Source organism: Nerophis ophidion, linkage group LG11 (genome assembly GCF_033978795.1).
Source record: "Nerophis ophidion isolate RoL-2023_Sa linkage group LG11, RoL_Noph_v1.0, whole genome shotgun sequence".
Taxonomy (NCBI): Eukaryota; Metazoa; Chordata; class Actinopteri; order Syngnathiformes; family Syngnathidae; genus Nerophis; species Nerophis ophidion.
Window position 1 is genome coordinate 34,675,375 of NC_084621.1, and position 266,603 is coordinate 34,941,977.

The 266,603-nt window shown below is 41.7% G+C and overlaps 5 protein-coding genes across 15 annotated transcripts in view; all 5 read left to right on the forward strand.

Moving 5' to 3' along the window:
• The first annotated feature begins 3,461 nt into the window (after positions 1–3,461).
• Positions 3,462–74,269, forward strand: LOC133561974 (diacylglycerol O-acyltransferase 1-like). Of its 2 annotated transcripts, XM_061915726.1 has the most exons (17): positions 3,463–3,823; positions 11,232–11,319; positions 27,527–27,567; positions 42,865–42,950; positions 48,808–48,860; positions 49,268–49,373; positions 59,371–59,499; positions 59,688–59,756; positions 64,576–64,679; positions 66,008–66,046; positions 67,690–67,731; positions 67,810–67,854; positions 67,987–68,099; positions 68,343–68,408; positions 68,672–68,759; positions 68,884–68,946; positions 72,696–74,269. In XM_061915726.1, exons 1-17 carry the CDS (start codon positions 3,576–3,578, stop codon positions 72,843–72,845), a joined length of 1,530 nt encoding a protein of 509 aa, XP_061771710.1. In that variant the 5' UTR covers positions 3,463–3,575; the 3' UTR covers positions 72,846–74,269. The 2 variants fall into 2 exon arrangements, with proteins under 2 accessions (XP_061771711.1, XP_061771710.1); XM_061915727.1 differs by lacking the exons at positions 48,808–48,860; positions 49,268–49,373 and having other exon boundaries at positions 3,462–3,823.
• Positions 74,270–81,519: 7,250 nt separating this feature from the next.
• LOC133561975 (G-protein coupled receptor 20-like) lies at positions 81,520–116,476 on the forward strand. Of its 5 annotated transcripts, XM_061915731.1 has the most exons (10): positions 81,526–83,496; positions 86,203–86,393; positions 89,603–89,809; positions 91,527–91,662; positions 96,939–97,178; positions 97,241–97,507; positions 98,380–98,624; positions 113,376–113,460; positions 113,541–113,666; positions 115,908–116,476. In XM_061915731.1, exons 5-10 carry the CDS (start codon positions 96,939–96,941, stop codon positions 116,115–116,117), a joined length of 1,173 nt encoding a protein of 390 aa, XP_061771715.1. In that variant the 5' UTR covers positions 81,526–83,496; positions 86,203–86,393; positions 89,603–89,809; positions 91,527–91,662; the 3' UTR covers positions 116,118–116,476. The 5 variants fall into 5 exon arrangements, with proteins under 5 accessions (XP_061771717.1, XP_061771716.1, XP_061771715.1 ...); XM_061915732.1 differs by having other exon boundaries at positions 81,521–86,393; positions 97,295–97,507; XM_061915728.1 differs by having other exon boundaries at positions 81,526–86,393.
• Positions 116,477–118,461: 1,985 nt separating this feature from the next.
• On the forward strand, positions 118,462–182,282 carry LOC133561972 (solute carrier family 45 member 4-like). 6 transcript variants are annotated; one of them, XM_061915721.1, is made up of 15 exons: positions 118,462–118,630; positions 129,823–129,887; positions 135,682–136,037; positions 136,167–136,379; positions 147,610–147,798; positions 147,890–148,069; positions 158,761–159,380; positions 159,455–159,583; positions 159,653–159,901; positions 160,342–160,461; positions 173,233–173,332; positions 173,416–173,496; positions 173,602–173,732; positions 173,826–173,894; positions 181,380–182,282. In XM_061915721.1, exons 3-15 carry the CDS (start codon positions 135,872–135,874, stop codon positions 181,656–181,658), a joined length of 2,526 nt encoding a protein of 841 aa, XP_061771705.1. In that variant the 5' UTR covers positions 118,462–118,630; positions 129,823–129,887; positions 135,682–135,871; the 3' UTR covers positions 181,659–182,282. The 6 variants fall into 6 exon arrangements, with proteins under 6 accessions (XP_061771705.1, XP_061771706.1, XP_061771707.1 ...); XM_061915722.1 differs by lacking the exon at positions 129,823–129,887 and having other exon boundaries at positions 147,890–147,928; positions 148,013–148,069; XM_061915723.1 differs by lacking the exon at positions 129,823–129,887 and having other exon boundaries at positions 136,122–136,379.
• Positions 182,283–183,161: 879 nt separating this feature from the next.
• On the forward strand, positions 183,162–243,030 carry LOC133561976 (DENN domain-containing protein 3-like). Its single transcript, XM_061915734.1, is given in 29 exon segments — positions 183,162–186,082; positions 193,395–193,495; positions 198,523–198,712; positions 198,793–198,897; positions 200,611–200,726; positions 202,558–202,670; positions 203,081–203,192; positions 203,268–203,387; positions 203,467–203,565; positions 215,155–215,274; positions 215,356–215,471; positions 215,544–215,699; positions 215,809–215,905; positions 216,055–216,143; positions 216,331–216,500; positions 216,818–216,977; positions 218,779–218,974; positions 219,071–219,239; positions 224,572–224,831; positions 224,904–225,074; positions 225,149–225,278; positions 228,081–228,188; positions 228,812–228,951; positions 237,404–237,505; positions 237,507–237,565; positions 241,910–242,046; positions 242,123–242,241; positions 242,315–242,452; positions 242,510–243,030. Coding segments are annotated over 28 exon segments (3,783 nt in total). The 5' UTR covers positions 183,162–186,082; positions 193,395–193,423; the 3' UTR covers positions 242,729–243,030.
• Positions 243,031–247,112: 4,082 nt separating this feature from the next.
• The window catches only part of tbrg4 (transforming growth factor beta regulator 4), a 22,515-nt gene continuing 3,024 nt past the window's right edge, over positions 247,113–266,603 (forward strand). Inside the window, exons 1-8 of the mRNA XM_061915725.1 lie at positions 247,113–247,325; positions 249,958–250,445; positions 254,640–254,960; positions 261,189–261,363; positions 261,745–261,902; positions 262,012–262,122; positions 264,090–264,234; positions 264,310–264,561. Coding sequence (XP_061771709.1) covers positions 250,035–250,445; positions 254,640–254,960; positions 261,189–261,363; positions 261,745–261,902; positions 262,012–262,122; positions 264,090–264,234; positions 264,310–264,561 — 1,573 coding nt within the window. The 5' untranslated portion in view covers positions 247,113–247,325; positions 249,958–250,034. The remainder of the gene's footprint in view (positions 247,326–249,957; positions 250,446–254,639; positions 254,961–261,188; positions 261,364–261,744; positions 261,903–262,011; positions 262,123–264,089; positions 264,235–264,309; positions 264,562–266,603) is intronic.

The window sequence follows — 266,603 nt, forward strand, 5'->3', positions numbered from 1 at the left end:
GTGTGTATGTGGGTGTGTGTGTCTGTGCATTTTGCTTCCGCCTGGGGAACCTGTCCATGGTGCCCCGGCGATTTTGCTTTCTCCACCGCCCCCATCACGGGGCGAGTCAACGGCGGGTTGCTGCAGCGGGTCCCGTGGCCATCCTTGGCGCCACCTCCCGCTGTACGGCCACGTGTTCCTCCGCCAGTTTTACGGCCACCTTTACATCCGGGGGGCTGTGGTACTTGACCAAGGCTGCGGTCCTCGCCGGAATGGCCTCCAGGAACTGCTCCAAGACAATGTCTTCCAGCATCTGTAGATCTCGCCCGTTTGGCTGGAGCCATTGGGTCGCTGCGTCTCTCAGCCGGTGCGCAAAAACAAACGGCCGGTCTTCTGGCTCCAGCCTCATCGCCCAGAATCTTCTTCGGTGGTCTTCTTTGCTGCTGCTGACCCGGTCCAAGATGGAGTGCCTTAGGTTGGCGTATTGCGTGCGGGCGGTTGCCGGAAGACTCAACACCGCCTGCTGCGCCTCCCCCACCAGGAGTGGCAGCAGCTTCACGCCCCACTCCTCTTCCGGCCATCTACTTGATGTTGCCGTTGCCTCGAAGACGTCGGGGAACGTCTGTGGGTCCTCCCCCTCCACCATGCGCTTCATGGTTGATGTCCCACCTGTCGCCTGAGCCCTGTCCATCAGCGTCTTGAGTAGCTGCGCCTGCTGCTGACTCCCGGCTGCCACCTGCGCCAGCACTTGGGCAAGTGCCTCCAGTGGGGTTGGTGCTGACCTTTTTTTTGGGTCCGTCTTTGTTGGGCGCCACTGTTGAGATCCTCGTCCTTGATCCTCCGTTCCCTACCCGGAAACACCACGCCTGGTTCAGTGGTTTCAATTGTTTTAATGGTTTTTCACAATATGACAACGTTCAAAAGTCTTTTAGCTTTTCAGCTATTGCACACGGTTATCTTTTCAGATTGCTCTTCTCGTCTGGCAGTCCCCCTCCCGGTTGCCAGCCCTCCTCATGGATTCCAACGCTGCTAATAAAGGAAACAGGTGATTAGATAACTCGTCCCAGCTGAGGTATCTGCTCACCTGATTGCTGCTTCACGACCGGCTGCCGCACATGCTCCGCCCGCAGGGGACGCGTAGGACACGCCCCTCTCCACAGTGTGACTTCCATATTTTCTCAATATTCAGTGTTATATCGTACATAGAAAAATGTCAAATTCCATTGTTTTTGAAGACGGTCTGTCATAAAGTTTTTAGCATTCAATCAGACATTACTGTGAGGTTTTGTATAAGTGTTCTTAAAAATAGATATACCGGCCCCCAGACACATTTTTTTCTCTAATTGTTGCCCCAGAGTCAAAATAATTGCCCAGGCCTGGTCTGGATGAACCGTAGTCTCCTGCCTGAGGGGAGAAGGGAGAATAGTTTGTGTCCAGGGTGAGAAGAGTCAGCTGTGATCCGACCCACACGCCTCCTGGTCCTGGAGTTTGCAGCCAATAACCTTCTCAGCAGCACGTACGATGCACTGCAGTCAATGCTTGTCCCGGAACTGGCTCTCAGACCTCAGAGCACGCACATGCAGGAGTGTAAATTTGGATGAGGTCTGAGATATAATGAGGTGCCAGTCCATGCGAAGCTTTAAAAGCAAACTGCAATATTTTAAAATAAATTCTAAATAAACAGGGAGCCAGTGCAAAGTCCCAAGAATTGGGGTTATATGCTGGCGTTTCGTGGCCCCTGTTAAAAGTCGTGCTGTCGCGTTCTGGACTAACTGCAACCGGGAGAGAGCTTTTTGGCTAATGCCAGCATAAAGTGCATTGCATTAGTCCAGGCCACTTGAAATAAAAGCATGCACGACTTGTTCAAAAAGGTTAAAAGATGTGTTCATGTTTTGTTTAGTTATATTCTCTTTGTTTTTGATTCCATTTGTTCCTGTTTTTGCACACCCTGGTTTGTTTTAGATTTCATGACAACTCATTAGTTTCACCTGTACTCATTTGGACTCACGCACCTGATTTGTTTAGGACTCACGCACCTGTATTAATCATGACACTATTATTTAAGCCTGTAGTTGCCAGGCAGTCGGCCTGGCGTCAGTGTTCTTTTCATGCTCTGTTCATGCTAGTTTTTTTCACCTCATAGTTCATGCTGCTCGTTTCACGCCACAGTAAGTGTTTTTTTGGTTTCATGTCCATAGTCTGTCTAAGTTAGTTTTTGTTTCCCTACACTAAGTTTGTGTCTCCGCTTTGTGCCCGCCTTTTGTTTTTACTTTGTTAGTGTTAAAATTAGATCATGTTTTCACCTTCACGCCATGTCTTGAGTAGTCCGTCTGCCTTCCTGGGATAACGACCCCGCGGTAAGCTGCGACCCCCCCATCTTGACAAAAACGTTTTTACTTTTGCTTAAAGACAAAGATGATAAAAACAGAAATTTAGGGTCACTACATTTCAACCCACTTGGCTCTGATAGGCTGATGATAGTGCAAAATGATAATACCGAATGAACGTTCAAAGTCTGGTTAATCATAGGACAAATGTGTATCCTTACAGTAAATTTTACTGTATTAATGACACAATTAAAACAAATATCACATTTCAGTAACCACACGCTGAGGCCCTCTACAAGAAGGGACAGAGCCGCCTCTATTTCCTCAGGAGGTTAGGATCCTTCAACGTCTGTACAAAGATGTTGAAGATGTTCTACGAGTCGGTGGTGGCGAGCGCTTTCTTGCACGCTGTGGCTTGCTGGGGCAGCGGGCTGAGAGTGAGGGACGTAAACAGACTGGACAAGCTGGTAGAGAAGGCCAGTAACATGGTGGGAGTGGTTGACTCTCTGGCGGTGGTGTCAGAGAGGAGAAGTCAAGCAAAACTCCTAGCCATTATGGACAACACCTCCCACCCACTACACTCGGACCTTGTGGAGAGAATGAGCACGTTCAGTGGAAGGGTCAGACTCCCAAAATGTAACACGGAACGACACAGGAGGTCCTTCATACCGACAGCCATCAGACTGTCCTTCTTGACTGCACTTAAATGTAGAATATATTTATATTATTCATATATTATATATATAATATATGTCATATATTATTTATTATTATTATTGTTTATTGTGAGCGAACTGTGGTGCTGAATTTCCCCCAGGGACCAATAAAGTACTTTCTATTCTATTCTATTCTGTTCTATTCTATTCTATTCTATTCTATTCTAATTTCAGTAAATAACTTAAATTTGGAACACAGCATCATCGTTTTCACAGCTTTTTTGTTTTTAGAGGTAGAGAGTGTTTTATTGTAGAGTTCTTAAAAAAATTCAAGGCACAAAAGACAGGTCAGGTACTGAGAAACTTACATTTATGAATATAAAACTTAGCCAATCGAGTAATTATACAATTTCTTCGACCAGTACGTCGACATCCCGTGACGTCATGACGTTCCTACCTGTTCAATGACATTGCGGAAATCTGAGGTTTGGGGCGGTTTAGTTTGTGACTACTTCCTGTTTCCATTCGGCTCACGTCCGTCTTCCTCAATACAGCAGCAAGTATGCTGCCCCCCAGCTGAAGTTAACTTTGTTTTCAAACTTGTGTGTCCACCATGGGAGACATGGACACTACTGGGGCCTTCATTCGCAAGAAAAGGGCTACTTTCGCGGCGGGGCGAGGCGGAGCGAGTCTGCGGCCGATGAACGGGAAGAACACGGCGGCGTTTTACCGCTCGGTGGCCGCCGCTGACAGTAAGGCGGGCGGTGAGCGGCGGGAAGCCGATCCCTTGTTGGAAGCGGCCCGCTCTAAAACAAAGAGTGACAAAAAGAAACGCAGCAACGACATAAATGACAGATTTTGGTGAGATAATTACCTGAAAGTTGTTTTTTTGTCATACGCTTCTTGTGTTAGCTTCTTGGCTCTTTTTCTACGATCACCAACCTTCACTTAATATGCTCTCACATTGGTTCTCAAATGGGGGTACGCGTACCCCTGTTGGTACATGAAGGTATGCCAAGGGGTACGTGAGATTTTTTAAATCTATTCTAAAAATAGCAAAAATGCAAATACCCTTTATAAATATATTTATTGAATAATACTTCAACAAAATATGACTAAGTTCATAAACTGTGAAAGAAAAAAATACAATATTCAGTGTTGACAGCTAGATTTCTTGTGGACATGTTCCATAAATATTGATGTAAAAGATTTATTTTTTTGTGAAGAAATGTTTAGAATGAAGTTCATGAATCCAGATGGATCTCTATTACAATCCCCAAAGAGGGCACTTTAGGTTGATGATTACTTCTATGTGTAGAAATCTTTATTTATAATTGAATCACTTGTTTATTGTATAACAAGTTTTTAGTTATTTATATATATATATATATATATATATATATATATATATATATATATATATATATATATATATATATATTCCAAATAGTTCAAGAAAGACCACTACCAATGAGCAATATTTTGCACTGTTATTCAATTTAATAAATCAGAAACTGATGACATAGTGAAGTGAATTATATTTATACAGCGCTTTTCTCTTAGTGACTCAAAGCGCTTTACATAGTGAAACCCAATATCTAAGTTACATTTAAACCAGTGTGGGTGGCACTGGGAGCACGTGGGTAAAGTATCTTGCCCAAGGACACAACGGCTGTGACTAGGATGGCGGAAGCGGGAATCGAACCTGCAACCCTCAAGTTGCTGGCACGGCCACTCTACCAACCGAGCTATACCGCCCCAGTGCTGTATTTCACTTATTTATCTCTTTTTTTCCCCAACCAAACATGCTTTGCTCTGATTAGGGGGTACTTGAATTAAAAACATGTTCACAGGGGGTACATCACTGAAAAAAGGTTGAGAACCACTGTGCTATGGGATAATAAACTACTGGGACTAAAGCATGTCTACAATGTTGAATTGACATACTGTATAACGTGCATTTTATTGGAATTTAAAATGAACTAATGTATACAGTCGTAGTCAAAAGTTTACATAAACTTGTGGAGGACATAATGTAATGTCTGTCTTTAGTTTCCAGTAATTTCTACAACTCTTAATTGTTTGTGATAGAGTGATTGGCACACATACTTGTTGGTCACAAAAAAACATTTATGAAGTTCAGTTTTTTAATGAATTTATCATGGGTCTACTGAAAATGTGACCAAATCTGCTGGGTCAAGAGTATACATACAGCAATGTTAATATTTGGTTACATGTCCCTTGGCAAGTTTCACTCCAATCGCCATCCACAAGCTTCTGGTTGAATTTTGACCACTCCTCTTGACAAAATTGGTGCAGTTCAGCTGAATGTGTTGGTTTTCTGACATGGACTTGTTTCTTCAGCATTGTCCACATGTTTAAAGGCCTACTGAAACCCACTAATACCGACCACGCAGTCTGATAGTTTATATATATCAATGATGAAATATTAACACTGCAACACATGTCAATACGGCAGGTTTAGTTGACTAAATTACCATTTTAAATTTTCCGCTGAGTTTCCTGTTGAAAACCTTGCGGAATGATGACGCGTATGATGACGCGTGTTTGTGACGTTATTGGTTGGAGGGGACATTTTAGCCCAGCACCACTTATGGCTAAAAGTCGTCTCTTTTCATCGCGCAATTACACAGTATTTTGGACATCTGTGTTGCTGAATATTTTGCAATTTGTTAAATTAATAATGAAGAAGTCTAAGTATAAAGATGGAGGTGGGAAGCTTTTAGCCTTTAGCCACACAAACACACAGTGTTTCCTTGTTTAAAATTCCCGGAGGTGAAGCTTTACTATGGATCAGAGCGGGTAATCGAACATGGATCCCGACTACATGTCAACCGGCAGTTTTCGGTGAGAAAATTGTGGTAACAAGTGGCCGTTTACCGGAGATCAGCGGAGCTTCTGTCCTGCTGCAGCTTCTTCGTGACTTCCCTCAACACTTCCCTCAACACACCCGTCAACACACCCGTGGCCACACCCCTCCGACTATCAGATACTATTTAACTCGCAAAAACACTAGCAACACAATAGGCTGATAAGGGATTTCCCAGAATTATCGTAGTAAATGTGAATCGCTCTTACTGCAATCGAAATGTCCTCATCCACAAATCTTTCATCCTCGCTCAAATTAATGGGGAAATTGTCGCTTTCTCGGTCCTAATAGCTCTCGCTGCAGGATGTTTACATTATAAACAATGTGAGGAGCCCTACAACCAGTGACGTCACGCGCACATCGTCTGCTACTTCCGGTAAAGGCAAGGCTTTTTTATTAGCGACCAAAAGTTGCAAACTTTATCGTCGATGTTCTCTACTAAATCCTTTCAGCAAAAATATGGCAATATCGCGAAATGATCAAGTATGACACATAGAATGGACCTGCTATCCTCGTTTAAATAAGAAAATCTCATTTCAGTAGGCCTTTAAGTCAGTACTTTAAGCCATTCTAAAATCTTAGTTTTAGCCTGATTTAGCCGTTCCTTTACCATTTTTGATGTGTGTTTGGGGTCATTGTCCTGTTGGAACACCCCACTGTGCCCAAAACCCAACCTCCGGGCTGATGGTTTTAGGTTTACCTGAAGAATTTGGAGGTAATCCTTCTTTTTCATTGTCCCATTTAAAGCACCAGTTCCATTGGCAGCAAAACAGGACCAGAGCATAATACTACCACCACCATGCCTGACGGTAGGTCTGGTGTTCCTGGAAATAAAAGCCTCGCCTTTTCTCCTCCAAACATATTGCTGGGTATTGTGGCCAATTTTGGTTACATCTGACCACATAACTTTCCTCCAGAAGGTCTTATCTTTGTCCATGTGATGTCAGATGAAACAAAAATTTAGCTGTTTGGCCAGCAATATGTTTCTAGCTGAGATAGGCGCCAGCGCCCCCCGCGACCCCAAAAGGGAATAAGCGGTAGAAATGGATGGATGGATGGAAGAGAAAAGGTGAGGCCTTTTATCCCAGGAACACCATTCCCACCGTCAAGCATGGTGGTGGTAGTATTATGCTCTGGGACTGTTTTGCTGCTAATGGAACAGGTGCTTCAAAAGGGACAATGAAAAAGGAGAATTGCCTCCAAATTCTTCAGGACAATCTAAAATCCACAGCCCGTAGGTTGGGTCTTAGGCGCAGTTGGGTGTTCCAACAGGGCAATGACCCTAAACACATGCCAAAAGCGGTAAAGGAATGGTTAAATCAGGCTACAACTAAGGTTTTAAAATGGCTTTCCTAAAGTCATGACTTAAACGTGTGGACAATGCTTAAGAAACAAGTCCATGTCAGAAAAACAACTAATTTAGCTGAACTGCACCAATTTTGTCTAGATTTACAAAGAAAAAATGGTAATCATTCGATTACACTCATAAACTTGCATGCTTTAATGAAGCATAGTGATTATCATCCAAGTACCAAGCTTGTTTGGATACTTGTCATGTGGGGCGTCGCCTTCATTTAAAAAATGAGATGCAGCATTTTTTTAAAGGGGAAGTGCATTTTTTTGTAATGTTGCCTACTATCCCAATCCTTATGCTAGACAAAAAGAAGATGGGGCCACGGTATTGTGCTCTATTGTAGTTGTTGCATTTTTCTTTGTTTCTTGCATTGAACACAGTCTACCAAGTCACATTCCTTGTGTGTCAAACATACTTGGCCAGTCAATCTGATACTGATATTATTTTATTTTTGTAATGCATTGTAACTCGTAAATAACGCTAGCAAAAGTCAGCTAATAGGTAATGGGATTTACTTTATCCCACTTATAAAGATTTCTAAAAAACCCTCTAAAAACCCACATCAAAGTTGTATATTCATGATGAAAGGATGTATGTAATGTAGTAAAGCCCTTTCTTCGCTAGGATTATGTGTCATTCTATATCTAAATGGAATATAACAACATCCTAGCAGTCAGCGTCCTAGTGACAGCAGGTATTATACAAAAGTGATGTTTTAATATGTTTGTTGGCTTTCATGAAGTCTGCAGTGAGTATAAATCAGTGATGTTGTTGAAGGAAAAAGAAAAACATTGGGATGCGTTTTTTAAATAATGCACCACTCTATGTTAAAAATTAAACATAATATATAAATATTATGTTATTTTGAATGTGCCTGTTACTACATGTCATATATGCCTACAGTGTGTGTATAAAACCTTAATGGATATGTTTGGATGTATTTTAGAGTGCTTATAGGCAGAATAGAGCGACTCCAATAGGCTCCTTTGTAAGAAGACTTTTGATCGCAGAAAATAACTGAGAAGCACTGGTCTAATACATCACTAAGGTGAAATGAGCTCTTCTTTCGTCTTAGCATGAGGGCAGGTATTCTGATACTTTGTTAAATGTCACATAAATTGCCCAGTTATGGATCAATTAACATTTTCTAAGCCATTTGTGATTGTCAAACATTTCTTAACTGCAGTGGCTTGTCGTGTGCTGGCGCGGCAGAAGTAAACACAATATCCATGGTCAGTCCAGCCTTGCACACAAACAAACACTGTTAAGTTGTGACTATGCATTGCATTTAGAGTCAGAGCAACTGTCTCACTGTTTGTGATCATTTAACCGACATACAGTGCTGTAGCTTACAATATGAGCCACAACTTGTTAAAATTAATTCAACTTTACCCAACTCAGCAAAAAATAAGGGGGTGGGGGATAAACATGACAGGTAGTCAAAGTGCGCACCCCACGTTTGCTACGCTCATCCATGTATGCATGTACGTAACATCAACTTGGCCCTGTTTACACAGCACACCATATCAGATTTGTTTGCTCTCAAGTGACACAGATTTGATTTTTTTGGGGAAGTTTAAACGCTCCAAAGTGCTTAGAATCTGATCTTTTGGCATCAGATTCAGGCCACATTAGGAAGTAGTCCCTAATCCAATTGTAATCTGATCTTTTCAAATGGGACTGCAGTCTAAACGCAATGTGACCTGAATCTGATTTTTTCGTCAGCTTTGGGGAAGCTACGTCATTCGTGTGCGCCGGAAAGACTCGGTCACCAGCGGAAATTGTTATTTTATCACATCCGGTTTTGGGATTGTTTTCGAGACAACCTAGTTTTTGGTGCATCTCTTGTCAACAGTGCGCAAAATATAGGCTGTATGTAATAAATTCTTATATTTTGGTTCCGATGAAATAGTGATTGTTGAAGGGCCGTAGTCGACACTGTGGCACATTTGCTTACATGTGAGTTGAAAAATAAAGCGCCCGTCGATCCACGCTGATGTCCGTGTCTCCTCTAGTTAACAGCCATAAAAAGTTTACAGCCATCCCGAATATATATTACACTATAAACATCCATTCATACATTATATTACTTTTATTTACTTTCACGTAAAACACTAATATTTAAGGTGTTGCGACTTTTATTTTATTTTGTAGTTGTAGTGACTTCCACCGGGTCAACTTCCGGGTCGAATATTTCCCCCAAAAATTTGAAATGTGGACTCGTCAGACCACAGAACACTTTTCCACTTTGCATCAGTCCATCTTAGATGATCTCGGGTCCAGAAAGCCGGCGGCGTGATATCCTTTAGAGATTGATGTCCGTTTTTGATACAGTGCCGTCTGAGGGATCGAAAGTCACAGTCATTCAATGTTGGTTTCCGGCCATGCCGCTTACGTGGAGTGATTTCCCTAGATTCTCTGAACCTTTTGATGACATTATGGACCGTAGATGTTGAAATCCCTAAATTTCTTGCAATTCCACTTTGAGAAACTTTGTTCTTAAACTGTTTGACTATTTGCTCACGCAGTTGTGGACGAGACTGAGCATTTTTCGGGAAGCTGTTTTTATACCCAATCATGGCACCCACCTGTTCGCAATTAGCCTGCACACCGGTGGGATGTTCCAAATAAGTGTTTGATGAGCATTCCTCAACATTATCATAATTTATTGCTACCTTTCCCAACTTCTTTGTCACGTGTTGCTGGCATCAAATTCTAAAGTTATCGATTATTTGCACAAAAAAAAAAGTTTGTCAGTTTGAACATCAAATATGTTGTCTTTGTAGCATATTCAACTGAATATGGGTTGAAAAAGATTTGCGAATCATTGTATTCCGTTTATATTTACATCTAACACAATTTCCCAACTCATATGGAAACGTGGTTTGTAGTAAAACCTTAAAGTCACATCTTAAGTGCACAGGAAGCCAGTGCAGGTGAGCCAGTATAGATGTAGTATGATCAAACTTTCTTGTTCTTGTCAAAAGTCTCGCAGCCACATTTTGTACCAACTGTAATCTGTTAATGCTAAACATAGGGAGACCTGAAAATAATACGTTGCAGTAATCGAGACGAGACGTAACGAATGCATGAATAATGATTTTAGAGTCGCTAGTGGACAAAATGGAACAAATTTTAGAGATATTACGGCGATGAAATAAGGTTGTTTTAGTAACACTCTAAATGTGTGACTTAAACGAGAGAGTTGGGTCGAAGAGAATTCTGAGATTCTTTACCGAGTCGCCTTGTGTAATTGTTTGGTTGTCAAATATTAAGGTGGTATTATTAAATATGTGTCGGTGTCCAGCAGGACCGATAATCAGCATTTCCGTTTTCTTAGCGTTGAGTTGCAGAAAGTTAGCGGACATCCATTGTTTAATCTCATTAAGACACGCCTCCAGTTGACTACAATCTGGCGTGTTTTCCAGCTTTAGGGGCATGTAGAGTTGGGTGTCATCCGCATAACAGTGAAAGCTAACACCGTATTTGCTTTTGATGTCACCTAGCGGCAACAATTTACTTATCGTAAATTAACATTCAACAAAGCAGCAAAGTGCTTTTCTGTGGGTTCTCTAATGGTAATCTGGCTTCCTCCCACTGTCTAAAAACATAGATGTTAGATTACGTGTTTATTTCTTTATCAATGATACCTACTGAAGTATTGGCACCAGCACCAACTCGATCTGACCAATGTAAGTCTATTAGGATTAACTACTCAGATGAGAGGCAAAACGTCTTCTAAAAAAAACATAATGTCCAGTTCCGATCGATTGAATGCCCTGAGATTACAATGACCTGGGTGAATGAGAACATTCACAGACATGTCAGTCTATTTGTGTCCTGCCATTTACTGGCAACCAATCCAGGGTGTACTTAGGATGCCAGGGCCCTCACTGAAGTCAACTTGGATAAGCTTCAGCACATTCTTGACTGAAAATGTTTTAACATAAATTTAGTGAAACAGCACTTTAACTGACCACTCATATATTTGTATCTCTTTTTTTTCTATGATCAACCCCCCCAAGCTGTCACAAGCCTCAGGAGTCCCTGCTGAGTTCATCCAGTGGTTTCAGTAACTACAGGGGGATTCTTAACTGGTGTGTAGTGATGTTGGTAAGGTAACACTTATAAGCAATAACACAATCAATTATAAGGACATTTGATATAAAGTCATTTTAAGCATCATCCATAATCTGTAGCTGTAGAGGTATGCAACATACTGTTTATAAATAGATAAGGCATTGCCAACAAGGAATAACTTCATTAGACAAGATGGTGGTCTATATAAACAACTGCACTCCATAAGTGATTTTACTAACCTTGTAAAGGCTAACAAATCTTCATCTATTCTTGCAAATATCCTCTACACAAGTGTAAAAGGCTTGGGGGCCAGGTCACACCCGCCACATTATTTCATATGGCCTGCAAAAATCTGGAAATAGTGTCCTTTAATAAAGTCATCTACCCCTCTTACTAAATGTATTTGTTGTTCCCATTTTGGAAGAAAATAATGCATGAACTCCATGCATTTGCTTATTTTTTTAACCTTAATAATAGGGGGTGTAACGGTACACAAAAATTTCGGTTATGTACGTACCCTGGTTTAGAGGTCACGTTTCGGTTCATTTTTGGTACAGTAAAAAAACAACAATTTGGTTATTTATTTACCAATTTTGTAAACAATGGCTTTATCCTTTTAACATTGGAAACACTATAATAATTCTGCCCACGTTAATCCACATTAAATTGCTTCAAGTTGTTGCTTTGATTAAATAAAATGACACAACTTTTCTTCTACATATAAAAAGTGCAACATTAAACAGTTTCAGGTCAACTCATCATGCTTGATTTATTACAGCATTTGGGAAGCCTGTAGTTGATTTTTATTATGTAAATGTTATATTTTTGTCAACATGTGATAGCAGGGACCCTGCCATTCAAAACTAGGCTGCTGCATTACTAATAAATAATGTAACTTGGTTGAAAAAATAGTACATTAGCAAAAGGAGAGACTATTCATCCCTGAACACCAAGGAGTTCAAGTGAAATAACAGACAGACAGGGCTTTGCTGCTCCTAACACACACACACACACACACACACACACACACACACACACACACACACACACACTTACTTGCTTATGGCAGTCCATCGATGTCGATGATGACGTTGCTCCAAACGAAGTATTGGATTGGTTATTGTTGTGCCTTTCGCCTGTGCATAGCCAGGTGGCTGCTCAGGCCTATGTGTGATCCACAGACTTTGTCACAGGAGGGGCAGGGGAAGGCAGCGGTGATGGTCGCTGGTGCTGTGGCACGTTGGTGTCTTTGTGCACGCCGCTGTGCTCTCCGCTCTGTGAACTTCTCCTGAAGATGAGTGATTCCCTGGTGGCAGGTAGAGCTCCAAGTCTGGCGGTCAGCAGCCAGGGACTCCAGTGCTGGTGGTTTGATGTCACACTTTTTCAGAAGAGTTTTAATGTGGTCCTTGTACCGTTTTTTCTGACCCCCGGCAGACCTTTGACGGACTGAAAGCTGGCCATACAATATTTGACGGGGTAGGCGGTGGGCTGGCATACGGATCACATGTCCGACCCATCTTAGGTGTTTTTGGCCAAGGAGTGCTGTGATGCTGGGTGTGTTGGGTCAGTCATAAATTTCAGTGTAGGGCACCCTGTCTTCCCAGGTCAGACCTAGGATCCTTTGGAGGCAGCGGATGTGGAAGGCCTCGAGACTCTGGATGTGCCTCTGGTAGGGTGTCCAGGTTTCGGAACTATAGAGCAGCGTGGAGAGGCAGACTGCCTTATACACGGCTGTCTTGGTGGAGATGGTTAGATTCCTGTTCAGGAAAACCCTGGACCGTGGCCTTCCAAAGGCAGCAGAGGCCAGGCCAATACGGGCCTGGACGTCATCGTCATTGGTGCAGGTTGGCGACAGGGTGCTATCGAGGTAGGTGAAGTGGGGGACGGTGGCTAATGGGTGCCCGTCAAGGGTGAAGATTGGCGTGTTTGGCTGGGGAGTAAACTCCTGCACGAGTATTTGTGTTTTCTTGGTGTTTATCTGAAGACCAATGGCACTGTAGATGGAGGCTACCACATTCAGTGCGCACTGGAGAGACTCTGGTGAGTGTGCAAGTACAGCGCAGTCATCTGTATACTGTAGTTCCAGAATAAGCTGGGTGGTGAGTTTAGTGCTGACTTGGAGGATGTTAAAAAGGTTACCATCCAGCCGGTATTGTATCTGAATCCCCTCTGTGGGGTCCAGGTGTTTATGAACATGTTGAATATGGTTGGGGCAAGGACACACCCTTGCTTGACCCCCACATCCACACTGAAAAATGGGAATTGTTGGCCGCCGTTGCTCACACAGGCCTGCATGCCATCATGTAGCTGTCGCAGTAGGTTGCAGAACTTTGCTGGTACACCTAGTTTTCCAAGTATTTCCCACAGCAAGTCCCGGTTTACTGTATCGAATGCCTTGGACAGGTCAATGAATGCCATGTACAAGTCTTTGCGGTGTTCTCTGCATTTTTCCTGTACCTGTCTGGCAACAAAGATCATGTCTGCAGTGCTCCGATCACGTCTAAAGCCGCATTGAGATTCGGGCAGGATGTTTTCGGTTACATGAGTTGCTACTCGATGTAACATGATCCTTGCTAGTACCTTCCCAGCTGCGGATTTTAGGGAGATACCTCTGCTGTTGCCGCAGTCTGCTTTGTTGCCTTTGCGCTTATAGATCGTTATGATGTTAGCATCCTTCCAATCTTGCGGGATGACTTCAGACGACCAGGTGGCAGTGATCAGCTGGTGCATTCTGCGGTGCAGGTGATATCCACCGTGCTTCAAGATTTCTCCCGGGATCTTGTCAAGGCCTGGGCTCTTGTTGTTTTTTAGACCCTTAATGGCCTTGAGTACCTCTGAGAAGCTTGGAGAGGAGTCCAGCGAGTCTACAGGGGATAGGCATGGGAGGTCAGAGAGTATGTCTGTCTGTACAGGGTTTGTGGTGTTCAGCAGTACCCTGAAATGCTCAGCCCATCTGTCCAGGATCTGTTGTTTGTCCTTGTAGAGAGTGGTGCCGTCAGCTGATCTAACTGGGGTGATGTTCTTCCTCTGTGGGCCATAGATGGACTTGATGGAGTCGTAGAAGGCATGCGAGTTGTTGGTGTCTGTGTGATGTTGTATTTCGCGGGCCTTCTGTGTCCACCAGTCATTCTCCATGGCTCTGAGGGTGCGCTGGGTTTCACTTCTGAGGCGGATGAGCTGAGCCTTCAGGACGGTGGATTGAGGGTTTGATATGTGAGCTGCAAGGGCCTTGTGTTTTGCCTGAAGCAGGTCATAGATTCCTGGCGCACTATTGTCAAACCAGTCTTGATGTCGCCTTCTGGTGTACCCTATAGACTCCACGGCCGCCTGGTGGAGGGCAGTGCGTAGGGTGCTTCAGGTAGTTCCAATGTCCAGCTCTGGTGGCACTTCAGGAATCTTGAACAGCTGATCTGCTACCTTTTTCCTGAGCAGGTTGACGCAGTGCTTGGACTTCAGTGCATCGCAGTTGAGCCTCTTGGAAGGTGGTGTTTTTCTCTGTTGAGGACGTATTTCTAAGTCAATTTTTGTTCTGATCAGGCGGTGGTCAGTCCAACAGTCAGCTCCACGCATGGCCCTAGTGATGCGCACCTCCTTCCTGTCCATGTGGCGGGTGATGATGTAATCTAGGAGATGCCAGTGTTTAGAGCGAGGGTGTTGCCAGGATGTTTTGTAATTGTTTTTCAGTTGGAACAAGGTGTTTGTGATGACCAGTTGATGCTCAAAACATAGTGAGAAGACGGAGACCATTGTTATTAAGCTTGCCAACACCGTGCCGACCCATCACTTCCCTCCACAGTACACTGTCCGAGCCCACTCTTGCGTTAAAATCTCCTAGAAGGCTGAGCTTGTCAGTGAGTGGTGTTTTGCTGATCACGGAGTGCAGGGAGGCATAGAACTCTTCCTTACATTGAGGGTCGGCAATCAGTGTTGGGGCATAGGCGCCGATGAGGGTGCAGCAACGGTTATTGGTGAGGGGAATCCTCCAGGTCATCAACCTTTCGCTAATGCCAACTGGAGATTCGGGAAGCTTCTGAAGTAGGGAGGTCCGCACAGCGAAGCCTACACCATGGAGGCGACGGGAGCCTTCCGGAAGCCCTTTCCAGAAGAAAGTGTATCCTTCTCCCACCTCGGCTATGGAGTCCTCCCCATGGAAGCGGGTCTCGCTGAGGGCCGCAATGTGGATGTTATACCTCTACAGTTTGTGCGCCACTAACGCTGTTCTTCTGCGGGGACGAGATGAATCCTCACGCACATCCAAAAGCGTACGGACGTTCCAAGTCTCTAGTGTGAGTGTCAGTCGGGTTTTATTCTTGTGTTTTCGACCGCATGGGGGGATGACCAGGCAGCTGCGGTAGGCTGCCCGGGAGTGGAGGAACAGATCATTTTTAGGCCACATTTTCTAGGCCCTTCCCATCTCAGGGTGAGCAAGGTGGGGCTGCTCAGTCTCCTGGGGAGCTGCTCAGTCTCGTGGGGAGCTGCTGAAGAGACACGCTGTTCCGTCCCGTACCTCAGCGACCGTCTATCCCACGCCGCCTGCGTGCAGAGTTGGGCTAGATACTCCCAGTCACATCCTGACCTGTATCTGCCACCTTTCTCCATCGCCGCAGGACTTGGATGGGGTGGGAAAGGGGGTGGGGGTGTTTGGAGCAGGCCTGCGCAAGGAGTAGATTAGAGTGAAGGAAGTGGTGCGCAGTCACTACCCTCACTACCTTGGCTCCCCCCTACGTCTTCCAGTGGCATGAAAAGCTCATGACGACCTTCTGCAGGAAGGAGTTGCAGAAGACTGCCAGCACACCGGTCTGTTGATGGCTGCCTGATGCGGGTCTTCCCAACCGATTTGTCGTTGGGGGTTTACTCCCGTAGCCAAACACACGGTGCACCCAGTAGGCAGTGAGGCACCCTTAACCTTCATCCGCCTTTACTGCCGGGGGAGACGCGTCATTATCCACACACACACACACACACACACACACACACACACACACACACACACACACACACACACACACACACACACACACACAGCAAAATGAGTTAACGTTATGCTAAAAGCTAATTAGCCTTCACCTCAAGCCAGGACTGTGAGCGAGCTGAGCTGCAGTTTAAGTTTCTAGAACGTCAACGGGCTCATAGTGATGTAACTAGAACGTTGACTTGGAAGTGTTTATTATAATTTGGGGAGAGTACCCTGTCTTATGCTCACCTGCTTAACACATATCTGCTTGAAGCTGAAGCATTGACTACATGCGCTCTTAATACGCACTGCTGATTGGCTGTTATCGCTTTGTATGTAACCAATCAGATGGTTGTGTGGGTGGGACAATGCTGGGTGCTGAGACAAGCAGAATAAGCAAAGCAGCTTGTTAAGACTTTAACTTAGAAACTCGTTCGATACACCCCTGTACCGAACCGAAACCCCCATACCTAAACGGTTCAATACAAATACACTTACCGTTACACCCCTATCTAATAATGCAACAAATTTATTATAAATTAAAAACAATACTTAAAAATACACTTGACCGAGGGTTTTTAAAGCAAGTTCTCAAATTTCACATTAAAAAAAAATGACTATATGCAAAGGCAAGTATGTCAAAAATATCATAAGGCGATTACAGTGCAGCCGTAAAGTATTCACAATGCTTCACTTTTTCAACCTTTTGTAATGTTACAGCCGTATACCAAAATGTAGTCTTAAAAATTCTATGGGAAATGTCCCATAATGACAAAGTAATTTTTTTGCAAATTAATGAATAATAAAAAAACAAAAACAAAGATCACATGTACATAAGTATTCACAGGGTTTGCTCAATATTGTTGATGCACCTTTGGCAGCAATTAAAGCCTCAAGTATTTTTGAATACGATGCCACAAGCTTGGCACACTTCTCTTTAGGCAGTTTCGCCCATTGCTCTTGTCCTATTTCTTTTCCCAAACAAAGGAGTTTTAACATTAAGAAAGACATTTCAACACTTGTTTACAGATCACTTATCAAATCTGTTTTAATCTATAAAATCTTTTCCTGGTTCAACTTCCTCACTGTCACCACCAAAACAGAACTCTCCCGCATAATAAATCAGGCCATGAAAATAACCAGAAAAGCTCAACTTTCTCTGACTGAACTTCATCGGCGCTCAGTGGGAAAGAAGGCCATCCTCATAACTGAGGACCTCTCCTACCCCCTGCATCACTCCTTCATGCTGCTGCAATCAGGCACATGATACAGAACCCCTCTGGTTAGGAAAAAACATTTGCAAGAAATCATTCATCCCCTCTGCAATAACCGTTCTAAACAACATGAAATAGCCCACACTGTCTCTCTTGTAAACAGTACCTATTGCTGTGTGTAAGTGTGTTTTTAATATTGTGATCGAAGCCGTGTCAAAGACAAATTTCTGTTTTTCATGTAGAAACAGACAATAAAGTTAACTTTTATTCTTTTCTATTCTATTCTATTCTAATTTTACCCTTTGCAGCACTTCTCAGGCTCTGTCAGGTTGGATGGGAAGTGTTGGTTTTCATCAAGTATGTCTCTGAGCATTGCTGCATTTATCTTAGCCCTATTCCATTTTGGAATGAGGCTGTAAAATAACAAAAAGTGAAAAACTGTGAATACTTTCCAGATGCACTGTCTTTGTTTTTATTATGTCCGACAAACATACCCTTTAATCAGATTAATCACATTTGTGAATTAGGATTAATCATGATTAATAATCCAAGGTTATTACTTGCTTGCGTAATTCAAATGTTCTTATATATTTGTACGCAAATACAATTTTATTGTCAGAATGTCATCCAGTAACATTTTTAAACGTTTTAGTTACATGCGTGTCATTTATTTGCAAACACATTGGTAACATTTTTATCTAAAGTTCTTCTAGGCTTTATTTTAGAGTAACATTTTCCAGCGGGTACAACGGTCGGAGTCTCTTCACTCATTTTTGTACCGACTTATTCATTCATCTCATCACTGGTTAGGTTCAAAGAGTTTGTACGGTCAGAATAAATTGCATTATTAATCTACATGTGCTTATGATTAATGCAATATTTTTTTGAGATTAATCGCATTAGTTACCGCGTTACTTTTGACATCCCCAATGTGTATTCATATTAGGGGTGTAATATGATTATATCAGATATTTGTGGTTGTTGATACGACTAAGGGAAGATGTAGTTTATCTGAACGATTCGATCCAAAACGATAAAGTGAGTGGAAAACAATTTAGTAACTTTTTAGCAAAATCAAAATTAACCACTGTTACTGTAAAATAATAAAATACTGGACACTGCAGGTATATTCCTGTTATTTCTTCTAAGGTAATTAGGTATAGATTAATTATGGATACAAACAAGTAAACAATAATTGATGGACAATGCATTAACATTTTATTTGAATAAAGTGCAACCAACGCTTTAGGTGAATTAACCGGAGGAAACACTTTCTGTTCACATTTTAAACATTCAAGCAATTTTCAATGTAAGTACAGTAACCAACATTTTGACAGTAGATTTACCTGCTAATTAAAGTTCCTCGATCCGGCCATACAGTTCAGTGGGTTAGGAAAGTATTCAGATCCCTTTATTGTTTTCACTCTTTGTTTCTTTGCAGCAATTTGCTAAAATCAAAAAAGTACATTTTATGTGTCAATAGTCTACAGTCAGCATCCCATCCATCCATCCATCCATCTTCTTTCACTTATCAGAGGTCGGGTCGCGGGGGCAGCAGCCTAAGCCCAGACTTCCCTCTCCCCAGCCACTTCGTCTAGCTTTTCCCGGGGGATCCCGAGGCGTTCCCACGCCAACCGGGAAACATAGTCTTCCCAACGTGTCCTGGGTCTTCCCCGTGGCCTCCTACCGGTTGGACGTGCCCTAAACACCTCCCTAGGGAGGCGTTCGGGTGGCATCCTGACCAGATGCACGAACCACCTCATCTGGCTCTTCTCGATGTGGAGGAGCAGCGGCTTTACTTTGAGCTCCTCCCGGATGGCAGAGCTTCTCACCCTATCTCTTAGGGAGAGCCCCGCCAGACGGCGGTGGAAACTCATTTCGGCCGCTTGTACCCGTGATCTTATCCTTTCGATCATGACCCAAAGCTCATGACCATAGGTGAAGGTGGGAACGTAGATCGACCGGTAAATTGAGAGCTTTGCCTTCCGGCTCAGCTCCTTCTTCACCACAACGGATCGGTACAACGTCCGCATTACTGAAGACGCCGCACCGATCCGCCTGTCGATCTCACGATCCACTCTTCCCCCACTTGTGAACATGACTCCTTTGTACTTGAACTGCTCCACTTGGGGCAGGGTCTCCTCCCCAACCCGGAGATGGCACTCCACCCTTTTCCGGGCGAGAACCATGGACTCGGACTTGGAGGTACTGATTCTCATTCCGGTCGCTTCACACTCGGCTGTGAACCGATCCAGCGAGAGCTGAAGATCGCGGCCAGATGAAGCCATCAGGACCACATCATCTGCGAAAAGCAGAGACCTAATCCCACGGCCACCAAACCGGAACCCCTCAACGCCTTGACTGCGCCTAGAAATTCTGTCCATAAAAGTTATGAACAGAATCAGTGACAACGTTTAAAGTCAGCATCCCATCTTAACATAAAAAAGCAGAAATATAGAAATGTTTTCAAACATATTAAAGAAAAAAACAAAATATCACATTTTCATGTTATTCAGAAACTTTGCTAGGTGTCAAGTAGAAACACCCTTTTGAGTTAGTGATGCAACCTAATCATTTTGGGAATGATGCAAAACATGGTTTTGGGGATCCTCTGCGATTCTTCCTTGCAGTTCCTCTCCAGTTCTGTCAGGTTGGATGGTGTATGTTGGTAGACAGCCATTTTTAGGTCTCTTCTGAGGTGGCTGGGCCAGTCAAGCATGGTCACAGAGTTGTTCCAAAGCAAATCCATTATTTTAGCTGTGTGTTTAGGGTTATTGTCTTGTTGGAAGGTGGACCTTCGGCCCGATCTGAGGTCCTGACCACTCTGGAAGAGGTTTTCTTCCAAGGTATGTCTGTACTTGGCCACATTTATCTTCAATTGTAACCAGTCATCCTGTCCCTGCAGCTGAAAAACACCCCGGTAGCACAATGCTGACTCCACCATGTTTCACTGTTGGGGTTGTACTTAGCAGGTGATGAGCAGTGCCTGGTTTTCTCCACACATTCTGCTATGAATTAACGCCAACAAGTTAAATCTTAGTCTCATCAGACCTGAGAGTCTTATGTCTTATAGTCTGAGAGTCTTTCATGTGTTTTTTGGCAAACTCTATGCAAGCTTTGATATGTCTTGCACTGAGCAGAGGCTTCCGTCTGCCATAAAGCTGATGGAAGGCTGCAGTGAGAGTTGACTTTGTGAAACTATCTACCCTCTCCCTATTGCATCTCTGGAACTCAGTTACAGTGGTCTTTGTTTTTTGTTTTTTTACCTCTCTCACCAAGGCTCTTCTCCCACAATTGCTCAGTTTGGCTGGTTGACAAGGTCTAGGAAGAGTTGTGGTTGTCCCAAACTTCTTCCATTTCAGGTTTATGTAGGACACTGTGCTCTTAGGATTCTTGAGTGCTGCAGAAATTATTTTTTAAACTTGGCCAGATCCGTGCCTAGTCACAATTCTGTCTCTGAGCTCCTTGGACAGTTCCTTCGAACTCAAGATTCTCATTTGCTCTGACATACACTCTGAGCTGATAGGTCTTATATAGACAGGTGTGTGCCTTTCCTAATCAAGTCCAAACAGTTTAATGAAAACACAGCTAGACTCCAATGAAGGAGCAGAACCATATCAAGGAGGATCAAAAGAAATGGACAGCATGTGAGTTAAATATGAGTGTCACGGTCAAGGGTCTAAATACTTATGACCAGTGTTGGGACTAACGCGTTACAAAGAAACACGTTACTGTAACGCCGTTATTTTCGTTGGTAACGAATAGTGTAATGCAGGGGTCGGTAACCTTTTTGGCTGAGAGAGCCCAGAATCCAAATATTTTTAAATGTATTTCCGTAAGAGCCATATAATAATTTTTTCAACACTGAACACAACTAAACGCGTGCATTTTTAAGTAAGACCAACATTTCTAGAGTATAATAGGTCTCTTATTCTTTGTAATAACATTGTTATTCTGAAGCTAACTGTGGAAGGGGCGTGGCCTGCGGGCCTGCAGCGAAGAGGGGTGATGCCAGGACCGGCCTCGAAATCAGCGACAGGTGCGTAGACGGCCCACCTGGGCCTTGTTATCTAATCACCTGTCGCTCTGTTTATAAGCAGCGGCCAGGGGGAGAGACAGGGTTGGGGCTGGAGCCAGAGTGCGAGCGAGAACGAAAGAGAAAAAGACAATTGCTGGAAAGCAACTGAGAGACTTATTGAAAAATAAAAACATATTGTAACCCTAAAACAGGCTCTCATGTCAGTGCTTGGTGGTCTGAAGAACCCCCAGGAGGGCAAGCCCTAAACTAACCAATAAAAAAATAAATCACTTCTTACCATTAACGCAACTTCTTGAACAGGTGCTGTAGAAAACGGATAGATGGATTAAAAATGCACGAGAATGTTTTATATTTTTAAAAATATTTTTAACACTGATTACAAGTGGAATTATTCATTACTTATCGTGTTAAGCAATGTCAGCTCAGATTTATCCAAGAGCCAGATGCAGTCATCAAAAGAGCCACATCTGGCTCTAGAGCCATAGGTTCCCTACCCCTGGTCTAATGCATTATTTTTTATATTCAGTAACTCCGTTACTGTTACCACATGATGCGTTACTGCGTTATTTCTTCTAGAAACTGAGAAGATCTGAGTGTGTTTTATTGGAAAGTTGCAGTGTCGTCCTGCTGATTCTTCCTGTGTCACAAGGAAGTGAAGAGGCGTGCCACGCGCTGTGTGTGTGGGTCGGGGGGGGGCGTGTCTGTGTTTACTAACAAGACATCATGCCGGAGCCGAATCCGTGTTTCTAACATGGAGATATTCTCACTACTTTTCTTTTGTCGAGGACAAAGAAAAGAACATTTTAGTTAAATGTAAGTTGTTTCTTGGATCAAAGATCCCATCTACTGCCTAAAACGGCAATTCAAATCTGCTGAAACAGCTACAAAAGCATGCTTCGACGAAGCTAGTAAAGGGAGACACACTTCACTTAAGGATTTTAACAGAGAGGCTACTATCCAGGACAACATTGATAGAGCCATTGCAACGTATTTGCTGGAAGACATGCTGGCTATTTCTACAGTGGAGTCACCCGCTTTCAGGTAGCTAATTAGCATGATAGCGGGCGTCAGACGGCAAATGGCACAAAAACATTTTCCAAGTTCCTGGACACAGTGGACAGTGAGCACCTAAACATGGAAAGCATTCTCTTACATACCCTTTTGTTCTAGGCTTCTAGAGTGTTTGATTATTACATCACTCTCAATGTATAGACTATAAAGTTCACAAACATAAAGAGGGATCCTAGTGGGCCAAGACAATCTTTCCTTTTCTCTAAACTAAAACTGGGGAAATGCGTAGTGTCTTGGGCTTCCCTGAAGACATGATTTTATTTCACAATTCCTTGAGACAAAAAAACGCCTGGTTAGGCGTGTGTATAGCAGTATGTGTGCTGTATATAGTGACATCACATATAATCATGTCATGTGTGCCTTCCTTGGGTGAAGCCAGGTTTACAGCTTTGTTGTTATTATGCGGTTTGTTACTTATGTATGTTATGTTGGAGCTATTTAAAATAGTTTTGTCAATTTGTTCTGGCCCAAAATAAATTGGCCCTTTGAAACTTGTCTTCGTCTTTGTGTGTTGTATGTAGACCACATTGCTTAGCAGAGTCCAGTGATGCAAATGCATGTCAAGTTTTTCGACAGATTGTATTATTCTGCAGTGCAATGACCGTACTGAAATGAAGGCTAAAAGGGCATTAATGGGAGTCTTAAAAAAAATAAAATAAAGTAACTAAATAGTTACTTTTCACAGTAACACTAAATTGGCCCTAGTGTGTGAATGTGAGTGTGAATGTTGTCTGTCTATCTGTGTTGGCCCTGCAATGAGATGGCGACTTATCCAGGGTGTACCCCGCCTTCCGTCCGATTGTAGCTGAGATAGGCGCCAGCGCCCTCCGCCACCCCAAAAGGGAATAAGCGGTAGAAAATGGATGGATGGACATTACTTTTTGGTGTAACTGAGTTACTTTTGAAATAAAGTAACTGTAACTACTTACTGGTTTTCAGTAACTAACCCAACACTGCTTATGACCATGTGATATTTCAGTTTTTCTTTTTTTAATAAAATAACAAAAAATTCTACATTTCGGTTTTTTTCTGTCAAGATGAGATACTGAGTGTACAATGAGAACCACAATGAACTTTTGGATTTTAGCACATTGCTGCAATTAAAGAATAAAAAATGTAAAGATGTCTGAATACTTCCGTACCCACTGTGAATATTCTCCGCTCTTGCGTCGTCAATGACTGACAGCGTCCCAGGTATGTGGAAGCATGTATACCTCCACATCTGTTAATGGTGTTAGCTCCTCACTTCCTAATTTCCATAGCTTCCTTCACCCATCTCTTCTATTTGTTTGTTTCTCTTAAAATTACTTATGCTGGTGTGACGGTAGTCGGTGCGTTGCGGTAACTTGCACCGCTGTGACCTCCGTTGAAGGCCGGGTCATCTGGGGTTTAAAGTTGTGTTGCAGCTTCATCATTGTGTTGTGTCGTTTGTATTTATTAAGATTTTTGCAATCGTACTGTAGCTGAAAGTTATGAGATCATATTGCCCGGCAGTGGAGAAGGAAAGACACAGTCAGAGATACACTTTCATACACTTTCTTAACACGCGGTACCAAACTCAGGGAGTCAAAAGACATGTATAGAAGAGCTGCTGTTAGCCAAAACTTGTTACGACCTGTTTTATCAGGTGGTTCTTTCTTTAGTGTGTGGGTGTTTTTTGGGTTCACCTCCTGTTTTGCTTTATTATTTTGGTTTCACTTTTTGCTTTGTCTGTACTGTGTTTGCAGTAGCTTTACGCTGCTTCTGAGTGCTTCCCTCCTCACCTGGTGTTGTAGAGCTATTTAAACCAGTCTCTTTGTTGTTGGTTGTGGGATCATTGCAAAAGTTGTTTGAGGAATTCATTTTCGTTTTGTTTGTGGGCTTGCCAGTCCAGCTTGCAATTTTTGATGCACAACTTTCCCTGTGCCTTTTTTGTGGGTGTTCTTTCTGCTCCCTTATTTGTTCTATACATTTGGACATTAAATTCCCATTTAACTGCACGCGGTCTGCGGTTTGGGTTTCTTACTTTTTAGGGTCACAACCTTCACTACTCAGAGTATTCCTAACAAAACTCAAGTTTAAACACTAAACACACATACACCCAAACTCTTGCCACTCTCGCACACGTCACACACAAAATCACCCCATTTTGAAGGCAAACAGACACATGTCTCAGATGTTACACTATTGTCTTGTGGCGTTTGCACTTGTTATGGCCTTTCTCGACCTCCGTAGATATCCGCCATTTTCGATTTGATGACGCCACATGTAGGAAAATAGACTTAACGTTTAACATTTGTATTATTTCAATTGCTTAACTTCTTGTAAAGTTTGCTGTCCTCAAATGTAATGTTTTCCTTTCTAGTATTGATAAAATCGATTGATCGATACCTCTTTCTTGGAAGGCAAAATTGCTAAGCACATCTATATACTTGGTATTTTGGAATATAAATTGATCTATCAATGTATCGATCAATCGTTACACCCCTAACTCGTATATATTTACTGTTTAAAAAATAACTGCAATATGGCCCTCAATAAATATGAGTCAGACAGAAATTCCAAGAAACATTTTTGTTACAATGTATCTTCAAGAGAACACAGTTTGCAAACCTGGGGTGTTCAAACATTTTTCTTATGCATGCTGAAAAATGAAAGAATCAATTCCTGACTGAGAGTTTTTTTAAACAGTATACAGGTTATAGGTGATAACACATTAATTGTACTATCACTTATTTTCAACACTTTTATGAGTGGGACCTTTTTAGATCCCTGATATTTTAAATGTTTTATTTTTTTAAAGACTGTCTTTGCTAAAATAAACAAATACAATTCAACCAAACTATTCATGTTATAAATTATTGACCTATTTAGACCTCCAATTATTTAATACCAACATTTCCATTTTGAACATTTTTGGGGAACAAAAATGGGTTTTTGCCATTATTTTTTTGTTGTTTTTTAATAAAAAGGATATAAAACATAATTTAAGAAAAAACGTTATATTTACAGATAGATCTGAAGTCGAGCCTGAGATAAAAGTATTATTTTTCATGACTGAGATCCTTCCGGATCCCCGGACCAAATTTGAGGGAAGCCCTACAAAGTACCGTATTTTTCGGATTATAAATCGCTCCGGAGTATACGTTGCACCGGCCGAAAATGCATAATAAAGAAGGAAAACAACATATATACGTCGCATTGGAGTACAAGTCGCATTTTTGGGGGAAATTTATTTGATAAAATCCAACACCAAGAATAGACATTTGAAAGGCAATTTAAAATAAATAAAGAATAGTGAATAACAGGCTGAATAAGTGTACATTATATGACGCATAAAGAACCAACTGAGAACGTGCCTGGTATGTTAACGTAACATATAATGGTAAGAGTCATTCAAATAACTATAACATATAGAACATGCTATACGTTTACCAAACAAACTGTCACTCCTAATCAATAAATCCGATGAAATCTTCTTCCTCGATGTCACTTCTAAACAACTCTGTCAACTCCAAAGGTATGCGCCGCTTCCTCTTGTTGTTTTCTGCTGCATATTTCACTACGTCCAGCTTGTAATCTGCAGTGCCATTTTTGATCAACCCTTCTCAGTTTTTACCGCCAACGATGAAATGATCCAGTTTAATAGCTACGACAGTAGCATATAGCATATAGCAGTTAGGATTCCATGACCCACAATGCACTTCTGCCATGATCTTACCCCGCCGAATTCTTATTGGTTGACGTGTGTGTGACGATTGCTGACGTGTGTGTGACGATAGCTGACATTTTCTTTGTCTCTTCCGGGAATGAGATAAATAATATTATTTGATATTTTACGGTAATGTGTTAATAATTTCACACATAAGTCATTCCGGAGTATATGTCGCACCCCCGGCCAAACTATGAGAAAAACTGCGATTTGTAGTCTGAAAAATACGGTAAACACAATTCTATATATTGTAATGTTTTTGAAAATGAAAAATATCAAAATTGCCCCTTTTGAATTTGTATTAGTGTATGGCCCTCGGTGGCAAAAGTGAAATAGTTGTTTATATAGTATAGTCTTTTGAGATGATATGATAAAAGGCTAACCGAAACGTTAGGGGCCTACTCACATTTGTGAGTATTGTGTGTATAATTGAGCACCCAATTTTCCATACCCTGGCTACTTTTAGAGTCAAAGTGACTTTTTATTTGCTGTGTCTTTAAGTTGAATATGAAAGTAAAAGCAAGTGACAAATGAATTACATTTGTAAGGTTTTAGCGATATTAATGAAAAAAATCAACAATTTTCATTTAGCATCTGCACTGCTTTATAAATATCCATTTGCTTTCATGACCACTCACTTTGTCTTACTCTGTGTCAGATTTGGTTTCTTGCCAATTTCAACTCTCTGTATAAATGCAAGTCTTGGCAATGTGCTCTTTTTCAAGATCAATATTGCTTAAATATACCTTGTCTAGTCAGATCTACTTCAGATAAGAAATAACGTCAATGCTCACAATCCAGATTATGGCCAGGCAAGGCACAATGATGGAATCCAAAAGGAATATGTCAACACATTTTATATAATGTCCTCTCCTCTGTTTAAAAGAAGGGAGTGAAAATGGGAGAATGGGAGGGATGGGGATGACGCTTCAGCAAAGCCTGGCTGCTGCTAATCCGGCCTTTGAACACAGATCGTTGTGTTCATCGCAAGAGGTTTTCCTACTGAAGTTCTGTCCCATCCCCAGGCATTGAGCTTTTGTGTGGAGTAATGAGATATCACAGTCCATTCAGAAATAGGAAGAGTGAGCCAGAGAGATTAAAGACGATGACGAGGGAAAAGTACGGTAAAGAAGATGAAAAAGGAATGCAAAGAGAAGAAAAAAATGAATTTATCCCATTGGTAAAGAAAATGAAAAAAACAATTAAGAATGTAATTTTGAAGCAATAACACATGTTTTGACAGGAGTTTTAACTGTTACTCTTTATTACAGGTACTTAGTAATGCCCGCCTTTTCCTCGAAAACCTTCTAAGGTAAGTAAGTGGATTTTTAATACACTCTTTTTCTTTTTTTTTTACAACTTGAAGCTTTTTTTTCCATGATATCTCATTTCTTTTTAGGTTATTTTCAGAATGTTCTGAACTCTTTTCAATGCAAGTGTTTTGTTGATCAGTACAATACTGCCTTGAGTTGTGCAGTAGTTCCAATTGATGGTCATGGACTTCTTTAGATGACAAACTAGTTGAAACCGAATCAACAGCGTGTCTGCTGTTGGCAACCAAGTAGTGCACAGTGCAGTGCATGTTTACATCCATTTTCTACAGCTTGTCCCTTTCGGGGTTCGATTCCGTAATGAATCTAACACAGTTGACTAAGTTAATACTAGGGATTTGCCGTTCGGTCGGCCACTAAACAGTATCAGCCAATTTTCGTGAAAAAGTATTTGATCTCGATTAATGCAGTTTTATGCCGATCACCAATGCCGTTTCCTGCTGGCTGACACTGTATTCTTAGTCTCCTGTCTGACAAATTGTTAGCAGCTAATTATGTGTAAATTAAACACATATCTTAGTGTCTTTAGTATCATTATCAAGTCTCATTATAACTGGAGGACAAGGCTAAACATGTTACGCACTAAGAACAAGCCAGAAGCCGGCTTCAAACAACCCTAAGAAATAAGTGCTAAGTAAACTCTAAAGCACCAGTAGAATGGGGAAAACATGTTGCCTCTGTATTGAAGTTTTTATTATATATTTTTGTTTTATAACACCAAAAGACCTACACAGTTTGCGAGTAAATGCTGTTGTGGTCAAAAGTTTACATACACTTGTAGAGAACATATGGCTGTCTAGAGTTTCTAATAATTTCTATAACTCATATTTTTTTGTGATAGATTGGAGCACATACTTGTTGGTCACAAAAACATTCATTAAGTTTATTTATTTTATGAATTTATTATGTGTCTTCTGGAAATATGACCAAATATTCTGAGTCAAAAGTATACTTACAAAAATATTAATATTTGGCTACATGTCCCTTGGCAAGTTTCACTGCAATAAGGCGCTTTTGGTAGCCATCCAAAAGCTTCTGGTTGACTTTTTGACCACTCCTCTTGACAGAATTGGTGCAGTTCAGCTAATTTTGTTGTTTTTCTGAAATGGACTTGTTTCACCAGCCTTGTCCACACGTTTAAGTCAGGACTTTGGGAATGCCATTCTAAAACCTTAATTCAAGCCTGATTTAGCCATTCCTTTACCACTTTTGACGTGTGTTTGGGGTCACTGTCCTGTTGGAACACCCAACTGCGCCCAAGATCCAACCTCCGGGCTGAAGATTTTAGGTTGTCCTGAAGAATTTGGAGGTAATCCTCCTTTTTCATTGTCCCATTTAAATCACCAGTTCCATTGGCAGCAAAACAGGCCCAGAGCATAATACTACCACCACCATACCATGCTTGACGGTAGGATGGTATTCCTGGGATTACAGCCCTAACCTTTTGTCCTCCAACCATATTGCTGGGTATTGTGGACAAACAGCTAAATATTTCCTCCAGAAGGTCTTATCTTTGTCCATGTGATGTATGTACTCCAATCACTCTATCACAAAAAATAAGACTTGTAGAAATTATTGGAAACTCAAGACAGCCATGACATTATGTTATTTACAAGTGTATGTAAACTTTTGACCAGGACTGTAGATATTAGTGCTGCAAATCTTTGCGTGTCCCACGATTCGATTCAATATCGATTCTTGGGGTCACGATTTGATAATATATTGATTTTTTTCGACTTGATTCAATTCAAAAACGATATTTTTCCGATTCAAAACAATTCTGTATTCATTCAATACATAAGATTTCAGCAGGATCTACCCCAGTCTGCTGAAATGCAAACAGGGTAGTAGATTTAAAAAAAAAAAAAGCTTTTATAATTGTAAAGGACAATGTTTTATGAACTGATTGCAATAATGTAAATTTGTTTTAACTATTAAACGAACCCAAAATATGACTTATTTTATCTTTGTGAAAAGTGTTGTCAAGCTTATGAGATGTGATGCAAGTGTAAGCCACTGTGACACTATTGTTCTTTTTTTTTTTTTTTTTATAAATGTATAATGATAATGTCAATGAAGGATTGTTAATCACTGCTATGCTGAAATTATAACTAATATTAATACTGTTGTTGATAATATTAATTTTTGTTTTACTACTTTTGGTTTGTTATGTGTCGTGTTTGTGTCTTCTCAATTGCTCTGTTTATTGCAGTTCTGAGTGTTGCTGGGTCAGGTTTGGTTTTGGAATTGGATTGCATTGTTATGGTATTGCTGTGTAGTGGTTTGTTGGATTGATTAAAAAATAAATAAATAAATAAATCGATTTTTTAAAAATGAGAATCGATTTTGAATCACACAACGTATTCGATTCGTATTCGAATCGATTTTTTCCCACACCCCTAGTAGATATGGTCAAAATAACATCAATTTCACTCAGATTCCCGATCCATTTTGAGAGACAATGAGCAAGCCATTCAGGGAACCACAAATCCCTTCCCCACCAACAACGCTGATCATGCAGACTTTGTGAGAGCCAACAACAATTGCTTTGGTAAATGTTTTGATCCAAAACCTTATTTTTTTCAGCCTGAATATAAGGAGATTTTTTTTATTTAACCTTTATTTAAACACCAAAAAAAATCCTTTTGAGATTTAGGGACGGCGTGGCGCAGTGGAAGAGTGGCCGTGCGCAACCCGAGGGTCACTGGTTCAAATCCCACCTAATACCAACCTCGTCACGTCCGTTGTGTCCTGAGCAAGACACTTCACCCTTGCTCCTGATGGGTGCTGGTTGGCGCCTTGCATGGCAGCTCCCTCCATCAGTGTGTGAATGTGTGTGTGAATGTGGAAGTAGTGTCTAAGCGCTTTGAGTACCTTGAAGGTAGAAAAGCGCTATACAAGTACAACCCATTTATTAAAAACATCTTTTTCAAGAGAGTCCTGGCCAAGGGGCAGCAATGTTACACATATAATTGCATTCACATTATGCATTAAAATGACAGGATAGACATAAAGTAAAACAGTTACAGATAACTGAGACTGCTTTACATTCTCTTTGATTTAAAAAAAAATCAGTCAGTTTCCTGTCTCTCTGTAAAATCTTTTGAGGTCAAGGAGCTGCATAGACAAAAACTTTTTTTCCCCAGCTCAGTGTGAATCAAAGGAACAGAGAGTAACAGCTGATCGTTGGATCTCAGTGCATAAGAGTCCGTACTTTTTTATGTAACTAATGTACAAATGTAATCGGGCAAGAAGAGCCTTGTAAATAAAAGTGTACCAATGTCACTGTCTCCTAGTGGACAGAGAAGGCCATCCCACCTGAGAGTAGAAGTCACAGTGGTGAGTCATGGCTCTAAAGTTTGTGATGAACTTAAAAAAAGCACGGTAAACAGAGTCGACCCTCCGAAAACAGGAACGAGTAGCATTCATATAAAAAAGCTCACCATAATCTAGCACAGATAAAAAATGTGGCAGAGACAAGGCGCTTTTTACACCAAAAGTAAAACATCTCTTTTACGGAAGAAAAACTCAAATTTAAGTTTTAGTTTCTACACCAGTTTATTAATCCAAGGTTTAAAAGTGAGAAAAACACAAAGGTATTTATATTAATGCACCACTTCTATGATATTCCATTCAAAAGTGGACACTACTGGGGGAGTTTGAGGCACCTTTTTATGTTTGGAAAACAGCATACATTTTTTTCTCAACATTGACAAAAAGTTTTAAGTAAATAGGTGAATTCTGCACAGCAACAACAGTTTTCTGCAGGGAATTAACAGCCTGTTCAAGAGATGATCCAGAGCAATAAATAATTGTATCGTCAGCATAAATATGCATATTAGCATCAGAGAAATGTTGTTTGAGATCATTAATGTACAAGATGAATAAGAGGGGCTGCAAAACAGATCCCTGAGGCACTCCTTAATGAACAGTGACAACATCTGAACAAAGGCCCTTTGTATTTAATACACTGGGTCCTTTTTTCTAAATCATTAAAAAACCAAGCGAGAACAGCCTGTGTTTTAAAATAGCGTTGTCTACAGTGTCAAAAGCTTTGGGGATACCAATAAAAAGTGAGGCACAGTACTGTTTTTTTATCAAGCGCTACAATTATGTCATTTACCTCCTTCATTGTAGCAGCGATAGTGCTTTGCTTTTTCCTGAAGCCTGATTGATATTTACAAATAGTTGTATTTGAATAGAGGAACCTATCTATTCACAAACAAGAGATTACAGAATTTTGGATGAGACACATACATTTTATATTGTCCTATAATTAGAAAGAACTGCTAGATCATCTCCCTTTAATAAAGGGAAGTCAAAAGCAGATTTCCAAATTGATGGAATGTCTTTGTTTTTTACGGACAGATTAAAACTAATTGAAAGTGTCTCTGCTATAACATCAGCTGCCAGACTCAAAAAATAAAATTTCTGTCGTCTAATGTTTTAAGGGCTTTATGCACTTCAATTAAAATGAGCAAAATTAAAAGGATCTCCAGAAAACATGTGAGATTCTGTACAAGGATTCCCTATCCCTTTTGAGTCAAATAGAGAACCAAATGATAAAAAATGCTGAGTTCAAAACTCCAGTTTGAGCTTAAACTGGCACTGATTCTTTAAGTACAAATGTGGGAAAAGTTGCTGTGTTTTTATTGACAGACAGAGATTTGATCGCTTTCCAAAATCTGTGTGGGTTATAAATGGGTTGTACTTGTATAGCGCTTTTCTACCTTCAAGATACTCAAAGCACTTTGACACTACTTCCACATTTACCCATTCACACACACATTCACACACTAATGGAGGGAGCTGCCATGCAAGGCGCCAACCAGCACCCATCAGGAGCAAGGGTGAAGTGTCTTGCTCAGGACACAAAGGACGTGACGAGGTTGGTACTAGGTGGGATTTGAACCAGGGACCCTCGGGTTGCGCACGGCCACTCTCCCACTGCGCCACCCAGTGGTGACAGACAAAAATATTCTGATTTGGCCTTCAGGGCAGTGCATTTATTTCAAAGCTGTCTAATAAAAATACCAATCAGTGGCAGAGTTACTTTGTCTTGCCTTATCCCATGCCTCATGAATGATGTCTGCCAGTTCTGGAGAAAAAAAAACAGGGATTTTCTAGTCCCTTCACTATGTATTTCTTCAAAGGTGCATATTTATGAATAATTTGCCTGAAAATGTATTTGAAAAACATCCAAGCTCGCTCTACATATGCTATTAGATTTATATGTTCCCAGTCCACAATAGACAAATTGAATGAAAAGCTTGTTCATTGACATTTTTAAGATTCCCTCTACAAACAATACAAGGTTTGCACTTCAGAATCCTAGTATTTCTACATGCAGCAATAACACATTGATCACTCAAATCATTACATAATACACCCAAGGAAGCTAACCTATGAGGCACATTAGTTAAAATCAAATCAATTAAGGTAGATTTATTTGGGAATTTTGGGATTTGGCCAGCTGGGAAATTTGACCAACTGGGTAGAATCAAAAAAAAACGTTTAAATTCATCAGAAGCTGCATTTAACCAGTCCCAGTTAAAATCTCCTGACATAAGTATTTCAGTGTAATTTAACTTTTCCAAAAGCTGTTTTAATGACTCTCACGCATCCTTTAAAGCAGATGGAGGCCTGATTTTACTATTTCTACATTCAGAACCAAAAATTCAATTAGTTTACTGAAAAATTGAAGCATTAAATCTTGATTTTACATAAACACCTACATACCCACCCTTTTTTTGGCCTATCAGTGCGGTAAACATTATACCCATAAATGTTAATGTCTTAATTTGTAACAGACTTTTAGTAAGCCAAGTTTCCAAAACCAAAACCTTTGTCCGTGTTAAATTCACCTGCATTCTGACCATGTCCATCTTTACATTCAAATGAAACATTTTAAGACCAGACAATGATTTAAAATCAGAGGGTGTCAGGAAGCACTGGACCTCAGGTCCAGGATTTGGTTGCACATTTCCAGACTAAAGTAGAAGTAAAGCAATCAACAGCCTCAACTTAGCAATTGATTTACTTTTCATTATCTGGCATGTTGAAGTCCCTCCATTTAGTGGATTGGAGAGATACTTATGTAAGGCAAATACATATTTGAGTTTTGGTGGGTCTCTGGGCAGAGCTGGAGACAGATTTATATCATTTTTCAATTCTACTAGGGCATGTGCCAAAACTTTTCACAATTAGGTGATTATCATTAGAGCAGTGGTCTCAAACTCAATTTACCTGGGGGCCACTGGATGCAGAAACTGGATGAGGCTGGGCCACAAGAAAAAAATTCTTAAAAAAATCTAACATGCCCTTTGTGATGAATTCACCTTCATTGAATGGCTTTCCTGCCCTAGCAACATACTTGCCAACTCTCGCAATCTTTCCGGGAAACACCCGAATATCAGTGCCCCTCCCGACAATCTCCCGGGGCAATCATTCTCCTGGTTTTTACCCAAACAACAATATTAAAGGCGTGCTCATCCACTTTTCCACCATACAGACAATGTGCTGGCCCAGTCACATATTGTATGAAGCTTCTGCAGACCCACGAAGTGACTGCAAGACATACTTGATCAACAGTCATACAGGTCACATTGAGGGTGGCCGTATAAACAACTTTATCACTGTTACAAATATGCGCCACAATGTAAACCCACACCAAACAAGATTGACAAACACATTTTGGGAGTCTACAGAAGCCAAATACAACATGTACTTCTGCGACATCGCGGAGCTTTTGCTAAATATGGAACATTTGGCAGAAATACCGGACAATTCTGCAAACTTCATGGCTGGCTCACATCGTGGTCACTCCGTGATCACTTACGACCGCCAGACACTTCTGGATGTGGACAGATCGGGCAATTTTGGACTGATAGACGCGTGCTTGCTAGACCTGCTAACTAGTACGGGAATACTTCGCCGGCTACATCCAGCGGCCTGTGAAGCAGGGGAGTATAGTACCAGCGGGGGCCCGGCAAGAAATCTGCGTTCAAAAGACTCCGGGTTATTAGTGATGCCCAAAGCCCAAAACAAGTCTGCGGGCTATAGAGCGTTTTCATTTCGGGCTCCAGTACTTTGGAATGCCCTCCCAGTAACAGTTCGAGATGCCACCTCAGTAGAAGCATTTAAGTCTCACCTTAAAACTTATTTGTATACTCAAGCCTTTAAATAGACTCCCTTTTTAGACCAGTTGAACTGCCGCTTCTTTTCTTTTTCTCCTATGTCCCACTTTCCCTTGTGGAGGGGGTCCGGTCCGATCCGGTGGCCATGGATGACGTACTGGCTGTCCAGAGTCGGGACCCAGGATGGACCGCTCGTCCAGAGTCGGGACCCAGGATGGACCGCTTGCCTGTGTATCGGCTTGGGACATCCCTGCGCTGCTGATCCGCCTCCGCTTGGGATGGTTTCCTGCTGGCTCCGCTGTGGACGGGACTCTCGCTGCTGTGTTGGATCCGCTTTGGACTGGACTCTCGCGGCTGTGTTGGATCCATTATGGATTGAACTTTCACAGTATCATGTTGGACCCGCTCGACATCCATTGCTTTCGTCCTCTCCAAGGTTCTCATAGTCATCATTGTCACTGACGTCCCACTGGATCATCATTGTCATCGACGTCCCACTGGGTTTGAGTTTTCCTTGCCCTTATGTGGGCCTACCGAGGATGTCGTAGTGGTTTGTGTTGTGGTTTGTGCAGCCCTTTGAGACACTAGTGATTTAGGGCTATATAAGTAAAAATTGATTGATTGATTGAATGATGTGGCTGGTCTGGCACGCTGTATGAACAGGTTGTGGAGGACTCCAAAGGCAGTGCCTCCACGGTGCCCCCTTAATATTGTTGTTCGAGTGAAATTCGAGAGAATGATTACCCCTGAAGGGACACTGAAAATTGGAAGTCTCCCGGAAAAATCGAGGGGTATAAAAGTATGACGCAGTAACGCGCCTTTCATGTGAAGCTCGCGGGTCGCACCAACATTACATTTTCATATTACGGTACGGGCCGCAAAATAACGTCTCGCGGGCCGCAATTGGCGCGCAGGCCGCGTGTTGGATCCGCTTTGGACTGGACTCTCGCGGCTGTATTGGATCCATTATGGATTGAACTTTCACAGTATTATGTTGGACCCGCTCGACATCCATTGCTTTCGTCCTCTCCAAGGTTCTCATAGTCATCATTGTCACCGATGTCCCACTGGGTCATCATTGTCATCGACGTCCCACTGGGTTTGAGTTTTCCTTGCCCTTATGTGGGCCTACCGAGGATGTCGTAGTGGTTTGTGTTGTGGTTTGTGCAGCCCTTTGAGACACTAGTGATTTAGGGCTATATAAGTAAAAATTGATTGATTGATTGATTGATGTGGCTGGGCTGGCACGCTGTATGAACAGGTTGTGGAAGACTCCAAAGGCAGTGGCTCCACTGTGCCCCCTTAATATTGTTTTTCGAGTGAAATTCGAGAGAATGATTACCCCTGAAGGGACACTGAAAATTGGAAGTCTCCCGGAAAAATCGAGGGTATAAAAGTATGACGCGGTAAAGCGCCTTTCATGTGAAACTCGCGGGTCGCACCAACATTACATTTTCATATTAAGGTACGGGCCGCAAAATAACGTCTCGCGGGCCGCAATTGGCGCGCAGGCCGCGTGTTTGAGCCCACTGCATTAGAGTGTCCATAGCTCTTTAATGGTTAAAGCAATGCCAAAAAGAGAAGAATAGTTACTGAATGAAGCCATCTGATTCCAATGTAGCACAACACAGGAATATCCAAGTTTTTTTCGGTCACTGGATTAGACAGTGACGTTGCATGACATCACGTGTAAACAGGAACTGAGGCCTGACAATGCAACACAGCCGCGGTCTCAGGCAACGGGAAAAAGGAAAAACTATTCCCAGCACCAGAAGAAAGAAGCGCCTTCCTTACTTCCCAGTCCAGGCAGACGGATCGACACAGTTGAACCCAAAAAGCAAAACTTGAGCAGGAGCGTAGGACAGCAGGCCAAGATGCCGGACAGGTTAGGATCCATGAGGCTTAAATGCTACACCAGCACTGTGCCTTAGGCTTCCCGGTCCAGGAAGATAGATCGACCCGACCATATTCAACAGACACACAGAAGCAGACTTTGTCGGAGCAGTAAGCAACAACGCCGTACCGGTCACCAGTGCTCAGGTGTAGATGGACAGGCCCCAACTGCCTGCCGGGTGAAGCAGAAGCCACATGCCCCGCTGAGCTTGAACACTGCACCCAAACATTGTCCACAATCCTCCATGCAAAAATTTTGGTAAAAAGGCTAAAACAAATTTTAAAGGACTAGATTGGATACCTCCAACAAGAATACTAAAAACAATATTAAAAAGACTAAACATGAAACAAATAAAATCTAGTGAGGACAAACACAGACATCACTCAAGCTGCGCGCACAAGCTGCCATCTTGGTTTGACATGCACTCTGACCTACAAGTTTTAGAAGCTGTGTGCAAACAGATTCAGTTTTAGGCAAACACTTTAGCATCATGTAGCAATATTGTTAAGTGCTAAACAAGTAATACAAACTACGAACATAATAAAATAACCCCTAATTTACAATGTCTGCTTTCACTGCTATGACGACTGATAAGATGTCCATATGTTCCCGTTTTGATGAAAAATTATATCATAATCCACACAAAGAGTTAAAAGGAAATGTTGCTTCCTGCAGACATAGTATTTTCGGCTCCATGCCCACGTATGAATTAAATGTCACGGATGAACAACTTCTAAATTTATGACTAAACCTCCTATTCTCTACATCGGAGGTGCCCACACTTTTTCTGCAGGCGAGCTACTTTTCAATTGACCAACTCGAGGGGATCTACCTCATTTATATATATCATTTATATTTATTTATTTATGAAATAGACATTTTTGTAAACAAGTTAAATGTGTTTAATGATAATACAAGCATGTGTAACACATATAGATGTCTTTCTTTCACAAAGACAAGAATATAAGTTGGTGTATTAGCTGATTCTGATGACTTGCATTGATTGGAATCAGACAGTAATGATGATAACGCCCACATTTTCAAATGGAGGAGAAAAAAAGTTGTCCTTTCTGTACAATACCACATGAAAGTGGTTGGTTTTTGGCATCTATTTCATCCAGCTTCCATACACTTTACAAGAAAAACATTGGCGGCAAATTCCGTAGCTTGCTTGATTGACATTCACGGCACCCGAGGGTCTTGTGAGATGACGCTGGCTGTTGCCAGTTCATTATTATGAAAAAATGACAGAGAGGAAGGCGAGAAACACTTTTTATTTCAACAGACTTTCGCGCCGTCCCTTCCGTCAAAACTCTAAAGGCCGACTGCACATTTCCTATCTTCACAATAAAAGCCCTGCTTCATGCTGCCTGCGCTAACAAAATAAGAGTCTCGGAAAGCTGGCGTGCACAAGTGATGTGCACGCCAGCTTTCTGAGGGATCGCTTGTGCACGCCAGTTTTCCGAAACTCTGTATTTAGTTAGCGCAGGCAGCATGAAGCAGGGCTTTTATTGTGAAGATAGGAAATGTGCAGTCGGCCTTTAGAGTTTTGACGGAAGGTACGGCGCGAGAGTCTGTTGAAATAAAAAGTGTTTCTCGCCTTCCTCTCGGTCATATTTTCATAATAATGGTCTTGCAGCAGCCAGCGTCATCTCACAAGACCCTCCGGTACCGTGAATGTCATTTAAGTGACGTCTTGGTGAAGATTGATGATCACTAATTTTTAGGTCTATTTTTTTTAAAAGCTTGGCTGGAGATCGACTGACACACCCCCCGCGGTCGACTGGTAGCTCGCGATCGACGTAATGGGCACCCCTGCTCTACATGCTAGAGGCATGATTTAAAATCTAGAATGACTTTGACGAGCTGAGATGCGATGCAGCAGCGGGACATCGGCCAGCTCAATGCTGCAGCATTAACTAGTTAACTCTCTTGTTATAAATGAGGCACTAAAAAAATAGTTTGTCTGCATTGGCGCTTATAATAACAATATCGCTAATATTTGGGTATTATACAGGTAATATGTAAATAGTGTATTGACGGCGGGTTTTGGATGGTTATTTACAGTGTTTTGTGAGCCTTCTCGGTAAGGTTTATTCAGGTGTACCGGAGAGGAGACTACGCCGGGTAGTCGAACCTCGGATTCAGGAGGAACAGTGTGGTTTTCGTCCTGGTCGTGGAACTGTGGACCTGCTCTATACTCTCGGCAGGGTTCTTGAGGGTGCATGGGAGTTTGCCCAACCAGTCTACATGTGCTTTGTGGACTTGGAGAAGGCATTCGACCGTGTCCCTCGGGAAGTCCTGTGGGGAGTGCTCAGAGAGTATAGGGTATCGGACTCTCTTATTGTGGCAGTCCGCTCCCTGTACGATCAGTGCCAGAGCTTGGTCCGCATTGCCGGCAGTAAGTCGGACACGTTTCCAGTGAGGGTTGGACTCCGCCAAGGCTGACCTTTGTCACCGATTCTGTTCATAACTTTTATGGACAGAATTTCTAGGTGCAGTCAAGGCGTTGAGGGTTTTCCGGTTTGGTTGATGCGGGATTAAGACTCTGCTTTTTGCAAATGATGTGGTCCTGATGGCTTCATCTGGCCGGGATCTTCAGCTCTCACTGGATCGGTTCGCAGCCCTGTGTGAAGCGACCGGAAGGAAAATCAGCACCTCCAAGTCCGAGTCCATGGTTCTCTCCCGGAAAAGGGTGGAGTGCCATCTCCGGGTTGGGGAGGAGACCCTGCCCCAATTGGAGGAGTTGAAGTACCTAGGAGTCTTGTTCACTAGTGGGGGAAGAGTGGAAAGTGAGATCGACAGGCGGATCGGTGCGGCGTCTTCAGTAATGCAGATGTTGTATCGATCCGTTGTGGTGAAGAAAAAGCTGAGCCGGATGGCAAAGCTCTCAATTTACCGGTCGATCTACGTTCCTATCCTCACCTATGGTCATGAGCTTTGGGTCATGACTGAAAGGATAAGATCACGTGTACAAGCGGCCGAAATGAGTTTCCTCCGCCGTGTGGCGGGGCTCTCCCTTAGGGTGAGAAGCTCTTTCAACCAGGAGGAACTCAAAGTAAAGCCGCTACTCCTCCACATCGAGAGGAGCCAGATGAGGTGGTTCAGGCATCTGGTCAGGATGCCACCCGAACGCCTCCCCTCGGGAGGTTTTTAGGGCACGTCCAACCAGTAGGAGGCTAAGGGGGAGACCCAGGACACGTTGGGAAGATTATGTCTCCCGGCTGGCCTGGGAACGCCTCGGGATCCCCCAGGAGGAACTGGACGAAGTGGCTGGGGAGAGGGAAGTTTGGGCTTCCCTGCTTAGGCTGCTGCCCCCGCGACCCGACCTCGGATAAGTGGAAGAAGATGGATGGATGGATGGATGGATGGATGGACGGTACACAACAATTTCGGTTCGGTACGTACCTTGGTCTGCGATGAGGTGGCGACTTGTCCAGGGTGTACCCCGCCTTCCGCCCGATTGTAGCTGAGATAGGCGCCAGCGCCCCCCGCGACCCCAAAAGGGAATAAGCGGTAGAAAATGGATGGATGGACGTACCTTGGTTTAGAGGTCACGGTTCGGTTCATTTTCGGTACAGTAAGAAAACAACAAAATATTAATTTTTTGGTTATTTATTTACCAAATTTGTAAACAATGGCTTTATCCTTTTAACCTTGGGAACACTATAATAATTCTGCCCACGTTAATCAACATTAAACTGCCTCAACATGTTGCTCAGATTAAATAAAATGACAAAACTTTTCTTCTACATATAAAAAGTGCAACATTAAACAGTTTCAAGTCAACTTATCATGCTTAATTTATTACAGCATTTGGGAAGCCTTTTGTTGATTTTTATTATGTAAATGTTATATCTGTATCAACATGTGATAGCAGGGACCCTGCCATTCAAAACTAGGCTGCTACATTACTAATGATTAATGTAACTATAGCTGAAAAAATAGCACAATAGTAATAGGAGAGACTATTCATCCCTGAGCACCATGGAGTTCATGTAGGCTTTATTAAGCACTTACGTTATTATATCAACTATCAGAGACAGAAACTCTTCATTTAACATAATGTCTATTTTTGCTGCTTCAACACACCTCAATCAACACTGTCCGTAACACACACACACACATGCACACACCGCAAAATGAGGTAACGTTATGCTAAAAGCTAACTAGCCTTCACCTAAAGCCAGGACTGCGAGTGAGTTTGTTTCGCGAAGGTCAACGGGCTCATAGTGATGTTGGTAGTAGTTGACTTGGAAGTGTTTATTATAATTTGGGGAGATTCCGCTGCTCACCTGCTAGACACCTATCTGCTCGACGCTGAAGCGCTGACTACATGCACTCTGAATACGCACTGCTGATTGACTGTTACCGCTACAGTTGTAACCAATCAGATGGTTGTGTGGGTGGGACAATGCTGGGTGCTGTGTAGGAGACAGAGGCAGAACGGAGCGGAGCAGCTTATCAAGACTTCATATGTTCGTGTGGAAACTTGTTCGGTACTCTTCCGCACCGAACCGAAACCCCCCGTACCGAAACGGTTCAATACAAATACATGCACCGTTACACCCCTAATAACTATACCTCTACATAACATTGTAAGCTTATTAAATGATAAATGATAAATGGGTTGTACTTGTATAGTGATTTTCTACCTTCAAAAGCGCTTTGACACTACTTCCACATTTATCCATTCACACACACATTCACACACTGATGGAGGGAGCTGCCATGCAAAGCGCCAACCAGCACCCATCAGGAGCAAGGGTGAAGTGTCTTGCTCAAGGACACAACGGACGTGACAAGGTTGGTACTAGGTGGGGATTGAACTAGGGACCCTCGGGTTGCGCGCGGCCACTCTGCCACTGTGCCATACCGTCCATTACCATTAAAGGAAACAACACGTCCCCCTACTGTGGTTACAGTGAAAAGCGTCATCACATTCTGGTAGGGCACAAAAAAAAACATGTTCCCAGAGGTCACACGTGTCCCTCCTGGCATCGCACCACGCCCCCCCCAAAGGGGCTGTCCCACTGTTTGAGAAGCACTGGGATAGGGTGCTTGGCAACACTAGATTGGCCCTAGTGTGTGAATGTGAGCGTGAATGTTGTTAATATTGAATCTGCGATGAGGAGGCGACCTGGGTGCACGCCACCTTCTGTCCAGCTGGGATAGGCTCCAGCATCTCCCACGACCCAGGCAGGGACAAGCGATAGAAAATGGATGGATGGATTTATTTCCGACTTAACATGTCACAGTCGGTACACGACATGTCGAGGCGTGGGGTGCTATCCATAAATTACCCAAAAAGGGACAAGCGGTAGAAAATGGATGAATATCAAGGGTGTAATCAATACATAATTGATACCAGAGTGATTAGGTCAATACTTATTTGTTCTCTAATCTTTTTTTCATTTATTTTTGTTAGTGTTTAGAAACTTGGGGAATAATTCACTGGACACAGGAGGACTTTGAGGTCAAAAACCAAATGATTTTAATGAGTAGCAGATAATTGTCTTTGTTTAGTTGTTGTGTACTATTGATTTTTTTTTGCTTAAACAATTGTAAGAAAATAAGAGAAGAAGAAGTTAGTTTAGCTTTTGTGTTGATATTGGTAAACTGTCATTGGCACTCACCAATTTGAGACATTTGTGATTAAGAGCTATATAAGTAAACTTTTATTGATTGATTGACCACAAATAAATTTATATATTTACAGGCATTACATGTAATCGGTATGTGTATTGGTATTTGCCAATCTCACTTGTGGATGATCAGTATCAGAATCGGCTGAATAAAACCCTGATTGGAGAATTCTTAGAACAATCAGTTACCAATTTGTATCAGTATACCCATTTCTAATTTAGTGCATGCCAAATACACGTACCACTTCTTAAATTACTCCTCTTACTTAATGACAAAAACACTTTACATAGTAGTAAGACTACTTCTTCCTACTCCTTTTTGGACATTTTTAACTTTGTCTGAAAATGTAAATATGTGCTGTATTAATCTGTATTTTTGTTTGCAATTCCGAAAATAACATCTTTTTTATGTTAACAAGTGAAATTACTATCCTGCTTTTACGAAATATATTTAGTGACTACTTAGTCAAATCAAATCTTTCGTCTTTAATTCCTCCTGTGATAATCAATTTAATTGTTTTTACCTTTTTTTTTTGCCTTTTTGATAGGTCATAATTTAAATTTACCCTTTCTTTCTAAATGTATTCTGTTTTCACTTGCCAGGTACGGGGTCCTGGTGGACCCGATTCAAGTGGTTTCCTTATTTCTGAAAGACCCCTACAGCTGGCCAGCGGTGTGCCTTGTAATTGGTAGGTAGACGTGCAGCATGGGTTGGCCCTGAGAGGAAACTTAGGTCATTGACAATTATGCTGCATGATTACTGTAATTAATAATAGAGCATTTGGGGTGGCGTGACTTGGTTGTTAGAGCAGCCGTGCCAGCAACTTTAGGGTCCCATGTTCGATTCCCGCTTCCGCCATCCCAGTTATAGCCGTTGTGTCCTTGGGCAAGAAACTTTACTCACCTGCTCCCAGTGCCTACCACACTGGTTTGAATGTAGCTTAAAGATGTAGACAATGGGTTTCACTTTGTGAAGTGTTTTGAGTCACCAGAGAAAAACTGCTTTATGAATATAATTCACTTCACTTCAATTGTAATGATATTATCCTTATTAGCCCAAGGACTGGCTCGCGGTTCCGCTGACCACTGGTGGGCCACTGGGAAGGCCGGTGGGGGAGTGGACGTTATTCATACTACATAACAATGTAATATGACTATACTACAGTTTCACAAATATACCAGTGTTGCGTTTATATTTTTGTTCCGTGTAGTTTGGTTCTATATAAGCCTCCTACAGCCCATGGTAGCACGTTTATCCGATCAGTTTTTTGAAAAATACGACCAACACACCTGGATTATGCGATTGGAAACCAGATCTCTCGAGAGGCTGCGTGTGGCCGCAGAGGACCCTACTTATCGTCTCAACGTGCGGAATACCACCTGGAAACAGATACAATTCAATACAAACATAGCAACAATTGTATTGATGAGGAGACTGTTTATTACTGAAGACGCCGCACCGTCTTCAGTAATGCGGACGTTGTACCGATCCGTTGTGGTGAAGAAGGAGCTGAGCCGGAAGGCAAAGCTCTGAATTTACCGGTCGATCTACGTTCCCATCCTCACGCATCACAAATTAAAAGAACAATTTGAAGTGGTAGTAAAAGTATACGGTGACTTATTTAAGAAGGTTGCTGAGGCATTGTAAAATGCCAGCTTACTTTGCACTCCCGAACAAAGTAAAATTGAGATGGAAGAGAATGAAGCGGGTATATTTAAGTCGAATAATAAAGCGTACACAAACCTATATTTTTGCTGCATTTGTGCAAGCCAACTGATTAACTTTCCGCACAACGGGCAGAATAGTCCAGGACAATAGCAACCTTCCTCTGGATGTCAGTCGGGGCACGAACAATCTATTTCTTCAGATTTAAAACTTCTTCCATCAATCCACAGAGCCCTTAGAATAAACTTTGAGACATTCAAAAGTTTTGTTTCCATGATTTTGTCTGAAAATTCCTTCGAATAAACTCATCCGCCGCCATTCATTACATCCGACCCAATACATTCTTAGTGGTGGCGTTATGTCCATAGCGCAGTCCAAGATCATTTTTTAATGCTTTCAGCTATTTTTAACATCAGCATCACCATTAGAGACGTAATATTTATATTCTGATGCAAATATTACTGCGGACATCAGTTAAAACAAGTTGTAAGGAGCCGCAAATCCTAGTGTGACATCATAGGTCAACCGGAAAAGTAATTCAGTTATCCGCGCCCCCTAGTTTATGGGAGACACATGGTGTATGAACAATAGTCGCATTTGAGAGTGTGCATGGACACTTGGATTTCACACGTAGGTGTGAAAATAGAAAAAAAAACTAAGTATTTGAGAATTAAGTCTAATTTAGTGCATTGAAATGTAGTGCGGTGGGGAAGCTCATAACTCGAAATGTTGCTTGTAATCTATAGCATAGCAATTTGTTAAGAGAAGGCTTGTATCCCCAAAAACTTTTAAACTGGGCCAGTTGTATCCGAAGATACCACTGTGTATGTTATATATATCTAAAGATGTGGACTTCCGCGTCAGCCATCTTGGATCACAAGTCCTGTAAGGCGCATTCATTTTGGTTCTTGCACGTGTCACAAAAGGAGAAACAAAGGTGCAACAAAGATAAGATAAAACCAGATAATTTGCAGTTTCAGTGTTTATCTAAACCTTTTTGCAGCATTAACATAATCAAGATATTATCGTTATCATAAACCAAATGTCACATGGTGGGATACCCTGAGTTTGCTAGCTCTTGCACATCATGAGATGCATAATGTCAGTAACTCTAATGTGACTCTTTATTATAACTACACATGGAACTTTTTTCTCTATATACGACCTATTGGGCTGTTTTTTAATGCATAATTTGAAAGTTTGCAGTGGTACAGCCTACTATGTCTCCAGGGGGTTTTCCACCTGGCCTATATACTAAAATACTGCATAGGTGTTTTGCTGCAATGGAAAAAAGCAACATAAGCCACTTTTGTACCACCTGACCGTCTTGAGTTAACTTTGTTCTGTAACACTCATCCTTCCTCAAACCCAACTCGCCCTACTAAATAAAAAAAAAACTACAAGAAAAAATGCAATACAAACTAATTATTACGCACAATCCCACCAAAACGTCTTCCTATGAGGAAGCAGTGCCTGGGGAATCTGTGGTGGACTTTCCTATTTCTGGGGCTGAGGTCGCTGAGGTAGTTAAAAAGCTCCTCGGTGGCAAGGCCCCAGGGGTGGACGAGATCCGCCCGGAGTTCCTTAAGGCTCTGGATGCTGTGGGGCTGTCTTGGTTGACAAGACTTTGCAGCATCGCGTGGACATCGGGGGCGGTACCTCTGGATTGGCAGACCGGGGTGGTGGTTCCTCTCTTTAAGAAGGGGGACCGGAGGGTGTGTTCCAACTATCGTGGGATCACACTCCTCAGCCTTCCCGGTAAGGTTTATTCAGGTGTACTGGAGAGGAGGCTACGTCGGATAGTCGAACCTCGGATTCAGGAGGAACAGTGTGGTTTTCGTCCTGGTCGTGGAACTGTGGACCAGCTCTATACTCTCGGCAGGGTTCTTGAGGGTGCATGGGAGTTTGCCCAACCAGTCTACATGTGCTTTGTGGACTTGGAGAAGGCATTCGACCGTGTCCCTCGGGAAGTCCTGTGGGGAGTGCTCAGAGAGTATGGGGTATCGGACTGTCTTATTGTGGCGGTCCGCTCCCTGTACGATCAGTGCCAGAGCTTGGTTCGCATTGCCGGCAGTAAGTCGAACACATTTCCAGTGAGGGTTGGACTCCGCCAAGGCTGTCCTTTGTCACCGATTCTGTTCATAACTTTTATGGACAGAATTTCTAGGCGCAGTCAAGGCGTTGAGGGGTTCCGGTTTGGTGACCGCAGGATTAGGTCTCTGCTTTTTGCAGATGATGTGGTCCTGATGGCTTCATCTGACCGGGATCTTCAGCTCTCGCTGGATCGGTTCGCAGCCGAGTGTGAAGCGACCGGAATGAGAATCAGCACCTCCAAGTCCGAGTCCATGGTTCTCGCCCGGAAAAGGGTGGAGTGCCATCTCCGGGTTGGGGAGGAGACCCTGCCCCAAGTGGAGGAGTTCAAGTACCTAGGAGTCTTGTTCACGAGTGAGGGAAGAGTGGATCGTGAGATCGACAGGCGGATCGGTGCGGCGTCTTCAGTAATGCGGACGTTGTACCGATCCGTTGTGGTGAAGAAGGAGCTGAGCCGGAAGGCAAAGCTCTCAATTTACCGGTCGATCTACGTTCCCATCCTCACCTATGGTCATGAGCTTTGGGTCATGACCGAAAGGATAAGATCACGGGTACAAGCGGCCGAAATGAGTTTCCTCCGCAGTGTGGCGGGGCTCTCCCTTAGAGATAGGGTGAGAAGCTCTGCCATCCGGGAGGAACTCAAAGTAAAGCCGCTGCTCCTCCACATCGAGAGGAGCCAGATGAGGTGGTTCGGGCATCTGGTCAGGATGCCATCCGAACGCCTCCCTAGGAAGGTGTTTAGGGCACGTCCAACCGGTAGGAGGCCACGGGGAAGACCCAGGACACGTTGGGAAGACTATGTCTCCCGGCTGGCCTGGGAACGCCTCGGGATCCCCCGGGAAGAGCTAGACGAAGTGGCTGGGGAGAGGGAAGTCTGGGTTTCCCTGCTTAGGCTGTTGCCCCCGCGACCCGACCTCGGATAAGCGGAAGATGATGGATGGATGATGGATGGATATTTTTCGTATTGCGGTACAATGTTTTATTTGTTTTTTATTGTTCTCAAGCTGCTGCACATATCCAACATATATTTAGTTTTAAGCACAAACTTTGCTATAGTCTGGTAAGGGTCTTCTTTTTCCTCAGGAAGATTCAGTAAAATAAGTTATGCTTGCACATACTTGGCATGATAATGAAGCAAACCAAGTTGTCTTTTTCAGAATTCAACTACACACACATCAGTGCTTGGAGACCTTACGTAACATAATGTCATTCATTGTAGTACCTTGGGACACATTTTACACATCAGTAACAGGAGCAGCCACCATTATTAAATGTCTACATTCAATAAACATTGGCCAGCGAACCAAATGAGAGAAAAAATAATTACTTGCAATTGTGTATGCAAACGTTCTGTGCAACACATTTGGATGGTTTGTTCTTGTTCATGTCGTTTGGCAGTATCGCTGGCATTAAAACTTGTGTGATTGCGTACCTGGTGTTGTCTTGATGACGTGATCGTCTATTTTGCTAATTGGCCATAACGCATATGATATTTTAAATGTCTTTGATGTATTTAGGGTGAAATTTAACCATACTTTCAATGTTTTCATCTGTGTCTTTTCAGTGGCCGCAGCCATTTTTCTCTTACGGATTGTTGCTTTGTGTTCACAAGTCTAGCTGACAAGCGCATGTTTGTTTCCATCTGTAAAAGCACAAGCGATGACGTTATTGACAATTATAGGCGACATGTCGTTGCACCTCTTGTGAAAAGCTTTACATTGCACTGTAGTTTAATTCTACAAGATATGATGCAGTGACCCAATATTTATGCATGTCCTCAAAGCCTTGCTTTGCCAATTTAGTTAAAAAAAAAAAATACAGCGCTTTTATCGCATTTGATTACTTGTATCAATACCAAAATGTATTTTTTTTTACCAGGGCAGTGCGGCTGAAATTGCGCACAGTTCCTAATAATAACAATAGTTATTATAATACCTTAAGGCCCTGATTTACTAAAGGTTTGCATGTACTAAAACACCTGCAAACCTGATATAACAAGCAAAGCTGATCTACTAAACGTGTGTAAAGTGAATTTGCACATGTTAGGTGAGTAGAATAAGGCATGCAATCCATCCATTTTGCGTCAGTCTTCATGAATATGTAAAATATATGCTGATCAAAACGCCTACAATACTGGGAGGAGAAAATGCAAATATAATTATTTAGTACACGCAATGTGATTTATTTTTTGTGATTATAATTGTGATGAAAAATGTAATTATTGAAAACCGATAAGTATCAGCATTGGTATGGGCCTTCACTGACTCTAACTACTTGGTATTGGATTAATACCCAAATTTGTAGTATCGCCCAAAACTAATGTAAAATATCCAAACAACAGAAAAATAAGTGATTTCATTTTAACAAAATATAGATAGAAACATGTTACAGTAGAAACTAACCAGATATTAATAGTAGATTAGCAAGTATATTAGTACTAGTTTACAACCGGAAATTAAGTAATTTTTATGTTTTAAATAATTCTGATTTTAGGTCAAATCATCTATCCCTTGCGCCAAATCTATTTGTGGTTGTCCAAATGTATTTGTGGCAGGCTGTTTGATTCTATACTTTTAGAATTTGCTGCTGGCCAGTAAAATACAAGCTGCGGTTTAGTGAGTGTCATTACTGTGGTCACTAAATGTACTTTAATTTGTTTCCTGCCCTAAGTAATGCCACATTTTGAAACTATCAATAATGCCAGTATTAACTCCACCAAATGTGTTTTGTATGCAAAAACAATGTCATTTGTTGACTTTCTCAGTACTGTCTCATTTTCTTCCCAACAGTGTCCAATGTGTTTATTGTGGTTGCTCTTTATACTGAGAGGCAGTTGTCCAAGGTGAGTGAAGGAAACCCTCCATTATTTCATTTGATTGTTAATGCCCCAGTGCTGGAATTTTGACTTAACCTTAAAATTCCTACCACTGCCTTAATCCTATATGGGGATTATTTTTTCAACAGCCATCCATCAAAACTGACTAAGTGACCCTCCCCAAATGCATCTGCACAATGTTTTAACAGTAAAACATGACATTAGTTTCACCATCGGCATTCAGTCAGTCTGTTATATAGCATTATGAGCATTTTGAAACCTTTGCAGGCATTCATAAAGTCCTAATGTGATTGTGTTCTGCTCAAGTAATCGCACAGAGTATTTGCACCAGTGATCTCAATATGTTTGATGTCGTCTGGTGATTTATTGCTGCCAATCACGATGACCCTGTGCGTCTTTCTCCTCCTGCTCAGGGTTCTTTCAGCGAGCACGTGGGCTTACTTGTTCACTTTGTTAATATGGCGGTCATGCTAACATTCCCCGCTGCAGTGGTCCTTGCCGTGCCCTCCATGACCCCAGGTAAAGTGTTGTTTACTGTTGTTAAAATACCATCTCTCTTGGCCTACCAAATTAACTGCCAAACAGATAGCAGCATGGCAGGCTAGTTGACTGGAATGTTGTCATCTATTGTCTCTGAGCAGCAATACTATCACCAATAACCTAACACGATGTGTGTGAAATAGAAAATATTGTCATCGCAGTTAAGATTAAGAGGACATCCGTGTCTTTGTCCTTCAAAGAAACGGTTGAGCCATTTGATTGTGCTGTAAAAGACGACTCCTATAAGGCAGTCATAATTGGAACCGGTTAGTGGTAATGAACCAGTTGGTCATGACTGGATCATATCCAGCTGGCAGAGAAGGAGGAAAGCAGTAAAAGGAGGAGAGAAGTGATGCCAAAGAGTGTATGGTTTGCGCGACCGGGTCATCCAAGGGTCAACCAAGGGTCATTGTCTACTCTCTTCATCACGCTGGCTTGTAGAAATTACGGCCAAACACCACAAGACAGAATGCATGCATGCATCGTATGTTACATAATAAACCACGATGTTAAGTTTCTTACACAAGATTAGCTTTCTGGTAATGGATGACCAACCTTTTATGTGCAATACAACCTCTGAATTTGAATGCCAATGAAACGTGCGAACAAAAAAAATGTACATCCAAAAGTCGCACTAAAAACTGGTAGTTTGCATCATATACAGCAATTAATCCGTTTCAGACATACAAAAATATAACCACATGCCCATTTAAAGGGGTCTTATGATGATTTTAATATAATTTAAAACAATTCATTGGGGTCTACACCAGTGTTTCATTGATGGGCCGCATGCACCCCCTAGAGTAGGGGTAGGGAACCTATGGCTCTAGAGCCAGATGTGGCTCTTTTGATGACTGCACCTGGCTCTCAGATAAATCTTAGCTGACATTGCTTAACGGTAAGTAATGAATAATTCCGCTGGTAATCACAGTGTCAAAAATAACGTTCAAAATATAAAACATTCTCATGCCTTTTAATCCATCCATCCGGTTTCTACCGCACCTGTTCAAGAAGTTGCACTAATGGTAATAAGTAGGGATGTCCCAATCCGATATTGATATCGGAAATCGGTCCGATATTAGCCAAAAAAGTGAATATCGGATTTTATCGGACTGAATCTAAAAACTCCGATATAAGCTCTCCGATATAAGCTGTCCATTTGCCGCTGCAGCACTTCTATAATAGGTGACTGGTTTGATCACACTCCAACACAGTAGGTGGCGGCAATGCCCCTTAATTAACGTTGGTGGCGGCCGCGGAAGAAGAGCGTCTCTGATCCAGCATGCACAGCCCACGTGATCACAACAACGACAACGCGTGTGCTCAGCAAAGTGTACTGATGTCGGCTGTGTGGAAGTATTTTAACTCACAGCATGCCGAAATGCTTATCTTCTTAAAAAAAAATCTCCACATTATGCTCGGACTGCAGAAAGTGGAGAAGGAGGAGGAGGAGTAGTAAGGGTAGTCAGCACTGACTGATTATTATTAGTTTTATGCTCTTGTTATTAGAGTGATATGTTTATTGTGTTTACACTATTCTTCAGTGAAGACTAAGAGTAATTATTACATTGTTTTGGGCATAGTCAGTCAGTGAAACTGGAGCTGTGAACTCTTAATTTAGAGCAGTTGGACAGTGGACAATATTGTGTTGTTTTTGTGGTTTTTGTCCCTGCCCACAGTTGTTTCCAACATATGCTGACAGTAAAAAAAATAACTGAAGTGAACTTGAATTGTTTGCACTTTAAAACGTTTTTTGTTTTTTTTATTGGATTTATTTAGGTTATTTTTCAGGGTCTTTTAATTTATTTTTAATTTATTCTTTTCAATTGTATATTTATGTTGGTATTAGTGGTTATTTTGCACTTTAAATATAACATTTTGTTTTTATTGGATTTGTTGAGGTAATACTCTTATGTTGAAGGTTAAAATGTATGTAACCAATTGGTTAATAATAAATGGGTCCGTTTTTCCTATACCTACTCTTGCTGACTATTGTTTTCTGTTTTAACACTACAACATCAGTAACAGTAACATCACTTTATCAAGCCTTTTCTAACATTCTACGAAACAAAATAAGGAATAAATATATGTATGATTTGTGCCTATATCATATCGTATTGATATCGGTATCGGCAAATACTCAAGGCCACAATATCGGTATCGTATCGGAAGTGAAAAAGTTGTATCGGGTCATCCCTAGTAATAAGTATTTTATTTATTGTTGGTTAGCTTCAGAATAACAATGTTATTCAAAAGAATAAGAGACTTATTATACTCTAAAAATGATGGTCTTACTTAAAAATGCACTCATTTAGTTGTATTCAGTCTTAAAAAAATATTATATGGCTCTCACAGAAATACTTTTTAAAATATTTGGCTTGTATGGCTCTCTTAGCCAAAAAGGTTCCCGACCCCTGCCCTACAGGGTCGCCACAAAATATCTGTTTCCCAGCTGTGGTCCGTATGGGCCGCAGCGGTAAACGGTTATAATACACTTTGCCACAACTTGTGGCAGTAATGACAATATCAAACAAACAGAAGAAGTCTGGAGCAAAGAGTCATAAATATTTAAGTGACAAAAGACATATTTCAAACAATGAACAAAGAAAAATATGTACTTGACCAAAAATCACTTTATATTCTGTACTGCTCGCTAGTGTTACCTTATTGGAATTATTTATTATTGTCGAAATATAGATAAATAACTACAAAAGTACACTTCACTTGCTAACTGTGTTTCAAAAAAAGATCACTTAGAATAATACATAACGTTGGATATAGAGAACATACAAATCTTTTATTTATTGAATCAAACATTGAATTTCAATGATTTGGTGAATTTGAAAACCGCTTAAATTATGTACAATGCAAACTATAACCCGCTACCTAAGAATGTACAATTCTCATTAAAACAACTAATTTCAAACATTTGTTTGCATGTACAACACTTAAAACATTAGTACATCAGCATGTTTAAATAAGTTAAACAATTTAATAATGTGTTCCAGTTTAGGAGGCTGTTCAAACTAAAAATGCTTATAAAGTACTAGGAAGACACATTTTGATGAACCTATTGCACTTTATTGAAAAATAAATATTCATCTCATATGTGAATCATAACTGACTTAACCATCTTTAAGAGATATGTTGTATTTCATTGTTGTAAACTGTGTTACAAAATGAGGACAGGATAGGAACATATGTGCTACTAAATTGCTATGAAATGGAAAAGGTGTGGGATTTAATAATCTTATCTTCTTTTTCTTTTTGAACATGTTGCAAAAAGAAATGTAAATATGTAAAATATAGTATGTATCATTTGTAATTCTATACATGTTTGAAATAAATTAAAACCAAACCAAAATTATGACTAAAGTGGTGAAACTGTTTTTTCATTGCACTTAAATTGTATTGACAGTTTATTTAAGAAACATATACTGTGTATTTTCATTATTATTATTAATTACTGTTTTGGTAAGAATGTATTTATTTCAGCCCTGTGATATAACTAATTCAGTGTTAATATTTGAGTGGGTTCCAGGTCAAAAAGTTTAAGAACCCCTTGTCAAGACAATACAAAAGGATTGACAGCGCTTCACTTTATACAAGTTGTGCTATGTTATAGCCTTATTCCAAAATGGAAAAATTCATTTTTGTCCTTAAATTTCTAAAGGCAATACCCCATAATGACGATGTAAAACATGTTTTTATTTTATTTTACAAATATATTTAAAAACATCCCAAAAAGTCTCATGTACATAAGTATTCACAACTTTTGCTAAATACTTTTCTGATGCACCTCAGGCAACAATTACAGCCTTAAGTCTTTTTGAATACAATGCTACAAACTTGGCACACTTATCTTTGGGCAGCTTCGCCCATTCCTCTTTGGCCATTCCTTTTTGCCTTTCCAGCTCCATCAGGTTAGATGTCTCTGTAGATTGCTGCATTCACCTTTCCCTCTATCCTGATTAGTCTCCCAGTTCCTGCCGCTGAAAAACAACCACAGAGCATAATTATGCCACCGCGATGCTACACTGTAGGGATGGTATTAGCCTGGTGATGAGCTATGCCTGGTATCCTCCAAACATGATGCCATGATGGCATACACGCCAAATAGTTCAATCTTCGTCTCATCAGACCAGATAATTTATATGAGAGTCTTTCTGGTGCATTTTGGCAAACGTTTTACTAAGAAATGGCTTCTGTCTGGCCATTATACCATACAAGCCTGTTTGGTGGATACCTGCAGGGATGGTTGTCCTTCTCGAAGGTTCTCCTCTCTCCACAGAGGAATGCTGTAGCTTTGATAGAGTGACCATCGTTTTCTTGGTCATCTCCCAGACTAGACTAAGATGAATGCAGTAATGTACAGAGAATCCTAGATTAAATCCAATGCTTCCCAGCCAACCTGATTGAGCTTGAGAAGTGCTGCAAAGAAGAATTTATATTCAAATGATTTGAGGTTGTAATTGTTTTCATAGCCGCCTCAACAAAGCATTGCATAAAAGGCTGTCAATACTTATGTAAATTTAGTTGGCTTCAATATATCTGCATTTTTTTTAACCATTTCACATTGTCATCATGGGGAATTTTCTAAAAAATTTTGAGGACTAAAATAAATGTCAAGGACTAAACTTAATGTATTCCTTTTTGGAATAAGGCTTTAACATATGGAAAAGTGAAGAGCTGTGAATACTTTCCGGATGCACAGTAAGTATTTGATATGATTTAGTGTAAAATTTGCATAATATTCCTCCACAATCATCTTCAGAACCAGGTTTTTCAGTTTGTCTGCAAGATATGAGTTTGTGGAGGCATTTCCAGATTGCAAATGAAACCACACCCCACCCTCTCCAAAATATCATAATGTATATTTTGAAGATTTACACAGTTGAATAGTTTTCTTAAGAGACCTATTTTTTTTTCTTTCAAGCAAGTTTGAAAATAAATTTCATACAGTAAACATTATACACAGTATATTCACCCCTTCACAACATTAAGTACACCTTCCCACTCTAGGCTTTATACAGCTCTGCATCAATTATGTCACTGCATGTTGCACATGGCTGTTAATGTGCACATGCCAAGATTTGCTTCGATTTTGCACTGCATCTTATCACAGCCCTCGTTGCTGTTGCTTTTTTATCTTTTGTTAATCACCTTGATATTTCCGTTCATGTGCTGTAGGACCTATATAGACATCTCAGTAATGATGATGACTGTAATTTGTATATTTACTGTAGTCGTTTTTTGTGTCTAAGATGTGCGTATATGTGCTTTACTTGCTTCATGGCACTGCAATACTGTGTGTATGGTTGTACAACACCTGGATACAAATATGGAATCAGCAGTATTGGATGATGTTCATTCAGTTGTTTAATTTTGTAGCAAAAAGCAGAAAACATGCATTACCAAAAGTATAATTATTTTAAATGACAATTTACTAAAATAAATCAAGAAAATAAATTGTGATAGTCAGTCACAGTTTAATTTTTAGATCAAGCACAATTATGGAATTTTAAAAAATGATTGCATTACCTTGTACATTTTCACTTGCAAGGCAAACATCTGCATAAGATTCAATCTGTTTATTAGTCTGCAGTTAAAAAGGATCGCTTACAACTTGGAGAGCTATTGCACCAGGTGGATTGACATGAATCATGGCTCCAACGTAAGATATTTCGATTGTAAACAAAAAAGGAGATTATCAAACTTCTTCAAAAATAACTTCTTCACACAATTTTGAATTTGATAGTTCACAGTCAGCTGTGTCTAAAATGTGGACCAACATCATGGAAAGCTTGCATGGGGCAACCATATTAGTAGACCAAGGAATACATCAAAACGTGAAGACGGGAAACTTTAAACAATGTGTCTTGAAAGTAGAAAATGCACAACAAAACAAATGAAGAACAGATTGGTGGAAACTGGAGTCACCACTGTCTGTAAGAAAGCATGTAAAGGAATTGGGATTAAAATACAGAAATACTAAAGAAAAGTCATTATCTACACCTAAACAGAAAAAAAACAGGGTTCCATTAAGCTAAGGAAATCATCATCACCTTGCCCAATGCAGATTCACAATCACTAAGCATTGTTGTCCACCATTGCTTTTCCTTAGCCCATTGCAACCTTGTTTTTTTATGTTTTGCTGATAATGACAACTCATTTAGGTTTTCTGTATTTCAATCTCATTTCCTTACTGCTCTTTTTTACAGTTCAGTCACAAACAGTGACTGCAGTTTTCGCCCATTTGTTCTTTTTTAGTTTTGCTGTGCATTTTCTGTCTTCAAGACATATTGCTTGAAGTTTTCTGTCTTGACGCTCCGTTTTCCTTGGTCTACCAGTAAGCTTGCCTTTTCCAACCTTCCCGTGTTTGTACTAAGTCCAGATTTTAGACACAGGTGATTGTGAACAATCAACATATTTTACACTACTGAAGAGGATTTACCTTTTTGAAGAAGTTTGATAATCTTCTACTTTGTTTCTATTGGCATCTCTTGTGTTACAGCCATGACTCATGTCAACCCACCAGGTGCAACAGCTCCCCAAAGTGTGAACACTGCTTTTTAACTGCAGACTACCGAACAATTGAATGTGATGCAGGTGTTAGCTTTAAGAATGAACATTTACAGAGTGATTGAATAACTTTTTCCTCAAAATTTAGTGATTCCATATATTTTTTACTCTGCTTGATCTAAAATAAAAATAAACTGTTACTTGCTATCACAGTTTAGATTATTGATTTATTTTGGTGTTTCTTAAAGCCAGAAAGTTGCCATTTGTCATGTCTGTTGTACAAAACCCAAAACCTGTGAAGTTGGCATGTTATGTACTTTGTAAATCAAAACAGATTCCAATGATTTGCATATCCTTTTCAAGTTATATTCAATTGGATATACTGCAAAGACAAGATATGTAATGTTCAAAATGAGAAACATATTTTTTTTTTTGCAAATAATCAATAACTTAGAATTTAATGGCAGCACCACCGAAGCATTTTTACCACTGTGTTACATGGCCTTTCCTTTTAACAACACTCAGTAAACCTTTGGAAACTGAAGAGACCAATTTTTGATGCTTTTCAGGTGGAATTATTTTTCATTCTTGCTTGCTTGCTTGCAGCTTAAGTTGTTTACCAGTCTGGGGTCTCCGTTGTGGTATTTTAGGCTTCATATTGCGCCACACATTTTCAATTGGAAACAGGTCTGGACTACAGGCAGGCCGGTCTAGTACATCCACTCTTTTACTATAAAGCCACTCTGTTGTAGCACGTGGTTTGGCATTGTCTTGCTGAAATAAGCAGGGACGTCCATGATTACGTTGCTTGGATGGCAACATATGTTGCTCCAAAATATGTATGTACCTTTCAGCATTAACGGTGGCTTCACAGATGGGTAAGTTACCCATGCCTTGGGCACTAATACAACCCCATACCATCACAAAAACGTGGCATTTGCACTTTGCGTCTATGACAATTTGGATGGTTCTTTTCCTTTTTGTTCCGAAGGATACAACCGCCACAGTTTTAAAAAACATTTTCAAATGTGGACTCGTCAGAACACAGAACAATTTTACACTTTGCATCAGTCCATTTTAGATGAGCTCAGGCAAAGCGAAGCCGGCGGCTTTTCTGGGTATTGTTGATAAATTGCTTTCGCTTTGCCTAGTAGAGTTTTAACTTGCGCTTACAAATGTGTTGAAAATAATTCGCATATTCTGTTTTCATTTGCCATTTATGAAACGTACCAACTTCACTGGTTTTGAGCTTTGTATGATTTTATTTTTTCTACAAACTTAAACAAGTAAATGAACATTCTCCAAGGCTGCTGATACCATCATTTTTCCAGGGGTTGTATACTAGCTAGGGATGGCGTGGCGTAGTGATAGAGTAGCCGTGCGCAACCCGATGATCCCTGGTTCAATCCCCACCTTGTACCAACCTCGTCACGTCCGTTGTGTCCTGATGGGTGCTGGTTAGCGCCTTGCATTGTAGCTCCCTCCATCAGTGTGTGAACGTGTGTGTGAATGGGTAAATGTTGTAGTGTCAAAGCGCTTTGAGTACCTCGAAGGTAGAAAAGCGCTATACAAGTACAACCCATTTATCATTTAGATTCCTTTTGTTCACCTCTTCACAAACAGTCTACCTGAGGCTTGGTAAAATTGTTTCTAAATGTTTATACTCTTTCCTCCCCAATCTACTAACTAATGTGAAGAACATCCACTTCAAGGTCACTTTTGTCACCTAACCCCCAAAAAGTTTCACACCATTAACATAATACAGTATGATGAGTACAGATTCTTGGCATTGCTCCTGTCCTTTATTCTACGCTCTAGTGCAGGCATGTATAATTTTATGAGACATATTATGAGGTGGATAATGGGTTTCTTGCAAATGCATGGTAATTTGGTTGTTGTCTTGAATGTATTACTCCAAGATGTTGATTTGGCATTGAGATTATTTTAATGTCCAAACGCTGTAAAAAGCGGAATGTGTCGCTTGTTTTTGCCCCCTACCTCCCCTGTCCTCTTTTCTTACTGGGAGGTGAATGAGTAAAGAAATCAGCCCATCTGTCTGTTCTTCTCCATGTTCTGCTGTTTACACCGGAAGGGCAGTAAAAGAGGGCAGGTGTGTGTGTGTATGACCACGAGTGTGTATGCACATACACTTGCCTCCAAGGTGGAAAACAAATATAGACAGTCAAAAAAACTGCAGTATTTGCTATATACAAGAAAGTATTTGGGCCACACTGAAGGAAAAAAAAAACAATACCAGGAGAATAATGTTATAATATTGCGAGAATTCGTAACATATACTTTACACTATGTTACAGCAACATCATCATCAGTTGAACATGTTTGTGCAAACCTTTCTCTGTGCGAATGCTCAACAATAATATTTAAATCATAGATCAGGGTTCTAACAAGGGAGAATAGCTGTGAGGGAATTTTGTTTTTAATATATAATTCTCATACATTAAATGAGTATTTTATTGTTGAAATATTGTAACATTTCCCCCTACAAAATTTGCTATTGTTTCCTTACGACATCTAATATATTGTTAACCGTTTATTTTTCAAAGAAAACGTAAGATGACATTAATAGTGGAGGTGGTAATTTTTGGGCACCTCACGATAAGATCCGATTCCGATTCTTGGATCACGGTTCGATTCAACTTGATTCTCAATCCAAATTGATTCTTGTAATGTAATTCGATTCCCGCAGTGTATTATTTGGTATAATAATTCGAATAAATATATATATATATATATATGCATACACACACACACACATATATATATATACACAGCACACACACACACGTATATATATATATATATAATGTGTATATATGTGTGCGTGTGTGTGTATGCATATATATGTGTGTGTGTGTATATATATATATACATATATATGTATATATATATATGTACTCTGTGTGGATATATATTGTTTTATTTCATTTTGTGTCTTTTTTGCATTGATTTTTTTGTATTGATTTTTGAAAATTAGGAACCGTTTTTTTTTAATAAAAATTCTGATTCTGATGTGAATCTATTTTTCTTAGCACCCCTAATAAATGAACATAATTAACAATTTTAACCAAAGTGTGTGTGGAGAGGATTCCATACCCCTACACACACACTTTGGTTAACATTGTTAATTATGTTCATAATTGTACATATCATTTTAGTACTTTTTGCCTAATGCTGCTGACAATCCAATGTCTGTTATACAGTATTTGTTGTTTGCAGTGTTAATTAGTCTGCTGTTAGAATAGTTTTCTTTATTGTGGTGTGTGTTTGTCACAGTGATCACCATGGTCACTCGTGGCTGAAGGCCACATTAAGCCAGAGAAACAGATGGTGCACCCTTACCTACTGGCAAAACAGTCTTAACCTGTGGGTACATGTGTTTGATAATGTGCATGCATCACAAAAAGGTACTACTAATGCTCTTTCTCTCCTTCAGTTGGTGGTGCCTTCGTATTGGGTACTTACACCATTCTCTTCCTAAAGCTGTACTCCTATAAAGACGTCAACCTGTGGTGTAGGGAGCTGAGCCGTATGAAGGTGAAGAAACTGGCCAGATCACTGTCTTGTAAGTTACACACAAGCATAGAATACTAGCGAAGGCCTTACCTACATTTACTTAATAAGTGATGCTGATGCCAGATGGTGGCCACAATCTTTAGTCATGTTCTTACAGTGACATCTGTAGGCAGGCAGATGTAACTGCAGTGGCATGTGTTGCTGTTTTTGGCCATAATGTGTCATTTTTCTCAATAGGTCCATCACCACAGTACTCCAATGGAGATGACTGTAAGGTGTGTTACCCTGGCAACCTCACCATCAGAGGTACTTTAATGCACTTCATGTTTAACGTGTCCCTTGAATTCTTCTTGAACACAGTGTTTCCTACCATCCATTTTTGGACAGCCAAAAAATGTCGGTTCATCAGCTGTGGTCCAGATGGGCCGCAGCAGTACACAGTTGTAATACATTTTTCTACCGCTGGTGGCAGTTATGACAATATCAAACAGAAGAAAGTCTGGAGCTAAAGTCGTACAGAAGTTTCGTAAATACAAAAACTATGACTAAAGTGGTGAAGTGTTATTTTGATTTGCACTTTTTTTGTTCTACTTATTAATAATTCAATTAGAATGTATTAATTTTAATACTATGTAATTGTATGTAAAAAAAAAATAATTACGTTTTTGAGTCCCTTCTTTTGTAGTATGTTTAATTTGTATTTGTAGTGTTGATAATGTTTGTGATTAACACATGTTTTCATATAATATGACAAGGTTTATCCTGTTAAACTATTTGTAAGTTAGCTATAATTGTTGAATATTATTAAAATCAAGAGTAAAATTACTAATATTTACTGGGGATTTGCACTTATTTTGGATTATCATTCACAATCCTTATATAAGATGAGCACACGTCTTTCTTTTTTCTATGCATTTAACTAGTAAATAAATGCAATCATAAGTCCGCTTACAATGGAATATATTGGTGTCGGTCTATTTTGCCTTTAACGCCCTCCAAAAAAATCCAAACATCAACATTAAGGTTTTATATACACTTGCTGTGTATATATCGTGGGATCACACTCCTCAGCCTTCCCGGTAAGGTTTATTCAGGTGTACTGGAGAGGAGGCTACGTCGGATAGTCGAACCTCGGATTCAGGAGGAACAGTGTGGTTTTCGTCCTGGTCGTGGAACTGTGGACCAGCTCTATACTCTCGGCAGGGTTCTTGAGGGTGCATGGGAGTTTGCCCAACCAGTCTACATGTGCTTTGTGGACTTGGAGAAGGCATTCGACCGTGTCCCTCGGGAAGTCCTGTGGGGAGTGCTCAGAGAGTATGGGGTATCGGACTGTCTTATTGTGGCGGTCCGTTCCCTGTACGATCAGTGCCAGAGCTTGGTCCGCATTGCCGGCAGTAAGTCGAACACATTTCCAGTGAGGGTTGGACTCCGCCAAGGCTGTCCTTTGTCACCGATTCTGTTCATAACTTTTATGGACAGAATTTCTAGGCGTAGTCAAGGCGTTGAGGGGTTCCGGTTTGGTAACCGCAGGATTAGGTCTCTGCTTTTTGCAGATGATGTGGTCCTGATGGCTTCATCTGACCGGGATCTTCAGCTCTCGCTGGATCGTTTCGCAGCCGAGTGTGAAGCGACCGGAATGAGAATCAGCACCTCCAAGTCCGAGTCCATGGTTCTCGCCCGGAAAAGGGTGGAGTGCCATCTCCGGGTTGGGGAGGAGACCCTGCCCCAAGTGGAGGAGTTCAAGTACCTAGGAGTCTTGTTCACGAGTGAGGGAAGAGTGGATTGTGAGATCGACAGGCGGATCGGTGCGGCGTCTTCAGTAATGCGGACGTTGTACCGGTCCGTTGTGGTGAAGAAGGAGCTGAGCCGGAAGGTAAAGCTCTCAATTTACCGGTCGATCTACGTTCCCATCCTCACCTATGGTCATGAGCTTTGGGTCATGACCGAAAGGATAAGATCACGGGTACAAGCGGCCGAAATGAGTTTCCTCCGCCGTGTGGCGGGGCTCTCCCTTAGAGATAGGGTGAGAAGCTCTGCCATCCGGGAGGAACTCAAAGTAAAGCCGCTGCTCCTTCACATCGAGAGGAGCCAGATGAGGTGGTTCGGGCATCTGGTCAGGATGCCACCCGAACGCCTCCCTTGGGAGGTGTTTAGGGCACGTCCAACCGGTAGGAGGCCACGGGGAAGACCCAGGACACGTTGGGAAGACTATGTCTCCCGGCTGGCCTGGGAACGCCTCGGGATCCCCCGGGAAGAGCTAGACGAAGTGGCTGGGGAGAGGGAAGTCTGGGTTTCCCTGCTTAGGCTGTTGCCCCCGCGACCCGACCTCGGATAAGCGGAAGATGATGGATGGATACACTTGCTGTAATGCATGCAATATATAATGTAGTAACAGGTGCGTTCATAATAACATGTAATATTTACGTATTTTGAGCATATGCCCATCCATCCATTTCCTACCGCTTGTCCCTTTCGGGATCGCGGGGTGCGCTAGAGCTGATCTCAGCTGCATTTGGGCGGAAGGCAGAGTACACCCTGGACAAGTCGCACAGGGCCAACACAGATAGACAACATTCACACTTACATTCATTCACACACTAGGGCCATTTTTAGTGTTGCCAATCAACCTATCCCCAGGTGCATGTCTATGGTGGCGCATTCATTTCACAAACGCATCACAACATTTGCTTTTTCCTCCCAACATCATCATTGATTTTTACCCTTTGCTGCAGACTTCATGAGAGCCAACAAACATTAATCAGTCACTTGGATGCTGACTGATGGGATGCTGGTATATTCCCATTTAGATTAAGATAGACTCATTATTCTCGCAAAGAAAACAGTGATGTGCAACCAAGCATTTATTTATGTCTTTCACGCCTTGTCAGGAGCTAAATTGGATGGCAATGTTAACCAGCTGTTCGGATTATGTCCTCGTCCTTCTACTGTCAGTGTGAGAGATATTATTTATAATCTAGAATAAGCTTTCACAAGTTCCGTGGCAAGAAAGCAGCTCACCATCTGATGATGTCATTAGCAGCACAAGCTAGTTAGTTCTCTCTCATCACGGCGCCGCTAAAAATAGTTTTTCTGCATTAGCGGTTATAATAACCATATCACTGATGCTTGACCAATATTCAGGTCATGAAATGTAAACAGAATATTTTTGGCATTTTTTCGATGGTTATTTATAGGTCTTTAGAGGACGTCCAATGGAGTCCATTGTAAGCTGACTTATTTACGTTTACATACACGTTTGAATGCATAAACAGAATACATCTGTTTTCATTTCCCACATAAAGATTGTGAACAATAAGAACCATTCCAAAAAAGTGTTGTTCCCCTTTTAAGTGGGTTCCGGGCTAGTCTGTAGTGGAAAAGGTGGGCCCCGAGGTCAAAAAGGTTAAAGGTGCCATATGTAGAAATTTCATGTCAAGTCATCATTAAATGTCCCTGATATGTCAAAAGGTATTAATAAATCATGTTCTTTTCAAATAGATTTATAACTGACAACGGTAGTTAAACCGGGATATGATCATTTCAAAACTAAATTATTATATAATATGTTATTGTTTTCATTTCGATTCCCCGCCCTCCACCGTTTGACCTATTAGAAAGTCGGTGAGTGTGTCACATTCAGGTTGCCAGTTACGCACCGCCACCTTCGTCTAGCTACTACCAATCAATGGTAAAGGTACTAAACATGTCAGACCTTAGTAAATGTAAAGGTTTTTGTTACGATTCTTAATTTATTCATGACAAAGCCAGGAATAAAACAAGGTTTTGTATCGGGGATGCCTTTGAAAGATGGAGACGATTGAAGGTGGTTATTTTTTCATCCGACACCAAACTTGATAGTTAAGTAAGGCATGTACGTTTTCTTATTACTTGTAATAAATGTAAATGGACATTTCGTATGTAAACTATATTGTCCAATACAGTTCATGACCTTTTATAACAAAGCCAGTATGTTCATGCAACGAATGCTTAGTGTGAGGGTGCTTAGCTCCTAGTGTAATGCATGGCATACTAGCCCGGTCAATGGCACATCGACATGTAGGCTAACGGGGGAAATATATGCGATGTGTCAACCAAACTACAGGGGAAAGTATATTTTTGACAAATATAACCTATGTGGATATGGGTACTGTCAGTGCCTATTTCATTCTCAAAATGCTGATACGCTGAGGAATTGGGTTCCAACATTAGCACAGCAAATTGCGGTTTCTGGTACTGTATGAGCATCAGGCACATCCATCCATCCATTTTCTACCGCTTATTCCCTTTTTTGGGGTCGCGGGGGGCGCTGGCGCCTATCTCAGCTACAATCGGGCGGAAGGCGGGGTACACCCTGGACAAGTCGCCACCTCATCGCAGGGCCAGGGGTGGTATTTGCTTGGCACAATATAATGAATTACATGTAATGATTTTGTACTTTGTGTACTGACATGGTAGTAGCCTATATTATTTATGCATAACGTGTTTTTTTCATAACGTGGGTTGGCTCATGGAACTGCACTCTGCATTAAAAGATGGTGATGTGCGTACATGGAAGAGAATGCAGTGCGTCAGGTGGAGTTATGCTGAACGAAATGTGGCGGTAATTTTACTGTTGGTCTTGACTTGCCATCAAAGTAGGCCTATGCGATAGATTGTATATTATTATACATAATATATTTCAATGGTGGTCCGTGCGCTCAAACTAGACATTTTAGCAGGGTAATGCCAACATTGTGTCCAGACTCCCGACAAAAATATTGCTGCGTAACTTTACAAATACATTCGGCTAATCGACATTAGTAATATGTGGCATAAATACTTAGTAAACCTCTTCCAAGAAGCAAAAACAAGAGAAATCGACAGCGTAGAACTCGTCGATTGCCATTTGAAGTTCTTTGGAGTATGAATTGGATTTGGCTGCATATCTGGCAACCTCAGTCATGGAGAGTGGGAGGGGACTACCAAATTGTCACCGCGATTGCAGTACCATTTCTGGCCGCATTACTACATATGGCACTTTTAAGAACCTCTGTTCAAAGATATACTTAGAATGTGACATTTCAGAACCAGAATCAGCTTTATTGGCCAACTATGTTCTCATTAGCTCCTACTTGTGTATCTGTAGACTTGTACTACTTTGCCTTTGCTCCGACGCTGTGCTACGAGCTCAACTTTCCTCGCTCTCCCAATATACGCATGAGTTTCCTCCTGAGGAGACTTTTTGAAATGGTGAGTAAATATTTCATCAAGATGTATCTGCTGTTTTATGGTTTCAGTATTCATCTCAATATTGCTGTATATAACAATTTCATTACCATATTATCCTAAATACGGTGGAACCTCGATTTACAGACTTAATTGGTTCATATTTTAGAGCAAAGTTCTCCATAACCAACAATATAAAGATGAATAATGAGTTCCAGCCTCGACAAAAAAGAAAAAATTGTAAAAGTTAGCACACTTTGAACACAATAAAAAGGGCTGTACATATTAAACAAAAAAAGAAGGTGGTGATGGATCAACTTTATTTAATAAAAAAGTCAAAACAACGACGACTAGCTTAACTGTCCTTATTTTCAGTCGCCCTGCTGACAGGCGCACACACACTGTCGCTAGCCATGTGTTGCACTCAGTTTCAAATCACAAAATACTTTAAATTTAACAGCCAAGTGGCTACAATGATTATAAATAAACATTAAATACCACTTTATAATAATAATGAAGAAGATTTTATATAGCGCTTTTCTATCGACTAAATACTCAAAGCACTCACAGAGAAGTGAGAAGCAATTATTCATTCACTCCTCATTCACACAAGCTACATTTGTAGCCACAGTCGCCCTGGGGAATACTGACGGAAGCGTGGCTGCCAATTTGCGCCTACGGTCCCTCCGACCACCACCTACCCTGGCTCCCCTAACGGCACGTGGAGCAAGGGTGAAGTGTCCTGCCCAAGGACACAACTGCAGTGACTTGGATGGCCACAGATGGGGATCAAACCTGGAACCCTCAAGTTGCTGGCACGCTCGTTATAACCACCACGCTGTTGGTTAATCTTTTTAGTGTGCAGTGGAAGAAAGAAGGGCAGTTTCAACAACGCTGTGGATACTTCCTGAATGTTTCAAACCACACTCATTTCTTTCTTTGAACTCAAATTAAACTCTCAAAACTAAAAAAAATATTGTAAAAAGGCTTAAAAAACCTGATTTATCAATTAGCACAGTAGCTAAGGACAGCTTTGCCGTGCTGCCGGACACAGAGAGGCTGCGGTGCGAGGCACATCATGGCCGGATGAAACGTTTGTACACGAACACAATGTTTTTACAACAAACCTTTTTTCTTTTTACCGGTTTGTGGTTCGTAAATCAAAAAGTTTGTACAATGATGAGTTAGTAAGTCGAGGTCCCACTTAATAAAATTTCAGCAAGATAAAAATGTATTACTCATATTAAAAACATAAAGTGTATTATTACCGTATATCCGGGTCAATATGATACTTCATGTAGTGCTTTAACATAAAGAATATTAAAACTAATGGTGTATGTGTTTGTCCCCAGCTGTTCCTCATCCAGATGTTAGTTGGTCTTACTCAACAGGTGCGCAAACATACAAACCCCGTTTCCACATGAGTTGGGAAATTGTGTTAGATGTAAATATAAACGGAATATGCAAATCATTTTCAACCCATATTCAATTGAATGCACTACAAAGACAATATATTTGATGTTCAAACTCTTAAACTTTATTTTTTTTGCAAATATGAATTAAATTAGAATTTCATGGCTGCAACACGTGCCAAAGTAGTTGGGAAAGGGCATGTTCACCACTGTGTTACATCACCTTTTCTTTTAAATGTTTGGGAACTGAAGAAACTAATTGTTGAAGCTTTGAAAGTGGAATTCTTTCCCATTCTTTTTTTATGTAGAGCTTTAGTCGTTCAACAGTCCGGGGTCTCCGCTGTCGTATTTTACGCTTTATAATGCGCCACACATTTTCGATAGGAGACAGGTCTGGACTGCAGGCGGGCCAGGAAAGTACCCGCTCTCTTTTTTTACAAAACCACGCTGTTGTAAGACGTAACTTGGCTTTTTCTTGCTGAAATAAGCAGGGGCGTGCATGATAACGTTGCTTGGATGACAACATATGTTGCTCCAAAACCTTTATGGACCATTTAGCATTAATGGTGCCTTCACAGATGTGTAAGTTACCCATGCCTTGGGCACTAATACACCCCCATACCATCACAGATGCTGGCTTTTGAACTTCGGGCCTATACCAAACTGGATGGTTATTTTCCTCTTTGTTCCGGAGGACACCACGTCCACAGTTTCCAAATATAATTTGAAATGTGGACTTGTCAGACCAAAGAACACTTTTCCACTTTGCATCAGTCCATCTTAGATGAGCTCGGGCCCAGCAAAGCCAGGGGCGTTCCTTGGTGTTGTTGATAAATGGGTTTTGCTTTGCATAGCAGAGTTTTAATTTGCACTTACAGATGTAGTGACCAACTGTAGTTACTGACAGTGGTTTTATGAAGTGTTCCTGAGCCTACGTGGTGATATTCTTTACACACTGATGTCTGTTTTTGATGCCGCACCGCCTGAGGGATCAACGGTCTGTAATATCATCGCTTACGTGCAGTGATTTCTCCAGATTCTCTGAACCTTTTGATGATTTTCAGACCGTAGATGGTAAGACCTCTAAATTCCTTCCAATAGCTCGTTGAGACATGTTTTTCTAAAACTGTTAGACAATTTGCTTATAAATTGGTGACCCTCGCCCCATCCTCGTTTGTGAATTACTTAGCATTTCATGGAAGCTGCTTTTATACCCAATCATGGCACCCACCTGTTCCCAATTAGCCTGCACACCTGTGGGATATTCCAAATAAGTGTTTGATGAGAATTTCTCAACTTTATCAGTATTTATTGCCACCTTTCCCAACTTCTTTGTCATGTGTTGCTGGCATCAAATTCTAAAGTTAATGATTATTTGCAAAAAAAAAAAAATGTTTATCAGTTTGAACATCAAATATGTTGTATTTGTAGCATATTCATCTGAATATTGGTTGAAAATGATTTGCAAATCATTGTATTCCGTTTATATTTACATCTAACACAATTTCCCAACACATATGGAAACGGGGTTTGTACTTTTAACTGTGACTTTGCATCCAAATGAATTAAAGGTTTTCTTTCAAATCAATTCAAAGCTCTTTCTCGTCTTCCCTCTTTCCCAGTGGATGATTCCAATCATTCAAAGCTCCATGAAGCCACTTGAGGTGAGCAAAGCACAGCGGCATGGGTTCATGTTCTTTTTACAGTAAATACCATTTCCTCTTTTCTCTCTTTTATCGTAGGACATGGATCTATCTCGCATGATTGAGAGACTTTTGAGATTGGCTGTGAGTCAACATAAGAGTTAGTTATATTTGTTATACTGAGCTTTGCACATAGCAGATGGTAAGATGCTGATTATTTTTGTATGTATTAGATGATATATCCTCATGTTTATATGGATCTTGGTCTTTCTACAGGTTCCCAACCACTTGCTTTGGTTGATGTTTTTTTACTGGTTCTTCCACTCATCTCTGAACTTCACAGCTGAGCTTTTGCGCTTCGGAGACCGACAGTTCTACAAAGACTGGTGGTAGATATTTTTCTCAGTTGTTTTTTTTTTTAGTTTTCCTCTTAGTTCCTTTGCATAGTTGAGAGCACATGATTAAGAATGGTGTTTGTGAGTAAGTGACAGTCTCCCATGGCTGATGGAGGGGTGAGAGACTATTAAAAATATGTCATAGTAAGTCAGTATTAATTGAAGTGTCATATCTACAAATTCATTATTTAAGCTCTGTAAAGCCTCACTGTCACTTTTTGCTGACTCATCTTTTAGGAACTCCGAGTCGGTGACATTTTTCTGGCAGAACTGGAACATCCCAGTTCACAAGTGGTGTCTCCGGTGAGATATTCACACACTTGAACTTGGGAAGTCAGTAAGGTGAAATTCATAGAAGCGAACACAGTGCGGGAGCAGTTTGGATACAGGCAGACTGTACAATGGCACTGTAATTGCTCAAAATTAGCACTAGTTACAAGTACAGAGCGAGAAAAAAGATAAACTGACAGAGGAAATGCAATGCAATTCATTAAAGTATTATATGATTTATTTTACACTAATGCAGTAGTTGATTTTGATGTGTTTCCCTGCTGTTTGTCTTTCAGGCACTTTTACAAACCATTACTGAGGAGGGGTTTTAGTAAGATAGTCAGCCAATCAGCAGTCTTCTTCTTGTCTGCTTTCTTCCATGAGGTAAAAGGACACTGAACTACTTATGTTAAATTTGAGAACCGCACGGTCATACTTCTTAAGGTTTTTGACGCCATTTTACTGTTAACAGTCTTCTTGTTTTGTTTCGTTCTTTTCTGTGCGGTAGTATCTGGTGAGTGTCCCTCTGAGGATGTTCCGACTGTGGGCCTTCATGGGCATGATGTCTCAGGTAAGCAGATTCTGGAAATGAAAATGCAATAACATCATTATTCTGGAACATATAAGTAGCAAGAAATAACAATTACCTAATTAACAACCTTTTGTTCAATGCCATTAATCCAATCCCTTATCGCCGCGTTTTTCAGCCGTGTGCCGTAAAAAACAGTCTGTTGTGCCGTGGTAAATTATCTAATTTCACCTATTTGGGTTAAAAATATTTTTTGCACACAAGTAATAATAATCCTTAAATAATGTGGCAGAGTAACCATGTTATACCCGCCCATATCAGTAGGTGGCACCAAATGGCTAATTGCTTTGTAGACGTCGGAAACACGTTGGGTCATGATCAAAATATGCAAACGACAGCGGGAAGCAGTGCGCAGGTAAATAGGTATTTTATGTTTAAACCAAGAATAAACAAAAGGCGAGTGTCGCTAAGAAAAGGCATTGAAGCTTAGGCATGGCTATGCAAAACGAAACTAAAAATGAACTGTCTGCAAAGTAAACAAAACACAGAATGCTGGACAACAGCAAAGACTTACAGTGTGTGGAGCAGACGGCGTCTACATTGTACATACGTACATGACATGACAGCCAACAATGTCCCCACAAAGAAGTAAAGCGCCCGCACAACTTAAATAGTCTGAATTGCAAAAACAAAGCAGGCGTGGAGAATAGCACTCAAGGAAGGAAGACATGATACTTTGCCAGGAAAATACCAAAAAAAATGAAAAAAAACCACCAAAATAGGAGCGCAAGACAAGGACTAAAACACTACACACAGGAAAACCGAAAAAAAACTCCAAAAAGGTCACGGCGTGATGTGACAGGTTGTGACAGTACACCTACTTTGAGACAAGAGCTATAGTGATGCTAGGTTTAAATTAATATCCAACAATTGCGAGAACTAATTTATATTGTCAATATCGGCTACTGAGTTTCGTTTTTTAATGATTTCTGCTTGTGGTGTACCTCAGGATTTTTCCAATGAAAAAAATCTGTCTTGGCTCAAAAAAGGTTGAAAAACACTGCCTTATAGGACACACATTAACTTACTTAAAAATTCTAAATTGCTAGTAATTGTAGTATGTAATTATTATTGTGTACTACAGCAGTTTTTAAAATGTGGGAAGGGCCTCCCCTATGAGATTCCCTGAAGAGTTAAGGAGAGGTGCAGCAACTTGAGAAAAATGAAGAAAAACATTTAAAACACGTAATGGTGGTGCTTTGGTACAAATTATGCATAGATTATGTTTTACAGACCACCTTCAAGCTGCTTTCTGACCGTCTCTTCAGGATGTGCCATTTTGTGGGCGGTCTTATTTACGTGCCTCCACTTTGACTGTGTCCTCTCCCCGTTGTCCTTTTTGTAGTTTTTAGCACTTCCACATGGAGTCTACTGACAGATATAAGTTAGAACCTTACGCTACTTTGTATTATAAATGGCTACAGAGGAGAATGCATGTGCATGAACAAGTCAGTCTGCCCCACATCGGGTAGACAAAAAGAAGGAACCTTGTGACTACAAAGTCAAACTACGATGGCGTACTAGTGTAAACCTCTTTGATGTCACAACTGGGAAAAAAGTCACAATTTGGGCAAATTCCAAATGGCTCATTAGGAGAAAGTATGAAGGAAGGCAAGATTTTTTTATACATTTGTGGTTTGATTTCACATTTTCAGGACTTATGCAGATCCCAATTACACATAAAAAGATACCAATAGTTAAGAAAAGTTGGTTTTGCATAATAGGCCCTCATTGAGCTAACTCCAGTTGTATCAAAGGAACAACATTGTTTCCCACAGGACTGCAATCTATCTTGTCAATCTGCTGTATGGAGTTGTAACGACAAGCTACAGTACATTCAGTCAGTCCCATTTTTATGTGTTTGAGTGAGGACATAACTGGTAGCACCAAATGCAATCTCTAAGGGGGGGCTTACTGCCCCATACTTTTAAAACAACCCCTGGTGTATAACAATATTTTATTCTTAAGAGCAATGCATTTTTATATGTCATCATAATATATATATATATGTATACAAACCCCGTTTCCATGAGTTGGGAAATTGTGTTAGATGTAAATATAAACGGAATACAATGATTTGCAAATCCTTTTCAACCCATATTCAGTTGAATGCACTACAAAGACGAGATATTTGATGTTCAAACCCATAAACTTTTTTTTTTTGCAAATAATGATTAACTTAGAATTTCATGGCTGCGACACGTGACACAGTAGTTTGGAAAGGACATGTTCACCACTGTGTTACATCACCTTTTCTTTTAACAAAACTCAATAAACATTTGGGAACGGTGGAAACTAATTGTTGAAGCTTCTAAAGTGGAATTCTTTCCCATTCTTGTTTTATGTAGAGTTTCAGTCGTTCAACAGTCCGGGGTCTCCGCTGTCGTATTTTACGCTTCATAATGCGCCACACAATTTGGATGGGAGACATGTCTGGACTGCAGGCGGGCCAGGAAAGTACCCGCACTCTTTTTTTTACAAAGCCACGCTGTTGTAACACGTTGCTTGGCATTGTTTTGCTGAAATAAGCAGGGGCGTCCATGATAACGTTGCTTGGATGACAACATATATTGCTCCAAAACCTGTATGGACCTTTAGCATTAATGGTGCCTTCACAGATGTGTAAGTTACCCATGCCTTGAGGACTACTAAACCCCCATCCCATCACAGATGCTGGCTTTTGAACTTTGCGTCTATAACAATCCGGATGGTTATTTTCCTCTTTTCACATCCACAGTTTCCAAATATAATTTGAAATGTGGACCTGTGAGACCACAGAACACTTTTCCACTTTGCATCAGTCAATCTTGGATGATCTCGTGACCAGCCAAGCCGGCTGTGTTTCAGGATATTGTTGATAAATGGGTTTTGGTTTGCATAGTAGAGTTTTAACTTGCACTTACAGATGTAGCAACCAACTGTAGTTACTGACAGTGTTTTTATGAAGTGTTCCTGAGCCCATGTGGTGATATCCTTTACACACTGATGTCGGTTTTTGATGCACTACCGCCTGAAGGATCAAAGATCCGTAATATCATCACTTACGTGCAGTGATTTCTCCAGATTCTCTGAACCTTTTGATGATTTTACAGACCGTAGATGGTAAAAACCCTAAATTCCTTGCAATAGCTTTTTGAAAAATGTTGTTCTAAAACTGTTAGACAATTTGCTCACAAAGTGGTGACCCCCGCCCTATCCTTGTTTGTGAATTACTTTGCATTTCATGGAAGCTGCTTTGATACCCAATCACGGCACCCACCTGTTCCCAATTAGCCTGCTTACCTGTGGGATGTTCCATATAAGTGTTTGATGAGCATTCCTCAACTTTATCAGTATTTATTGCCACCTTTCCCAACTTCTTTGTCAACTGTTGCTGGCATCAAATTGTAATTCTATTTGCAAAAAAAAAAATATTTTTCAGTTTGAACATCAAATATGTTGTCTTTGTAGCATATTCATCTGAATATGGGTTTAAAATGATTTGCAAATCATTGTATTCCGTTTATAATTACATCTAACACAATTTCCAAACTCATATGGAAACAGGGTTTGTATACATGTTTATATATATATACTGTATATCTGTGTATATATATATATATATATACATATATATATATATATACATACACACACACACACACACACTTATTTATTAGCATGGCAGATCAGAGACTCTTCCCTCCTGTGCCTAAAAAGCATTAATGTTGTTGTTGTTTATTTATTCGTAGCTTCCATTAGCCTGGCTTGTTGGTCACTACCTGCGTGGCAACTATGGCAATGCTGCAGTGTGGATATCGCTCATAATTGGTCAACCATTTGCTGTCCTCATGTATGTCCATGACTACTACGTTCTTCACCACAGGCAAGAAGCTGACTGATTCTTTACCTCTTTGTTGACTGTTTTAGGTATTTTTTGCAATTACAACTTGACAGCTTCTCTTTTGGGTCACCCATTCGAAATTTATTTTTTTACATCCATCAATCCATTTTATACCGTTTGTCCCTTCCATTATGAAGTATTTAGAAATGTTAAGAATGACACATACTTTCCAATATTTTTGAAATGTCTGATCATCTACATCAGGGGTGTCAAAATCAAGGCCCGCGGGCCAGACTTGGAATTATCTATGGCCCCCGGGATGATATTTGATTTGTATTAGAACCGGCCCACAGGCCACAGCCGCCTGCAGCTGTTTTGCACACACCAGTGGTCCATCAGTGTTGGCGCTAGGAATTTTCAACATTTTTGGGTTCCCACTTTTTTGTAAGTGTTTTGAAAATAAATGATAAATGTATGCATTATCCTGTTATATCTCACATTCTATATTGTGTTTTGGAAAAACGTTGTCATAAACGTTACTTAATTCATTTTAAAAAATTATACCAAAGAAAACATTTTTATGCATATGCATGTATTCAGTTATAAACATTCATTCACTTTTTTCTTTCCTCCATGGATCTGAACTTTACTGCTTCTGGTATTTTCTTCTCTATTTTTATTGTAATAGTTTAGAATGTGTTTGTTCTATTTTTGCCCAAAGTAAAACACAGAAAACAATCTGAAGTTTTCTATATTTTTTTGTTATGATGCCATGATTTTAATAGTCCAGCCCACGTGTGCACAGATTTCCCTCTATGCGGCCCCTGAGCTAAAATAAGTTTGACACCCCTGATGTACATGAACATTGCTCTCCTCATATGTGCATTGTGCAAGAGTGGAACATATCTTCAACTAAAAGTCATGTCTAACTTTTCCTACGGTAGAGGCTTTTATTGTACATGCATGCAAGCAGCAACTTTTCATCAGAGTCTTTCTGCAGATTGGTCTCGAAACAATTTAGTAAAACAACATAGAAAGAGAAAGAACACACCTAAAACTATGGCTGTTATGCTACTGTGAAAACATATTTTTCCTCCATAATAATACCTTAAATTGTGTTGCTCTATTATTCTGGTACTAGTTAAACAATTCTTATGAGGACATGTTTTTAGTCTTTTTTGTTGGGGTACAAAGGAGAATGATGTTTGGGGTTATTTATGTACAATGTTGACTGTTTGAAGTGCCTTGGTAGGCATAATACTGTACTTGTGTTAAAGGGCTATATTCTGTCCAGTTTTACTTTGAAATGAGCACTAAAATTAAAAAAATGTATGCTGGTTAGACTTTTTAAGGTACACTTCATCCATCTATCTGTTTATATTTTTGTCATATTTCTTTCAAGAATCCCATGTGAACTGGTCATTGCTTTAGGGGCCTTGTCAATTGTTTCATACAATAAATGAAACTCTTTAGAGGGAACAAGTGTTGTTATTTGCATACATCAGATGTTAGCTGTACAGTCAGATGGAAACCAGAACTGATTATACTAATGTTAGTAATTTAGGACAGGGCTAGGTTACAAACACAAGCCTCATATGACACTTAAACCATGCAGCCTAATGTGTGTGTGCTTCTCAGTCTCACACAGGTCTGCTTCTCATCGCTCTGATAGCAAATTAAACAGTGGGTCTTCAGCACATCACTGAGTGTGTCTATTGACGCATGGGTGTGACATTATGTTAAACAGAGATCTGTGGAAATTACACTGAAATATATAGGGCACATCAAATTAACTCCTTAAAAGACCTTGTTGCCACCAGAATTGTAATGAGCTGTAATACGCTCAAAATGGTTCAATAAATAAATAATCTACAAAACAATTTAAATAGGCCAACAAAATTATATTACAAAATATATTGAAATTATCCATCCATAAACTGTTTGTATGCATTTTGCAAATGTCATTTATAACAGGGGAAACCTGTGAAAGTATTATTGTGGCAAAATCATTTGCAAATGCTTACCGTGCGTGCAATCAGATTAGCATGTCTGTCTTCTAATTTGTGTTTTTTAGTGGTATTTTGCACTACAATTGTGACACAATTTTTTAATGATAATGACATTTCAAGTAGGGCCCGGCCGGGCTCTACCTAAAGAGGCAACGTGGGTCCCCCTTCCAATGGGCTCACCACTCATGGGAGGGGTCATAGAGGTCGGGTGCAGTGGGAGCTGAACGGCTGCCGAAGGCAAGGCACTTGGTGGTCCGATCCTCAGCTACATAAGCTAGCTCTTGGGACGTGGAACGTCACCTCGCTGGGAGGGAAGGCGCCTGAGCTGGTGCGCTAGGTGGAGAAGTTAAGGCTGTATATAGTCGGACTCACTTTGACGCGAAGCAAGGGCTCTGCAACCAGTTCTCACGAGAGAGGCTGGACTCTTTTCCACTCTGGCGTAGCAAGCAATGAGAGGCGACGGGCTGGGGTGGCAATTCTTGTTGCCTCCCTGGCTCAAAGCTTGCACGTTGGACTTTAACCCAGTAGACTAGAGGGTAGCTTCCGTCCACCTTCGGGTGGGGGGGACGGGTCCTGACTGTTGTTTGTGCTTACACACCAAACAGCAGCTCAAACTACCCACTCTTTTTGGATTTCCTTGCGAGAGTACTGGAGCGTGCTCCCTCTAGTGATTCCCTTGCTGTGCTGGGGACTTCAACGCTCATGTTGGCAACGACAGTGAAACCTTGAGAGGCGTGATTGGGAAGAATGGCCTCCTGGACCTGAACCCAAGTGGTGCTTTGTTACTGGACTTTTGTGCTTGTCACGGATTGTCCATAACAAACACAATGTTTCAAACATAAGGGTGTCCATATGTGCATTTGGCACCAGGACACCCTACGCCGCAGTTCCATGATTGACTTTGTAGTGTGTCATCGGATTTGCGGCCTCATGTTTTGGACACTCGGGTGAAGAGAGGGGCGGAGCTTTCTACCGATCACCACCTGGTAATGAGCTGGCTCCGACGGTGGGGGAGGATGCCGGACAGACCTGGCAGGCCCAAACGCATTGTGAGGGTCTACTGGGAACGTCTAGCAGTCTCCTGTCAGAGAGAGTTTCAATTCCCACTTCCGGAAGAACTGTGAACAAGACACAAGGTAAGCACTGGATATTGAGTCCAAGTTGACCATTTTCCGTGCCTCTATTGTCGAGGTGGCTGATTGGAGCTGTGGCCGCAAGGCGGTTGGTGCCTGTCGTAGCGGTAATCCTAGAAGCCGCTGGTGGACACCAGCAGTGAGGGATGTTGTCAAGCTGAAGAAAGAGTCTTATCGTGTCCTTTTGGCTTATGGGACTGCAGAGGCAGCGGACAGGTACCGACAGGCCAAGTGAAATGCGACTTTAGTGGTCGTGAAGGCAAAAACTCGGACATGGGGGGAGTTTGGGGAAGCCTGGGAAAACGACATACGGCTTCGAAGCGATTCTGGTCCACCATCCTCAGTGCACTGTCAACACCGTGTATGGTGAGAATAGTGTGCTGCTGACCTACACTGCGGCTGTTGTGGATCGGTGGAGGGAATACTTCGAAGACCTCCTCAATCCCAGCAACACATCTTCCTAAGAGGAAGCAGTGCCTGGGGAATCTGTGGTAGACTCCTATTTCTGGGGTTATGTTTGCTGAGGTAGTTAAAAAGCTCCTTGGTGTTGATGTGTTCCCCTAGTCTCTAGATGCTGTGGGGCAGTCTTGGTTGACAAGACTCTGCAGCATCGCGTGGACATCGGAGACGGTACCTCTGGATTGGGAGACCGGGGTGGTGGTTCCTCTCTTTAAGATGGGGAACCGGAGGGTGTGTTCCAACTATCGTGGGATCACACTCCTTTGCCTTCCCAGAAAGGCCTATTCAGGTGTACTGGAGAGGAGGCTACGGCAGATAGTCGAACCTCGGATCCAGGAGTAACATTGTGGTTTTCGTCCTGGTCGTGGAACGGTAGACCAGCTCTGTACTCTCGGCAGGGTCCTTGAGGGTGCATGGGAGTTTTCCCAACCAGTCTACATGTGCTTTGTGGACTTGGAGAAGGCATTCGACCGTGTACCCCAGAAGTCCTGTGGGGAGTGCTCAGAGAGTATGGGGTATCGGACTGTCTGGTCTGCTCCCTGTATGATCAGTGTCAGAACTTGGTCCGCATTGCCGGCAGTAAGTCGGACCCGTTTCCAGTGAGGGTTGGACTCTGTCAAGGCTGCCCTTTGACACCGATTCTGTTCATAACTTTTATGGACAGAATTTCTCGGCACAGTCTGGGCGTTGAGGGGATCCGTTTATGTGGCTGCAGGATTTGGTCTCTGCTTTTTGCAGATGATGTGGTCCTGATAGCTTCAACCGGCCAGGATCTTCAACTCATACTGGTTTGGTTCGCAGCCGAGTGTGAAGCGACTGGGAAGAGAATCAGCACCTGCAAGTCAGAGTCCATGGTTCTCGCCCGGTAAAGGGTGGAGTGCTATTTCCAAGTTGGGGAGGAGATCTTGCCACATGTGGAGGAGTTCAAGTACCTAGGAGTCTTGCTCACGAGTGAGGGAAGAGTGGGGTGTGAGATTGACAGGCGGTTCGGTGCGGCGTCTTCAGTAATGAGGACGCTGTATCGATCCGTTGTGGTGAAGAAGGAGCTGAGCCGGAAGGCAAAGCTCTCAATGTACCGGTCGATCTACGTTCCCATCCTCACCTATGGTCATGAGCTTTGGGTCATGACCGAAAGGACAAGATTACGGGTACAAGCGGCCGAAATCAATTTCCTCCGCCGGGTGGCGGGTCTCTCCCTTAGAGGTAAGGTGAGAAGTTCTGCCATCCTGGAGGAACTCAAAGTAAAGCCGCTGCTCCTCCACATCGAGAGGAGCCAGATGAGGTGGTTCGGGCATCTGCTCAGGATGCCACACTAACACCTCCAACCGGCAGGAGGCCAAGGGGGAGACCCAGGACACGTTGGGGAGACTATGTCTCCCGGCTGGCCTGGTAACGCCTCGGGATCCTCCGGGAGGAGCTGGATGAAGTGGCTGGGGGGAGGGAAGTCCAGGCTTCCCTGCTTAGGCTGCTGCTTCTGCAACCCGACCTCGGATAAGCGGAAGAGAATGGATGGATGGATGGACATTTCAAGTAAAAAAATATCAGTCTGGTGTTGCCCATCAATCAAAATCGAAAACTAACTTCAGCCTTTTCTCAAAAATTGCAAGATGGACTAAATATTGTTTTTACACACGGACACGCACTCGTTCACACCTCTTTATTTTTATGTTTTTTTTTGTCTTGTCCAGCTACTCGGGCAAATCGTATTGTTGATGTAGATGCCCATATTTGCTGTACAGAAATACTTTACAAACGCGAAGTGTGAGATGCTTCTCTTGTTACCTTTTTTGTATTTGACTTTATTAAATTGATTTATATTAATGTTTGGAGCAGCCGGACCGGAGCAGGAGGGGATAGAAAGAGAAAAAAAGGAAGACTGGGGGAAATTGCAGGGACAAGAGGGAATAAGACAGAGAAGCAATAACAATGTAGTTTACCATGAATTGATTAACGTGGACCCCGACTTAAACAAGTTGAAAACTTATTCGGTTATTACCATTTAGTGGTCAACTGTACGGAATATGTACTGTACTGTGTAAACTGTACGGTTACATATAATGTATTCTCTTCCTTTGCAATCTCCTAATTAAAGTTTCAATCAATCATTCAATCAAAACAGAACAGAACAGAAAAGCATCAGCAAATACAATATGTACAAATCAATCAATCAATCAATCAATGTTTACTTATATAGCCCTAAATCACTAGTGTCTCAAAGGGCTGCACAAACCACTACGACATCCTCGGTAGGCCCACATAAGGGCAAGGAAAACTCACACCCAGTGGGACGTCGGTGACAATGATGACTATGAGAACCTTGGAGAGGAGGAAAGCAATGGATGTCGAGCGGGTCTAACATGATACTGCGAAAGTTTAATCCATAATGGATCCAACACAGTCGCGAGAGTCCAGTCCAAAGCGGATCCAACACAGCAGCGAGAGTCCCGTTCACAGCGAAGCCAGCAGGAAACCATCCCAAGCGGAGGCGGATCAGCAGCGCAGAGATGTCCCCAGCCGATACACAGGCAAGCAGTACATGGCCACCGGATCGGACCGGACCCCCTCCACAAGGGAGAGTGGGACATAGAAGAAAAAGAAAAGAAACGGCAGATCAACTGGTCTAAAAAGGGAGTCTATTTAAAGACTAGAGTATACAAATGAGTTTTAAGGTGAGACTTAAATGCTTCTACTGTGGTGGCATCTTGAACTGTTACCGGGAGGGCATTCCAGAGTACTGGAGCCCGAACGGAAAACGCTCTATAGCCCGCAGACTTTTTTTGGGCTTTGGGAATCACTAATAAGCCGGAGTCCTTTGAACGCAGATTTCTTGCCGGGACATATGGTACAATACAATCGGCAAGATAGGATGGAGCTAGACCGTGTAGTATTTTATACGTAAGTAGTAAAACCTTAAAGTCACATCTTAAGTGCACAGGAAGCCAGTGCAGGTGAGCCAGTACAGGCGTAATGTGATCAAACTTTCTTGTTCTTGTCAAAAGTCTAGCAGCCGCATTTTGTACCAAGTGTAATCTTTTAATGCTAGACATGGGGAGACCCGAAAATAATACGTTACAGTAGTCGAGGCGAGACGTAACAAACGCATGGATAATGATCTCAGCGTCTTTAGTGGACAGAATGGAGCGAATTTTAGCGATATTACGGAGATGAAAGAAGACCGTTTTAGTAACGCTTTTAATGTGTGCCTCAAAGGAGAGAGTTGGGTCGAAGATAATACCCAGATTCTTTACCGTGTCGCCTTGTTTAATTGTGTGGTTGTCAAATGTTAGAGTTGTATTATTAAATAGAGTTTGGTGTCTAGCAGGACCGATAATCAGCATTTCCGTTTTTTTGGCGTTGAGTTGCAAAAAGTTAGCGGACATCCATTGTTTAATTTCATTAAGACACGCCTCCAGCTGACTACAATCCGGCGTGTTGGTCAGCTTTAGGGGCATGTAGAGTTGGGTGTCATCAGCATAACAGTGAAAGCTAACACCGTATTTGCGTATGATGTCACCTAGCGGCAGCATGTAGATGCTGAAGAGTGCAGGGCCAAGGACCGAACCCTTGGGAACTCCACACGTTACCTTAACGTAGTCCGAGGTCACATTGTTATGGGAGACACACTGCATCCTATCAGTAAGATAAGAGTTAAACCAAGACAGGGCTAAGTCTGACATACCAATTCGTGTTTTGATACGTTCTAATAAAATATTATGATCGACAGTATCGAAAGCAGCGCTAAGATCGAGGAGCAGCAACATAGATGACGCATCAGAATCCATCGTTAGCAATAGATCTTTAGTCATTTTTGCGAGGGCTGTCTCCGTGGAGTGATTTGCCCTGAAACCGGATTGAAAGGTTTCACATAGATTGTTAGACGCTAAGTGTTCATTTAACTGCCCCGCAACAATAGTTTCGAGGATTTTTGAAATAAAGGGAAGGTGAGACACCGGTCGGTAGTTTACCATGAGGTCAGGATCGAGGTTAGGTCTTTTAAGAAGAGGATGAATAACCGCTTTTTTGAATGCTAAGGGAACAGTGCCCGAGGAAAGTGATAAGTTTATAATATTTAGCACTGATGGACCTAATAATACAAAGAGCTCCTCGATCAGTTTCCCAGGAAGAGGGTCAAGTAAACATGTTGTTTGTTTTATTCCATTTACACGTTGTAACAATTCCTCTAATGTTATTTCCTCAAAACGAGAGAAACTATTTTGGAGGGCAGTATCCGCCGTATATACCATCGTATCAGTGTTAATAGAACCCCGTTGTAGCTGGGACGCATTGTCTTTAATCTCCTTTCTAATGACTTCAATTTTCTTACTAAAGAATTGCATAAAGTCATCAGCTGAGTGGGTGGAGCTACTGGAAGGGGTCCCTTGTTGGGTTAGCGATGCTACCGTACTAAACAAAAATTTAGGATCGTTTTTATTACGGTGGATGAGATTTGAGTAATATTTAGCTTTAGCTAAGGTAAGCATGCGTTTATAAGTTATTAAACTATCACTCCATGCTTGATGGTGCACCTCAAGTTTAGTCGTGCGCCATTTGCATTCCAGCTTTCTACATAATAATTTCTGAGCTCTAGTTTCTTCTGTAAACCACGGTGTGCGCTTTTTTGGAGCCTTTTTTAACTTTAGCGGTGCTATGTTATCAATGGTTTCGCGCAGGGCGTCGTTAAAGTTGTTAGTGAGGTTATCAATAGAGCCCACATATTTTGGGAATGGTGCCATTACTGAGGGCAGTAGGTCAGCAAGAGTTGTCGTTGTGGCCGTATTAATGTTGCGGCTACTATAGCAGTTATTATTATTATTAGTTTGACGAACATGCGTCTGAACCTCGAATTTTATAAGGTAATGATCGGACAATACTTTAGTATACGGGAGTATCGTAACTTTGGAAACGGTGATACCCCTGACAAGCACTAGGTCTATCGTATTACCGTTGCGATGCGTGGGTTCATTTATTATTTGTGTGAGACCACAGCTATCAATTATAGTCTGGAGCGCTACGCACGGTGGGTCCGATGGGGTATTCATATGGTTATTAAAGTCCCCCATTATGATTATATTATCGGCGTGTGTCACTAGATCAGCAACAAACTCTGAGAATTCATTGATAAAGTCCGAACAGGGCCCTGGGGGGCGGTAGATAACAGCCAGGTGTAGAGGCAGCGGTGTGACAGACCTCATAGTAAGCACCTCAAACGATTTATATTTATTATTTATGTTAGGACTAAGGTTAAAGTTTTCGTTGTATATTAGTGCGACCCCCCCACCCCCTTTTAAGCGGACGGGCAATATGCGCATGTGTAAAGTTAGGAGGACATGCCTCATTTAGCGCAAAAAAGTCGTTTGGTTTAAGCCAGGTTTCGCTGAGACCGATGACGTTAAGATTGTTGTCTCTGATAATATCATTAACTAACAACGTTTTGGGAGACAATGATCTTATGTTTAAAAAACCTATATTATAGGTTGTGGGCTGTTTTAGGGAATTTTTGATCAAATTATCCGTAGTAGCAATATTAATAATGTTGTTTTTATTATGCCCAGTGCATTTAGTATAATTACGACCATATTTAGGAATTGATACGACGGGAATTTTCCGATTGTTTGATTGTTGCTTTGATAAACTGCACGCATCATGGTTAGCCACCTCAGTAACGGGGATTTTCCGATTGTTTGTTTGTTGCTTTGATGAACTGCACGCATCATAGTTAGCCACCTCGGTAGAACACATGTCCAACTCTGAAACACTCAAAGCAGAAAAAACTTGTTCTAATTTAACTGACTCCTTACCCAGACCAGTAGTCTCGCATCTTCCATTTAAATCCGGCTTCAGGATGGAGGGAAGTGGTGTTCTGTGGGGATTAGCCTTCTGCTTTGTTTTTAGCCCCGCTCGGCATCCGCGTTTCCGATCACACCGCTGGCGTCTGCTCCGTAGACGGCCCCCGCTGCTATTATACTCCCCTGCTTCACAGGCCGCTGGATGTAGCTGCCGAATTATTCCCATGCTAGTTAGTACGTCTAGCAAGCACGCGTCTACCAGTCCAAAACGGCCCGATATGTCCACATCCAGAAGTGTCTGGCGGTCGTACGTGATCACGGAGTGACCACGATGTGAGCCAGCCATAAAGTTTGTAGAATTGTCCGGTATTTCTGCCAAATGTTCCATCTTTAGCAGGAGCTCCGCGATGTCGCAGCCCGCCCGGGCGCCGCCATCTTGGAATATGGAATATCTTTGAAAATACGATCTGAAAAGTGATAGCAAAGAAGCAGTTAGTGAAGTAAATATTAATAACACATAAATGAAAATTAACTTTATTACACTACAAATGGAGCATTATAAACATTATTATCTCCATTATCAACAATACAATTGTTTCAAATGCAACAAAACATTCCAGTGTGTGCGATAGCTAAAGTATGGTCCCAGCCTAAACCCGACAGCCCAACCCAAAACAGCTGGTGTGTTGCCCAGGGAGCAAGGGACCACCGGCCTCACGCAGCCAAGGAACAGGAACAGCAGAGCCGGGCCCCATGTGCCACCCAGCGGGGCCTGCAACAAGCCTTAGATGCGCCCAGCAGAGGACGAGGCACAGGAGAAGCAGGGGACAGCCATCCCCCCAAGCCAGCTAAAAACCACACCCCATGCTGGCAGGAAGACGGGACGCCCTGCCCTGAGGGGCCCAGAGACTCCTTACAACCAGACGGGAAGACCGCCCACGCCTTACCAGCACCCAGGCCCACACGAGCCCAATATAAATATATATAATATATGGATTATAAAAACATTTAATGGAAATACCTTATGTCCTAATTCAGCAAGTGCTGGAAAATAGAGTACCAGTCATGGCAAATAAATAAATCAAATAAAAAGTACTATAGACCATACATTTAATTTATTGCCACTTATAGGTAGTACAAACAGTTCATACATTTATTTCCGGGTTACTCAGTAAAACATGTTACATCAGTAATAAAAATAAAAGAAAGAGTTGAATGTACACTGTGATGTTTAACTGTGTGTAATCTACATGTGAAGTAATGTACCTCCTGAAAGCTTTCCTCTCCCCTTGAGCAAGACTACCTCTGCACTTCAACAAAGGGTAAGTACTTTTATTTATTTTTTTAGTTTGTCTTATTGTTCAGTTTTCTAATAGAGTTGTGTCATTTTGCCAAGGACTACAGCAGAACCTGGATGTATGACCTTAATTGGTTGTTGAACGGGGTCTGTAAATCACAAAGGTCGTAATGTGAAACACATTTCTCCATAAGAAACAATGTAAATATGAATACTGGGTTCTAGCGACGACAAAAGTCCATATTTTAGTGAAGTTTCGTACACTTTGAACACAATATCAAATGCGTACAGTACTTTATACCAAACAAACATAACAAGAGGGTGATGGATCAACTTTTTTTTTATTATCAAGCTAAAACGAGCTAAACGGTGCCAACACACGCGCCTTTGGTGCCCTCACAAACGATCAGAAATTACAAAAGTCCTTATAAGGGGACTGCACTGTTTGGAAGGTATTTTTACCTATCGTTAACAATACATTTAAAAGACGGGGTGACGGATGGATTTAATTTTTTTAATGCATTATAACTTTTAAATAAACATAAATAAAGGTCAGCTTACAGCATAGCCAACGGGATGTCCCCTATTTTGCCCATAAAATCCAATAAATAACCATTCGAAACCCACCAACAATACTTCATTTACATCTTCCATCCATCCATCCATTTTCTGCCGCTTATTTCCGTTCGGGGTCGCGGGGGGCGCCGGCGCCTATCTCAGCTACGATCGGGCGGAAGGCGGGGTACACCCTGGACAAGTCGCCACCTCATCGCAGGGCCAACACAGATAGACAGACAACATTCACACTCACATTCACACACTAGGGCCAATTTAGTGTTGCCAATCAACCTATCCCCAGGTGCATGTCTTTGGAAGTGGGAGGAAGCCGGAGTACCCGGAGGGAACCCACGCATTCACGGGGAGAACATGCAAACTCCACACAGAAAGATCCCGAGCCTGGATTTGAACCCAGGACTGCAGGACCTTCGTATTGTGAGGCAGACGCACTAACCCCTCTGCCACCGTGAAGCCCTCATTCACATCTTGTGAATTGAATATTAACGAAGTAGTAGTGATATTGTTATTATGAGCGCTAACGCAGACAAATTATTTATAGCAGCACCGTGATCATTATTTATGTTTACATCAAGTGGTCTGCTGCTTCCTTGCCCCCTGAAAGATTATTGTGGATCATAAACCATGCATCTCACCTGGACAGAAGAAGTCTGACGAGGTATTCCATAGGGGTGTAACAGTGCACAAACATGTCGGTTCAGTACGTACCTCGGTTTAGAAGTCACGGTTCGGTTCTTTTCCGGTACAGTAAGAAAACAACAAAATATACATTTTTGGGTTATTTATTTACCAAATATGTAAACAATGGCTATATCCTTTTAACATTGGGAACACTATAATATTTCTGTCCACGTTAATCAACATTAAACTTCCTCAAGTTATTGCTCAGATTAAATAAAAGGACAAAACTTTTCTTTCTTCTACATATAAAAAGTGCAACATTAAACAGTCCCAAGTCAACTCATCATGCTTAATTTATTACAGCATTTGGGAAGCCTGTAGTTGATTTTTATTATGTAAATGTTATATTTGTATCAACATGTGATAGCAGGGACCCTGCCATTCAAAACTAGGCTGTTACATTACTAATGATTAATGTAACTATAGCTGAAAAAAATAGTACAATAGCAATAGGAGAGACTATTTTCCCTGAACACCATGGAGTTCGTGTAGGCTTTATGATGCAGTTACATTATTATATCAACTATCAGAGACAGAAACTCTTCATTTAACATAATGTCCTTTTTTGCTGCTTCAACACAGCTCAATCAACTCAGAAAAAGGTAAAGCGAAATAACAGACAGACAGGGCTTTGCTGTCATAACACACGCACACACACACACATATGCGCTCTGAATATGCACTGCTGATTGGCTCTTATCGCTCTGAATACGTACTGCTGATTGGCTGTTACCGCTTTGCGTGTAACCAATCAGATGGTTGTGTGGGTGGGACAATACTGGGTGCTGTGTAGGAGACACAGGCAGAATGGAGCGGAGCAGCTTGTTAAGACTTAAGTATAGGCGGCTACTTAATATGTTCGTGTGGAAACTCGTTTGGTACACCACCGAACCAAAACCCCCGTACCGAAACGGTTCAATACAAATACATGTACCGTTACACCCCTAGTATTCCGTCAATTTGGTACACTTTGACAGCAATGCACACGGATTTTTGAAGTTTGTTAATGGAAAAGTTTTCAAATAGAGGGACCTGTGCTGTAAATCGAGGTTCCACTTAATATGCAATAGTGTGCCGCATGCCATCCATCCCTTAACATTTGATCATTTTATTAAACTGACAAAAAAAAAAGGGAGAGGAATCAAGGACAGACAGCTTGATCTATCCCTGAAAAATGCATCACGTCATACTCCATGAGAACAGAGGCAGTAAAGGAAAAGGTGCAGAGACTTCATCGTCCATCATTGACTAATTCCTGACATAGACGCAGCCATCCGCTTCTCCTTGTTTGACTCACACATCGGAACGTCATTGTTGACCCTCACTCTCCCACACACACATCCGTCACACACTCATCCATCCCTCACTTTTATGTTCATACACACAAAAGACACCGTCTAACTTCTTTTGGACACCTCGCCCTTCACTTCTTCTATTTTCTGTCCTCACGTCCTGCGTCTTCTATTTGTATCAGTAACAGGTTGATCCACGGCCTCTTCTGTAGACATCCGTTGTTGCGGAAGTTTCAGGAACCCTGCCAAGTCGTGAGTGATGGTGATCCCTGGACAGGAAGCCAGAAGACACAAACCTGTCTCATTCTGTCAGATGGGTGCAGGAGGCCTGGGGACAGGTTATAAAAAGACTGTCTACGCTTGATTCAAGCATGTAAGTACTTTACAGTCATTGACCCAAATATAAGGGAACACCGGATGTAAGACAACCTCTTTCCCCCAACAAAAAAAAAATTGGCAGGTCTCCTTACAGTTCTACATACAAACCAACAGGTGGTGCCAAGGAATTTTTCTTCAACCAAATCATCATCAATCAAAGTTTATTTATATAGCCCTTAATCCCAAATGTCTCAAAGGGTTGTACAAGCCACAACGACATCCTCGGCTCAGATCCCACATCAGGGCAAGAAAAAACTCAACCCAATGAGAAATTAGAGCTTTACTTCCTGTCACTTACAATACATATACATGGTCTCTTAAAAGTTGTTAGCAAACAACAGAGGAGGTGTGGTGCTATTTTTTAAATAACTGTAATCAATGAAGTAAGTCTTCAAACAACGGTCAAGTTTTTTAAAAAGACAAATGCCCATGTTGGACACATGCGATTGTATTGTCAGACTGTCATAGACCAGGGGTGTCAAACTCATTGTAGATTTAAAATCTACTCGAAAGTAGGCCGGACTGGTTAAATCACGGCACGATAACTTAAAAATAAAGACAACTTCAGATTGTTTTCTTTGTTTAAAAAAAAAGAATAAGCACATTCTGAAAATGTATAAATCATAATGTTGTTTTTTTGTTTTTTTACACTTACTGTACATGTTGCGGTTAATAGTATACATACTTTATTTGTCCTTATTTATACTTTCTGGATAAATTATGTGATAATGTTCATCAGTCAACTCATTGGTGTTGATATTCAATCCCTCAAGATGAAAAAAATATCAAAATCAAATTACAATATGTTATTTATGTAGTTTGCTCATTTTCCTCGACTGGTGCTCTAAGATCATGTGTTTTTTTTTTTGTTTTGTTATACGTATCACAGCGCTACACACATCTACAAAGAATTGCTATTGCGACATCTAGTGGACACATGTACAACAGCGGTTTCTTTCATTCAAAAATTTTGGCTCATTTTTCTACTTAGCAAACTCATCCCGCGGGCCGGATGAAACCTGTTCGTACATTTGATACCCCTGTACTAGACAAATATTCTTTAAATGTTTTATTTGAATATAAGTCATTCATTCATTTACTCAAAACTAGCTAACAATATAGTCTAAAAGTTTTGTCGGGTTTATTTGGAATCATGCATTGAGCTGATCACTCAACTAACAGTACAACAAAACACACCTTACAGGTATCCGCCACGGTTAAAGTAAAGGGGCATGTGCGGACTAAAAAAAATGTGTATGATTAGTCTGTGTTTATACATCATTAATGCTATATTTTTGTAATTAATTGCATGAGTTAATTACTTCAATCTGAAAAACCTAATCTAAATACATAAGATCATTTGTTAATTAGTCTAATTAAAAAAGTGTATAATTTGACAGCACTGATTTTAATACATCTGAAAGTCAGAAGAATTATGATTGATCTAATTTTGCTTTCAGGATGTCATAGAGGTACATTTTTAAATATTTTATTATAAAGGATGGCATTTATTTGCTCAAAACCTTTTAATGATATGATTTAAAGTCCTGTCTGAGTTTATGTTCTCCACCACCGACGCTTAGATTAGTATTAGTGCAATCGTTATGTCTCGTCTTGATTACGGTAACATGACTTTCAGGTCTCCGTATGTCTGACGTTAAAGTTGGTACAAAATGCATCTGCTAGACTTTTGACAACAACGAAAAAGTTTGATCATATTACGCCTATACCGGCTCACCTGCACTGGCTTCCTGTGCACTTAAGATGTGACTTTAAAGACCTACTGAAATGAGATTGTATTATTTAAACGGGGATGGCAGGTCCATTCTATGTGTCATACTTGATCATTTCGCGATAATGCCATATTTTTGCTGAAAGGATTTAGTAGAGAACATCGACGATAAAGTTCGCAACTTTTGGTCGCTAATAAAAAAGCCTTGCCTTTATCGGAGGTAGCAGACGATGACGTCACCGTTGTGAGGGCTCCTCACATCCTCTCATGGTTTCTAATGGGAGCCTCCAACAAAAAGAGCTATTAGGACCGAGAAAAAGACAATTTCCCCATTAATTTGAGCGAGGATGAAAGATTTGTGGCTGAGGATATTGATAGCAAAGGACTACAAAAAAAATAAAATAAAATAAAGTACAAAAAAAAAAATAAGGAGATTGCATTGTGAGCAATTCAGATGTTTTTAAACACATTTACTAGGATAATTCTGGGAAATCCCTTATCTTTCTATTGTGTTGCTAGTGTTTTAGTGAGATTAAATAGTACCTGATAGTCATACGGGTGTGTCCACGAGTGTGTTGACGCCATTGTCTGAGGGAAGTCACAGCTGCATGGACGGCGCAAGCTCCGCAGATCTCCGGTAAGAGGCGACTTTTTACCACAATATTCTCACCGAAACCTGCTGGTTGACAAGTGGTCGGGATCCATGTTCGCTTGACCACTCTGATCCATAGTAAAGCTTCACCTCAGAGAATTTTAAACAAGGAAACACTGTGTGTTTGTGTGGCCAAAGGCTAAAGCTTCCCACCTCCATCGTTCTACTTTGACTTCTCCATTATTAAATGAACAAATTGCAAAAGATTCAGCAGCACAGATGTCCTGAATACTGTGTAATTGCGCGATGAAAAGAGACAGCTTTTAGCCGCAAGTGGCGCTGCGCTTGTATGTCCCCTCCAACTCGAGACGTCACGCGCACGCGTCATCATTCTGCGACGTTTTCAACAAGAAACTTAGCGGGAAATTTAAAATTGTAATTCAGTAAACTAAACCGGCCGTGTTGGCATGTGTTGCAATGTTAATATTTCATCATTGATATATAAACTATCAGACTGCGTGGTCGTGGTCGGTAGTAGTGGGTTTCAGTAGGCCTTTAAGGTTTTACTACTTACGTATAAAATACTAAACGGTCTAGCTCCATCTTATATTGGTGATTGTATTGTAACATATGTCCCGGCCAGAAACCTAGGTTCTAAAAATTCCAGAGTCCAAAAAAAATCTGCGGTTTATAGAGCGTTTTCTACTCGGGCTCCAGTACCCTGGAATGCCCTCCTGGTAACAGTTAGATATGCTACCTCAGTAGAATCATTTAAGTCCCATCTTAAAACTCATTTATACACCCTAGCCTTTAAATAGACACATTAGTTAGACAAGTTGATCTGCCCTCACTCTTTTATGCTCTGCCCCCCTCGTTTTAGTTTGCCATGGATCAGTCTCCACGGAGCAGGCGCTCTTCTGAGCATAAGTCGATGACGTCTCTGTGCTGCCGACTTGTCTGCATACAAGAGGATCCTTTGCTGTCTCCCACTATGGTCTAGACTCCCACGTTATTAACCATATCTACTCGGCGTCCATTGCACAAGTCACCGGGAGGGGAGTCCCCACATCTGCGGATCGTTTCCAAGGTTTCACATTTGTTCCCATTTGGTGGGGTTATGTTTCTTACACTGAATAAGATCAGAGGATATTGTTGTGATTTGTGCAGCCTGTTGAGATATTTGTGATTAATGGCTACATGAAACATATTTGATTGATTAATTGATGATGATTAAATTATGCATTGATCTGATCATTCAACGTACAACAACGCATACCTTTTATATAACCATACGCGGTTAAGGCAAAAGAGTATGTGCGGACAAAATGTTTTGATTAGTATGTGTTTATACTTTATCAATGTGATTTTTTTTTGTGATTAATCGCAAGAGGTAATGCATTTATTTTGACAGCTCTAATCTGAATTAATCTGATTTTCACATATAGGCAGATATAGGGGCCCTGAGATGAGTTGGCGACTTGTCCAGGGTGTACTCTGCCTTCCGCCCGATTGTAGCTGAGATAGGCACCAGCGTCCCCCGCGACCCCAAAGGGAATAAGCGGTAGAAAATGGATGTATGGATGGGCAGATATAGGGTTGTATGGTATACCCAAAACCTTAGTATAGTTCCGTGGTACTATTGAATCATATTCAGTACTATACCGCCTCCAAAAAGTACCGGTCTGAACGCCATTGGTGGATCTACACCTAATATCCACTGTAATGATACCAAGTACAGTAGCGTGTCTAGTCGATACTACTATGATTACGTCTGTATTTTTTGGCATCACTACATCTTCTTTCGTTTTTTTTTTTTATGTATATTATGTTTATAAACTCAGGAAATATGTCCCTGGACACATGAAGACTTTGAAAATGACCAATGTTTGATCCTGTAACAACTTGGTATTGGATCGATACCCAAATTTGTGGTATCATCCAAATCTAGTGTAAAGCATCCAAACAACAGAACAATAAGTGATTATTACATTTTAACAGAAGTGTAGATAGAACTTGTTAAAAGAGAAAGTAAGCAGATATTAACAGTAAATGAACAAGTAGACGAATAATTCATTTTCTACCACTTGTCCTTCATAATGTTGACAAAATAAAAGAATGGAAAATGACACAATATGTTACTGAATAAGTCAGAAGCTAAATTAGGAGCCTTTGTTTGCTTACTTACCAATAAAAGACAAGTTGTCTTGTATGTATGGTCACTATTTTATTTAAGGACAAACTTGCAATTAGAAACATGTATAATGTACCCTAAGATTTTTTGTTAAAATAAAGCCAAAAATTACATTTTTTGTGGTGCGCTTTAATTACAAAAGTACCGACAAGTATTGAGATAATATCGGTATCGGGACAACACTAGACAAATATTTAAAAATGTTTTGTGATGTATTTATTTTTTAATTGGTTAATTTATTGGCTGATTTTTTTCTACCTTAGTTATTTTTTACTTAAAAACGAGAAGCCTACATTATACTGCAATATGTTATTTTCCAGTTGAGAATATTTTTAAATTTCTTTACTGTTTTCTATTCATCCCGAACAAAGGTTTTCAATTCTACTGTATTATATTTACTGTTGAGTTTTGTACATGTAGTGGAGAGTTCACATGTCTGATATAAAATGTAAACAGATACTCAGACTTCCTGTCTGAAGACCAAAATAAGAGGGAGGGCCGTAGGACATGGGAGGTTAAGAGGGATGTTAGTAGGAGAAAAGAAGACACACTGGGACATTTCACAAGAACCTACACGGACACACGCTGATGACATTTGAAATTGTGTCTGCAGGGTAAGGTAGTGATGTTGAAGATGCAAAGTCCTGCTTGGAAAACATCTTAATGTCACCTTCTTGGACAACAAGAACACACCTGGATCTAGAGGGAGTCCAGCCAAAGAACTTTAACTGGACTGCTTTTCCCATAAGGTAAGCTAAAAGTATATCTATATATCTACGTTACCATCTTTGCATTCTGTTTCCTATGGAATTGACTGTTTCTACAACCACAACATTTCTATGACAGTTAAATCAAAGTTATTGCTGCAACAGAATGTCCAGTTTGCCTTAAGTGGCTCTCTAAAATGCAATAATTTGATGCAAGACAGCATGAGATCTTTGTTCCCGCTCTCTTCTTTATCGTACACACACACACACACACACACACACACACACAGTCAAGGATTCCCACGCTGCTGGGATTTATTTGTGATGTGCTTCTGAGCCCTCTGGGACCTTTCTCTCTAGTGGCATTTTGCGGCAGCCATTGCATCACCACCAACTTTGATGTAGCAGCCATATGACGACAACATGCATTAATGTAATAAATCAAATGTAGACTCCATTAAGACTTTCCTAGTATTATAAATTTATAACCACTGAGAGCAGCTTCCAGAGTTTATATTTCCATAATTTATTACAAGATTCATAGGTTAAATGTGTGAAATTTCTAATTACATTTACGTCAATGATGCTAGAAAAAATGTAAGATAACAAGCCCACTTATGTTAATGTATAACTTTGAGGACCCTCTGCTCTCACCAGCCTAACTAACCAACTAATTGACATGCAATAATTGCATTTTTAATGGACATGCATTGCTACAATTATGAATTATTTTTTATTTTTATACAAGTCTCCTGTGATGAGAGGATGTTTGTTTTTATAGTGCAATCATTTCCAGTGTGCATTATGTATCGGGGGTTACAGTACTGTTATTATCTGTGCATAGTTTAACCGTTTTTTTGTACGATAGTGTGTGCTCAGTTTGTATTATGAGTGTTATCGTTCACATTTTCTACTTCCATTTTATTCTTTTTTTACTCATTTCGGTATGCAAAATCTTTACTGCAACCATGGAATACATACATAACATTTTCATTTTATAATCTTTTTTAAATGCTTTTTTGGAGGATTTTTTAAAAAGTTTTTATTATGCATTTACATATTGAATCCTTTTTTCATCTCAAAAGTATTTGCTGTTTTTTTTCTTTTTGATATGGTATAAAGTTTAATTAATTTATTGTTTTATTTTTACATTGACAACTTTGCAATAGAGGTTTGACAAATCAATATTTTGGCCAGTCTTTACACCCATACTGCATTCAAATTGGTGAACGATGCAATTATATTAGTCTTGGTCATGTGATTATGATCTTTATATGATGTTATATTCAATCTACTGTATATGGGGTAAAATGTATGTTTTCTTATGGCCTCAAAGTAGCTTCCAATGACACAAGATGACTTGTTGTTCTGCCATTTATAAAGGTCACTATGATGTATTATTTTGGTACTTCTTTCCAAAAATATTGGTGCTCTTTTTGTCAGAGAAGTATAGTGAACCAGGTAAATATAAAAAATAATATATATTTTTTTTTTTAATCCAAGATAAATCCCATTTCTTGCATTCAATGCAATGTTAGTGATTTTATTTTACACTCCCCTACATTTACTGCCGTTTACTGTACATGTACATATTGTCCATTTTTCTATTCTAGCTTTAAAACTTCTTTAAAACACACTTTGCTGCTCTTCACTGTCACTTTTGTAGCGATATGTATAAGTAAGAGGTTGATGTTACCTCTTTTTTGATGAGAACTACAAATTAATCTATTTATACTTCCTGCAGACCGATGCTGTATCAACAAATGAGTAGCGTTATAAATAGATATAAAAAATAAACAGAAGATGATCTCCTTAAAGGTTAGCCATTATGGAAATGCCATGCTAACAACTACAACCAAAATGATTATTTTTTTCCACAAAGAAAAGCATGTATGTCTAAATTGTGTATTTTTCCCTCAATAAAAGACATGTACTGTATTTTCAAAATATGTCTATTAGTCTTAAATGAATATAGCTTGTTTCTCTCTAATTAGTTTTTCATCTCCAAATTTCTTTACATTTGGTCTGCATCTTCATGATTGTTTTTTGTTTTGCTAAATGAAAAGCATATAATTCCACATATTTTCGCACATTAGGATTATGCATCTTTAAATTCAGTACCTTGGTAATGTCTAATGTTGAGTAAAAGTGTATCTCCAAATTATTATTTGTCCTTATTAAAAATAATATTTTCACAGGGAATGTGTGAGTGAAGGCAAGGTCAATAAAATTGTACCCTCACTCTCAAACTTAGTTTGAAAGCTTAAGACTCATGGGAACTTGATCCACTTCTACTGAAGAAATACAAAGAGGTTTTTGCAAGACCAACATCAAAAGAACATACCATATTTTCTAGACTATAAGGCGCACTTAAAACCATTTTTTTCCCTCAAAACTCGACAGTGTGTCTTATAACCCGGTGCACCTAATGCACGGAATAATTCTGGTTTTGATTACTACCCTCAAAGCATTTTTTTTGGTACATGGTGAAATGATAAGTGTGACCAGTAGATGGCAGTCTACTGGTATGTAAGAGATACAGGTAGACTGCACTATGATGGCAATATGACTCAAGTAAACAACACCAACCTTTTATATGTTTCATAAAAAATATAGAACATTACTAAATCTATCAAAATATTTTAGAACGACTTTGGTAAGCTATGAAGCCGCACCGCTTGATGTGCTTCAACATACGAGTATTATTATGATATGTGTGTATAAGGTAAGACATTATCTGGCATTTTGTTTCGCAATATTGTACAAAATCAACTGTTCTTACCTTCTGGTTCTTGCTGATGTGTATTTGGGATCTGCATAGATCCTGAACAATTGTGCACATTCGCCTTTATAGTTCATGGAGACACCGTAGTCGATAAGCTTCTTCTTGTTATGGGACATTCATCCTCCGCTGTTGCCATTTTTAATATAATGTAGTGTAAAGTGCTTACTTATATCTGTCTGTAAACTCGCCATGAAAGCGCTAAAACATACCGCTGTAGTTTACATTATTCACCCAAGGAACTTTAGTTATTAGAGATTTCCTTTCGGACGGTTTTTCACAGGACACATTTCCGGTGTTGTTGTTTTCAGGATGAGGAGATGCTGCTCCGTTATTGATTTAAGTAAAGTCTGAATGTCATTAAAACAGTTAGCCTCACCTTTTGACACTTCTTCCACTCCCGTCTTTGCATGCTACACCGATACAACAAAGATTACAGGGAGAAAACGCTGTCGAAGGTGAGCCACGTAAATAAGACTGCCCACAAAACGGCTCTTCGGTAAGCGACTGTCAGAAAGCGGCTTGAAGATGATCTGTAAAACATAATCTACGCAACATTTTGATCGAATAACCACCATTACATGTTATGTAGACCACAAGGAAGTGTTTTCCATCCATTTTCTATCACTTGTCCCTTTCAGTGTTGCGGGTGGTGCTGGAGCCTATCTCAGCTGCATTCGTGCGGAAGGCAGTGTACACTCTGGACAAGTCGCCAGCTCAACGCAGGGCCAACACAGATAGACAGACAACATTCACACTCACATTCACACACTAGGGCCAATTTAGTGTTGCCAATCAACCTATCACCAGGTGCATGTCTTTGGAGGTGGGAGGAAGCCGAAGTACCCGGAGGGAACCCATGCAGTCACAGGTAGAACATGCAAACTCCACACAGGACCTTCGTATTGTGAGGCACATTCACTGACCCCTGTTTCACCGTGCTGGCCGGAGGTGTTTTCAATTTAGAAAAGAAAAAAAAAATAATAATATGACTCGTTTAATGCGGCCAATAATCCGGTGCGCTTTATATATGAAAAAAGATTAAAAATTTGACCATTAATCGGCGGTGCGCCTTAAAATCCGGTGCACCCTATGGTCCGGAGAATATGGTAATCAACCAGTCGTTAAAAGAATGTGTATTACCACCACCCTCCTTCAAAACTTCAATTATAACATCCATTTTCAAATCAGTAAACAAAAAAGGACTTAAGTAGCTATAGACCAAACAGTATACTTCCTGTTGTTTCTAGGATTATTGAAAAAATTGTTGTAGAACAGCTGATTGATCACTTTGATAATGGAAATATGTTACATTACATGCAGTTTGGCTTCCGATCCAAACACTACCGACACAGCATGCTGTTACTTCCTCGAGGTGATCAAGTCCAACCTGGACAGGGGAGGGGTGGTTGGGGCTGTTATCCTGGATCTACGTAAATTGCAATTTAGTAAACTAAACCGGCGGTATTGGCATGTGTTGCTTTGTTAATATTTCATCATTGATATATAAACTATCAGACTGCGTGGTCGGTAGTAGTGGGTTTCAGTAGGCCTTTAACACATTACCGTAAAATATCAAATAATATTATTTAGCTCATTCACGTAAGAGACTAGACGTATAACATTTCATGGGATTTATCGATTAGGAGTGACAGATTATTTGGTAAACGTCTAGCATGTTAAATAAATGATAAATGGGTTGTACTTGTATAGCGCTTTTCTACCTTCAAGGTACTCAAAGCGCTTTGACACTACTTCCACATTTACCCATTCACACACACATTCACACACTGATGGAGGGAGCTGCCATGCAAGGCGCCAACCAGCACCCATCAGGAGCAAGGGTGAAGTGTCTTGCTCAGGACACAACGGACGTGACGAGGTTGGTTCTAGGTGGGATTTGAACCAGTGACCCTCGGGTTGCGCACGGCCACTCTACCACTGCGCCACACCGTCCCTATATGTTATAGTTATTTGAATGACTCTTACCATAATATTTTACGTTAACATACCAGGCACGTTCTCAGTTGGTTATTTATGCGTCATATAACGTACACTTATTCAGCCTGTTGTTCACTATTCTTTATTTATTTTAAATTGCCTTTCAAATGTCTATTCTTGGTGTTTGGTTTTATCAAATAAATTTCCCCAATAAATGTGATTTATACCCCAGTGCGACTTGTGTTTGTTTTTTTCCTTCTTTATTATGCATTTTCGGCCGGTGCGACATATACTCCGGAGCGACTTATACTCCGAAAAATACGGTATATACTGTATCTCCAAATAATTTTGTGTGCTATTGAAAAGTAAATGTAATTTTTCCAAATAAAGATTATCCATCTCTTAATTTAGAATATCCATCTATCCATGCATTTTCTACCGCTTGTCCCTTTTGGGGTTGCGGGGGGTGCTGGAGCCTATCTCAACTGCATTATTTCTCCCCGAATGAAATGCATTATGATAATCATGGATAATCATTCTACAGTATGTTTGTCTATATCACACTAACCTTTTTTTTTTGTATCATCATCATCAGATGCACATCTGTGCATCCCCGTCAGAGTCAGTCATGGTCATCACCTTAGCTGCAAACAGCACAGATCCCTGGACCATGATCAACACTTCACTCCCCACACGCGCAGATGTTTCCAATTTCAGCAACAAAAGTGGCATGGAAGCGTATCTTCAAATGCTGGCTCATTTGGACGAAGGACTTTATAACGACTTCTATGGACTCTGGATAGCGCTGATGGTCATCAACTCCCTCATATTCCTGGTAGGCATCATTTGGGAAACGAACATTTTGCGAAATGTTCAGGACCTGCTCTTCTCGTTCAGGTGGGCATGGTGCTCAACACGTTGGCCCTTTATGTGTTCTGTTTCCGCACCAAGCAAAAGAGCACGTCTGTGATCTACACCATCAACCTGGCCGTGACTGACCTGCTGGTCAATCTCTCTCTGCCTACGCGCATCCTGCTTTACTACAGCAGAGGAGCGTGCCTCACCTGCTCCTACTTGCACATCTTCAGCTACTTTGTGAACATGTACTGCAGCATCCTCTTCCTCACCTGCATATGTGTGGATCGCTACCTGGCCATTGTTCAAGTGAGTCCAAAGCAGACCTGGGTAAATTAAGGACCGGGGGCCAAATGTGGCCCGTTAAGCTTTTTAATCCGGCCAGCCGGACATTCCCAAATATTTTTGTAGATCTTTAAGATGGAAAGTGTAGCTGCTATTATGATGTGCAGTGATGTTTTCTAATGACCGTAAGTCTTGAACTATACAAAGTATTTTAATGGTTGGAATCTGCATGATACACTAGTTACTATAGTCATCTAATTAGTTACTATGGTAATCTAATTAGTTACTGTGGTAATGTAAGTCACAGCAGCTCCGACGAGGCACCAAGCAGTGTGGGTGGGGAGCGTTTCCACAGAGTGTTTCCAGACCCGCCAGCCTAAAATGCAGGTATCAGGGTCAGACGCAGAAGGGGACAGTTTTACAACAAAGTTCTAAAGCTTAGTGACATATCAAATATATCACATTGTAGGTGTTTTTTTTTTTTTAACTCTTCGCGTTCATATTTTGCTGTGTTTGTTGCATTTTGGTTGCGTTTTGCGTGATTGTAAAAGAGGGAGTAGGACGTTCGTATGTTGTCAATATTCAGTATTTTATCGGTCATAATTAATATTGTAAATCCTACATTCTTTATTTTCATGTGTATTCTGGGTGTGTCATTCAGTTAAAAAAAACTATTATTACATTCCGTTTTTTTAAGGCGGTGTGTTATAAAGTTTTTAGCATTCAACAAGACATTATTGTGAGGTTTTGTTCCTAAAAATAGACATACCGGCCTTCAGACACATTTATTTCTCAAAATTTGGGCCCCCAAGTCGAAATAATTGCCCAGGTCTGGTCTAAAGCGTTAGGAAACATTGTGTTCGTTTTTTTTAAGCCAATTTTTTTTTTTATTATAGGTTGAAGCATCTCGTCGGTGGCGTAACCCTGGCGTGGCCAAATATGTGTGTGTCTCAGTGTGGTTGTTCGCCATTGTGGTCACCTACTCCTTCCTGTCCACAGCCTTCCAGCAAACAGGCTGCTGCCTCTCCAAGCTCCTTTTCCTCACCATTACAGAGTTCTTTCTACCCCTCATCATCATTGTGGTGTTCACACTGCGGATCGTGTGGGCGCTTGCGGATCCCCGCCTGATGCAGCAGAGCAGGTACTGTACATGTGCAAGGAATTTCCCCCAGGGATCAATAAAGTACTTTCTATTCTATTATATTCTAATGTGGCCTGGTTAAATGATCTGAAAGGTTCAGAAGCCTCATCTGTAAAAACTGTGTGAAATTTTGACAAAAAAATTCTCCGTGCGCCAGAACCCCCACATCTGCGTGCGTACTGTACGTACAAAAAATTGTTAATATTATTCTCATATGGAGGCGATCATTTCGCCACCTATTGCTGTCACAGGCCTCGTTCACACTGCAGGTCAATTCCTTTTTTTTTGTTTTTTTTTGCCCACATGCGACCTGTATCAAGTTTTTTCTGTCAATTCCACATTTTTCATATCCGACCAAGGTCTCCTTCGTCGGATATACAAAACCCAAAACCAGTGAAGTCGGCACGTTGTGTAAATCATAATTAAAAACAGAATACAATGATTTGCAAATCCTTTTCAACTAATATTCAATTGAATAGACTGAAAAGACAAGATATTAAGTGTTCGAACTCAGAAACTTATTTTTGTTTTTGCAAATAATCATTAACTTAGAATTTAATGGCAAGAGCACATTACAAAAAAAGTTGGCACAGGAGCATTTTTACCACTGTGTTACATGGCCTTTCCTTTTAAAAACAGACTAATTTTTGAAGCTGTTCAGGTGGAATTATTTTCCATTCTACCTTGATGTACAACTTATGTTGTTCAACAGTCCGGGGTCTCCGTTGTGGTATTTTAGGCTTCATATTGCGCCACACATTTTCAATGGGAGACAGGTTTGGACTATAGACAGGCAAGTCGAATAGCCACACTCTTTTACTACAAAGCCAGACTGTTGTAACATGCAGCTTGACATTGTCTTGCTGAAATAAGCAAGGGCGTCCATGATAGAGTTGCTTGGATGGCAACATGTTGCTCCAAAACCTGTATGTACCTTTCAGCATTAATGATGCCTTCACAGATGTGTAAGTTACTCGTGCCTTGGGCACTAATACACCCCCATGCCATCACAGATGCTTGATTTTGAACTTTGCGCCTATAACAGTTCAGATGGCTCTTTTCCTCTTTGGTCCGGAGGAGACGACGTCCACAGTTTCCAAAAACAATTTGAAATGTGGACTCGTCAGACCAGAGAACACTTTTCCATTTTTCCATCTTAGATGAGCTCGGGCTCATGGAAGCCGGCGGTGTTGTTTGAGTGTTGATGATAAATGGCTTTGGCTTTGCACAGTAGAGTTTTAACTTTAACTTACAGATGGTTTTCCTAAGTGTTTCTGAGCCCATGTGGTGATATCCTTTCCATACTAATGTCGGATTTGATGCAGTACTGTTAAGGTCTCTTGTCCACACGCAGACGCATACTTTTGTCTTTAAAAACGCCAACTTTTACAAACTGGCCAAAGTGTAGAGTTCCAAAACTCTCCGCTTTGCGTTTGCATGTACACGGCACAAACGGAGACTTGTGATGACGTCACGGTTGTGCGCTGTCATTTCCAAAGCTCAACATCCATCCATCCATCCATCATCTTCCGCTTATCCGAGGTCGGGTCGCGGGGACAACAGCCTAAGCAGGGAAACCCAGACTTCCCTCTCCCCAGCCACTTCGTCTAGCTCTTCCCGGGGGATCCCGAGGCGTTCCCAGGCCAGCCGGGAGACATAGTCTTCCCAACGTGTCCTGGGTCTTCCCCGTGGCCTCCTACCGGTTGGACGTGCCCTAAACACCTCCCTAGGGAGGCGTTCGGGTGGCATCCTGACCAGATGCCCGAACCACCTCATCTGGCTCCTCTCGATGTGAAGGAGCAGCGGCTTTACTTTGAGTCCCTCCCGGATGGCAGAGCTTCTCACCCAATCTCTAAGAGAGAGCCCCGCCACACGGCGGAGGAAACTCATTTCGGCCGCTTGTATCCGTGATCTTATCCTTTCGGTCATGACCCAAAGCTCATGACCATAGGTGAGGATGGGAACGTAGATCGACCGGTAAATTGAGAGCTTTGCCTTCCGGCTCAGCTCCTTCTTCACCACAACGGATCGGTACAACGTCCGCATTACTGAAGACGCCGCACCGATCCGCCTGTCGATCTCACGATGCACTCTTCCCTCACTCGTGAACAAGACTCCTAGGTACTTGAACTCCTCCACTTGGGGCAGGGTCTCCTCCCCAACCCGGAGATGGCACTCCACCCTTTTCCGGGCGAGAACCATGGACTCGGACTTGGAGGTGCTGATTCTCATTCCGGTCGCTTCACACTCGGCTGCGAACCGATCCAGCGAGAGCTGAAGATCCCGGTCAGATGAAGCCAGCAGGACCACATCATCTGCAAAAAGCAGAGACCTAATCCTGCGGTTACCAAACCGGAACCCCTCAACGCCTTGACTGCGCCTAGAAATTCTGTCCATAAAAGTTGTGAACAGAATCGGTGACAAAGGACAGCCTTGGCGGAGTCCAACCCTCACTGGAAATGTGTTCGACTTACTGCCGGCAATGCGAACCAAGCTCTGGCACTGATCGTACAGGGAACGGACCGCCACAATAAGACAGTCCGATACCCCATACTCTCTGAGCACTCCCCACAGGACTTCCCGAGGGACACGGTCGAATGCCTTCTCCAAGTCCACAAAGCACATGTAGACTGGTTGGGCAAACTCCCATGCACCCTCAAGAACCCTGCCGAGAGTATAGAGCTGGTCCACAGTTCCACGACCAGGACGAAAACCACACTGTTCCTCCTGAATCCGAGGTTCGACTATCCGACGTAGCCTCCTCTCCAGTACACCTGAATAAACCTTACCGGGAAGGCTGAGGAGTGTGATCCCACGATAGTTGGAACACACCCTCCGGTCCCCCTTCTTAAAGAGAGGAACCACCACCCCGGTCTGCCAATCCAGAGGTACCGCCCCCGATGTCCACGCGATGCTGCAAAGTCTTGTCAACCAAGACAGCCCTACAGCATCCAGAGCCTTCGTCCACCCCTGGGGCCTTGCCACCGAGGAGCTTTTTAACTACCTCAGCGACCTCAGCCCCCGAAATAGGAGAGTCCACCACAGATTCCCCAGGCACTGCTTCCTCATAGGAAGACGTGTTGGTGGGATTGAGGAGGTCTTCGAAGTATTCCTTCCACCTATCCACAACATCCGCAGTCGAGGTCAGCAGAACACCATCCGCACCATACACGGTGTTGATAGTGCACTGCTTCCCCTTCCTGAGGCGGCGGACGGTGGTCCAGAATCGCTTCGAAGCCGTCCGGAAGTCGTTTTCCATGGCTTCCCCGAACTCTTCCCATGTCCGAGTTTTTGCCTCCGCGACCGCTGAAGCTGCACACCGCTTGGCCTGTCGGTACCTGTCCACTGCCTCCGGAGTCCTATGAGCCAAAAGGACCCGTTAGGACTCCTTCTTCAGCTTGACGGCATCCCTCACCGCTGGTGTCCACCAAAGGGTTTTAGGATTGCCGCCCCGACAGGCACCAACTACCTTGCGGCCACAGCTCCGATCTGCCGCCTCGACAATAGAGGTGCGGAACATGGTCCACTCGGACTCAATGTCCAGCACCTCCCTCGTGACATGTTCAAAGTTCTTCCGGAGGTGGGAATTGAAACTTTGTCTGACAGGAGACTCTGCCAGACGTTCCCAGCAGACCCTCACAATGCGTTTGGGCCTCCCAGGTCTGTCCGGCATCCTCCCCCACCATCGCAGCCAACTCACCACCTGGTGGTGATCGGTAGAAAGCTCCGCCCCTCTCTTCACCCGAGTGTCCAAAACATGAGGCCGCAAATCCGATGACACAACTACAAAGTCGATCATGGAACTGCGGCCTACGGTGTCCTGGTGCCAAGTGCACATATGGACACCCTTATGTTTGAACATGGTGTTTGTTATGGACAAACTGTGACGAGCACAAAAGTCCAATAACAAAACACCACTCGGGTTCAGATCCGGGCGGCCATTCTTCCCAATCACGCCTCTCCAGGTTTCACTGTCGTTGCCAACGTGAGCGTTGAAGTCTCCCAGTAGGACAAGGGAATCACCCGGGGGAGCACTTTCCAGTACTCCCTCGAGTGTTCCCAAAAAGGGTGGGTACTCTGAACTGCTGTTTGGTGCATAAGCACAAACAACAGTCAGGACCCGTTCCCCCACCCGAAGGCGGAGGGAGGCTACCCTTTCGTCCACCGGGTTGAACTCCAACGTACAGGCTTTGAGCCGGGGGGGAAACAAGAATTGCCACCCCAGCCCGTCGCCTCTCACTGCCGGCAACGCCAGAGTGGAAGAGGGTCCAATCCCTCTCGAGAGAAGTGGTTCCAGAGCCCTTGCTGTGCGTCGAAGTGAGTCCGACTATATCCAGCCGGAATTTCTCGACTTCGCGCACTAGCTCAGGCTCTTTCCCCCCCAGTGACGTGACGTTCCACGTCCCAAGAGCTAGCTTCTGTAGCCGAGGATTGGACCGCCAAGTGCCCTGCCTTCGGCTGTCGCCCAGCTCACAATGCACCCGACCTCTATGGCCCCTGCTACGGGTGGTGAGCCCATTGGAGGGGTGACCCACGTTGCCTCTTCGGGCTGTGCCCGGCCGGGCCCCATGGGAACAGGCCCGGCCACCAGGCGCTCGCCATCGTGTCCCACCTCCGGGCCTGGCTCCAGAGGGGGGCCCCGGTGACCCGCGTCTGGGCGAGGGAAATCTGGGTCCATGATTTTTCATCTTCATAAAGGTCTTCGAGCTGCTCTTTGTCTGATCCCTCACCTAGAACCTGTTTGCCTTGGGAGACCCTACCAGGGGGCTTTATGCCCCCGGACAACATAGCTCCTAGGATCATTGGGACACGCAAACTCCTCTACCACGATAAGGTTGCAGCTCAGAGAGGAGCAAAGCTCAACAACACTGGCTTTAAACACACTACACGATGACTTACTGTATGTTTGAATGTAAACATGCTGCTATTTTTACTCAACATTAATAAAAAAAAACATCAAAATGGGCTTTGTGACACTCCCGCTGGCGCTATTGACAGTCAGCTCTTTTGGATGCGACCGCTATCGAATCTCCACCTGATTTGTCAACTTTGACAAGCAAGATTTTTTGCTCAATGTCAATAAGAAAGGTGCAACATTATCTTCTGTTTTTAGTCCTTGTTCAACGACAAATCATGAAGTTAACTTACGTGCGTTGCTTCCATTTTTGTTGATGGAGCGGGCGCAACCGTGCTTGCGCTCAAATAGCGACCAAGCAACTAAAACAACAACAACAATGTAGCGTCCTCCTTGTAGTGTGTACTGATGTTAAAGACAATATACACTTCATTGCATGTGTACCATATCACTATATCGATGATTAAATGCTTTATAATTCCCTTAAACATGCAAAACGGTTTCATCGGCTCGTTAGTGCGTGTTGATTTTAAAAACAATGTACACTTCACTTCACATGTAATACGTCACCATGTTGCTGAACATGTTTTAATTCTATGAGTGTTGGGTTTCAGCAGCACAGGCGTGCATTTGCTCTTTAATAATGTTCCCAGGGCTCTGTGTACGTGCAGGTTGGTTTTAAAGATAATGTACATGTCATTGTACGTCTGAAGTATATCAAAATAAACATAACAGGAGGTGTAATGCCACCAAGTCAGCTATTTCTGCTTTTTTCAGGCTTCTGATTGGACAAAATGTCCATGACAGCAGGTGTATGTGTTTGTGTGTAGACACAGACGGTTTTGAATCTACACTTGTTGTGGATGGAGATTGTTTTAACCCCAAATATGTGTTTTGAAACTCTCCGTGTTCGTGTGGATATGGCCTAAACCTTGGGAACATTGCAATTACTAGCTACAAATAGGTTTTACTACAGTACAACAGCACCCTCTAGTGGGCGATATATAATCAAACAGTAACATGCAATAGTCCAGTGGTTCTCAACCTTTTTTCAGTGATGTGAAATTGTTTTTAATTCAAGTACCCCCTAATCGGAGCTAAGCATTTTTGGTTGAAAAAAGAGATAAATAAGTAAAATACAGCACAATATCATCAGTTTCTGATTCATTAAATTGTACAACAGTACAAAATATTGCTCATTTGTAGTGGTCTTTCTTGAACTATTTGTAAAAAAAAGATAGAAAAATAACTAAAAACTTGTTGAAAAGTAAACAACTGATTCAATTATAAGTAAAGATTTATACACAGAAGTAATAATCAACTTAAAGTGCCCTCTTTGGGGATTGCAATAGAGATCCATCTGGATTCATGAACCTAATTTTAAACATTTCTTCACAACAAAAGAAATCTTTAACAACAATGTTAAATGTTGTCCACAAATTTTTTTTGCTGTCAACACTGAATATTGCATTGTTGTATTTTTTTTCCCACAGTTTATGAACTTACATTCATATTTTGTTGAAGTATCATTCAATAAATATATTTATAAAGGATTTTTGAATTGTTGATATTTTTTAGAATATTAAAAAAAAAAAATCTCACGTACCCCTTGGCATACCTTCAAAAACCCCCAGGGGTACGCGTACCACCATTTGAGAACCACTGCAATAGTCAATTGTACACTCGATAAGATACGACATTAAATACATTCCCATCACAAATTGTATCACCAACCTTGTTTCCTCATCAAGCAGGTGCTAAGAGACTGTAAATACTTTTGTTGTGCACTTTAGAACTAACTTTAACTCTGAAACTGTGGAGCACACTTTTCTCTGAACCTTGTGGTTTTTCCCGCTGCCGTACGTTTTTCAGCAGCTGTGACTGATTTACGACACTTTTCTGGATAGCTTGTTGACAGCATTTCAAAATAAAAGTTCCATACATATTTTAATTGCAATACAATACAACTAATTCACTGAAAACATTAAAGTCACTTAAAAGTCGCATGGTTAATTTCAATATGTTTTTGCATATGTATAAGGGGGCGTGGCCTAGATGTGCTCAGCCAAGCGAACATCTGCAGTCAATTCCACATTGTTTGGGATGTAACAAAGAAATGTGCTTAAATTAGTGCGTGTGCACACTTTAATACATCTGATTTTTTTCTGGTGTAGGCTGTTTTCTAGATTTAAACAAATTTTTAGGTGGATATCCACGTTACTCTTAATCCATAATTTCGGGGACGCTTGTAACTCAACATTTTGCTTGCAACTTTAAGCAAAACAATTTTAGCCGACATTTAAGATACTCTTAAGTTAAAAGTCCCCCAATAGAACCATGTGTAACACATCATAATTCAGGGGTGTCAAACTCATTTTAGGGACCACATGGAGAAAATCTACTCTCAAGTTGGCCGGACTGGTAAAATCACGGCACGACAACTTAAAAATAAAGACAAATTCAGAAAATGTTCTTTCTTTAAAAATAGAATAAGCACATTTCGAAAATGTACGAATCATAATGTTGTCGGGCTGTCGTTTCACTTTCTGAATAAATGATGTGATAATGTTCATCAGTCAACTAATTGGTGTTAATTTTCAATCTATCAATATAAAAAAAATATCAAAATCAAAGTACAGGAATTTATTTATGTAGTTTGCTCATTTTGCCCGACTGGTGTACCTACATCATGTGGTTTATTTTTGTTTTACATATATATCATAATCTAAAAAGATCCAAAGAATTGCTATTGCAACATCTAGTGGACACATTTAGAACAGCTGTTTCTTTCATTCAAAACAGGAAACAATACGTGAAGCTAGGCGAACACACATCTACAACGCTAAATATATCCTGTGGTGTACCTCAGGGATACATACTAGGACCAAAATTATTCAATCTCTATTTAAAGGACATTTGTAAAGTTACAAAAGATTTAAAGTTTGTATTATTTGTAGATGATACAACTGTGTTTTGTTCAGGAGAGAACACAGAGAAGATAATACACATAAAACAGAAGAAATGAACAAATTAAAAAGATGGTTTGACAAAAACAGACTGTCTTTGAATCTCAGTAAAACTAAAATAATGCTATTTGGTATAGTAGAAGGGAAAGACAAATACAAATATATGGAATAGAAATTGAAAGAGTAAATGAAACCAAATTTTTAGGTTTAATGCCCATACATCCATCCATTTTTCTACCAATTATTCCCTTTGGGGTCGCGGGGGGTGCTGGTGCCTATCTCAGTTACAATCGGGCGGAAGGCGGAGTACACCCTGGACAAGTCGCCACCTCATCGCAGGGCCAACACAGATAGACAGACAACATTCACACTCACATTCACACACTCGGGCCAATTAAGTGTTGCCAATCAACCTATCCCCAGGTGCGTGTCTTTGGAAGTGGGAGGAGGCCGGAGTACCCAGAGGGAACCCATGCAGTCACAGGGAGAACATGCAAACACCACACAGAACTAGGTCTAAAAATTAATGATAAATTGAACTGGAAATCTCATGTAAAAAAATATACAACATAAAGTAGCAAGAAACGCGTCAATAATGAATAAAGCAATACATGTTCCAGACCAAAAATCACTTCATATTCTCTACTTGCAGTCACTGCTGCTCCTCTCTGAGCTGCCACCTTATCGTGGTAGAGGAGTTTGCATGTCCCAATGATCCTAGGAGCTATGTTGTCCGGGGGCTTTATGCCTCCTAGTAGGGTCTCCCAAGACAAACAGGTCCTAGGTGAGGGATCAGACAAAGACCAGCCCACAGCAATGGCTCTAGGACCAGTTCTCTCGAGAGGGGCTGAACTCTCTTCCACTCTGGCGTTGCCGGCAGTGAGAGGCGCTGGGCTGGGGTGGCAATTCTTGTTGCCCCCAGGCTCAAAGCCTGCACGTTGGAATTCAACCCAGTGGACGAGAGGGTAGACTCCCTCCGCCTTTGGGTGGGGGGACGGGTCCTGACAACAGTTTAGAGTACCCACCCTTTTTGGATACACTCGAGGTAGTACTGGAAAGTGCTCCCCCGGGTGATTCCCTTGTCCTACTGGGGGACTTCAACGCTCATGTTGGCAACGACAGGGAAACCTGGAGAGGCGTGATTGGGAAGAATGGCTGCCCGGATCTGAACCCGAGTGGTGTTTTGTTATTGGACTTTTGTGCTCGTCACAGATTGTCCATAACAAACACCATGTTCAAACATAAGGGTGTCCATATGTGCACTTGGCACCAGAACACCCTAGGCCGCAGTTCCATGATTGACTTTGTAGTTGTGTCATCAGATTTGCGGCCTCATGTTTTGGACACTCAGGTGAAGAGAGGGGCGGAGCTTTCTACGGATCACCACCTGGTGGTGAGTTGGCTGCAATGGTGGCGGAGGATGCCAGACAGATCTGGCAGGCCCGGTTGCATTGTGAAGGTTCGCTGGGAACGTCTGGCAGAGTCTCCTGTCAGAGAGTGTTTCAATTCCCAACTCCGGAAGACTTTTGAACATGTCACGAGGGAGGTGCTGGACATTGAGTCCGAGTGGACCATGGTCCGCACTTCTATTGTCGAGGCGGCTGATTGGAGCTGTGGCCACAAGGTAGTGGCGGTAATCCTAGAACCCGTTGGTGTACATCGGCGGTGAGGGATGCCGTCAAGCTGAAGAAGGAGTCCTATCGGGTTCTTTTGGCTCATAGGACTCCGGAGGCAGTGGACAGGTACCGACAGGCCAAGCGGTGTGCGGCTTCAGCGGTCGCGGAGGCAAAAACTCGGACATGGGAGGAGTTCGGGGAAGCCATGGAAAACGACTTCCGGACAGCTTTGAAGCGATTCTGGACCACCACCCGCCGCCTCAGGAAGGGGAAGCAGTGCACTGTCAACACCATGTATGGTGCGGATGGTGTACTGCTGACCTCGACTGCGGATGTTGTGGATTGGTGGAGGGAATCCCACCAACACATCTTCCAATGAGGAAGCAGTGCCTGGGGAATCTGTGGTGGGGTCTCCTATTTCTGGGGCTGAGGTTACTGAGGTAGCTAAAAAGCTCCCCGGTGGCAAGGCCCTGAGGGTGGATTGAGACCCGCCCATAGTTCCCTAAGGCTCTGGATGCAGTGGGGCTGTCTTGGTTGACAAGATTTTGCAGCATCGCGTGGAAATTGGGGGCAGTACTTCTGGATTGGCAGACCGGGTTGGTGGTTCCTCTCTTTAAGAAGGGGGACCGCAGCGTGTGTTCCAACTGTCGTGGGATCACACTCCTAAGCTTTCTCGGTATGGTCTATTCATGTGTACTGGGGAGGAGGCTACGCCAGATAGTCGAACCTCGGGTTCAGGAGGAACAATGTGGTTTTCGTCCTGGTCTTGTAACTGTGGACCAGCTCTAGACTCTCAGCAAGGTCCTTGAGGCTGCATGGGAGTTTGCCCACCAGTCTACATGTGCTTTGTGGACTTCGAGAAGGCATTCGACCATGTCCGTTGGGAAGTCCTGTGGGGAGCGTTCAGAGAGTATTTGGTATCGGACTGTCTGATTGTGGCAATCCGCTCCCTGTACGATCAGTGTCAGAGCTTGGTCCGCATTGCCGGCAGTAAGTCGGACATGTTTCCAGTGAGGGTTGGACTCTGCCAAGGCTACCCTTTGACACCGATTCTGTTCATAACTTTTATGGACAGAATTTCTAGGCGCAGTCAAGGCGTTAAGGGGTTCCGGTTTGGTGGTCGCGGGATTAGGTCTCTGCTTTATGCAGATGATGTGGTCCTGATGGCTTCATCTGGCCGGGATCTTCAGCTCTCACTGGATTGGTTCGCGGCCGAGTGTGAAGCAACCCGAAGGAAAATCAGCACCTCCAAGTCTGAGTCCATGGTTCTCTCCCGGAAAAGGGTGGAGTGCCATCTCCGGGTTGGGGAGGAGACCCTGCCCCAAGTGGAGGAGTTGAAATACCTAGGAGTCTTGTTCACGAGTGGGGGAAGAGTGGATCGTGAGATCGACAGGCGGATCGGTGCGGCGTCTTCAGTAATGCGGACGTTGTATCGATCCGTTGTGGTGGAGAAGGAGCTGAGCCGGAATGCAAAGCTCTCAATTTACCGGTCGATCTACGTTCCCATCCTCACCTATGGTCATGAGCTTTGGGTCATGTCTGAAAGGATAAGATCACGTGTACAAGCGGTCGAAATGAGTTTCCTCCACCGTGTGGCGGGGCTCTCCCTTAGATATAGGGTGAGAAGCTTTGCCATTTGGAAGGAGCTCAAAGTAAAGCCGCTGCTCCTCCACATCAAGAGGAGCCAGATGAGGTTGTTCAGGCATCTGGTCAGGATGCCACCCGAACATCTCCCTACGGAGGTGTTTAGGGCACATCCAACCGGGAAGAGTCCACGGGGAAGACCAAGGACACGTTGGGAAGACTATGTCTTCCGGCTGGCCTGGGAATCTCGGGATCCCCCGGGAAGAGCTGAACGAAGTGGCTGGGGAGAGGAAAGTCTGGGCTTCCCTGTTTAGGCTGCTACCCCTGCGACCCGATCTCGGATAAGCGGAAGAAGATGGAAGGATGGATTCTCTACTGCTCACTAGTGTTACCATATCTGAGTTATTGTACAGAAATATAGGGAAATAACTACATAAGTACACTTCATGCATTAACGGTGTTACTAAAAAGATCAGTTAGAACAGGGGTGGCCAACTAGTCAGAGACTAAGAGCCACTTTTTTTTTCTGTGTTACTGCTAAGAACCACATCATACACATGGGTACACATGAAAATCATCTTTTAATCATGTATGCACGCATACACAGACCTCTGCTCAGCCAGATCTAATGAAAATAACCACACCAACATGATATCAGTAATTTTCAACAGTTAACATTGTGTGCACTGTCTCACACACACAAACTCTCAGTTCAAGCAAGTCCACAAACAATAATAGAATAATTTTCAATAACATCTTTCTCTTACTATGCTGCTTAGTGAGACTTCTGGCATTCCTTATCTTGAAGAATCCTCTTCAAATCTGGCTTGTATTCTGTTGTTGCCACTCTAAGCAATTCTTTCAAATGAGTGTCAGTCAGAACAGATCGATGCTTTGATTTCACATGTTTCAGGGTAGAAAACACAGACTCGCAGACGTACGCTGACGCAAACATGGACAGTATCTTAAGCGCAGCTCGTTTGATGTTGGGGTATTTTTCAATTAGCACACTTTTCTAGAACTCAACGGTCCCTTCCCTTAAAACAGCTTTCAGTTGCTCCTCCTCACAAAGGTTGATCATCTCCAACTCAGCCGCAGCCTCATCTGTGACGAGCGGGGCTTTCAAACAGTCTGTCTCCGCATTAAATGGGTCGACGAGGAACGTAATCTGTGGTCTTTTCAGTTGTAGATCACAGAACCGGGTCACAAACCTTTCGTGCAGGTTTGCAACCAGTGTTGTTGTTTTTCTGTCTCTTTTCTTTTTCAGGGCGGCGCTGGTGACTTGCTCACTGGCTTTTAGCAGAGTATGAAAATGTGTTAAATCTCCCTTTTGAATATGCGCCTCGAACAGCTTTAGTTTGTTGACAAACGCAAACACTTTGCACCAGGTCAGGCTGCATTTTTAACTTACCCTGCAGGGTCAGGTTCAGTCTGTCCAAGTGACATAGCTTGTCGACTGAAATGTCAGATCCATAATCCACTCGAGGTCTGAGAGCTCGGGATAGTCCTTGTCCTTCTCTTCCATGAACAGTTTCACAGCATCCAAAAACTCAAAGAAGCGAGAGAATACCTTGCTTTTTGACAGCCACCTCACAGTGCAGTGCAGCGGCAGGTCACCTGGGAGCCCTTGGTCAGGCTTAGCGATGAGATTGCTGAATTGCCTGTGGTTAAGCGCATGTGTGCGGATGTAATTGACGATTTCTATCACAGGCTTCATGACGTTGTTTAAATTCAATGATTTAGACAAGTTGCTCCCTGTGGATGATGCAGTGGAAATTCCAAAAGTCGGGAAATGTTTGATCAGCTTTGCACAGCCCCAAAAGCCCGTTCACGGATCCGATCATGTTTGGCGCTCCATCCGTGGCCGTTGCAGTTAGTTTCGGTATGGGCAGATTTGCTTTTGCAAACGCAGCCATCATTGCTTCTTTCACATCTTTGCCACGGGTTCTGTCTTTTAATGTCACAATATCAAGGAGTTCTTCTTTGATCATACATTCATTTGACACAGACCGTGCAAATATTGCCAACTGAGGCTTGTCTTGTATGTCACAACTCTCATCCAATGCCACACTAAAATACTCACATGCTTGAAGGTCAGAGTGCAACTGTGATTCAACAGCTGTATTAATATCCGACATTCTGCGTTTAACACTGTGGCGGGACAGTTGAACGTCTGATATGCTCCGTTTTAGTTTGTCGTCTCCAGGAGCCAAGATTTCCGAGGCGTCAATGAGGCATTTTTTAATGAAGTCCCCTGCGTTGTATGGCTTTTTAGCCCGTGCTATGTTCCAAGCCAGCTGATAAGATGCAAGCGTTACGGTCTCCCGAGTGTTTCGTAAATTTTTGGAAAAACTGCACCTGCTTTTCTGCCTGGCTTTTCAAAGTGACCAACTTGTTATTGCGAAGTTCAGTCCCTTTTGGAAATTCCTGTTCGATGTTAGGGTGGAGTGAGCTGAAGTGACGCTGAAGATTTGAAGCTTTGAAATGCGCTAATGCTGCGTGACATATAAGGCAGATCGGCTTGCCATTACGTTTAACAAAAAAATATAAACTCTCCCACTCTGGCAAAAACCTCCTGTGTTCTTCATAATTTCGTTTGGCTATGCTTTTTTTCCCCTGCCATTTTAAGAGGTACCTTGACGGAAATTGTTTACAACACAAATGATGTGACACCAAAGATTCTCTTGTCGCTCATTTGACGTCACTCAAACAGGCTTAATGGTCAGTGTGCCATCTAGCTGTAGGGGGAGTGAATGACAGCGCCAGCCAAGCATTTTTGACGCATGTCATGTGACAGCTCCTGAAGAGCCGCATGAAACTAGTTAAAGAGCCGCATGAGGCTCGCGAGCCGCGGGTTGGCCAGGCCAGAGTTAGAATAATACATAATTTTGGGTATAGAGAACATATAAACCCTTTATTTATGGAATCAAAAATACTGAAATTCCACGACATAGTGAATTTGCAAACAGCTAAAATTATACACAAATCAAACCATAACCTACTACCCAAGAATATACAACAATTATTATCAAAAAAAAGAAAATAAATATAATCTTAGAAAAAAATGTAATATAAAACATTTGTATGCACGTACAACACTTAAGACCTTCAGTATATCAGTATGTGGAATTCAATTATGGAATGGATTAAGCAAAGCAATTAAACAAAGTACTAATATGATCCACTTCAAGAAACTCTTCAAACTTAAAGTGTTTACAAAGTACAATGAAGAAGAACCATGATAAACATTCTGAATTTATTTCATTCATCCATCCGTTCATTTTTTCAAAATAATCTTACTCATCTCACCGTATGAAATGTAACTTACTTCACCGAGTATTATTTATTTATTAATTTTTATTGTGACTTTTGGAGTATATTGTGAATAAATTGAGAACAGGAAGTGAACACAAGTTTTAGCAACTTTTATGTAAACGAAAAGGGGTAGGATTAAAGAAGCTCTGCTTCTTCCTATTTATTTTCGAACATGTTGAAAAGAGAAACCGGAAATTGTGATTTAAAATGTCGTATGATTGCATGTTCGAAATAAACTCAAACTCAACTTAAAAATTTCAGCTAATTTTTATACTTAGCAAACTTATCTAGCTGGCCAGATAAAACCTCTTCACGGGCCTGATCCGACTCGCGGCCCGTACGTTTGACACCCCTGCTATACTTAAATTGTAAAAAATCATCATCATCATGTCTTCTCCGGGTTTTGTCCATGCAGGAAAAGAAGAAAGCGGGCCGTCCAACTGCTGACCACAGTGCTGATTATCTTTACAGTGTGCTTCACACCCTTCCACATACGGCAGGTGAGTGAGAGGTGCTGACACCTGTTATCAAACACAATTATTAGGCAATTATTATTATTAAGTTATACAATATACTGTAGGTAGTGGTGTACATCTACCCTGATATGCCTCACCACGCCATAGTCTACCATTTGACCGTCACTCTCAGCAGTCTCAACAGTTGCATGGATCCAGTGGTCTATTGCTTTGTCACTAACAATTTCCAGGTAAGATCAAAACACCAGGATATTTAAGTACAGTGGAATCTCTGCAGTCCACAAATCAATCTTGATGAAATGTTTGGGGAAAATATCCTAAATTTATGCTCAAAACTGTTTAAACTACTGTCATGCTCATGCAGTATCTTATAAATCCGAGTCAGGGCGAGGGGATTTCAAATTATCAGCCAGCAGCAGACTTCAGGGGAGGTGCAGCAGCTAAAAAAAAAGAATTAAAAAAGAAAATTCGTTATTCTTAGTTTTTAGTAGTGAGACTCACAAAAACCCTCACATATCAGTTTTTAGTACCACCGTATAATATAGTTTCTGAAAAGGCTCATCTTTCAAAATGAATCATTCATTCTGTATCTTTTTAAAGGGGAACATTATCACAATTTCAAAAGGGTTAAAAACAATTAAAATCAGTTCCCAGTGGCTTGTTGTATTTTTTGAAGTTTTTTTCAAAATTTTACCGGTCTCGGAATATCCCTAAATAAAGCTTTAAAGTGCCTTATTTTCGCTATCTTCGAAACCACTATCCACTTCCCTGTGACGTCACACAGTGCTGCCAATGTAAACAAACAATGGGAATACCACAGCAAGATATAGTGACATTAGCTCGGATTCAAACTCGGACTTCAGCGACTTAAGCGATTCAACAGATTACGCATGTATTGAAACAGATGGTTGCAGTATGAAAGTATTGAAGAAGAAACCAAAGCTATTCAGCGAATAGCTATTCACGCTATTCATAGCCATAGCATGGCCGAATAGCTGCGTTTGCATCGCCGGTAAAATGTGCGGACCAAACGATCAGGACTTTCGCATCTTTTGACACTGGAGCAACTTAAATCCGTCGATTGGTGTTTTTTTCGCATTAAATGTGGGTGGAAGGAAACGTCATATAGTTGCAAATGCATCTACAGGTTATCCATACATCTCTGTGCCATGTCTGCTTTAGCACCGCCGGTAAATAGCATGTTAGCATTGATTAGTGTAGCATGTTAGCATCCATTAGCTGGCAGTCAACATCAACAAAACTCACCTTTGTGATTTCGTTGACTATCGTTGCAAATGCATCTGCAGGTTATCCATACATCTCTGTGCCATGTCTGCCTTAGCATCGCCGGTAAAATGTGGAGACACTCTAGCACATTCAATGGGGGTCTGGCGGCAGACACTTTCGCATCTTCGGGCCAGTGGTGCAACTTGAATCCCTCCCTGTTAGTGTTGTTAAACCCTCCGACAACACACCGTCGAGGCATGATGTCTCCAAGGTTCCAAAAAATAGTCCAAAAAACGGAAAATAACAGAGCTGAGACCCAGTGTTTGTAATGTGTTGAAAATGAAAATGTCGGGTGTGTTACCTCGGCGACGTCACATTCTGACATCATCGCCTCCAGCGCGATTAACAGAAAGGCGTTTAATTCGCCAAAATTCACCCATTTAGAGTTCGGAAATCGGTTAAAAAAATATATGGTCTTTTTTCTGCACCATCAAGGTATATATTGATGCTTACATACGTCTGGTGATAATGTTCCCCTTAAAAATGTTTTGCTTTGATGGATTATGCCAAGTCTTAACAGTACAAGACCTCATTGTAGCTCACAGCGCAATTCATTATATATTGCAAATTAACCTTATGTTGAGATCAAATTAAGCACTAATGTAATCATTACATATAATAACCCTCTTGCACTCTGTTCGAAAGCGAGGGATGAAGATAACAAAACCACACAGACATGGAAATGTATCGATGGCCGCACATTTATCGAGGTAATTTTCATTTGCCATTCGATTAAATGATTTATTGACGGACCAGGCCTAATCCTTGACTTTGAGCAATACAGAGTCAGATTGAAAATGTTTCAATAAAAAGTGTTTGGAAAGGGTGGCGCGTCATCAAATCCAAGTTAACCGTCCTAGTGCATCTTGTTGTTAGTGCATTTTGCACTTCTTTTTACACTTGTATGACAGGTTTGCCTTTATCATTTGTCAATAAAGTTCAATTAATAGCTTTTACGCTCTTACTGACATAATTATTTATCACACTTGAATGGCAGCTGATATTGTTAAAATGCTTAAACTCAATGATGGTAACAGTTTGACCCACTTTGTGTCATAATTTGAACAAATCAACTTTAAAGGTTCCACTGTACAAACAAATATTGCTATTCTTCTACATTGATTAATTTTACAGTGCTACTTATGATACTTAATAATAAAACAAATACAAACTTGTTTCTACAGGCAACTATGAAAAATATTTTTCGGCGTGCAGAGGCAGAGCAAAGCAGCGGGGACATCATAAGCATGCAACACAGCTCCAAGGCCTCAGGAGGGCCCGCTACTGCAGTCCCTAATAACGTCATCATGATGAGGGTGATTCCCTCTTCACCTCGGAAAGATTTGCAAAAAAGTCCTCTTCATAGTATATCCACCATCACACCAGTAATTTGAAGCTGTGGCAGTTTTGGACAAAGATGAACAGATGCAACCATCCATTTTCAGTGATCCTTGTGAGCTAGAACCCCTCACAGCTGACTTGGGTTTACATTCACCCCTACAAGCCTACCCTACAGTGTACTGGAATACCAGGAGAAAACCCACGCAAACATGAGGACAATATGCAAACTCCACACCTTTCCTGAATATAGAGCCAAAACAAATACGTATTAGGTGCAATAGAAGTGTTTTTCAATCTTTTTTAAACCAAGGCACATTTTTTTCATAGACAATATCCTGAGGCACACCACAAGCACAACTCTTAAAAAAAAAACTTATTAGCCGATATCGACAATAAAAAGTTGTTCTCGCAATTGTTGGATATGAATTCAAACCATAACCAAGCATGCATCACTATAGCTCTTGTCTCAAAGTAGGTGTACTGTCACCACCTGTCACATCACGCCGTGACTTATTCAGAGTTTTTTGGTGTTTTCCTGTGTGTAGTGTTTTAGTACTTGTCTCGCGCTCCTATTTTGGTGTTTGTTCCTGTTTTTTTGTTATTTTTCTGTTGCAGTTTCATGTCTTCCTTGAGCGCTATTCTCCACACCTAATTTGTTTTCGCAATCCAGACTATTTAAGTTGTGAAGACGCTTTCCGTCTTTGTGGGAACATTGTCGATTGTCATGTTATATATGGATGTTCTTTGTGGACGCCGTCTCCGCTCCACACACTGTAAGTCTTTGCTGTCGTCCAGCATTTTGTGTTTTGTTTACTTCGCAGCCAGTTCAGTTTTAGTTTTAGTTTCGTTCTGCATAGCCAGGCCTAAGCTTCAATGCCTTTTCATAGCGGCACTTTTGTTTATTTTTGGTTTATGCAGAAGATGCCTTTTTACCTGCACGCAGCTTCCCACTGTCATCTGTATATTGTGATCATGACACAACGTGTTCCCTTCATCTACAAAGCATGCAATTAGCTACTTCCTGCCACCTACTGATATGGACGAGTATAACATGGTTACTCTGCCACATTATTTACGGATTGTAATTACTTGCGTGAAAAAAATATTTTTAACCCAATGAGGTGAAATTGCATAATCTCCCACGGCACACCAGACTGTATTTCACAGCACACTACTGTGCCGCGGCACAGTGGTTGAAAAACACTGATTTACGGATTATAATTACCATACTTGCCAACCTTGAGACCTCTGAATTCGGGAGATGGGGAGGTTTGGTGGAGGGGTATATAGTAGCGTACCGGAAGAGTTAGTGTTGCAAGGGGTTCTGAGTATTTGTTCTGTTGTGTTTGTGTTGTGTTACGGTGCGGATGTTCTCATGAAATGTGTTTGACATTCTTGTTTGGTGTGGGTTCACAGTGTGGCGCACATTTGTTACAGTGTTAAACTTGTATGTAGGGCCACCCTCAGTGTGACCTGTATGGCTGTTGACCAAGTATGTATTGCATTCACTTATTTGTGTGTATAGAAGCAGCATATATTATGTGACTGGGCCGACGCGCTGTTTGTATGGACGAAAAGCGGGTGTGATGACAGGTTTTAGAGGATGCTGAAGGCAGTCCCTTTAAGGCACGCCCCCAATATTGTTTTCCGGGTGGAAGTCAGGAGAACGGTTGTCCCGGAAGGTTTGCAGGAGGGGCATGGAAATTCGGGAGTCACCCGGAAAAATCTTGAGGGTTGGCAAGTATGATGATTACTTGTGTGCAAAAAATATTTTTAACCCAATTAGGTGACATTACACAATCTCCCACGGCACACCAGACAGGTTGAAAAACACTGCAACAGAAGAATACTCAGTGGCCTAGTGGTTAGAGTGTCCGCAATGAGATCGGTAAGTTGTGAGTTCATACCAAAGACAATACAATTGGGACCCATTACCTCCCTGCTTGGCACTCAGCATCAAGGGTTGGATTTGGGGGTCAAATCACCAAAAATGATTACCGGGAGCGTCCACCACTGCTGCCCACTGCTCCCCTCCCCTCAAGGGTGATGGGTCAAATGCAGAGAATACTTTGTGTGTGAGACAATAATTGGCACTTTAACTTAATGAGGGAAGTTAGAAAATAATCATGAAGACAGTACTTTATAGCTTCGTACAGCAGAGGGCGACAATAACCCCCGAAAGAATACTTATTTATTACACATTAATACATGTTTTGTTATATGTTTATTGATGTTATGTTTATTTAATGTGAAACTAAATTAATTCAACATCATTAACAATTGTCATATGTATTCTTTGAATTTGTTTTCTTTTATTCAACGCACCGTTACGTTGTAACCCCGCCTTCCGGAAATGAACCTACGATGACGTTGCACGCCTTCGATTTTGGCCACGCCTCTCTTTGTTACTGTGGAAACCGGCGAGATTGAGGGGGGGTTCGTTGAAGCGCACCCATCTCTAGTAGCTGGCAGAGGTTAGCCAGCCTGCTAGCCAACGTTCACACTTTCGCTGTCCGCGGTATCGAACATAGTTCCGGCGGGACGACTCGACAAATAACATCCTCAGGTATGTTCTGTACATCTTCAGAACTCCTTTTAAGAACGTGTCGTGTTTCCGCCGGGTAAGCGCTCTAAGTTGAATGTTAGCCAACAATATGCAGTCTTTTTGCCATCCATCTCAACTTGACGCATAGCTTTTTTTTAATGTTTATTTTACTCTTGCCGCCAACCTGCTGCTAGTGTTGGCTACACGCTGAAGAGTAAAGGTATGTTGCAACATCAACAGGTAAGACAAAGTTATGCTTAGCTTGACAAAAACATGTCCTGACTGGCTCAACAATCCCCTCAAGACATTTACACAACCACACCAGTCCAATACTTTACATTCCACCTCAATTCCACTCTGGAGAATATGTGCACCCATCAGATAGGAAAGTATCGGATATGTCCTATGCGTGGTTTCTTGACCACAACCACATGTTCAGAGGAAAAAAAAGTCGCTCAAAACCTCAGCAAATCTTGCAATATTGCTTTCTATTTGATGCCACCCCAGAATATTTGTAATGCCACCACAGAATAGTTGTATAAAGTTGCCCGCCACCACCTTGTCAAAAGGTTCCCCCAAACTTAAAGGCTTACTGAAATTAGATTTTCTTATTTAAACAGAGATAGCAGGTCCATTCTATGTGTCATACTTCATCATTTCGCAATATTGCCATATTTTTGCTGAAAGGATTTAGTAGAGAACATCCACGATAAAGTTCGCAACTTTTGGTCGCTAATAAAAAAGCCTTGCCTGTACCGGAAGTAGCAGACGATGTGCACGGGACGTCACTGGTTGTAGAGCTCCTCACATCCGCACATTGTTTACCATCATGGCCACCAGCAGCGAGAGCGATTCGGACTGAGAAAGCGACAATTTCCACATTAATTTGAGCGAGGATAAAAGATTCGTGGATGAGGATAGTGAGAGTGAAAGGTTAGAAGAAGAAGATAAAAAAGACGAGGGCAGTGGGAGCGATTCAGATCTTATTAGACACATTTACTAGGATAACTCTGGAAAATCCCTTATCTGCTTATTGTGTTACTAGTGTTTTACTGAGATTAGCACTGTGGGAGAGTGGCCGTGCGCAACCCGAGGGTCCCTACTTCAATCCCCACCTAGTACCAACCTCGTCACGTCCGATGTGTTCTGGCAAGACACTTCACCCTTGCTCCTGATGGGTGCTGGTTAGTGCCTTGCATGGCAGCTCCCTCCATCATTGTGTGAATGTGTGTGTGAATGGGTAAATGTGGAAGTAGTGTCAAAGCGCTTTGAGTACCTTGAAGGTAGAAAAGCGCTATACAAGTACAACCCATTTATCATTTATACCTGAAAGTCGGAGGGGTGTGGTGACCTCCAGTGTCTCTGAGGGATCCACGGAGGAGCCAAAAGAGTCGCAGTTGCCTCTTTTACAGCTGCAGGAGGAACGACAAAAGCTCCGCTCATGTCTACGGTAAGAGCCGACTTATTACCAAAATTTTCTCACCGAAACCTGCTGGTTGACATGTGTTAGAGAACCATGTTCGCTTGACTGCTTTGTTCCTTATTAAAGCTTCACCGTCATCTTTAGGGAATGTTAACAAAGAAACACTGGCTGTGTTTGTTTTGCTACAGCCGACCGCAATACACCGCTTTCCACCAACATCTTTCGTCTTTGTAGTCTCCATTATTAATTGAACAAATTGCAAAAGATTCAGCAACACAGATGTCCGGAAATCTGTATAATTTTGCGATTAAAGCAGACTACTTATAGCTTGGATCGGGCTGGAAGAACATGTCCGCTGCAACCGCTAACGTCATCATACGCGTCATCATTCCGCGACGTTTTCAACAGGATACTTCGCTGGAAATTTTAAATTGCAATTTAGTAAACTAAACCGGCCGAATTGGCGTGTGTTGCAATGTTAAGATTTCATCATTGATATATAAACTATCAGACCTCGTGGTCGGTAGTAGTGGGTTTCAGTAGGCCTTTATTCTATTCGTTTGTACTGCCAAAGTTTTCGTTTGTGCCTTTACATTTTTTAAGTTATTCAAAAATAAATGTTCTGACTAGTGACATCATCCAGCCACCCCACCTTGTCAAAATCTCCACAAACTTGTCTCATTTGTTTGTGCTGCAAAACTTTTTTTTGTCTAACTCAGTGTTTTTCAACCACTGTGCCGCGGCAACCACAATTTTTTGTGGTGCCCTTTATTTAGAAAAGTATCGAAATAATTTTAGTACCGGCACCAAAATATTGGTATCGGGACAACACTAATAGATAGATAGTACTTTATTGATTCCTTCAGGAGTGTTCCTTCAGGAAAATTAAAATACCAGCAGCAGTGTACAGAGTTGAGATATATTTAAAAAGTAAATAATGGGGTTACAAATGGAAACAAATTAGAAAAAATATTACAATAAAAATAAAAAGCAACAATGGGAATAAAAATATAACCGTGAAATAAGAATATAACAAGAGAAACTAATAGAAGGTTAATAACATCCATCCACCCATTTTCTACCGCTTGTCCCTTTTGGGGTTGCGGGGGGGTGCTGGAGTCTATCTCAGCTGCATTCGGGTGGAAGGCGGGTTACACCCTGGACAAGTCGCCAGCTCATCGCAGGGCCAACACAGATAGACAGACAACATTCACACACTAGGGCCAATTTAGTGTTGCCAATCAACCTATCCCCAGGTGCATGTCTTTGGAGGTGGGAGGAAGCCGGAGTACCCGGAGGGAACATGCAAACTCCACACAGAAAGACCCTGAATCTGGGAAACGAACCCAGGACCTTCTTATTGTGAGGCACCAGCACTAAACCAATTTACCCTCCAATTTTTCATATGTGTGAGCAAACACCAAAACTCCTTGAGCATTCAGTGGTGCACATGTGAGCGACGGCAGACGTGCACACTGTTCGCGCGTATCTTTTTATTCGATTTTGTGCGCAGCCTAGATTTGCCGTACGCAGAAGACGCGTGAGCAGTGTCCAATTGCACAGGCGCGTACCTTAGAGGCAACATTGCTAACAGCTACGCCACCGTGCTGCCAACTTAAGACTTACTTGAGGTGAATTAAGACCGAAGCTCTGCATTTGCTGGATCTGAGATCGATTGCTTCAGTTCTAATTTACTGAAAGAGGGTCTTGAGTTTTACACAAAATTTTGAAACACTATTTTAACAAACCGAATTTTTAAACACACACATTTTGCTCACATTTTGTATTCAATGAAATTGTCAGCATAATTTGATATAAAACTAAATTCACAAAACTCAAACGCAAAAAAGAGATCAATTAAACTCCATTCACTTTTTCTCTTTGCCATCACTTACACTGTCTACTTGTGTGGTAGCAAAGAATAACACAGCTCAATTTGTGGTGTACATTCTGTTATTATTGTTATGATAGACGTTTCTACGTTGTACTTTAGGACAGACTTTTTTTGCATTTGCAGTTCTGTGGTTATTGTCACATTTTTTGTTGTCACTGGTATCCTGTGTAGCATCACAAAGAAGAGATACATTTTGTTTTTCAATTTTTATTGCTTACTTTAGCAAGATGCTATTGATAAGCAAGAACAGTTTTAATATGTTTCTTCTTGTCTCAATCATTTGTGCTGGTTTGTGCTGTAGACATTTTCCGTCTCTACTAGGGATGTCCCGATACAACTTTTTCACTTCCGATACGATACCGATATTGTAGCCTTAAGTATTTGCCGATACCGATATCAATACGATATGATATAGGCACAAATCATACATATATTTATTCCTTATTTTGTTTTGTAGAATGTTAGAAAAGGCTTGATAAAGTGATGTTACTGTTACTGATGTTGTAGTGTTAAAACAGAAAACAATAGTCAGCAAGAGTAGGTATAGGAAAAACTGACCCATTTATTATTAACCAATTGGTTACATAAATGTTAACCTTCAACATAAGAGTATTACCTCAACAAATCCAATAAAAACAAAATGTTATATTTAAAGTGCAAAATAACCACTAATACTAACATAAATCCATCCATCCATCCATCTTCTTCCGCCTATCCGAGGTCGGGTCGCGGGGGCAGCAGCCTAAGCAGGGAAGCCCAGACTTCCTTCTCCCCAGCCACTTCGTCTAGCTCTTCCCGGGGGATCCCGAGGCGTTCCCAGGCCAGCCGGGAGACATAGTCTTCCCAACGTGTCCTGGGTCTTCCCCGTGGCCTCCTACCGGTTGGAAGTGCACTAAACACCTCCCTAGGGAGGCGTTCGGGTGGCATCCTGACCAGATGCCCGAACCACCTCATCTGGCTCCTCTCCATGTGGAGGAGCAGCGGCTTTACTTTGAGTTCCTCCCGGATGACAGAGCTTCTCACCCTATCTCTAAGGGAGAGCCCCGCCACACGGCGGAGGAAACTCATTTCGGCCGCTTGTACCCGTGATCTTATCCTTTCGGTCATGACCCAAAGCTCATGACCATAGGTGAGGATAAAGAGAGGGGGCGGAGCTTTCTACCGATCACCACCTGGTGGTGAGTTGGCTGCGATGGTGGGGGAGGATGCCGGACAGACCTGGCAGGCCCAAACGCATTGTGAGGGTTTGCTGGGAACGTCTGGCAGAGTCTCCTGTCAGAGAAAGTTTCAATTCCCACCTCCGGAGGAACTTTGAACATGTCACGAGGGAGGTGCTGGACATTGAGTCCGAGTGGACCATGTTCCGCACCTCTATTGTCGAGGCGGCTGATCGGAGCTGTGGCCGCAAGGTAGTTGGTGCTTGTCGTGGCGGTAATCCTAGAACCCGCTGGTGGACACCAGCGGTGAGGGATGCCGTCAAGCTGAAGAAGGAGTCCTATCGGGTTCTTTTGGCTCATAGGACTACCAACATAAATATACAATTGAAAAGAATAAATTAAAAATAAATTAAAAGACGCTGAAAAATAACCTAAATAAATCCAATAAAAAAAACAAAAAACGTTTTAAAGTGCAAACAATTCAAGTTCACTTCAGTTATTTTTTTTACTGTCAGCATATGTTGGAAACAACTGTGGGCAGGGACAAAAACCACAAAAACAACACAATATTGTCCACTGTCCAACTGCTCTAAATTAAGAGTTCACAGCTCCAGTTTCACTGACTGACTATGCCCAAAACAATGTAATAATTACTCTTAGTCTTCACTGAAGAATAGTGTAAACACAATAAACATATCACTCTAATAACAAGAGCATAAAACTAATAATAATCAGTCAGTGCTGACTACCCTTACTACTCCTCCTCCTCCTTCTCCACTTTCTGCAGTCCGAGCATAATGTGGAGATTTTTTTTTAAGAAGATAAGCATTTCGGCATGCTGTGAGTTAAAATACTTCCACACAGCCGACATCAGTACACTTTGCTGAGCACACGCGTTGTCGTTGTTGTGATCACGTGGGCTGTGCAAGCCGGATCAGAGACGCTCTTCTTCCGCGGCCGCCAGCAACGTTAATTAAGGGGCATTGCCGCCACCTACTGTGTTGGAGTGTGATCAAACCAGTCACCTATTATAGAAGTGCTGCAGCGGCAAATGGACAGCTTATATCGGAGCGCTTATATCGGAGTTTTTAGATTCAGTCCGATAAAATCCGATATTCACTTTTTTGGCTAATATCGGACCGATTTCCGATATCAATATCGGATCGGGACATCCCTAGTCTCTACCGTTACAGTGTTTAAGTTATTATAAAAGTCATTGTCTGACTCGTGACGTCATCCATCTCCAAATGTGTGTCCCATTCGTTTGTGCTGCAATTTATTTTGTCTATCATAGTTTTTTTGTTCACGTTTCATTATTCTTAACTAGCCTTCCTAGCCACCTAGTCAAAACCTCCCCAAACATGTCCCATTTGTTTGTGCTGTATTTTTTTTTGTCAATCTATTATGGCAGCACGTTGGAACAGGGGTTATTGCATTGCTCACAGATATGAACAATTGGAGGGAAAATTGGTTGCTAGTGCTGGTGCCTCACAATAAGAAGGTCCTGGGTTTGTTTCCCAGATTCAGGGTCTTTCTGTGTGGAGTTTGCATGTTCTCCCCGTGACTGCGTGGGTTCCTTCCGGGTACTCCGGCTTCCTCCCACCTCCAAAGACATGCACCTGGGGATAGGTTGATTAGCAACACTAAATTGGTCCTGGTGTGTGAATGTTTGTCTATCTGTGTTTGCCCTGCGATGAGGGGGCGACTTGTCCAGGGTGTACTCTGCCTTCCACCCGAGTGCAACTGGGATAGGCTCCCGCCCCCGTGACCCGGAAAGGGACAAGCGGTAGAAAATGGATGGAGTCTTTAGTTTTGAAGCAACAAATATTTCTGCACTGATTTTTTTTCACTGAAACAAACAGATCTTTAGAGCACTGTTTTTTAACAAACTCAATTTTTAAACACGCAAATCTTGCTCACAATTTTTTCTTCAATAAAATGTCATCATAGTTTGATATAAGAAAAACCACTGTACAAAAGTCAGATACGTACAAATTATATAAATAATTTGTCCAAAACAATGTTTTTGTAATAAAGATACAAATTAACCCCACAAGTGTGAAAATAACCATAGAGCAAAAAATACACACGCTTTGTGGCTACTAACAACTACAGCAATAGCAACGAAACAATTTGCACAGCACAAATTGAGTTAGGTTTAGTCTTTATGAGATACAAATTGGATTGCACACCACAAATTGTGTCGGGTTTAATCTCAATGAGATACAAATTGGGGATAGTTTTTTGTCCACTTGCTTTATGGGCATTTAAGTTTACAAACTATTAAAATACTGAAAAAATGCTTTTTTTGTTCAAGCATTGCCTCGTATTTTGGATAGTCACATATTATACAATGAGAGACATTAATTAATCTTTGACATTTTTAGCTCTAATGAAAACTTTCAACTGCTGTGATATAAACCTCAGGACATCAGAAGTAAAAATTAACGAATGCAAACTAACTTTGATGTAAAATCCGGCTCCAAGGTTGTCTAATTATCGCAGTGGTTCTCAAACTTTTCTGCCATGTCTCCCTTTTGGAACATAAAAATATGACTTTGGGGCCCTCCCAAAAACATGCTGCGTGTGTAGACAAAAATACAGTGTGAGAACAATCTGCCAATAACGTTGTTTGCAGTAAGAACATGTATTTTTTAGAATTGATCTGATATTTGCTAAAAACACAATGGCAGCATCTACTGCATGTGTGAGGGTTAAACTTAAACAAAAATCAATCAAGACTCAGTGGTCACCAACATTTTTGAGCCCATGGTTAGGTACGTGATACACATTTAAAGAAAAATGTTATGGTATTGTTAATTATTGGTTATTAGTAACATTTAAGCTTTTTTCTTTGTATTTTGAGTTTTGTTTATCCAGACGGCGTGGCGCAGTGGGATAGTGGCCGTGCGCAACCCGAGGGTCCCTGGTTCAATCCCCACCTAGTACCAACCTCGTCACGTCCGTTGTGTCCTGAGCAAGACACTTCACCCTTGCTCCTGATGGGTGCTGGTTAGCGCCTTGCATGGCAGCTCCCTCCATCAGTGTGTGAATGTGTGTGTAAATGGGTAAATGTGGAAGTAGTGTCAAAGCGCTTTGAGTACTTTGAAGGTAGAAAAGCGCTATACTAGTACAAACCATTTATCATTTATCGTTGTTCCCGCTTAACGCCTCCACGTCGTTGCGCTACACCCACTTTTGGAACCACTGGTTTATCCAGAAAAGTGGATTAATTTTGCATGCAACTTTTACTGCCTTGTATAACAGAGTTTGCATGGTAACTACAGTTTGTAAAAAAAAAAAAATATATATATATATATATATATATATACGCACACTGTCACATTTAAGCAAACTTGTTTACCATATCCTCTCGAGGGACAATTCTAAAGAAATAATGCTTAAATATGCTTTAGCTTCGAAAATATTATAGATTTGCTATCCTATGGCAGCACAAGTGAGTATACCTCATGTCCAAATTGTGTTCAAAGTGTGACTATTTAGTTTAGGTACCTTTGTTATGGAGCACTGCCTTATCAATTTTCCTGAAAAATGGAATTGAGCAAAGCTACACATGTTTTACTGGAATCATCAGGGTCTACCCCGCCCTACACCCGTGTAGCTGCGATAGGCTCCAGCACGACCCCGAGAGTGACGAGCGGTAGAAAATGGATGGATGGATCTTTCACTCCTCCATGATGACATCACTGGTTGATGTTAGACACTTTGCATTCCCCCTCCTCTCCTCCTTCCTTCCGCTTAAGGATGCCGTGTCTTTGTCTTCCACTTCAGCTTCTTCAGCAAAGCACTTGTCATCTTGGATGAGAGTTTGGGTTTTGGATAATTGCCATGTGGCCCACTTTCAGAGGAGGGGCTCACAATATCACAGTACAAAATTGGACTTCATGTTTCCCTTAATGAACAGGAGCTCTTGACTGTTGGCAAGAATCATGCTGCCTCAAACCGTGATGCTATCACAACCGTGCTTAACTGTAGGCGAGAAACAAATATATCTCTTAAAAAAAGTGTCACCCCTCTGTGCCCTTCTTAATATCTTTTTATACCCATACTAATATGTCTTTGTCTTTTATACTATCTTAAATCGTACTGTAGACGCCTTTCGGCTTGCGTTCTCCCGGATCACTCACCACCAAGCTGGATTGACACCGTTTTTATTTATTTTTTGTTTCCTTTCTCTTTTCTTTTGGCGCATGCGAATATATATACACAGTTTCAGTCTTTCGTTTCTGTCACGCCAGTCTTTCTCCCGCAGCCTCCCGTGCCTTTCGGTGTCAGTCTCACCCCGCGTCTCTCTCGGTCTTTCGACCCCATTCATGGTCTCCGGCCCCCCTGATAAAGAGACAGGTGATTAGACAACTCGTCCCAGCTGAGAAATCTCCTCCCCTGTCATTGCTTCACAGCCGGCTCCTGCGCACGCCCTGCCCGCAGGAGACGCGTCGACCACGCCCCTCCACACGTACTGTCGACTATCTAAATATGGTATGTGCCAAAAAAAAGCAGAGGAGGTCTAGGAAGTGCGCCCAAGACTTTGCTGTTCTGGCATACAGGCCGGAAAGTTTGAGAAAAGGGTAAGACATGATCTTGGAGGAGCTACTGTGGGTGAGACATCGACAGACTAGTGCCGGGTAGAAGAGGGATGGAAAAAAAAGCAGAGGGTTTGAACAGCGAGTCGTAAATTGTAACAACAGCTGCAGTAGGACAAAGTCAGACAGAACTGAGATGTTGTCATGCAGAGAAAGCACTCTTCGTTGTCTAACAGGTGACTTTTCAAATGATGCTACATATTAGCAGTAGTGTTACTTTTTGTAGCAACACTTTTGCCCCACACTTGACAAATTACGGTTGTCTGTTTGACATATTCCCACTTAAAGCCAAACCACCGCCAGACGATGGACCCTGTGCTGTTTTTCCTGGGAATTAATTATTCCTTCATTTGTTAACAAATTCACACCTTCTTTCTCTCGTATTACCACTCGCACCACCACAGCTAACGTTACCCATTCCGCTACCTCTCTGCGCCGCGGGGGCGTATATGTATGTGACGTATGTAAGAAGGTGCGCTTGCTGTCTGTGAGAAGGAGAGACAACAAAGAGTGAGAAGAGCCTGTAGTGTAATGCCCGCAGCTAAAAGCAACTGCGGGAGAACGTATACTCGAATATCACGATATTGTCATTTTCTATATCACACAGAGACAAACCTGCGATATATCGAGTATATTGATATATCGCCCAGCCCTAGTTAGCACGCACAAATCCAAGCAGATTTCTTTGTTACATCGCAATTTACTAATTTGTGTAATGTAAAACAGATTGTGCTGGTCACAGCGAGCTTAGTTGTGTGAACTTTTTATTTTATATTATGTGTGTAGCTAAAGTATCCACACCTGTAGAAATGTGCGTAAAACAGCTATGAAGTTGCCGTTAGGCAGTGGACATTTCCATGTCAACGTCAGTTTTGATACATCTCAACTTTGCCATGAAAAAGGGCGTACGGCTGATTTTTGTGCATACGCGAGCTTTGTACTTTTTGTACATTAGGCCCCTGCTCTGCTAAAGTGTGAGATTTTAGTGGAGCTGCTTAATACAAACCCCGTATCCATATGAGTTGGGAAATTGTGTTAGATGTACATATAAACGGAATACAATGATTTGCAAATCCTTTTCAACCCATATTCAATTGAATGCACTACAAAGACAAGATATTTGATGTTCAAACTCATGAACTTTTTTTTTTTTTTGCAAATAATAATTAACTTAGAATTTAATGGCTGCAACACGTGCTAAAGTAGTTGGGAAAGGGCATGTTCACTACGGTGTTACATCACCTTTTCTTTTAACAACACTCAATAAACGTTTTGGAACTGAGGAAACTAATTGTTGAAACTTTGTAAGTGGAATTATTTCCCATTCTTGTTTTATGTAGAGCTTCAGTCGTTCAACAGTCCGGGGTCTCCGCTGTCGTATTTTACGCTTAATAATGCGCCACACATTTCGGATGGGAGACAGGTCTTGACTGCAGGCGGGCCAGGAAAGTATCCACACTCTTTTTTTATGAAGCCACGCTGTTGTAACACGTGTTGAATGTGGCTTGGCATTGTCCTGCTGAAATAAGCAGGGGCGTCCATGAAAAAGACGGCGCTTAGATGGCAGCATATATTGTTCCAAAACCTGTATATACCTTTCAGCATTAAAGGCCTACTGAAACCCACTACTACCCACCACGCAGTCTGATAGTTTATATATAAATGATGAAATATTAACATTGCAACACATGCCAATACGGCTTTTTTAGTTTACTAAATTACAATTTTAAATTTCCCGGGAGTTTTGTCTTGAAAACGTTGTGTAATGATGACGTGTACACCAGACGTCACGCGTTTTTAAGAAGTATGAGCGCTACGCACACACACAGCTAAATGTCGTCTGCTTTAACGGCATAATTACACAGTATTTTGGACATTTGTGTTGCTGAATCTTTTGCAATTTGTTCAATTAATATTGGAGAAGTCACAGTAGAAAGATAGAGTTGGAAAGCTTTAACCTTTAGCCACACAAACACACAGTGATTCCTTGTTTAAAATTCTCAGAGTTGAAACTTTACTATGGATTCAGAGCGCGGTCAAGCAGACATGGATCCCAACCAGCAGGTTTCGGTGAGAAAATTGTGGTTAAAAAGTCAGTTCTTACCCGAGAAAAGCTAAACTTGTGCCGTCCATAGCTGCCGTCGACTCCCCTGTGACACTGGCGTCAAGACACCCGTGGAGACACCCTTCCGACTATCAGGTAGTATTTAACTCACTAAAACACTAGCAACACAATAGAAATATAAGGGATTTCCCAGAATTATCCTAGTAAATGTGTTTAAAAACATCGGAATCCGTCCCAATGCAATCGCGTGAATATGTGACGAGCCCCCACACTTGCGACGTCATCGTCTTCGACTTCCGGTAGAGGCAGGGCTTTTCTCTTAACACCGACAGTTGCAAACGTTATCGTGGATGTTCTCTACTAAATCCTTTCAGCAAAAATATGGCAATATCGCGAAATGATCAAGTATGACACATAGAATGGACCTGCTATCCCCGTTTAAATAAGAAAATCTAATTTCAGTAGGCTTTAATGGTGCCTTCACAGATGTGTAAGTTACCCATGCCTTGGGCACTAATGCACCCCCATACCATCAAAGATGCTGGCTTTTGAACTTTGCGTCGATAACAGTCTGGATGGTTCGCTTCCCCTTTGGTCCGGATGACACGATGTTGAATATTTCCAAAAACAAATTGAAATGTGGACTCATCAGACCACAGAACACTTTTCCACTTTGCATCAGTCAATCTTCAATAATCTCGGGCCCAGAGAAGCCGGCTGCGTTTCTGGATGTTGTTGATAAATGGCTTTTGCTTTGCATAGTAGAGCTTTAACTGGCACTTACAGATGTAGCGACAAACTGTATTTAGTGACAGTGGTTTTCTGAAGTGTTCTTGAGCCCATGTGGTGACGTCCTTTCGAGATTGATGTCGGTTTTTGATACAGTGCCGTCTGAGGGATCGAAGGTCACGGTCATTCAATGTTGGTTTCCGGCCATGCCCCTTAGGTGGAGTGATTTCCCCAGATTCTCTGAACCTTCTGATGATATTATGGACAGTAAATGTTGAAATCCCTAAATTTGTTGGAATTTCACTTTGAGAAACGTTGTTCTTAAACTGTTTGGCTATTTGCTCACGCAGTTGTGTACAAAGGGGTGTACCTCGTCCTCGTCCCATCCTTTCTTGTGAAAGACTGAGCATTTTTTGGAAAGCTGTTATTATAGCCAAACATGGCACCCACCTGTTCCCAATTAGCCTACACACCTGTGAGATGTTCCAAATAAGTGTTTGATGAGCATTCCTCAACTTTATCAGTATTTATTGCCACCTTTCCCAACTTCTTTGTCATGTGTTGCTGGCATCAAATTCTAAAGTAAATGATTATTTGCAAAAAAATTAAAAAATGTTTAACAGTTTAACATCAAATGTGTTGTCTTTGTAGCATATTCAACTGAATATGGGTTGAAAATGATTTACAAATCATTGTATTCCGTTTATATTTACATCTAACACAATTTCCCAACTCATATGGAAGCGGGGTTTGTATGTGCCTGCGTCCTGAGAAGGTCCCAAAGCTTTTGGAAACATCTTGCCTACAGACAACAAGGACTATGGACTTCACCTCTCATATAAAGAAGGTGCTAGAGAGGCTGGTCCTCCCTAATAAGGCACCTCACATGGATACCCTTCAGTGCACATACCGACCGAACATACCTGTGTGTGGAAAAGACCTTACCTGAAGACCTGCAGACACCATCCTGAGCAGCACAGGGAATAATGTTTGTGCCGTTGCCCCACACCATCTATTGAGTTGGTGATACAGCGATTGGTGGCCTCAACAGACGGGATAAGAAGGAGTATAGGGAAACCATCATGAAACTCATAGTGCTTTGACACTTTTACCACATTAACCTACTGATGACGCAGCATCAGTGGGCTTCAGTTCAACTGGGTTTTCAGTATTTTGCTCAAGGATACTTCAACATGGTCCTCCTAGCCTTGGGGGGAGGATCTGACCCACAACTATTGGGTGAGGGGTCAACAATCTGAGCCATGCTGTCCCTGATGCTCTCAATGAACAAGACCATCATGAGTAACTCCTCCCACCCCTTTCAAGCCCTGGATGTGAACAACAACAGCAACTTCAGTGCCAGATACAAGTCTGAACGCTTCAGAAGGACCTTTATTCCAGCTGCTATTCAACTGCACACTGATAATGGTGTTCACAATATTTACTTTTGTATTATGCCAGATGCCAATACTTCATTTACGTTCTATAACCTGCATATTACCCAAGCTGTAGCGACATTGTCATTGTAAGAACGAACACTGAGGAACTTTTTTTTTTTGCGTTAGTAACACATCGCCTTGCTGAGAAACACCCACACTGCAACGGCATTGGCAAGAGGAAAGCTACCTTCTACGTCAGCAGCTGAATCGATTTTGTAATGCACTGAAAACCATGAAGTTATTTTACAATGTCTGTTAAGTATTAGCCCACATTTTATGTTTTGTTGCACACAGCCAGCTCGACAGAGTGTGTAGTTGTAATAACAAGCATGATGTGCTACAGGGGCGTTTCCATTTCATTTTGGGTGGGCGGAAAAAAGTGTTTGTTATCGCAAACACTTCATCTATTGTTGTAATGCAGTTTCTTTAGGCAGCGTCATCCTTGCCGGATACAAAAAAGTATTTCCATCAAAAATACCATTCTCTGCCACTTTGCAGAAGCTGTCCATTTCTGTCTGCATAACTTGGCTCCAAGCTCCACATTTACGACATCAAGTCATGTTGATCCTGACTCTCTCTGCTTTCCGTCTGATTTTACGTTTCACCTTATCTTCTTAGCTAGAGGCAGTAGTTCATTCTCTGCATATTCAGGTTAAAAAATATAAGGTTGTGAATCCTCATTTGTCCAAAAAAAGTAGTCTTAGGCGTTTATTACCAGGTCTGCCATGATTGGAACACACGTTTGTTGCCGGAAGTAGGAAGTGCATTGCTATGAGCACTGAAAATACGAATCGGGGGATTACTTTTCTCAGGTAAGATTTAACATTAACATACAATTGGTTGTATTTTGTGAAAAGAATATAACCATAGAGTTGAGAAGGAGCAAAGATCTTCAATATTTGTATGTGAAAATCACAAAAAAATCTTCTGAGGGAGGATGACGCTCCTACAGGGGTTAGGTTTACAAACTTTCAGCCCCACCTAAAACAAAATTCACCAGCCGCCACTGATTATGATGCATTCTTATTTTGGGCAAAATATAAGACAATATTTTTAGGATTGATTGATTGATTAACAATATAGTTGTAACCAGGAATAAGTCGTTAAGTAAAAATATTAAAATACTTATATTGTTGGGTAAGACAGAATTTGGTTTTATTATGAATCCAGTGAAACAGATTGGTGGTTTTAGCTGATATAAAGACTTTCAGGTGTTTATATATGTTTAAGTATTTGGCAGACACTTTTATCCAAAGCAACAAACATAAAAAATACATATACCGTATTTTTCGGATTATAAATTGCTCCGGAGTATATGTCGCACCGGCCGAAAATGCATAATAAAGAAGGAAAAAAACATATATACGTCGCACTGGAGTATAAGTCACATTTTTGGAGGAAATGTATTTGTTAAAATCCAACACCAAGGATAGACATTTGAAAGACAATTTAAAATAAATAAAGAATAGTGAACAACAGGCTGAATAAGTGTACGTTATATGACGCATAAATAACCAACTGAGAAGGTGCCTGGTATGTTAACTTAACATATTATGGTAAGAGTCATTCAAATAACTATAACATATAGAACATGCTATACGTTTACCAAACAATCTGTCACTCCTAATCGATAAATCCGATGAAATGTTTTTCCTCGATGTTGCTTCTAAACAACTCTGCCAACTCCAAAGGTATGCGCCGCTTCCTCCTGTCGTTTTCTGCTGCATATTTCACGACGTCCAGCTTGTAATCTGCAGTACATGATTTCCTTTTTCGGTGCTATTTTGTTCAGCCCTCCTCAGTTTTTATAAGTTACTGCCAACGATGAAATGATCCATTTTAATAGCTACGGCAGTAGCATATAGCAGTTAGCATTCCATGACCCACAATGCACTTCTGCCATGACCCTCCCCCGCCAAATTCTTATTGGTTGACGTGTATGTGACGTGTGTGTGACGATTGCTGACATTTTCTACGTCTCTTCCGTGAATGAGTTAAATAATGTTATTTGATATTGTCTAATCTGCAGTACATTATTTCTTTTTCTGTGCCATTTTTGTTCAGCCCTTCTCAGTTTTTATAAGTTACCGGCAACGATGAAATGATCCATTTTAATAGCTACGACAGTAGCATATAGCATATAGCAGTTAGCATTCCATGACCCACAATGCACTTCTGCCATGACCCTCCCCCGTCAAATTCTTATTGGTTGACGTGGAGGTGACGATTGCTGACATATTCTTTGTCTCTTAGAATTTCACACATAAATCGCTCCGGAGTATAAGTCGCACCCCCGGCCAAACTATGAAAAAAAACTGCGAGTTATAGTCCGAAAAATACGGTAAAACAATCACTGTAAACATGATGATTTAAGGGAAGAATGTAATACAAAATATCAATACAAAGTGTCAAGACAGAATATACTATCTGTTGCTGAAGCAACAGAGTTACAGTCTATAGGTCCCTAAGATATATAGATATCTAATGTACATACAATGTTTATGTAGGATATACGCATGTACATATAACCTAATCATATTGTTTCTTCAATTTAAAAATAGCTGACCGTTTTTTCCCCCCTATCCTGGGATTATATTCCCAGTTTTGATCTCGGACGTCTGGTCACTTATAGCATATCAGAATATTTTATTACTGTTAAGCAAACTATGAATAATAAAACATGCCAAAACATGTGTCCTTTATCATAGCTACACGTATGACAAAAAACGTGTGAAAATCAGTGGTATTCAGTGAGGTACGATGAATTAAATGCGTTGACAGTTCATTGCTCCTGCCAAATGAATTGCACTGAGTGGAGCGGATCACCACTCCAAGATGGCGGCCCCGCGTCTCGTCAGCGTCAGGAGGCAGTAGCGCTCGATGCTGTGTCTATTTATAAGATGTCTATGGTTACAACGTTAGCAGTGAGTTTAGAGCCTCACTGATTTAATTACACAGCAAATAAAAGTTACGTTACCCAGCCAATAATTGTTAGCTTACATTCAAAACTTACACTTCTTTGTGCATCTTCAAATATCAAACGAAGTTGGAAGTTGCGTCTCCGTCTGTAATCTTCGAACCGCATGCTTTGCATAGTGCAATTCGTTTTTTGTTGACCAAGTTGTAGTTTTGATACCCGAACGAAACTATTTATGATATCATTTTTCCTCACTGGCGCGTTGTTTGAGAGCTCTTCTTGGTTGGTTTTTCTGCAATTTGATTGGCTGTTTTACTGACAAGCAGCACACACGCTGCCAGACACACACATGTACACGATGGAAGATACGGAGCGCTCCTGAATAACTTTTTAATCTTTAGGTTTTGGGGAAAGTAGCAAGTCAAAAGGCTAAAGTCCAAGTAAAGTCACAAGTCATTGATGTTAAATTCTAAGTCGAGTTGCAAGTCTTTTTACATTTTGTCAAGTCGAGTCTAAAGTCATCAAATTCATGACTCGAGTCTGACTTGAGTCCAAGTCATGTGACTCGAGTCCACACCTCTGCTGTATGTAGTACAGACATACAAACTGTACACTCACTGCTCTAAAGTACATCCATGGTTCATTTGTATAGAATAGTCTTTTGGAAATATACTATAAAGATGCTTGCTGAAATGTGGTGGATGTACTCGCTTTTGTGAGATACTTTTAAGTGCAGGAAATAACTGATTTTGCACCGGAACAGAAATTCAGCATATGAAAGATGATAGCCTCAAATAATTAGTGGGTGTCTATGCAATGCAATGTTTTGTCTGTTTCTATACAGGTTGCCATGAGTCAAGCTTCAAGCACCCTTTGGCACTCCTGGACACACTGCTGACTTGCACACTCAAATTTGTGCAATCCAAAATCTTCAGACGCCCCTCCAGAAACTAATTTGAGTTACAGAATAACTGTAAAACTGAACTTTGACTACCACACAAACACACACACACACTTATAAAGTGAAAGTACCAATGACTGTCGCACACACACCAGGTGTGGCGAAATTATTATATAAATATACACCCATTATCCCTTACTGGAGCTGGATTTTAATTGCCATGAGACATTTGAATCGTTTCTTCTGCAAGCAAAGAGCACAATGGACAGGATCACCTTTTTACTATCAGGAAGTTCCAGGTGTGCCCTCCATCAATGTTGACTGTAGATTAGACTTTTTGACTGATAGAAATAAAACTACAAATGTTTTATATTCCTACCTAGGGTGTCAATCACAGTTTAACTGTACAAAGTTATATTGAGAAGCAGGAATGGGAGAAGTGGCAGCTCCAGCGAAGAGAAAACCGATGGAAAATGCAAACGACTGCAAGAGCGAGAAAGATGCAGAAGAAGCAGCGGACGAGGACGTACGTAGGCAGATCCCTAAGCACCGCTGGGTAATGCACGGAGCAGTGATGTTTGGCCGGGAGTTCTGCTACGCCATGGAAACTGCCTTGGTCACACCGGTGCTTCTCCAGATAGGTAAGAAGACATAAAAGCATTAATTTGAAAGCCTCACCACTCAATTTAAATTAGTTGCCCTCCAAGTTATTAAGCATACACATGCTTGCAACAAAAACAAGTCTCTGTTCTAAGACTCTAAGTTCGAAGTAATGAAGCATCCTTTTTAAGCTCAAGTAATCAAATATTGTTCTTTGCAAGCTAACAGGTCGTTAAATAGTGAAAACACCAAGTGATTAATAATGTGATGCAATACACACTACACCAATTCCTAAGTTTGACATGTGTATTGAATTAAATGATGGCCAAAATGTTTGTTTTTTTTACTTTTAAAACTGAAAAATAGCAGTGTGTTCAAAAGAAAAATAGGTGCACACATATTTTTTTTCAAGTTTAATACATTTATGATTCACTCCGGTAATTCTTTTCAATATTTTTTTCATTTTTGACTTTCCTATATCTAGATTTTTGAGTCAATTTTTTTTTAACTCAAATATGGTTTTACAGTTTTAATTTAGTTTTATTTTCGATTTTTCTGTTTCTGGATTCAAATCTTTTTTTTTCACAATTTCAGACTTTTGGCCCGTTTTCTTGTTGGGCACTTTCACCTAGGGAAAGTGTGAATGTGGCGACTAAAACAATTCAACTCACCACTTTTGTGTAGGTGACATCAGAGGTCCCCGACCGCCAAACCGCGGCCGCAATTATTTTATTGTAAAAATAATATGCTGTTAGAAAAACTCGCTGTTTTAGCATGTTTATGTTTTTTTGTTTTACTGTACTTCGCCAAGCTTTTATTTTTTTCAACTTTTTTTAGCCGTCCTTGAACACACCATAGCTGTGTACGATGAGACAAGTAAACCAATGTTGCCAAATTCATTATTATAAGTGATTTTGGGCTCATTTTGTAACAGTTGCCTATTTGTGTCTGCATGAATCTCTCAATTGTCTCCCAGCTCCCCACAATAGACATATTTGTGGTAGGTATGCTCTAGTGCGTCTGCCTCACAATACGAAGTTCCTGCAGTCCTGGGTTCAAATCCAGGCTCGGGATCTTTCTGTGTGGAGTTTGCATGTTCTCCCCGTGAATGCGTGGGTTCCCTCCGGGTACTCGGCTTCCTCCCACTTCCAAAGACATGCACCTGGGGATAGGTTGATTGGCAACACTAAATTGGCCCTAGTGTGTGAATGTGAGTGTGAATGTTGTCTGTCTATCTGTGTTGGCCCTGCGATGAGGTGGCGACTTGTCCATGGTGTACCCCGCCTTCCGCCCGATTGTAGCTGAGATAGGCGCCAGCGACCCCAAAAGGGAATAAGCGGTAGAAAATGGATGGATGGATGCTCTCTACACTGTGTCGGCTCGGCATCTAATACGAGACGCCAGAGATAGAGAGTGAGAATGAGTGGCAGTAAGTGGGGAAAATATGTGAAATATAGAATAATGTGTGAAATATATACCGTAATGAAGAATAGGAGGACAGATGCTCAACATGCAGGTATAATTTAGAATGCTAATATAAATGAGGCTAAAGGACATGAGACAAGGAGACAAGACAAATTATTGGCTAAAATTGTAGCTTATCGTTACATAATCACAGTTTGAATAAAGAAAGTTATTTCGTATTAATTTTGTGTCGTTAATTTGATGTTGTGCCTGTCTTGGCTTTATACACAAAACCAAATCACTAAATAGATAGGCTCCAGCACCTCCCACGACCCCAAAAGGGACAAGCGGTAGAAAATAGATTGATGGATTACATTAGTGTACATCCTATGAAAACAACACAAAAGGGGACGACACCCCTTATGTTTTTGCGAAGCTGTCCGTCATGATTCCACACCTCTCATTTGATCAAACACCCCAATTCAGAAATCCAGACAAGTCTAAATCTGAATCAGAATGATATTTAACAGGAAAAAAAGGAACCTGGAAAAAATAAGACTTGAATCCAACAAATAATTATTAAAATATATGAAATGTGAAGATTTAAATAATGTATTAAAAATAAATCAGAGTAAACCCGAATGATCTACAACCTGAATATAAAATATTTGCATTTATTTTTACTTTGAGTACACTGATGCAGAGTATTTTCAAAAAATCTACATCAAAACTTTATTTTTCAGTTTCAGAATGAGTTTTTTTAAATACAAAACTTTTGATCCTTTTTAGCTCCATATCCGTGTCCCCTTCGTGTCTCAGTTATGCAATCAGAGAGTAAACACTCTTGCTGTATGTAAAAGCAGATGTTTACTATTGGTTCAATGCATGTGAAAGGCTCTGTTTACACTGTTTACCAAGTAACCAATTGTCATCCATGTTTCCTATGTTACTGTAAGTCAAGTCAAGACTGATGCCTCACACACGTTTATTTCATAGTTTGTATCGATCATTTAGAGCAGCTGGTTTAAATGAGGCGAAAAAACATGCAAAAGCGAAAAGGTTTGGAAACAGCACTGTCATAGCACGTGTTGCAACACTGTCATGTAACTAACCTGCATGCCCCGCAATAGCTGGCTATGAGCTATGTCAATAGAAAAGTGAACAAAAGCATTTTTTCCTGGTATGTCAAGAATGTCCAGCACAGCACATTTCTGTCTCACCTTCTTTCCCTGTGTCAGCATTATAGGAAGAAATCAAATGGAGGAAGCCGTTTTATTTTCTCGATATACAGCTTTTCAGTGTTAGTTCAAATCTTCATGAATCTCCGTAAAGCAGGTGCAGTTTGTTTCTTTTCGTGTGGTCTTGTGGTTTTACTATAGATTTGTAGTGTAGTGTACCTTTCATCCCCTGGCAGGTGGTAAACATGCATCTGTTGACAATGACTTTCAGGCGAAAGGGCCTCAATTTGACTAGATTGTGGGACAACTTTGGAAAAAAATAGATCAATCAAATTTTTTCAAATATTTTTAACGGGAGAATCTTTAAATGGTCTTAACCCTGTCCAGGCCAGTGTTGCATTTAAAAATCAGAATCAGAATTCGGATTTATTGTCATTGTACTTTGTACAACGAAAATGCAATACAAACTTTCAGTGACAAGTGAGCACCAAAACACAATGAAACAGCTTGAAACATTCTAAAGTCATATTGCATCATTTCTTATTGCACAAAGTTATTGCACTGAAATGGTAATACTACAACCGTCACAAGACAAATTGCACATTTTATACACAACTTTGTTTTGTGTTGAGTGCAGTTATGGCCTGAGGATAAAAATGTGATTTAGTCTGTTTTGATTTGCCTGTACATTCCGCATCATTCCAAAAGTTTAAAAATGTCATGTCCGGAGTGTAATGGAGCCCTGAGAATACTGATTTAAAACAGTTTGTCCTGAGTGTGAGGAAGGAAGTGACAGTTTTCTGGGTAGTGAAAGTATCGACTCTGTCCTCTTCTCAGACACTGTGCATCTGGCATAACACACTCATGCTTAATTTCAGCATAGTCTCTACTGAAGAGTGGTAAACAGACAGCAACAGTTTTTGATGTAGATTCTTCTTCCTGAGGAGTTAGTACTTTTTTAACTGTTGCCATAGTGTTCATGATCCAGGTAAGCTCTTCCTTGAACAGAATGAATGCCCAGCAAGTGGAAGTTGGATATTCCTTCACACAGTGCTTATCAATCAGGAGTGACTGAATGTCTTCCTTTATCCTTCTGTATTCGATGAGCAGTTCCTTTGTCTTGGCAGTGTTTGGTGCCAGGTTTTTGTCCTTAAAACACTTGCTTAGGCGTACCACTTGGTCCCTGTATGCTGATCCATCTCCCCAGCATTTTAGTGTCGTCCACAAACTTGATCACCGTATTGCTGGGTGGGTATAGTCTTGGGTGTTGAGCGTGTAGGTTAGATACTCAGCACACAGCCTTGTGGGGTGCTGGTGCTGAAGCTGATTGTTGAGGAAATGTTTGGGCCTACTCTCACCCTCTGGAGGCGATCACTCAGGAAGTTCAGGAACCAGCTGCACTTTGTCGTAGTCGGACCCAGATTCGTCATTTTAGACACCACTCCGTGTGGAAAAATTTTATTAAAAAGCAAACCTACAATCCACACACATATGGTATGTATTGCATGTGGCAATCTGTTATCCTTGTAAGCAAACTAGTGTTAACCTATAGAGCAGGGAGCAGAATCAAAATAAGGTGCCTTCAAACCTGTTTCTCAAAGCAGTTCTTGGGGATCAGTTTAGCCACAGGGCAGTAGTCAGTGAAACTGGCGTTGACTGACATTTTAGGTAGTGGACAATAACTGAATACAGGCAGAGTGTACGGATGTAAGCCAACTAACATAATGGGACAGTGTGATTCGGTCGGTAGAGTGGCAGTGCTAGCGACCTGAGGGTTACGGGTTCGATCCCTGGCTTCCTAGTCACTGTCATGTCTGTGTGATCATGTTTTGTTTTAGTCATGTTCGGTTTTGTTTTTGGACTATTTGTGCACTTTTGATTTTTTTGTCACCATAGCAACAAATTAGTTTTCACTTCTCCTCATGTCACTTCTCCACCTGTCTCACATTTTGCACTCGCACACCTGTTTTCACTAATCATGTCTATTATTTAAACCGAAAGTTGCCTGGGAGTCAGTCTGGCGACTTTACCTATACTTCATGCCATGCCCTGCCTGTAACTCATACTGTTCATAGTTTCCCTCCTGCCCATCCCACGTAAGTTTTTGTTTTTTATGTCACAGTTATCGAGTTTTGTTTTTTGTCCATAGTTCTGCCTTTGTGCTATTTTTTTTTTCATAAGTCAATTTGTTCTCCGCTATTGTGCGCGCCTTTTGTTTGCTTCCTTTTTTGTAGTTTGTTCGTGTTATAAATAAATATGCACTTACATTCACGTCTTGCCCGCGCTAACTTTCCTTTGCCTTCCGGAAAAACATACCTCCAACTCCATGGTCTGACAGAAAGTTGCCAGCGACCAACCAGTTTTTCCGCAAGAGAGTTGGACGAGTTGGATGAGGCTTCTTGGGCGGTACTGCGCGCAATGGAGGAAGAGACGCTGCGCTATTCCCCCACGGAGCGCAGGGATCTCATGTGGGGTCCGACCAGCAAACTGGTGCCAATCAGCGCCGCGTCACCGCAGTCCCGGAAGCACCGCCCCATACGAAGGACGTCAGGAAAGACTTCCGCGAGCAGAGAGGACGCGTCGATCCTCACCCTCCGGGCGGAATTTGGCTACAGGCTGCCCGGCTTCCCCAGGCCAATGTCACGCCACAGTCAGTGGATGACGTAAAGGACCAGGATTTTTTTTTCGGAATTCTTTTTCTTTTTTTTCACCCATTCGATCCCAGGTAGAAACAAAAATACTTTTTGGACAATTTAAAGGGGAGGATTCTTCCCCCCTCCTGACCTCCCTACACCCACCCCAAAAGATAGTTCCAGGCCGCGGGGAGTGCGTCTGGTATCCGCTCCTTGAGGGGGGGGCCAGGGTTGGGAGCTGTTCAGGTGGGGTCGCTCAGCGACATGCCAAGCTACAGCCTCTAGCACGGCCACCACCGGTCTTTCGGCCTTCTAAGCCACAACCTCCGGTCCGGCCACCACCACCAGTCTTTCGGCCTGCTAAGCCGCTAACTCCGGTCCGGCCACCCCCACCGGTCCGGCCACCACCATCGGTCTTTCGGCCTGCCAAGCCGCAACCCCCAGCTAGGCCACCTCCACCTGCACCACAGCTAGCTGCACTATGGCTAGCACCACGACCTGCACCACGGCTAGCTGCACCACGGCTAGCACTTTTCGCTGCTCCAAAGCTTGCACCAAGTCCAAGGCTAGCACCAAGTCCCAGGCTAGCACCAAGTCCACGACTAGCACCAAGTCCAAGTCCACGGCTAGCTCCAAGTCCACGGCTAGCACCAAGTCCAAGTCCATGGTTAGCACCAAGTCCACAGCTAGCACCAACTCCACACCAAGCTCCAGTGCCTGCACCAAGCCGGCCCCCAGTGCCTGCACAACGCCGGGCCCCAGTGCCTGCACCACGCCAAGCTCCAGTGCCTGCACCACGCCAAACTCCAGTGCCGCCAGTGCCTGCACCACGCCAAGCTCCACTGCCGACAGTACCGGCACCACGCCGCCAAGCTCCAGTGCCGCCAGTACCTGAACCACGCCGCCAAGCTCCAGTGCCGCCAGTAACAGCTCCACGCCGCCAAGCTCCAGTGCCGCCAGTAGCAGCTCCACGCCGCCAAGCTCCAGTGCCGCCAGTAGCAGTTCGACACCAAGACCCGCCACGCCAAGACCCACCGCCTGACGCACCACGCCAAGCTTCGTCGCCTGCCATGATGTCGACGCGTCCGCCTCCTCGTCGGCCACATATGTGGCCGCTACGTGGTCAACCGTCACGCCAAGTGCGCCGACCTTCTCGTCGGCCACGGATATGGACCTTCCCGAGTCGCCCACCTCGTCAGGTACAGCCGTCCTCTACGCGCTGCCGCCACCTAACTCTGCCACGGTGGATACGGGGATACGTGGTCTGGCGACCCACCGCCATGACCCCCTACCGCCCTCCCATGACTATTGATCATTGTTTTGTTTTTATTTTTATGGACTTCTGGTATCTGTCCTTAAGGGAGGGGCTCTGTCATGTCTGTGTGATCATGTTTTGTTTTAGTCATGTTCGGTTTTGTTTTGAGCACTTTTGTTTGTTTTGTCACCATGGCAACCAATTAGTTTTCACCTGTCTTCATGTCACGAACCTGTCTCATCTGTCACACACCTGTTTTCAGTTATCATGTCTATTATTTAAACCGAAAGTTGCCAGGGAGTCAGTCTGGCGACTTTACCTCTACTTCATGCCATGCCCTGCCTGTCACTCATACTGTCCATAGTTTTTCTCCTGCCGATGCCACGTAAGTTTTTGGTTTTTATGTCACAGTTATAGAGTTTTGTTTTTTGTCCATAGTTATGCTTTTGTGCTAGTTTTTGTTTTCATTAGTCAAGTTTGTTCTCCGCCATTGTGCTCTCCTTTTGTTTGCGTCCTTTTTTTGTAGTTTGTTAGTGTTATAAATAAATATGTACTTACATTCACGTCTTGCCCGCGCTAACTTTCCTTTGCCTTACAGAAAAACACACCCCCAAGTCCACGGTCTGACAGTCACGTCTGTTGTGTCCTGTGGTTAGGCCCTTGCATTTCAGCACCGCCATCAGTGTGTGAATGTGGAAATAGTGTCAAAGCGCTTTGAGTATTTTGAAGGTAGAATTGCGCCATACAAGTATAACCCAATTACCATTTATTCTCTCTCTCTCTACAACCATGACAGTAAATTAATTAGCTAAATAAAGTATTGATAAAAAAAATTTGCACTTTTATTAAACACGTAGGCAGAGGTAGAGTTGTAACTGACAAGTTAAGGCCTTCTTAAAGTAAAGTGCAAAAGTAATAAAATGAACACTACAGTTTAAACAGATGCATCAACAGGTCATAAGCAAAACTTAAATAAGTTTGGCAGATTCCGAGTGAGGAACACCAACATAACATGACAATTTGACAACATTTACATTTTTTATTTTATTTTTTTAAATAGTTTTATAACAGTATTGAATGGTAGCATGTCTTTGGCAATGTAATTAACCACAGTTTCTGTGAGTGCACACTGTTTTGCTCAAACCAGTGTTCATTTTGACTGCTATTTTAATTAAGTTTAGGTCACAGTCTTTTGATGAAAATGTACTGTGTTTTAGTCATATTTAGTCATCTAAATAATTTAGTTTTAGTCAAGTTTTAGTCAACAATATTCCTCAACATTTTAGTCGACTAAAATTACAGACAATTTTGTCAACTAAAATATAAACTATGGCAGACAACACATCTTTGAAGTTGTCTAAAAAGCACTTTTCCATCCATCCATCCATCCGTCCATTTTCTACCGCTTGTCCCTTTCGGGGTTGCGGGGGGTCGCTGGAGCCTGTTAAAAGCACTTATAGTAATTATTATTGCAGAGCATCTCAAAAACTAAATTCACAAGACCTGCACTCCATTAATATTTCAATAAATACAAAACACAAAACCAGTGAAGTTGGCACGTTGTTTAATTCATGAATAAAAACCGAATACAATGATTTGTGAATCATTCATAACCCAAATTCAATTGAATAAACTGCAAAGACAAGATATTTGTTTGAAATGAGAAACTTAATCTATTTTTGCAAATTACCATTAACATAGAATTTAATGGCAGCAACACAGTGAAAAAACGTTGGCACAGGGTAATTTTTTTCCACTGTGTTACATGGCCTTTCCTTTTAACAACACTCAGTAAACGTTTGAGAACTGTGAAGACCAATTTTTGAAGATTTTCAGGTGGAATTCTTTCCCATTTTTGTGAAAAATCTAAAACACCGTTTGTTCGTAGTTGTAGTTCTGATTGGATCCCCGCCGTAATATACCCCCAACCCTCCCCTGCTAGCTCCTATGATTGGATAGATTCATAACTCGTCCCACCCACCTAAAGACAAAATTAAACATGATTGTATTTTTTTTGGTAAATTATTCCCGTCGATTAAATTGTCAATTTATTTTGTCATTGTTTTTGTCAACGGGCTTTGGTTTGGCTCATTATCGTCGTATGTTAGTCAGGGGAAAATAGGTTGTTGATGATAATTAAGACGGAAATTTTTAGTCAACAAAATTAACACAGGTTTAAACTGACCTGGCTTGTGTACCAAAGGCAAAGGGAGTGTGAAGTGAGTGTGGACTGTCGATTGGTTGTTGTGTTTCAAGTGGCCGTGCAGGTTTGTTGTAGTTGTGCACATTCGGCAAACTGGCTTCTCGGTGTTGATAGGCTTATATTGTTCCAAAGGTTTGAACTGAAATATTCCCACATTGGTGCAGTGGAATTTGGTTTTGTCATCATTTGGTCCATGTTAGCTGTTACGTGCAAACTAGTTGCACTGTTTTATTTTTTTATTTCATTTTTATTTAGCCTTTATTTAACCAGGTAAAATCCCATTGAGATCAAAGATTTCTTTTCCAAGGGAGACCTGGCCAAGAGGGCAGCAGCAAGGTTACATTAACACTAAAAGACCCAGGATTTTTTGCTCTACCTATAAAACCCAGAGGGCATTCGATCGGCTGGAAGGCCCCTGTAAAGCTTCTGTGAAAGGATTGCAGTCTACCTTGTCTGTATGCACATTTGTCATGTGAGCAAGTTTTAATGTTGTAAATGTGATGTTTTATGTGTTGTTTACTGTTTTTAAACCCATTCAATGTAACAAGGGTTTGAAGTTGAATATTCGATTGTAGGTTATTCCAAGCCTTTGGTGCTGTAAACCTAAATGCTTTCTTGCCCAGTTCAGTTCTTACTTAGGGGATGACAAATTGCAGAACATTCATTGAACGAAGATTGTGACTACCTTGTTTTTTTGTTAAAAGACAAGATAGATAAGATAGGTTGAAACCCAGAATTGTTTTGTAGATGAAACCATACCAATGATTGAGGCGTCGAGCACATAAAGATGTCCAGTTAACCATTGAGTATAAGACACAATGGTGAGTAAAGGGAGCGCAGTTAGTGATGAATCTCAGTGCCCCGTGGTACACACTATCCAGCTTGTGGAGACAACCAGCAGTAGCATTCATGTACAACACATCTCCATAGTCAATAACAGGTAAAAATGTTGTTTCCATCAATTTCTGTTTCACAGTAAAAGAAAAGCAAGACTTGTTTCTATAATAAAATCTCAGTAAAAGTTTCATTTTTTTAATGTATGATGCTAGCTGGCCAGCAGCCTCGCGTCACTTAACAAATAGTCAAAGACACTTAGTGTGGACAAGATAATCCACCCCCTTCTTTTTATTTCGTTATGGTACAAATGTGCGTAGCTGCTAAAAGCGCCAAAATGCATAAATGCTTTTGAAACTTATCCATGGTGATTTATCGACACCGAAAAACTTATCAACTTTGATTTTCATTTATTGTCGGTTAATTATCGAATATCCGCCCAAGCCTACATTTGATTAGTATTTATTTTTTGTCATCAGCCTGACCTAAGCCTTTATAATAATGTTTGCTATTAACACATGTATTCATATCATTTGACAAGGTGTATCCTGTTAAACTGTAGGTAGGTTAGATATAATTATTGAAAAAAAATAAAATCAAGAGTAATATAATTAATTCAGTGTTAATATTTGAGTGTTCCCCGGGCCCCTCTTCAATGGACAAATTAAGCCCCGATGAACCCTTGTTGTAATCAGTTTTTATGCCCTTTTCTTAGAGGTTGGTTTCACTTTGCGATAATTTCTGGTTGCCAGTCTCAACTCCAAATGGACACATTTTTTGACTTAGTCCAAATAGTTCATGTCTCTGTTGGCAATAACATGCACTGTATGAATGACTTAAGAGCCCCACTCAAACATACTAAAAAATACCACATTTTGTTAACCACCAAAGGGTTCGTATGTGAAAAGTTCCCGCTCAAAACCAAAGAGCAAACTCAGAAGTGTCTTTGTTTGGCGTCTACCATGCTGTGAAAGTGTAGCTGCTGGTATGTTGACTTAGGAGAGGAGTGAAGACCTCAGAGGAGGAAGGCAGCGTGGGTAATGCGTTCTTCCCGTGAGAACCAACCGACTGACTTGCTTGGAATCCAATACAGATGAAAACAAAGCTACTTTTCTCTAGAAGGGATGGAAAATGTTTTTGTTGTTTTGCTCACTTAGGATGTGCCAATGTGAGCACAGTGCATACGTAAGTCTCATTGTATTGAGTATTTATGTGCTATTAATAGATCATCTCAATGTTATTGGTTAAGGTGACGGTATAACGAGTTCCCTCTTTTCTGACTGTTGGATAAAAAATGTAATAAATGTGACTGTAGAGCAAAGTGTACACCAAAACATAAAATACCACAAGAAAGTGTTTTTATTGTTGACTCATACTCTATCATCATCGGTTCACGTTATCTACACTTTGTTTTTTTATATGCTTTACATGAAAAAACTTGTCAGTAAAATGTAACAAAATACCTGTTTACCTCTAGCCTCCAGTGACTTATTCAGTGTATGTCAACACGTGACAGGAATGTTTCAAATAGGATTATTTCTTAGCTAACTGCTCAAAATTGCCTCATAAAGAAGTGATTCATAGATTTAAAAAAAAAATTGTATTACTTTGATTAAAATACCAAAGGTACTGCTGAATATGATTGCCTTGTCTCGGAGACTGAAGTTGTAAACAAGGTTCTCTTGTCGAATTCAACTGTTTCCTGTCCTATGACTTTCTTCCTTTGAATGAATTGACTGTATTGTGTATGTGTGTTTGTTTCAGGCCTTCCTGAGCAATATTACAGTTTGACATGGTTCCTCAGTCCTGTCCTGGGTCTTCTCCTCACACCTGTGATGGGCTCAGCCAGCGACAGATGTACGCTGCGCTTGGGCCGCAGGAGGCCGTTCATACTTGCCCTGTGTGTTGGTGTCTTGCTGGGTATGGCGCTGTTTTTAAACGGATCATTAATTGGTGAGTGGAAAGTTAATTGATCGAAAATCTAATTTCCATGTGAATAGAGACTAACCCCAGGCTTATCATTTTTGGGATGTGTTTTTTAAAGGCCTATCCATCGGTGATCATGTGGGAAGCCAGCCAATAGGTATCGCTCTTACAGTTTTGGGAGTGGTGGTGCTGGACTTTAGTGCTGATGCGTGTGATGGACCAATCAGAGCTTATCTTTTAGATGTGGCAGTCACAGAGGAGCAAGATATAGCCCTAAATATCCACACCTTTTCTTCAGGTAAGGGTTGAATGCAGGAGAGAACATTCTAATTGAATGTCTGTTGAGTTATGTTGACCCAGAGGTAAGACACAACAGACATGTTTCCTGTTCCAATAGGTCAGATAAAAACAGAATCGTACAAACACCAAAACTATTTTTTGTACAGGACAATATGTAAATCCAATGAATCTGTTCCAGATACACAACAATATTAAACACATATCATTATAGATTTACATGTAGATTTTCACTGCTGGACTTGAGTAAGAGGTTCCGCAGCCTTTGTAGCAGAATCTCCAGGTTCTGCAACAGCTTCTTCCCTCAGGCCGTAAGACTCTTGAACGCATTAAAATAATCCCCTCAATTCCCCCCAAAAATGGATTAACTCGCTGGAATATAAAGACAATATAACATACATGTGGATGCATATGCAAAAGTGCAATATATTTATCTCTACAGTAATCTATTTATTTATATTTGCACCTTATTGCTTTTTTATCCTGCACTACCATGAGCTAATGCAACAAAATGTATTTCTTATCTGTACTGTAAAGTTCAAATTTGAATAACAGTAAAAAAAAGGAAGTCTAAGAAAACAGTTCAGTTGAGTTCCAGTTTGTTTCAAACATGCATACGTTACAATGTAATGCATCACATATTGCCATTTGTTTCATTACAGCACGTCTGAAAAGTAGTAGGAAGAAGCAGAGCTTATTTAATCATACCCCTTTTCATATCATAGCAAATTTATCCAATTTTCTTGTTCTCGGTTTGTAACATGACAGTAAATAAATAAATAATAAAAATACCACAGTAAGGAAAAAATAAAAATAATCATTATATCAAGTTCTCCACCAAAAAAAACGTTCAAGATGTTAGTCATAATTGTTCTTCTTTGTACTTTGTGACACTTGTGGTTTGAACAGTCTCTTTAACTGGATAATATTGGTGCTTTGTTTTATTTCTTTGGTTAATCCATTCCATAATTTAATTCCACATACTGGTTTTAAGTGTTGTACGCGCATTTGCAGTTGTTTTCCCATATTTCTACACAATAACTAGCGGTAACACTAGCGAGCAATAGAGAATATAAAGTGGATTTTGGTCCAGAACATGTTATGCTTTATTCAATATGAACATGTTTCTTGCTACTTTATGTTGTATATTTTTTACATGAGGTTTCCAGTTAATTTGATCATCTATTATTATACCCTAAAATGTGTTTTATTTTACCCTTTTAATGTCTCCTCTGTCTATTTGTATTTGTGTTTAACTTTCCCTTCTACTGTTACCAAACAACATTATTAGAGTTTTACTGAGATTCAAAGATATTCTGTTTTTGTCAAACCATAATTTAAATTTGTTTATTTCTTATGTTATTGTTTGTATTAGCTTGTTTGTGTTCTCTCCTGAACAAAACACAGTTGTATCATCTGCAAATAATACTAACTTTAAGTCCTTTGTAACTTTACAAATGTTCATATGAAGATTGAACAATTTTGGTCCAAGTTAGGGCTGCAACTAACGATTAATTTGATAATCGATTAATTCGTAGATTATTACTTCGATTAATCGATTAATAATCGGATAAAAGAGACAAACTACATTTCTATCCCTTCCAATACTTTATTTTAAAAAGTCAGCATACTGGCACCATGTCCTGTCGACTTGCCAAATAAAACAAGGCAAGTGTTACAAAAATGTTATTTTTTTTATAAAGTGCACCATTGTCCTGCACAATAGCAATAATTTTTCTTAGGGGAATTTCAAAACCTGGCTATTACCTATTCAAACCATTCTGCAATGTTGGATGCTGAATGTCTTTCCTTTAGTGGCATGGTCGTAAGGCAGATTGACTTCATGTTCCATTCGTCTCCAATGTAATGGCATGTATTGCCAAGGTAGGCTTCAGTGGCTACACTTGTCCACACATCAGTAGTGAGAGCAATTTTGCTCATTCAATGAGCAAAATTTTGCTCATTCAATGCAGTCTACACTGCATTGAATGTCTGCTCGTACTTCCTCCCCATCAGTTTGGTAAAATGGTTCCTCGAGGGAAGAGTGTAACCAGGGTTGAGGACGTGAATCATTTGTCTAAAACCTTCATCCTCCACCATTGATAGTCGCCTCATGTTACTAACATATTCAGGATAGCATCACTCAGTGCAGCCGCTTGCCGTGGTGTGCAGACCTTCCTTTGTACCAAGTCGCTAATGCTGGCTTGTTTCTTTCTGAAATGAGAGAAACCATATTATGAACGTACATAGTAGCATCATTTACATGTAACTCAATACATACCCAGTTGATTTAATTAATCATTTCTGACGTAAAAGACAAATACGCCACCACATTAAAAAACAGCTAAATTAAATAAATGGACATTGGAGTTGCAGAATACACCAATAACAACACAGAAATGTAACTCATCAGATCAGAACTGGATCAGATATAGTACACGTTTCTGTTCTGATTAATAAAGGATTCACTTTAGGCTACCTCTGAACAATAGCATGAAATATTCCAGCAAATTCATAACGTTTAGTTATACTAAAGCGTCACTCAAGTCTAAATAGATTTATATAGCTTTATTGATCCATTATGAAACCAACCTAAGATATTTCTGTCCCTTACGTTTATTTCGAAATTGGTAAACGTGCGTTTTCTCTCTCAAAACAGAGTCAAATGTGCCAGAGACACATTATCAGCCCCACGTTGCAACAAAAACATAACGTTATCGTTACTCACAAAAAAACTGACCTTATGGATGCCTGTTGCCACTCATAACAACACAGAAAATGAAGACGTCACACTATCCAAAACGTTCCTAACACTCTAAAAGTTAATACTCAACAGTTTTTGCTGTGCTTCCTCAAAAAAAATCTCCTTGTTAACAAAAGATTAAAAACACACAAAGACGGACACAACGGATCAATATACTTGGACTATACACTTAAAGGCCTACTGAAACCCACTACTACCCACCACGCAGTCTGATAGTTTATATATCGATGATGAAATAATAACATTGCAACACATGCCAATACGGCCTTTTTAGTTTACTAAATTGCAATTTTAAATTTCCCGGGAGTTTTTTCTTGAAAACGTCGCATAATGATGACGTGTGCGCTTGACGTCACGGGCTGTTAGGAAATATGAGCGCTGCGCACACACACAGCTAAAAGTCGTCTGCTTTAACCGCATAATTACACAGTATTTTGGAGATCTGTGTTGCTGAATCCTTTGCAATTTGTTCAATTAATATTCGAGAAGTCAAAAGATAAAGATAGAGTTGGGAAGCTTAAGCCTTTAGCCACACAAACACACGGTGATTCCTTGTTTAAAATTCACGGAGGTGAAACTTTACTATGGATCACAGTGAACATGGATCCCGACCGAATGTCAACCAGCAAGTTTCGGTGAGAACATTTTGGTAAAAAGTCGCTTTTTACCGGAGATCAGCTGAGCCTGTGCCGCCCATAAAGCTGCTGTCGACTTCCCTGAGACACTGCGCGTCAACACACCCGTGGACACACACCTCCGACTATCAGGTACTGTTAAACTCACTAAAACACTAGCAACACATTAAAAAGATAAGGGATTTTCCAGAATTATCATAGTAAATGTGTCTAAAAGCATCTGAATCCGTCCCAATGCAATCACGTTTTTGTTTTTTTTTCTTTCTTTTTTTTCTCGTCCGTCGCTATCAATATCCTCAAACACAAATATTTCATCCTCGCCCAAATTAATGGGGAAATTGTCGTTTTCTCAGTCCGAATAGCTGTTTTTGTTGGAGGCTCCCATTAAAAACAATGTGAAGATGTGAGGAGCCATCAACATGTGACGTCATCGTATGCGACTTCCGGTAGAGGCAGGGCTTTTCTGTTAGCAAGCAAAAGTTGCGAACTTTATCGTGGATGATGGGTTGTACTTGTATAGCGCTTTTCTACCTTCAAGGTACTCAAAGCGCTTTGACACTACTTCCACATTTACCCATTCACACACACATTCACACACTGATGGAGGGAGCTGCCATGCAAGGCGCCAACCAGCACCCATCAGGAGCAAGGGTGAAGTGTCTTGCTCAGGACACAACGGACGTGACGAGGTTGGTACTAGGTGGGTATTGAACCAGGGAGGCTCGGGTTGCGCACGGCCACTCTCCCACTGCGCCACGCTACTAAATCCTTTCAGCAAAAATATTGCAATATCGCGAAATGATCAAGTATGACACATAGAATGGACCTGCTATCCCCGTTTAAATAAGAAAATCTTATTTCAGTAGGCCTTTAAAAAAGTTACGTACCGTGAGTTCTTCCCTTCACCCATGTCTCCTCTTCAGGTGCTGCCAAAGCAATGTTGTCCTTCCGTGCTACGCGATGTCCATGCTGCACATTTTGCAGGAAATGTCTTCTTATATGACTAAATTAATCGCCAACTATTTGTATAATCGATTTTATTCTATTTAATCGATTATTTGTTGCAGCCATAGTCCAAGTATTGATCCCTGAGGTACGCCACAACAATTGTTTAGCTCTGGGGAAATGAGTTCGCCTATTTTCACGTATTGCTTCCTGTTGTTTACGTAGCTTCTAACCCAGTTCAAGACCAACCCTCTGATTCCATAACTCTCACATTTTTTTATTAAGATACTGTGATTAATTATGTCAAATGCTTTTGTTAAATCCATAACCACTGCAGCAGCACATTTTTTGCTATCTATAGCATTAGTAATCTTCTCCGTTATTTCGATTATTGCCATTGATGTTGAGATGTTAGCTTTGTATACGTATTGGTTGTCTGTGAGTGCCTCATTTTTATTTATGAATTTGTCTAATCTGTTGTATAACAGTTTTTCAATAATTTTAGAAAATTGTGGAAGTAGAGAAACAGATCTGTAGTTTGTAAACTGGGGTTTTTCACCAGTCTAATTAGTTGGTACGACTTTTGCTATTTTCATTTTATCTGGGAATTTGCCTGTTTGAAATGATAGGTTGCTAATATATGTTAAAGGTTCTGAAATCACTTCTATAACCTTTTTTATCGTTGCCATGTCAATGCCGTTAAATTGAGTTGAGGTCTTGGATTTATATTTTTTCACAATATTGATAATTTCCTCTTTGTCACTCCTTCGAGAAACAGAGAGTTGGGGTTTCTGTCGACAGTGTCATTCAAGTCCTCAACCGACTCGGGATCTGGAATCTCTTCCCCCAGATTTGGTCCAATGGTCACAGAATACTTATTGAAGCTTTCAACTACTTTGTTCATATTTTAATTTTTTACATTTCCATCTGAGAAGTACTTAGAATAATCCTTCTTAGTACCATTTTTAATAATGCTAATTAGGATGCCCCGTGTTACTCTCATATTGTTGTTGTTCCGGTCTGATAATGGACTGTAATATACGTTACTCCGTGTTTGTAGTATGCCAGTGAGTTTGTTCTTATACGTTTTGTACTTGTTGTACTACGTTTTGTTTTCTGCTTCTATAGATCTTTGTGCTATAAATGTTCTAAATAATGTATTATTTTTGTTGCAAGCATATTTCAGTCCTTTTGTCATCCATGGTTGATTATTTTTCTTTTGCTTCTTACTAAATTGTTTCAATGGACAGTGTTTGTCATTAACCATCTCAAAGGTATGCATCATCTGCATCATTTTCACTGTGTATATTGTCCTAACTTTGATTTCTCAGATAATTTTTGAAAGTTGTCATACTTGTTCTGTACATATTCTTTGAAATGTCTTTTTGTTATCAATGTTCCTCTTCTTCTAGTTTCCGTCATAGATTATGAAAACTGGCAGATGATCCCTGATGGCGGATATTTGCAGACTACTTATGGTATTATTATCAAAATCATTAGTAAAAATATTATCAATGTCCTGAGATTCTGCTTGGCCTTGTGATTTTAGGATATAAACTCAGGCTATGCATTGTCTCAATAAAGTCACCTATGGGCTTTTGTTTGTTAGGTTTCAAGAGGTTAATGTTGAAGTCTTCACATAAGAAAATTATTTTTTGACGGATTTCAGTAAAAGTTGCCTTAATACATCTCTCAAACGTATCATTGTTTGACTTCGGTGATCTATATATACAACTGATCAGTACGTTTTTGCTTTTTTAATGCCAATCTATGGTTATACGTTCTAAGACATTATCAATAGCTAATGGCATAATTATTTCCCTGGTGTGAAAGAAACAGTTTATATCTGGATCTATATCCTTATCTAATTCCTATTGTAATCTATGCTACTGAAGGTTTTCAGTTCCATACATTCCTGTTCACCAACCATTTGTGTTGCTCTATAATTGTCTATAAGTGTAGATGAGTGTGCACCTGAGTAAATATGTTCTTGTTCGGTAATCCTTGGGAGCCTTGTATTTTTGTAGTTGAATGTCACTGTTTGTTTTCCGTCAGACTCCATTACCGTTGTTGTTGTAGTTGCTGGGAGTTCTGATATTCGTACAGATCCTTGATGTCTTTGACAACTGGGTCTCTTGCTTGTGGCCCTCCATTCACATAGATGTTGCAGTGAGGGCTCCTTTTCGTCAGGTCGCGTGCTTTCTTGGTGATTTCAGCATTGTGTTTAGTGAGGTGCTCATTCATGTACACATTTGTGCCCTTCAGCTTTTTTCCCTGTGTCAGCAATGCCATTTTGGATTTCCTCTTGTTGAGCTTAACGATGGTGACAGGCATGGTGTTGCCCCCTCTTCTATTCAGTGAATTGCATGTATCAATAGTGTTAATATCGACATCAATTCCCTGTGATTGCAGAAAGTTGACCACTTATTGCTCTGTTGAAGCAGTGTCCATGTCATCTGGTTCTCTGTTGTCAACTGTTGCTCTTGCATAGGATCGAGGATTGTTGTTTAACCCTAAAACAATTTTAAATATATATAAATGAACAATTAACAATACATGTAGGTTGTACGGTATACTGGTACTAATGAAGTACTGCAATACTAATGAATTGAAATCAATATTATAATGCCTTTGAAAAATACCAGTACCGTTCTTTCATCTGAATGCTGCTGTGCGGCGGTGACTACAGAGCCAAGGCGCATGATGTTGAGTGTGTCAAAATGCACACACAAAGGGCATACAAGCAATAACATCTTGGAGAGAAAGAATAGCACAAAATGACAATTTTAATGGTTAAAGAGGGTGCGTGAAGAACAATATGGAGGTATTTGGGCTTCAAAACTAACGATAAAGGTGAGGCAGGAACAGGGAGGCGCCACGCTGCAACTGCTGCTTTAGAACACGCCTCGCCAAATGTGGCGATTAGTATTACCACCTTTACTTCGAACTTGGGTAAACATTTATATAATAATCATTCAGATCTGCACAAGGAGTTATAAATAGTGACATGTAATAATGTAGTTGTTACACCTGTCCAGCTGTTCGGCTCCAGGCAGACCTAAGTCAAGGAGCACAGGGCAGACGTTCCTTTCAGGGTCGATGTTTTCATCGGGGAAAACACCCTTCACTTTAACTGGCAATGTTTTCTTTAAGCTAATTTTTCGGTTCAGAATAATGAGACAGCCGATTTGTGACAATCTCGTTGCGTTATTATTAGTTTTGCAGCACACAACCCGTTCATCCTTCTACTGCGCAGTGCAAGCGCTACCTCTCTCTCTCTTTACTCGTCCACTCCCTCACTGATGTCACTCAACCAACACGTTGACATTCTCACAAACGCACGCTGTATGCTACTCTCATGAGGTAACTAACTACCCTGCTGTGCACATGTAGATAGGTAGACGCGCACACAGCTGCTTGGCTTGATGCCAAATATTAGCGGAGTTAAGACCGCCAATCTAGTGTCAACTAATGCAAGTGAAATGACTGTATTTCGTAAAAAAAAAAATGCTACAATTTGTGTTTTATGTTGAACAAATGTGTGTTTTACCTGCTTTATGCCTTATCCGTGTACATTTATCCATAGTTATTATTTGAATACTTACTAATAATTGTTTTTTTCTTAAATCACAGACCAAGAGTGTCAACTTATGAACTTGATTATGGCAGACTATATGTAATATGGAAAATTTTGAATTTTTCTTTGAATAAAACAAGATAAGACTAATGTGTTAAATGCCCTCTAATTTATGTTAACCTTGTAAAATTGTTATTTGAGTGCAATAGGAAACATATAATTATTGTATTGTTGCAGGATTTTCTGTTAAAATAAAACCAATTTTGAAATTCCTTTATTCGAAAAAGTATCGAAAAGTATAGATATACATTTTGGTTACCTTTACCAAATTATTGGCATGGCGACTTGTCCAGGGTGTACCCCGCCTTCCGCCCGATTGTAGCTGAGATAGGCGCCAGCGCCCCCCGCGACCCCAAAAAGGGAATAAGCGGTAGAAAATGGATGGATGGATGGAACATCAAATATGTTGTCTTTGTAGCATATTCAACTGAATATGGGTTGAAAATGATTTGCAAATTATTGCATTCCGTTTATATTTTTATATTTACATCTAACACAATTTCCCAACTCATATGGATACAGGGTTTGGTGATTGTCACTAAAGGCATCAAAACTATTGACACCTCTGAAGTGAAAACCATTTCAGGTGACTACCTCTTGAAGCTCATCAAGAATGCCAAGTGTGCAAAGTAGTAATCAGAGCAAAGGGTTGCTATTTTGAAGAAACTTGAATATAAAACATATTTTCTGTTATTTCACCTTTTTTTGTTAAGTACATAACCCCACATATGTTCATTCAAAGTTTTGATGCCTACAGTGAAAATCTACAATGTAAATAGTCATGAAATTAAAGAACATGGATTGAATGAGAAGGTGTGTCCAAACTTTTGGCCTGCACTGTATATGTATATGTATATGTATATACAGTCGCCATCAAAAGTTTACATACACTTGTAAAGAACATAATGTCATGGCTGTCTTGGGTTTCCAATGCTCTAAAGTGATTGGAGCACATCCTTGTTTGTCACAAAAAAACATTAATGACGTTAGGTTCTTTTTATGAATTTATTATGGGTCTACTCAAATCAAATCAAAAGTATACATGCAGCAATGTTAATTTTTGGTTAAATGTCCTTTGGCAAGTTTCACTGCAATAAGGCACTTTTGGTAGCCATCCACAAGCTTCTGGCAAGCTTCTGGTTGAATGTTTAAACCACTCCTCTTGACAAAATTGGTGCAATTCAGCTAAATTTGTTGGTTTTCTGACATGGACATGTGTCTTCAGCATTGTCCACACGTTTAAGTCAGGACTTTGGGAAAGCCATTCCAAAACCTTAACTCTAGGTTGATTTAGCATTCCTTTACTACTTTTAACACGTGTTTGGGGTCATTGTCCTGTTGGAACAGCCAACTGTGCCCAACACTCAACCTTCGGGATGATGATTTTAGGTTGTCCTGAAGAATTTGGAGGTAATCCTCCTTTTTCATTGTACCATTTACTCTCTGTAAAGCACCAGTTCCATCGGCATCAAAACAAGCCCAGAGCATAATACTACCACCACCATGCTTGACGGTAGAGCGGTGTTCCTGGGATTAATAGCCTCAACTTTTCTCTTCCAAACATATTGCTGGGTATAGTGGCCAAACAGGTACATTTTTGTTTCATCTGACCACAGAACATTCTTCCAGAAAGTCTTATCTTTGTCCATGTGATGTCAGATGTGTGTGTATACACATATATATATATATATATATATATATATATAATGTGTGTGTGTGCGTGTATATATATATATATATATATATATATATATATGTATATATGTACATATGTACATGTGTGTATGTATATATACACACACACTATATATATATATGTATATATATATATATATATATATATATATATATATATATATATATATGTGTGTGTGTATGTATATATTTATATATGTACATGTATACATGGATATATGTACACATATATATGTGTGTATATTTGCACATATGTGTGTATGTGTATATAAATATATATGTGTGTGTGTGTGTGTGTGTGTGTGTGTGTGCGTGTGCGTGTACACCGGCATCAAGTAAAAATCGAGATTTGGATATTTTTTTGAGCACCTCTACAACATAGATTTTCTAATGAAAATTTCAGCTTTTCTGTTTTGTGTTATTATTGTAAAAATAGCATTTCCACTTTTGCTTGTTATATCACACCTGTTTGCTCTTTTTTTGTGCATTTTTTTTTCAGTAAAAATATTTTGTAGAATGTGCCACAGACCATTAAAATAATAGCTGTGAGCCATAAATGGCCCTCAGGAAACCCGTGGTTTAGGCACTCAATTCACTGGAATGATATGCGGGGAAACTGATATATAAACACACACATATATGACAGTTTTCACACATGAGTCATGTGTTAACCAAGACGGTGGACGAAAGTGAGGGCGTATGAAAACAAAGATAACACTTTGAAATTCAACTTTAGAATGATTCTCACTAGTATTCAAATATATGCCCTGCCATATTTTGGAGGAGTTGAAGACAGAGTATTTTTTATTGTTAAAAGAATAAACCAAAAAAATTGGGCTACAGCAAAAAGGAGCAGGTTTCTGTCTGCGCATGTGTCTGGTTCTACCTGTGAATCACTGCACAAAGAAGTGTGGCAATTTGGCAAGCAGTGGAAAAGAAAGCGTAATTCATAATTGTGTGAAATTACGAGTTTGTTTATATAAGCACTGGTGCTATCTTGTTTGTGTCCTCTCTAGGGGTCGGTGGCGCAATTGGCTACATGCTAGGTGGTCTTGACTGGACTGGCACAGCTTTAGGTCAAGCTTTTAAGTCCCAGCAGCAAGTGCTCTTCCTTTTTGCAGCCATTTTCTTCATCACCTCTGTCATACTGCACATGTTTAGCATCCCCGAGAGGCCCTTAGGGACATCTCAGCAGACTATAGCTGCAAATAGAAGAGAGCTGAGCAGCCAATTGTCCTCCAGACCAGTTAGTCACATACCACCACTTCTGGATATAATCACAGAGGAGGGCGCCTCTTTTAGAGAAGACGACCAATCGGATCCCGAGGCCAGAGAAATGGACTTCCTGGTTATGGAGCGAGTGCGTAGTAAGAGTGACTCCGTCTTAGCAATGCCAGACGCTACAATCAAGCTGGATCCTGATCTAGACCCGGAGGTCCAGCTTTTCTTGCCTGAAGTGCAAAAAGGTTTAACTGAGATCCAAGAAGGTCTACAGTATTCTTTCAAATCTTCAGACCAGGGTACTGTTGGATCTTCCAAACTCACGGATGGGATGGTGGTTTTGGAATCCGGAGATTCTGAGATTAATGGTCACACAAATAGTCCGTCCACTGAGGGATCCCATTTGAAACCAATGGTGAAGTAGAGCTCATATGTGATTCATGCTTAAAAAGCTTTTTGTTAACATTGTCCCTTTCTTTCCTTGAGCAGACAAAGCTGTCCAATGGCGTCACTGAGCACTGCAATTCAAACAAAAGCCACATCTCCAACAAACCTGGCGCCCGTCTCCATGGCGCCGCCACTTCGCCCCGACCACACAAGCACACATTCTACCGACAAGTAATTTTATGCCTTTGGAGAAGAATCGTTAATTTGAAAAATGACAAATGTGTCTTTCTATTTCTTCAGCCGTCTTTCACCTTCTCCTACTATGGACGAGTGGGCTCGCAGCGATACAGACTGCGACAGACAACTGCCTCAAGCCTGCCGCCCATCACCACTTCCCGCAGTCTCAACGATTTGAGCGATCTGCAGCAGCGTCTGGACAGAAGGGAGTTTCAGCTTTCCACGAGCAGTCTGTCTTCTGAGGCCTCCAGTAGCGACAGCGAGTCTGACAAGGGCACCACCGTGCGACTCCTCTGGTTGTCCATGTTAAAGGTAAGGGCAATTATCAGCAACGTAGGGCAGCACGGTGGAAGAGGGGTTAGTGCGTCTGCCTCACAATATGAAGGTCCTGAGTAGTCCTGGTTTCAATCCCGGGCTTGGGATCTTTCTGTGTGGAGTTTGCATGTTCTCCCCGTGACTGCGTGGGTTCCCTCCGGGTACTCCGGCTTCCTCCCACCTCCAAAGACATGCACCTGGGGATAGGTTGATTGGCAACACTAAATTGGCCCTAGTGTGTGAATGTGAGTGTGAATGTTGTCTGTCTATCTGGCGACTTGTCCAGGGTGTACGCTGCCTTCCGCCCGATTGTAGCTGAGATATGCACCAGCACCCCCCGCGATCCCAAAGGGAATAAGCGGTAGAAAATGGATGGATATCTTTAAATATTCATTTTTGTGTGAAGTAATCATAGTTCCTTCTCTTGTGCTTTACAGATGCCACAGCAGCTGTGGAGGCTGTGTCTGTGCCACTTGGTCACATGGTTCTCCTACATAGCGGAAGCTGTTTTTTACACGGATTTCATGGGGCAAGTCATTTACAAAGGAGACCCCCAGGTATACACACACACTCCTTGCTGTTGTTGCATGATACACTGCAAGTAGAGCACATCCGTCCATGTCTGCCTGGATTTTAAAATCATGATGTGCTATGTAGGCCTGGACCGACAACAAATTTTCCTCAACAATATACTGACCCTACAAATTATTGCCGATAAACGATATTATTGCCATTATTTTTTGGGGAAAACCAAAATAACCACTGATGTAATGATAATACATAATAATAATGCATGTATAGTCTTTTAAATGTAATAAACATGTTTTAACCTTGTAATTGGGATGTAAACTTGTAAATCCCCGCGTTAAATAAAACAAACAAATGATAACAATAAAACATATTTAGGCCCAATCCCAATACACCACCTTGCCCTACTTTTTAGCCCTATCCCTACATTTTGTGCGGTCCCGTTAAGGTAGTTGTGTCCCAATGACTCTTTGAAGGACTCTTGGAACGTTAGATTGTAATGTTAGCCACCTAGACAAGCTAACTAGATAAAATGCAAAATAATAATACAAAAATACTAAGACTTTGTTTATATGTTATTTTATGGGAGACCGGGCTTTCTGCTCCGCTGTACCGAGTCTGTGGAACGCTTTCCCTGACCACCTGAGGGCACCTCAGACTGTGGATGCTTTTAAAAAAGGCTTAAAAACCCATCTTTTTAAAAAACCCTTTTTATAGATATGCATGCTGGTTCTAGCTATCGGGCTGTTTCTAGTTTTATATTTTATTTATTTCTATTTTTTTAAATTATTATTACTACTATTTTTTACACTGTGGAACTTTGAGGTTGTTTGCTCAACGTAAAGAGCTTTTTTACAAATAAAATCTATTATTATTATTATTATTATTATTATTATTATTTTTCATCCACATGTCCTCACCAATGTCACAGCCGCATTCGTGTGTCAAAACGCAACACTGAGCGCATACCACCCATCCATCCATTTTCTACCCCTTACTCCCTCTTGGGGTCGAGGGGGGTTCCCTCCGGGTACTCCGGCTTCCTCCCACTTCCAAAGACATGCACCTGGGGATAGGTTGATTGGCAACACTAAATTGGCCCTAGAGTGTGAATGTTGTCTGTCTATCTGCGATGAGGTGGTGACTTGTCCAGGGTGTACCCTGCCTTCCGCCCGATTGTAGCTGAGCGCATACAATCATACTAATCGTCCAAAGCATGGGTGTCAAACTCTGGCCCGCGGGCCAAATTTAGCCCGCCGTGTAATTTCATTTGGCCCTTGAGGTAATATCAAATTAAGATTAGAGCTGGCCTCTGTAACACTGCATTCACCGCTGATACTCATACTTGCCAACCCTCACGATTTTCCCGGGAGACTACCAAAGTTCAGTGCCCCTCCCGAAAATCTCCCGGGGCAACCATTCTTCCGAATTTTTCCCGATTTCCACCCGGACAACAATATTGGGGGCGTGCCTTGAGGGCACTGCCTTTAGCGTCCTCTACAGCCTGTCTTCACATCCGCTTTTCCGCCATATAAACAACGTGCCGGTCCAGTCACATAATATATGCTGCTTTAACACACACAAGTGAATGCTAGGCATACTTGATCAACAGCCATAAGGGTCACACTGAGGGTGTCCGTATAAAAAACTTTAACACTTTTACAAATATGCCCCACACTTGTGAAGACAGACCAAACAAGAATGACAAACACATTTCGGGAGAACATCCACACCGTAGCACAACATAAACTCAACAGAAGAAATACCCAGAATCCCTTGCAGCACTAACTCTTCCAGGACGCTACAATATACACCCCCGCTACCACCAAACCCCGCTCCCCCAATTTTATTTACATTTTATTTTATGATGCCATTGATATTTTTTACTCATTATTATAATTTGAAACTCGATTTTGTATGTGACTATAAAGCTACATAAGCCTTGCTTGTTTAATATTCAATGCAAAACTTGTTTGGGTCCCTATTAAAAGCTTAATTTGTTAAACCTTGGCCCGCGGCTTTGTTCAGTTTTAAATTTTGGCCCACTCTGTATTTGAGTTTGACACCCCTGGTCCAAAGGAATAAGGACAAAATAACAGCAATTCTATTGGTTAATAAAAAATGGTGTGTGAAAGGCAATATGAAGGTGTTTGGGCTTTAGAACTGTCAATACAGTAGGTACAGGACATGCATACAGCTGGTTGGCTTATTGAAAATTATTAGTGGAGCCCACGTAATGTAAAATAATATGAGTGAATTGACTGAATTTCATAACAAATTCCCACCATTTCATTTGTGTTTTATCTTTAACGGCTTCACGGTGGCAGAGGGGTTAGTGCGTCTGCCTCACAATACGAAGGTCCTGCAGTCCTGGGTTCAAATCCAGGCTCGGTATCTTTCTGTGTGGAGTTTGCATGTTCTCCCCGTGAATGCGTGGGTTCCCTCCGGGTACTCCGGCTTCCTCCCACTTCCAAAGACATGCACCTGGGGATAGGTTGATTGGCAACACTAAATTGGCCCTAGTGTGTGAATGTGAGTGTGAATGTTGTCTGTCTATCTGTGTTGGCCCTGCGATGAGGTGGCGACTTGTCCAGGGTGTACCCCGCCTTCCGCCCGATTGTAGCTGAGATAGGCGCCAGCGCCCCCCGCGACCCCGAAAGGGAATAAGCGGTAGAAAATGGATGGATGGATTTAACGATGTGGGTTTTACATGTTACTTATCTGTGTATTTTTATCCTTGTTTTCAGTGTTTACAAGTTATTGTATTTGTCTTAAAGCACAGGTCAAAATTGGCAACCATAAATCATGAGGCATTTAATACAATGTCGATAACTCATAATATTCTATTGTAACCTAATTCTAGATTATGGCAGGCTTTATCTAATATGTAAAATGTTTGTAAACTGTTATTTGAGTGCAATAAGAAACATGTTTAATCATTAGTTTTATCATAAATGTTCTGTTAAAATGAAGCCTATAATGACATTGTTTGTGTTCTCCTTTGATTTGAAAAGTATTGAAATACATAACGATATACATTTTGGTACCAAAATATTTGTGTCGGTTTAACTCTAGGTGGGACATATGTGCAAAAGTAACTATGCTGTTGCTTATGTGCCCAAACGTAATCTATGCAGGATGGTCACTGAAGGCATCAAAACTATGAATGTGGACATACATGTGGAGTTAAGGTGAAATAACTGAAAACATGTTTTATATTCTATCTTCTTCAAAATAGCTACCATTTGCTGTGATTAGGCCAACACGTGCTAAACACTTCTGGCAACTCCTTCAAGACTGTTGGAAAACCGTTTCAGGTGACTACCTCTTGAAGCTCATCGAGAGAATGCCAAGAGAATGCCAACATGTTTTCAGTAATTTCACCTTTTTTTGTTTAATACATAACTTCACATGTGTTCATTCATAGTCTTGATGCCTTCAGTGACAATCTACAATGTAAAGAGTCATGAAAATAGAAAAAACATTGAATTGAATTAGAAGGTGTGTCCAATATTTATATGTGTGTGCGTGTGTGTTTGTTTGTGTGTGCGTGTGTGTTTGTTGTGTGTGTGTGTGTGTGTGTGTGTGTGTGTGTGTGTGTGTGTGTGTGTGTGTGTGTGTGTGTGTGTGTGCGTGTGTGTGTGTGTGTGTGTGTGTGTGTGTGTGTGTGTGTGTGTGTGTGTGTGTTGTGTGTGTGTGTATATATATATATACGGCGTGGCGCAGTGGGAGAGTAGCTGAGCGCAACCCGAGGGTCACTGGTTCAAATCCCACCTAGAACCAATCTCGTCACGTCCATTGTGTCCTGAGCAAGACACTTCACCCTTGCTCCTGATGGGTGCTGGTTGGCGCCTTGCATGGCAGCTCCCTCCATCAGTGTGTGAATGTGTGTGTGAATGGGTAAATGTGGAAGTAGTGTCAAAGCGCTTTGAGTACCTTGAAGGTAGAAAAGCGCTATACAAGTACAACCCGTTTATATATATATATATATATATATATATATACACACACACATCCATCCATCCATTTACTACCGCTTATTCCCTTTGGGGTCGCTGGGGGGCGCTTGTGCCTATCTCAGCTACAATCGGGCGGAAGGCGTTGTCCACCCTGAACAAGTCGCTACCTCATCAAAGTGTATATATATATATATACCTATATATATATATATAGGTATATATATATGTGTACAGTGGGGCAAAAAAGTATTTAGTCAGTGCAAGTTCTCCCACTTAAAATGATGACAGAAGTCTGACATTTTTATCATAGGTTCACTTCAACTGTGAAAGACAGAATGTGAAAAAAAAAATCCAGGAATTGACATTGTAGGAATTTTGAATATTTTATTTGTAAATTATGGTGGAAAATAAGTATTTGGTCAAACATTCAAAGCTCTCACTGTTTAAAGGAGGTTTTGGCTCAAAATCTCACGATACATGGCACCATTCATTCTTTCCTTAACACTTATCAACCGTCCTGTCCCCTTAGCAGAAAAACAGCCCCAAAGCATGATGTTTCTACCCCCATGCTTCACAGTAGGTGTGGTGTTCTTGGAATGCAACTCAGTATTTTTCTTCCTCCAAACACGACAAGCTGAGTTTATACCAAAATGGATACATGGATGATACAGCAGAGGATTGGGAGAATGTCATGTGGTCAGATGAAACCAAAATAGAACTTTTTGGTCTAAACTCAACTCGTCGTGTTTGAAGGAAGAAGAATACTGAGTTGCATCCCAAGAACACCACACCAACTATCATGCTTTGGGGCTGTTTTTCTGTTAAGGGGACAGGTCGATTGATCTGTGTTAAGGAAAAAATTAATGTGGCCATGTATCGTGAGATTTTGAACCAAAACCTCCTTCCATAAGTGAGAGCTTTGAATGGTTGACTAAATACCTATTTTCCACCATAGTTTACAAATACATTCTTTAAAATTCCTACAATGTGAATTCCTGGATTTTTTTTCACATTCTGTCTTTCACAGTTGAAGTGTACCTATGATGAAAATGACAGACCTCTGTCATCATTTTAAGTGGGAGAACTTGCACAATCGGTGGCTGACTAAATACTTTTTTGCCCCACTGTATATATATACATGTGTATATACATAAATATATATTTATATATATAAATAAATGTATGTATATATGTACATATATATAAATACATGTATGTATGTATAAATATATATATATATATATGTCGGGGTAACACCCTTCACTTTACCCGTCAATGGGTCTTCTAAGCTCCACTTTCACGTCACAATGACGAGACCGCCGATTTGTGACAATCTGGTTGCTTTATTATTAGTTTTGCAGGACCCAACCGGACCTATTTTTCATTCTACTGGCAGTTGCAAACGCTACCTCTCTCTCTCTTTGCTCGCCCACTTACTCACTGACGTCACTCATCCAACACATTGCCTTTCTCTGAAACACATACGGGCCCTGAAACACCCACGTCGGATTGATGGCAACCTACAATCTTTAAAATAATTTTTGAAAAATCAATCTTGTTAATTGTGTCGTGAATTGGGTCCATTTTACGGAAGAAAAGAGTCACAAATGATATAGTCTATAATTGACAAAGCCTAACCAGGGTTTATCGTGGCCAATAATGAACTATTAACACAATCAACTTGACATTGGTCATACTGCATGTGACAGGCTTGTGTCGTGGGGTCTTCAGGACCGAAGCAGGGGTTCAAGTTGACAATTCTTTTTAATCTTTTTACACACAATATTTCTTCTTTCGTTTGTTCCCAAAAGGATTTTCTTTTCATTTTTAATTTTCACAACAGTTCATCTTCTCTGTTCGCTCCCCAAGTCTTTTCAGTCTTAGTTCGTTCACTCACAAAGTTTTTAACTCGCTCAGTCCTCCCACAACCCTTCTGGCGTCCTCAGCACCTCCTCGGGTCCTTCTGGCTTTTCAGCCCCGCCCTGCAGTCACCAACGCTGCTAAATAGAGACAGGTGAATAGATAACTCTTTCCAGCTGAGGTATTCAATCACCTGTCATCTTGCTTCCAGCCGGCTCCTGTGCATGCCCCGTCGACAGGCGGCGCGTGACCACGCCCCGCCTCTCACAGGCCTCCACCGTCAGTTTCAGGCCGGGCACCCATCCGGCCTGTGGAGCACCCGGAAGTTGTATGGCTGTAATGCGAGGTACCACCGGCTGATCCGTGCGTTTGCATCCTTCATCCGGTGGAGCCATTGGAGCGGTTTGTTGTGGTCCGAACAGAGACTGAAGGCGCGCCCCAGGAGGTAGTAGCGGAAGGCCCCGACCGCCCATCGGATGGCGAGGCACTCCCTCTCTACCGTACTGTACCTCGCCTCCCGGTCTGAGAGTTTCCGGCTGATGTACAGAATGGGGCGGTCGACACCCCCCACCCGTTGGGACAGCACCGCCCCCAGTCCCCTGGCCGATGCGTCCGCCTGCAGACAAAAGGGGATGGTGAAGTCAGGCATACATAGTACCGGTTTCTCGCATAGTGCCGTCTTTACCTGCTCGAACGCCCGCTGGCACTGCTCCGTCCACTGGACCAGCTCTGGGGCACCCTTTCGGGTGAGGTCAGTTAGTGGGCTGGTCAAGTCCGCGAACCGTGGAATAAAGCGGCGGTAATATCCCGCCAGGCCCAAAAACTGCCTCACCTCCTTTTTTGTCTTGGGGGGTGGACAGGCCGCAATCGCAGCTGTTTTGTCCCCCCCCCCCCAAGTGGTACCCCAGGTACTGTACCTCCCTCCGGCCAACCGCACACTTTGCCGGGTTGGCGGTGAGCCCCGCCTGCCTCAGGGCCTCGAGCACCGCCCCCTCCCGCTGCATATGCTGTTCCCAGCCGCTACTTTGGATGATGACGTCATCCAAATATGCGGCCGCGTATGCCGCGTGGGGGCGCACCACCCGGTCCATGAGACACTGGTACGTGGCGGGGTCACCGAACAAACCAAACGGCAGTGTCACGAACTGGAATAAACCTTCCGGAGTGGAGAAGGCCGTTTTTTTCCTTGGACTCTGGTGATAAGGGAATCTGCCAGTAGCCCTTGGTTAAATCCATCCATCCATCCATTCATCCTTCCATCCGCTTATCCGAGGTCGGGTCGCGGGGGCAACAGCCTAAGCAGGGAAACCCAGACTTCCCTCTCCCCAGCCACTTCGTCTAGCTCTTCCCGAGGGATCCCGAGGCGTTCCCAGGCCAGCCGGGAGACATAGTCTTCCCAACGTGTCCTGGGTCTTCCCCGTGGCCTCCTACCGGTTGGACGTGCCCTAAACACCCCCCTAGGGAGGCGTTCGGGTGGGATCCTGACCAGATGCCCGAACCACCTCATCTGGCTCCTCTCGATGTGAAGGAGCAGTGGCTTTACTTTGAGTTCCTCCCGGATGGCAGAGCTTCTCACCCTATCTCTAAGGGAGAGCCCCGCCACACGGTGGAGGAAACTCATTTCGGCCGCTTGTACCCCTGATCTTATCCTTTCGGTCATGACCCAAAGCCCATGACCATAGGTGAGGATGGAAACGTAGATCGACCGGTAAATTGAGAGCTTTGCCTTCCGGCTCAGCTCCTTCTTCACCACAACGGATCGGTACAACGTCCGCATTACTGAAGACGCCGCACCGAACCGCCTGTCGATCTCACGATCCACTCTTCCCCCACTCGTGAACAAGACTCCTAGGTACTTGAACTCCTCTACTTGGGGCAGGGTCTCCTCCCCAACCCGGAGATGGCATTCCACCCTTTTCCGGGCGAGAACCATGGAGTCGGACTTGGAGGTGCTGATTCTCATTCCGGTCGCTTCACACTCGGCTGCGAACCGATCCAGTGAGAGCTGAAGATCCCGGTCAGATGAAGCCATCAGGACCACATCATCTGCAAAAAGCAGAGACCTAATCCTGCGGTCACCAAACCGGAACCCCTCAACGCCTTGACTGCGCCTAGAAAATCCAGTGTGGTGAAAAAGCGAGCAGTGCCTAGCCGATCCAGGAGCTCGTCGACCCGGGGCATTGGGTACGCATCAAAACGTGACACCTCACTCACCTTGCGGTAATCCACACAGAAGCGTTTGGAGCCATCCTTCTTTCCCACCAGAACAATTGGGCTACACCACGCGCTGTGGGATTCTTCTATCACCCCTAGTTCCAGCATGGTTTTTAATTCTTCCCGAACTACTTTGCGCTTGTGCTCGGGAAGTCTGTATGGTCGAGTCCGCACCGTAACCCCCGGGCTGGTCTCGATGTGATGTTGGATGAGGTTTGTGCGGCCGGGCCGCGCGGAGAACACATCAGAAAAGCGCTGTTGTAGCGCTGCAACATCCGCTTTCTGTTTGAGCGTGAGGTGATCATCACAGGGGAGGGGAGGGGAAGGGGCAGAGCGCGGGACCTCTGGCCCCAACTCCTCCTCCTCTCTTACTACCGTCACCATGGAAACAGGCTCCGCCTCCTTCCATGCTTTCAGCAGATTGAGGTGGTAAATTTAGGTGTCTCCGCCTCGGTCCGAGCGCCGAACCGCATAGTCCACATCCCCCACTTGTCATGTGACCTCAAAGGGTCCTTGCCATCGCGCAAGTAATTTAGAGCTGGAACTTGGAAGTAATAAAAGGACTTTTTCTCCCGGTGCAAATTTTCGCAGCTGGGTTCCCTGGTTGTACGTGCGTTTTTGGCGTTCTTGGGCTTGGAGCAAATTCTCCCGTGATAAGTGCCCCAATGTGTGGAGTCAAGTCCATAACGTACTGGACTTCAGTTTTACTGGAGCTCGGACCTTCCTCCCAGCTTCCCTTAATTATGTCCAGCACTCCATGCGGCTTCCTGCCGTACAACAACTCGAATGGTGTAAAACCTAGGGAGGACTGGGGTACCTCCCGCATCGCAAACGTGAGGGGATCCAGCCATTTGTCCCAATTTGGTTTGTCGTTGTGCGTGAACTTACGGATCATGGTTTTTAGCGTTTTGTTCAACCGTTCCACCAGCCCATCTGTTTGGGGGTGGTACACGCTGGTGCGGATCGCTTTGATACCCAGTAATCCGTATAGTTCCTTTACTGTATGTGACATGAAGGACGTGCCCTGGTCGGTCAGGATCTCTTTCGGGATCCCGACCCGGGAGATAATTTGAAACAGCGCTTGCGCTACGCTCCTTGCGGAGATGGAGCGCAGAGGCACTGCTTCGGGATAGCGCGTTGCGTAATCCACTAGGACTAACACAAAGCGATATCCCCGTGAGCTCGGGTGCAATAGCCCGATGAGGTCCATGCCTATTCTTCCGAATGGGACCTCTATAAGTGGTAATGGGCGCAAGGGCGCCTTCGGGACGGCTGCTGGATTTACCAGTTGGCATTCCGGGCAGGTGGTGCACCAGCGGCGCACGTCTGCCCGGATGCCCGGCCAATAGAACCGGGCCACTACCCGATTAAGTGTTTTGTCGTCACCCATATGTCCAGCCATTGGGTTCACATGCGCTGCCTGGAAAACCATTTCCCGGTGGCGTTTCGGCACTAGCAACTGGGTGATCTCTTCTCCCGTCTGAGTGTCACGGGTCACTCTATACAGCCTATCTCTTATAATGGAGAAATGAGGAAATACCCGCGCCGCTCCCGGGCGCATAAGCTGACCGTCGATATAGTCGACTTGGTCCCAGGCCGCGCGCATAGTTTCGTCTTGCGACTGCTCGAGGGGAAAATCCTCCGTAGGATGCCAATAGGAGGCCGGGGGGGCGTCCCGCGAAGCCCCCGCCGGTTCCCGCTTGGCAGTGGCGGAAGGCCCCGCCTCGCCACTAAGAACCGCGCGGATACTCCCTTTTCCTATGGTCCGTGAACGCCTCCCCACACATTGCGTCACGAGAAGTGGAAACCCCGGCCAATTCGTCCCTAATATTATGGGAGGCGTAAGGTGCGCACTTATAGCAACCTTCACACTATGCTTTTGTCCCCGATGCCAAATTTCTACTGGAACAATGGGATGCACATCCCCATGAATACATCTAATTCGCCCCTGTGTTGCCTGCCTCAACGCCCCGGGCCGAACCAGGTTTTGGTGGATCATGGTTTGTTTGCACCCCGAATCCACCATTGCCCGGTATATACTCCCTCGAACCCTTACCGGGACACAGTACGCCTCCCCTGGATCGGAGGCGGGTGCTGGGGGCTCGACCACCCGTATCACCTGCCCCACCTCCATCAGTGAGCACTCCCTGCGCACGTGACCAGGTTGGCCGCACCCCCAGCACACCGGCTCTGGCGTTCGAGGTGCCGTCTGCGGGGGAAAGCCCTTGTTGCGCAGCGCCGGAAACCTGGACAGAGGGAGGAATGTTACACACATTATAATCCCCCTCTCCCCCCCTCAATAGTACTGGAGGATGACGTTGTGTGTGCGTGTGTGTGTGTGTGTGTGTGTGTGTGTGTGTGTGTGTGTGTGTGTGTGTGTGTGTGTGTGTGTGTGTGCATGTCCCTGTCCGGGCTGGCGACCTGCTCTACCGCGGCCTCCTGTGTCTGCCAGTTCCGTCTCCGGGGTGCTGGGATGGGCCGCTCGTGGTGCTGCTCTGGGTCTGTCGGCTGCCCGTGGCGCTGGTTTGGGTCTTTCGGCGGTCTTGGCGCTTCCCTCCCGGTGTACTGCCAGATGATCCTCGGCCAGGGCCACCGCGGCCATCAGGTCCTGCGGGCGATGGTACCGCACCCAAGCGGCCTTCCGGGCTGGGATGGCCTCCACAAACTGCTCCAGGAGGATCCGCTCCAGCCTCTTGCTATCGGCCTCCTGGGGTTCAAGCCACCGGACGACCGCATCCCGTAGCTGCTGCGCCAGCACGAATGGTCGATCCTCGGGCCCCAGTCGCATGGCACGGAACCGGCGTCGGTGGTCCTCCGGGTGGCTGCCGATGCGGTCTAATATTGCCCGGCGTAGGTTGGGGAAATGCACCCGAGCATGCGCTGGGAGACTAAGCGACGCCCGCTGCGCCTCCCCCGCCAGGAGCGGCAGCAGCTTGACACCCCACTCGGTGTCCGGCCAGCTGCATGCTGTCGCTGTGGTCTCAAACACGTCGAGGAATACTTGCGGGTCCTCTCGCTCCGACATCCTCTGCATGGCGGTCCCCTTCTCCTTCTCCTTTCCTCCGGACTAGCTCACCAGTGCTTGCAGTACCTCCGTCTGTTGCATGCTTGCCTCCATCTGCTGCTTGGTGGCTGCCGACACCTCCGCCAGCACTCTTCCCAGTGCCTCCAGGGGGTTTGGGGCCGTCATCCTTCCTTGGTCCTCGCTTGGTTGGGGGCAAACTGTGACAGGCTTGTGTCGTGGGGTCTTCAAGACCGAAGGATCACAGCAGGGGTTCAAGTTGACAATTCTTTTTAATCTTTTTACACACAATATTTCTTCTTTCGTTTGTTCCCAAAATGATTTTCTTTTCATTTTTAATTTTCACACAGTTCATCTTCTCTGTTCGCTCCCCAAGTCTTTTCAGTCTTAGTTCCTTCACTCACAAAGTTTTAACTCGCTCAGTCCTCTCACAACCCTTCTGGCGTCCTCAGCACCTCCTGGGGTCCTTCTGGCTTTTCAGCCCCGCCCTGCAGTCACCAACGCTGCTAAATAGAGACAGGTGATTAGATAACTCGTTCCAGCTGAGGTATCCACTCACCTGTCATCTTGCTTCTAGCCGGTCCTATGCATGCCCCGTCGACAGGCGGCGCGTGACCACGCCCCGCCTCTCACACTGCACAACAGCCAGCTACTCAACATGTACCATATAGTGAACCCACACTAAACAACAACGACAAACACATTTTGGAAGAATATTTTCACTGCAACACAACATAAACACTACAGAACAAATTCCCAGAATTCCCTGCAGCTTCCGGGACGCTACAATATAAACAAACGCCAATGGTGGATCTACACCAAACACCTTCTGTAATGATACCGTAGTAGTATCTAGTCGATACTACTATGATTACATCGATATTTTTTAACATCACAAAATCTTCTGTCGTTTATTTTAAATTTATATTATGTCTATGAACATTTTCCTGAAGGAACTCTCCTGAAAGAATAAATAAAGTACCATCTAAACTCAGAAAATATGCCCCTAGACAAATGAGGACTTTGAATATGACCAATGTATGATTCTGTAACTACTTGGTATCGGATTGATAACCAAATTTGTGGTATCATCCAAAACTAATGTAAAGTATCAAACAACAGAAGAATAAGTTATTATTACATTTTAACAGAAGTGGTGATAGAACATGTTAAAACAGAAAATAAGCAGATATTAACAGTAAATGAAAAAGTTCATTAATAATCAATGTTTACAGTTTGTCCCTCATAATGTTGATACATTAATCGAATGATAATTGACACAATATATTACTGCACATGTCAGCAGACTAATTAGGAGCCTTTGTTTGCTTACTTACTACTAAAAGACAAGTTGTCTAGTATGTTCACTGTTTTATTTGAGGACTAAATTGCAATAATAAACATATTTTAATTTACCGTAAGATTTTTTTGTTAAAATAAAGGCAATAATTAAATTTTTTGTGGTCTCTTTTATTTAGAAAAGTACCGAAGACGTTTTGCCTCTCATCCAAATAGACTTCAATCCAATTCTAAAACTATATCTGAGAACATGATGAAGCCCACTTGAATGTGAGGCTAAATGACTTCTCAGACAAATCAAACTGTCCAGTTGCAATCGATTGAATGCCCTGAGATTACAATGACTTGGATGAATGAAAACATCCATAGACATAAAACCAAAATAATACAGGATTGTATTTCTTCTTTCGAACTAAGTTTTTTTTGTATCATTATTGTTTTGCCAGGCACCACTCAACTCCACTGAGTTCCAGAATTATAACAGTGGAGTCCAGATGGGATGCTGGGGACTTGTGGTCTATGCTGGAACTGCTGCTGTTAGCTCAGGTGATAACAGACATAAATCCAAATAACCATTTCAACACTTTTTATTAATTTTTGTCCTCTTGTTTCCCTTCCAAACATGGCAGCCATCCTTCAAAAATACCTGGATAATTTTGACTTGAGCATCAAAGTCGTCTACATTGTCGGCACTTTGGGCTTCTCAATCGGTCAGTTCCCATGACAATATGTTGTTCAAATTATATAAAAAAAGATAAAATAAAATAAACTTTTAGGTTTATCAAGAATCAGCTCATTTACTTTTCTAACCTTAGGAACCGCTGTAATGGCCATTTTCCCTAATGTGTACGTTGCCATGGTGATGATCAGCAGCATGGGTGTCAGCTCCATGAGCATATCTTATTGTCCGTATGCCTTACTAGGACAGTACCATGAAATCAAAGAGGTATTGCCACCAGCCAACACTTGTTTGAACATAAAAGCGAAAATGAAATGTGAAAAAAAATAAAAATTGTGTCACTTTTGTTTCTTTCCGCAGTACATCCAGCACAGTCCAGCCAATACTAGAAGAGGTTTTGGTATTGACTGTGCTATTTTAACATGCCAGGTCAGTTATTCACTTTGTAGCACACTGCTAAATTTGGTATTGTTGAAAGGACCCAATAAAATACAATTTACATCCATCCATCCATTTCCTACCGCTTTACAATTTACATGACAAGTTAAACTCCAAGTGTACAATGAGGAATTCAATGCAAAACAAAAACAGTATGTAACATCATCATTTTACACTTGTTAGGAATGTTGAAATTGCCTTTTTATGATGGTATATGGCATGAAGGCTTTGCTGTCTTTTTTTTAAAGAACTTACAAAGTAAACATGAGTCAAAGATTCTCCATATGACAGCAGCATGTTGCTGTATTTAAGGACATATTGCAAGAATGTATGACTAGAGCAACAGGAGAGGATCTTTGACTAGTTTTTTTGTAGTAGGTCCTCCACGACCAAAGCATTCTTGCCACATAGAGGATGTTTGGCCAGTGTTTTTGTAGTAGGTCCTCAATAACAGTAAAGCAATGCGTGGGTTCCCTCCGGGTACTCCGGCTTCCTCCCACTTCCAAAGACATGCACCTGGGGATAGGTTGATTGGCAACACTAAATTGGCCCTAGTGTGTGAATGTGAGTGTGAATGTTGTCTGTCTATCTGTGTTGGCCCTGCGATGAGGTGGCGACTTGTCCAGGGTGTACCCCGCCTTCCGCCCGATTGTAGCTGAGATAGGCGCCAGCGTCCCCCGCGACCCCAAAAGGGAATAAGCGGTAGAAATGGATGGATGGGCATTCCTGCCACAAAGAGCATATTTGACTTGTGTTTTTTTTAATTAAGTCCTCAAAGAGAGCAAAGCATTCCTGCAATAAAAAGGATCTTTGATTTGTGTTTTTGTAGTAGGTCCTTAAAAAACAGCAAAGTGCTGCTGCCACATATCGGATCTGTGAATACTGTTTTGTAGTAGATCTTTAAAGTGTTCTTGGCGTATACTGTAAAAGATATTTGAGTAATGTTTTGTAGTCAGTCCTCAAACACTGTAAAGCCTTCCTGCCACAAAGAGGATATTTGAATTGTGCTTTTGAAAATCCTCAAAGAGAGAAAAGCATTTCTGTAATATAAAGGATTTTTGATTTGTGTTTTTGTAGTAGGTCCTTAAAAAAGAGCAAAGTGCTGCAGCCATATGGAGGATCTGTGAATATTGTTTTGTAGTAGATCCTTAAAAATAGTAAAATGTTCCTGGTGTATACTGTAAAAGATATTTGAGTAATGTTTTGTAGTCGGTCCTCAAACACAGTACAGCATTCATGCCACAAAGAGGATATTTGACTTGTGATTTTGAAAGTCCTCAAAGAGAGAAAAGCATTCCTGTATTATAAAGGATCGTTAATTGTTTTTTTGTAGTCTGTGAATACTGTTTTGTAGTAGATCCTTAAAAATAGTAAAATGTTCCTGGTGTATACTATAAAATATATTTGAGTAATGTTTTGTGGTCGGTCCTCAAAAACAGTAAATCATTCCTGCCACAAAGAGGATCTTTGACTTGTGTTTTTGAATTAAGTCCTCAAAATAAGCAAAGCATTCCTGCCATACAAAGGATTTTTGACGACTGCTTTTGTAGTGGGTCCTTACAAAACAGCAATATCTTCCTGCCATGTAGAATATTGTAGTAGTGTTTTTGTGGTAGGTTCTCAAAAATAGCAAAGTGTTCCTCTCATATAGAGGACCTTTGACTACTGTTTTCATAGTGGGTCCTTTACAAAACAGCAACATCTTCCTGCCACATAAAATATTTTAATAGTGTTTTTGTGGTAGGTTCTTAAAAACTGCAAAGCATTACTTCCATATAGATGATCTTTGACTACTGTTTTTGTAGTGGGTTTTTAAAAACATGCAAAGCATTACTTCCATATAGATGATCTTTGACTGCTGTTTTTGAAGTGGGTTTTTAAAAACATGCAAAGCATCCCTGAAATATACAAACCCTGTTTCCATATGAGTTTGGAAATTGTGTTAGATGTAAATATAAACGGAATACAATGATTTGCAAATCCTTTTCAACCCATATTCAGTTGAATGCACTACAAAGACAAGATATTTGATATTCAAACTCAAAAACTTTTTTATTTTTTTGCAAATAATTATTAACTTAGAATTTCATGGCTGCAAAATGTTCCAAAGTATTTGGGAAAGGGCATCTTCACCACTGTGTTACATCACATTTTCTTTTAAACAAGACTCAAATAATGTTTAAGATTTGAGGTAACTAATTGTTGAAGCTTTGAAAGTGGAATTCTTTCCCATTCTTGTTTTATGTAGAGCTTCAGTGGTCTCCGCGGTCATATTTTACGCCTAATAATGCGCCATACATTTTCGATGGGAGACAGGTTTGGACTGCCTGCGGGCCAGGAAAGTACCCGCACTCTTTTTTTACGAAGCCACGCTGTTGTAACACGTGCTGAATGTGGCTTGGCATCGTCTTGCTGAAATAAGCAGAGGCATCCATGAAAAAGACGGCGCTTAGATGGCAGCATATGTTGTTCCAAAACCTGTATGTACCTTTCAGCATTAATGGTGCCTTCACAGATGTGTAAGTTACCCATGCCTTGGGCACTAATACACCCCCATACCATCACAGATGCTGGCTTTTGAACTTTGCGTCGATAACAGTCTGGACTGTTCGCTTCCCCTTTGGTCCGGATGACACAATGTCGAATATTTCCAAAACAATTTGAAATGTGGGCTCGTCAGACCACAGAACACTTTTCCACTTTGCATCAGTCCATCTTAGATGATCAGGGGCCCAGAGAAGCCGGCGGCATTTCTGGATGTTGTTGATAAATGGCTTTCGCTTTGCATAGTAGAGCTTTAAAGGCCTACTGAAACCCACTACTACCGACCACGCAGTCTGATAGTTTATATATCAATGATGAAATATTAACATTGCAACACATGCCAATACGGCCGGTTTAGTTTACTGAATTACAGTTTTAAATTTCCTGCGGAGTTTCTTGTTGAAAACGTCGCGGAATGATGACGCGTATGATGACGCGTGGTTGTGACGTCTTGGGTTGTAGCGGACATATTAGCCCAGCACCACACACGGCTAAAAGTCGTCTCTTTTCATAGCATAATTACACAGTAATTTGGACATCTGTGTTGCTGAATCTTTTGCAATTTGCTCAATTAATAATGGAGACTATGAAAAATAATGCTGTTGCTGGAAAGCGGTGGATTGCGAACTTTATCGTCGATGTTCTCTACTAAATCCTTTCAGCAAAAATATGGCAATATTGCGAAATGATCAAGTATGACACATAGAATGGACCTGCTATCCCTGTTTAAATAAGAAAATCTCATTTCAGTAGGGCTTTAACTTTCACTTACAGATGTAGCGACGAACTGTATTTAGTGATAGTGGTGTTCTGAAGTGTTCCTGAGCCCATGTGGTGATATCCTTTAGAGATTGATGTCGGTTTTTGATACGGTGCCGTCTGAGGGATCAAAGGTCTCAGTCATTCAATGTTGGTTTTCCGGCCATGCCGCTTACGTGGAGTGATTTCCCTGGATTCTCTGAACCTTTTGATGATATTATGGACCGTAGATGTTGAAATCCCTACATTTCTTGCAATTGCACTTTGAGAAATGTTGTTCTTAAACTGTTTGACTATGACTGTGGGATAATCCAAATAAGTGTTGGATGAGCATTCTTCAACTTTATCAGTATTTATTGCCACCTTTCCCAACTTCTTTGTCACGTGTTGCTGGCATCAAATTCTAAAGTTAATGATTATTTGCAAAAAAAAAAAATTTTATGAGTTTGAACATCAAAAATGTTGTCTTTGTAGCATATTCACCTGAATATGGATTGAAAATGCTTTGCAAATCATTGTATTCCGTTTATATTTACATCGAACACAGATTCCCAACTCATACTGTATGGAAACAGGGTTTGTAGAAGAGTTTTGACAAGTGTTTGTGTTGTAGGTCCTTAAAAACAACAAAGAATATCTGCTATATACATGCATGATATTTGACTAGTGTTTTTGTAGTAGCAAAGCACTGCTGCCATAGAGAAGATCTTTGACTTGTGATTTGTAGTAGGTCCTCAAAAATACCAAAGGCTTTATGCTACGTATAGGATCTTTGATGTTTTGATAGGACGTCCTTAAAAAAGAGCAACATTTTCCTGCCATATAGAGGATTTGACTACTGTTTTTTTAGTAGGTCATTAAAAACAGAAACGTCTTCCTGCCATATACAGGTGCTGTTCATATTATTAGAATATCATGAAAAAGTAGATTTATTTCAGTAATTATATTCAGAACGTGAAACTTACATATTATATCAATTCATTACACACATACTGATATATTTGAAATGTTTATTTCTTTAAATTTTGATGATTAGTACTGACAATTACTAAAAATCCCAAATTCAGTATCTCAGAAAATTAGAATATTAGTTACGACTAGTACCAAAAAATATTTTTTTAGAAATGTGGGCCAACTGAAAAGTATGAACATGGAAAGTTTCAGCATGTACGGCAATCAATACTTAGTTGCAGCTCCTTTTGCCTGAATTGCTGCAGCAATACGGCGTGGCATGGAGTCGACCAGTCTGTTGCACTCCTCAGGTGTTATGAGAGCCCAGGTTGCTTTAATAGTGGCCTTCAGCTCTTCGGCATTGTTGGGTCTGGCATCTCGCATCTTCCGCTTCACAATACCCCATAGGTTTTCTATGGGGTTAAGGTCAGGTGAGTTTGCAGGCCAATCAAGAATAGGGATACCGTGGTCCTTAAACCAGGTACTGGTAGATTTGGCACTGTGTGCAGGTGCCAAGTCATGTAGGAAAATGAAATCTTCACCTCCATAAAATTGGTCCGCGGCAGGCAGCATAAAGTGTTCTAAAACTTCCTGGTAGACTGCTGCATTGACCCTAGACCTCAGGAAACACAGTGGACCAACACCAGCAGATGACATCGCACCCCAGACCATTACCGATTGTGGAAATTTGACACTGGACTTCAGGCAACGTGGATTCTGTGCCTCTCCTGTCTTCCTCCAGACTCTGGGACCTTGATTTCAAAAGGAGACACAAAATTTACTTTCATCTGAAAACATAACTTTGGACCACTCAGCAGCAGTCCAGTCCTTTTTGTCTTGAGCCCAGGCGAGGCGCTTTTTACGTTGTCTCTTATTCAAGAGTGGCTTTACACAAGGAATGCAACAGCTGAAGCCCATATCTTGCATACGTCGGTGCGTGGTGGTTCTTGAAGCACTGACTCCAGCTGCAGTCCACTCTTTGTGGATCTCCCCCACATTTTAGAATCGGTTTTGTTTGACAATCCTCTCCAGGTCGCGGTTATCCGTCTTGCTTGTACACTTTTTTCTACCACATCTTTGTCTTCCCTTCGCCTCTCTATTAATGTGCTTGGACACTGCTCTGGGAACAGCCAACCTCTTTGGCAATGACCTTTTGTGTCTTGCCCTCCTTCTTTAAAGTATCAATGGTCATATTTTGGACAGTTGTCAAGTCAGCAGTCTTCCCCATGATTGTGTTCATACAGAATCAACACGACAGACCATTTAAAGGCTTTTCCAGGTGTTTTGAGTTAGTTAGCTAATTAGAGTGTGGCACCGGGTGTCTTCAATATCTGACCTTTTCACCATATTCTAATTTTCTGAGATGTCGAATTTAGGGTTTTCATTGGTTGTCAGCTATAATCATCTCCTTTTTGGCAAAAAACACTTGAAATGTATCGGCCTGTTTGGAATGAATGTATAAATTCTACAACTTTGACTTTCTAAATGGAATTAATTAAATAAATCGACTTTTTCATGATATTCTAATAATAGGACCAGCACCTGTAGAAGATCTTTGACTACGGTTTTTGCAGTAAGTTCTTAAAAAAATCAGCACAACACTCCTGTCATTAGAAGATATTTACCCTGTGTTTTTGTAGTTGGCCCTTAAAAAACAGCAACATTCTCCTGCTATATAGAGCAGTGGTTCTCAACCTTTTTTCAATGAAGTACCCCCTGTGAACATTTTTTTAATTCAAGTACCCCCTAATCAGAGCAAAGCATTTTTGGTTGAAAAAAAGAGATAAAGAAGTAAAATACAGCACTATGTCATCAGTTTCTGATTCATTAAATTGTAAAACAGTGCAAACTAATGCTCATTTGTAGTGGTCTTTCTTGAACAATTTGGAAAAAATATATAAAAATAACGGGCTTCACGGTGGCAGAGGGGTTAGTGCGTCTGCCTCACAATACGAAGGTCCTGCAGTCCTGGGTTCAAATCCAGGCTCGGGATCTTTCTGTGTGGAGTTTGCATGTTCTCCCCGTGAATGCGTGGGTTCCCTCCGGGTACTCCGGCTTCCTCCCACTTCCAAAGACATGCACCTGGGGATAGGTTGATTGGCAACACTAAATTGTCCCTAGTGTGTGAATGTGAGTGTGAATGTTGTCTGTCTATCTGTGTTGGCCCTGCGATGAGGTGGCGACTTGTCCAGGGTGTACCCCGCCTTCCGCCCGATTGTAGCTGAGATAGGCGCCAGCGCCCTCCGCGACCCCGAAAGGGAATAAGCGGTAGAAAATGGATGGATGGATATAAAAATAACTAAAAACTTGTTGAAAAATAAACAAATGATTCATTTATAAATAAAGATTTCTACACATAGAAGTAATCATCAACTTAAAGTGCCCTCTTTGGGGATTGTAATATTATATTTGGGCATATAAGCTTTTTTGCTTCTGCCTGTTTCAGTAATGTTATTCTTTTTTTAATCGTGATCCATGTTTGAATATGTTTTTGTTAGACTGAAAATAAACTGAAACTGAACTGAACTAATAGAGATCAATCTGGAGTCATGAACATAATTCTAAACATTTCTTCACAAAAAGAGAAATTTATGGAACATGTCCACAAAAAATCTAGCTGTCAACATTGAATATTACATTGTTGCATTTCTTTTCACAGTTTATGAACTCACATTCATATTTTGTTGAAGTATTATTCAATAAATATATTTATAAAGGATTTTTGAATTGTTGCTATTTTTAGAATACTTTTGTAAAAATCTCCCGTACCCCTTGGCATACCTTCAAGTACCCGCAGGGGTACGCGTACCCCCATTTGAGAACCACTGATATTGTGAATAATAGGCTATTTTTTACTAGATAAATGTTTTTTGCATATCCGCTGTATGAAAAATCCATGACAATTTTTTTTGTCGTAGGTCTTTAAAAACAGCATAGTATTCCTGTTTATAGATGATCTTTGACAAGTTTTTTTGTTGTATGTCCTTAAAAACCGCAAAAGCGCTCTTATATAGAGGATCTTCGACTCGTGTTCTTTTTTCAGCTGTCCCTTTATGCTTGTGTTTGAGTTTGTTTTTTACTTGATATATCTTATGATATGAGTAACAGTGAAGAAAGACGCCCTCAAAACAATTGTGTTCAATAGTCCTGCCTCAGAGGTTGTACTGTATATGTTCAACATTAAAGTTGGTGCTAACAAAAGTTTATTTTCTATGTTTGCAGGTTTACATAAGCCAGATTCTTGTTGCATCAGCGCTTGGATCCGTCATTAGGGCAGTGGGCACCGTACGAGTTATTCCCATGGTGGTCTCTGGTAGCTCCTTCCTCGGCTTCCTCACAGCCTGTTTCCTCGTCGTTTACCCCGACGAGGAGTCCAACGAAGATCAAGATTCGGCCCGCCTGTCGGCAGAGCTGAACCAGGGCGGAAAGAAAAACAGCGACAGGTCGTCTCTGCAGAAGCTGACAGACAGATATAGTGTGAACAATGAACAGCATGAATAGTAAGGATGAATTTGCACAGTTTTTCTCGCATTTTGTGTGGGGACTGTTCTGCTGGTCTCATTGCTACCTCAGCCCAACAGGCTAATGTGGGATAGATTTGAACAACGCTAGCAAAGAGATGGCGCAGCAACTACTGAGGGGAAGCACACATAGCACTTTCTGACCATGCTGCTCTCTTACGCAATGCCTTCTATCTGCGGACAATCACCGTGTCACTTTCCCTCCTGCTAACCTGCGACGTGTTCCGAGTCAAGTTCATGGTTTACCTAACCTTTAAAAGTCTTTGAACAAATGAATTGTTTCACTCTAATCTCATTTAAGCATTTCCACAGCAGGCCAAGTAATGCCTGTTTTTTTATGTAAGAAATGCTGAGAAAATAAGCTCTTTCATACTATGACTCCAGTGGCATTTAATTGCAATGTGGAATGATACAGTAAGTCAGTTCTTTGTATACTGCACAAAATCGGGGCCCAAGCACCCACGGACAATGCCGAGCACCCACGTGGGATTAATGGCAACTTTCAATCTTTAAAATAATTTTTGAAAAATCAATCTTGTTGTAGTTAATTTTGTGGCGAGTTTGGTCCGTTATACAAAATAATAAAGCCACAAATCATAAAGGATATTAGCTTCGCTGAATGTCTTTTTTTTTTTTTTTTTTTTTTAAATAGTGGAGGTATAGCTCGGTTGGTAAAGCGGCCGTGCCAGCACCTTGAGGGTTCCAGGTTCGATCCCTGTTTCAGCCATCCTAGTCACTGCTGTTGTGTCAATGGGCAAAATACTTTACCCACCTGCTCCCAGTGCCACCCACACTGGTTTAAATGTAACTCAGATATTGGGTTTCACTATGTAAAGTGCTTTGAGTCACTTGAAAAAAGCGCTATATAAATATAATTCACTTCACTTCACAATACACACACACACACACCGAGCACCCACTGGCAGAAATGTAGAACGGCGCCTATGGTTAGTGTTCAGGATATACTGTGCTTTAAAATGCGCCACCTGTCCTCAGCGTTCAACTCAGGATATGATGCCTCTCACTTTGTTTTGTGCCACCAAAGGTTTCTTACACGGCTGGTACGACTGGACACACCAGCGTCTTCTTCTTATGTAACTGCTGCAATTGTGGTCTTGTAAGTCCAACATCTGCAGGGTGTTAGTTGGTGTAAAACATATACTAATAACAATAAGTAAATGTACATTTTGTATTTCTTTTTTTTTTATTTGTTTTCTCTTCTGTTTAAGTTGTAAATTGATCAACAATGTTTTTGATTGGTTACTTTTTGCTGCTGTACAGATTTTTACTGAAAAACATTTTGTTGTTTTTTTAGTTGATAGTTTGGGAAGAAAATTTTAAACTCTTGTCAGTCTTTTATTGATGAATTATTTGAACTGCACTTAGTCAATAATTTCCTTATAACTTTATTATTATTTTAAATTTAATATGATTTGCATAACCCTTTTCCGTGTGAAAGTAAAACTCTGCAAATTTGGAGGCTACTTACAATTTTAATTTGCAATATCAAAGTTAATAAAATATTTGGTTCTCGTTGTGCAGCACGGTCAAACGGGTTAGTGCATGTGCCTCACAATACCAAGGTCCTGAGTTCAATCCCTTCTAGTCTTTCTGTGTGGAGTTCAATCCCTTCTAGTCTTTCTGTGTGGACTGTGTGGGTTCCCTCGACATGCACCTGGGGGAGAAGTTGACACAAAAAATTTGCCTTGTGTGCGAGTGTGAATGTTTGTCTGTGTTGGCCCTGCAATGAGGTGGCGACTTGTCCAGGGTGTATCTCGCCTTCCGCCCGAATGCAGCTGAGATAGGCTCCAGCATCCCATGCCACCCCAAAAGGGACAAGCGGTAGAAAAATGGATGGTTTAACCTGACTTATATTCAAAACAAAGGATATCAAACATAGACACTAACCAGCTTGTTTTTTGACACGCAAAATTGACAACATTCTTATATATGAGAAACATTTGCATGCAATTATTTGACTGTTAGCATGAAGATATGTATCACTATAAAACAGGTGTCTCAAACATGCGGCCGGCGGGCCAACTGCGGCCCGCGAGATGTTATTATGCGGCCCGCACTTCGATATGACAATTCAATGTTGGTGCAGCCTGCGAGTTTAATGTGAAGGGCGCTTGATAGCGTCATACTTGCCAATGTCTCCAATTTTCCCGGGAGACCCCTGAACTTTAGGACACCAATCCTATCAAAGCCACTGTTGATATCTACCAGATCGACAATATTCAGGGAGTGTCATAATCGCACTGCCTTTGGCGCCCCTTACATCCTGAACTGACAGCAGCAAGCCCAGTTGTATGTTGCATCTAGCCATGCTGAATGCAAGTATGGTGTTGCAAAATATATTTGATCAACAGCTACACACGTCACACTAAGAGTGGCCGTAAAAAATACTTTAATACTGTTACAAATATGTGCCAGACTGTGAACCCACACCAAACAAGAATGACAAACAATTTTCGGGAGAACATCCGAATCGTTACACAACATAAACACAACATAACAATTACCCAGAATCCCATGCAGTGTTGACTGTTCCGGGCTACAATATACACACCCCGCTACCACCAACCCCCCACCCTCCCTACTTGCGTTGGTTGAGGTGTTGTATATTGTAGTCCTGCAAGGTGTTCTGGGTATTTGTTCTCTTGTGTTTAAGTTGTGTTAAGGTACGGAAATTATCCCAAAAAGGGTTTGTCATTCTTATTTGGGTTCAAAGTGTGGCGCATATTTGTAACAGTGTTAAAGTTGTTTATACTGCCACCCTCAGTGTGATCTGTATGGCTGTTGACCAAGTATGTATTGCAGCCACATATGTTAATAATCTGCACAAGTCTCATACAACATGTTATGAAGCTGGCACAATGATTATGTGATGTAAAAGCGTGCGCAATGACATGTAGTGGAGCAATAGTCCTCATTCAAGAGGTGCGCGACCCCCTGGGGGACGTATTTGATATACATAGGGACAAGTGAGAAATAACAAAACTATTCTAAAGAATAGCAGCAATTCAGAAATCCTATATAAATATGTTTAACGAATAATGCTTCAATGAGATATGAATGTAAGTTCATAAACTGTGAAAAAATAATACAACAATACATCATTCAGGGTTGACAGCTAGACTTTTTATGGACATGTTCCATACATATTGATGTTAAAGATTTCCTTTATTGTGAGGAAATGTTCAGAATTATCTCTATTACAATCCCCAAAGAGGGCACTTTAAGCTGATGATTACTTCTATGTGTAAAAATTTGTATTTATAATTGAATCACATGTTTATTTTTCAACAAGTTTTTTAGTTATTTTTATATATTTTTTTCCAAATAGTTCAAGAAAGACCACTACAAATGAGCAATATTTTGCACTGTTATACAATTTAATAAATCAGAAACTGATGACATAGTGCTGTACTTTACTTCTTTATCTCTTTTTTCAACCAAAAATGCTTTGCTCTGATTAGGGGGTACTTGAATTGAAAAAAAAAAATCACAGTTCACAGTGAAAACAGGTTGAGAACCACTGTTGTAGGCAGTGCAGTTACGGCAGGCCTTAATAATGTATGCCGGGTGAAAATTGGGACAAATTCGGGAAAATGGTTGCACCGGTAGATTGTCGGGAGGTGCACTGAAATTTAAGAGTCTCACGGAAAAATCGTGAGGGTTGGCAAGTATGTTGCTAGGGCGGGAAAGCCATTCATAGAAGGTGAATTAATTAAAAAGTGCATGCCAGATTGAGGCTGAGATAGGCGCCAGCGCCCCCCGTGACCCCAAAAGGGAATAAGCGGTAGGAAATGGATGGATGGATGGATGTTAGATTTTTTAAGAAATCTTTTCTTGCGGCCCAGCCTCACCCAGTTTCTGCATCCAGTGGCCCTCAGGTAAATTGAGTTTGAGACCCCTGCTATAAAACAATTTATTGTAAGCCCAATAGCTCTGCTTGCTGGGTGTACAATTACAACAATATCTTTGTCACGCACGCCCTCTGCTGGTCACCAGCAGCAACAGCAGGATGTTCCCAATAAATACATTACACTACAAAACAGTTAAATGCTCATCCACGTGAGTTGTGTTTAAGTGTTGCTCGGAAAGTTTTAAATCAATAATTTCCCTTGTGTTAACAATTAATAAAACTTAAACAAGTAGTGGCGATACTTTAAAAACAAGCACGCTAACAGGACAAGCGGTAGAAAATGGGTGGGGATGGGATACTAACAACCCACTACTGTTGCGCAATACTAATCAGTTTGAGACTTTTGTGATGCCGCATTTGTAGTGTCCGACAAGCGTCACGCGCACAGAGGACCCGGAAAAGAAGAAAAGTGAGCATTTAACTTTTGTGACATTTTACAAAGTGGATGAGGAGCGACGTCACTCTTTGAAAAGGTTAGTGCCACGCACACTTTGGAAATTTGTAACGTGTTATTATTATTTTGTTAACAACTGCTTTTGCACTTGCTTTTATAGTGCCTGTATTGGAATACAGTAATGTTGTAACTGTCATAGCGTGACATATGGAGGAAATATGGACGTGTTGTTACTAATATATTTTTACACTGCTTTTTCCATCAAATATTTTCCTCAAACTCATTAAATCTGTTGTATGCATATTTGTTCATCTTTTTAATATTAATTTAAAAAAAAACAATAATTGTATTTAATAATAAATGGGCCTTCATAATCGGCAGCACGGTAATAAAGGGGTTAATGCATGTGCCTCACAATCCCGCGCGAGGGATCTTTCTCTGTGGAGTATGTAAATTCCAAATGAGCTAATATTTGCAAAAAATAAAGTTTACCCGTTCAAACGTTAAGTATCTTATCTTTGCAGTCTATTCAATTGAATATAGGTCGAAAAGGATGGTTATGGGTTTTGTATACACACACACACACTATATATATATATATATATATATATATATATATATATATATATATATATATATATATATATATATATATATATATGTATATATATATATATATATATGTATATGTGTATATATATATATATATATATATGTATATATGTATATATATATATGTATATATATATATATATATATGTATATATATATATATATATATATATATATATATATATATACACACACATACATCCATCCATCCATTTTCTATCCCCTTTGGGGTTGCGGGGGGCGCTGGTGCCTATCTCAACTACAATCGGGTGGAAGGCGCTGTACACCCTGGACAAGTCGCCATCTCATCGCAGGGCCAACACAGATGGACAGACAATATTCACACTCACATTCACACACTAGGGACCATTTAGTGTTGCCAATCAAACTATCCCCAGGTGCATGTCTTTGGAAGTGGGAGGAAGCCGGAGTACCCGGAGGGAACCCACGGAGTCACGGGGAGAACATGCAAACTCCACACGGAAAAATCCTGAGCCCGGGATTGAACTCAGGACTACTCAGGACCTTTGTATTGTGAGGCAGATGCACTAACCCCTCCTCCACTGTGCGGCCTATATCTAAGTATATATATATATAGACATATATATATATATATATATATATATATATATATATATATATATATATATATACAAACCCCGTTTCCATATGAGTTCACAAATTGTGTTAGATATAAACGGAATACAATGATTTGCAAATAATTTTCAACCCATATTCAGTTGAATATGCTACAAAGACAACATATTTGATGTTCAAACTGATAAACCTTTTTTTTTTTTTTTTTTTGCAAATTAATCGTTAACTTTAGAATTTGATGCCAGCAACACGTGACAGAGATGTTGGGAAAGGGGGCAATAAATACTGATAAAGTTGAGGAATGCTCATCAAACACTTATTTGGAACATCCCACATGTGTGCAGGCTAATTGGGAACACGTGGGTGCCATGATTGGATATAAAAACAGCTTCCTAAAAAATGCTCAGTCTTTCAGAAGAAAGGATGAGGCGAGGTACACCCCTTTGTCCACAACTGCGTGAGCAAATAGTCAGTTTAAGAACAACGTTTCTCAAAGTGCAATTGCAAGAAATTTAGGGATTTCAACATCCCATTCTTGTTTTATGTAGAGCTGCAGTTGTTCAACAGTCCAGGGTCTCCGCTGTCTGTTTTACGCTTCATAATGCGCCACACATGTTCGATGGGAGACAGGTCTGGACTGCAGGCGGGCCAGGAGAGTCCCGCACTTTTTTTTTAACGAAGCCACGCTGTTGTAACTCGTGCTGAATGTGGCTTGGCATTGTCTTGCTGAAATAAGCAGAGGCGTCCATGAAAAAGACGGATCTTAGATGGCAGCATATGTTGTTCCAAAACCTGTATGTACCTTTCAGCATTAATGGTGCCTTCACAGATGTGTAAGTTACCCATGCCTTGGGCACTAATGCACCCCCATACCATCACAGATGCTGGCTTTTGAACTTTGCGTCGATTACAGTCTGGATAGTTAGCTTCCCCTTTAGTCCGGATGACACAATGTCAAATATTTCCAAAAATAATTTGAAATGTGAACTTGTCAGACCACAGAACACTTTTCCACTTTGCATTAGTCCATCTTAGATGATTTCGGGCCCAGATAAGCCTGCGGCGTTTCTGGATGTTGGGTATTTGTTGTGTTGCATTTATGTTGTGTTACTGTGAGGATGTTCTCCCGAAATGTGTTTGTCATTCTTAATTGGTGTGGCTTCACAGCGTGGCGCATGTTACTAAGAGTGTTAAAATTGTTTATATCACAACCATTAGTGTACTCTGTGTCACCCAGTATGCCTTGCAGTCGTGTGCGTGTTGCCGAGGAAGCCACACACAACATGATGCTGTACTGACAAGCAGATCGTACATGTTGTAGTAGGCGACAAAGCCAATGGCTTCATAGCACGCCCTAATACTTATTATCTGGGTGACTACCGGCAGTCATTCAGGAAAATAATAGTGTCTCTTACTGTCTTCTTCGCTTTATGACACGAGTATTAAAAGGCTCTTTGAATGGCAAAGGATACCTATCACAGAACCATGCATATCAAATATTTCCGGATGGTTCAACCACCAACCGCCCGAATCTAATTAAAATCTATTTTTTCGACATGTCAACCGCCCGACCCGCGGACTCCGCGGATGAGACCGCAAACAGCGCATCTCTAATACACACACACACACACACAAGGGCAGCACGGTGAAACAGGGGTTAGTGCTTGTGCCTCACAATACGAAGGTCCTGAGTTCAATCACAGGCTCGGAATCTCTCTGTGTGGAGTTTGCATGTTCTCCCCGTGACTGCATGGGTTCCCTCCGGCTACTCCGGCTTCCTCCCACTTCCAAAGACATGCACCTGGGGATAGGTTGATTGACAACACTAAATTGGCCCTAGTGTGTGAATGTGAGTGTGGGTGTTGTCTGTCTATCTGTGTTGGACCTGCGATGAGATGGCGACTTGTCCAGGGTGTACACCGCCTTCCGCCCGATTGTAGCTGAGATAGGCGCCAGCGCCCCCCGCGACCCCAAAAGGGAATAAGCGGTAGAAAATGGATGGATGGATGGACTTATTTGAGTACTTAAAATGAGCGATGTAATGGAGCTCCACGGCAGCGTAGGAATTTGACATAAAGCACACTTCAGTGATACAACAACAAATATTAAAAATAAATAAGATTTAAGTAACAGGACTGAGATTGTTCCTTTGTTCTTCTGTATGATACAACTTCCTGTGGACTGTGATTCGTGGAATATTGACATTTTTGTTAATGTGTTAAGGAAGGAAATTAAAGTGTGAATTTTAACGAAAGTATACAAAAAGATAATAAAATAAACCCAAATATAGTATAGTAAAATTTGGATAAGGAGTGAGTAACACAAAGATATAACACATAAAACATTAAATAAGGAGTGCCATTTTAGGAATCCAATGTATTGTTCCATTGCTATTCATAACTCCCCTGAGAAATTTCTCAGAGCCTTAAAATACCATACAGATAATAATCTGTGGTCGGGTTTGCAGCATTAAGCATGAAAAATATGTATATGCAAGAGCCATAGCAATAATTTACAATCAAACACTTTGTCTCTGGTTCTGCTCATGTTCTTTCCATACACTTAAGTCTGCCTGATCTAATTACACCGTGAAAGAATATTCATATCCACTACAAGGTGCCGTACAGTTAAAAGTTTATAAATGACATGGCCGTTTGAACAAAGAGAAAGTTGCAGATGTGGCATGCCGTGTACCACTGTCGACACAGTCATGCTCTTCCATTTGGTCGCAATATGGAAAGATCAAGAATTGCAGCGGGAAATGTGCGATATCATCTGTGCATATCTCATTGCCTTTATGCTGAACTAATAGGTTGTGCACGCTAAGTGTTGGATTGGTCTAAACAAAGGTAGGCATTATCAGTCGGCGAGTAGAGGAATATGCCTAATGGTAGTAGCCATGTGTCATGTGCCGCGAATTAATTTTCATTTAAACCGCACAAAATGTACTATTTATAATAAAACAGTGCAGTATTTCCCACAGATCTGCAATGTATTTATGGATTGTATGTGTATAGCTCAGGGGTGTCCACACTTTTTGACTGGGGGGGCTTCATTGAACTTAAAAAATTTGGCCAGGGGCCGAATTGGGACTGCATGCGAAGTAACTATATATATATATATATATATATATATATATATATATATATATATATATATATATATATATATATATATATATATATATATATATATATATAATATATATATGTGTATATATATATATATGTGTGTATATATATATATATGTGTGTGTATATATGTATACATATATGTATAAATATTTGTATATACACACATGTATATATATATATATATATATATATATATATATATATGTGTATATATATGTATATATATAGTGTGTGTGTTTATGTGTGTGCGAACCACTACAGGTATCTTGGCAATCTCAAAGGAACCCTAAAACCGAAATAACTGATCTGATCACGCAATTTACATTTTTTTTTAAAAATTTCTAAAATATTTACAAATGAAAATAGAAGAAGATGAACATATTTAAACACACAAATACAAATAGTATGGCTGTAATTAAGCCAGAACAAAATGTGTTTCCTCTGCCAAGAAAGCACAATATGTTGTGGCTATTTATTTTAGTTATTTGAAAAAAAATGTTGTTAAAAGATTTTAGCATGTGTATAATTACTTGTTTAGCTGTTTAAACACTATCCCGATAATAATGATAACCGTGATCATTTTGATCACAATAAAATTGACAACATTAAATTGGCCTTATTGTTTAAATGTGAGTGTGAATGTTGTCTGTCTGTCTGTGTTGGCCCTGCGATGAGGTGGTGACTTGTCTAGGGCAGTGGTCCCCAACCACCGGGCCGCGGCCCGTGGCCCGATTGGTACCGGGCCGCAGAATAATTTTTTATTATTTTTTATAAAAAAAAAAAATTATTAATTTTTTTTATTAAATCAACATAAAAAACACAATATACACTTACAATTAGTGCACCAACCACAAAAACCTCCCTTTTTCATGACAAAGGAAAAAAAAAATAAATAAAATAAAAAAAAAAGGATCCCCCCGGGCCGCGGGACCAATTATTAAGCGTTGACCGGTCCGCGGATACAAAAAGGTTGGGGACCACTGGTCTAGGGTGTACCCTGCCTTCTGCCCGTGTTCAGCTGGGATAGGCTCCAGCAGCCCCCACGGCTCCGAACGGGACAAGCGGTAGAAATGGATGGATGGAACTTTTTTTAGCCATTTCACATTTTGTTTTGGATCAGCATGGTGGGCTTCGTGCATATGTCTCAGCATAAGAAGTCCCTGGGTTCAACCCCCAGGCTTCGGGGTCTTTTGTGTGGAGTTTGCATGTTCTACCCGTGACTGCGTGGGTTCTCTCCTGGCTTCCTCCCACCTCCAAAGTCATGCATAGGCTGATTGGCAACACTAAATTGGCCCTAATGTTTGAATTTGAGTGTGAATGTTGTCTGTCTATATGTGTTGGCCCTGTGATGAGGTGGCGACTTGTCCAGGGTGTACCTCGCCTTCTGCCCGAATGCAACTGGGATAGGCTCCATCAGCCCCCACCAACATGTGCCAAGAGGGAGAAAATAGATATATTGTTTTGCTTGTTGAGATAGGCACCAGCTCCACCCGCGACCCCAAAGGGAATAAGCGGTAAAAAATGGATGGATGGATGTTTATATTTAAGGGTCCCCCGCCCCCCTCTTAACAGAGAAAGACCCTATGTTATTGCTTTGGGTCCATCCATCCATCCATTTTCTACCGCTTATTCCCTTTTGGGGTCGTGGGGGGCGCTGGCGCCTATCTCAGCTACAATTGGGCGGAAGGCGGTGTACACCCTGGACAAGTCGCGACCTCATCGCAGGGCCAACACAGATAGCACAGATAGACAGACAACATTCACACTCACATTTGATCTTTATTCAAGTGCAACGTTTTGCTTACAGAATATATTTTACTTTTATTATTGTTTATTTTCATTTAACTTGGTATTTAAAAGTTTACATTTTAATTACAATATACAATATACAAACCCCGTTTCTTTATTAGTTGGCAAATTGTGTTAGATGTAAATACAAACGGAATACAATGATTTGCAAATCATTTTCAAACCATATTCAGTTGAATATGCTACAAAGACAACATATTTGATGTTCAAACTGATAAACTTTTTTTTTTTTGCAAATAATCATTAACTTTTGAATTTGATGCCAGTAACATGTGACAAACAAGTTGGGAAAGGTGGCAATAAATACCTGAAAGAGTTGAGGAATGCTCATCAAACACTTTTATAAATATTTGGGGACCTTTTTTGACGACCAGCTTAAGTTTGATGGGAACACAGACTTTATAGTGTAGCCTGCACAACAGAGAATTAATCTTCTCAGGAAATTAAATTATTTCTCTCTCAGGCCTGTTATATTCTGTCGTTTTTTTATCAAACGTTTATTGAGAGTCTTTTGTCTTTTTTTTTTTTAATTTGTTGGTTTCACTGCCTTTCAGTTAGAGACCGAAACAGCCTGACTAGTATTGTTAAGTCTTGCTCTAAGATTACCGGAGTAAAAGTAAGACTTAAACTTCTTCTGCAACCAGCAAATCTTCCAAAAAGCAAAGAGCATTTTAGCCTCCCCGAGCCATGTCTCTCTGTTGCCTTCAGGGCGTTGTTATGCCCTTCTATTGAGTAAAACCAATCGCTTTTCCAAATCATTCGTCCCCTCTGCACTCGAACTCTTAAACTCTTAATAATTTTTCAGAGTGTTGTATTGTTTATGTATATATTGACTTTTTGTTTATTGTGAGCCATGTCGGCTTTGTGAACCACCAAACCTGCTACTCATATCGAATTGATCTTTGAGGGATTAATAAAGTTGTTTGAATTGAATTGAATTGAACTGAATTGAACAATCTTAAACTATAAGAGAAATACAAGTATATTGCATTGGTGTATTTAATATATTTCAGATGCAAGCTGATATCATTAAAAGCTGATACTTTTTTTTTTTTGCTGATATTGGATTGGAACACCAGTTGTTTTTTATGTGGGGATTTCAACATCATAAGGTGTGTTGAAACAGAATTATGATGCCATTTACTGCATGAAGTTGGAACGACAAGGTCCATTCACATACTTATATTAGAGGGCAACAGGGGGCGCCAAATCAAATTGTGACTGTGTTGTCTTGTGCAGGTCTCTGGTCAGGTTCTGGTGGTTCAGCGATGTCAAGTCGTCTGCTGGAGGTCTGTGTAGTGGTGGGAGCATCCCCTAAGAAACTGTGGGAGGTCTGCCAGGTACTGTCCACATTTTGACACACATTAATGAATGTGTTGATGACTTAAATAGGCAGGTTCAAGATTTTATGGACACCATTCAATATACATGGCAGGATATACACAGGAGGATCTTGATGAGATCAAATCCAAGGTCTCCGAATTATCAACTGATCATAACACATAGGAGTGTGGGATGCGCACAATTTGTGATGGACTTGTCTCCCTGGAAAGAAAAGCTGATTATTTAGAAAACCAGTCGAGAAGGAACAATCTAATTTTTGATGGAGTTACAGAAGTTTCACTCAGAAATGGGCGCATTCTGAAATTGAAATAAAAAGAAATCATATCAAATAAGTTACAGCTTGACGCGGAAACCATTAACATCGAAAGAGCTCGCCGTGTTGGAAAAAATTGACAATAGAGAAGATGGAGGTCGCTCAATACTATATGTAGTAAAGTTCGCAAAATACAAAGATAGAGAGCTGGTATGGAAAACAAGAAAAGCGCTAAAAAAGCCTGCTCCATGGGTGTACATTCGAGAAGATTTCTCTGAGACTGGAAGGCAAAAAAGAAGAGAGTTGTTACCTAAAATGAAAGAAGCTTGTGAAAGAGGGCTGGTGACACATCCTCCCGGGAAGTGAAGAGAGAAAAAATGGAATACTGTATCGGCATCGTCGACCCTCAAAGTTCAACCAGAAAGTAGCACAAGTAAAGTGTGTCCTTGTTTTTGTTGAAATTAGTATTTCCCACTGAGTATATATACATATGGATGGTGTGGCTCAGTTGGTAGAGCGGGCGTGCCAGCAACCTGAGGGTTCCTGGTTCAATCCCTGGCTTCCGCTATCCAAGTCACGTTCATTGTGTCCTTGAGCAAGACACTTCATCCTTGCTCCTGATGCGTCGTGGTTAGGGCAGCTCCCGCCATCAGTATGTCAATAGTGTCAAAGCGCTTTGAGTACCTTTAAGGTGAAAAGCGCTATGCAAGTATTTACACTTATTAATGGATGAAAAATATATTGAACTGAAATAATTTTGCAATATGAATCGCAAAGTTGTAGCATTGGAGAATTATATACATCCTGATACAATTCTTTTTCCACATCAAGAATGATTGTTTGTAATATACAGAGGAACAATATAATTACAACATTGATTAAAATGTCAATTGAATCAACAAAAACTAAAAGAGTGGAAAAGGAGTTGCTGTATATGTGGCGGCGTACCTTTGTTGGTAAAGCGGCCATGCCAGCAACTTGAGGTGTCCTGTTTCGATTTTCGCTTCCGCCATCCTAGCCACTTCCGTTGTCCATCCATCCATCCATCCATTTCTACCGCGTGTTCATTTGTGGGTGGCGGGGGTTTCTGCAGCCTATCTCAGCTGCATTCGGGCGGAAGGCAAAGTACACCCTGGACAAGTCGCCACTTCATCGCAGGGCCAACACAGATACACAGACAACATTCACACACTAGGGCCAATTTAGTGATGCCAATCAACCTATCCCCAGTTGCATGTCTTTGGAGGTAGGAGGAAGCCGGAGTACCCAGATGGAACCCACGCAGTCACGGGGAGAACATGCAAACTCCAATCAGAAAAGATGGGGTCGAACCCAGGACCTTCATATTGTGAGGCAGATGCACTAACCCCTGTACCACCATGCTGCCCACTTCCGTTGTGTCCTTAGGCAAGACACTATGCCCACCTGCTCCCAGTGCCAACCACACTGGTTTAAATGTGCAAACCCCGTTTCCATATGAGTTGGGAAATTATGTTAGATGTAAATATAAACAGAATACAATGATTTGCAAATCATTTTCAACCCATATTCAGTTGACTCTGCTACAAAGACAAACTGATAAACATTTTTTTTTGCAAATAATCATTAATTTTAGAGTTTGATGCCAGTAACACGTGACAAAGAAGTTGGGAAAGGTGGCAATAAATACTGATAAAGTTGAGGAATGCTCATCAAACACTCATTTGGAACATCCTACAGGTGTGCAGGCTAATTGGGAACAGGTAGGTGCCATGATTGGGTATAAAAACAGCTTCCATGAAATGCGAAGTCATTCACAAACAAGGATGGGGATAGGGTCACCAATTTGTAAGCAAATTGGCGAACAGTTTTAGAACAACATTTCTCAACGAGCTATTGCAAGGAATTTAGGGATTTCACCATCTACGATCCGTAAAATCATCAAAAGGTTCAGAGAATCTGGGGATATCCCTGCACGTAAGTGATGATATTACAGACCTTTGATCCCTCAGGCGGTACTGCATCAAAAACCAACATACGTGTGTAAAGGATATCACCACATGGGCTCAGGAACACTTCATAAAACCACTGTCAGTAACTACAGTTGGTCGCTACATCTGTAAGTGCAAGTTAAAACTCTACTATGCAAAGCGAAAGCCATTTATCAACAACACAAAGGAATACCGCCGGCTTTGCTGGGTCCGAGCTCACCTAAGATGGACTGATGCAAAGTGGAAAAGTGCTCTGTGGTCTGACGAGTCCACATTTCAAATTATATTTGGAAAATGTGGATATGGTGTCCTCTGGAACAAAGAGGAAAATAACCATCCAGGTTGTTATAGGCGCAAAGTTCAATAGCCCGCATCTGGGATGGTATGGGGGTGTATTAGTGCCCAAGGCATGGGTAACTTACACATCTGTGAAGGCACCATTAATGCTGAATGGTCCATACAGGTTTTGGAGCAACATATGTTGTCATCCAAGCAACGTTATCATGCTTATTTCAGCAAAACAATGCCAAGCCACGGGTTACAACAGCGTGGCTTTGTATTAAAAGAGTGCGGGTACTTTCCTGGCCCGCCTGCAGTCCAGACATGTCTCCCATCAAATAGTTTGGCGCATTATGAAGCGTAAAATATGACAACAAGACCCCGGACTATTGAACAACTTAAGCTATACATCAAGCAAAAATGGTAAAGAATTCCACTTTCAAAGCTTCAACAATTAGTTTCCTCAGTTCCCAAACGTTGAGTGTTGTTAAAAGAAAATGTGATGTAACACAGTGGTGAACATGCCCTTTCCCATCTACTTTGGCATATGTTGCAGCCATGAAATTCCAAGTTAATTATTATTTGCAAAGAAAAATAAAGTTTATGTGTTTGAACATTAAATATCTTGTCTTTGTAGTGCATTCAACTGAATATGGGTTGAAAATGATTTGCAAATCATTGTATTCTGTTTATATTTACATCTAACACAATTTCCCAACTCATATGGAAACAGGGTTTGTAACTTAAAGATGCAACTAATTGGTTTCACAATGTAAGGCGCTTTAAGTCTCTCGAGAAAAAAGCGCTATATAAATATAATTCACTAATTCACAAACTACAAAGTGCTGAAAATTACTGCATGTTATTTGCTCTTGATAAATTATTATTCAGCTTTAAATGGAACACCTAAGTCAAGTATTTTTAGGACTGGATTAAGGCAACTTTCACAGATACAAATAGTGTTTTTTTATGTGGAGATTTCAACATTGACCTCTTGAATCCTAATAAGAAAAATACTACTGATGTACTGTATATATTCCAAAATCACAAGGGCAAGCAGAATCACAGGACAATGTGTCAATGACAATATTTTTAGCAATGATTTTGAAAAAAATACTACAGGTGGTCTGCTGATAACAGACATCAGTGATCATCTGCCAATGTTCATAATCTATGACGGAAATTACAGAAATAGGAACATAAACGACAGAAAGACATTTCATAGACAATGCACAGAGAAAAGTTTGATTTCAAGAATGAGAGAACTGAGAGAACAAAATCGGGACAATGTCCATCCATCCATTTCCTACCGCTTGTCTCCTTCGGGGTCGAAGGGGGTCGCTGGAGCCAATCTCAGTTGCGTTCAGGCAGAAGGCGAATTGGGACAATGTGTACAGCAAAAATGATGTAGATGATGTAAATGGTATTTTTTTTTAATACTTTCATGATGCTGTATGACAAATATTGGGCTCCATTCAGCAATAAGTTCCTAAATGTTCCTGTTATCTTTCTTGCTAAGTGATTTCCTAAGAGGAGTCAATTCAAATTCATGACGTGTTCTTAAACGGCCAAATTGTTGTCAGCTGCTGTTCTTAAGTTGTTTAATGCTAATTGGTAAGCGTGTGCGTGTCTATCATAATTTGCATATAATAGGCCCTTTTTTCCCCAATATGCATATGTAAACACCCTTAATTCCGTAATTTGCATAGGTAAATTCCCTTTATTCCCCATATGTTATTTGTTTTGATTTAATTGATGTTTTAATTCACCGGTTTTGTGCAGCGCTTTGTGATTGGTATCTGTAAATAGCACTTTGTAAATAAAATGTACTTTCTTACTTACTGATAACAAATCTTGAACCTGATTAATGAATGACACATAATCTGTCACATATTCAGTGAATTTTTTGAACCATTTAATAAATTAACTACCTATTCATGACAACTGAATTGATATTTATTTATGCATTTACTATTATTGTGTTTAAATTTGAAAAGGGAAGTGAACAATTGTGTTACAAATTATATCCAGACAGGAAAGGGGTGGAATTGAATAAGCTCTGCTTCTTCCTACTCCTTTTCGGACATGTTAGAATGTGAAACTGTAAACAGTTTTTTTTTTTTTAAATCACTATGTTAAATGATAAATAAATGGGTTGTACTTGTATAGCACTTTTCTACCTTCAAGGTACTCAAAGCGCTTTGACACTACTTCCTCATTTACCCATTCACACACACATTCACACACTGATGGAGGGAGCTGCCATGCAAGGTGCCAACCAGCACCCATCAGGAGCAAGGGTGAAGTGTCTTGCTCAGGACACAACGGACGTGACGAGGTTGGTACTAGGTGGGAATTGAACCAGGGATGTTGTTATTTATTATCTAATTATTTTGTTGTTGTTTTTTTTTTTTTTTTTTTTTCTTCATTGTTTTTAACATGTCTGAAATAAATATTTACATTAACAACAACAACCTGAATGATGTAGAGTACAAGTACATGACTGAAGTCTTTCTTCAAGGCTGTTGACAGCCATGGAAGTCTGGAGAACGTCCTTTTGGAGCCAGAGGTCCTGCACGTGCTAGCACCCCCTTTTGTCAGCAGACCACAAGCTGAGCGTAAAGCAGTGAGGTCTCATTGGAGGAGGCACCACTCCTACTTGAAAAAGAAGAGGAAGCGACGTCCTTCAGCTGCTACAGCACCCATTCCAGGTTTGTGATCGTACACAATATTTACGCATACTGCAAGCTTTTGTAGGAGATTCTCTAATACTTGTGTCTTCCTGAATCAGACCATTTTTCAGGTGGAGATGCAGCAAATGGAAGAGAAGGAAGTGAAGACGTCACAGTTCCCAAAGACATTGACCTCACAGCTTTGCCTAAACTCTGCTTTCCTGGTATGTAATATTTAGTGCGGTGTGTACACCATGACACTAGTGTATTTACTATTACACTCACACACACACACACACACGCACACAAAAAGGCCTGTGCCAACTGACCAATCAGAAGACTTGTGGGAGGTTGGAGCTTACAGTAGATATGTATTGGGGAACCATATTTGGTTACTTTGGTGGGTGTTTGAAGGATACATTCCTAAAGGTCAGACTAAAACTGAATTAGAATTTCTCCCATAAGAAATAATACATCAAGAAATCTGTACAAGACACTCACAAATATGAACACAACACACATTCTATTTAAAATAATTATACTTTTGCAAGCAGAAAATAATGTGAATACATTCACATGATGAAAGAAATGTCCATCCATCCATTTTCTACTGCTTGTCCCTTTTGGGGTGGCAGGGGACTGGAGCCTATTTTAGCTGCATTCGGGCGGAAGGCGTGATACACCTTGGACAAGTTGGATGAATGAAATGGATAAATGAAAACATCACTTTTACTTTCATTGAAGACTCTTGTCGGTGAAGACAGCAATGAGCCGAAAGGAAGGAGGGAGAGTTGAGCCACTTTTGTATTTTGCCGCAAGTGTTTCTCACCTTCTTTATCAAAGTGCTGGCACACACGACTTTCTTTGGCCACATGGTGGCTTATTTTGCTGTCGTACTCGGGATCTTTCTGTGTGGAATTTGCATGTTCTCCTCAAGACTGCGTGGGTTCCCTCCGGGTACTCCGGCTTCCTCCCACCGCCAAAGACATGCACCTGGGGATAGGTTGATTGGCAACACTAATTTGGCCCAAGTGTGTGAATGTGAGTTTGAATGTTGTCTGTCTATCTGTGTTGGCCCTGTGATGAGGTGGCAACTTGTCCAGAGTGTACCCCGCCGCAGCTGAGATATTCTCCGGCACTCCCGCAACCCAAAAAGGGACAAGCGGTAGAAAATGGATGGATGAATGGACATTATAAAAATAAAAAAAGCACAGACAGTTACCGACACGTGGGAATTTTTATTTGAGCACTCAATTCTGTGAAATGATGTGCAGGCAAACAGGTTAGTTTGTTATGTACACTAAAGCAATCAATCAATCAAACTGTATTTGTATAGCACTTATCATACACAGGAAAGTAGCAACACAAAAAACATGCATGCACACAGCATTACTGACCATAACAAGACTTAGCATGGCTAGAGAATTGTGGAAACATGCCACCTTTGAGGCGCCCACATTGGGAAATAACTAACAATTTACACCATCTAAAAATTATTTAAAAAAACATACATTTTAAATATATGTAAAACTAAAATATAAATCCAAAATAAATGAAAACATAAAATCACCAGTAGTAATAATAACAGTGAATAAAATAGAAAAAATTATTATTTATTTAACCGTGAAATAACCAAGATGGTACAGTATTTAAAAACTGGGGTAAAATTTGGCAAAGATTTTCTGCAGAAATTAAAACATATGAAAACCAGCGCCTAGGAAAATCAAAGTACCTCTCTATTACTATAAAAAGAAAGGAGAAAAAAAGTTTGGTCCTGTATTATTATCATCAACTATTAAACAACGTTGCAGTTTCGGTATCAGAAATGAAAAGGTGATATCGGGCCACCCCTAGTAAATAGTGTCATATTGGCATTACTTCCAATTCAGTTGTACAAGCGTATGTGTTGCCATGACTACATGCTGTTGAATCACCAGGTGGCCTCCACGTGACCAATGTAAAGAGAGAGGATCAGTTCCACTTCCTGGTCTTCACCGACGTCTTTGGCAACAAGTCCCACGGTGTGGTGCTGCAGTGTTATCGTCCCGTCCAGGTTGGTACAGTACGAGACAGGACAAAAGACACGTGGGGATGCAGTGTGGTTGCATAAGGATCTGTTCAACTAAGATCAAAACAACAAGTGCTAAATAGCGTGGGAAAACTATGAAATCCTTTGTACTTTTAGTGGGTGTGCTGCGGGTGACCTAATTAAAGGAGAATACAAATAATATGAAGTAGGGCAGACTGCACTATTTAAATGAGGATTTTATTTGGGGATGAGATTTATGACTCTTTGAATAAAACCGGATCTTGCGGACCCGTTCACTTAAATTAGCCGTTTATAAGAATGGCTCTTTCCTATATTAATTTTTTTCTTAAGTAACTTTTTCCCATTAAGGAAACAATCACTTGTATATAAGATAAAAGTTTTGTCAATGACTTAAAATGTATACAAAACACCAATACAAACATATAGAGGATAATTATTTTTGAAATGTTGATGAATGTGAGTGTGAATGTTGTCTGTCTATTTGTGTTGGCCCTGTGAACAGGTGGCGACTTGTCCAGGGTGTACACCGCCTACCACCCGACTACAGCCCCCCCCACCCCTCTTAACCCCGAAAGGGACAAGCGGTAGAAGATGGATGGATGAATGGATAATAATCTAATTTTGCTTTTTTTTGTTGTTGTAAACATTCCACAAGATAGGGCCATTTCCCCATTCTTTGTCACTGACGTCATTTTATCTTGCATGTCATCACTCCTGCGGATTACCCGTAAGGGCATCCAATTGCTACATTTCCTTTGACTTCTGTTCATTTTGTTTTCTTTTCCAGTTGCTAATATCTCTTTTTAATTCAAAATACAGCAGCTAAAAGGCTGTATGTAGTAGGTTCAGGTGCCTATTAAACTCCCCCCCTAAGTTAACTGCCTGCATGAGTGCATGCGCATAATAGCGTTTAAATGAATAGAGCCTTCTAGGACAAATCTAACTGAGGATGTCATTACTCCTTGAATAAAAAAATCCAACAAAGTAGATTTTTGGTTCCAATTTTGAATTTGATTCTGAGAGGCTAGCAATGCGCAATTTGCATAAAGACCGGTTCTCAAACGAACACATTACAACTACGCATTGGTTCTCATTGCTCATTTCAAAGAGTCGTTTATAAGACTCGAGTCGTTTGCAAATGTCACATCTCTACTTCTGGACGTACAATACTTATTTAGACATCAAGTCAGAGAGGGGCAGCACAGTGGAACAGGAGTTGGTGTGTGTGCTTTACAATATAAAGGTATTTGGTTCGATCCTGGGCACAAGATCTTTCTGTGTGCTATTTGAACTATTTGCATGTTCTCCCTGTGACTGTGTGGGTTGCCTTCTGGGTACTCCGGCTTCCCTGCTTAGGCTGCTCCACCCGTGACCCGACCTCGGATAAGCGGAATAAAATAAATGGATGGTGTTTATTTGATTACTGAATTAACTTCTTTATGATAATCTGAAAATGTGGTCTCTCACAAGCCTTGATCCATCAAAGATTTTGCTCGTAGCGTTTATTTTTTTTAAAGTGGGATTCATTTTACTGCCTCTAATCTCTCCACATTTCTAAACATTTCCCTATTACAATTGCCCCATGCACACCTAAGAACCCTTTTTTTTTTTAACTAAACCACAACTTTAATTGTGTAAGTATTGTGGGCATTCTAATAACAAGTGAAGACAAACACGATAAATGGATTGCACTCATTATTTTGGTCATTTAAGAGGTGTAATCCTTAGCGCACGAGATAAATTGTTCATCCTTGCGAGCGCTATCAAGTTTGCACGTGTTTTACTCCCGCACACCTATTAATAAATCAGGCCCTTTGTCTGTTGTGTGTTGTAGGACTGGATGTCCTCCTGTGAAAATGGAGGAAAGTCCAAGCTGTTTTCCGCTTATGGTTTCTGTGTGATATCCAAGTATCCATACTTCACTGCGCTGAAAGACTGTCTGTCATGGTGAGTGTAAACCAGTGGTTCTCAAACTTTTTTAACCAAGAACCACCTCAGAACACACTTGGCTCTCCTAGTACGACCATAATGACCAATATTAAAATACAGTAGCAAATTAGGCCTAAGTATTCTTTATCAACAAGGCAGATATTTTATTCAACAAGTGTATTTAATATTTTTGGTCACTGTAACATTACACATAATGCACAAACATCAACAATGATACACCATATACATTAGATATTCACAGAATTCTTTGGTATAACCCGCGTACCACTAGTGGTACCCATACCACAGTTTTGGAATACCTGGTGTTACATAAGCATAGCCAAAGGAAGGTTCGTAGTCCCTATACTTTCCTCCATACATTGTATTATATTTTTCTCCCCATCGAACTTCTTCTGTTTCTCTGTCAGTCTTCTAATTAAGCTCAGAACTTGTCGTTTTTCGGATGTTGAGGAGAAAGTAAAGGACTTTGCAGCCAAATTGGCCCTTGTACCAATCCCACCTCCTGGACAACTCCACTTGGTGCGTTGACCTCCATGTACTTGTAATAACATTGCCTCATGTGGTTCATGACAAAAATTGTTGGTCTCTCACAAGGTGTTTACCTTACATCATCTGACAATTGAATTACCATCCAGAGAAGACAAAGACCACCCAGCTGTAGATTTAGACCTTCACCTACCTTTCCTCTGCTTCCGTCCACAACCTCTTTTGCAGGTATCAGCTCCATGCTCCTTCTCATTGTAGATCTGTCACCTTTGAGTTGAAGAATGTCCCCCCTTGTTTCTCCTTGCAGGTGTTGTCTTGTCTCCTCCAGGAGCAAAGGGTAGTGCTCTTTTCTGCCGACTGGGCCCGGCTGACACTGGTGGCAGAGGGCTTGCTGCTTTTTCTGCAGGTTTGTCAATAAACTGTCTTTGCCATTGCTTTAAAAGTTTTTAATTAACTGAAGTGCTCCTTAATGGTGCTATATATACAATTAAACTTGATTGGATGTCTAATAGGGAATGAAAGTTACAACAACTAAACAAATATAATGTATAATCAATATTTTTGTTACGAGCTGATTGGGTGGAACCCAAGGATGCAGAGACGTTTTGGTAGTAGAGAAATGTTCTTCCTTTATTTTGGCGGAAGGTGGATGTAGCCAAAACAGAAAGCGATGGTGAAAGCACAATAACACACCATGAAAAAACTACTATGATAAATTACCAAAACTAAACCAAGAGCGCTAGACAAGGCTAGGAATAATACTGACTGAGAAAATGTTAAACAGAGGAGCAAAGTACAAAATAAAAACGCTAGACGGGGCTAGGAAAAAATACTTCATGAAAGAAGTGAAACAGATAAACAGAATGTAAACTAAAAGCGCTAGACAAAGCTAGGTATACAGGCAAACCTGTGAGATTCACGAGCCAAACTGGAGAGTTTGCAAGTGGGACGAAAATAGGATGCATGCAAAAAGCAACAGCAGTAACCACAAAGTTCCGGCGCTCACAGGCCGTCAGCACCCAGGTTATATAGGCCACCCTAGTCAACCTCAGGTGTGTGTGTTTGCCCAGCACCAGCTGCACTCCATACTATGGACGAGAGGGAGAGTAAATATGGTGTGCAAAATAAATACAGAAAAGAGAAAGGAAAATTCAGCTTACCACAGTACCCCCCCCCCACCTGGCGGCCTACCTGGCTTGTCTGGGAGTCGAATATAAAAATCCTTAATCAAATCTTTATCGATTATGAGCGATCTAGAAACCCATGACCGTTCCTCTGGGCCGTACCCCTCCCAGTCTACCAGGTATTGGCTAGCGAGCCTCATGTGGCTCTTTAACTAGTTTCATGCGGCTCTTCAGGAGCTGTCCCATGACATGCGTCAAAAATGTTTGGCTGGCGCTGTCATTCACTCCCCCTACAGCTAGATGGCACACTGATCATGTAAGCCTGTTTGAGTGATGTCAAACGAGCGATGAGAGAATCTTTGGTGTGACATCATTTGTGTTGTAAACAATTTCCGTCAAGTTACCTCTTGAATGGCAGGAAAAAAGCACAGCCAAACGAAAATATGAAGAAGAACACAGGACGTTTTTGCCAGAGTGGGAGAGTTTATATTTTATTGTTAAACGTAATGGCAAGCCGATCTGCCTTATATGTCACGGAGCATTGGCGCAAAGCTTCAATCTTCAGCATCACTTCAGCTCACTCCACCCTAACATCGAACAGGAATTTCCAAAAGGGACTGAACTTCGCAAGAACAAGTTGGTCGCTTTGAAAAGCCAGGCAGAAAAGCAGGTGCAGTTTTTCCAAAAATTTACGAAACACTCGGAGACTGTAACGCTTGCATCATATCAGCTGGCTTGGAAAATAGCACGGGCTAAAAAGCCATACAAAGAAGGGGACTTCATTAAAAAATGCCTCATTGACGCCTTTGAAATCTTGGCTCCTGGAGACGACAAACTAAAACGGAGCGTATCAGACGTTCAACTGTCCCGCCACAGTGTTAAACGCAGAATATAATACAGCTGTTGAATCACAGTTGCACTCTGACCTTCAAGCATGTGAGTATTTTAGTGTGGCATTGGATGAGAGTTGTGACATACAAGACAAGCCTCAGTTGGCAATATTTGCACGGTCTGTGTCAAATGAATGTATGATCAAAGAAGAACTCCTTGATATTGTGACATTAAAAGACAGAACCCGTGGCATAGATGTGAAAGAAGCAATGATGGCTGCGTTTGCAAAAGCAAATCTGCCCATACCGAAACTAACTGCAATAGCCACGGATGGAGCGCCAGCCATGATCGGATCCGTGAACGGGCTTGTGGGGCTGTGCAAAGCTGATCAAACACTTCCCGACGTTTGGAATTTCCACTGCATCATCCACAGGGAGCAACTCGTGTCTAAATCATTGAATTTAAAGAACGTCATGAAGCCTGTGATGGAAATCGTCAACTAAATCCGCACACATGCGCTGAACCACAGGCAATCCAGGAATCTCATCGCTAAGCTGGACCAAGGGCTTCCAGGTGACCTGCCGCTGCACTGCACTGTGAAGTGGCTGTCAAAAAGCTAGGTATTCTCTCGCTTCTTTGAGCTTTTGCAAAGTGTGTTTGCGTTCGTCAACAAACTAAAGCTGTTCGAGGCGCATATTCAAAAGGGAGATTTAACACATTTTCATACTCTGCTAAAAGCCAGTGAACAAGTCACCAGCGCCGCAATGAAAAAGAAAAGAGACAGATATGCAACACTGGTTGCAAACCTGCACGAAAGCTTTGTGACCCGGTTGTGATCTACAACTGAAAATACCTCAGTTTACGTTCCTCCTCGACCCATTTAATGCGGAGACAGACTGTATAAAAGCCCCGCTCGGCACAGACGAGGCTGCGGCTGAGTTGGAGATGATCAACCTTTGTGAGGAGGATCAACTGAAAGCTGTTTTAAGGGAAGGGACCGTTGTGTTCTGGAAAAGTGTGGCAATTGAAAAATACCCCAACATCAAACGAGCTGCGCTTAAGATACTGTCCATGTTTGGGTCAACGTACGTCTGCGAGTCTGTGTTTTCTACCCTGAAGCATCGATCTGTTCTGACTGACACTCATTTGAAAGAATTTCTTAGAGTGGCAACAACAGAATACAAGCCAGATTTGAAGGGGATTGTTCAAGATAAGGAATGCCAGAAGTCTCACTAAGCAGCATAGTAAGAGAAAGATGTTATTGAAAATTATTATTTTATTGTTTGTGGGCTTGCTTGAACTGAGAGTATGTGTGTGTGAGACAGTGCACACAATGTTAACTGTTGAAAATTACTGATATTATCATGTTGGTGTGGTTATTTTCATTAGATCTGGCTGAGCAGAGGTCTGTGTATGCGTGCATACATGATTAAAAGATGATGTTCATGTGTACCCATCTGTATGATGTGGCTCTTTGCAGTAACACAGAAAAAAAGTGGCTCTTAGTCTCTGACTAGTTGGCCACCCCTGCTCTACCCCTTCTTCTCACATCCAAGATGGTGTGAACTGTGAATGCCGGGTGACCATCAATAAGCCTGGGTGGAGGAGGCGGTACCTCAGGAGGACTGAGCGGGCTGGACCAGACAGGCTTGATGCGGGAAACGTGAAACACTGGATGGCACTTGAGAGACTTTGGGAGGCGGAGCTTGACTGCAACACAGTTGATGATCTTGACAATGGGATATGGTCCAACGAACCTGGGAGCCAGTTTCTTTGAGTCGGTGGCAAGTGGTAAGTCCCGGGACGATAACCAGACCTCCTGTCCCAACTGGTAGTGTGGGGCTGGTGTGCGATGGCGGTTATCTAAAAGTTGTTTCCTGGCTGATGTTTTCTTTAGCGCCGCCCTGGTATTGCACCAAGCCTGGCGAGTTCGACGCAGGTGTGCCGTTATGGATGGTTTGTCGGCCTTGGACTGGGTAGAAGGAAAAAGTGGTGGTTGGAAACCGTAGGTGACGTAAAATGGAGACAAGCCTATGGCGGAACTAATGAGGGAATTGTGAGCGTATTCGATCCATGGAAGATTCTCTGACCAAGTTGAGGGTTGCTGATGACAAGTGCACCGGATGGCCGCCTCCAGGTCTTGGTTGGTCCGTTCAGTCTGTCCATTGGTCTGTGGGTGGTAGCCGGAGAATAAGCTAGGAGAGGCCCCCAGCGACTTGCAGAATGCCTATCAGACGGCTGAGGAAAACTGTGGCCCTCTGTCAGATACCACATCAGTGGGGATGCCTTGCAGCCGGAAAGCGTGGAGTACCAATAGTTGGGCTGTTTCGAGAGCCGAAGGCAGCTTGGGGAGGGCCACAAAGTGGGCCATCTTTGAGAACCGGTCCACTATGGTCAACATGGTGTCGTTTCCTTCAGAGGGAGGCAGTCCTGTAACAAAGTCCAAAGCAATGTGTTACCACTGGCGGGAGGGAATGGGTACTGGGTGGAACAGTCCTGCTGGGCCTGGTGGGATGCCTTGTTCCGGGCGCAAATCCGACATGCCGTCACAAAAGCCTTTGTGTCCGCCATAATGGATGGCCACCAAAAACGCTGGGAGAGGACGAAACCGGTGCGACAAATACCTGGGTGGAAAGCAATCTTTGACCCATGTGCCCAATCTGGAACGCTAGAGCAGAGCCGAGGAACCACAAACAGCCGACCTGTTGGGCGGCCCCGAGGAGATGTTTCCGACTTCAGGGCCTCCAGGACTTGCTGCTCGATGTCCCACTGAAGTCCCCCAATGATGTGTCTGTGGAACGATAGGTTCAGGTGAGGAATTCTCAAATGACGATGAGTATAGACGGGACAGGGCATCAGGTTTCCCATTCTGAGAACCAGGTCGGAAAGTGATGACAACGTTAAAGCGGTTCAGAAATAGTGAACACCTGGCCTAGCGTGGGTTCAGTCTCTGTGATGTCTTTAAGTAGGCCAAATTATTGTGGTCCATGTAGATGATGAATGGAAGCTCCGCCCCCTCCAGCCAGTCTCCACTCCTGAAGAGCCAGGATGACCGCCAGAAGCTCCCTGTTGCCAATGTCATAGTTTCTCTCAGCAGGGGATAGGCGACGAGAGAAGAAAGCACAGGGATGCAACTTCTGGTCGATGACAGATTGCTGGGAGAGTACGGCCCCTACACCTGAATCAGAAGCGTCCACCTCAACAAAAACCTGGAGAGAACGGTGAGGGTAACAAAGAACAGGAGCCGAAGTAAACAATCTTATTAATTTCAAGAACGCGGAATTGCCTTCGGGTGTCCATTCAAACGGGACCTTAGTAGACGTTAGCCTCGTAAGTGGCTCAGCGACGCGACTAAAATTTCGAATAAAAACGCGATAAAAATTAGAAAAGCCTAAAAATCTCTGAAGGTGCTTCTTGGAAACCGGAGTGGGCCAATCTACTACTGCTTTTACCTTAGCGGGATCCGGTCTGAGTCTACCCTCCTCAATAATAAACCCTAAGAAGGGAATGGAGGAAGAGTGAAACTCACATTTTTCCGCTTTGACGAACAGTTTATTCTCGAGCAATCGTTGAAGAACCAACCGCACCTGATACACATGTTCGTCAAATGTAGACGAATAAATTATATATCGTCCAGGTAAATAAAAAGACATTGACCTGTCATGTCCCGAAAAATGTCATTAATAAGGCCCTAAAACACGCCAGGTGTGTCCAAAAGGCATGACAAAACACTCAAATTGTCCGAGAGGAGTGTTGAACGCGGTCTTCCATTCATCCCCCTCTCGGATGCGAACAAGATGGTAAGCGTTACGTAGATCGAGTTTAAATTTTTTTTTTGCTGACTATAAGGGAGTAAAAGCAGAATCAATGAATGGGAGAGGGTACTTATTCTTGATTGTAGAGGGGCGAGAGAGGAAGACGGCCACGGCCATCTGCAAACCCGGCCGGTGGACCACCCGGAAGTTGTAGGGTTGCGACGCAAGGTACCACCGGGTGATCCGTGCGTTTGCATCCTTCATGCGATGGAGCCACTGGAGCGGTGTGTGGTCCGAGCAGAGGCTGAGGGGGCGCCCCAACAGGTAATACCGGAGGTCCTTGACCGCCCTCCGGATGGCGAGGCACTCCCTCTCCACCGTACTGTACCTCGCCTCCTGGTCCGAGAGTTTCCGGCTGATGTACAGGATGGGGCGGTCGATACCCTCCACCTTCTGGGACAACACCGCCGCCAGCCCCCGCTCCGGCGCGTCCGCCTGCAGACAGAAAGGGATGGTGAAATCAGGCATGCACAGCACCGGCTCTTCGCAGAGTGCAGATTTTACCTGTTTGAACACCCACTGGACCAGCTCTAGCGCACCCTTTCGGGTGAGGTTGGTCAGTGGGTTGGTCAGGTCCGCGAACCGGGGAATAAACCGTCGGTAGTACCCGGCCATACCCAAAAACCGCCTCACATCTTTTTTTGTCTTGGGAGGTGGACAGGTCGCGATCGCTGCCGTTTTGTCGACCTCCGGTTGTAGCTGTCCCCCCCCAAGTGGCACCCCAGATATTGTACCTCCCTCTGGCCAACCGCGCACTTCACCGGGTTGGTGGTGAGCCCCGCCCGCCTCAAGGACTCGAGCACCGCCCCCACTCGCTGCAGGTGATCTTCCCAGCTGCTACTCTGGATGATAACATCATCCAGGTAGGCAGCCGCATATGCAGCGTGGGGTCGCAGCACCCGGTCCATGAGGCGCTGGAACGTGGCAGGCGCACCGAACAAACCAAACGGAAGTGTCACGAATTGGTATAAGCCTTCTGCAGTGGAGAAGGCCGTTTTTTCCCGGGAATTTGGTGATAACGGAATCTGCCAGTAGCTTTTGGTTAAATCCAGTTTCGTAAAAAAACGAGCAGTGCCTAGCCGATTCAGGAAATCGTCGACCCGAGGCATTGGGTACGCGTCAAGACGTGACACCTCATTCGCGGTAATCCACACAGAAGCGTATTGACACATCTTTCTTCCCCACTAGAACTATGGGGCTACACCACGCACTTCTATTACCTCCAACTCCAGCATGGTTTTTAATTCTTCCCGCACCACTTTGCGTTTGTGCTCAGGAAGCCTGTAGGGTCGAGACCGCATCGTAACCCCCGGGCTGGTCTCAATATGATGGCGGATGAGGTCCGTTCGACCGGGCCGCATGGAGAACACATCCGAATAGCACCCCTGTAATTTAGCAACCTCCGCTCTTTGTGCCAATGTGAGCTGGTCGTCACAAGGAAGAGGAGGGGAAGAGGCAGAGCGCGGGATCTCCGGCCCCAGCTCCTCCTCTTCCTTCACTACCATCACCATGGAGACAGGCTCCGCCTCCCTCCATGCTTTCAGTAGGTTCACATGGTAAATTTGCGTGTCTCCACCCCGGTCCGCGCACTGGTCCTCGTAATCCACCTCATTCGTCTGCCGTGTGACCTCAAAAGGTCCTTGCTACTTGGCTAGTAATTTTGAGCTGGAGGTTGGGAGTAGTACAAGTACTTTCTCACCCGGTGAAAATTTTCTAAGCTGGGTCCCCCGGTTATATGTGCGCTGTTGCCGTTGTTGGGCGCGAAGCAAATTTTTGCGTCATAAGTACCCCACCTTGTGGAGTTTTGCTCGCATGTCCAAAACGTATTGGATTTCATTTTTACTGCAGCTGGAACCCTCCTCCCAGCTTTCTTTAATAAGGTCCAGCACGCCGCGCGGCCTCCTGCCGTATAACCACTCGAAAGGCGCAAAGCCAATGAAGGTTTGGGATGCCTCCCGCATGGCAAACATTAAGGGAGCCAGCCATTTATCCCAATTAGGTTTCTCCTCGTGAATAAACTTACGGATCATGGTTTTCAGTGTTTTATTTAATCCCTCCACCAGTCCATCCTTTTGCGGATGGTATACACTGGACTGGTATACACCAGTAATCCGTATAGTTCCTTTATCGTGCGTGACATAAAAGACGTGCCCTGGTCAGTCAGAATCTCTTTCGGGATTCCAACTCGGGAGATGACCTGAAACAGTGCTTGTGCTACACTCTTTGCAGAGATGGAGCGCAGCGGCACTGCTTCCGGATAGCGGGTTGCGTGATCCACCATAACTAACACAAAGCGATATCCCCGTGTGCTCAGGTGAAATTGTCCGATGAGGTCCATTCGAATTCTGTCGAATGGGACCTCCATGAGCGGTAATGGGCGCAAAGGGGTTTTTGGGATGGCCGCTGGGTTAACCAGCTGGCAATCCAGGTAGGCAGCACACCATTGGCGTATGTCCGCCCGGATGCCTGGCCAATAGAACCGGACCATGACCCGATTAAAGGCCTACTGAAATGAGATTTTCTTATTTAAACGGGGATAGCAGGTCCGTTCTATGTGTCATACTTGATCATTTGGCGATTTTGACATATTTTTGCTGAAAGGATTTAGTAGAGAACGTCGACGATAAAGTTCGCAAATTTAGGTCGCTAATGAAAAAGCCTTGCCTTTACCGGAAGTAGCAGACGATGTGCGCGTGACGTCACTGGTTATAGGGCTCCTCACATCCTCACATTGTTTATAATGTGAGCTTCCAGCAGCAAGAGCTATTCCGACCGAGAAAGCAACAATTTCCCCATTAATTTGAGCGAGAATGAAAGATTCGTGGATGAGGATATTGAGAGTAAAGGACTGGAAAAAAAAAAAGAAAATAAAAAGGCGATTGCAGATGTTATTACACACATTTACTGTGATAATTCTGGAAAATCCCTTATCTGTCCATTGTGTTAGTGTTTTAGTGAGATTAAATAGTACCTAAAGTCAGAGGGGTGTGGCCACAGGTACGCGTGTTGACCCAGTGTCTCTGAGGCAAGTCACGCTGCTGGAAGTTCCAGCCTAGAAGCTTCGGTGATGTCGGCGATGTCGCCGGTAAGAGCCAACTTATTACCACAATTTTCTTACCGAAAACTGCTGGTTGACATTTGGTCGGGATCTATGTTCGCTTGACCGCTCTGATCCATAGTAAAGCTTCGCCTTCGGGAATTTTAAACAAGGAAACACCGACTGTGTTTGTGTGGGTAAAGGCTAAAAGCTCCCACCTCCATCTTTCTACTTTGACTTCTCCATTATTAATTGAACACATTGCAAAAGATTCAGCAACACAGATGTCCACAATACTGTTTAATCATGCGATTAAAGCAGACTACTTATAGCTTGTATCGGGCTGGAAAATAATGTCCGCTACAACCCGTCATCATACGAGTCATCATACCGCGATGTTTTCAACACGACACTTCGCAGGAAATTTAAAATTGCAATTTAGTAAACTAAAAAGGCCGTATTGGCATGTTTTGCAATGTTAATATTTCATCATTGATATATAAACTATCAGACTGCGTGGTCGGTAGTAGTGGTTTTCTGTAGGCCTTTAAGTGTTTTATCGTACCCCATGTGGGGATTGCAATGCCCCCGCCTAGAAAACCATTTCCCGGCGGGGTTTTGGCACCAACAACTGGGTGTATTCCTCGCCCGTTTGAGTGTCACGGCTCACTCGGTATAACCTATCTCTAATAATGTAAAAGTGGGGGAATACCCGCGTTTTCCCCGGGCGCACCAGCTGACCGTTGATGTAATCCACCTGGTCCCGGGCCGCGCCAGGTGATCCTACACCAGGGTTACTGCTTCCGTTAAATTCTGTGGCCGGTGGTACCTTACCCACGCCGAGGTACATGCTGGAATGGCCTCCAAAAATTGCTCCAGCAGGATGAGCTCGAGCATGTAGTTGTCCGCTTCCCCTCGGCTTGAGCCATCTTGTGGCCGCATCCCGGAGCTGCTGCCCGAGAGCGAATGGCCGGTCTTCTGGTCCTAATTTCAGCGACCGGAACCGGCGCCCATGGTCCTCTGCGGTGCTGCGGACCCGGTCCAGGATAGCTCTTTTCAGTTGTGGAAACTGGACTCGGGCCGTCGCCGGTAGGCTGAGCACCGCTCACTGCGCCGCCCCCACCAACAGCCTCACCCCCCACTCTTCTTGCGGCCAGCCGCACGCTGTCGCTGTGGCCTCGAAGATGTCAACAAACGCTTCCGGGTCTTCTGCCTCCGTCATGCGCTGCATGGCTGCACTCGCGCCGGCGCTTGGTGACCCCCCCTTCCCCTCTGCCCAGTAGTGCCTGTAGTACCTGAGTCTGTTACTGGCTCGCTGCCGACACCTCCGCCAGCACTCTCCCAAGCGCTACCAGGGGCGTTGGAGCAGTCATCTTCCTTTTGATTTTTGGTTCTTTCTGTTTGGCGCCAATGTAGTACTCCCTCGTGCCTGCAGGACAAAACACGGGACCCCTGTTGTCAAATGATACAACACTTTTATTTTTCAAGTCCTTTCCATTAACGTTCAGTTAATAGTTTCTTTGTTTGGTCGAGCCTTTCTCCTTTCAGAATGCTCTCTCTCATGGTCTCCAGCGCTCCTGATAAAGAGACAGGTGATTAGACAACTCGTTCCAGCTAAGAAATCTCACCTGTCATTGCTTCCCAGCCGGCTCCTGCACATGCCCCGCCCGCAGGGGACACTTCGACCACGCCCTTCCACAATCATATTGTGCGAAATAAACTTAAACTTATACCGTACTTTCTCAATACACCACACATTTCATTAAATGTCTATTAGTTTTACAAAATTTTTATAAGAACATAATTACTGTATTAATACAACATTTTTAATTTTATTTTTATTTTAAAGTTGAACACAAATCACATTTGCAGCATTCTCTTTGCATTTTATTTTGCATGTCCTGTACATTTTTTTATTTTTTGTTTAAAAGAAAAATAAAAAATAATAATTTAAAATTTAGGAGGGGGCATATTTTACCAAGTTCGGTTAGCATCAGTAAACATTTTATCTAGTTGGTTTCACATATTCTGTTTGACAATGGATCACTTATTTTGTGTAACATATTTTCTGATTGTTGTTTTCTCAACTGATAGGATAGAAGCTTCAGTGACTTTCCCCTTGTCGAACAGTACTGTTGTTTTATGAATAGGAGTTTTTTTGTATTTCTTGTGTTTGATTTCATCCAGTTCTTTCTTCAAACTTGAAATCTACACCTTGATTTTGGATTCCTGAGAGTTTTTTCTGGAGCATTTTCATTTTCACTTCTTAATGTTTTATTTTTCGTAGCCTCATTTTCTCCTCGTAAGAATTGATAGAATACTGTACTAGCCTGCCCCTAATCACTACCTTCAACGTGTCGCAGAGTATAAGTTGCAAAATCTTGTCGTTATCATTATACTCCAAGTGCAAGTCGATTTCTTTTTTTGGTCTTTTTTTTTTATTCCAGGATTATTCCAAATGTTTGCGTTCAACCTCCACAAAGGCGTTTTAGTTTTGTTACCAAGGCAAAATGACAAGTAAATGTGACCATCAATTTTTTCATTCCCTTATTTTGTGCAGGTCTTTTTTTTATAGATAAAAGTAGTCTATCCACGAGACTTTATCAGCTGTTGAGTAGTATGTGAAGTCCCAGATGTGTGTTTTTAGTTCTCTCCATACGTCCACAATTGATAAGCATATTTATTTTTTGGGCAATATTTTTGGCGTCTGACCTACCATTGGATGAGTCCAGTTTCGGGTTTAGTCAAATGTTAAAGTCCCCACCACATATTAAGCACCCTTGACTCTTCGTTACCATTTGTTCAAAAGTGTGTTTATAAAAAGACCAATGCCGGTGGAACATACACGTATAGGAGACTCGTCATGTGTCCTTCTATATTGCCTGTAATCATTACTAATCTGCCTTCTTTGTCTTACTATTTTGACAGGTGTTAATAAAACAATGTTTATACTAATTTAGAAAAAAATCAACTAACTTAAAATATGGTTAACCTAAATTATTAATTATCAAAGCACATTTTGTATTTTTGAATTAACAAAATATAATACATATATTTAGCAGAACAATTTTGATTAAAAACAACAACAAAAATCAACATTCTACTCTAGATTTATACTATGGAAATTTAATTTGATACATTATATTGCTTCATCGCGACATATTAATGCCCTACTTTTTTCCTCTCAGCCTCTATCATGGCAGCAACCTTACGTTCCAGTCCTGGCCGAAGGAATGTTGGACTTCCTCATGGCACCCACCGCCTTCCTCATGGGCTGCCATCTCTGCCACTTTAAAGAAGTTGCGGCTGTGAGAACAATTAGGGGGCAACACAAGGACGTGGTTGTCAGCTATTTGTTCAAACATGTTGTTTTGTTTCCCTTCACGCAGGAAACAAATGACCTGATCCTCGTCAACATTGATAATGGAAGTGTTTCTACTTCCTGTTCGGATACTGTTGACCTGCCAGAAATCCCCTCACTTACAGCAGACTGCTTCACACAGAGGTAGAACACATACTGTACATATGCTACAAACTTGCCATAATATAACTAATTAGCACCTGTGTGGTTCTGTAGATATCAGTCCTTGCAGGTCCACTTTGACTTGGACCAGTGTCTGCGTGTAAGTTGCAGCGACATCAACGATCAGCGCACACAGCGACGAGTGTGGCAGCGCAATCTGAACCAACGCATCCAGGGCATCACGACTGAACTTATTGTCAACATATTCAGGTTGTCACTGTGTTATGCTAAATAAAACATACTTTAATAAAGTAGAAGTGATATTGAAGTCCGCAGGTGCAAAAATTAACATCATTTCATATGCATATGTGTTTTGCAGGGATGTTAGCAGTCACTTGAACTATGAACACAGAGTGTTTAATAGTGAAGAGTTCCTGAAAAGCAGAGAGCCAGCAGAACAGCTTTTCTACAAGAATGTAAATGTTTTTTTCTATTGACACTCTAGCCATAATATTAGGTACACTTACTTGATGATATCCAACACAAGACTTGCTTTAAATATATAATAATGTTCTGTTTTATCTGTTTATTTTTGTGTAATAGCCATGTGTCTTTCTTTTTACAGGTTTTGGAGACACACATCTTCCATCGTTTCCTCAGGGACCGCCTCAACAAAAAGATGGATCATTTTGCACGACTGGAACTCAGCACTCGGTCAGAAATGCAACAGTATTTCGCTTCATCAAATCTTATCTTACCACAGTGCATTGTCGTATTGCGTATTGTGCCGCATCTCGATTGGGTTTGGTGTTTCCCCATTTTATAGTTGGCTGTGTTTGTCGTACACAATAGAATTAACGCAGCGTCGTCGTATCTTACCGCTTTCCTTTTTCTTCACAAGGATTAAAGCTTCAGTGGAAGTTCCACACAGACCCACCATGCAGGAGATTCAAGCCCGCAGATTGAGCTCACTCCTTGAAAACAGGCTGGTTAATGGACAAAGAATGAGTCTTTCCAACCTGGTAGATGATCAAACCCTCAACCTCCAAAGAATCATCATGTTTGATCCTGGTAAGCAACACCTAGAACCTGATTTACTACGATTTTTTTTTTTTCTTTGTCATGAAAAAGGGACGTTTTTGTCATGAAAAATTGAGGTTTTTGTGGTTGGTGCACTATTTTTAAGTGTATATTGTGTTTTTTATGTTGATTTAATAAAAAATAAAAAAAATTATAAAAAACGTTTTTTTGTTTTTTGTTTTTTTAATAAAAATTGATAAAAAAATTCTTGGCCGCGGCCCGGTGGTTGGGGACCACTGCCCTACAGTACATCTGGATAAATCGACTGGCTGCTTTGCTTTTTGTCCACACTCTTGTTTGTCTCCAAGCACAGAGGATGCCTCCCAAGCCTGTGAAGGTATTCCAGCTCCCAGAATTCCCAGAGACTTTGTCCTTCCATGCCGTCCAAAGCTATTACTGTGAGCTGATACAGCTTCTCGGCAAGGCTATCAACTCTGTTCAAATTGAAGACTCCAGTTTGCTTGCCAGGTTTGTTTACAGCGCCATTGGCTGGATCGTGTTGGTCTCTGAAACCGCTTGGCTCCAATGCAAGTGGACTGTTACAATGTGAAAAGTGAAAATACATTTGAAACTTTACTAAAATGTAATGGGTATTTGCTTGTCAGGTAATTGCCAAATTTCATGAAAAATGAGGTCTGTAGTTTGTAAAGAGTTATATGTTTACTTCTACTACGAAGGTAATGCAGGATTTGTCATGACAAGTGTTAAGAAAAGAGGTATTACATAATAAACAGCGTTACTAACAATAATAACAACAACTACCATCACAATAAAACAAACTTGATATCATATTGGAAGAAGCAAAATTACACATCAAATGACACAAAACGTAAGTACAGATACACATTTGCACAACTACTAATACTATGGGAGAATAATGAACAACAACTTAATGGCTGAAGTAAGAAGCTTGCAATCCTACAATACCCCGTTTGTGGACAAGGAGAAAAGACACCGATGCAAGCATATTCAATGTCTTTATTAACTAGCGTTAACACAATCCAGTAAAAAGATGCAAAAGATCTGCAGTCACTGTGCACAAAATCCTGCTGCTCGGCTAACAATCACAGCTGAGGTAATGCTGCTCTTTCTGCGCGCGCTTTCGCTCATATCACCTGAATACAGGCACCGCCTTGTAAAAACACACAAACTCACACGCTGCTCTCATAAAACATCTCCCAACCAGATATTTGATTTAGTTTTTTAAAGTAACACCTTAATTACTTTCCCAAGTAGTTAATTATAGTTATTAAATAGTAATTCCATTTTGGTAAAGTAACCAGTAACCACAATGAATTACTATCCATCCGTCCATTTTCTACCGCTTGTCCCTTTCGGGGTCGCAGGGGGTGCTGGAGCCTATCTCAGCTGCATTGGGGCAGGAGGTGGGGTACACCCCGGACAAGTCGCCACCTCATCGCAGTAATGAATTACTATTTTAAAATAACTTGCAGAACACTGGTCGTGACCCTCCATGACAAAATATTTTCCTGTGCATGGTGTTGTTTCTGTTCCAATGCTCGATTTTATTCCTCCCGCTTCCTGTGTGTGTTCCTTTCCTGCCACTTCACCTCTGGCCTGAACACTGCCTCCCTCACCTGTCGTTGATGGACAAACAGAACACATGTATCCCTGGTTGTCAACCAGGTTGCTTCTTCTGTCCCGGATCATTGTCTGTTGCTAACTTCACTTGTGTAGACCTTTTTGTGCACGCCCGAGTTGCATAAATTCTCATTTGCTTAAATCAGTGTTTAATTGCGCCAGGCCTGCCGTCCCTGTATACCTGGGGTCCCGCTTCAAGCTTCGCTTGTACGAACCTAACAGTGTTAGGCAAAAACTAATCAAAATGTTTTTTGTTTTTTTTGTAATAATTTCTGAATTCAAGTTCCAGGGGTGAAAGAATATCCCACAGAATAACCGTAACCACAGTTTATCCAACTTTGCTTCCCAAACCAAACTGTGTGCATTTTCACACTACACATATGGCCCCCTTAATCATATTTGACTGGCATGATATAAAACATATTTGTTAGATGGCAATGTCGGCTTTCAACACAACAAGGTGGTAGAATTTACTGTCTGGGAGGGTAGACATTTCTGTCTGGGAGAGTAACACAACAGAAAATCTGTGCTGTTCGAACACAACAGCAACAACACAAGAAAAGGCTGGCATTATTATGTTAAGACATTTTTTTTTACCCCAGCTTATGCTGGTCCACCTAAAAAAGTTTCTATGAGCTAACAGGTGATGATATTTCTCCTCTTCAAGATACTTCTACCTGCGGGGTTTCATCAATCTGCTGTGCTCGCGGCGTCTTGATGCACTGGCCGATTTCCAGACGCTCCACAAGACGGACACGGCCATCTTCCCCACACAGCTGGTCACACGGCTGGTAGACTCGCTCATGCAGGAAGAACAGCAGCAAGCCAAAAGACGGCCTGAGCTCAAAAGACTTATCCTCAAGGTCAGCGACCTCCCCGTTCGTGCATTTGGAGGATGTCAGCTTCCGCAGGGTGGTGCCCTTGTAAAAACATATGTTGTTTCTTTGACATAAAATCAGGTGAAGACAGAAAACGAAAAGCCATCAGTGCAGTTTGATGACGACATCAAGAAGTTTGAGCTGCCCAGGAAAAATCTGGATCGAGAGGAGTTTGTGCGTTCCATCCAAGAAGGGGGAATAGTTAAAGATGTGGCAACCATACACCGTTTGTTTGACGCTTTCACTGTGGGTAAGTCCTTTACGAGGAATTTACTCACACCGGGCACAAATATAAGAGACATTTTCCAGAGTTTTATTAATACTTGAGTGGCATGAGTAATTTTAGATACCAAAAAGTCATTACAGCAGGACATGCACTGCAACGCTAATATAGTTGACCTTTTTTGGTAAATGTAAATTATTTTTTTTGATTCTGAGTTTAATTGTAATTCATATGTTTCACTAAAATGATTACATAGAGCAGGGGGTCCAAAGTGTGGCCTAAAGGGCCTTTTCCTGCATGCAGCTTATTGTTTGTTGAAACGCAACACATTGTAGTAATGAAAATAAACTGAACAAACAAAATAAAAAAAGGAAAGCAGAGCAAAAAGGCACTAGAGAGAAAAAGCTTGACAGTTTATATTAATCATTATGAAACAAACTTTTGTCTTAAATGGGACCTATAGTGATGCTAATCTACATTTAAAACACTTCATTTTGGTTCAGATAATATGTATTGGATATGCTTTGTGTAAATGTTGTGTAAGTTTCGCTCACGCAGTCACTTTTATAACCTGTTTTTTGAGTGTGTCTGCAAAATGTTTGATTGTGGAGGTGTTAAAGTTAAAGTAAAGTTAAAGTACCAATGATTGTCACACACACACTAGATGTGGCGAAATTATTCTCTGCATTTGACCCATCACCCTTGATCAACCCCTGGGAGGTGAGGAGAGCAGTGGGCAGCAGCGGTGCCGCACCCGGGAATCATTTATGGTGATTTAACCCCCAATTCCAACCCTTAATGCTGAGTTCCAAGCAGGGAGGTAATGGGTCCCATTTTTATAGTCTTTGGTATGACTCGGCTGGGATCTGAACTCACAACCTACCGATCTCAGGGCGGACACTCTAAACACTAGGCCACTGAGTAGGTTCTCGGATTGCAAATGAAACCATGCCCCGCTCTATCTAAAAGTATCATATTTTTTTACAACACACAATACACTTGCAGACTGATTCAGAGCAGCCTAAAAAAGCTGCTTTTAGCAACGTTTATGCCACTGCATGTCGATGTGATTATGCGCATGCCACGATTAGATAAAAATAATAAATAAATAATAATTTATCTTACCTTGTTTTGTGGTTCCTCGCAGCCTAAAGCAGAGGGGGCACAGTGTCTCCCCTCTTTGGCTTTACTTCAATGTGTAAATAAGAACATCCACCTCGCAGTGAGGTCACGACAAATCCAGACTGCAAAACCATCCAAAATGCACAAACCTTATTATTTGACGCTTTGGCACGAGAATCCAACTTTGTAACATTTATACGGTGTCAGAAAAAACTAATTTCATCATCGACCCCCTTTAAAGTGGAGCAGATCTTTTTTTTTTAGCCTTTTTGCAATATAAAAACATAAAAGTTATGTGCACATCATTTTGAGTTGCCCGTGCAAAAAGTACAAGAAAACAATCCATCCATCCATTTTCTACCGCTTGTCCCTTTTGGGGTTGCGGGAGGTGCTGGAGCCTATCTCAGCTGCATTCGGGCGGAAGGCGGCGAACACCCTGGACAAGCCGCCCCCTCATCGCAGGGCCAACACAGATAGACAGACAACATTCACACTCACACAAAGTCCTGCTATAGAAAATCTTATCTTTGCTAAGTTTGGTCAGTGGTGAGGCATACACTTGCTGAGGTTGCTATTTTCATAGCATATTCAGCCTTATTCCACACATAAATTGAAATTGTATTTCAAGTCCACCATGACATATTCAGCCAATCATCATAAAGACTCATTAATGCTAAAGTAATTTACATGACTGAAGTTACGGCAGCTTTCTTACAGTGTGTCACGAGCCTTCAACACAAATCAGATCGATTAAATCTCAGTATTATGACATGATATATATTTTAGATGACGTCGTCATACTGCAATGTCCATAATAATGTGTATACATATAGCCTCACATGAAAGAAGCTTAATATAGCAGCAGAAAACGTTATCATGTAATTGATTCAAAACGGAACGGAGCGGCCATAGCGTGTTGCAAAACTAGCAACCATTATTATGGTTTGTGTTTGTCAACATTTAATATGACCGGCACTTCTTGCATGTTTTGAAAGCTGTTTTTATAGATTTCTTGCAAAAACAACTGTTGCTTATATCTTCATAAATGTTATACTGTTGAAAAAATTGATTCACCCGTTAAAAGTAACATTTCTTAAATCTTTACAGTATATTTGCTATTGACTCTACTTTGGTGTTATGTTGTAGATTGGATGATTGACATCTAATTTGAACAAACAGGATATTCAGCAGACTGACACCGCTGCCACATGTTGGTCACACTGCTATGGGATGGCATTCCACTTCTTAACGAGCATTGGTCTCAAACTTGACAACAAGGTTTTTAGTGTTGCTTGTCTCAAGTGGATCCCACACGTTTGAAGTCAGGACTGATTAATGATTTCCAAGCACAAACAGTGGAGGTAGTCTATGACAAACACCACCCTGTGGGATAGACAGTCTCGGAGTACGAAAGGAAGTTGTACTTGATCAAAGCTACACTTACCGTCTGGTATTAGGAGTATAGGTATTTATACACGCAAACCAACAGGTGTTACAAAAAGACCTTGCAAGCGAGCAAGCTTTTCTTCCTGTCACTCACACATATCAGCAATCTAAAAGGATGCAGGCGAGACACAGATACACACACCAGGAAAATAAGTTTTTATAGTGTTGCTACCAACCTAGCAGACAACAAAGGATGAGTTGTGATGCTAATTTTAGGTAATCAAACTGTCAAAAAAGGAACAAAATATGATTTGTATTCCATCCGTTTTATAAAAGCTTTTTTTCCATGATTGTGTCTTAAAAAAGAGGAATCTTCGTATGTGTATGTGTATGCAAGGTTCTCGCTTCAAAGGACGCTTGGTTGACGTATATTGTTCTGCACAAACTACAAACCCCGTTTCCATATGAGTTAAGAAATTTAGTTAGATGTAAATATAAACGGAATACAATAATTTGCAAAACCTTTTCAACCCATATTCAATTGAATGCACTACAAAGACAAGATATGTGATGTTCAAACTCATAAACTTTATTTTTTTTTGCAAATAATAATTAACTTTCATGGCTGCAACACGTGCCAAAGTAGTTGGGAAAGGGCATGTTCACCACTGTGTTACATCACCTTTTCTTTTAACAACACTCAATAAACATTTGGGAACTGAGGAAACTAATTGTTGAATCTTTAAAAGTGGAATTCTTTACCATTCTTGTTTACTGTAGAGCTTCAATCGTTCAACAGTATTTTACGCTTCTTAATGCGCCACACATTTTCAATGGGAGACAGGTCTGGACTGCAGGCGGGCCAGGAATGTACCCACACTCTTTTACTACGAAGCCACGCTGTTGTAACACGTGGCTTGGCATTGTTTTGCTGAAATAAACAGGGGTGTCCATGATAACGTTGATTGGATGACAACAGATGTTGCTCCAAAACCTATATGGACCATTCAGCATTAATGGGGCCTTCACAGATGTGTAAGTTACCCATGCCGTGGGCACTATTACACCCCCATACCATCACAGATGCTGGCTTTTGAACTTTGCACCCAAAACAATCCGGATGGTTATTTTCCTCTTTGTTCCGGAGGACACCACGTCCACAGTTTCCAAATATAATTTTAAATGTGAACACAGAACACTTTTTGACATTGCATCAGTCCATCTTAGATGAGCTCGGGCCCAGCGAAGCCGGTGGCATTTCTGGGTGTTGTTGATAAATGGGTTTTGCCTTGCATAGTAGTTTTAACTTGCACTTACAGATGTAGCAACCAACTGTAGTTACTGACAGTGGTTTTCTGAAGTGTTCCTGAGCCCATGTGGTGATATCCTTTACACACTGATGTCGGTTTTTGATACAGTACCGCCTGAAGGGATCAAATGTCCGTAATATCATGGCTTACGTGCAGTGATTTTTCCAGATTCTCTGAACCTTTTGATGATTTTATGGACCGTAGATGGTAAAATCCCTAAATTCCTTGCAATAGCTTGTTGAGAAATGTTGTTCTAAAACTGTTCGACAATTTGCTTACAACGTGTTGACCCTCGCCCCATCCTTGTTTGTGAATTACTTAGCATTTCATGGAAGCTGCTTTTATACCCAATCATGGCACCCACCTAATGGTGCCTTCACAGATGTGTAAGTTACCCATGCCGTGGGCACTATTACACCCACATACCATCACAGATGCTAGCTTTTGAACTTTGCACCCAAAAAAATCCGGATGGTTATTTTCCTCTTTGTTCCGGAGGACACCACGTCCACAGTTTCCAAATATAATTTTAAATGTGGACTCGTCAGAACACAGAACACTTTTCGACTTTGCATCAGTCCATCTTAGATGAGCTCGGGCCCAGCAAAGCCGGTGGCATTTCTGGGTGTTGTTGATAAATGGGTTTTGCTTTGCATAGTAGTTTTAACTTGCACTTACAGATGTAGCAACCAACTGTAGTTATTGACAGTGGTTTTCTGAAGTGTTCCTGAGCCCATGTGGTGATATCTTTTACACACTGATGTCAGTTTTTGATACAGTACCGCCTGAAGGGAACAAATGTCCGTAATATCATCGCTTATGTGCAGTGATTTTTCCAGATTCTCTGAACCTTTTGATGATTTTATGGACCGTAGATGGTAAAATCCCTAAATTCCTTGCAATAACTTGTTGAGAAATGTTGTTCTAAAACTGTTCGACAATTTGCTTACAAAGTGGTGACCCTCGCCCCATCCTTGTTTATGAATTACTTAGCATTTCATGGAAGCTGCTTTTATACCCAATCATGGCACTCAACTGTTCCCAATTAGCCTGCACACCTGTGGGATGTTCCAAATAAGTGTTTGATGAGCATTACTCAACTTTATCAGTATTTATTGCCACCTCTCCCAATTTCTTTGTCATGTGTTGCTGGCATCAGATTCTAAAGTTAATGATTGTTTGCAAAAAAAAAAATGTTTATTAGTTTGAACATCAAATATGTTGTCTTTGTAGCATATTCAACTGAATATGGGTTGAAAATGATTTGCAAATCATTGTATTCCGTTTATATTTACATCTAACACAATTTCCCAACTCATATGGAAACGGGGTTTGTAGAATGCACTCAGTAAGGTGCAGACCTCCATCAGGGCTAAACAATTCATTACTTAAATCATCACGACACTACATACCCCGATAAAAGTGGACTACAACAGTACAAAATTGAATGAGTTCAAAGAAATTGGTGGAAAAGTGTTTGTGTAATACAAAAAAAACTAAAAACTTAGTGTTTGAATTTATACATCTCCTTACACAAACAGGCAAGTCCAAACAAGTGAACCCAGAGCTCTTCAAGAGTTTCTACACCTTCTGGAAGGAAACAGAGACCGAGGCTCAAGATGTCAACCTCCCCACCGAGGTCATCGACCACCTGGATCACAGCGAGTGCGTCTACAAGTTGTCGTCCTGTGTCAAGACCTCTCACGGCGTGGGTAAAATCGGCATGACCCAAAAGCGTCTCTTCTTTCTTCCTGAGGGGCAGCCGGGCTTCTTGGAGATCACAATGTTTAGAGAGCTGCAGGTAGACATTTTGCTCAACAAGCTACTTTCTTCTTTAAAATGTGTGTCAGCTAACTGTCTTGTTTCTATGCAGGAAGTGAAGATCGCTTCTGCTCCTTTTCTCCTGGTTCGAATTCCTTCTCTCCGTATCAAAACTTCAGGCAGGCTTGAGGCGTTCGAGGCCAACCTGAAGACAGAAACAGAACTTTGGGACCTTGTGGTCAAAGAGATGTGGGCCGGACGCAAAATGGCCGATCAACACAAGGTAAGGCTCACAATTAAACCCAGCATGATTTTTTTTTACAGTGTTAAGACAATTAAAAGAATTGTAATTTTCAGGACCCTCAATACATGACTCAGGCTCTGACCAATGTGCTGCTGATGGATGCTGTGGTGGGCTGTCTGCAGACCCAAAGGTCCATCTGTGCTGCCTCAAAGCTTGCCTATTTTGACAAAATCAAACATGAAGGTGACGCATGAGTTCTTTCCTTAATTACTATTATTCCAAATAGAGTGGTGCCCCAGTTTTCATACACCCACCTTATTTTTTTACTAAGATTTTCACTAAACTTCAAATTTGCTCCGTTTTTTGTTTACCGTCTTGTTTATCGCATGGCCAAAAACTACACATAAACAAAACATATCATGAAAGTTAGGACTATAGATAGATTCAGGGCAGACATATTCCAGGCAGGAATTCTTCAATCATCTTTTTGGGTGTTGTTTGTAGGGCAAGGCGATAAAGCAATACCGTTATATATTGTAACAGACATAAATCGATTTCAATTAAAAATAATCAAACATTGGATTTTTTTTTTCTCTATCGGAAAAAAACAGAAGTTGCGAAGCAAGGTTGTTTGCATTAACAAAGGCACTCGCTCTGTGGTAACCGAGGAGCACATTAAGTGATCGCTGCTCAGTGGGAGTGACAAGCTAACAGCCAAACAGGCAACAGTATCAACTATAAGTTTGGTTGCGCCATTTTGTTGTCTCGCGGTTGTCTTTGCATGGAGTGAGAAGACAAAGTAAAAGTGAGTGCTGCAGAGAGCGAAGAAATTGTGGATAAAACGGGAAAAGTTTCCTCCACGGTAAAGCAGTTTTGGGGATTTTTTAAAAACGGACCAAAGTCAGACCAATGTGGTCCGTAGATAATGAAAGGCAATCGTCCCCATTAAGACCGGTAAAACCACACCACCTTAGCAGCGCTCACTCTTGAGCACATTTGTAGAAAACCCAAAACCAGTGGAGTTGGCACGTTGTTTAAATCGTAAATAAAAACAGAATACAATGATTTGCAAATCCTTTTCAACCTATATTCAATTGAATACACTGCAAAGACAAGATTAATGTTCGAACTGAAAAACTTATTTTTTTTTGCAAATAATCATTAACTTTGAATTTAATGGCAGCAACACATTGCAAAAAAGTTGGCACAGGGGCATTTTTACCACTGTGTTACATGGCCTTTGCTTTTAACAACACTCAGTAAACGTTTGGGAACTGAGGAGACCAATTTTTTGAGCTTTTCAGGTGGAATTATTTCTCATTCTTGCTTGATGTACAGCTTAGGTTGTTCACGCTTCATAATGCGCCACACATTTTCAATAAAAGACAGGTCTGGACTACAGGCAGGCAAGTCTAGCACCCGCACTCTTTTACTACAAAGACACTCGGTGGTAACACGTGCAGAATGTGGCTTGGCATTGTCTTGCTGAAATAAGCAGCAACTTCCATGATAACGTTGCTTGGATGACAACATATGTTGCTCCAAAACCTTTATGTACATTTCAGTATTAATGGTGCAAACAGATGTGTAAGTTACGCATGCCTTGGGCACCAACACAGATGCTGGCTTTTGCACTTTGTGCCTATAACAGTCTGAGTGGTTCTTTTTCTCTTTGGTCCTGAGAACACGACACGTCCACATTTTCCAAAAATCAGTCCATTATAGATAAGCTTGGGCCCAGCAAAGCCGGCGGCGTTTCTGGGTGTTGTTGATAAATGGCTTTCGCCTTCCGTAGTAGAGTTTTACCTTGCACATACAGATGTAGCGATGAACTGTAGTTACTGACAGTGGTTTTATGAAGTGTTCCTGAGCCCATGTGATGATATTCTTTACATACTGATGTTGGTTTTTGATGCTCTACCGCCAGAGTGATAGAAGGTCATGGGCAATCAATGTTGGTTTTTGACCTTGCTGCTTACGTGCAGAGATTTCTCCACATTTTCTGAAGCTTTTGATGATATTACGGACTGTAAATGGTGAAATCCCTAAGTTTCTTGCAAAAGCTTGTCGAGAATTGTTTTTCTTAAACTGTTGGACAATTTTCTCACGCATTTGTTTACAAAGTGTTGACCCTCGTCCCATCTTTGTTTGTGAATGATTGAGCATTTCATGGGAACTGCTTTTATACCCAATCATGGCACCCACCTGTTCCCAATTAGCCTGTTCACCTGTGGGATGTTCCAAATAAGTGTTTGGTGAGCATTCCTCAACTTTCTCAGTCTTTCTTGCCACTTGTGCCAGCTTTTTTAAAACATGTTGTAGGCATCAAATTTCAAATTAGCTAATATTTGCAAATGATAACGTTTACCAGTTCCCAGGGCTCCGTGTACGTGCAGGCTGGTTTTAAAGATGATGCCCATATCATTGTACGTCAAAATAAACATAATTGGAGGTGTAACGCCAACAGGTCAGCTATTTCTGCTTTTTTCATGCTTCTGATTGGACAAAATGTGCATGACAGCATGTGTTTGTGTGTAGACTTAGACAGTTTTGAAACTACACTTCTGTGGATGGAGATCGTTTTAAACCCAAATAGGTTTTTTTGTAACTCTCCGCGTTCATGGACGAAGCCTCAAAATGGATCGCAAGCTAATTTTGATTGTTTCATTGTTTTATTAATCGGCAAGCATGCAGACCTTAATGCACTTCATAATTGTTGGCTTTATCTTACCGTGCCACTGTAAAGTTTAAGAATCCCTTTTGCATAATTTTCAATGTGAAAGTGTCTCCGTATTTTTGACAGGTATTGTTTTTATTTTATATAGTATGTTAATGTTATGTGAAAGGATTGTTCTATTTTTTGAGTTCTTCGGACAAGCAAAGCTTTACTATTTGCAAATTTTCCAATGGGTCAGAGGAACACAATAGTCGTTCAAATCAACAACTTTGATGAGAACTTTTCTGTTTGTCTGTGTTTTTGTTGGGGTGTTGTCATATGATGAAAGGATCCTTCAGTCATGTTCTTATGTTGTTCCCTGTGAGCAGTGCCCATGATGGTGCCTAAAAGTACCTCAGAGACCTTAAAACACAAAATCAACCCATCATTGGACTTGGCAGAACCACAGACAGTTCATGTGTTGCTGTACACTCCAGGTACTTGTATGCATGCATAATATTCCATATTATTCCAGATTATTTAACGCTGTCTAAATAATGAGAGATGACTAGCGTTGAAGAGTAACAATTTATTATTTATAAAATAGTAACTACAAACTCAAATTCATTAGTATCGCGGTACTATACTAATACCAGCATACCGTACAACCCTACCACAGTGCTAACATTACAGTCCCATTTCAACAGCTAAATCATCCAAGGTTAGCTGGGTCGCTTAGAAAAACACTCAAATAAAACTTAGGGTATTTAGCAGCGCTCCAGATATTTTTTTAAAGATGTGCAGCAAAGCCTGTTTTTTAATTATTATTTTTTTAATAAAATAATTTATTTGAAGTTCTGGCCGTATACACAGAGTGGGCTCATCTAGCTAGTGGCGGGTCAGATCATGTCCATAAGTAAGGATGTTTTTTTCGTGTTGACGTTATACAAATATGGAACTTCATACTGTATGTATGTGTTTAAGCACCTCTTTTCTTTAAAGTAAAGGCAAACAAGTGAGGAAAATTATATGATTTTCCTTACATTCAGCTCACATAAACAAGCTCTAGAGACACATTTTACTGTGTATTTTGCATAATAGGCGACCTTTACCTGTACAGGTCAGTTGACATGCAATGACTCCAAGGATGAGATGAATCCGAAGCTGTGGGTGGCCCTCAGTGGTGGCCGACTTGTCGTATTCGACGCCGCCAGCTGGTCCATGTTGCAGGATTCCATCCAGGTCGGCGAGTCACAGCTGGTGAGAGCGCTCGTGCAGTCCTGTCTCCCAAGAAACATTATTATTACTTCTATGTTACCACGGGAGATGTCTTTTACGTGAAAAGATGCACCAGGGAAAGGCAAAATGCGTCAGTGGCCACAACCAGATGCAAGCTTGCACTGCAGAAGCAGATCAGACAAGGAGGAATCTTAGCCAGGTTGAGCACCACAATGCTATTGATCCCACCATTGCAACTGGTGAGAGAGAGGAGGACCAGCCTTCCCAGCAAGAGGTGCAGCAACAACAGCGCAGCCCGCGGCACAGTGAAACACCAAGTAGAGAACCCACAAGAGGAACATCAGAGAAATGTATCCGGAAAGTCAAAGTGAAGCCAACGACAAAGACTCCTGGAGCAGATTTGATTTGAACTTATGCACCACCCTCCAAAGTGCACTAAGAGGCAGTGTAACTTCCAAACTAAACATTATGGGAGACATCATCTACGGAGAAGGGAAAGAGTGATTCGGATTGATGCCACAGAGGCAGATCGTTCCCAAACAGAGCGGGACACGGGAGAGGGAAATCCTCCAGCTCGTAAAGGAACGCCGCCTCTTGCGCAAGCAGTGGAGGAAAGCCAATGACCAGGAGAAAGTAGGCCTGAAGAACCTGTGGGACCAGATCAAAGCAAGACTCACACAATTGAGGAAAGCTGAAAGGATCAGAAAACGCAGAAGACGCAAGGAGAAAGCAAGGGCAAGCTTCTTCCGGGACCCCTTCAAGTATGCTCGAAGCCTGCTAGAGAAAAAGAAGAACGGGACACTCCAGACCAGTGAGCAGGAGTTGGAGGAACACATCATAGTCCAGCTCAGTGATAGCCAAAAGGACCTCCCCCCGGATCACCGGGGCACGTACCTCGCCCACCTGAGCCTTCCTTGCAGTTTGACGACACCCCCCCACGCCAGGATGGGCTGAGGTTAAACAAGTGGTTGAGCGTGCAAGAACTGCTTCAGCACCCGGACCGAACGGGGTACCTTAGAAGGTATTCAAAAACTGTCCCGGACTCCTGAAGCTGTTGTGGAATCTGATGGCCGTTGCCTGGAAAACCCAGTCCATACCATCATCATAGAGCAGAGCAATAACTACCTTTAGCCCAAAGGAGAGCAACTCCTGTAACATCGACCAATTCAAAGGCATTGCCCTACTGAATGTGAAAGGGAAGCTTTTCTTCACCGTGGTGGCAAAACGGATGACTAACTACCTTCTGGCAAACAATTACAAACCCCGTTTCCATATGAGTTGGGAAATTGTGTTAGATGTAAATATAAACAAAATACAATAATTTGCAAATCATTTTCAACCCATAATCAGTAGAATATGCTACAAAGACAACATATTTGATGTTCAAACTGATTAACATTTTTTTTTGTTGCAAATAATCATTAATTTTAGAATGTAATGCCAGCAAAACGTAACAAAGAAGTTGGGAAAGGTGGCAATAAATACTGATTAAGTTGATTTCTCAACAAGCTATTGCAAGGAATTTAGGGATTTTACAATCTACGGTCCGTAAAATCATCAAAAGGTTCAAAGAATCTGGAGAAATCACTGCACGTAAGCGATGATATTACGGACCTTTGATCCCTCAGGTGGTACTGCATCAAAAACCGACATCAGTCAGTAAAGGATATCATCACATGGGCTCAGGAACACTTCATAAAACCACTGTCAGTAACTACAGTTGGTTGCTTCATCTGTAAGTGCAAGTTAAAACTCTACTATGCAAAGCCAAACCCATTTATCAACAACACCAAGGAACGCCGCTGGATACGCTGGGCCCGACTTCATCTAAAATGGACTGATGCAAAGTGGAAAAGTGTTCTGTGGTCTGACGAGTCCACATTTCAAATTATATTTGAAAAACTGTGGACGTGGTGTCCTCCAGAACAAAGAGGAAAAAATCATCCGGATTGTCTTGGGCGCAAAGTTCAAAAGCCAGCATCTGTGATGGTATGGGGGTGTATTAGTGCCCAAAGCATGGGTAACTTACACATCTGTGAAGGCTCTATTAATGCTGAGGGGTCCATACAGGTTTTGGAGCAACATATGTTGTCATCCAAGCAACGTTATCATGGACACCCCTGCTTATTTCAGCAAGACAATGCCAAGCCACGTGTTACAACAGCATGGTTTCGTAGTAAAAGAGTGTGGATACTTTCCTGGCCCGCCTGCAGTCCAGACCTGTATCCCATCGAAAATGTGTGGCGCATTATGAAGCGTAAAATACGACAGCGGACACCCCGGACTGTTGAACAACTAAAGCTCTACATAAAACAAGAATGAGAAAGAATTCCACTTCCAAAGCTTCAACAATTAGTTTCCTCAGTTCCCAAACGTTTATTGAGTGTTGTTAAAAGAAAAGGTGATGTAACACAGTGGTGAACATGCCCTTTCCCAACTACTTTGTCACGTGTTGCAGCCCTGAAATTCTAAGTTAATTCCATCCATCCATCCATCTTCTTCCGCTTATCCGAGGTCGGGTCGCGGGGGCAGCAGCCTAAGCAGGGAAGCCCAGACTTCCCTCTCCCCAGCTACTTCGTCTAGCTCTTCCCGGGGGATCCCGAGGCGTTCCCAGGCCAGCCGGGAGACATAGTCTTCCCAACGTGTCCTGGGTCTTCCCCGTGGCCTCCTACCGGTTGGACGTGCCCTAAACACCTCCCTCGGGAGGCGTTCGGGTGGCATCCTGACCAGATGCCCGAACCACTTCATCTGGCTCCTCTCGATGTGGAGGAGCAGCGGCTTTACTTTGAGTTCCTCACGGATGACAGAGCTTCTCACCCTATCTCTAAGGGAGAGCCCCGCCACACGGCGGAGGAAACTCATTTCGGCCGCTTGTACCCGTGATCTTATCCTTTCGGTCATGACCCAAAGCTCATGACCATAGGTGAGGATGGGAACGTAGATCGACAAGTAAATTGAGAGCTTTGCCTTCTGGCTCAGCTCCTTCTTCACCACAACGGATCGGTACAACGTCCGCATTACTGAAGACGCCGCACCGATCCGCCTGTCGATCTCACGAACCACTCTTCCCTCACTCGTGAACAAGACTCCTAGGTACTTGAACTCCTCCACTTGGGGCAGGGTCTCCTCCCCAACCCGGAGATGGCACTCCACCCTTTTCCGGGAGAGAACCATGGGCTCGGATTTGGAGGTGCTGATTCTCATTCCGGCCGCTTCACACTCGGCTGCGAACCGATCCAGTGAGAGCTGAAGATCCCGGCCAGATGAAGCCAACAGGACCACATCGTCTGCAAAAAGCAGAGACCTAATCCCGCGGCCACCAAACCGGAACCCCTCAATGCCTTGACTGCGCCTAGAAATTCTGTCCATAAAAGTTATGAACAGAATCGGCGACAAAGGGCAGCCTTGGCGGAGTCCAACCCTCAATGGAAACGTGTCCGACTTACTGCCAGCAATGCGGACCAAGCTCTGACACTGATCGTACAGGGATCGGACTGCCACAATAAGACAGTCCGATAGCCCATACTCTCTGAGCACTCCCCACAGGACTTCCCGAGGGACACGGTCGAATGCCTTCTCCAAGTCCACAAAGCACATGTAGACTGATTGGGCAAACTCCCATGCACCCTCAAGAACCCTGCCGAGAGTATAGAGCTGGTACACAGTTCCACGACCAGGACGAAAACCACACTGCTCCTCCTGAATCCGAGGTTCGACTATCCGGCGTAGCCTCCTCTCCAGTACACATGAATAAACCTTCCCGGGAAGGCTGAGGAGTGTGATCCCACGATAGATTGAACACACCCTCCGGTCCCCCTTCTTAAAGAGAGGGACCACCACCCCGGTCTGACAATCCAGAGGTACCGCCCCCGATGTCCACGCGATGCTGTAGAGTCTTGTCAACGAAGACAGCCCCACAGCATCCAGAGCCTCAAAGAACTCCGGGCGGATCTCATCCACCCCTGGGGCCTTGCCACCGAGGAGCTTTTTAACTACCTCAGCAACCTCAGCCCCAGAAATAGGAGAGTCCACCACAGATTCCCCAGGCACTGCTTCCTCATAGGAAGACGTGTTGGTGGGATTGAGGAGGTCTTCGAAGTATTCCTTCCACCTATCCACAACATCTGCAGTTGAGGTCAGCAGAACACCATCCGCACCATACACGGTGTTGACAGTGCACTGCTTCCCCTTCCTGAGGCGGCGGATGGTGGTCCAGAATCGCTTCGAAGTCATTTTCCATGGCTTCCCCAAACTCTTCCCATGTCCGAGTTTTTGCCTCTGCGACCGCTGAAGCTGCACACCGCTTGGCCTGTCGGTACCTGTCCACTGCCTCTGGAGTCCAATGAGCCAAAAGAACCCAATAGGACTCCTTCTTCAGCTTGACGGCATCCCTCACCGCTGGTGTCCACCACCGGGTTCTAGGATTACCGCCACGACAAGCAACAACTACCTTGCAGCCACAGCTCCGATCAGCCGCCTCGACAATAGAGGTGCGGAACATGGTCCACTCGGACTCAATGTCCAGCACCTCCCTCGTGACATGTTCAAAGTTCCTCCGGAGGTGGGAATTGAAACTTTCTCTGACAGGAGACTCTGCCAGACGTTCCCAGCAAACCCTCACAATGCGTTTGGGCCTGCCAGGTCTGTCCGGCATCCTCCCCCACCATCGCAGCCAACTCACCACCAGGTGGTGATCGGTAGAAAGCTCCGCCCCTCTCTTTACCCGAGTGTCCAAAACATGAGGCCGCAAATCCGATGACACAACTACAAAGTCGATCATGGAACTGCGGCCTAGGGTGTCCTGGTGCCAAGTGCACATATGGACACCCTTATGTTTGAACATGGTGTTTGTTATGGACAAACTGTGACGAGCACAGAAGTCCAATAACAAAACACCACTCGGGTTCAGATCCGGGTGGCCATTCTTCCCAATCACGCCTCTCCAGGTTTCACTGTCGTTACCAACATGAGTGTTGAAGTCCCCCAGCAGAACAAGGGATTCACCCGAGGGAGCACTCTCCAGTACTCCCTCAAGTGTACCCAAAAAGGGTGGGTACTCTGAACTGTTGTTTGGTGCTTAAGCGCAAACAACAGTCAGGACCCGTCCCCCCACCCGAAGGCGGAGGGAGGCTACCCTTTCGTCCACTGGGTTGAACTCCAACGTGCAGGCTTTGAGCCGTGGGGCAACGAGAATTGCCACCCCAGCCCGTCGCCTCTCACTGCTGGCAACGCCAGAGTGAAAGAGAGTCCAGCCCCTTTCAAGAGAAGTGATTCCAGAGCCCAGCTGGAATTTCTCTACTTCGCGCACTAGTTCAGGCTCTTTCCCCCCAGTGAGGTGACGCTCCACGTCCCAAGAGCGAGCTTATTTAGCCGAGGATCGGACCGCCAAGATCTCTGCCTTCGGCTTCCGCCCAGCTCACATTGCACCCGACCTCTATGGCCCCTGCTATGGGTGGTGAGCCCATTGGAGGGGGGACCCACATTGCCTCTTCGGGCTGTGCCCGGCCGGGCCCCATGGGTACAGGCCCGGCAACCAGGCGCTCGCCATCGTGCCCCACCTCCGGGCCTGGCTCCAGAGGGGGGCCCCGGTGACCCGCGTCCGGGCGAGGGAAATCTGGGTCCTTTGTTTTTACTTTTCATAGAGGTTTTCGAGCTGCTCTTTGTCTGGTCCCTCACCTAGGACCAGTTTGCCTTGGGAGACCCTACCAGGGGGCTTAAAGCCCCCGGACAACATAGCTCCTAGGATCATTGGGACACGCAAACTCCTCTACCACGGTAAGGTGGCAGCTCAGAGTTAATTATTATTTGCAAAAAAAAATAAATAAAGTTTATGAGTTTGAACATCAAATATCTTGTGTTTGTAATGCATTCAATTGAATATAGGTTGAAAAGGATTTGCAAATCATTGTATTCCATTTATATTTACATCCAACACAATTTCCCAACTCATATGGAAACGGGGTTTGAACATCAACACCAGTTGTCAGAAGGCAGGCGTTCCAGGCTTCCCCCGCTGCGTGGAGCACTTGGCCATGATCTGGGAGCAAATCCAGTCAGCCAAGCGCAACAAAGCGGACCTGCGTGTCGTTTGGTTGGATCTGGCAAATGCCTATGGATCGGTTCCACATCAACTCATCAGCGTTGCACTCAACTTTTTCCACATTCCATCATGCATCCAAAGCCTGGTAGTAAACTACTTTAACAACTTCAAAGTCTGCTATACTACTCAGGAGATCTCAACTGGTTGGCACCAGTTAGAGAAGGGAGTAGCAATGGGTTGCTCTATCTCTACAACACTATTCACAACAGCCTTCGAGATCATCCTTATTGGTGGAAGACAGGTGGTCCGAGGAGTGAGATCTGAGTCAGGCCAGCGACTCCCGGCGCTGCGGAGCTACATGGATGATGTTACCACCCTCCTCCAGACGGCTGCATGTACCTCCAGACTCCTGAAAAGACTCGGGGAGCTACTAGCGTGGGCACGGATGAAAACAAAACCTGCCAAGTCCCGCAGCCTTTCCATCCGGAAAGGAGCCAGGAATGACATCTCATTCTCAGTGGATGGTGAATTAATCCCACGCGTGGTCGACCAACTTGTGCGGAGCCTCGGAAGGCTTTACACTGCTGACATGTCTGATCAGCACATGGCTGCCTCTGTCACTTCTCAGCTGAAGGATGGCCTGAACAAAATTGATCAAAGCTATCTTCCAGGGAAATTCAAGGTCTGGTGTCACCAGTTCACCTTATACAATCGCCTGATGTGGCCCTTGAAGTTGTGTGACATCACCTCCACAACAGTCCTCAAGATGGACTCAAAGCCAATAACTACATTCGCAAATGGCTGGGCCTTCCCAGATGTCTTTTCAACACGGCACTGTTTGGAAGAAACATTCTGAAGCTGCCACTGAAATCCATCAGCTTGGGCTACAAACAGGAGAAGGTGAGGCTCGTGTTCGAGCTCAGAGACTCACATGATCCTTCTGTCCGTAATACCAAGACCCAAGTCTGTACAGGGCATAAGTGGAATGCTACACAGAGAGTAGACCAGGCCATCGTCCGACTGAAACACCAGGAGATGGTAGGACGGATACAGTTTGGCAGAGCCAGCTTCGGATGGGGAATAGCATCCAGGATGTGGTCCAAAGCCTCAAGGAAGGAAAGAAAAGATCTGGGGATCTCAGAAGTGGTCAAGATGGAAGAGGAGAGCTACATGATCAAGGCTGTGGGCCAACAGCAGCAAGGGAGATGGACCAATTGGGAGGCCGTTGTCAACAGAGTTGTTACGTGGGCCGAGATGTGGAAGATGCCCCAGGCGAGGCTAAGTTTCCTCATCAGGGCCACGTACGCTACCCTCCCCAGTCACCGGAACTTGCATGTGTGGTACGGGGCAAAGGTGATCTGCCAGCTCTGTGACTTCCAGAACCCAAGCTTGCATCACATTCTTTCTGGCTGCTCGGTAGCTTTGTCGCAGGATGGCGGCACGGCCGCGTTCTGCGGAAGCTAGCTGAAATCCTGGAGGCACGCAGAGTGGAACCAAATGGGGCCAGTCCGGGAACAGCTCAGTGGTCGATTAAGTTTGTCAAGCAAGGTGGCCAGCCTCACAGCAGCAGCAAGAGCATCCAGTCCCTCCTGTCAGCTGGCGGCGAGTGGAAAATGAGGGCTGATCTAGATCGTTAGTTGAAGTTCCCTCAATAAATTACAACAACCTCGTTATGCCCACATATTGTCCTGTGGTCCACCTCTACTAAAACTGTCTTCATGGTAGAACTAACAGTATCATGGGAAGAGGGAATGGAGGCTGCCTTTGAAAGAAAGAGGGACAAATATTCAGAGCTGGCAAGCGAGTGCGCACATGCAGGATGGAGGCCCTTCACCTATCCAGTAGATGTTGGCTGTAGAGGCTACACTGGAGCGTCCACCCAGCGGCTCCTAAAGTCCCTTGGTATCAAAGGCTCCAATTTAAAGAAGGCCCTCAAAGCTCTGGCAGAGGAGGCAGAACAAGGGAACTTCTGGTTGTGGTTCAGAAGAAACAACAAGGCTTGGGGAAAGCAGGGCGCGTAGACAGGGGGAAGAAACATGGGTCTCAGGGTGATGGAATAGCAGCACCCTGAGACCCATGTTATGGTATGCGGTCAGTCCCACGATTGACTCAGGGAGATGGACATCCCTGCCACGCATAGTCCCGTGGGACTTTTTCCATATGCACAACAGCAATAACACCGGGGTTAGAATGTGGGTACAGTATAGATCTTTCAGCTGGCTGCAGGGGGCAGCAGGGAGACATCTCTGTTGCTGCTCCACCACCCAGAGATGTTCCGGGATTAAAGGAGCGAAACATCCATGAAGGGTGGCTCCCGGCTGACGACCCTGCAGCCAGCACCACATGGCACTGTCGGAGGTGCGTCAGGAAGTAATGCCCTGCAAGTGGTAACTTGTGCTTACATCTATCTCTTGTAATAAACTGTCTCAACAGAACTGCATGCTGGGATTAGTCCATGAACAGGTGTGGATTGGCTCCCGGGACTCTGTCATCTACATCATAGACACTCACAGCCTTACCTGCAACAAGCAACTGGACCGAGCACAGATATGAGGTGACGGGACTCACGCTGGACGCCGGAGATCAACAAAACAGGTTAGAGTCTTACTCAAAAACGAGTTCAAGTTCATGTCATTTGGAACACTTTGTGTGAATACAAGTCCTTCCAATGTCAATGTAGTCCAATTAAGTTGTGCTTTTATTTTGAAAGGCGTATCCTCTAAAAGTCCTTCAGATGTCAATGTAGTCCAATTCAATTGTGCTTTTATTTTGAGAGTCCGAAATATCATTACTTACGTGCAGTGATTTCTGTAAACCGTTTGATATTACGGACCGTAGATGGTGAAATCCCTAAATTCCTTGCAATAGCTGGTTGAGAAATGTTGTTCTTAAACTTTTTGACAATTTGCTCACGCATTTGTTCACAAAGTGGTGACCCTCGCCCCATCCTTGTTTGTGAATGACTGAGCATTTCATGGAAGCTGCTTTTATACCCAATCATGGCACCCACCTGTTCCCAATTAGCCTGTTCACCTGTGGGACGTTACAAATAAGTGTTTGATGAGCATTCCTCAACTTTCTCAGTTTTTTTTGCCACTTGTGCCAGATTTTTTTAAACATATTCCAGGCATCAAATTCCAAATGAGCTAATAATTGCAAAACGTAACAAAGTTTACCAGTTCGAATGTTAAGTATCTTGACTTTGCAGTTTATTCAAATGAATATAAGTTGAAAAAGATTTGCAAATCATTGTATTCTGTTTTTATTTACGAATTACACAATGTGCTAATTTCACTGGTTTTGAGTTTTGTATATACAGTATCTGCGGTTTATAGTCCGGTGTCGCTAATATATGAAAAAACATGTTTTTCTGATAAAATATAGTGGGTGCGGTGTATAAAATATAGTGGGTGCGGCTTATATACCGGTTGCACTCTACAGTTTGGAAAATACGGTACAGATACATACTTTTACAGATTCAACTTGCTCCATTTTCAATTTGTAAACAGTAAAATGTTTAGGTATTCTATTTAAATAGATACAATTACTTGTGTTTTATTTCTGTATTTAAGATAAAACAGTAGAAATTGAAAAACGGATGCATTTTCAAGAGCTTTTTTCAAAGCACTGTTAAAGTGTAACTATGAGCAATAAAGTATGCCAAATTGGGTTTTGTAATGATTGTACTTTATTAATATATTTTTGTTAGTATTATTTTTGTACGCTGACAAACTTTTAACATACTGTATTTAAAAATGTTCTATCAAAATCATGAAAACTCCATCAAATGAGTACAAACCCCGTTTCCATATGAGTTGAGAAATTGTGTTAGATATGAATATAAATGGAATACAATGATTTGCAAATCCTTTTCAACCCATATTCAGTTGAATGCACTACAAAGACAAGATATTTGATGTTCAAACTCATAAACTTTATTTTTTTTTTGCAAATAATAATTAACTTGGAATTTCATGGCTGCAACATGTGCCAAAGTAGTTGAGAAAAGGGCATGTTCACCACTGTGTTACATCACCTTTTCTTTTAACAACACTCGATAAACGTTTGGGAACTGACAAAACTAATTTTTGAAGCTTTGAAAGTGGAATTATTTCTCATTCTTGTTTTATGTAGAGCTTTAGTCGTTCAACAGTCCAGGGTCTCCGCTGTCGTATTTTACGCTTCATAATGCGCCACACATTCTCGATGGAAGACAGGTCTGGACTGCAGGCGGGCCAGGAAAGTATCCGCACTCTTTTACTACGAAACCACGCTGTTGTAACTTGTGGCTTGGCATTGTTTTGCTGAAATAAGCAGGGGCGTCCATGATAACGTTGCTTGGATGACAACATATGTTGCTCCAAAACCTGTATGGACCATTCAGCATTAATGGTGCCTTCACAGATGTGTAAGTTACCCATGCCTTGGGCACTAATACACCCCCATACCATCACAGATGCTGGCTTTTGAACTTTGCGCCTATAACAATCCGGAAGGTTATTTTCCTTTGTTCCGGAGGACACCACGTCCACAGTTTCCAAATATAATTTGAAATGTGGACTCGTCAGACCACAGAACACTTTTCCACTTTGCATCAGTCCATCTTAGGTGAGCTCGGGCCAAGCGAAGCCAGCGGCGTTCCTTGGTGTTGTTGATGAATGGGTTTGGCTTTGCATAGGAGAGTTTTAACTTGAACTTACAGATGTAGCAACCAACTGTAGTTACTGACAGTGGTTTGCTGAAGTGTTCCTGAGCCCATGTGGTGATATCATTTACACACTGATGTCGGTTTTTGATGCAGTACCGCCTGAGGGATCAAAGGTCCGTAATATCATCGCTTACATGCAGTGATTTCTCCAGATTCTATGAACCTTTTGATGGTTTTACGGACCGTAGATCGTAAAATCCCTAAATTCCTTGCAATAGCTCGTTGAGAAATGTTGTTCTAAAACTGTTCGACAAATGGATTACAAATTGGTGACCCTCGCCCCATCCTTGTTTGTGAATTACTTAGCATTTCATGGAAGCTGCTTTTATACCCAATCATGGCACCCACCTGTTCCCAGTTAGCCTGCACACCTGTGGGATGTTCCAAATAAGTGTTTGATGAGCATTTCTCAACCTTATCAGTATTTATTGCCACCTTTCCCAACTTCTTTGTCACGTGTTGCTGGCATCAAATTCTAAAGTTAATGATTATTTGCAAAAAAAAAAAAAAAATGTTTATCAGTTTGAACATCAAATATGTTGTCTTGGTAACATATTCAACTAAATATGGTTTGAAAATGATTTGCAAATCATAGTATTCCATTTGTATTTATATTTAACACAATTTCCCAACTCATATGGATACGGGATTTGTACAAGCACACCAAATGGACTTCACTGTCACTATACGCCAAATAAACAAAGTTTACTTAAACCTGCCTATATTGTACTAAATATTGTTATTTAGTACTTTCCTGATGGTCTTAAACAGGTGAAACTCCAAAAATTTGAATATTGTGCAAATGTTTGTTTATTCCAGCAATTTGATTCACAAGGTGATACTAATATAACATATGCTCTTAACATACAACTCAAAATATTTAAAGTCTTCTTTTAATATTTCATTTCACTCCTTCATTTCACACTCCATCCAGCTGTATAATCACTCGTCATACAGAATTAGATGATATCTGACCTACTCTCCATTTAATGCTCTATATGTATATACTTATGCTGCCCTTTTTTTTTTGCTGCAGCTGTTACATATACTGTAATATTGTACATGGTAATTGGGATTTGTTATATATTGTATATATTATATAAAAATATAATATAATACAATATGGATGGATATCATGTGCAGCACGGTGCAACAGGGGTTAGTGCGTCTGCCTCACAATACAAAGGTCCTGAGTAATTCTGGGTTCAATCCCGGGCTCGGGATCTTTCTGTGTGGAGTTTGTATGTTCTCCCCGTGACTGCGTGGGTTCCCCCTTCCGGGTACTCCGGCTTCCTCCCACTTCCAAAGACATGCACCTGGGGATAGGTTGATTGGCAACACTAAATTGGCCCTAGTGTGTGAATGTGAGTGTGAATGTTGTCTGTCTATCTGTGTTGGCCCTGCGATGAGGTGGCGACTTGTCCAAGATGTACCCCGCCTTCCGCCCAAATGTAGCTGAGATAGGCACCAGCGACCCCAAAGGGAATAAGGGGTAGAAATGGATGGATGGATATCAGTATATACTATATACTGTGTATATAATATGTAAATATTACATATATGTTACATTTTATATTGCTACAATGGTACATTTTTAGTCTACTTTATACCTGCATTATCTTTTCCATCCTTACCCTTTCCATACTTTATAACTCAGATACTGTGTGGAACAATTCCCCCTGTGGATCTTTAAAGTTTGTCTCAAGTCTAAGTCTAAGTTGCTGAAGATCAAGGCTTACAGTTTATGAAACTCTCAAATTGAAAATTTTCAGAAAACGTGGGATTTTTTAAAACTGTAGGCCATGATCATCTGAATTAACAACACGGAACGACACAGGAGGTCCTTCATACCGACCGCCCTCAGACTGTATAATGTATATGTTCCTTCTTGACTGTACTTAAATGTAAAATATATGCAGAATATATTTATATTATTCATATATTATATACTGTATGTATAATACAGTATATGATATACATTATGTTATTTATTATTATTATTGTCTATTGTGCTGAATTTCCCCCAGGGATTAATAAAGTACTTTCAATTCTATTCTATTATACGAAATAAAGGCTTAACATATTTCACTTTGCATGTAACGCATTTATATCACATATTAATTTCACATTTGAAGTACAATTGCTGACTTAAATGAACTTTTGCACCATATTAAAATGTTGTGAGTTTCACCTGTAATTATTACAGCACAGCACACTTCCGTTCTCTCCAGTCTGCAGACGTACTCGTGCAGCCGCGACGGAACAATTCTACAGTGGGACTCGTCCAGCCTAAAAGTTAAGCGACAGTTTCAGCTCAGCTGTGAGCATCTCTCCTCCATTCGCATTCACGGCGATGCACTGTGGTGCTGTAAGTGCACGCTTCACACATTCCACCTAAACTCTTCCTCTGGGACCTAAGTGCTCACCGTGGTGTTTTCTTGCAGGCTGTGGTGACAGCATAGTGGAGCTGAGAAAAAGCGGGACACCGCAAAGAAGGTTGTTGCTGCCTGAACACCTAAGAAATTCATCAAGTCACTTCAGCAGCTTTATTGTCATCCCAGAGGTGACTTCCTTACATTCATGTGGACGTTCTTTTTGTTCTGAGACTGTAATTGGACTTTGTGTGTGTGTTGCAGCAAGGTCAGCTCTGGACAGGCTTGGCCGACTCAGGTGATCTCTATTTGTGGCACACAGACGGCCACGAGCCTTCTCTGGAGAAGATTTCCCTGACAGGCTGCTCAGGGATCACCTGCATGATCCGAGTCAAGGACCAGGTGAGCTGTCTACGACACAAATGGATGTAATCGCCTCACCGTGACCGTCCTCCTCAGATCTGGGTAGGCTGCCGTGGAAGAAGCGGCGTTGGGGGTCAGTGTAGTTCCCAGCTGAGGGGTCAGCTGGTGGTGGTGGACCCACAGAGTCACACGGTGTCCAAGGAGCTGCAGGCACATTCCGACAGCATCCAGACGCTCTGCTCCGCCGAAAATCGCTACGTGCTCAGCGGCTCTGCGCGACGTGACGGGAAGATCGCCGTCTGGAAAGTAGAATAGAAGACAGAAAGGAGAAGGCAGGGGATGGAGTTGATTTGTTTAAATAGGGTTTCTATGAACCTTGAAGATCACACATATATAAAAAATATGTTATATATGCCCTATATATGCCCGCCTTTGTTTGACATTCGTTCTTGGACTCTTGTTTGCTCCAACGCGACAGTTGACGTCGCTCGTCCTGCATCGTGGTAAAGACTACTTTTGTTACTTGTTAGCTTCCACGCTGTTCCTGTTCAGTTTATGCCCCTAGTTTACATACTAGCAATTTCTCTTTGTTTTGTCCAGTGCCTTTGTGCAAGTGCCTTTGTTTATAGTTTGTTTTATTGTATAATAAATTATTATTCCTACCTTTACGCTGTGTCCATCTTCGCTGCACCCACGGGACAACGCAAACCACGCCACAATGCCAGCAAATCGTCACAATTTATTTACAACATTATACCTAAAATATCATTTGACACAAAAAAGCCTTAAAGCTGGTAGCTAATGTATGAAAGTATGTATACATAAGCTAACAATGCTAAATTATTACACTTTATAAGTTAAAAACAGAATTTAATATGGTTTCCATGAACCTTGAATATCACACTAACGGAAAGATCGGAGAAAAGAAAAAGATGAATGCTTTTCACTATGTAAAGCGCTTTGAGTCACTAGAGAAAAGCGCTATATAAATAGAATTAACTTCACTTTTATACCAGAAACATTTTTAGTTCAATAATTGCCTCAGAAATGTGCACTTTTCTACGATAAAATTGTCTTGGTCAAAATATTGTTCACTCACTTTTATTATGTTTTGCCAAAGTGTTTTTACATTTATAGTTAAAAAAACAGCATTCTTTAGTTCAGAATAGTTATTTATTTACAACATACATAAACTATCATAATTTGACACAAAAAGGCCTTAAAGCTGGTAGCTAATGTATTAAAGTATTTATACATAAACTAACAATGCTAAATTATTTCACTGTATAAGTTAAAAAAATAAAAATGGTTTCCATGAACCTTAAAGATCACACATGTAGAAAGAAGATGGGGGCAAAAAAAGATTAAAGCTTTGTTTTATACCAGAATTATTTTTAATTCCATAAGTTGCGCCGGAAATGTGCACTTTTCTACAATAAAATTGTCTTGGTCTAAACATTGTTCATTAACTGTTGTTGTCTTTTGCCAAAGTATATTTGAAATTATAAGTAAAAAACAGCGTTCTTTAGTTTTGAATAGTTATTTATTTACAACATCATACAATAAATGTATTGAAGTATTTATATTAATACATTATATAAGTTAAACATAGCACAGCAAATGTATTTTATCAAAATATAATTCAGGGACAAGCGGTAGTAAATGGATGGATGGATGGATGGATAATTCCCCCAGTCACCAACCCTCGACTGCAATACTCCAGTCCAACAGGAGGTGGTGGTATGAACCATATGCTAGTCAGTCAACCAGCCATGTGCAGAAGAAGAATAGCAGTCACGGTCAGCCTATTGTATTAATATTATTTATATACGCATATTATAAATGTAACCTATTTTTAGAGAAAACTACACACGTGAATGTCATAGGCTCAGATATAGAGCCCAGCGTCCCCCAACCAGTCTAACATCTTTTTCACCAACATAGCCACAACTCTCGTTAACAAGCTATCCCAACATTCTGGTCGCTTTGGTGTAGAACACATTAAAGCCTTCTACAGAAAGCAAGGAGTAGTCAACAACAATTTTAAATTAGAAATGGTCTCAGCTAACGAGGTGCTTAATAAATTGAGCGCGCTCCACCCAAACAAGGCCACCGGCCTTGACAATATCACCTCCAGATTCCTCAAGGACTCTGCCACCACCATTGCCCCAATAATCACTCATATAATAAACCTCTCAATCAAACAAGGCCAAGTACCCAAGGATTTCAAGATAGCAAGAGTAAACCCCCTTTATAAAAAAGGAAGCAAATTAGAACCTGGTAACTACCGACCTGTTTCTATTCTCAGTTCCATTTCGAAAGTAATGGAGAAAATAGTTTATGAACAGGTTGATAGATACCTTGCTACTAATAAACTAATGTACAAATTCCAATCCGGCTTCAGAACTAACCACTCCACTGACACATGCCTTCTCTATCTGACCGACCACATCAAACTTGAGGTGGACGCGGGCAAATACTGCGGCATGGTCATGCTGGACATTCAGAAGGCCTTTGACACCGTCAACCACGCTATACTGTTGGATAAGCTCAGAGCAATCGGATTCGATAAAACCTCATCGAGCTGGATGCAATCTTACTTGGAGGGTAGGAAACAGGTGGTAGAGGTGAACGGCACCGTGTCCCCTCCCCTCTCAGTAAGCTGTGGAGTCCCCCAAGGCAGTATACTAGGACCTTTACTGTTCCTAATATACGTAAATGACATGCCATCAGCATGCCACTGTGAATTGTTCCTGTATGCGGATGATTCGGCCCTGCTGGTATCCGGCAAGGACAAGTCTCAGGTGGAACAAATCCTCAGTGCTGAACTCCTCAATATTTGCACCTGGCTCGCTGACAACAAGCTATCCATACACTTAGGTAAAACGGAATCCATCCTATTTGGGTCCCATATCAAACTTAAGAAGGTCAGTGACTTTACTATAAAAGTGGGTGACATTGTTATCACCAGGAAGGATGAGATCACCTACCTAGGTTCCATTCTAGAGGCTAATCTTTCCTGTGATAAAATGGCAACCAAGGTGATCAAAAAGGTCAACCAAAGAACGAGATTCCTCTACAGAATCTCCTCTCTGGTCAACAAAAGCACCTTGAAGATTCTAGCGGGAACTCTCATTCAACCCTTCTTCGATTACGCTTGCACCTCCTGGTACCCCAGCACCTCCAAAACCCTCAAATCTAGACTCCAAACATCCCAGAATAAGCTAATCCGGTTACTTTTAGACCTCCACCCCAGATCACACCTCAATCCAACCCACTTCTCCAAAGTGGGCTGGCTCAGGGTGGAGGACAGAGTAAAACAACTTGCACTGAGCCTAGTCTATAAAATCTGCTACACCTCCCTGATACCGAAGTACATGTCCAACTACTTCCTTAACGTAAAATGACCGCCATAACCACAACACCAGGGGGAGCTCCACAAACCACGTTAAACCCAGATTTCGATCTAACAAAGGTCTTAACTCATTCTCTTTCTATGCCACATCAATGTGGAATGCACTCCCAACAGGTGTAAAAGTAAGTGCATCCCTATATTCCTTCAAAACCGCTCTAAAACAACACCTCCAGGCAACTTCAACACTTTACTAATACCCTCCTCCATTCACATCCCATCTCCCCGGATTATAAACAACTCAAATGTACTTCTAATGTATATACTTGTTCTTATGCTATCTGAACTCACTATGTTCTCTGCTGGCTGTACATATCCTACTAAATAAGACCTACACTGTTTCAATGTCCACATTTCTCTGTTGATGCAATTGTTGATGACTGAAGTTCTGATATCAACCAAAGCTCCTCATCCCACCCCCCGGATTGTAAATAATTCAATGTACATACTATGATGATTAACTTGTGTGATGACTGTATTATGTTGATAGTATATATTTGTACCATGAATTGATTAACGTGGACCCCGACTTAAACAAGTTCCATCCATCCATCCATTTTCTACCGCTTATTCCCTTTCGGGGTCGCGGGGGGCGCTGGCGCCTATCTCAGCTACAATCGGGCGGAAGGCGGGGTACACCCTGGACAAGTCGCCACCTCATCGCAGGGCCAACACAGATAGACAGACAACATTCACACTCACATTCACACACTAGGGCCAATTTAGTGTTGTCAATCAACCTATCCCCAGGTGCATGTCTTAGGAAGTGGGAGGAAGCCGGAGTACCCGGAGGGAACCCACGCATTCACGGGGAGAACATGCAAACTCCACACAGAAAGATCCCGAGCCTGGATTTGAACCCAGGACTGCAGGACCTTCGTATTGTGAGGCAGACGCACTAACCCCTCTGCCACCGTGAAGCCCACTTAAACAAGTTGAAAAACTTATTCGGGTGTTACCATTTAGTGGTCAATTGTACGGAATATGTACTGTACTGTGCGATCTACTAATAAAAGTATCAATCAATCAAAGTCACTCAACTGCTACAAACACCCACACAAAAACTCCCCTCCACGCCAAGATGACATAATTTCCGTTCTTTTTACCTTCAAAATAAGACCTCAAGGCATATACTGTATAACAGGAACTTAACATCACAAAGAAGCAAAACCATAAAAATAGGTTACATAAACATATATTATTTTAAAAATAAAAACGTCAAAATATCTGACCGAAAAAAAAATTGAAAGATTATTTTTGTCCGCCGAAACTACACGAAGGCATGAAGATGACGTAACGCTTCCCCTTCACCGTCATTCCTGTGCGACAGCCTCCTCCAGCCACACTGTCCATGCGAAGCGATTTTTTTAAACTATGTCATTCATTTTATGAATGACTTCTGCGTTATTCCGACGACTCATAGCCGGCGACTGCTGTTTGCAAAGATTCCTGAGAGAAGGCCAAAGTGCGGATTTGAGAGCACCTCCTCTCCGCGACAAGGTCAGCATTTCAAGTAACGTGACAGCCGCCCCGCAGCTGCGCCTACTTGGGAAAACCACATCAAAATGACACAAGACGCGTTAAATGTATTGATAATTACAATGGTTGTCAAGCCAACTAAGAGTTAATGTTGACATTTAGGCAGTGCCGGCCCAAGCCTCCACGGGGCCCTAAGCAAAATTTGATTTTGGGGCCCTCTATTTCTGCCAATAATATTGATTGTTGATCATTCACACAACTACTATAAACTCGTTGCGGCTCTGGCAGTGTTGTTTACATGATCCTATTGTCAGCCTGGCATATCTTTACAAAAGACATGTCATTTATAAAGATATGAGGGTGGCCCAGTTAAGAACATACATAATACCAATGAATGAACGGATGGTGTCCAGAGTGCCACATATGGTCCCTAATCTTAAAATGTAGCTACAAGAGTGTTCTGGGGTTGAACAGTCCAAGTGATAAAGCTTTGTATTTACAGTAAAAGTGTTATCTTGTCTCATCAGTCTTGTACATATTAGTCTTTAATTACTAGTTTATATTTTTAGTTAATTGTTCATATTTAAAGGCCTACTGAAATGAGATCTTCTTATTTAAACGGGGATTGCAGGTCCATTATATGTGTCATACTTGATCATTTCGCTATATTGCCATATTTTTGATGATAAAGTTCGCAACTGTCGGTGTTAAGAGAAAAGCCCTGCCTCTACCGGAAGTCGTAGACGATGACGTCGCAAGTGTGGGGGCTCCTCACGTATTCACATTGATTTTAATGGGAGGCGCCAACAAAAAGTGCTATTCAGACTGAGAAAACGACAATTTCCCCATTAATTTGAGCGAGGATGAAAGATTTGTGTTTGAGGATATTGATAGCGACGGACTAGGAAAAAAAAAAAAAAAACGAGTTAAAAAACAAAAACGCGATTGCATTGGGACGGATTCCGATGTTTTTAAACACATTTACTAGGATAATTCTGGGAAATCCCTTATCTTTCTATTGTGTTGCTAGTGTTTTAGTGAGTTTAATAGTACCTGATCGTCGGAGGTGTACATCCACGGGTATCTTGACGCAAATGTCTCAGGGAGGTCGACGGCAGTTTCATGGACGGCACAAGCTCAGCTTTTCTCCGTAAGATGCGACTTTTTAACCACAATTTTCTCACCGAAACCTGCTGGTTGACATTTGGTCTGGGTCCATGTTCGCTTGACGGCGCTCTGATCCATGGTAAATTTTCACCTCCGGGATTTTAAACAAGGAATCACCGTGTGTTTGTGTGGCTAAAGGCTAAAGCTTCCCAACTCCATCTTTCTACTGTGACTTCTCCAATATTAATTGAACAAATTGCAAAAGATTCAGCAACACAGATGTCCAAAATACTGTGTAATTATGCCGTTAAAGCAGACGACATTTAGCTGTGTGTGCGTAACGCTCATACTTCCTAAAAACGCGTGACGTCTTGCGTACAAGTCATCATTACACAACGTTTTTAATACAAAACTCCCGGGAAATTTAAAATTGTAATTTAGTAAACTAAAAAAGTCGTATTGGGATGTGTTGCAATGTTAATATTTCATCATTGATATATAAACTATCAGACTGCGTGGTGGGTAGTAGTGGGTTTCAGTAGGCCTTTAATGTTTACTTTGTACAAAGAGAGCGCAGTCTACTGAAGTTAAATTCCATGTGTGTTAAACATAACTGGACAATAAAGCTGATTCTGAATCACTTTATTATTTTTGGTAACAAAAACCTGAAACAGCAATGTGCAAAAATATTTCATAGTGCAAGAAAAACAATAAAGTGCAACAATAAAATCACTTAAATATATATAAAAAGGAACAAATTCAATTGTACAAAAACCAACATAATTAAATTAAATATCAAGCAAATACTTAAATAATATTAATGAACAGAGTTACCAGAAACAAGGTAACATAACGGTTTATAAACAAATATAAAGTTAATACATATTAAAACTATGTAAATGTACATAACGATGTGCAAAACATTTTTGGGGAAAAAAATCAAAATAAACTACCTTAATTCACACATTTCACCATCACATCACAGTTTTGTTCCTCTGTTCTTCACCACCCACACCACTCCACCCACTCCTTAAAACCTGTGCTTCCTGGCTTTTCTGGAGGCAAAGTCATTCATGACATCACTGTAAAAAAATCTGATGGCCGACTTTGTTATTAATACTAATCACTGCCAGTCCACTCAGTCTTTCTTCAGCCATGGAAGATCTCAAGTAGTTTTTTATTAATTTGAGCTTAGAAAAGCTCCGCTCTGCAGATGCAACTGTCACAGGAAGAGTGCAGGTTATCCGCAGAGCTACCCAAAGATTTGGGTACAACTCACAGATCTCATTTTGAGAGAGGTATGTGAGCAATTCAAAGGGGGTCATCTGTGCTTTAGGGAGTTCTGGTCTAGAGTTCAGTCAGACTCGTACATGCAAAAAATAAAAAATAAGAATTTTTTGTAAATTGCTATTGGGGGCCCCCTGGTGGCCGCGGGGCTCTAAGCAAGCGCTTAGTTCGCTTATGCCTTGGGCCGGCTCTGCATTTAGGGATGGTTCTGCAGTCTGTAATGTTACATTGTCGTAATGATTGTGTATTGTCACCTCAGGTTTAAAGGGGAATGGTACCTGGTGCTGCTGAATAGTGAGAACATTCTCCTACCTGCTGCCTCCCACCTTCAGCCTGATGGCCGCTCGTTTCCTGGGCAGGTATGCCCGCCTCCTCTTCAGGGTCACCACTCAGGCTCCAGCTGCCCGCCAGCCTCCATCGGCAAACAGGATGATCGGCCTGTATGGGACTCAGTGCTGTGCTTTGGTCTCTGAGAGATCGTTTTGCAAGGGCGGTGTGATGGAGAAAGACGAGGGCTTTACAGGTGGGCCGTTCCGCACGAAGCTGGATGAGACTGTGGACAATGCAACTGTGCCGGAGGAAATCCTGAAAGCCTGGAAACAGCATCGAGGGGATGCCAATCAAGCTGCCAGGACACTGTTGATGTGGACTAAGTTGAAGCAGAAGACAAATGAGAAGTTTCAGCCAAACACTTCATCTGCGATGGACTCGAGGCTGCAGGACATGATGAATACTATAAACAAACACGTGAGGATGATGCAATGTGTGCAGTAATATAAGGTCAAAGCAAGGGGCTGCACGATTTGGAGAAAAACCTAATCGCGATTTTTCCCTCCAAAAATGCGATTGGGATTAAAATTACAATTTTTATATTTTATACATAAAATTACAAGTGTTACTTTTAGACTGTCAGTCAACATATCCATGTCTCAAGTTGTCACACAGAACAATATGCAATAACTTACTTATAATTTAAATATCTGGCTTTATGCAGACGGATTCAGAGCTTTTGTCTACATCATGCTCTTCAAGTGAAGAAATGATTTATAAAATCTAAACTGCGTATATAATGTATTGTAATCATAATCTATAATAATAATGCAAGTCACCATTTAAAAGGACATAGACTTCTATTTCTCCATACATCCATCTTCTTCCGCTTATCCGAGGCCGGGTCGCGGGGGCAGCAGCCTACGCAGGGAAACCCAGACTTCCCTCTCCCCAGCCATTTCGTCCAGCTCCCTCTGGGGGGATCCTGAGGCATTGCCTGGAGACATAGTCTTCCCAACGTGTCCTTGGTCTTCCCCGTGGCCTCAGACGTGCCTGAAACACCTCCCTAGGGAGGCGTTCGGGTGGCATCATTTTATTTCTCATTACTGTAAAATTGTCAACCATGGCCTTTTTTTAATATCTCGATATTTTTAGGCCATGTCGCGAAACACGATAAATATATCTCGATATTTTGCCTTAGCCTTGAATTAACACTTGATGCATATAATCACAGCAGTATGATGATTCTATGTGTCAACATTAAAACATTCTTCTTCATACTGCATTGATATATACTCATTTTAAACTTTCATGCAGATAAGGAAATCACAACTAAGTCAATTGACCGAAAACTGTATTTATTAAACAGTTGTTAGGAGGTTACTTTTCAAATTATGCTTCATATCAGCAGTAATGCTACTTTTGGTAGCAACGCTTGTGCCCCACACTTGACAAATTAAAGTTGTCTATTCGACATATTCCCGCTTTAAGCCGAACCACCGCCAGATGATGGACCCCTTGCTGCTTTTCTTGGGAATTAATTATTCCTTCATTTGTTACCAGATTGGCACCTTCTTTCTTTCGTATTACCACTCGCACGGCTCCACTAGCTAACGTTACCCATGCTGCTACCTCTCTGCTCCGCGAGGGCGTATACGTATGTGGCGTAAACGTGACATATGTGACGTATGTAAGAAGGTGCGCTTACATTCTGTGAGAAGGAGACACAAGAAGGAGTGAGAAGAGCCTGTAGTGTAATGCCCGCAGCCAAAAACAACTGCGTGAGAACGTAAACTCGAATATCACAATATAGTTATTTTCTATATTGCACATAGACAAACCCGCGATATATTGTGTATATCGATATATCGCCCAGCCCTACATTGTACTGTATTTGGAAGATAAATAACTTTGTTATCCTAAATTTATAAACAAACAAACAATTAAATAGACTGTCATTTCTGTAAGCAAACATTTTACCAAAATAAATACACCTCCGTGACCCCAAAGGGGACAAGCAGTAGAAAAATGGATGGATGGATGGATAAATATTGAACATCTATCTTAAAGTGCATTTTTTTCCAATGGTAAAAACTAGGTCGAACGTTGTCTTCGTGTTTATTGCCATCACGTGATCACTGCAGTCTCACTTGTTCATCCGTGTTGATGGGCGCACATTTCCCATTTGATGTCAAGCTGACATATTCCCACAGGAGGACATTGGGCTTTGTAATCATATTTTATCCTCCTAATTTTTGTTCCATTGTGGAACTTCCCCCAGGCGAGTCGCCAGGCTGTCAGTCTGTACGTTCTTCCTGCTTGTGCGGTCTCGCTGGTAAATGTGATTCTTTTTACTGGCTCGGGTACCTGGATTTCACTCACAAAAGTGAATCAATTCACTTGAGTCACTCATCACAAAGCAAATGCACAAAAGCTTGCGCATGGTTACTGCACGCGAAGGCTCGCCGCCACTCGATTCACTAAGCACAGAGCACGTGTGCTGAACGTTGCACATGATTGGCCACTGCAAAAGTCTCGCTGTCATCCGTCCCATTGCTTATTTATATGAGGGGACTTGCACATAATGTAACAAGCACCAGGATTTAATAAAACCCGCTAAAGTTAATGCTGCACAACTTTAGAGGCAACAATACTGATTCTACAATTGGGACAAAAAATAAAGATAAATTATCTTCATCTTGATAAACTGCTACCTTTATTACTTATTATATCCACCGCAACAGGTGTTGTAGTTTTTGCCAACCACGCTTCATGTCTCTCTCTTTGCCTGTGGGCTCCTCATGTATCCACTAATAGTATTAATGCCAAATTTGCAAATTGAATGAGCTCGCTATACTGCCATATTGGGATAAATACCATTTTGTCTATATGTGATGGCAGAAGTGGTGCAACAGCGCCTCTTGCTCGTGAAAAGGTGGCGTATACCGCAGGGAATGCTCACAAGTGGACTCTGGACAAAACAAAAACGAAATGAAAAAAAAAAACCAAATAATAGTACGACATTACAATAAGATTTAATTGTGCATTATTATATAAAATAACTTATTGGAAATCAGTGTTTCCCCCAGAAAATATGTTACTTAAGGTGGTGACTCTCCAGGGGGAGGGGACTTAGGAAGGGCGTGGGTGGGTGTGAGGATCAGTGTAACTAGGCATGTTGCCACCACGTCTCCACCTCGTCGCTGCCACCACAGCCTGAGGGGCGATAGACTATACAAGCTGTGGTCACATAGGCCGGCTTCGTCGCGTAAAGAAACCTTCAACTATTGGTTGTGTTTTCCGCTCCATTTGCTGAATGGCGATACACGATATATATCTCGATATATTTCCGTAAAGTAAAAACAAAACAGTCCTAGTTACCTGAGATACTAAAAAAATGACTTACAAAGTCAAATTAATGACTTACTGTAAGTAAGTGTTTGAAAAAAAAAAAAAGAGTTAAAAGTGGGGCTACATGCTGACATATGATCAACTCATCATGCTTAATTAATTACAGCATTTGGGAAGCCTGTAGTTGATTTTTATTATGTAAATGTTATGTTTTTATCAACATGTGATAGCAGGGACCCTGTCATTCAAAACTAAGCTGCTACATTATGATAAATGTAATTATAGCTGAAAAAATAGTACAATAGCAAGAGGAGAGAATATTCATCCCTGAACACCATGGAGTTCATTCGGCTTTATGATAAAGTTTCATTATTATATCAACTATCAGAGACAGCTTCAGGAAACTCTTCATTTAACAGACAGGGCGTTGCTGTCTGTAACACACGCATGTCGCATGCACGCACACGCAAACACCATACAGTGAGCTAACGTTACGCTAAAAGCTAATTAGCCTTCACCTCAAAGAACGCGATTGCGCTGAGCTGTGGCTTATGTTTCTAGAAAATCAACAGGCTCATGGTGATGTTACTTGTAGTTAACTGGGAGGTGCTTATTATAATTTGGGAAGAGTCCGCTGCATTATGCTCACTTTTCTGCTCAATCCACCGAAGAAGCACCGACTACATGCACTCTGAATACGCACTGTTGATTGGCTGTTACCGCTCTGCGTGTAACCAATCAGATGGTTCTGTGGGTGGGACAATGTTGGGTGCTGCAGAGACATACTGACAGAGGCAGAACTAAGCAGATCAGCTTGTTAAGACTTTAGTTTAGGCGGTGAATTTGTTGTTAAGGCGGCCACCTTAAACACAAAGTGCTGCGGGAAACCCTGGAAACTAAGTGGAAAGCAGAGTTGATTTGAGGCAAGAAACATCTTCCTTGCTGTGTCTATGGGGCTAATACATTTGTAAAAACTGTTAGTTTAACAGATGCATAATCCATTAGTTATTACATGGTTTATTCCCTTATCTAGCATGGCAAGGACGAGTCACTGACCGAGTTATTGGCGACAACAACCCATGAGTGCTGATTCAGTAAAAAACTTGCAGGTTTTGAACGATTTGTTCATGACTCGCACATCCCTATTTAACAATTTTGATTGGCGAACACGTCCGTCACCCAGATGCCGGTGACGGTGGAGAAAAAAAACCCTCATTATTTTGCAGTTACATAATCGCACTAACTAAAACCTCCATGTTGATCCATCGTGCAGCCCTTGTCAAAGTTGCAATTACTCATAAACAGTTGTTTTTCTTCCAGATACCAGCAGTGTGGAACAACACTTTGGTGTCCATCTTGCGAGCTATGTGGGTTATCGGCCTCCCCAACACGGATCCAGTGTTTAAATCTATCCAAACCGAGGTCATGTGGCGACTCCGTCGGCTAACCCCCAAGCAGCTAGCCTTCCTGGCGTACTGGGGCACCAACCAGACATTGCGGCAGGATGTGGCGACAGTGAACGCTGTGCTGAAACAGCTGGAACTGCGATGGACGGAAATCTCTGATGCCAAAACTGTCAGCATGCTAATCGCCAAAGGACAACACATGTCGCCGACGTTGATGGACAGACTAGAAGACACGGTACAAGTTGTGTTGTTTGTCACGTGATCACTTTCACGATAAATACTCGAGCAGGTCAAAGCATGCTTGTTAGGTTAATTGGAGACTAAATAGGCATTAGGAAAAATAAAGCAGCCATGTGTTGGACAAAAAGCTTTTAGGTGGATTTAGTATACTCATCAGTAAATAACACTACAATACAACTTGTTTATTCAATTACATGTTGTATACGTATACATTGACCGATTATTAGTAGTCAAGGAGGCCGAAAACTAATATTTGCAGCCGATATTCATTTGCAGTTTAAGTTATTTAAACATAAATAGTATACATCAGTGAACAGCTGGACAAGGCTTTAAGTTGTTTTGTTCAACATTATTTTTTAGGAAACGTCAGACAGGAAGGGACACTAAAGTTGTTAGTTTAGCAGCAAACATTATCAGGGGATTTCACAAACACCTTTATTTTGTGTTTTGTGCATTTAAAAATATGGAAAATCTCCTGAAAATTGGTAAAAATATGGGAAATATCTCAATAACTCGCTGTCTACTCAATTTTATTGCAGTTTATCGATTTAATACATTGTAAGGTTTACTTGTAAGGATGCCTAAAATATTGCAAACATTTAGATAAAACAATTCTGGGCTCCTTCACCTAGCTCTTAGTGGAGATATTATTCAAGCTGGCTAACATAATTTCTTCCTGGATGTTACAGAAATTATGAGAATATGTGAGCCGGTGCCTGCTCTTCTTTACTTATTAGTAGGGGTGTAACGGTACACAAAAATTTCGGTTCGGTACGTACCTCGGTTTAGAGGTCATGGTTCAGTTCATTTTCGGTACAGTAAGAAAACAACAAAATATACATTTTTTGGTTATTTATTTACCAAATTTGTAAACAATGGCTTTATCCTTTTAACATTGGGAACACTATAATAATTCTGCCCACGTTAATCCACATTAAACTGCCTCAAGTTGTTGCTTTGATTAAATAAAATTAACAAACCTTTCTTCTACATATAAAAAATGCAACATTGAACAGTTTCAAGTCAACTCATCATGCTTAATTTATTACAGCATTTGGGAAGCCTGTAGTTGACTTTTATTATGTAAACGTTATATTTTTATTAACATGTGATAGCAGGGACCCTGCCATTCAAAACTAGGCTGCTACATTACTAATGAATAATGTAACTATAGCTGAAAAAATAGTAAAATAGCAATAGTAGAGACTATTCATCCCTGAACACCATGGATTTCAATGAAATAACATACAGACAGGGCTTTGCTGCCCCTAACACGCACACACACACACACACACACACACACACACACACACACACACACACACACACACACACACACACACACACAGCAAAATTAGCTAACATTATGCTAAAAGCTAATTAGCCTTCACCTCAAGCCAGAACTGCGAGCGAGCTGAGCTGCAGTTTGAGTTTCTAGAAGGTCAACGGGCTTATAGTGATGTTTAGAATAGTTGTGACTGGGAGGTGTTTTTTATAATTTGGGGAGAGTACGCTGTCCGCTGCTCCCATGCTAAACGAATATCTGCTCGACGCTGAAGCATAAACAAGCTCTGAATACGCACTGCTGATTGGCTTTGTATGTAACCAATCAGATGGTTGTGTGGGTGGTACAGTACCTGCTGCTGAGACAGAGGCAAAAAGCAGAGCAGCTTGTGAAGACTTTAGCTTACAAATTCGTTCGGTATGCCCGCGAGCCGAACCGAAACCCCGTACTGAAACGGTTCAATACAAATACACGTACCGTTACACCCCTACTTATTAGTAATTAATATATATATATATATATATATATATATATATATATATATATATATATATATATATATATATATATAAGAATGTGAGTGTGAATGTTGTCTGTCTATCTGTGTTGGCCCTGCGATGAGGTGGCGACTTGTCCAGGGTGTACCCCACCTTCCGCCCGATTGTAGCTGAGATAGGCGCCAGCGACCCCAAAGGGGAATAAGCGGTAGAAAATGGATGGATGGGTATACAAACTCCGTTTCCATATGAGTTGGGAAATTGTGTTAGATGTAAATATAAACGGAATACAATGATTTGCAAATCCTTTTCAACCCATATTCAATTGAATGTACTACATAGACAAGATATTTGATGTTCAAACTCTTAAACTGATTTTTTTTTGCAAATAATGATTAACTTAGAATTTCATGGCTGCAACACGTGCCAAAGTAGTTGGTAAAGGGCGTGTTCACCACTGTGTTACATCACCTTTTCTTTTAACAACACTCAATAAACGTTTGGGAACTGAGGAAACTAATCGTTGAAGCTTTGAAAGTGGAATTCTTTACCATTCTTGCTTCATGTACAGCTTAAAGGCCTACTGAAACGGGGATAGCAGGTCCATTCTATGTGTCATACTTGATCATTTCGCGATATTGCCATATTTTTGCTGAAAGGATTTGGTAGAGAACATCGACGATAAAGTTCGCAACTTTTGGTCGCTAATTTTAAAAGCCTTGCCTTAACCGGAAGCAGCAGACGATGTGCGTGTGACGTCACGGGTTGTAGAGCTCCTCACATTGTTTATTATCATAGCCTCAAGCAGCAAGAGCTATTCGGACCGAGAAAGCGACAATTTCCCCATCAATTTTAGCTAGGATGAAAGATTTGTGGATAAGGAAAGTTCGAGTGAAGCAAAAAAAAAAGAAAAAGCGACGGCTCCGGACGGCGGCATTGAGAGCGTTTCAGATGTAATAAGACACATTTACTAGGATAATTCTGGAAAATCACTTATCTGCTTATTGTGTTAATAGTATTTCAGTGAGATTTTAAAGTCATACCTGAAAGTCGGATGGCTGCGGTGAACGCCAGTGTCTCTGAGAGAAGCCGAGTAGCCAAGATCACAGCTGCCTTTTTGACAGTTACAGGAGGAGGTCCCATAATCCACTGAAGTCTCCGGTAAGAGCTGATCTTATATCTCAATTTTCCCATCCAAAAACTTGCTGGTTGACGGAGAAAAACATGTTCGCTTGACTGCTCTGTGTTAAAACTTCACAACAAACAAAGAAACACCGGCTGTGTTTCGGTGCTAAAGGCAGCTGCAATCCACCGCTTTCCACCAACAGCATTCTTATTTGACGTTTCCATTATTAATTGAACAAATTGCAAAAGATTCAGCAACACAGATGTCTAAATTACTGTGTAATTATGCGATGAAAATAGACGACTTTTAACCGTAAGAGGTGCCGGGCTAATATGTCCGCTACAACCCGAGACGTCACAAACACGCGTCATCATACGCGTCATCATTCCGCAACGTTTTCAACAAGAAACCCAGAGGGAAATTTAAAATTGTAATTTAGTAAACTAATCCGGCCGTATTGGCATGTGTTGCAATGTTAAATGCCTACTGAAATGAGATTTTCTTATCCAAACAGGGATAGCAGGTACATTCTATGTGTCATACTTGATCATTTCGCGATATTGCCATATTTTTGCTGAAAGGATTTAGTAGAGAACATCGACGATAAAGTTCGCAACTTTTGGTCGCTAATAAAAAAGCCTTGCCTTTACCAGAAGTAGCAGACGATGTGCACGTGACGTCACTGGTTGTAGGGCTCCTCACATTCTCACATTGTTTATAATGTGAGCCTCTAGCAGCAAGGGCTATTCGGACCGAGAAAGCGACAATTTCCCCATTAATTAGAGCCAGAATGAAAGATTCGTGGATGAGGAAATTTAGAGTGACGGACTAGAATGAAAAAAAAAGTAAAAAAAAAAAAAAAAGGCGATTGCATTGGGAGCGATTCAGATGTTTTTAGACACATTTACTAGGATAATTCTGGGAAATCCCTTATCTTTCTAATGTGTTGCTAGTGTTTTAGTGAGTTAAATAGTACCTGATTTTCGGAGGGGTGTGTCCACGGGTGTGTTGACGCCAGTCTCTGAGGGAAGTCACGGCAGCTGCAACACGACAGAAGCTCCACTGATCTCCGGTAAGAGGCGACTTATTTCCACAATTTTCTCACCGAAAACTGCCGGTCGACATGTAGTCGGGATCCATGTTGACCGCTCTGATCCATACTAAAGTTTCACCTCTGGGAATTTTAAACAAGGAAACACCATGTGTTTGTGTGGCTAAAGGCTAAAAGCTTTCCACCTCCACCTTTCTACTTTGACTTCTCCATTATTAATTGAACACATTGCAAAAGATTCAGCAACACAGATGTCCAAAATACTGTGTAATTTTGCGATGAAAAGAGACAACTTTTAGCTGTGTGTGGTGCTGGGCTAAAATGTCCCCTCCAACCAATAACGTCACAAACAAGCGTCATCATACGTGTCATCATATGCATCATCATCCCACGACGTTTTCAACAGGAAACTCCGCGGGAAATGTAAAATTGTAATTTAGTAAACTAAACCGGCCGTATTGGCATGTGTTGCAATGTTAAGATTTCATCATTGATATATAAACTATCAGACTGCGTGGTCGGTAGTAGTGGGTTTCAGGAGGCCTTTAAGTTGTTCAACAGTCCGGGGTCTTGTCGTCGTATTTTACGCTTCATAACACGCCATACATTTTTGATGGGAGACATGTTTGGACTGTTGACGGGCCAGGAAACTACCCACACTCTTACTACGAAGCCACGCTGTTGTAACACGTGGCCTGGCATTGTTTTGCTGAAATAAGCAGAGGCATCCATGATAACGTTGCTTGGATGACAACATATGTTGCTCCAAAACCTGTATGGACCATTCAGTATTAATGGTGCCTTCACAGATGTGTAAGTTACCCATGCCTTGGGCACTAATACACCCCCATACCATCACAGGTGCTAGCTTTTGTACTTTGCGCCTATAACAATCCGGATGGTTATTTTCCTCTTTGTTCCGGAGGACACGACGTCCACAGTTTCCAAATATAATTTGAGCTGTGGACTCGTTAGACCACAGAACACTTTTCCACTTTGCATCAGTCCATCTTAAATGAACTTGGGCCCAGCGAAGCCGGCAGCATTCCTGGGTTTTTTTGATAAATGGCTTTCGCTTTGCATAGTAGAGTTTTAACTTGCACTTACAGATGTGGCGACCAACTGTTGTTACTGACAGTGGTTTTGTGAAGTGTTCCTGAGCCCATGTGGTGATACCCTTTACACACTGATGTCGGTTTTTGATACAGTACTGCCTGAAGGGATCAAAGGTCTGTTATATCATCGCTTACGTGCAGTGATTTCTCCAGATTCTCTGAACCTTTTGATGATTTTACGGACCGTAGATGGTAAAATCCCTAAATTCCTTGCAATAGCTGGTTGAGAAATGTTGTTCTAAAACTGTTCGACAATTTGCTTACAAAGTGGTGACCCTCGCCCTATCCTTGTTTGTGAATTACTTAGCATTTCATGGAAGCTGCTTTTATACCCAATCATGGCACCCACCTGTTCCCAATTAGCCTGCACACCTGTGGGATGTTCCAAATAAGTGTTTGATGAACATTTCTCAACTTTATCAGTATTTATTGCCACTTTTCCCAAATTCTTTGTCACGTGTTGCTGGCATCAAATTCTAAAGTTAATGATTATTTGCAAAAAAAAAACCTTTATCAGTTTGAACATCAAATATGTTGTCTTTGTAGCATATTCAACTGAATATGGGTTGAAAATGATTTGCAAATCATTGTATTCCGTTTATATTTACATCTAACACAATTTCCCAACATATATGGAAACGGGGTTTGTATATATATATATATATATATATATATATATATATATATATATATATACACAAAGGTCACAAATATTACAAACCTGCATTTGTACAAATAAAGACCTAGCCCTTAAGGAATCATGACTGATTAACAATAATTAGTTGCACTCCAAAGTATTAAACTTTCCATTTAAATTGGGCTCTTTGCACCATTTTGAAAAATTTAAATTACAAATAATTTGGAGTGCGCCTCTACGTATTCATTATTTTAATTAAATTGCTTAATAATAATTGTATTTTTCTACTTATTTAACAAAAGTTCTTACCCATGAAACAAGTCTAGTACTCGCTGCTGTTAAGTCAATAGTAAAAATTCATACAGCATTTTTTTTTTTAATGGGGAAAAAATGCCAAACATACAATGCTCTAAAACAAAAACACAATAATAGCAATGAATTAAAAATACATATTTTAATAGATGCTTTCACCCACTTTATGCTAATTATTCTGCAAATTTTTGTCCTGGTAGGCTTTAGCGCTTGCTGAAAGTTTTACGGCGGAAGAAATTCGCAAGGTGTGCGTGTCTTTAGCTGCCATGGGCCGCAGATCTGTGCCCCTTCTCCGGGCTTTGTCCTTCCACCTCCTACAGAGGCCGCCATCTGAATTCAGCACTCAACTAATACTGGACATGGGCTTTTCATACGGTACTATAACACTCACACTCTGCATTCATTAAATAAATATTCTTATTCATTTTTGAAGTTGTAGTTTGGTGTACCACTGAACTGCATCATACTGAGCGGTTTGTAATATTTTTTTATTTTGATTTTTTTATGGATCTTCTATTTTAGACTGTTAAAGCATGTCTGTTTATCTCGCAATTAATGTTTTTTCAACTTTTTATTTTACATTTGTTTAACCAGGAAAAAAAATCCCATTGAGATTAAAAACCTCTTTATCAATGGAGTCCTGGCCAAAAGGGAACAAAGTTACGCATAAAATTACGTTCACATTACACATTAAAATGATAGGAATGACATCAAGTCATGTATGTGTGTTTTTAAGCATGATTTGTGTACCTCTAGGGAAGTTGAGTTTCCACCAGCCTCAAGTACTTCAGCGATTGGCTGCCGAGTTGATGCCCAAAGTCTCTCAACTAACTTCAAGTGATGTCACCCGCTTTGCAAAGTCCTTGGGCTTCCTCAAATGGCTTCATGTCCCGCTCTTTGAGGCCTTTGTAGAGGTGAGTGAGTGCTTCTACGTCCCACACAGACACACAAATCGTCAGTGTTGTCGACATGCTTGATAGTGAAACTAAACTGAGATTGGTTTTTTTCTTTTCACCTTACCAGCACTACATGGAGCACAGTAAGAAGTACAGCATTCCTCAGCTGTGCAACCTGCTCATGACGTTTGCCAGACTGGACTTCAAGTCTTCCAAAGGAGAACAGTTCTTTGGCAAGGTACCAACATGAAGGGTGTGCATATACAGGGCATCCGGAAAATATTCACAGCGCTTCACGTTTTGCACCTTTTGTTATGTTAGAGCCAATTCCAAAATGTTCTCAAAATTCTACACCTAATACTCCATTATGGCAATGTGAAAAAGTTGTTGTTTTTTATTAGAGATTTTTGCAAATTAATAGAAAAACCAACCAAGAAATCACACGTACATAAGTATTCACAGCCTTTGCGATGAAGTTCAAAAGTCAGCACAAACCTGTCTATATATAAGGTCTCGCACTTGACAATGCATGGCAGAGCACAAACCAAGCATAAATTCAAATGAATTGTCTATACACCTCCGAGACAGGATTGTCACGAGTCACAAATCTCTAAACAAAAATATACGCAAAACTGAACGATCAGGGAAGAGAGGCTCTAGATAGGGAGGTGACCAAGAACCCGATAGTCAGTCTGTCAGAGCTACATCATTCTTCTGTGGAGAGAGAAGAACCTTACAATAAGACGACCATCTCTGCAGCAATCCACCAATAAGTCCTGTATGGTATAGTAGCCAGACAGAAGCCATTCCTTCATAAAAGTGAGCTAAAATGCACCTAAAAGACTCTCAGACCATGAGAAACAAAATTTTCTGGTTTGATGAAGCAAAGATTGAACATTTTGGTGTGAATGCCAGGCATAATGTTTGGAGAAAACCAGGCACCACTCATTACCAGGCCAATACCATCCCAACAGTGAAGCATGGTAGTGGCAGCCCCATGCTGTGGGGATGTTTTTCAATGGGAGGGACTAGGAGACTAGTTATGATAGAGGAAAGATGAAAGCAGCTGTACATCAAAAACCAACATCAGTGTGTAAAGGATATTACCACATTGGGTCAGGAACACTTCAAAAAACCACTGTGTGTTTCTACAGTTCATTGCTACGTCTGTAAGTGCAAGTTAAAACTCTTCTGTGCAAAGCAAAAGCCACATATCAACACCCAGAAACGCCGCCGGCTTCGCTGGGCCCGAGCTCATCTAGATGGACTGATGCAAAGTGTAAAAGTGTTCTGTGGTCTGACGAGTCCAAATTTCAAATTGTTTTTGGAAACTGTGGACGTTGTGTCCATCAGAACAAAGAGGAAAAGAACAATCCGGATTGTTATAGGCGCAAAGTTCAAAAGCCAGCATCTGTGATGGTATGGGGGTGCATTAGTGCCCAAGGCATGGGTCACTTACACACCTGTGAAGTCACCATTAATGCTGAAAGGCTCATAGAGGTTTTGGAACAACATATGTTGCCATCCGAGCAACGTTATCATGGACGCCCCTGCTTATTTCAGCAAGACAATGCCAAGCCTTGTGTTACAACAGCGTGGCTTCATAGTAAAAGAGTGTGGGTACTACATTGGCCTGCCCTAAGCCCAGACCGGTCTCCCATTGAAAATGTGTGTCGCATTATGAAGCGTAAAATACAAAACGCAGACCCTGGACTTAGGAACAACTTAAGCTGTACATCAAGCAAGAATGTGAAATAATTCCACCTGAAAAGCTTCAAAAATTGGTCTCCTTAGTTCCCAAACGTTTACTGAGTGTTGTTAAAAGGAAAGGACATGTAACACAGTGGTAAAAATGCCCCTGTGCCAACATTTTTGGCAATGATTATTTGCAAAAAAAAAAATAAGTTTCTCAGTTCGAACTTTAAATATCTTGTCTTTGCAGTCAATTCAATTGAATATAACACAATTTCCCAACTCATATGGAAACGGGCTTTGTTTATGTGTGTGTGTGTGTGTGTGTATATATATATATATATATATATATATATATATATATTTAAAATATTAAATGTATTCCTTGTGGTAAAGTAAATGAATGAATGGGAAAAACTGGTACTAAAGTAGGTCAGAAACTTCTACATGTTGTAGTTTTCCACAGATCATGATTCTGAATGTGGATTTTGGTTGAAATAATGTTGTTTTTAGGTGCATCCTGTACTGGAGAGCTCCCTCTCAGGCCTGGAACCTTTCCTTAGGACAGATGTCGCATGGTCGTTGTGTGTGCTACAGCAAGTCAGGCCTCACTATCTCACCCCGCTCTTGCAGCGGGATCATGCTGCAACACTCTCAGGTCAAAATCACATTAAAACTTGAGCGGTGTCTATTACTGTAAATCTTAAATCAAATTCTCATAACCCCCCTGCAGAGGGCAGTCTTCATCGAGCGGAGAACTACCGACTAAAACTCCTCCACCTCGCTGCCACGCTGCACTTGGAACATCCTGAATCACCAGAGACTGCAGGAACCTCATCCATCATGAACGCTGTGCCTCATACAGCCAGCAGCTCCTCCCCTTCCTCATTGCAGAGCAGCCTCAGAGAGGCTTTGCACACTTTGGTGGATGGGAGGGCGGAGCTGTATCGCATTGGAGTCAACACTGTATATGGGTGGACTATTGGTAAGGAGACCCTGCATGTCATTAGATATTATCCCACAACACTGTGCACTATATTGACCTAAATTAGTGCTTCTTAATTATTTAATGTTAATCCCCCCCACCCCCTTATTAACATAAAGGGGGAAAAAATCTAAATATAGATTACAATAAAGAAGAACTTTTAGCATTGTTTTTTTAGTCTAACAGAAAAAAAGGGCATCAATTTTTCTGAATTAAAAAAAATATATATTTATCCGAAAAAAATGTTTGACTGACTTGAACCATTTGATACTGAAAAATAGATCAACTAAATAAATAATTATCAGAGATGTCCGATAATACCGGGCTGCCGATATTATCGGACGATAAATGCTTTAAAATGTAATATCGGAAATTAACTGTATCGGTTTGAAAAAGTAAAATTTTTATCAGAGATATTATATTTGATTGTATATATCGGTATTATATTTGATTGTATATATCGGTATCTGTTTCTCTCTGGCACTCTTTGAAGGTGGACGCTCCCCTTTCCTTTCCCTTATCTCTCCTGCTTGCTTCTTTGTTTTGTTTTGTCTTAACTCTTTTGTTGCCAATTTTGCACTGCTCTCCAAATCTAAACATTGGAACTATTTAACTGGCCTCAACAAAATTGACAAGATCTTGGGTTTGGGGGAACCTGCTGTCGTGACGAAGCGATTGTTGCTGGACACACGACAGACTCTTGGGAGAAGAAGGAGGGCCGCGTGCCTGGCGACCCTTTTCTGTCGAGGACGTGAAGATATCTACCTATTCGGAATTATGACAACAGGACATCTGCTGATTGGAGTAAGCGTTGCTCTGGTTTGTTGACAAATTGGAAGTTGATGGCAGTCTTCAAAGTACCCCAAAGCTGCCACAAATGATTGGAAGATGCGGGAAGAACTGTGGATTACATCGGACTGTCTACACCGCAGTTTTTGAGGACCAGTCATATACAATTTAGAGTGAAAACCAAATTTTATTTTCACTCGCATACAAATCATTTTAACTTGGATTTTTTTCCCTGGCTTCGAGACTCTCTCGAAGATCACTGCAGGAAGACACAACAAACTCCCTTTTTTTTCTCTCATAGACACACACCTGTTGTTGTGAACTTTAGACTAGGGACGGCAAATACATCAAGGCTGCGAACAGAGACACACTATGGGCTTATACACACACACACACACACACACACACATCCACAAAAAAATATACGCCACACATACACCCTCCTGTCCCCCAATCCAACGCCCTCGACGCAAATCCCATAGTGGTGATGAATGGATGGTCAGCGCCAGAGAGCTGCGACCCACCACCATGACCTTGAACTACCTTTCCTCTGTTGCTAGATATCTCAAGATGTATGTTGTAATATGTATATGTGAGTTTGCTATGGAGGTTTTTTCCCACTCCAGACTGGCCCCCCTTAGGAGCCCAGTCTGGATTGTATCTTTTTACTCATCCTTCCCCAGCGTTTACCTTTTTCCCATCTTTTACGGGGCGCCTTATGGCGACCCATCAGCATTCTTGTTCTGTAAACCTGTACACTGTTTGTCTAATCTTGAACAGGTTTGTGCTGAAAACAAAGTTTCATTGTACTTGTTGCAAAAACAATAAAGACCTACCTACCTACCTACCTATCGGTTGATATCAAAAACGGTAATTAAGAGTTGGACAATACCGGATATCGGCAAAAAAGCCATTATTGGACATCTCTAATAATAATTAGTATAGATTTTTCAGCAACATTAACTCACTATAACACTTTAACCTACATAACAAAAATAACTAAAAACATTTGCTGTATTTTTTTAATCCAAATGAGGAAGTCAGGATTAATGAAAATTAAATGAAAAAATAATGTTGTAGTGCACAGCTGTTTGAAGCAAGATACTAATAAAGCATGTTCCCCTTCACCCCCGCATTATTGGAGAAGAGACTTAAAAGGGATGTGTGCAACTTGTACACAGATGGCTAGAGTGTGCTAATTTTTCAATGTATTTAAAGCCTTATATCCCACCCTCTTACTTACGGCTTCTAGA

Bases quoted from the DNA above. Each gene is read 5' to 3' on its own strand.
- LOC133561974 (XM_061915726.1), top strand. From the start codon at position 3,576: ATGGGAGACATGGACACTACTGGGGCCTTCATTCGCAAGAAAAGGGCT. The intron at 68,760-68,883 runs GTAAAAGGACAC...TCTGTGCGGTAG, and splicing joins TGTCTGCTTTCTTCCATGAG to TATCTGGTGAGTGTCCCTCT. The intron at 68,947-72,695 runs GTAAGCAGATTC...ATTTATTCGTAG, and splicing joins TCATGGGCATGATGTCTCAG to CTTCCATTAGCCTGGCTTGT.
- LOC133561975 (XM_061915728.1), top strand. From the start codon at position 96,939: ATGCACATCTGTGCATCCCCGTCAGAGTCAGTCATGGTCATCACCTTA. The intron at 97,179-97,240 runs GTAGGCATCATT...CTTCTCGTTCAG, and splicing joins TCAACTCCCTCATATTCCTG to GTGGGCATGGTGCTCAACAC. The intron at 98,625-113,375 runs GTACTGTACATG...TTGTCCATGCAG, and splicing joins CGCCTGATGCAGCAGAGCAG to GAAAAGAAGAAAGCGGGCCG.
- LOC133561972 (XM_061915721.1), top strand. From the start codon at position 135,872: ATGACTGTCGCACACACACCAGGTGTGGCGAAATTATTATATAAATAT. The intron at 147,799-147,889 runs GTGAGTGGAAAG...TGTTTTTTAAAG, and splicing joins TTTAAACGGATCATTAATTG to GCCTATCCATCGGTGATCAT. The intron at 160,462-173,232 runs GTATACACACAC...TTGTTTTGCCAG, and splicing joins TTTACAAAGGAGACCCCCAG to GCACCACTCAACTCCACTGA.